The 288,358-nt window shown below is 38.4% G+C and overlaps 5 protein-coding genes across 9 annotated transcripts in view; 2 read left to right on the forward strand and 3 right to left on the reverse strand.

Annotated features, from left to right (window-relative positions):
* Nucleotides 1-2,693, forward strand: part of LOC129775501 (nuclear hormone receptor FTZ-F1 beta) — a 110,367-nt gene extending 107,674 nt beyond the window's left edge. The window contains exon 8 of the mRNA XM_055780309.1: nt 134-2,693. Within this exon, the coding sequence (XP_055636284.1) occupies nt 134-223 (90 nt within the window). The 3' untranslated portion in view covers nt 224-2,693. The remainder of the gene's footprint in view (nt 1-133) is intronic.
* Nucleotides 2,694-16,267: 13,574 nt separating this feature from the next.
* On the forward strand, nt 16,268-207,913 carry LOC129777508 (beta-1,4-glucuronyltransferase 1). Of its 5 annotated transcripts, none has more exons than XM_055783805.1 (12): nt 16,268-17,505; nt 19,290-19,414; nt 78,194-78,225; nt 178,766-178,966; nt 193,551-194,171; nt 195,019-195,338; nt 195,418-195,597; nt 204,198-204,360; nt 204,429-204,694; nt 204,770-204,945; nt 205,013-205,146; nt 205,212-207,913. In XM_055783805.1, the coding sequence occupies exons 5-12, from the start codon at nt 193,809-193,811 to the stop codon at nt 205,407-205,409; spliced, it is 1,800 nt and encodes a 599-aa protein (XP_055639780.1). In that variant the 5' UTR covers nt 16,268-17,505; nt 19,290-19,414; nt 78,194-78,225; nt 178,766-178,966; nt 193,551-193,808; the 3' UTR covers nt 205,410-207,913. The 5 variants fall into 5 exon arrangements, with proteins under 5 accessions (XP_055639780.1, XP_055639778.1, XP_055639777.1 ...); XM_055783803.1 differs by lacking the exon at nt 19,290-19,414 and having other exon boundaries at nt 16,268-16,585; nt 17,005-17,505; XM_055783802.1 differs by lacking the exon at nt 19,290-19,414.
* A 7,267-nt stretch (nt 207,914-215,180) lies between these two features.
* On the reverse strand, nt 215,181-216,932 carry LOC129778920 (uncharacterized). The gene is made up of 4 exons (XM_055786097.1): nt 216,642-216,932; nt 216,390-216,581; nt 215,508-216,320; nt 215,181-215,455 (listed from the first exon to the last, which is right to left on the reverse strand). Exons 1-4 carry the CDS (start codon nt 216,905-216,907, stop codon nt 215,287-215,289), a joined length of 1,440 nt encoding a protein of 479 aa, XP_055642072.1. The 5' UTR covers nt 216,908-216,932; the 3' UTR covers nt 215,181-215,286.
* A 210-nt stretch (nt 216,933-217,142) lies between these two features.
* LOC129779310 (protein obstructor-E) lies at nt 217,143-240,203 on the reverse strand. Its single transcript, XM_055786716.1, has 3 exons — nt 240,045-240,203; nt 217,944-218,020; nt 217,143-217,881 (listed from the first exon to the last, which is right to left on the reverse strand). The coding sequence occupies exons 1-3, from the start codon at nt 240,109-240,111 to the stop codon at nt 217,363-217,365; spliced, it is 663 nt and encodes a 220-aa protein (XP_055642691.1). The 5' UTR covers nt 240,112-240,203; the 3' UTR covers nt 217,143-217,362.
* A 13,380-nt stretch (nt 240,204-253,583) lies between these two features.
* LOC129776713 (gastrula zinc finger protein XlCGF57.1-like) lies at nt 253,584-255,985 on the reverse strand. Its single transcript, XM_055782511.1, has 3 exons — nt 255,523-255,985; nt 254,677-255,455; nt 253,584-254,616 (listed from the first exon to the last, which is right to left on the reverse strand). Exons 1-3 carry the CDS (start codon nt 255,694-255,696, stop codon nt 253,752-253,754), a joined length of 1,818 nt encoding a protein of 605 aa, XP_055638486.1. The 5' UTR covers nt 255,697-255,985; the 3' UTR covers nt 253,584-253,751.
* Between the last annotated feature and the right edge of the window lie 32,373 nt (nt 255,986-288,358).

Genomic DNA, 288,358 nt, shown 5'->3' on the forward strand with positions numbered 1-288,358 from the left:
AATAAATCTTGTTGAAATTCTAACTGTTTGTGTTGCAACGAATTAGAATCAGGGTGGTCTTATAGAAGTTGGACAGAGTGTAGAGTCGGAGGAGAATTTCGCAAATAATACTGAGTTTTAGCTCTCGTTTCAGGTTGGCAAGGAGATGCTCACAATAAAACCGAAAGACGGCGAGGAGCCGTCCTTTAATCTGCTGATGGAATTGCTCCGCGGAGAGCATTAATAGGTATAAGCATTTGCGCGCGGTAGCGCATAACGGACAGATCGTGCCTCATTCATTCTAGTGCTTAACGAAACCAATGTTCCCAATGGTTGGGAACGGAAGAGGTGGGCGCAGGAACGCCCACCGAATAGAGCGCAACCATCGGAGGGATCCCTGAATATACACTCAGCTCTCTTTCTTTCGACGATCCTTTCACATACACACATCAGTTCCCCGGGATGAATCTTCCGAGATTCAGCGAACCGAAATCAAAACTTTTTCTTTGCTAGGAAATGTGATTTTTAATTCTTAACTCTCTGGATAGGTAGAGCGAGTATATTTTATTCTTTTTGTCACTAGTATTAGACACATATTTAACAGATTTTTATTTTCTCCCCCACATTGCGATTTTTTATTTGTCTGTTGTAAGAAGTTTTATTTAACTGCTTGTATCTAGTTTTTAGAACCATCGTTGAGAATCGTTTCTGTTGTACCGCGATTGATGGAGGATGAGAAAAAGTTGATTTACGTTTATTTGTTTCCTGTTCCATTGGGCACACAAAATAAGTTTCCCCCTCCCCCAGTAGAACATTAAGCAGAAGAGCCCATAGCAAGTTACACCTCCTACGCCTAAGAAATAGGATAAATTTGAAAACTAGCAATAGAAACCTTCTCTTCCTTTTGTAGCAACTATAAATCGGTAAGTTTCTTTAATTAGGCGAAGCATAAAAAAACTAGCGTTGTATTGTTGATTAATACAAGTTTTTCTGTTAAGCTGTGCTTTTTAAATGAAAATGTTTAAGTTTCCAACGCCGGAGTTGCAAGTGTGTGGATGGGCGCGGCATTCATAGAAGGCCGCGGGGCCAAAATGTTCTATTAAATAAAGCAAACAACTGTAAAGTGTTTCAGAAAACGAGAACAAAAGAATCGTCTGTTAAAAATGTTTCACACTGTGAAAAACAATAAGCATGGCACATGAATTCATCGTACACAAATGAAAAATAATCAGCAACACAAACCTTCCTGTCCCAAACATGGTCAGAGAAAGGACATCTATTTACTCAAGCAAACGGTTTCCAGTTTTTGGGGCGTATAATTATCTAATCGCTACTGCTACTGCTCTCCTGATCAATATAATGCGCTTATATCGAATCGGAGAGATCTTCGGCGCAGTGGCGCAAAACGGTTCCCCAACGATCGTCAATCGAAAAACAAAAGGGAAAGTGTGCCTTTTCTGATAACAACAAACAGAAACAAAAAAAAAACAGAACAATTTCGGGTAGAGTAAGCATATTTTATAAGAAAAAACAAACAAACAATATATTGAAAGCATAAAAGAACAACAAACAGAACAAAAAACAAACCGCGAAAGTGTAAAGTGTGAGAGTAGTAAGCGTAAATGACTGAATTTTTTTAGTCTAGAGTTAGCGTACGATAATGAAAAAGAAGACCCCGAGTGTCAAGCGTGTCAAGTCACGTGAGTAGTCAAGTCGCCGCGTGTAAATAGTCCAATGCAGGTGAACAACTTTTTGAAACGTGTTTTTTGAAATCCGAGATATAATATTCTCTTTGATAGTGGCAATATACAACCGAGAAGAAAACAAAATGGGATCCAAAGGCGGAGAAACAACAATTATTACAAGCTTACATAACGAAAAAGGGAAATCAGGAACCGAAGAGGAAGCAACTTATATTGTATATGTAGTGCAATACATTGTTTTGTATTTTAATTTTCGTTCCCCGAACGTTTAAACTTCCAGAAGCGGAAATCTGTGGTGAGAGCAGGATTTTTGGAGGGCATTTTCAGTTTTTATGCGCAATTGATGAATAAGGTAATCAAGAAGATTTCTATGAGAGAGCAAGCCGTTATTTATAGGATGTTGTGCACGATCCTATTTGTTTTTGTGTAAATATCGTATTATGAAAATAAAAAAAAAACTGAGAAACGAATTAGTTTTCCAACAAAACTGTGGAAGCATGTGATTTAAGTGTAACGCTAAGTACTAGATAACGATAACTCTCAGAAACAGAACAAAAAAGTCTAAAACTCTAGCAAAATATACAGCTACTTAAAGAAATCAAACGACGAAACGTTGTGCGAGGAAAGTAAAATCGGTGAAAACCAACGGAAAACAAATGCACACAAAAATGACGAAATTACAGTATTTTATAGAAATGTACGTTTTACTGAAAGAGCGTTGAAACTCTGAATGTTTTATGTTGTGAGATCATGTTTTTTTTTTGTTTCCTTTGAATGCCATCGCGAACGCAAACACGCAAATACAACAACAAGAGGTGGGCCGGCATTTCGAATGGTGGTTTCCACGCATATATGGTACTTAAACGAATTTTTAGGTTTATCCATTATTTTTGTTTCGGAACGAAACCTCCCCCAAACTCCTCAACGGTGTGCCGATTAGTAGCTAATTGGGCGCCCCGTGTGGAAACAAAATTGATTATTTTTTAGAATAAATATCAGTTTATAACGTAACCGTCATCTTTGAATGATCCGAAATCCATGACTTTGACCAAAGGTATCGTTTTTGTATCTTACACAAGATAACTCTCAGGCGGCTCGCACACCGGAGCAATAAGCCACTAGCAACATGCTATAAGTTTTGATGATGATGATGAGTTGATGAGTTTTTCCATTTAATTTTTGTTCATCTCGACACCGACACAATACGATATCGTTCTCGCCTTTGTAGAGCAACAGATGGATGCTTCACTTGCCAAATCGTTTAACTCCATTTTTTGAATATTATTAAATTTTAGTATCAAAGCACTTGATTAGCCCCTAACTGTATATATTCAAAACAAATTTCTTTAATAATAAGTAGTCACACCACTAAATAACAAAATCTTTTCAACCATTGAATAATAAATAATAATAAAACATCATATTTTATCATTTTTCTCAACATCTTGTCTTATGGAGTTAATCGATTTGGCAATTGAAGCATCCATATATCGCTAGCAACACGACGTGTCGGTTGAAAAGCAACTATCACCCCTATTCTGTACTTCGATCGATTCGAAATATTTTGAACGACTTGATAAAATTCCATTCTGTATTCCGTTCGAGTTGTTTTTGCATTTCGTTCGATCTGTTTCTCTTTGAACATTCAATGGGCAAAACGTTCGAAATAAGGAAAGCGAAATCATGACTCGAACAAAATAATGGTTTCGAACGAAATACAAATCCCGCGGAATGCGGAATAGGAGTGTATATCGCAACCATTATTTGGCAAGTTTCGTTCATCAAGCAGATTGTTCACCAAATGTCAATTACTTTATTGCTCTGGTGTGCGAAGTACAAAAAAATATGTTGGCATATTGTGTATTGCTGATTATTAATTGCTTATTGATCCGGGAGTACAACCTTATTCCGGATTACACGCAACTGTAAACACTTGATAGAATTCATTATGAATACACTGAGTTCATCCATCGATGTTATTCTGGTTTACACTTCACACTCTCGTTTGTGTAAACAGAGCGATTCCTCGTAACCATCGTAATCGCCGATCATATTCCTTTACGACACAACTCGTCCACTACTCGAGGATAAACAAAACAAAATACAACTTACGTTTCTCTTAAGGTGACCGTACACTGTTTGCCCGGAGGTCAAATATTTGATATTTTTTGACAGATAAGGTTTGATTTGATATTTGTACAAACACTATTTTGTTTGCCACTCTTCAATTTTCAACAGTAGTAAACAATATCAAACACCGAACATGGAAAAAATCAACTGAAATATTCAAGGTAACCTAACCATATACCGACAGGTTCGAAGAACAGACTGAAAAAATATTTTAGGCATCCAATAATTGAATATTTGCTTGTCGTGTTTTGTGTAGAATGTATTTGATCAGTACACGTTGGACAAATTTTATCTGTCAAAAAGAGTCAAATATTTGGCTTCGGTCAAACAGTGTATGAGCACCCTTAGGCTAGGCGCAAATTGAGAAGCGTATAGCGCTCGTAAGCGAACGCGAGTCTACCAACACGACTCATACGTGCCACGAACGTAGCGTGGTGGAGCGCATATTGAGTCGCAGTTTGGTGTAAATAACATGCCACTCGCATACAATGACTGATTAACACAGAGTTGCGCGATATATTTATTTACTAACACAATCACCCGACCAGTACAGCCATATAGTGTCAAACCTACGGCGCTATATGATTGTTCACCAACACAACTACCACAACCGGCATGACCAGCACGAGAAACTGTGGTTCAGCCACAGCGTTGCGCGAGTCGTGTCTCACGAGCGCTCCACCATCTCGCGTCATCTGGCCAATTTGCGCCGTTCTATCTGTTTTCATTAGCCACAAAAACAGGCGCTATATCGCGCCAAGTTACTCGCGCTATATGCGTCTCAATTTGCGCCTTGCCTTAGAAACGACATTAGAGATGAGCACAGGGTCAACTTTGCTTAACCCTCCTATACTCGCGTGCAAAATCATAACACGTATACTCGCGCACGGTGTCACAGACCGAAAATTGAACTTCTCTGTAATGTTGCCATTGTGTATTTTTCAGGATTTATTGGCATTTATTTGAATAATTGAATGAAAAAACTCAAAAAAATATGTTTCCTTCGTCTCTATTATGTTTAATAGTCATCTAATTCAGCCTCCTCAACACAGAGTAATTTTTGATACTCCAACACAAATAACGAAATTCGAATTTTACTGTTATTAATTAAAAGCAAGCAACTGAATATAATTCATGAAAGTATAAAGAGCTATAAAATAACATAAAAACGTATTAATCGATTATGGTTTCATTGGAGTAAGAATCAGAACATAGTATAACTACATGCTCGAAACAAATATATTTTTGTACATTTCATGCAGTTGTTGGGTGTTTTTCGAGTCTTTTATTGAAGAGAAGAATGTATAACGGCCTTCTAGATACTTACCAGATGATAAAAGTTCTGGAATATAAAGTTCGCATATTTCCAATATTCTTTGTCTCTGTATTCTTGGTAAACTAAGAGTTAATGCCTTTCTTTAGATGGGGCATTAAAAGATAATATACAAGGATTTCTAGGAGCTTCCTTTTCTTTTTCTTGATTTCTTGTCGATATTGTTCATTATAAAAACTGTTAAAAATTACCATAAGCCACCGATTAGTTTATAGTTTACTGTTTACAATTCATCCACAAGTGAAATTCTTTCACAAGTGTGTATATGTATGACCATTATATGTAGTGAATAACTATACGAAAGTCAAACATTTATATTATGCTTTTGAACGTATAAATCTAACGACGAATAGTTAATATATGGATCCATTCAATCCAGTAACCAAAGGGAATGAAATCAAATAAGAATAGTCCGGTAATGATCTTATGCATTATATTCAATAAATATTCCACGCCACTAACATTAATTTATACATTTCATTCAACAATATTCTAGAATATGAAAAAAGGCACTTGTCCAAAAAAAATGAGTGGGTTATATCTATGATATAACCGCAAGGTTCACGTGGAACTACCATAGCTTAGCAATCATTCGTTTGTATTGATTAAATTCTTGATTGAATGAAACAGTTTCAAATTCAATTTAGTTCAATATATTTGCTCTGTGAGTGAAAAAAATGAACAAATGCCGTGTAAAGTCAATTCATTTATTGTGATTGATTGTTCTTCGTTACAAGTAAATTTAATGACGGACCTTTTACGTTTGGTATGATGACTAGAACAAAATATATGTACGGAAGAATTATCAAACGTTTGATGAACCAGCCTAAGGCTGAATCTTTCCAATAAAGACAAAAAAAAATTATCAAACGATTATTTTATTTTACATTTCCCTCTGAAGTTTACATCCCAAGAGTGTACATACTTCTCGAATCTCGAATTTGCTTGAAACTGGGAAGTTCATTCGCTTCTAGTGGCTGCACGATTTTCCCAGGTTCCTAAGTTTAGAAGATCATGTTAGGACAGACATATTCCACTCTGCACAAAGGCAAGCGAGGACAAAAGTACTCGCAGTTTGCATTTATTTGCAGAGCCGATTTCCCCAGAAACCTCGGTTTTGAAGTCTGTGTTAGGGAAACACATTTCAATCGGAACAAAAATACCCCCGATTTGTATGAATTCGCAATGCCGATTTCCCCACGCTTCATGGATTTGAAGTCTGTGTTAGGGAAACACATTCCAGTCGGAACAAAAATACCCCCGACTTGCATGAATTTGAAATACCGATTTCTCCAGGCACCTTGGTTTAGAAATCTCTATTAGGGAACACATTTCGGTGGGAACAAAAGCTCCCCCTACTTTCGTGTGTTCTTTTTCTTCTTTTTGGCTTTAAGAGGGTTTAAACTTTTCAGTTCACTCGCCTCTAGGCTCTTTCGTGTGTTTGCAATGCCGATTTCGCTGCTTGGTTTTAAAGTCTGTGTTAGGGAACATTTTTCGATGAGAACAAAAGTCCCCTTACTTTCATGTATTTGCAATGCCGATTTCCCCAAGGCTGCTTGGTTTTGATGGCTGTGTTAGGGAAACCGTAAATCGGGCCAATCAAAACGATGCAGTTAGGGCGTTTAGATAACGCCTAATATTTTACAGTTATTCAATTGTTTATCTAATGAAAAACAACATTTTGTTAGTTGCGATAGATGCGTAGAAATATTCCCTATCAAGTGATGCAAACATCTCTCCTATCCAGTACGAAATGTTCGAGCTATAAGCATTCGAAATCTTTCATTTTTTCCTGCATGTTCTGTGTTTAGGTTTTCATTTTACCCTCCATATATTCCGGTTAGACGTAGTCCCACGTCAAAAGTTACTCATATACTCGCGTCGGTGTGTCAGACCGAAAGTGTTAAAAAAGTGGCACACGTCCCCTTCTTACCAACACATGCGATACGTTAAACGATGACGAACGACGAATAACGAAGCTAGAGAGAATCGCAAAGTCGTACTGTTGATATTTTCTGAGAAATTAACGAATTATTGATTTCTCGGTCTGACAGATCAATGCGCGAGTATAGGAGTGTTAACAACATGTTTTTTTTAGCCAAGTCCCACGACGAAATTTCCGATTTCGGTTGAAATGAGCAATCACCACTCTCACGGTTTTTTGCGTTTCATTCCAGGTTTTCGTCCAGCAAAATGCAAAATGATCGTGCACTCTCTTCAAAATGACGCTTAGCCAATTGGCTAAAGTGGAAGAAGTAAACATTGGAGCGGTTCGAAACATGGTTTCGAACGATGAATGATGAATTGAAATGCAGCTTCCATGATATATAAAAAAAACTGGGCGAAAACCGGGTCCAGTGGACAAAAATTTGGACCAAAAGGTCATGCGTGCCCAATGCATTGCGCGATGTCAACGCAAATTCAAAATGAAAATCATTGTGAAACAATATTAACAATGATTCCTTACAACGGATTTGAACCTTTTGGTCGTAAGATTGAGAAAACGACCCCAAGGGGTCGATATCGACCTCTTTGAGAAACCCTGGTCTACACTATGAATAACATTAAAAAATCTTTCGTTTGACATTTGACGCGACGGTGCTGCTGCAAGCATAGACTGCATGTGTGAATTGATGGAGACGTTGACGGAACATGGACGATCTTTTCCGTAACGTTTTATGTGAATCGCACATAAATATTCGCTCCCCGGCACCATCATTGCACATACCCTTAAGGCGCGTCCACATTTCGCCGAATGATGCCGATCGGTCTGTACTAAGCTAAGATCAGACTATAGGGGGTCTTTTACGGACCAAATTTCTGTCAGATACGGACCAGATTTCTGTCAGTCGTTCTGATTTCTGATTGGCTGATTTCGATTTGTAAACAAATCCGATTTTTTCAGTGTTGCCAATAAAAATAAATAGCGTTGGATTTGTATTGAATTTAGAAATGGTGAATTTAATGAATATTACGATATTTAGTTTAAAGGAAATGTGAAGGAATTATATGCAAGTTTATGTATATGTTTTTTTCACAATGGAGTAAAGTGAACGTCAAAACACTCAATTGTTAATTTAGCTTCGTTAGGTCCCTAATGCGATTTCATATTTCGGAATATAATTTCCATTGCTAAGAAGAAATGGAAAGTCTCATCATTCACTATGCAGATGGCTGAGTTGTTAGCTCTAGCTCGTAAATATGAAAAAAGAGATGGTTGATATCATCCAAGTTGTGTATTGCTGACTACCAATTGTTACACTGCTGACATGTTCTTTCCCGCTGACTTATATTGATGATGTAAAGAGCTACGAATTTTGTTCTGTTCTGTCGAGGAAAGTTTTCGCTTCATCGACGATGTACTCATTTATTATTTATAATGATACTACATCCCATTGAGAGATTAGATCTTCTTCACAATTTTTCGCCAATAGTTCCGATCCATGGCTGCAGTTCTCCAACTCCCGGCTGCACCGATTCTTGCCAAGTCCTGCTCCACCTGGTCCAACCACCTCGCTCGCTGGGCTCCTCTCCTTCTTGTTCCTACCGGATTCGATGCGAACACCATCTTTGGAGGGCTGCTGTCCGACAATCTTGCAACATGCCCTGCCCATCGCACTCGTCCAGCCTTGGCGACTTTCTGAATGCTGGGTTCGCCGTAGAGTTGCGCCAGTTCGTGGTTCATTCTCCTTCTCCATACTCCGCTTTCCTGTACACCACCGTATATTGTTCTGAGCACTCGGCGTTCGAAAACTCCAAGCGCTTGTGAGTCCTCTTCAAGCATCGTCCATGCTTCGTGCCCATAGAGAACAACCGGTCGAATTAGGGATTTGTACATGGTACACTTCGTACGGGGTCGGAGTTTGTTGGACCTCAAGGATTTGCGGAGCCCATAGTAGGCACGACTTCCATTGACAATGCGTCTTCGAATTTCACGGCTGTTGTTGTTGTCAGTTGTTATCAACGAGCCAAGGTAGACAAATTCCTCTACCACCTCGAGCTCGTCGCCGTCGATCACAACACTACTACCAAGAAGAACTCTGTTGCGATCAGTCCCTCCAGCTAGCATGTATTTAGACTTAGACGCATTGATCCCAAGCCCAATCAGCCCTGCTTCGTGTTCCAGTCGGGTATACAAGTCGGCTACCGTCGCATGTGTTCTTCCGATTATGTCCACGTCGTCGGCGAAGCAGATAAACTGACTAGACTTGTTGAAAATCGTGCCCCGCATGTTGGAGCCCGCTCTCCGCATAACACCTTCCAGCGCCACGTTGAAGAGCAGACAGGAGATTCCATCGCCTTGTCGAAGTCCCCTGTGAGTCTCAAATGATTCCGACAGCTTACCTGAGATCCGCACACTGCACCGCACACCGTTCATCGTTGCCTGAATCAGTCTTGTCAGCTTTCGGGGAAAGCCGTGTTCGTCCATGATCCTCCATAGCTGTCGTCGGTCGATTGTATCATATGCGGCCTTGAAGTCGACGAAGATGTGGTGTGTAGGGACCTGATACTCGCGGCACTTTTGGAGGATCTGCCGCAGTGTAAAAATCTGGTCCGTCGTCGAGCAACCGGCCATGAATCCGGCCTGATAACTTCCCACAAATCTACTTACTATTGGCGATAGGCGGCGGAAGAGGATCTGAGACAAAATTTTGTAGGCACCATTCAGGATTGTGATGGCACGATAGTTCCCACAATCCAACTTGTCGCCTTTTTTATAGATGGGGCAGATTACCCCGTCCTTCCACTCCTCCGGTAGCTGTTCTGTGTCCCAGATCCTGACTATCAACCGGTGCATACACTCTACAAATTTTCTCGGACCTCCCTTGAAGAGCTCCGCTACGAGGCCATCCTTACCAGCTGCTTTGTGGTTCTTGAGCTGATTAATGGCCTCCTTAACTTCATCCATCGTCGGAGGTGGTACGTCGTCGTTGTTCATTGCACCGGTGTAGTCCTCCTCAACGCCGTCTAGGTCTCCTGTCTGCGCGCTGTTCAGGTGTTCATCGTAGTGCTGCCTCCACCTTTCGATCACCTCGCGTTCGTTCGTCAAGATGCCTCCTTCCTTGTTTCTGCACATTTCGGCCCGCGGCACAGGCCTTTGTGCGAGGCGTTTAGTTTCTTGAAGAACTTCCGCGATTCTCGAGAACGATAAAGCAGCTCCATCTCCTCACACTCTTTCTCTTCCAGGCGGCGCTTTTTTTCCCGAAAGAGATGTGTTTGCTGCTTTCGTTTCAGTCTGTATCGTTCCACGTTTTGTCGAGTCGCTCGTTGCAGCATGGCTGCGCGTGCTGCATCCTTCTCGTTCAGGAGCGCTCGGCACTCGTCGTCAAACCATTCGTTCCGTTGTCCTCGTTGTTCATACCCGATGACGGTCTCTGCTGTGCTGCTAATTGCTGATTTTAAGGAGTTCCAGCATTCATCGAGGGGAACAGCATCCAGTTCGTCTACCCCCGGTAACGTAGCTTCAAGACGCTGCGAATATGTTGCAGCAACGTTCGGCTCCTGTAGTCGTCGTAGGTGGTACCGTGGTGAGCGCTGGTGTCTTATGTTATTGACGACTGACAGTTTAGAACGCAGTTTGACCATCACCAGGTAGTGGTCTGAATCGATGTTAGCGCCACGATAGGTTCTGACGTCGATGATATCCGAGAAGTGCCGACCGTCGATCAAAACGTGGTTAATTTGTGTTTCTGTTTGCTGTGGTGATCTCCAGGTGTAACGGTATTGGAGGCTGTGCTGCAAGAAGGTGCTACGTATGGCCATGTTCTTGGAGGCAGCGAAGTCGATAAGTCTTAGGCCGTTTTCGTTGGTTCGCTGATGGGCGCTGAACCTACCAATTACCGGTCTGAATTCCTCCTCCTGGCCGACCTGAGCGTTCAAATCACCGATGACGATTTTGATGTCGTGTTTTGGGCAGCGATCGTATTCACGCTCTAGCTGCGCGTAGAATTCTTCTTTATCGTCATCGGTGCTAGCTAGATGGGGGCTGTGGACGTTGATAATGCTGATATTGAAGAAGTGGCCTCTCATCCTCAATCTGCACATTCTTTTATTGATCGGCCACCAACCAATCACCCGTTTTTGCATCTCCCCCATCACGATGAAAGCTGTACACAGCTCGTGTGTGTTGCCGCAGCTCTGATAGATGGTATATCCACCATGGAACGATCGCACCATCGAACCTTTCCAGCACACCTCCTGCAGCGCTACGATGTTGAAATTGCGGGCTCTCAATATTTCCGAAAGAATTCGGGTACTCGCATGAAAATTGAGAGACTTGCAGTTCCATGTTCCGAGTTTCCAATCTCTAGTCCGTGTTCTTTGCGTAGGTCTAGTCCGATTGTCCTATCTCGAATTTCTTTGTGAATTTTCCTGTGCGTTTTATTTTTACGGATGGCTTGCAGGGCTTGCACCAACCCCCTGTCTCGCCGGAGGACCGTCGTGCACAGCTCTTTTTAGAGTCCCCGCTGGCACGAAGACAGTGATCAGCCACCCCTAACATGGGGATCAGACGCTGTTTTGAGCCGCACCTCCATGGTGAACAGACGCTCGGATAGGCCCCCTTCCCTGTCAGCATACGACCAAGATCCCACCGGGGTTGGTTACCCGATCTTCACTATGGTTACTCGTACCCCAGCCGGTACCACGGGGAGGTAGGGATAGGAGTTACTGGACAGGAAGCTAAGGACCACGAATGGGGTCTATTTTATGCCTGCAGGCACGCGAAGTACCGATGGTACGCTTAGTCCAGTCATTTACCAACCACGGTGTACTCATAGTCGAATTCAAAATTCATGTCATCCATATTACCACTAAATTAAGATGAAACTGAAATTCGATATGATGTCGATGCTGCTTCACTGTCCATCAATGTCTGGGCTGGTTTTTGTCAAGACGGGTCTATGGTACTAGGTGAGGCCGTTTCGTCACTAAGTTGGCTAGGGGAGCGGTCTATGAAAACAGTACGGAAGAAAGCAGAAGGGGAATTATTTGCTTGTAGCGTGAAAGAGACAGACTGATCACGAGCGAGCTTCGGCACTAGCGTATTGTGTTTTGTTTACAAACAAAACACAGTAGACTTCCAAGATGGCTGAAGAGTGGTTTTAGCAAGTTGACCCACCTTAGGATATACTTCTAGGCACCTTGGTTTTTATACGACGAAGAAGAGTAAGAAGTCAGTTGTCTCATCTTGTCTTAGGGTCTGTACCGTCCGGTATGTTCGGGTCTTTATTGACCTAAACAGTCCGATGGAAATAAAATGATTAAAGTAAAATTAAAAAAATGAATTACTTAAAAGCACTGTTCACTTACATTTTCTATCCAGGTGCTGTTTCGTCTAGGTTTTAGAGTTGAGATATTCTATTGGAGATGCCTTTCTTTCTGCTTCTACAGCAATTTTTCACTGTAATTTAAATAAACATTAAAGCACATCAAGTAGAACTTCAGAATTAATCATTAAAGAAAATCAACTTTTACATACCACATCGTCTTAATAAACCACAAAATAATCAACATTTATTGAATTTTCCCTTGCACTCGATCTGATTCGCAACTCAACATTAACGTTTGACTCAAGACGGGTCTATGGTACTAGGTGAGGCCGTTTCGTCATTAAGTCGGTTAGTGGAGCGGTATATGAAAACAGTACGGAAGAAAGCAGAAGGGGAATTATTTCCTTGAAGCGTGAAAGAGACAAACTGATCAGGAGCAAGCTTCGGCACTAGCGTATTGTGTTTTGTTTACAAACAAAACACAGTAGATTTCCAAGATGGCTGAAGAGTGGTTTTAGCAAGTTGGCCCACCTTAGGATATACTTCTACGCGCCTTGGTTTGACTGACAGGCGAAAAAACACTTTCGTACGAAAACAAGGATAGGACAGTTTGTTCGAACGAACGATGTTCGAAAGTTCGAATGGATAAATTTCTTTCGTACGAAACCAATGATACGAATGAGGCTTACTTTCGAACGTTTTGTATTCGTACGAAATCAAGAATAAGGCGGCGGTGACACTGGATGCAGAAAAGTGGTCGTACAAATTGTATGCAATAGTGAAGCTAAACAACCACATTGAGTTGTATTGGTGTGGTTACATTGCTTCCCCCTTGCTTCGTTCGTATTCGTCAGCTTCTATCGAACAAAATTGTTTGTTTCTATTCGTACAATCAAATTTTCGTGCGTACTCCTATCCAAAGTAACCTTAGCCTAAGGGTGATTATAAATAATAGGCTGCATCGATACCTGTAAGTGACGTTAAAATGAAGCCTATAACCCAAAGAATGTTAAGGCTTTCATTATTCAGTTATTTATAACATTGAAGTTCAGTAAATTTACATTTAAAATGAAATGTTCGGAATTTGAATCATGCGTCGAAACTCCGAACACTACATCGATATTAATTTTAATCAGTATTTCTGCATAAAATATCATTGTTTTCACCCATTTATTGTAAATTCATAGTTTTTCTAGCACTTAAAATTTAAAAAGGCAAACAAAATAGTTGAAACAAGTACAAAAATTGAAAAATTAACGGTGCTTGTTTTTTACGGAATTTGCTTAGCGTTTTTTATCTTTGTTTTTGACTATCACCTTTTTGAAAATGTTTGATATTATAAATTATAGGCTGTATCGATGTCTGTGAATGATGTTAAAATCTAGCCAATACCCCAAAGAATGTCTGGGCCTTTATTATTCAATTATTTAAAACATTGAAGTATAGTAAATTTACATTTAAAAAAGAAGTGTTCGGAATTTGAGACTGTTCGGAATATGAGACAAAACGGTATTTGACAATGTGGAATATAGACCAGAACCTCAACTATCGGATTATATAGCACACTTAAATTGGAACGTTTTTGCCCCTCAAGCCCCTCAATTAGAATCATCGTTGTCATCGCGAATACACTTCCATTCGTTTACACCATAAAGTGTACCGTTCTGTCTCAAATTCCGAACACTTCATTTTAAAATGTAAATTTACTAAACTTTTATGTTATAAATAATTGAATAATGAAAAAACAGACATTCTTTGAGGCTGTTCGCGACGAACGCGACCTGAGCCAGCTGCAGACGAACAGGGGGAGAACGATGATGTAATCGGAAGAAACGAAGATGCAATCGGCTGCACTCGTCGACGCAGTCGTACACACACACACACACATAGCGAGAAGTGTAGTTTTAAGTTTTCTGTTTCTCTTTATTCTGTTAGTGCGTAAGGATGTGTACATTTAAGTTTTTCCTCATTCTGTTTGTGACAATTAAAGGAGTAGAATCGTAAATTGAAATTGCCTTATTTTGAAGAAGTGTCCCAGTAAAGCAGCAGCAGTGAAATCCAATCTGGTCAATAGGGCGACCAACGTAATTTCCATCCTCCGTTGTCTTGTGAGTCACCGGGCGACAAACAAGCAACGAACGTGTTCGATCCTGTCGTCCTTTTGTCAGCATCGTGTTGTGCAGCGGTTAATGGTGTGTTTTAGCCGCTGAAATTTCTCTGCTGGTACTGCTGTGTGCCGCTGAGGGTGAATTATTTCGTGTTGTTTTACGGCGAATGTGCGCCGTGGTCCTTCGACGAGTCAGAGCAAGCTGCGATCTGAGTGTGCGATCGTCAGAGACTTTGTGTTGTGTTGAGACAAAACAGAGGCATAGGCTTCATTTTGACATCATTTACCGGCATCGATACTATAGGCTGTTTATAATATTAGACATTTGCAAGAAAGTGACAGTCAAAACCAATGATAAAATGTTTGCGTTAGCAAATTCCGTAAAAAACAAGCATCGTTCGTTTTTTCATTTTTTGTAGTTGTTTCAAATATTTTGTTTGTTGTTTTCATGTTAAGTGCTAGAGAATGTATGAACCTACAATAAATGGGTGGAAAAAAATGATATTTTATACAGAAATCTTCTCTAAAATTAATATTGAGATAGTGTTCGGAATATGAATCAAGTTTCTACGCATGATTCAAATTCCGAACACTTCATTTCCAAATGTAAATATACTGAACTTTAATGTCGTAAGTGATTGAAAAAATCAAAACCCTGATATTCTTTAGGTTATAGCCTTCATTTTGACATCATTTACAGGTATCAAAACAGCCTATAATTTATAATATTAAGCATTTGCAAAAAAGTGACAGCCAAAACCAATGATAATGTTTGCGTTAGCAGATTCTGTAAAAAACAAGCATCGTTAATTGTTCAGTTTTTGTAGTTTTTTCAACTATTTTGTTTGTTGATTTCATGTTGAGTGCTAGAAATGGTAAGAATCTACAATAAATGGATGAAATAAGATGACATTTTATGCAAAAATCTTCATTAAAATTGGTGTTCGGAATATGAATCATGTTTCTACGCAAGATTCAAATTCCGAAAACTTCATTTTTAAATGTGGATATACTGAACATTAATGTTATAACCAATTTAATATTCAAAACCATGACATTCTTTGGGTTCTAGGTTTCATTTTAACATCATTTACAGGTTTCGATACCGATATAGCGCCCTTGGTCCCGAAACCATGTTAACTATAAAAAACTAACTATAGAATCAATAATTACAAAAGCAAAATCCAATTTTTCTTGCGAGCATAGTATTTTTCCAAAAAAGACTAGCTAATTGATTTTAATTTTAATATATCGATGACATGAATCGGTCCAGTAGTTTGAAAGTTATGATTTTTTAAAGAAATTGCATTTTTGCTGTTCGGAATTTGAGACAAAAGTGATTAAACAAATTTTTAGTTTTTCACCATGAATATATATTTGTAAATCAATTTTATTGTAGTCAAATGAAAAAGAATGCTTATTGTATCTAAAAATCAAATTAATTTCGCGAAAGTGTACCATTTTGAGTAATGGGACACTGTTTAATGGCCATCAAAGCTTAAGACACACAAAAAATTTTGAAACCCTAGTTCCACTCTATTCACCAAAACATTTGACATCAACCCGAAACTCACCTCGATCCAACATCGCTCGGCTCCACTGTGTGCAATTGCGTGTCCATGCTGCACAGCTCACGCTCTGAGCGCACTTCGGGGGCTCAGCTCTCAGCACAAACTTCGCTCTCCCAGTCGGCAAGTATGAGCATTCCAATTGCTCGCAGCTATCGAGCCACATGCAACGATTCCCATTCAGTTTCTATTGGTTGTTCGATTGTCGCGGTTGTGTTCGTTCTCTGGGGGGTCTTTGTCGAAACGCGCGGTAACGACCTCTCCCGTCGTAAGGAACCGTCAAAACTTTTCGCTCACCAGTCACATCTGTGTCCCCGTCCTGGGGGTTATCGTAAAAACGCATCGAAAGAACCCCGAAATAAAACAACAAGCAGTGCGAAGGGAAAACGCTGTGTTATTTTCGTTATTGCTGTGTGACTGGCTGCAGAAATATTAGAACAAATCACGAACAGGGAAGTTATTTTTACTAATAATCAACGAAAGCGAATTGTTTGGTAGGTTTTTGTTGTGTGTGCCGTTCTTGACAAATTTCGATAAAAACGATAAAGTGTACTCGCAGTAGGCGGATACGGTTCCTCGCGAATGGTGATAAGAAGAAAAAAAATTGCAAACATTGTCGGAGCTGAGTGATAAGCAATTTCATTGGGTGGATACGGCTAATTGAGATATCCTTCTCCAGCCCGCATCACATATATGACGGAGACGATTCCGCTGAGAAACGGAGGAGGTCCAGTGAAACTAGATTATGTTGATTGTGTGGTAGAAATCAATTTCGTGTGGAGCGCGTGTGAAATGGAAAACTTATTTCACTTGATCCAGCGAGGCGGAGGAAGCTGCATCCCGATTTTGGAAGCATAGTTTATTACAAGTGAATGAAAAGGAATACTTATTGGTTTTTTAAATCTCCAAATAGGAACGGGTTCATGTGATACGGGGGTGACACTTTTTTTGTGTGTTTCCCACAGCGCAGTCTGAGACGCCCCGAAACATTGAATTGGCTGATGAATAGTGCAGGTTGATGGTGGTGGTGCGGCTGGAGTAAAAACTCGGAAATCGCTCTCTCACCACATCGAACGCGAAGCGTGCGTCGTGCGAGAAGTGAGAACGGCTCATTCGGAGTGTAAACAACAGCGACGAGAGGCTCTTGATGAATTTGTGTACGTCTCATGGTCGTGTGTGGTGTTTTGGAGCGACAGAGTGCAACAGTGTTGGTAAAAAGTGACGTTTTCAAAGCACACATTTATTGTGGGTGAAAAATTGTGTTTACCAATCTTTTGGAAAGCGTAATTTCTCGTGATAATTAACACAAAAAAGTGGAAAAAAGAGAAGCAACGAGTGAAAGATCTAAGCTGCAGCTGGAGATTTACCGATAGTGTGTGGAGGAGATCCGACTGTCAGCGATTGTTTTGCTTCGGTAAGTTTGATTTTGAAGTGTTGTTTTTCTTGGTGTTGTTGCTCGGGAGAGAACATTTTCGTCTGGGATTTAATGAGGAAAAAAATATGAAGTAGATATAATCGAATCGGAATACTTTATGTATCTATGTGACACTTGAATTATAATATTTTTTTCAAATCGCCTTAGGCAATCATTCTCACAGCAGTTCGCCACAAAAAATTTCAATAAGAAAATCCCTACTCCGAGTAGGAAAATAAGCTTGAAACCGGACAGATAATGTGAGTCGATTATTAAAACATTCAGGGTCTTGCTTTACTTTGCTCTACATGTAAGTTAGCCGACTTGTTTACCTCACATACTAGCGTGCACTCGAAAAACACACACGCGATATGCAAGAGTGTGATTGCGGCGTGTGATTTGATTTCAAACTTTATTTTATGGGACGCTAGCATCAAACGAAAAAAAGGTTGGAAAATCTGAGGGTTACCCAGTGTTTGCTATTGGGAAAGGTCGTCGTTGTGGGGTTTTACGCAAGGCAAACGAGTCTCGTGGTGATCCAATTCAATTTTCGGCTTGGGAAGAGCAGAATTTGGATGTGTTTCTTGCTGTGTTGCTCGCAACTCATTACAGCACAGTTGTCTTCACTACTTGCTGGATTACATGATTGTTATTACTGAATCCGTTTCCTATATGCATATAGAGCCAATATTATTTTCGCAAGTTTCAAAGTCCACAAAGTGTATATAAACCATATAAATACAAAAATATAAACCTATGAAAAACTGAAGAGATCGGTCCAACAAAGATTCTCTCACAATATACAGGTCGGAATAGATTATATATGATTCGATTATATACAATTTTAGGCTCGATTATATACAGTTAAAAAAATTTTTTTTTGTATTTCAAATCTGACTTATTTCAAGCGGAAATAAAATATTTCAACGTTAAAGTGAAAGTTAATTGGTTATTATGAGTACAGTGAAGTAAAAATTGGTAGATTCTAGTTGAAGATTCACCAGGAAATGTTTGAAATGATATTGCAGTAAAGTTAAAAAGGATAGAGGTTGGGTGTCAAAGAGGGAATTGTAGAGCGGTTAGAGACCTTAAATTTGGTTTATAGAAACATTCAAGGTTGTTATGTGTTTTTTTGGATAAAATTAAGAATAACACCTTAAAAACCAGCAAAGCTTTTCATATTCAAAATGTTTCATAAATCCTCTAATTTGGATGTTTCCCACCTGTATCCTGTACTAAATTCTCTCATCTTTGAAATGGAAGCCACATAATTGTACTACGTAGCGTAATTTTCGGATTGGAGCCAGTTTAAGGCAATCAGAGTCCGAAACAGAGAAAAAGTTCTATAACTCTGTCATTGTTGAAATTCGAACAAATGCGTAGAAATTTTTTTGAAATCAAATATGATCCTCTTTCAACGTATTTCACGACGTTAAGGAGATGAATCGAAAATTGAATTCTTCTTTTATATTCAAATAACGAAAAATGTGTGTATAAAAATCAAATAAAAAAATATTCTTTCTACTTGATTATTCACTGTGTTTCAAGTTGGTTCAGTTGAAGTATATAGTGTAGAATACAATAACTATCTTCATTTATAATACTGGCCATTTGAACTTTATTGTTGTGTCCAGGCGCGAAACATTCAAAAACTAAAATTCCAGTGTTTCATAACTACAGAACCAGATGGAAAAATTCTCACTCCTTTTCAAAATTAATGTCAATTGCACATGAATTACAATAAATTTTTGATTCATTCATTTATCATCATTCATCATTTTTAGGTCTTAATCAGTTCATATAAGCCATTCGGGGTGATTCCGACCAAGTTGCGCCATGTTGTAGTGTGTATCTCGTTCTACGCAGAGGATACTGCTCGTTTAAACTCTTCAAATCACCCATACTGCTTGTAAGTTGCACCTACTATTCGTACGATCACTGCTCATAAGTTCATGATAAGTTTTTTTTGATAAACAAACTGACCAGTCCAGAATCTGAAGCCCCTATTCATTAAGGCTTAACCGTTTGAGTGTGGAGCAAATTTTGTTAGCATATGTCAAAAATGTGGATGAGTTTGGGTATATTTAAAAAAATACTAAAGAGCTTAGATAACTGATTAGGTCACAAAAGTTGTATTAATAGGAAAAAAAACACATTCAAAGTGAGGTTAATAAAATTTACTAACATAAACTCCCTTATCTATACATAAATTATTTTTATTTAATAATGAAAAATAATATTTAAACAATTTCATTCAAAATTATGGTTTGCTGCACAAAGCGCGTGAGGCTTCACTCTTTAATAAATGTCCCCGAAAGACGAAGTCCTACATGCTAAGTCAAAAATAATAACATAGAACAAGCGCAATTTTCGCATAAAACAAGAGGAGCGCTATCGCGCTCCCTCGTTTTCAAACGGTTAAACTTAAACCTTCCGGATTTTAAGAATTGATGCCAAATTACCCAATTTTCACATTGTTTTTGATGCAAAAAAAAAAATGATTCTAAAGTACTTCGTTGCACTTCTGACTGTTTATTCGTGTTGATGGAATTAGTTAATTATATTGCCTCCAAAACTGCTTGTTTCGAAATAATTGCAACGAATAATTCAACATCGAAACATTTTCCATATGAATTGGCCTGAATCTTTCTGTGTCTTGCTGCGAATTTTATTCAATGCAATCTCTCGATTACAAAAAAGAACAGTAATTTGAGTTTTAGAAGGGATTTTCTGTGCTTCGTGTTTCGGAATCAGATTTACTTTCCCGTAAATGAGGCTCTACAATTTCCTCCACTGGACTCCTATACATTCTTCCTTCAGCCAACTTGTCGAATGTGTCTGTCAGCTTTCTTAATGATATAATTAAGCAGTGTCTTTTATTGCTATTACCTGCTATATACACTATTTTATACGTCAGAAATATCGTATTTATCATATCTTCGACTCCGGCAAGAGTTGTCCATCTCTTTCAACGCTTTCGATGCAGTCAGCTGATTTTCAGGTCACACATTGATTAAATCACTAATCAACGTAATATTCTGCACTGGTGTTTTCACGAAAATCTGAGAACCACTATATCGGTTTGGCACGGAATGGCAGATAGATAGCCATCGGATTTTTCGAGCAATGTTTCTGCCAATCAACGAGTACAAAGTGGTATATTTGTTCTTTATCCCAAAATATTAGACCCGGATTTTTTTTTTCTATTTTAGGGTGGTCTGAAATATCCATTTTTTCGCCTTTTTTTTCCAAAAAAATATTTTTTTCAATTCATCACTTTTGAAATACTGGACCGATTTGGTTTTTTTTTAAATATTATATTTGGATCTTGTTTTAGTAATTATTGATTGTATTTGATTTTTGATGTATTCATGGCTTTAGACTAGAGGGCGCTATACATTTTTATATTTTTTCATGAAAGCTGAGGGTTTTTTTACATAACTTATCCAAACATAAGAGATGAGATTTTAGTCGTTTTAAATTTGTGATTATTCAAAATTAACCGATGGTTCGAAAAATCTTTTTCTATCTTTTCTGTTTTCGACTAAAAACTGTTTTTCTCAAAATTTTAACTGGGTCCTCCAATTTGTTGGTATGAGGTTCGATTATTAGACCCAAAACATATTATTTGGGCCCACTACTTCATGGATATGACGGGTTAAGCTCAAAATATAACATTAAAAGTTGGTGAACTTAGGGGGTTCCTCAAACAAACGAGAAATCAGTGGTGTATTTAGCGGTTTTGAAGTGATTCAATTAAATTTTATGTACTATAAATGTTCATAATGTTCATACCAAGTAAGAATGGGGCTGTTTATAAGCTATGCTCTGCGTTGAAGGAGAGAGGAGAAGGGTAGAGGTGATAAGTATTGCATGTTTTACGCTTAATGTATAAGGAATACAAAAATACGTTGTAAAGGAAGATAGCGGATATAGATTTTGGCAAGCAAACTTTCAATTGGATTCATCCCGGGCTTTTGTGTCATATAATCTTCATCAGGCTTACAATTACCTGATGTCCTCAATTTTCTTGACGATGGTATAGTGGGATACTTTTACGGGAGACGACGAAATGATGTTGTATTATGTTCTTATATTACGCAGTTAATTGCAGTTCTCAGCTTGGGGTTTCCGAGAGATGATTTGCTTCTCAAATCGTTTGAGTAATGTCACAGCTGTCCTTCCCCCTCCCTGTTTTTGTTTACCTTTCCATTGACTCTTGCCTTTTTTATGACCTCCGCCTTGTATTTTGTTGTCCGCCGAACACCACGTTTACGTTTCGCAGTCATGACAATCCAAATCAGAAAAGATTCCGATTAAGTTGAGTTTGCATGCTTCTTACGAAACAGTGAATGAAATTGTATATCTATCGCAGCCGTTGCCCACGGTGATGAATAGAAACATGGACTTATGTTCGTAGAACTAACTTTTTCTGAAATTTCGATAGTCGATGTAGTACCCTCAAGAACTCAAAATCGGCCAAAAAGTCAATTTTGATAAAAATGGCATTTATGGGGTTTCTCAAACAAACGATTCAATTACGAAAACAAAACCCATTTTTTTTTCTAAAAATATTCTATATTTTTTCTAAAAAATATTCACTAACTGTGTTGAATTTGATATGTAGATCATCTGAATCGGTCCAGTAGTTCAGAGGTTCTGGATTTTCAAAAAAAGTTATTCTTGGAAAAATGACGAAAAAATTGATGTTCGGACCACCCTAAAATGGAAATGAGCACCCTAATGAAAAAATAAAAAATACGGGTCTAATATTTTGCGATAAAGAACAAATCTCAAGGGAAGCAAAAAAAATAAAGAAGGGTGATAACCAAGACACGACCGTATTGTTAACATATAACTACGTCGACGAGGACAAACATTAAAGAACTCGAATGATAAAACTCTTCGATACAAGTATTTGATAGCGATGACAAGGGCCCACAAATGAATGCTTTCCTTGAGTGAGAAGCGCGAATGTTGTTAATCAAGCAAATGAAACCAAATTTGGCATGTGGAGGTTTAAGGGCGCAATAAATGTTTTTACGGTGGTTAGATACTCCACCCCCTCTCTAAGGGGAGCTGCCATACAAATAAAAGACAAATTTCTGCATAACTCGAGAACTAATCAAGCAAATTGAGCCAATATTGGCATGTGGAGGGGCATGGGGGTTGCCATACAAATGAAACACAAACTTTTGCATAACTCGAGAACTAATCAAGCAAAAGGCGCCAAATTTGGGATGTGAGGGTTTTTGGGTACGAGAAATGTAGCGAAATTGATCTTCGATCGAAAGTGGAAATGGATTTAAATGTGATAAACTGTATGGAAAGCGCAGCAAGAAAAATTCAGCGATCAACTAGAATACTGATCTTCTTGAATATACAAGTAGTTTTTCATTATCTCTCAGCAGAATTACATCTCCAACACAGAATAAAACATCTCAGATGACGCAGGACCGAACCGAAATCTAATGTGTGGTAGTGGCGGAAGCGGGAGCAATATCATCGAACAACTTTTCACCTTCAGTTTTCGATCGAAGAACACAAATCCCAACGCTGAAAAATATCTTACGTCACCTTCAACCCGGAAACAACAACAAACAATCATGAAAATTGAACGATCGATAAAAAAATCACATATAAGTCATTTGCGATTTATCAGTCATCCAGCTAGCGATCGGACGGCAGCACGGCTTTCCAAATGGTATTTCACAATGCCGAGTTGTTTAGTTCTATAATTTAAAACAACATCATTACATCAATAAATCCAAACACACTCCTGAATTCACAGAAGTTCCCTTCACCCGAAAATAAATATAAAATACATTTTTATAATGCATCAAAATTTCTAAAATAAATCTTCATTCGAAAGTTTTAGTGGTCATGAAAAGCAGCGGCGTCTCGTCCGCCTGTTCAAACTGTTCATAGGACAGGTAGTACACCTCAGAAAAAAAAAAATTATAAAATTGTTCTATCATTTCACATTTGTTGTAACATGGATGATGAACTATCGAAGGCAATTTATTTCGAATTGCCATATTATCACGAATATTCTTATGTTATTTTCTGTTCAGGCGAAACTTCTTCGCCGTGAAGAATGTAATCTGATGGTTACACTCAACTACACCACACAATTCACACGCAACACAACACAACACTATGATATAAGCAGTAATGACTACCGGGCTCAAACCTTTCGTCTGAACCCGCCGTCGTTCAAATACTCCACCCCCTCTCTAAGGGGAGCTGCCATACAAATGAAAGACAAATTTCTGCATAACTCGAGAACTAATCAAGCAAATTGAGCCATATTTGGCATGTGGAGGTACAACACTACGATATAAGCAGTAATGACTACCGGGTTCAAACATTTCGTCTGAACCCGCCGCCGTTCAAACACTTTTCTGCATTTTCAAGTGGGACAGCGCATACGCAGTCTGCTATGTATGAAGCGATCACTTCTACTAATGCGCTGCCTTGAGTAAAAATGGTATTTGAGGTTAAAAGTTTTCGCTACGCTACGGGTGGAGAATTCATGTACAGGAAAATCTGTTTTTGCGCGATTTTTTTGTGTGCGGTTATTTGTGCTATACATGAAAGAAGCATATTTGACGAAGTTATCGTCCATTTAGTTTTTTTTTATGGATTATATGCATTTCAGTGCGAAAAAAGCACATTTGCGTCTAAACTATCCATTTCCCACCCTTCCATCAAATGCTCTAAGTTGCGCATGGCATGATTTCTAACAACAACAAGTTTCGACATGCAACTAAAAGCACAACACAGCCAGGCGCAACCGAAAAGTCAAACTGTCTCATTCAAAGCTGTGAAACAAAAGAAAATCGACCGGTGAACGGTGTATTTGAGTTATTTTCTAGGGAAAACTTTTCTTATGCGGACCCTATCTACCGAACAAAAAAAGTTTTTTTCAGATTGTGTACCGAATACGATTTTTTAATGCTACTGGTGAAGTTTTGCACGATTTTTTTATGCGGTCCCTATCCCCCGACCTAAAAAATGTTTACCTGTATGTTGTGTGGATCACGTTGCTTAGCTGAGTTGAAGCACTCAGCTATCTTTGGATGGGCGACGGGCAACTTCTCATGTATTGCGAGGCTTTGCGAACATCGTTCTCACCGACGATGATAGCTGGCATCTCTTCAATTTCGTCACAACTCCCGTCTCAACCATATTTGTCTATCGCGATGTTGCACTGGAGTCTCCCACATACCAGATCAGAAGTTCGTCACATCGCTAATACCTGACAAAGCTTCGCAGTAGTCGAACTTCTCGTTTTTTTTGTCTTTTCTTTTCCTTCTTCTTTATTTCTTTTCTCTTTTTTTCATTTGTCTTTTTCTTTTTTCTTCTTGTTTATTTTTTTGCATGGCTCATAACCAGGGTTGCCAACTATTTTTTTGAAAAATCAGGGAGAATGAAAAAAAAATCAGGGAAAATCAGGATAGCTCATATTGGGTTGTTTATATGCACAATGTTGTTCTGCAATCAATTCAGGAAGTTCTGAAATCTTTCAGGTAGCCTAACAATTCTACATTATCTAATTATCTAATTATGGAAGTTAATTTGTCCAGTTGCGAGCAGTATTTGTGGGTATGTATCGACTGGCTGCTTGGTAGAAGCTTACAGTACAGAATTCATCTCCGATACCACCTGAACCAGATCATTTTTTTTCAGGTGGAGACCGGGTCAGTCGGATTGTTTAAAATGACCCGTTTTCCTCACCCGCAACGAAATCGATGCATAGATGAAACGCACAAGTCGTAACGATTTACGTAACCATGTTTCAACTGATGCACATGAACGGAGATTTTAAACATATGTAGTGAACCTGCTAATTCATTTGTCGTGTCTCACGGATCATTCCTGCAACTTCTTGTTTTACAAACAATTTAATATATATTCTTCAAGAAATAAAACATTTTTAATAACAAATACAGTTTAATGCTTACACGTTCTTACTTATAAAATTCTTGTACATCGATTGTTATACTTGGATGTTATTTGCTGCGAACATGTAATGAAACCTGTATCGTTTTTATTTAACTGTACATAATTTTTGGACGCTAATATTTCTTCCACGTTAACTTCAAAATTCAAAAAATGTCGACACTGTACCTTCGAAAATACGAACAGATAAAGTATAATCGAAAGGAAGAGTGAGCATTATATAAGCGCGGACCGGAAAGCTTTTTAATGTAGACTATTATGACAATTCTCATACACAACCAGCAAAACTCCCAGTATATTTACAGGGTTTTCCATTTCGGGCTTCCGAAAGTATACAGCCTTGCGCTGACAACCGTTTGACATAGCTGTCAACCAAAGCGTCATATCGTTAGTTGAATGCCTGCCATTTTACAATATGGATCGTTTTAGCATCGCACAACGTGTTAATTTTGTTAAATTAAACTATAAAAATGACGAAAAACCGGAAAATGTTTTTCGAGCATTACGGACGGATTTTGGTCGTCATGGACGGCCTACAGAGAGCACACAATCGCTAATGTAGTGCGTAAATTCGAACAAACTGGATCCGTAGCGGATATTGTGAAACCTGTGCATCATCGTAATGTGCGTTCGGCCGAAAATATTACTGCTGTTGCTGCCAGTGTGGAGGATGACCCGAATGTTTCGATTCCACGGCGTGCTCAGCAATTGGGCTTGTCAAACACATCATTGTGGCGAATTTTGCATTTGGACTTGCACCTACATCCATATAAAGTCCAACTGGTACCAAAATTAGAGCGTGGTGACCATGGAATGCGTCGGGCATACGTCGATTGGGTGAACGAACAACAGCAGCAAAATGCTTTATTTTCGCATCAAAATTTCTTCAGCGATGAGGCACATTTCGAGCTCGGTGGCTATGTGAACACCCAAAATTTCCGTATATGTGGCTCAGAAAATCCACACGTGATTGTTGAGAGGCCATTGCATCCGCCAAAAGTCACTGTTTGGTGCGCATTATGGTCTGGTGGAGTCATCGGGCCGTATTTCTTTGAAAATGAGGACGGCGAGACGGTGACTGTGAATGGTGAGCGCTATGACCGCATGTTAACCGATTTTTTTTTGCCACAAATTGAAGATATGGATACGGATGACATGTGGTTTCAGCAGGACGGCGCCACGTGCCACACAACACGACCGAACATGGCCATATTGCGAACGAAATTTGAGGGACGCATAATTTCGCATTTTGGTGATGCCAATTGGCCGTCCAGATCATGCGATTTGAACCCGCTAGATTTTTTTTGTGGGGTTATGCGAAAGACCGTGTCTATGCCAACTCTCCGCAAACTCTTGAACATTTGAAAAACAACATTCGTGAAGTTATGACCGAGATACCGCCCCATATGTGCCGAAAGGCATCGAAAATTACCTGATCCGGATCAAGGTGTGCGAGGAAGCCCTAGGTGGACATTTGAATGATGTTGTATTTCACACATAATGGCATAAACCAAACTTTAATTTGAAATAAAAGTTTCATCGAAATTCGAATTCTGTGTGTTTGTGTGTTTTATTTCAATTTACTTTGTGTGTTTTATTTCAATTTACTTTCGGAATTTAAAGTTGGAAAACCCTGTATATGGATTTCTTTTTCTGATTAAGCAAAAAGTAAAAAAATCGGGAAAAATCAGGATCATTTTATAAAAATCAGGGAAAATTGAGTGTTTGTCAGGATATCAGGGAGCGTGCCAAAAAGTCTGGGAAATCCTGAAAAATCAGGAAGGTTGGCATCTCTGCTCATAACAATAGTTCAATTCACTATGCAAATTCATTGGTTTTAGCCATCCTTTGTACAAAAAATAATAATGTGCGGTGATGATTACAAAACGTGTCAACTGCTGCGCATACTCAACGTAATGGGGTTTTCTGTTTTCCATATGTTTTTCAAAATAAATTGATGAGCAGCAGCTGTTGAAAACTATGCAACAGCAACACCAGACCTCTGATCGTAATGTTTGCCGCAAACTAACAGGGGTAAACAAAAAACACGATCATGTTTTAAAAGCATTTTCCAGCAACTTACGTGTCTACTACTAGCGATTACTATCCATTCCGACTGCGCGCCATGCCATGCCATGTGTTTGTGTCTTGTTTCGTTCGTTTGTGACTTCCATTCGCGCCGTCGTCATTTAAAGGTGTTATCATGAAGATGACTAAATGTTGCATTTTCTCCCTCTCTCTTTCTCTCTGGCGTTATTACAAAAGTCATCTGCTAAAGTTTACCCAATTCAACAAGTGAGGCGCGCTTCTGAATCCGGCGATTGCCGCAGTTAATTGCTACCCGGATTGAATTTCCTTCGATTGATCGAGCGGTGCACTGCTGAATCGATTCGACCATTCGAAACGGATTCGATGGAGTGAACTTTGAGCGATTTCCTGTCGTGCAAAAGATCGAAAATCTCATTCGTAGGCGTATGGTAGAGTGCAGGCAGCTTTCGAGCACTTAGCGAACGAACGGTCGGTCGATTGTTTGTTGAATAACGCCACAGAGTCATAAGGCTATAAAAATAATAACAACAATATCGACCGCCAGGATCACATAATACGCGGCTGCGGACCACCGATTGCTATCGCGCATGGATTGTAGGTTAATCAGAAAACACCTACTAGCAGCAAACAAGAAACCAGACTGACCGGTGCTGCTCTGGTACGAGTGGAAACAAAATCTGTATTTGCATAACTCACACGCGTGGTTATTTTCAGCGCACCAAGGCGGCGGCAGTTGTAATATTGCATGAAACGAAAAAAAAACCAGCAAAAACAGTGTTTGGGTTTTCGGTTTCAACAAAACAGCTATCCGGTTTCGGCGACGCGCCATATTTCCCCCCAAAGTGTGCTTCCGTGGATCAATTACCGACGTTGAATGAAATAATGTCGACTAATGAAAAAGAAACGGAAATGATTGATGACTTCCATCATTCAAATGAATCACAAGACCTCCGTTGGGAAATAAAAAAATCTGCTGACCTTGAGCTTAAACCCATTAGTGGAGATCGCTGTGTTTATGATGTTTGAGTTGAACGAATTCAAGGAACTTTTTTTTCGTACCATCTTCCAGCGAATGCGTGCTAGAGAAGCAAGTATTTACTGGATAAAGGGTGTGTCACATCAAATTGCATCAAGGAAAAAACGCTGTAGAAATTTATTTTTTAGGAATTATATCTTCAGCTTTCGCTTATAATCAGATAAGAGTGTATAGATCACGTTGGCCATGCTTCACTGTCAATTTTTCGTAAATTTGGAAAAATGTCGTCGAACGAAAAAGACCGTCGTGAATTAATCCTGTGCACTCATTTCGAGAATCCGGAGTTGTCACGTCGGGACATCGGTAAGATTCTGGGAATCGTCCAATCCACGGTCAGCAGAGTACTAAAACGATACTTTGAGAACCTAACCATCGACCGGAAGGTTAAGAATGGCAAAAATGAATGCTCCGTCAGTGAAAAAGATCACAAGCGCGTAGTTAAGCAGTTTAGACGTGATCCGAGAAGTTCGGTCCGGGATGTCGCCAATAAGCTGAATTTGTCAAGTTCTTTCGTCCAGCGGACCAAGCAGCGGGAGGGCCTGCGTACATACAAGGTTCAGAAGGCTCCTAACCGCGACGAAAGGCAAAACATGGTGGGGAAGACGCGAGCCCGGAAGCTGTACACCGAAATGCTGACAAAACCGCATTACCTGGTAATGGACGACGAAACCTACGTCAAAGCGGACTTTCGTCAGCTGCCGGGCCTGTTGTTCTTCTCCGCAGAGGACAAATTCAGCGTTCCGGAGGAGATTCGCAAGCAGAAACTATCCAAGTTTGCCAAAAAGTACATGGTGTGGCAAGCGATCTGCTCTTGTGGAAAGCGGAGCGCCCCCTTCGTGATGACCGGCACGGTAAACGGGCAGGTTTACCTTAAGGAGTGCCTACAGAAGCGTTTACTACCACTATTGAAGCAGCACGAGGGCCCGACCATCTTCTGGCCGGATCTCGCTTCGTGCCACTATTCAAAGGACGTGTTGGAGTGGTACGAAGCCAACGGGGTCACCTTCGTGCCAAAGGAAATGAACCCGCCCAACGCGCCGGAGCTTCGCCCAATAGAGAAATATTGGGCGATTATGAAGCAGGCCCTCCGGAAGAACCCAAAAGTTGTCAAATCGGAGGCGGACTTCAAGAGAAAATGGATTTCTGTTCAAAAAAAACTACAACCTGACGTTGTACAGAACCTTATGGACGGAGTAAAGAGGAAGGTGCGAGCATACGGGCTCGAAGTATGATTAAAAAGAAAATGCCAAAAGTTGTTTAATAGTTCTTATTTTACTGTCTACAATTTTCAAAAGGATCGGTCTACTGGGCGAATTTCTACAGCGTTTTTTCCGTGATGCAATTTGATTGTACACACCCTTTAGTATTCGTCAATTTATGCTATGAAATGCCAAGGTTGGTTCAAACATCGCTGAGAAGTAACCGAGTTGAAGAGTAACTGCAATTCAAGTTGTTCAGCTAATTGATTGAGACATTGAATGGGTTTGTGAAATCGAGCGTAACTAACACCCACACAGCAGGATTAGTGTTGCCTCTCAGCGCAACGAGATCACTTTTCCTCCAGAAAAAAAGCTTACAGTCATAATGTTTAGAACGAGATGACATTAGGCCCCCCCTCGAATGAGAACGATAATCATCGGCAATCGAATGATGATGAATGGTTGAAATTGAGGTGAATTCTTAGGAAAAGCCAATCAAAGAGATTCTCAGCTGGCGCCGCTTCAGTGCCGCAGTCTTGTTTCTTCTGCCGCTGGGGGAAGAAAAATGATCCATATGATTGTTTCCAAATGTTCAATTATAGCCATCAATCAACCTCCGCTTTGCTTTGATCTCCTGCGGAAACGATTTGGGTATTCAAAATGAATACAAAAACCACGACCGTAAATTAATCTGAAAAAAACTAACACTGCTTCCTTAACTACCACTGCATAAGTGTTTACGACTTCGTTCCCCAAAAACAGATGGTTGTGAAGCGTTTCTCGTTTTACAAAACCGACTGACAGTGGTTAGTGCTTCCAAGTGTGAAGTCGAAATGTAATAATAATTTGTTTCACTCGGTTTTCCATGAGATCGATTTTAGTTCGGCGATTCAATTTTTTTCGCCGAATAATAATCCGTTTGCAATTTGTTGTGTGAATTGCGGCGATTGCATCGGACAGAATTAGTTCCAAATCGGTGAACAAATTGTTGGCTAAACAAATTATGATGTGGATACACTAACATTGGCCAATGCAAACGACAGTAAAGCAAAAACTGGGTCTCCTATGCACATGTTTTATCAGAATATACAGAACAAATTTGCCCATCTTCATTTTGAGGCTCGAGAAATAGTTTTTGCAATTGTTCATCCATAAAAAAACGTTGATCAGCGCCACGACACGAACGTTTCAGAAGTATCGTAAATCTTTCGAGAATGACAAACGCAGAATCTGACACGGTATTCGGCAGAGGGGCCATCACGGAACGTAGATTTATGAGTACAACACGTAATGCAAAACTTCATGCTAAGAAAAGGCGGTTTACTATTGTTTCTAGTTTTTCCTTTCAGATGTTTAGATCTCCGAAAACATTTATTCTAGTAGAATCTTTGGAAAATAATTTTAACTAAACCTTTTACGCTTGTCGTTAGATTCCCGGAATCGATGAATTGCTAAATTTCTAAATGGCCACAGCGCGGATAGTCACATGCCATATTTTATCTTCGGAAATATTCATTTATAGATGGAATGTTTTGCCATCGCTGTCGCTTCACATGAGAATGGACTTTTCACGATAACAATGCGGAGAAACCCAGCGTTACTGATAAACGAATGATATTTATTAGCAAACACTGGATCGTAGACGTCATACAATAAACGTAGACATATGTCAACACGATCCATAAAAACAATGGTTGAATTATTTCTGCATCATAATGGAGCATTGAAATTGTTAGTTTACGAGTTAAGCTATCGAGAATCTTTCGACTATCCTCGACACATATTGTTGTCGTACCCGTATTGTTGATGTATTGTTGATGTACCCGAAGTAACTGATAAACGGACGTATTTCTCAGCAATTACGAATGATTGCCGAAGATAGTCATTTGTTTTTATATGGTTCTATTTGTTTTAACCTTCCTATCCCCGCGCATAGGTCTGACAGACCGAGCATCAATGAGGCAGCTGAATTAAATGACCAATAAAACTGAATGAACGCGCACAGCCCAGAGTAAACAAATTACGATTTTTCGCGCGATTATAGGAGTGTTAAACATATATTGAATCTTTCTTTAGAAATTTGCTTCAAACTAAAAACTGTTTTTCAATTAAAATCATCGATAACAAGAAGGCAGAATATGCAACTGACTGGAATCAATCATTTGAGTCCGCTTATAATTGATGAATTTTAGAAGCCTTCTTATTTTCCCATACTTTTGTTCTGTTCTTTTGTGTGCTTACGTAGCCATACCGTCAATAAGGAATAACTGCGAATACCACTGTGAACCAGCCGCACGTGAATCGGCCGCTCGAGATGCTAGTGCGGAGAACAAACACAGAAACATGTGAACGGACACTGTGTAGAGAGTAAACATTGCAATTTAAGCTCCGCCCGTTGGCAGCTTGTTCACACGACCAGAGCATGAAAGCAGAATTTGCAATGTTATGTTATCGTTGTCTTAGTAAGCGTTTGTGTTACATGGATAAAATTATCGATTGGATGAAACAATTTGTGAATTCACCTTAATTCAACATATTTGCTTTGTAAGTAAAAAGTTGGAACAGTCGCCATGTAAGATTAATTCATGTTCTTCGTTAGAAGTAAATTTGATTACCAACCTTTTACGTTTGATATGATGCCTACCACTACCAAAATATGTGAACGGAACAATTGTCAAAGGATCATTATATTTTACATTTCTCTCTGAAATTATTGCATCTATCATATTTACGTAGTCCTCGAACCGCGAAAGTTCATTCACCTCTAGTATCTGAAATGACAATTTTCCCAGGCTTCTCAGTTTAGAAGTACGTTTTTGGGGACACATATTCCGGTCTGCACAAAGCGGATTCCCAAAGGTACATTGATTTTGAAGTCTGTGTTAGGGAAACCGTAAATCGGGCCAATCGAAACATGGCCGCTAGGGCGTTTAGATAACGCTTGGCGTTTTAAAGTTATTCAATTGTTTATCTCATGAAAAATAACATTTTATTAATTGTGATAGACGCGTAGAAATATTTCCTATCAATTGATGCAAACATCTTTCCGGTCTATTAACCCCTTCCCGTACGATTTATTTCAAAAGAGCGGACCAGATGCAAACGCTTCGATGGGTCACGCATCGAGTAATTTCACTACTCTGCTGAGCGTCTTAGCGCTTTGTGATATGCAAGCGCGCCACGAGAGAGACTCGATATTGCACGTTTTGGCACAATCATTTCATATCGAGTGAGACTCGATGTTGTACGTGAAAGGGTTAAGAAATGTTAGAATTATACGCATTCGGAATCTTTCATTTTTTTTCCTGAGTGTTTTGTGTTTATGTTTTCATTTCACCTCCATATACTCCGGTAAGACGTAGTCCCACGTCAAAACTTTTTTTGACGTAATACTACTGGATTATTTGATTCAATGCGTTTGTTTATTACTAAGGATATTATTTATAAATGTATCCAAATTTTAGAAATAACTCTTTAGTTTTTGTGACTCTGAAAAAGGGCGATGGTTTTCCATTTCTCGTCACGAGAACATTATACAAGCTGGTCATGTCGCAATTTGTTTAATTACACTAATTTACGCACTTCACTAAATATACATCGCGAACGCTTATTCGGATACACTCGGTCACAGGCGAATATATATTTGTTTCATCAGAACCACGTCGATCTATCTTTGGCAACACATGAAAAAGGGGCGTATGGTGCAAAAATATAGAAGCACTTTTTACCAAATGGAACAGGAGTGAGGCGCTGACTATTAGAAATCGCACATGGTTCATATACCCATTAAGTTGTAAATAGTCGGAGCTTAAATTGCAATATTTCCACTTCCAACTGTGTCCAAATTATACTTTAAGGCTACATTAGCTACTCGTGACAGCAAGCGTTGAGAGCGAGAATGACTGATGGATGAACTATTCTAGCAAACGGTTATTCAAATTGACGTAACTAATGAACACACGACTACCTGGCACGAATCTCGTTACCCGCGTACACAATCTTTTTTCAACGTCCATATAAAGTGAAACGGAAACTTGATTTCTGATCCAAAAAAGTTATTACATTATTGATGGACGGCTTTATTGTTTACCCACCGTGAACTCAAAGGTCCTCGCGTTAGTATTAGTAAATAGCGTGCAGTTTGAGATGAATTCTAAACAAATTTTTTGTTCACTTTGTCTTTTGCGAAAAAAAACATACAAAAAAACGGGTTCATATCAACAAAATTCACAGATTTGTCACTGTTTCTGAACACAACACTGCACGCTTATTTATATGTGTGAGAAATTAGAATATGTAGAATATGTAGAATATGTCAAACCTCGTGAAACTCAAACATGCGATACATGCATACGTGATACATGAGAGGGAGAAACGGATTCATTTAGGGGAGAGTCACTTCAATATGCAATGAAGTTCATTTGACGGGGAAGGATGAAATCAGATAGTCGAGTCGTAGAATGAGATAGCAACTAAACGCCCGGATGACCGTTGAGAAGGTATGGGCAAAATCGCATCCAAATTAGTTCAACAACACTTATTCACAGATAAAACTCACCCTTCTATTCTCCGTTCATGCCTCACTTAATTTGAGACCGATAACATTCACCTATCATCTTCGCAAAGTTCAATCTCGATTTGAACGGAAAAATACTGTCTCGATTCCGCTCATTTGTTCTCAGAGAATTTTGCATTCCCTCATTTGTTTCTCGGAATGACGTTAGATAGTGAGAGTATCAAATCGGAAACTTGCTTGAGCCAGTGTCTCCTGAAAATCATTCGTTTTTCACTCAAATAGCAACCTCGATCGCGGCAGTAAAATATAGGTAGATAGTTGAAATCGAGTTGTTTCCTGTGCACTGTTGCAATGACATTTTTCTGTTTCTAGTATGAAACGATATAAGCCAACACAAAAGATGATATTAACGCAAGTTATTGGTAAGCGGGAAGGTAGATTCATGTGCACTTGAATGCTTGAATGCTGGAAAAGAGTACAAGGGAAAATAAAATCATGCATACACGCAGATTGATTCTCACTCGTTATTTTGTTTCGTGCGATCCTTCCAAAGGAATATTCATGCATTGAATGTTGTTTTCCACTCTTTGTTTTGTTATGTTCACTCTCAGTCCCGAATGAACACGGTCGGAGAGTGAAAAATGATTCATCGTGCAATCTCACGATTGCTTGCTGCATTCTTTTCGCCATGATTATTCCAAGCAGATACAAGAGTGATTTATAATTAGGTGTGGAGAAATGAGCGAATGAACTTTTCCATACTTGCTGTTGAGTCATGTTGACGGAGAAACTGCTGGAAGAAGCCAAAACTCATTTCCAGCTGAATTTCTTCATAGTTCCCTAATTATCCTCAGTTGATTATGACTTTGCCGAGCCCTGAAAATGGGAATGCTTCCAGTTTTCGTTGATTTATGGTTAAGGGTTATTGCAATGTGTAGTATATCAAACAAATCCTAGAATTGAATTGATTCAATTGGAATGCATTTTATTAAATACCGTTCGCAGCAAGAATATTTGTTCACGTGAGAACTATTTCATAAAAAACATTACACGTTCTCTATCATGTTTTGTGACATGTCAAAAAATCTGTTACATTCCTGGTAAATATCAGCTTCGTTTCAAAATATTCATCAGTGAAAGTGAAGTTCACAAAAATTTCAGCATTCATCGTATTTTTTCTCGAGACTCCTCATTGACTGGAGGTGTTGCCAGGTTAGTTGGTATTATTGAACAGCATAAAAAATCTGTAAATTTCTTTTTCAGTTGAAAACAAGGAAATAGTCATATCAATAGTTAAAAACGAAGATCATAGCTTTTAATTTTTTAATACTTTATTTTGGCTTGAATTCAACTTGTGTCTGGCTTGTAAAATATTCGTGTGCACGATTGGATTAGTTATTTCGACCATGGCAACTTCTTTTTCATATCCACACAATATAACGTAAAAAATGAGTTTTTTTTTGAATAAATTTAAAAAATATGTCATCGTTAATCATCGGCATCTTCAGGTCCTATCTAAATTTAACCCGTTTCGGAATTGAAAGCTTGAATAAATTAACGCAAAGATTTGCCCAGTGGAGTCCAGGTAGAATCTGTTCATTCTTATTGGGGCCTATTTACTCCCTTTTTTTCGTCGCTCGAACTCGGGCTACAAAAAAAAATTCGATCTATTATATAATGAGAAGAAGTTCTTAGTCAATTCATAACGATTTCAAATTTGATATCATGAACAAATGTATATTAACCGTTAGTCAGACAGGGATAAAAAAGGCAAGATCGAATATATTAAGGTTGGAATCATGTTGCTACTTAATTTCGTATACAACGGAGGGAAAAATATGATGAATTTATTCAAAATTCTGAAGAAGGAATGTGTTCAAAACAAATAGCCAATCCAAACTTTTCCTCAGTCACGGCCATTGTGAATAACAAATGCTACATGCAGAAAGCGTGATGTTGCACATAGCAAAAAAAAGGTAATAATGCAAGAAACACACGAAAGGAGTCGATTTTAATCACTTGACCTGATTTAGTTTACACATTTTTTCCGCCACTTGGGAAATGGTAACTATCTTTTCACCGATGGGAATGCGTAAGCGCAGAGGAGTGAGTGAGAGAGAGATGCTGCAAGTGCATCTTCTTCGCAAGAGCGAATCGCGCGCGGGGTAAACACACCAATTAGCAATTTTTTTTTTTTTCTTTATTTTTGAGACTTTCAGCCTCCTGGGCTGGTTCGTCTCAGCCAATTAGCAATAGTCAGATCATTGTTTTCCACTTATTTTGTTTTATTTGCCTTCGACAGCGACAGTAAGCATTCATTCGATTGCTAATAGGTTGAATAAATGCTTGATTTTTGTTTGCTTCCAAGAGAAAAAAACTGCTGCCCGATGCGAGATGACATCGACGCAATTTTTTCCGGCTCGGTTGAGAAATTTCTGTTGGTTAATATGAAAACTATCAGACAAATTGTTTGTTGGCAACGAAACGGAAGTCAAAAGTGTGATAAGAAAGAGAGTGCTGCTCAACAACGCACAGCGGTTGCTGAGTGGTTTAAAGTACTTCCGTCTTCCCGGAGTTGGATGTTCGAATTGAGCACGTGAGTGCGTTTGTGTATGTGCTCCAGAAGAATGCCGGATTGATGTGACCTACTTTCGGACAGCCACTCGGACAGGTGGAGCGGGTGGAATGTAGGAACGGTTCAATTGGATAATTTGAAAGATCGCTAGCTCAGTGGCTAAAAGGAATGAACATTTTCTACAGGGACAGAAAATTAATATATATATATCCCTTTTATATCTTCAATGGCACTAACGTTTTCAGATAAACTTCGTCTGCTCCACATAGTATCACTTGCGTCATTTTCTATTGATCGAGATTCTTTTGCAATGAATGAACAGCTCAGTTGATTTTGAAATTTCCAAATATTTAGAAGCTCGATTTAATTATTTATGACATCAATGTCACAAGAAGGTGCATCTCCTCTTTGTTTCCCTTTCCTACTTCGTTTGCATAACAGAAAAGTTCTGACATTGGCTTCGGATTCCTGAAACAAAACATATTAAACGTTTTACTGAAAGCAACACTTAGTGAGATTTGAGCACATTCACATTCCCTCTTCACGTCTAAAAGGTGTTTGTGATTGCAGAATGCACGTTTAAATTCCCTCTCTGTGATACATTAAACGAGGCTGATTGCTGAATTCCTCGCTTTAAAATTTCGCTTTTATTTCGAAATCTATTATGCGAAAAATAAAATCACTCTGTTGTTATCTTTCGCGCAGCAGACACCACCAATCGTTTCCAAACATTATTATTATTAACATTACCACTCACTCTCTGGCATTCGTATCTGCCCAAACGAAACGAAAGAAGCAAACGTGACTCCGAACGCGGTTATTTATCTCTGATCGCGTGTTTTTTTTCTCTGTGTTTCAATGTAGAGAAACCACCAATGAAAAAATAAAACATTCGTGGTGTTTAGGGGGCTCTAGATGCACTTTTCATGTTTCGCATTTCATATTATATTAAAAAAAAAAAAAATTATATTCCGAATGAGGGGGAAACGTTAAAGGTTACATACAAGCTCCGAAACCACGCTAATCATGGCGCTTTGACCGATAGCACGATCGGGCAAATTTAGTGATAAGATAATTTGCCTGCGAATTAAAGAGAGCTCGTAATAGTATTCAAACAGTTATCTAGCGAAATGAATCGTTGCGCTCAATTTATGCATACCGAAAACGTGAAAACTCTTGAACGTTTTCTCATCTTCTCCCCGGGTTTACCACCTCATCCGTAATTGATTTCCAACAATTAGCAGCTCTTCGAAACCGGTAGAGAGACGTTTCTTTCCCTCTGTGTCTATTCGATTATCCAATGACTCTGCCGAGGGGGTGATCGATCGATGCACAATTTCGGTGAGCCAACGGGAATTGATTGTACACAGTCGAGCGCGAATCTTAATCAATTCGGGGTCTTGCATAACGTCGGCTAATCTTATTTTTTTTTCTCTATTCCATTTATCAGATTTTTATGCGCGTTTTTTTTCTTTTGCCATTTTGCGAAAGTTACACAGATCGTGAGTGATGAAATACTCCGCATCGAAGGTGGTGACGGTCCGTCGAACTCTTCACCGCATTGGATCGGTTTCCGCGGTTCGCTTATGATATGATGGAGGAGACGGTGTAAGGATCAATTGGAAGCCATGATCTGCTTGGTGTTGTATAACCGCCATGATTAACCATACTGCGCTTTGAAGCTGCGGAGTTGTTACCCGGCAGTGATGAGATGACCGCTTGCTCTCTTAAATTGGGTGGTCAGCGGTTTTATTTCGTAAGTTTGACGTCTTAGTTTAACTGTAAAAATATATAAGTATGTTGTAATTTATTCAAGAGCTATATAATAACTCTATATAACATTTATAAGATTTGCTGTCTGAGATTGACCTGAACCAGCCAAATTGCACAAAGAACATATTGAAGGGATCTTATGAGTAACAACCCGTCCTCATTGTTCAAGTTACGATGTTTTTAGATAATCAAAAACGATGCCTTACGAACAATTTCGTAGATATACATCTTAAAGATGACTTCGTTAGTTTTGATCATCACACTCAGTCTCCGCAAGGGAGATCTTCCAAGTCCATATTTTTTTCTGAGAGGAGTTCATCTAGGGCAGAATGACCCTTCCTAATCCTTCTTTTGATATTAGTAGTCAAACCAATCATCTTAACACTTTCGACGCCCAACGCGACATTTTTGAGTTTCTTGCGGGGTGCAACTTGCGGATAAATTATTAAATGAAGATCAAACTTAGTTTGTAGACAACTTTTTCATGATCTAGCAATACTTTTTTCAATTTGAAGACGAATCAACAACAATAACGCATGTAAAAGTCATATTATACGGGTTTCGCAGAAAACTGCAGTACAAACTATTCGAATTATAAATTCATAAAAAGTATAGTATAAACATTATAACAATATGGTTATGATTTTATTATTTTTCTACACATCCTAAAGTTATGTTTAGGTGCCTATCGAATTCCGTTCAAAATTATTATTAAATTTGAACGAGGAGAGTGTCACCCATATCTGGGTGACGGGGCGACGAACGTGTTAATGAATTCTCAGCTATAATGCTGATGACTGGCTTTGCAGAACGTGTCTTTCTTTTGCAGTGCATCAAAAAATCTCTTCGATAATGTTGCTTGTTGATAACGGAGAAATGGAGAAGCATGATTTCGCTGACTTGATCCATCAGATTCATTGTTTTCGTTTTTCTTGCGAGAATAAATTTAGTATTGTTCTTCACCTCAGTTTGGATGATTTGGGGCTCACTCCGGCTAATAAACTTCGGGTTTTGAAATACGGTAGATGTGACTCCGCAGCCTTAGTGAATTTTACCCAACTGCACAGATACACGCGTATTTTTGCACTTGCTCTTTAACATAACATAGGGGTAGAGGGAGCAAATTGGTCATGGGGGTCAAAGTCGTCAACTGCATGTTTGGTAGTATAACTATTGACTATAGATGCCGTATTGATAGCCACCTTATGTTTGAAGAATTTAATGACATTTGGGTCACCCAGTACTTCAGTAGAGCTGTCGCATGTCAAAATTCAAATAAAACTAGAAATTGCTCTCTCGATAGTCATTCGGCCGTAGTTCTGTGCGCAAGGAATTTCTTGTAAAATTTAGTTTATTCAATCTCGTATATCGTATAATGTTCTGTTTGTGAAAGCAGATATACCGCATTACATTCTGCTCTTGAAGAAGATCCTTTTGTGGCTTTAACCCTGGATAAATATGCCACTCCAACTAAACCATGCCTCATTATGTGGAACGTTATGTGTTTCTTACTACGTTTTTGTGTGCAAGAGAAAATTTAAATTGAGACTCTAGGTGAATAGGCCAAGCTTATTTCATACATGTACCTACTATATCAAATATGCATAAAACGCATAAATCTATCCCATTTAGCTTGATATGTGCGAGTGACCACTTTGCCCAATCTAGATGACCACTTTACCTCCAAGCAAAAAAATGTTCGATTTTTCCCCTTTTTTCTAATGATGAAAAGTGTACTATTTCGATTTTTTATAGTAAAAGCCGTCTGCTATCTTGAAGAACAATGAGTTGAACTATAATATTCTTCGAGAAACGAGAATTGAATCGGTATGTGGACGCTGGAAATGCGCTTAGGGTGACCACTATGCCCCCACTTCCCCTAAGTGTTGTATGGTATCGAAACCTTTACTCAATGTGACTATTCTAGGCGAATAAATGAAAATGGAATAGGAATTCCTAATAAAGTCAAAACGAATCAATCCGTCGGAGTGGAATTATTTGTCGTGAACTGCGTTGACAGATCAAGGCTCGAACATCTCAGATTACGATTTGACGAAAAAAACTGGGTACTGAAAGCTGTACTGTGTGGAGAATTCGTATTCTAGAAGGTTACCGAGCTTGTAAACGACTTATTTGAACCCTCAAACAGAAGAAAGTGGCCATCCGCATACTGTACTACCGTGTACTGACAAAACTCAAAGGATGTCTCTTAATGGATGAAGAAATGTATGTAAAGGCCCAACCTCACTTTACCTAGTAGATTAGAACTGAGATGACTAATGCTGTTTGAAGAAGTCGTCTCCTTTCAATTCGGCTCTGGGCTGTTTGTCGCCAGCATCTCAGGCGTCTCACCATCTTCGAGCCATTATGCACGCTGTGTTTCTCCGTGAATTTACAAGAATTCTCCCGCCTTACTACATTCTCGATAACGGTCTGTTAATACGATTGTTTTCAAATCCAGACAGCTGAGCAAACCCAAGCCAAGATCTAGTGTCATCTCGAGGAAAATTTTTTTGTCAAAAATCGACACACTGGGACATAGTTTTTTTTCGGAACACAAGACGAAACGTATACTTTTATGTGCCAATAAAAATAGTAATCTCGATTTTTCATTCGGAACTTGCTGCGAGATGTTGATTTTCACGATAATATACCGTATGCAAAATATCAGCTCATTGGAACTTCGTTTACTAGTGTCTAAGACATTAAAATTTGAGGTTTTTTGAAAATCGAAAAATCATCGGAAATAGGGGCTTTACAAAAATTTTTTGGTGCCAAATGTCTTAAAATTCCATGACACGTCAGGATTTACAGTTATCTCAAACAATTTTCTTTGTCAAAAATCGACTTTTCAGACGAAAAACCGTCAAAGTGCCGAAACAAAATATTTTTTTTCCAAAAATAAGTTGAGATAACAGTAAATCTCGACAAGTAATACAATTTAAAGACAATTTTTTTTTTCGAAAATCTTGATTTTCGATGGTCTTTCGTTTTTCAAAAATCTAAAATTTTAACATCTGCGACACTAGTAAATGAAGTCCGAATGAGCTGATATGTTGCATAGGGTATATTACCGTGCAGATCAACCTTTCGCAGCAGGTTACGAATGAGAAATCGAGATAACTATTTTTATTGGCATTTTTGACAAAAAATTTTTTCGGGATAACACTAGATATCGACGTTTCATGCAATTTTAAAACATTTGGAATCAAAAATTTTTTTTCGAAAACCCCGATTTTCTTTATTGCCCCCATTTTCAAAAAACTCAAACTTTGACCGCTTTGCGCTGCTCTCCCTTAAATTCGGTTGAGCTGATATTTTGCATAGGGTATTTTTTCGGTAGTAAACATTTTTTATGGGGTAACTTTTTGAAATACGAGATGGCTATTTTCATTGGCATCCTAGTATTCAGGTTGGGTTATTCCCAGCTTCATTCCAGTTTCCACAATGGGCTCTTCGAAATGATGTTCATTACTTTTGAAAATTACTTTTCTTTTGCATATGTTCAATTTCTTTGACTGCCAACGCGCCCGATGCTCAAACTGTTGTAGACTTCACTTTTTTTTTAAATTAACAAACAACTGAAAAACTAGAAATAAACTAAATACCATCATTATTATAGTCACACAAAAATAAAACACAAACACATGCACGAACAAATACATTCGTCATTACTTCGTCAATCTACACAATAAAACTGACTATCGAACATGTCACGATTCCAACTCATTCTTTAAAAAGTCCTTACGAATATTTCGGAATATTCCGAGGTTTGTTGTTGTCAAAATCTCCGTGAACAAAAAAAAAAATAACAATAAGAAAAATGAAGGGGAATATTTGCTTAGAGCATAAATATTGGATCTCGCTGAGGCAAACTTTCAGTATCGTTCTAGATACGGAGCAATGAATATCGCTTATTCTTCCTTGCTTTGCATGATCGAACGTTTCGGATTGAGCAGTGGACGCGACCAAATTACTCACTCGCTAATGTCTCTGGTATTGCAATCATTACATCAAACTGACGCCATTATATTAAGGTTCTGAACTACACTGTTGTGAGGGAATCATCAAACTAGGCTATCATCGGCTTACCAAAGAAAATAAGTGTTCAGTAATTTTGTGTGTGATTTGGTTTCGCATGATAGTAGCAAAACTATCTCCATCAAAGACGACAGCTAGGCTAATTGAGACTGGAAATATTGATAGAAAGGGCTTCTGTTGAGCGCAAAGCGGAGATAAGTGTGAGTATATTTAGTTACTTCAAGTAATCGATATATGGCTTCGTGTACGTACGTGCGTGCTTCATAACCCGTATGCACAAATAGCACATATTCACTACGCAGAAACCTCTTTTGTATCTGCTCCCGCGTGCATTAGCCCTGTCGCGATGCATCAATCACCTAATATTTTGATGCTATGATGGACGATTGTTTGGTGGAGCAAATTATGCAGCCGCTATAATACATATGAACAAAGGGGGTGGTAGCAGAAGAGGAATATATTTGCGAGTATGTATAATGGATCTCTGCTGAGGCAAATATTCAGACTTTTTCTTTATTCGAAGCAGTTGACATCGCTTGTTTTCCGTCGTCATAAGGGCTTTGTTGGTGTCTTTGACATTTTATCAATGCACCGAACAGACGCTATGGTGAAGCAGGCGTTCAGGTTGTGCGCCACATAATTGTTCAAGGAATATCAAGCATAGCCATAGTGAATGTCATGCTGGAATGTTGTGAGTCATTTGGGTTCGCATGCCAATTGTAAAACTGTAAAATGCGTTCCAGAATTTTGTATGTGATTGGGATTCGCTTGCCAGTAGCATGAGAAAGTAATGCAACTTTTTTCGAGGCTACTAAAGGGTGTGTCACATCAAATTGCATCACGGAAAAAACGCCGTAGAAATTAAATTTTTAGGAATTATATCTTCAGCTTTCGCTTATAATCAGATAAGAGTGTATAGATCACGTTGGCCATGCTTCACTGTCAATTTTTCGTAAATTTGGAAAAATGTCGTCGAATGAAAAAGAGCGTCGTGAATTAATCCTGTGCACTCATTTCGCGAATCCGGAGTTGTCACATCGGGACATCGGTAAGATGCTGGGAATCGTCCAATCCACGGTCAGCAGAGTACTAAAACGATACTTCGAGAACCTAACCATCGACCGGAAGGTGAAGAACGGCAAAAATGGATGCTCCGTCAGTGAAAAAGATTACAAGCGCGTAGTTAAGCAGTTTAGACGTGATCCGAGAAGTTCGGTCCGGGATGTCGCCAATAAGCTGAATTTGTGAAGTTCATTCGTCCAGCGGACCAAGCAGCGGGAGGGCCTGCGTACATACAAGGTTCAGAAGGCTCCTAACCGCGACGAAAGGCAAAACATGGTGGGGAAGACGCGAGCCCGGAAGCTGTACACCGAAATGCTGACGAAGCCGCATTGCCTGGTAATGGACGACGAAACCTACGTCAAAGCGGACTTTCGTCAGCTGCCAGACCTGTTGTTCTTCTCCGCAGAGGACAAATTCAGCGTTCCGGAGGAGATTCGCAAGCAGAAACTATCCAAGTTTGCCAAAAAGTACATGGTGTGGCAAGCGATCTGCTCTTGCGGAAAGCGGAGCGCCCCCTTCGTGATGACCGGCACGGTAAACGGGCAGGATTATCTTAAGGAGTGCCTACAGAAGCGCTTACTACCACTATTGAAGCAGCACGAGGGCCCGACCATCTTCTGGCCGGATCTCGCTTCGTGCCACTATTCAAAGGACGTGTTGGAGTGGTACGAAGCCAACGGGGTCACCTTCGTGCCTAAGGAAATGAACCCGCCCAACGCGCCAAAGCTTCGCCCAATAGAGAAATATTGGGCGACTATGAAGCAGGCCCTCCGGAAGAACCCAAAAGTTGTCAAATCGGAGGCGGACTTCAAGAGAAAATGGATTTCTGTTCAAAAAAAAAACTACAACCTGACGTTGTACAGAACCTTATGGACGGGGTAAAGAGGAAAGTGCGAGCATACGGGCTTGGGCTCGAAATATGAATAAAAAGAAAATGCCAAAAGTTGTTTAATAGTTTTTATTTTACTGTCTAAAATTTTCAAAAGGATCGGTCTACTGGGCGAATTTCTACAGCGTTTTTTCCGTGATGCAATTTGATGTGACACACCCTTTAATATTAACTGAAGCGTTTCTTTTGAGAATAGCGCAAATTTATGAGAAGTGTTTATATTCTTAGTCGCTCCAAGCCAAGAATGTATGGCTCTGTATGCATGTTATGTTGAACGCTTGTTTGGTGCTGGTTGGTTTTCGTTGTACAAACGATGTCTAGATGTTCGATTCCACTGAGACAATACTAAATAACATGTTGCATTATATTTGATGTAAGCAAGTAATGCCATTGTTTCCATTGGGTGCCAAAGTAAGATTGATGTAGTTATGAGATTCGGAATTATGGTGCTGATGCAACAAGGATATAATCGCCTCTAGCCGATTGTATGTCAACTGCATAAACGGCCACCGGATTAGCGTTCGAAGTAATTTTTCATTGCATTGAAATGAAACAATGTGAAATCATGCGATCAGCTTGTGTATTGTTCTGCAAGGGCAAGAAAGAATCATCAATCAATTATCGTCAATTGACTTTACAAAAAAAACTTTTCAGGGCGACCAAATTATGCTACTAAACAGTTATTCTAAAATTTCGCAGCGACTTGCCAGTATTTCATCTGCTTCTACTATGAATTGTTGGTTGCTCGGAGGAAGAAACAATACGGTGTGATAGAATATACAAATCCTCTACTTTTACGCTCTAGCCGTGCCAGTAAGTGGCCATCGGGCGGAACCTGAATTGCAATATTGCCATAGAAATGTGCAGAACGAATGTGTAGGGAGAAAGGAATGCTTCCGATTTTTATCAATTTAAACCATTCACACACGTTAACATTATTTCATGAAAACCTGACCTGTTTTTTGAAACAGCACTCTCACTAAGGGACGTACTCCTACGTCAAAACAATCACTTTCGCTTGTTCCACCCCAAAAGAGATGTTTTAGACAATAATAAGTTCAGGCAATTTCGTTGAAATAACTATGAATAATTTGCTCTATATGTTTCTTACGAAAATACATGTTATCACCTATACCTATTTCCATAAAACTGAATCCCCAAATGTGTTGCTAAGCTTAAAACTCGAGAACGGATTGTCCGATTTGAGCTATCTTTATTTTGTTTTATCCGTCTCTGTCCATAGATCAATTTGAATTGAATCCACGACTTAGAGAGAAAACGCGAAAGTTCGAAAGTACTCATATAAAAAAAATCAATTTTGGGCAGGATGAAGTTCACCGAGTCAACTAGTTTGAAGTAAATAGTTTTCTTATTCATGAATCATGAAATGTATCCTGAAAAATGAATCTTTCAATCTTTGAAGGAAATAGAAATCTCACTGAAGCCAGAAAATTGAAACCTCTCTCAGATTGTTTTGGGATTATGTTAATTTCGACATTCTAAACACGAAAATCTATATTTTTGTATGGGACACAAAGCGATGTAAACTAAATACTATTAGCAGAGGTCTAGCCTAGGGTGCCAATGAATGTTTGGGAAAATATCGACCCTAAAATTTCAAAAAGTTACCCTATACAAAATGTTCACCACCTCGAAAAAACACCCTATGCCAAATTTCAGCTCAATCGGACTTAAGGAGAGTGGCGCAAAGCGGTCAAAGTTTGAGTTTTTTGAAAATCGAAAAATCACCCAAGGAAATCGGGGTTTTAGAAAAAAAAAATGGGTGGGTTATATCTATGATATAACCGCAAGGTTGACGTGGGGCTACCTTAGCTTAGCAATCATTCGTTTGTATTGATTAAATTCTTGATTGAATGAAACAGTTTCCAAATTCAATTGAATTCAATATATTTGTTTTGTGAATGAAAAGATTGAACAAATGCCATGTAAAGTCAATTCATGCATTGTGATAGATTGTTCTTCGTTAGTGTAAATTTAATGACAGACCTTGTACGTTTGGTATGATGCCTAGGACAAAATATATGTACGCAAGAGTAGAGGCGATCTGGCGTAGTGGTAACATCCATGCCTCTCACGCTAAAGGTCACGAGTTCAATTCTCACTCCCGACATTCTTCCAAAAATGGAAGTAAAAGTGACGAGCCAGCCAAATGAGTTGAAAATCACTATAATACAGAAAAAAAAATGTACGCAAGAATTATCAAACGTTTGATGAACCAGCCTAAGGTTGAAAATCTCCCTAATAAAGACAAAAAAAAATTATCAAACAATTATTTTATTTACATTTCCCTCTGAAGTTTTACATCTCTCAAGTGTACGTAATTCTCGAACCACGAATTTGCTTGAAACTGGAAAGTTCATTCGCTTCTAGTGTCTGCACGATTTTCCCAGGTTCCTAAGTTTAGAAGATCGTGTTAGGACAGACATATTCCGCAGTTCGCAGTTTGCATTTATTTGCAGAGCCGATTTCTTTGGTTTTGAAGTCTGCGTTAGGGAAACACATTTCAATCGGAACAAAACTATCTCCGACTTGTATGAACTCGCAATGGCGATTTCCCCACGCTCCATGGATTTGAAGTCTGTGTTAGGGAAACACAATTCAATCGGGACAAAAATACCCCCGACTTACATGTATCTGCAATGCCAATCTCCCCAAGCTCCATGGATTTGAAGTCTGTGTTAGGGAAACACATTTCAATCGGAACAAAAATACCCTCGACTTGTATTAATTCGCAATTCCGATTTCTCCACGCTATATGGATTTGTAATCTGTGTTAGGGAAACACATTTCAGTCGGAACAAAAATACCCCCAACTTGCATGAATTTAAAATGCCGATTTCCTCCAGGTACCTTGGTTTAGAAATCTCTGTTAGGGAACACATTTCGGTGGGAACAAAAGCTCTCCCTACTTTCATGTGTTTGCAATGTCGATTTATCCATCGCTGCTTGGTTTTGAAGTCTGTGTTAGGGAACACTCTTCGGTGTGAACAAAAGTCCCCCTACTTTCATGTATTTGCAATGCCGATTTCCCCAAGGATGCCTGGGTTTGATGGCTGTGTTAGGAAAACTGTAAATCGGGCCAATCAAAACGAGGCAGTTAGGGCGTTTAGATAACGCCTAATATTTTACAGTTATTCAATTGTTCATCTAATGAAAAATTACATTTTGTTAGTTGCGATAGATGCGTAGAAATATTCCCTATCAATTGATGCAAACATCTTTCCAATCCAGTAAGAAATGTTCGAGTTATAAGCATTCGAAATCTTTCATTTTTACCTGTATGTTCTGTGTTGAGGTTTTCATTTTACCCCCTATATATTCCGGTTAGACGTAGTCCCATGTCTAAATTTTTGATGCCAAATGTCTTAAAATTGCATGAAACGTCGAGATCTAGTGTCATCTCGAAAATTTTTTTGTTGTCAAAAATCGACACTATGGGACTTAGTTTTTTTTTCGGCATGCGAAACAAAAAGTATGATTTAGGGTGCCAATAAAAATAGTTATCTCGGTTTTTCATTCGGAACTTGCTACGAAATGTTGATTTGCACAATAGTATACCCTATGCAAAATATTAGCTCATTCGGACTTCATTTACTGGTGACGTTAAAATTTGAGTTTTTTGAAAATCGAAAAATCAGCGGTAATCGGGGTTTTAAAAATGTTTTTTTGATGCCAAATGTCTTAAAATTGAATTGTCGAGACTTACAGTTATCTCGAATTTTTTTTTGTCAAAAAAATCACCCCCTTGGGTGATTTTTCGATTTTCAAAAAACTCAAACTTTGACCGCTTTGCGCCACTCTCCCTTAAGTCCGATTGAGCTGATAAATGGCATAGGGTGTTTTTTCGAGGTGGTGAACATTTTTTATGGGGTAACTTTCTGAAACTCGAGATGACCATTTTCATTGGCACCCTAGTCTAGTCATTATAAAATTGACGAAATCAACCAGGAAAAAAAATCTTTTGGATTCATTTTAAAGTTTGATGCATTCTAAAGTACAGTAGAACCCCGATTATCCACGAGGCGATGATCCACGGTGGAGATTATTCGCGATAGCGAGTTCGATAGTAAATCTATAGGCATTTCTGGAATTCGTCAGTGAGTAGTAGGCTTAAGCTCTTTCGTTTTGGCGATGGCTTTCGCATTTTTCGGAGACCTTATATAGATAGTTTAATGATTTCTTTTTATTTTTTATTGATAAAACACAGTTTTCATGCTGAAATATCGTTTTTTTTGCGTTGGCATCTCATTTTTAGTCCTTCATATCGTGAAATTTGATTGCTTCGTCCCTATTAGGATGGTTTGTGCCGCTCAGTGCAAACATATAGTTTGTCTTTATTACATCTGCACTGCAATATGAATAAAAAGGAACATAATGAACTATGTATTCATACGTCTCTCCCGTTAGGTCCCCGACATTACCCACCCGTATATGCTCACAACACTAATCTAACAGTTTTGCTCTTGGGAAATAATAACAAATCGATTCCTGAACCTGATGAATGAACATTCTTTCGAAGCAATCGAACCGCTGCCCCCTAAAAGTGCATTCCGTCGAAATCCCGCAGAACGCATCACGCCATCCAAAGCATACGTGAAGAGTCTATCCCACTTGCCAGCCGAAGCTAACCATTCCGATGGTGTTACCCTTCAATCACGCCCAACAGGTTACGTCTACTGTAGCTGTCGATTTTGACATTTGAGAGTCATTAGAGACACAGGTAATTGCTTTTGATTTGTTGCTTCAATTGATGGAGGCGTTGTATACCGCACCAATCGCACACTACTGCCTGCTGGGATCAGTCAATCTTCCTTTCACCCGGAGAGGGATGCAATACGATGGAAAGACCCATGTTGGGAATATGAAATCGTAAGCAACAGATATATAATTGGATCGTGTGGCTACGGTTCGTGGTTTTGAATTTAATCAATATTTTATCTAAACTTAAACGGTGGACCCGGGTGCCAGGAAGCCCATTCCCATGTTCTAAGAGCCTGTTGACCTTTCGATACTATCGCCGGGCCAATTATTTATGTACCATTTCCGCGCTAGATTATCAACTTCCTACATATCATTATCGTCCATATCGGTTGCGTCCGCCGCCGCACTCGATCACAAATATTTCGCAACGCTAATATTGAGACCGGACTCGGCGAAGCATCACTTACCTAATAAGCATCTTAAGCGTTGAACCGAGTCGAGTGGTTTCCTCTGTTATTACTAGACATTATGCAAGAACAAAGTAAATGGAATAAAACTAAAATCTTGAAGAAAAATGGGGAAGACCGACCGACCATTTGGCTTGGCGAGGAAATTAAAATAATAAATGAAAAAAACTGAGCTTGAGGAGCACAGAACTAAGCAGTTTGAAAAGAAGCGTCCGTTTTTCCTTGCAATTTTTTTTTCTTGGTTTCCGTACGGCACCATTTCTTGAACGGCGGCCAACCAGCAGCAAAAGGCACAATGTTACTTAACAATTATTAAACCGCAAGACCTACCGAAAATGAACGGAGCAATAGTGCTGATAATAGTATAAAAACGGAACTGGCGCTTGGCAGCGGTGAAAGAGTACACTGCAGTTTTGGGTGTGAACTGTGAAATTCGACTAAATTGGTTCTCTCATTTCAGATGTGGTAGATTTTTTCGTGTGCATTTACTGTCGGAAACGACGATGGCAGTTCAGGTGGAAAAATATCTGGCCACTAACCGTGCCTCATTGGGGCAATCAAGATGCGGCCTAGTACTATGTTTACTATCGTGCCGCACTGAGAGAGAGGTGCATAGTTTGAGTGGAACTGCAAAGAGTCGCCGCCGGCGGGCATTTCAGACGCTGAGATTTTGCGGTGAAAGAGTGTAGTCAAAATGCACTCCCCAGCGCAGAAGGGCGCTCGTGTGTTCGTGATTAATGTAGAAGATGCGGTGAGCCTGGGAAATTTTCATGAATCGGGCGATGAATTATATAGTTTATTTTGTTAATTCGTATGAAGCGCAAAATTTAGTTTTTTTTTGAATTTTCAATTTGAATATCCGAATCTGAGTATCTGAATCTGAGCTTGAGCTTGAGCTTAGGTAGACTTTACACTTCGTAGTTGCTCTTCGTGATTGACCTGAATCAGCGAAATGGCACAAAAAACACATTAAAAGACGCTTTAGAGTAGCAAATCATGCTCATAATGCAAGTTTCAGTAACTCGAACTTTAAATAGTCAATAACGACGCCGGCCAGTTCCTTACAGTCACCAGAGGAAGGGAATAAATGTTAGTATGTTATTCACAGACAGCCTCTATAGCGTGGTTCCTTTGTGATTATCATGGAAGGGATAGATGTTAGTGGGGAGATGACGACGAAGAGTTAACTGTGGGAAACCTGAGAGAGTAATCAACACAATTCTTCTAAAATCAATCGGACCGAATACATATTCCGTTATTCATCGTCATTCTATATCGAACTCCAAACGTGACGACGGTTAGTTATCTTTGGAAAAGCTGAGAAGATAACCAAGAGAACTTTTCTAAAACTAATCGGCTCGGCGATATGTTCCGTTATTCATCGCGCGTACTTCATAAAAATTATACCCCGACGGTGAATTGACTATATTGATTTGAATTTGCAAAATACTCTCTGGCTTCTCGAGTATATTACTCTTTTTCATATTTTAAAATCCCGACGGTGGAGGTTATTAACCCTTTCCCGTACAACATCGAGTCTCACTCGTGGGCACTAGGGTGCTAGAACGCTCAGCAGGCTAGTGAAATTACTTGATGTGTGACGTATTAAATAATACGGGAAGGGGTTGAAGGACCACCTGAATAGGCAAGGTACTCCTCTATAAAGGTTCGAATTGATGTTACATTTACTAATTTTTCTCGCGTACTGCTCGTCATCTTATTTTTAATCCCGACAGCCAAGGTTATTAATGGGATACTTCAGAAGATGAAGATGAAGAAATCCCGAAATGACCCAAATTAGCCATATATTCATTGGTTTATCGTATTTTCTACATCCCTACGGCGTAGGTAACCCAAAGAACTATCTAATCTACAAAAATACATTACATTAACACACATGTCCAATTTTGTGTATATAAAGCTACGATAAATTAAACAATCAAATATCGTGCACGGTACATGTCAATTCAGCTTGAGCTTGAGCTTGAGTAAACTGTACACTTCGTAGTTGCTCTTCGTGATTGACCTGAACCAGCGAACACTGAACGCTTGGGAGCGCATTAGTCCTGCCGTGACGCAACAGATGGATGATGGATGACTATTATGGATGATTGTTTGGAGGTGCAAATTATGCAGCAGCAAAAATGTAAGCAAGGAGGGGAGATATCGGAAGGGGAATATTTGTGCTAGGGTATGGGTAATGAATCGCTGTTGAGGCAAATATTCAGACATTTTCTTTATTCGAAACAGTTTTTTTTTATTAATTCGTTTATTTTTACAGGCTCAGTTACTTAAGTTTAAAGGAGCCGAATTCTTAAATATAATTTTAAAACTATATATATAAACAATTTTCTTACATCTATGGTTAGTAGGGTGGAAAACCGATTACTCGCGGTGTACTCGAGTTTAGGAGGGTGACATATTTTTAGGAGAAGGATGGGATATAAGGAAATTGTAACAATGTTGATGAACACTCATTTCTTAAATCTATTCGTATATCTATAGTGTATTTACATTTCAACTTATTCTACTATTTATAGCAAGGGGACGAATTACCCGCAAAGGAAGGAAAGGAGGGTATAAGGATGTAGGGACAATCACACACGAAGATCTATAGCTTTAAGGAAAACATATATATGGGACAGGTAATCAAGGTCTAACCGAGCCAACATATCTCTCACCGGCACATTGGGCTGTCTTCTGCCTTCAACTGCCTTCAACAAGGATGGCATTGGAGCTAATCTTGATCATAATGAAGCAATGCAACTTTTTCGAGATTATTGAGATGACAAGACATAATTTATATCGTTTCTTTAGTCACCAGTCACCAAGTGAATGTCGTTCTAGAATTTAGTTATGAGTTCTAGAATTTAGTTATGAGTTTGGAATAATGGTGCTGGTGCAACAAGTATATAATCGCCCTTAGCCGAGTGTATGTCAATTACGTAAAAGACCACCGGAATAGCGTTCGAGGTAAATTTTCAATGCATTGACATGAAACAAAGTGCGACATGCGATCAACTTGTCTTGGGCACAACCTCCTATAATTTGTAAAAACCCCGATTTCCCCATTGGATGATTTTTCTGTTTTCAAAAAAACTTAAATTTTGACGGCTGTGCGTAAATGAAATCCGATTGAGCTTCTTGCATAGGGTAATTTTTCGTGGGAATCAACATTTTTAAGAGAGTTCCGTTTGAAAATTCGATGGTAACTTTTTCCCGATACATCCATTGGCACTCTAATGTCCATTCGTTGATTGCTGATTGCCGATTGCTTAATCTAGAATTTGAATCTAGGAACTGAATCTGATTCTAGAAATTGAATCTGAAACTAGCATCTGAATCTCAAATTCAAATCTAGAACCTGGAAATCTGGATTCAGATTACGAATTTCGAATTTTCGATGGATTCTTAATCTAGAATCTAAATCTAGAATCTGAATCTAGAATCTGAATCTAGAATCTAAATCTTGAATCTGAATCTAGAATCTGAATCTAGAATCTGAATCTAGAATCTGAATCTAGAATCTGAATCTAGAAACTGAATCTGAAATCAGAATCTAGAATCTGAATCTAGAATCTGAATCTAGAATCTGAATCTAGAATCTGAATCTAGAATCTGAATCTAGAATCTGAATCTAGAATCTGAATCTAGAATCTGAATCTAGAATCTGAATCTAGAATCTGAATCTAGAATCTGAATCTAGAATCTGAATCTAGAATCTAAATCTAGAAATTGAATCTAGAATCTGAACCCCTGAGTTAGACCATCGAACAGCGGAGACAGTTGATGTGATCATTGTTGTGTTATTTATAGTACAACAGTCCGATGTTTCTTGCAGAGCAGAGCTTGGAAAGCTTGGATGGTAGGATGCTATCATTGACTAGCACGATTGACAATAACCATCGCATTTCTATTCTTGCTGGTTTACGAGAAAATCAAGCAGATCAAATTGCCCGACAGGCGCGTTCAAGACACATCTCCTCTACACAATAAGTTTTTTATATAAATGGTTTTTGTGTGAATAAATATTTGATGTTGATACGTTTTTTCTAATGATTAGTTGATGTTTTGATGTAGTTATAAGTTCCGTTGATGCTGTTTCGAATGTTGTAGTGTAGAAATAAAATTGTTAATTTGAATTTGATGTTTTTGTAGTAAGACAATTTGTTTATTTACTGGCTAGCGGTGTGGCCTAAGTACCGTCGATTCGTTGATTTTCTTTGTTGAGTAGGTCACGAGTCTGAGTGGAGACTCCTATTTTCTTGCCCTTCCACTCTCACTCCTACGCTCCAAAGCGAGCTCTGAAGGGGGAGAACATTTTTAGTAGGTCCAGTGAGGAGACTTCAACATAAGCGGTAGTCATTGGGATCGACCCAGACCCCCTTGTGTCTGCATTTGTGTTTCGTGGACAGACGGTGTCGCGGGTCCTCTCGAGAGCGCAGGTAATAGTCGCGGGTTCAACCGGGTTTGTGAGGGGAAAAGGACAAACCCGCCCTCAGTGGGTGTCTCATTGCCGGGCAATTCAGGAACAACACGGCGATCGGTCTCACTCGCGGGAGTGACGCTTAAGCCGACCGCTTATCTGCGCAAAACTCCCGGTAGCGACGAACTCGCACGCTTCCCGGCGTCGCGGGTTACAACTTTTCTTGAGACTAATTTTATGTCTTGAACTGACTTAAATTTAGAAAGTACACTACTTAGAATAATTATGCTGCTCATTTGAAAGATTAGAAAATTTTGTGTTGAATGCAGTTGTAGAACATTTAAATTCTTTTAGATGTCGCGAAAAGAACAAATTTAAAATATTGTGTTTTTGTTAATTTTCCAAAAGTGCATGATAAACTGGATTGTTTCTATCAACTAAATTGAAGCTCTCCAACCACTCTACAATTCCTTCCTTGACACCACACTGTTATCCTTCTTGTTATCTTCCACTAATTTGAATGTTTCACAACATAATTTTATGCAAAATTTCCTCAAATGGAAGCAATTGAATTGTGATAAGCAGCGTACTTCTCAAATTAAAGTCAGTTTAAGGTAAAAACCGGTCTCGAGAAAAAGATCAATAATATTTTCGTAGTTGAGATTTGACCATAAGCGTGGAAGATTTTTTATGATCCTCTATCGCCTAAATATTCCGGATCAGCAGTTTCGTATTGCGCAGACGACTAAAGGTGAATCTCTGTTTTGTTTGTTATCCGTTCCGTTGGATGAATCAATCTTCATTCTACCGTGGATGGACCTCCATTGCTGATGATTGTAGCGTGGACGTAGTTATTCGTTAACAACACAAAAATTGTCAATTGAGGGCCCTGAGCATTGGAGTCACAATTGTGGCTACGAAGACCCCCTTGTACGCTAGTTGGATGACTGATAAATCGTGAATGACGTAATTCGAGCATTGTTCCCGGGTTCAAAGTTGCGTCAAAGTGCAGCTCATTTCAAGCCGGATGTGAAGAAGGTATCTTTTAGCGGTGAGAGCTGTGTTCTTCTGAAGGTGAAGGTGAAATTTTGTTTCTCAGCGGTTGTTGTTGACGCTGCCACCCCACCATACCCGATTTGGTTCGGATTTTCATTATCGTTCTGAATGTTCTTTGAAGCGTTGGACATGGAATTTCGCTACGAGATACGGAAAAACTACTTGCGTGCTGGTCTCTTATTTAGTGATAGGTATTCATACATCGGTCTTTGTGGGTGCTACTAAATACTTGTACTAAAGAGTTTCATTCTCGAATCTCTGTAATGCTTGTTTCTGCCGGCTATAAAATGGTCCTGCGTTAATTTGTTACATTAACTGCGGCCCGCGACAACGGAACTAACACGTCTTTGTGTCTCCTATGAGAAAAGGTTGGGTATCGCTGATCTAGAATTTGAATCTATAGTCTGAATCTGGAATCTGAATATGAATCTGGAATCTAAACATGTAATCTGAATACGGAGTCTGAAGTCGGGTTTCGAATTTAGAGTTTTAAATGGGTTCTTAATCTGGAATCTGAACCTGGAATCTAAATCTAGGATCTGAATGTGGAATCTGTACTTAGGATCTAAATGCGGAATCCGAATCGTTCAAATTTTAAATGGAATCTTAATCTAGAATCTTAATCTGAATTTGGATACTGAGTTTGAGGGAATTTAAATCTGGAGTCTGAATATGAAATCTGAGTCTAATTCATGGAAGTGAAATGGAAAAAAGTGAAATGAAGAAAATTTGGAGTCTGGAATCTGGAATCTGGAATCTGATCCTTTGGAATTTCAAATGAAATATCGATCTGTAATCTGTATCTAGAATTTAAATGTGAGAAATTTAAGAGTAATGTTAATCAGGAATCTGAAACTGAAATCTACATCTAAGTTCTGAAATTGGATACTGAATTTGGAATTTTTAATGGCATCTGAAACTAGAAGCTGTGTATGAAATCTGAGTCTAAGTTTGGATTGGAAATCATCGGAAGTTGACCTTGAATCTTGGAGTCTAAATTTTTCGAGATTAAAATTAAATCTTAATCTATAATCTGAATCTAGAACCTGAATCTGAGTTCTGAATCTTTCGAATTTCAAGGGGAATCTTAATTTGGAATCTGAATCAAGAATCAAATCTGAACTCTGAATCTTTCGAATTTCTAATTGAATCTTAATCTAGAATCTGAATCTGAGTCTAAATCTGGATTGAAATTCATTGGAAGTTAACCTGGAGTGTGGAATCTAGAATCTGAATCTTTAAAATTTCAAGTGAAATCTTAATCTGTAATCTGAATCCAGAATTAAAATCTGGGATCACTGGACACTAAATACGGAATCTAAATTTGGGTTTCCAATTTCTAGTTTTAAATGGATTCCTAATCTGGAATCTGAATCAAGGATCTGAATGTGGAGTCTGTGCTCAGGATCTAAATGCGGAATCCGAATCTCTCCAATTTTAAATGGAATCTTAATCTAGAATCTAAATCTGAATTTGGATACTGAATTTGTAATTACAAATTACAAATAACAAATTACAAATTACAATTGAATTTAAATCTGGAATCTAAATATGAAATCTGAGTCTAAACCAGGATTGCAAGTCAAATGAAGAAAATCTGGAGTCTGGAACCTGGAATCTGGAATCTTCGGAATTTCAAACGAAATATCAATCTGTAATCTGAATCTAGAATTTAAATGTGAGAAATTCAAGAGTAATCTTAATCAGGAATCTGAAACTAAAATCTCTAAAAAAACTATTCTGAAATTGGATACTGAATTTGGAATTTAAAATGGCATCTGAAACTAGAAATCTGAGTCTATGTTTGGATTGGAAATCATCGGAAGTTAACCTTAAATCTGAAATCTAAATCTCTCGAATTTCAAGTTGAATCTTATTCTATAATTTAAATCTAGAACCTAAATCTTGGTTTGAATTTCAAGGGGAATCTTGGAATCTGAATCAAGAATCAAATCTGAACTCTGAAACTTTCGAATTTCAACGGGAATCTTAATCTGGAATTCGAATATGAAATCTGAATATAATTCGGGATTGCAATTCATCGAAAGGACCTAGGTCCTACACCTTGTGCACCCGTGACCGAGTGGTTAGCGTCTCACATTATCCGTTCTGGCCGGAGGATTTTTCGTCAAAGGAATTTCCTTCGACTTGCACTGTGGTCACGCGTATTCAAGAGCTTGCCCCTCGGAATACATTCAAGGCGTGTTATTTGGCTAAAGAAATCTCATCTAAGTATTAATAAATGACACTAGTTAATGCATACGTTGAGACGGCAAAAGTTCCACAGGGAACGTTAACGCCATTCAAGAAGAAGAAGACCTAGGTCCTAGGACCTATATAGGATCAGAATCATTCGAATTTCAAATCTGTGTCTAAATCTGGATTGAAATTCATTGGAAGTTAACCTGGAGTGTGGAATCTGGAATCTGAATCTTTCGAAATTCAAGCTAAATCTGAATCTATAATCTGAATCTAGAATCTAATCTAGGATCTGAATCTAAAATCTGAATTTGGGATCTGAATCTTTCGAATTTTAAGGGGAATCCTAATTTGGATTCTGAATTTAGATACTGAATTTGGAATTTTCAATGGAATCTGGATTTGGAATCTCAATATGAAATCTGAGTCTAAATCTGGATTGCAAATCATTGGAAGTTAACCTGGAGTCGAGAGTATGGATCTTGGAATCTGAAATCTGAAACCTGAATTTGGATCTGGAATCTGAAATCTGAATCTGAATTCCAAATTTGAATCTGGATTGCTAATTTTAGCATCGACTCTCTTCAAAATGTTGAAGTCTAAAATTTTTAAGGCTTTCTTCTTACGCTGAAGAAGACTTCTCAAGAGTACCCGAATGTGTCAAATCGATAGCTGTTACAAAATTGCACATCTCTTGGAGATCTCCGGTCACACCAAGCCACGCTTAACGTCATTAACGGTGTTTCAAAATGATTCAATATAATCTATTGCCTCATATTTTTTTTCGCAACATGACTGCTTCGAGAGTACCATCAGCAGGCGAATTATCTCAACTAGCTCTCGTCCTCGCTGATGGACCACACAATTCACGATCGATCGATCGAGGCATCCCATCGTGCGCCCCCATTACTGGTCGATCGCGGATCCCCATTCGCGCGAGCCGTGAAAGGTTAAATCGGCTAACCGATTGACTGCGGCGATTGTCCAATCTGTGTCCCAATCACAATCGAATTTGTTGAGTTGCTGCGAGGGGGCCATCGTGGCCATCCAAGCCAGTCAGTCAGGTGTCATTAGCAATAGCATCTCGAACGGCCTTGCCGCGTGGGAATGGGTGGGAGGGAAGACCGAATGAATTTGGAGCACTTTGAACACCTCTTGATCGTGCCCATCTCCAAGAGTCGCGTCAAAACAAACCCCGGCCGACCTGACGTGGAAACCTGTTCGCGAGCGAAATAGTCTCATAATGCAATCAAGCAAGTGGGAAAGATAAAATAAAGTAGAAAAAAAAACGTAACATAGTCTCGAGCTGGAGTGGTGCATCTCACGTCACTTGGAAACGGGTGATTGCCTCTGATCGTATCGCGAGCGGTGTGTGAGAGCAACGTGGTGAAGCCGCTGATTTCCCTTTCATTTTCGAGCGGTGAAGTCGGGAATGCAAGAGTTGTCACGTTTGGATGTTTCAAATTACACGTTCACCTGAAGAGTTTAATTCCATTCCGCGCGGTTGATGATTGCGAGTGCAACTCGCTGTATGATTGTTATTGCTATGATCAAATTCGGCGGTAGTCATTCATTACGATGGCGTATTTTGCAGGGAGTTAGCTTGAGGTTGTTCGTGCGAAGGTGTTGAGTTTGTTCATATTTTTTTAGATCGGTGAGAAGTGTGTAATTTATGTCGGTAGATGAATAGCTTGTAAAAAAGTGGTCTGATCGTGAACAAAATGTTATAATAATAATAGGATGTGAGTATAATTGTTGTCGATTATGATTTCGCCATAATCCAATCATCTCGTTATCGAATCAATCGAACCCCAGATGTGTCGAAACTAATTTTTGATGTCGGCAATAACATCATAATTAACGCTTGTAAAACTCCACGGGAAGACCAACCCCGCCGAAACCCATGAGCGTGCGCGACCACTAAACATTGTTGTTACCTTCGCGTGAACTATCGGACCTAATTGCTCGTTCCACAGTTGATTGACTGATCGAAATGGAGGAGCTGTATGTGGCTACCGTGAGCATTTCTTGTCGATTCGCCGAATCTGATTCGAACGAGTCACAGCCACAAAAACCAAAATAAACTTTTGACGGCTGGAGGTCGACCAGGCGGCGTTCGGATTTGTGTCGTCATTAGCGCCGCCACTGCAGTTTTCTGATTGATTTAGCCTTCAGATGGAGACGCTTTGTTGTTCCGTTCGCGTGGCGAACCTCCCGCATTCCGTATGATTTCATTCTTCGCTCTAAAAAAACACAACGAGCGAGAACCGCTTAGCTTTATTATAATGTTCCACGAATTCGTTTGTTCCTGTTCCGTTGCTTCTTTGGTCGGAAGTCTCCTCCACAAGTGACTGCCAACTTTGAAACCACGAACAGCATCTCCCACTGATTAGAAAAGCCCAAAGTCAGTGGAAACAATTGTATGCAAATTTCCACATGCAGTAGTAGTGGCTTCTCTGTCGCCACCAAACCACGAACCGCAAAAATAAAATCAACCAAAGCGATTCGACCTTTGCATCTGCAGGTAGATTGTAAATTTAAACGTGAGTTCTACTAGAGGTATACGAGTTTTCCATCGTGCGATGTCTTGCTAAGATGCATACGTAATTGTTGTATAGAGTACACTGTGAATCGGTTGACAAAAAAACACCGTTTTGCGGTGTTTATGCGGAAAACCGCGCGCATTGCACGGAATCTTTTGTTTGCTGTTTCCTACAAAATATGTGTAAGCACTGTGAGTGGAGTTTGCTTAGTTAACATGTGAGAGGAGCCATCCCATTTTTGGTGAGTTTGTTGGTAAGCATTAACTGCTGAAAACATTTATCATTTACTACTTAGAAAGTTATGGAAAGAAAATTTATCAGTCTCTGTGTTTTTTCGTTCTTGAGAACTTTTTTTGAGAATTTGGCTCTTCAAAACCTATGTAATTGGGCCTGTCAAAATACCTAGTACAGTGGAACCCCGTTTATTCGCGAGCGGATTATCCGCGGTGCGGATTATCCACGGAAGGAGTTCCATAGTAATTCTATAGAGCTTTCCAAAATTTGTCAGTGTGACTTAGAGACTTGCTCTTTTGTTTTGGTTATGGCTTTTATATTATTTTACCACTGGTGCACACGACCTTACAGGTGTATAGTTTAATGATTCCTTTATTGATAAAACATAGTTTTCAGGCTGAAATATCCTTATTTCGTGTTTACACCTCGTATATCGCATTATCCGCGATTTTAGTTATCCGCGGTGACCTAGCCCTACTATTTCGCAGATAATCGGGGTTCTACTGTACTACGAAACTATTGCATTTAATTCATTTTCGATATCATCTCAGATGGGAACGAAATTTAACAAAATTAGCTTTTTAGTAGAATATTTTGTAGAATATCTCTGATGCTTTTGTTGTAACTTTGATAATTTTAAAATTAGGTTATCACTGTTATGACCCACCACAGACGCTGTTCCAGACAAGGATAATACCGATGAGGCAACGAAGGAGTAAATTATATTTTTTATGAAATATTGTTTTGTAGTTAGAGGCTAATTAGACTTAGGTTAATAATTTATGTAGTTATCATCTATTCAGACACACATTTAAAAATGTACTGTTAGATGATGGTCCCTCATCCTTAATCTTTAAATTAATGAATGGAATTACAAAATAACTTAACATGCGCTGTTGGCTGTTCGCTGTCTAGAGCGAATTCAAAAAAGAAGCTATAGCGTAAAATAATTTATACCTCTCGCTCGATGTAACGTGAATTCTGTGGAACCGACCGACCGCACATAAGCATAAAATCAAGTAGCTATTGCATATTTCATTGCACAGAAAGCTTGCACTAGGCTGCGCGAATGATCGGTATAGCAACATGGTAGCAGTAGTAGTGATGTTGAAATGTAGGGGTTGTTTACTTCTGCAGTTCTTTCGTCTACAGCCTTGAAGAAGGCCATTTAGGAAAACTAAAACGACTCTCGGCCTTGAGAAATTCTCACGAATCACTGCCATCTGGTCACTAACCAGGAGATTGATGAGTCGTGAATGAGTTTGATTTCGTCAGGTTGCTTCGTTCTATAGTCCGTATTGGGTCTTTCGGTCTGCTAAAATGTATGCGAAATCATATTTTCTCGCTTGGGTACAAGAGTCTCCGAAGAGTGCTTTGAACTTTTTCAGTTCATTCGCATCTAGCCTTGAAAATGGCCAATTTGATAAACTTAACCTGTACTCTCGGCCTTGAGAAAGGCCAGAGGATTAAATCTCGCACCAATTTAGCGTGGTCGCATGATGTCAGCCGACAACATGCATCTGATCAATAACGACTGAGACGAAATTTCAACTAGGTTCCCATATTTATAGATTTTTGTGATTTCAAACGTTTGATTTCGAAATAGATAAGATAAGATAAGAATTTACAATCGTCTACAAAAAATGTTCTACTATTTGGTCGTTTTTCTCTGCTCTAAAAATACAATTATTTTTGTGCAATATTTGATTCTTTTGCAACCCGATCGAGAATCTTTGGGGGAATATTGGCTGCGAGAGATTACGCTGATGGACAGCAATTCAACACAGGAAATCATCTTAATGCATGCATACGCTAGTGCTTGGGGCCAATCTTTGTCAAAACTCTTTAAATCCATTTCAATATTGAAGGAAACTATTCAAAGTCATTAAGAATATGAAAGGAGTTTCCGACCCAAGTTTATTGGCTAAGTGCTTTAAATCGAATCTATCGGTTTAGTTTTTTCATTATTCATCTTTTTCTTAATTCTGAAGTAATACTGTTTCGCATTTCATTGAATTATTATGAATAAAAATCACTGATGATCGTCAAATTTTTGTTTATTAGAAAATAGGCTGAAAAAGTCGGCTTTCAACGCATTGTATTGCACAACCTTAGGAGACAAGATTCAAGATATTTGCAATCATTTTTTGATTATCTGTGCATACCAATCTTCAATAACGATCAATAAGATGATCGTTACAATATCGTTGACAATAATAAATCCTTTTTTATTTTTATATAGTTCGATTATTTTTGCAGGCTCAGTTAGATAGATTTGAATGTGTCAAATTCTTTAGTTTATTCTTATTACTACATATAGACATTTTTATTAATTCTATAATGAAGTAGAAAAACGATTGCTCGTGGTCGGCTCGAGGCACATATTTTCTTCAGGAAAAGGAGGGGATAGAAGGATAAATCCTTTGTAGATTAAAAATCTTTATCGAATATTATGAAAACCGCCAAAATATTCCGATCGATTTAATACATAATAGACATGAGAAACGAAGAATGAGTCAGAATAATACTTTCTTGCACATTCGATTGGATCTTCGGAAATTTATGTGTCAAAAATTTTAATGTAGTTCAATAGTTTTTTGGATAAATCGGCTGAAAAGATGTTTTTTTTAATGTTTTTAATAAAATAAAACAGATTAACAAGTTGAAAAGTTTTGGTGCAGGTGAAACGGACATATGTTGGGGATAAGGTGGACAAATAATGTAATATGCGAAGCTTGCTAGAGGAATGGACGAATTTCGTGCCAACTTGTCTTAGGAGTTGGCAGCAACGAAACGTTGTGGGTGTAAACACATAGGTCTTTTAAACAACTTTACATACATGAAATATAAAAAAAAATTAGATTACTTTTTTAAAAGGGCCAAAATTTTATCTTGATTTTTTAACAAAAAAAATATAACTATAAAACCGACAAAACTCGGGTAAAAGGATGAAATGTAGAAAATCGTTTCATTAAAAAATACCAAAATATTTTTGAAAAAAAATGTCGCTGATAAAAAAATTATTTCAAAATTTAAACCTTATTTTTCTCAAAAACGTATTTTTTAAAAATTCTCCTTACAATTTCCAACAAGTCGTCCATACATCGGAAAATGGGCACTTTTACAGGGAAAAAGCAAACAAATCCTAATTTTGTTTAAAGTCAAGATAGCAATATAGTGTATTCGACAAAGTTTTAGATCTTAATAAAATATGAACTTTTGTTGAAGACGTCAACTTTCTATCTTTCATAGTTTCTGGAATAAAGGGCATTTTGGTATGGAGGACCCTGAAAAAATTAATGTTTTACTAGTTACATTTTTGTGTGTAAATTCTCGCATTTGACTAGTTCTTGACATGTTTCTGAATAGAAAAAAGTTAGCAGAGCATGTAAATCGCGATAATTTATGCATACAAATCTTTCGAGTTAAACTTCCATAGTAATTTTAAAAAGAAAAACATGAAAAAGTTGTTGTTCGAAAAAAAATTTCCCTGTAAAAGTGCCCTTCTTCCGATGAAATGTAGGAAATTATTTATGTTTTCATTAAAAATATCGAGCATATTCTAATTGAATAAAAATATTTTGAAAATTGAAATTTATTTTCATCGAAAACATGTTTTTTTTAAATTCTAATAAAATAGATATTAATAGCCCATAAAATTTCCAATAAGTCATCCATACATCAGAAGAAGGGCACTTTTACAGGGAAAAAGTTTTTCGAACATCAACTTTTTCATGTTTTTCTTTGAAAAATTATTATTTATGTTTAACACGTAACATTTGTATGTATAAGTTATCACGATTGACATGCTTTGCTATTTTTTTTTTATTCAGAAACATGTCAAATGCGAGAGTCTCCATACCAAAATGCCCTATATTCCAGAAACTATAAAAGATAGAACGTTGACGTCTTCGACGAAAGTTCATATTTTATTAAGATCTAAAACTTTGTCGAGTACACTATATTGCTATCTTAACTTTAAACAAAATTAGGATTAGTTGTAATTGTTTCAAAGGAAACATGAAAAAGTTGTTAGAATAACTTTTCCCCTGTAAAAATGCCCATCTTCCGATGTATGGACGACTTGTTCGGAATTGTGAAATCTATTTATAGATTTTTTTTTTACAATTTTTAAATAATACGTTTTTGAAAAAAATGAATTTTTATTTTTAAAATAATTTTTTTTCAGCGAAATAATTTTTTAAAATTTTTTTGGTATTTTTTTATGAAAATTTCAACGATTCTTTTTTCATCTTTTGACCCGAATATAACCCGAATATAACCCGAATAATGTAGGTATTATAGTATTTAAGTTATAATTTTTTGTAGAAAATCAAGATAAAAAATGTTGGCCCTTCTGAAAAAGTAGTCTAATTCTTTTTTGAATATTTCATGTATGCAAAGTTGTTTAAAAGACCCATGTGTTTACACCCACAACGTTTCGCTGCTATCTGAGATGGTGTTGCCAACGACCAGTCGAGTTGGCCTGAACGAAATCCGTCAATAATGTTATTTTCTCCTCTGCCAGGACCTTCCTTGATTGATTAGCCCTTTTCAAGGCCAGAGGCGAATGAACTTTGTAGCTTGAAGCCTTTATAAAAAAAATCAAAATCAAATTATTTTCTCTTTTGCATTGTTTGTCTGTTCAGCTGAAACGTAAACAAAAAGAGAGAATGCTGGATGCTTTTTCCATTTTTCACTGTCCGTCAAACCCAACTAGAAGCTGTCCGTTCAATCCACCGGTATAATTATTTGAATCATTCTCATTTTTTTCAGTCACAAACAAAATTTTGTTGGTTGATACATTATTAACTTTGTTTCGATGTTAACTTATCTACCGAGATATAAACTCCAGTGGATTAAATTTTTAAATAAAACCTTTTCACTATTAACAAGTCTTCAGTGTATTGATGATCGGCATAAATATGGAATTCAACAGCTTACTTTTCAAATCTAGCGCATTGTTATCATGAATAATGCAGAAAACTACTCTACTGTTACCAAAATACAATAAGATTTAAAGTATCCCAAGATCCTGACCAATCTTTGAAATCTTCACGTGAAGTATTTTATTACTAGTTTTGGAATACAACTTATATTAGAAAGATGAGTGCTAAGAATGCAGAAATGTTAAAATATTAATCAAAACAAACGCGAGTGTCGAATGGTGTGCATGAATTGTAATGCAGTGGAATTTGTGCTTTTATTCTTGAACGAGGTTTCAACTACTTTTTCGTTGTTCTACAGTTTGTACCCTGGATTGTTAATTATCACTGGGATTCGAGTTGAGTTAAGTTAAAGCAATAAATTCATAGAAATAGGCTCCTTATGAAATGTATGCTGTTCGGGTACGACCGTCGTCCTTTGAGTGAGGTAAGCCCGGCATAATGTCCAGTCAGTTGAAGGTTATTGGGACATATTGTCCATCTATTTCAGATGCCTCGCAGCTCCAAGGAAATCTAATTATGAGAGTGGGTCCCAGCAGAGCCACACCTTTGCAAAAGAGACTACCCCAGGTCTACATTACAGGATCAAGTTTTGTGAAAGGTGGTAAGCACGAAACTAGGACCTAGATTGCATCGAACTAGTAATTGAATTGTGGTGTGGTTTGAGGTGCTGTAATATAAATTTAGATTTGCCTTATATTAAATTCCTTTCTTTTTCAAATTTCATGTTCACCGACCATATCTCCGGAATCAGTTGAGCGATTCGAACCATATTCGATAGCGACATCTAGAATTAGAATAATTCCCATTTGGCGGTTGCCACATTCAAACTGGTTCAGCTGGTGTCAAGTATATTTATTGACAAATTGAGAGTGCCGGTGTTGCCCCCATGGGGTGCCGTTTTCAGCCGCACTGGTTGGTGAACTTTGTTTTAATGTCAGCTTTGAAAATTGACTATTACTTGCAAAATTGCCGTTTAAAAGCACTGATATTTCATATATCTCATGGGAAATAATCCTAACCACGATTCTGCGAAGAAAACATAACAATATGTGCCCTCAGATCTCACAAAACAATACCTTCCCTTATGGGGCGAGGCTTACCCCAGTTTCCCTAGTAATGAAAAAATTGAGAAACATGAGTTTATGAAATTATTAGAAAACCAAATTACTAGATAACGATATTTTGTGTCGTGTCGGATGAAATGCTAGCAAAGAATAGGACGGTGGTGTCCAAAACATGACCGTATTTTTATCGTAGGTCTACAACATTATTGCCGACGAAGTAACGAACATTATAGAATGAATTATCGAATTATTTAAGAATGAACTCTTGAGTAAAATATTTGGTAGCACTAACAAGGCTCGATAACATCGAAATTTTCAAATTAACTTTTTAGTAGAAAGGGCCATCAACCTTTTTCAGGTCTCAGGCTACCTCACTTGGTTTTGTAGAAGCAGCTAAAAATTTTATGCATGATTCATGATTGAAGCTGACCATACACCGCAATTTAATTCGTTCTTGTTAATGCGCACTGCACAGAGTATTTCGCAAACCGTCTTCTTCTAGAAGATCAAAATCAGCAAGTATCGTAACGGTCTTTTCCGCTGTGGACACACACAAACTGTAGCCACAGGTTATTACATATGTGTTCCACCACCATCAGTTATCAACATTTGACGAAGCATAAAAACAATAATGCATGCGTGTGATTCAATAATACACAAGCACTCTCCGCCTGATGATATGTATATCGACGCGATAAATTTGTATCATCCTTGCATCTTGGATTTGAGAACAAAATTTCAGAAGAAGATCAAAATTGTATCTCTCATTCTCATTTTAGGCGGCAAAATTTGGGAAGCAAAAAAAAAGAACCAATCAAAATGTGGGATTTTGCACGTTTGGATGAGATTTTCTTTATTGTGAAAGATGCGAAGAAACATTTCCAAACGACTAACATCCTGTCAAATATATACCGGGAATTTGTGGTTTTAAAGAAAATGCTTTATGCAAGCTATTATCTGCCGTTCTACGCATAGTTGTCCCTTGTTACTTTTTGATAATTTTCACATTTCTTCATAAAACGATGTTTTTAAGCACAATCTTCCGAAAAAAACACAAAAAAAAGTTATTGTTTGTTTCCAGCTTTAAAAAAACATCAAGCTCAATTGTCCCATGTTGATATTCTAAGCATAACTGTCCCAGCATGAAGTTTTTGTAGATCCATAATAAATGAATCGATTCAAGTACAAAAAATTCATATTAAGATTTCAGCAGGGGTAATGCACTCATTTCTGGTTTGGTAGAACGAAGTGATTATCAAACAAAAAAAAAAATAACGGAACACCTGTACACCTTGTTAGCAATTAACAATCAACAGTCTCATAAAAATGAGATTTTTATTCTGCAGAGGTGTTGCAGATCACTCACTGCGCTCACACCACGATTCACAAGCGACATCACCATGTACTACATTCCGATGCAACTAGCTGTTTCACTAATTATGTTTACTATTTACGTTTTTTTTAAACTGCATTTTTACGCATACTTATCACATGTTACTTTTTGGCAAATTTCAATTTTCTACATAAAACGATGTTTTTCATGCATAATCTTTCGGAAAACACAAAAAACTTAGTGTTTATTGCCAGTATTTCAAAAAAACATCAAGTTCAATTGTCCCATGTTGATATTCTAGGCATAACTGTCCCGTCATGAATTTTAAACCCGTAATCAAGCTTGATTGATTCAAGTGAGAGTATGTTGCCACATTTCATCAAATAATACTTTAATGCTTATAAAAACCCGATGTATTGCTAAATCTATATGTCTAAAGATTCTGGTAGACAATTTTGCCTTTTAGCAAATATACCTGTCATCGATACACTTTTTATAGCTTTTATTTTTCAGTTCACGCAGCGAATTAGTTTTCATGTCTCCAATGCTGTCAAAACGGGTCCCACGGAGCGGTAATTTGAATTTCGGATAATAGAAAATGTCATACGGAGCAATCTGTTGCTTCTTCTTCTTCTTCTAGAGTGGCACTAACGTTCCTAGAGGAACTTCGCCGTCTCAACGTAGTTTTACTTGCGTCATTTTTATTAGTACTTAGCTTAGATTTCTATGCCAATTTACACGTCTTGAATACATTCTGAGTGGCAAGTTCTAGAATACGCGCGAACACAGTGCAAGTCGGAGCAAATTCATTTGACGAATATTTTGATAAAAAATTCGTTCACAATGAACGATCGATGATTCTAATCTTGGCATTATCGTAGTGAAAAATCTGAGTGTTATCTTTCCACAAATCTGGCCGTTTGCAACTCGCCTCATTACGCCAAGGTACTCTCTAATGACCTTTTGGCCCTCTGGAAGGATAGTTTGGGTAGAAGAGAATCTCGCCTGAAACTGTGAAAATTCGAAATTTTTTTTTGACAAATAGGTGTCCTTTCTTTATATTTGATTTTATTTAAATTTGCCATCTTTTTGTGACTCGCGTGACCGAGTGTATGTGTAACTGCTGAAAATACATATGGCAGCTCCTGGTTCAATCCTCGATATATTCTTAACGGAAGTTCTCCCAACTCGAACTGGCGAAACGTGTCTTTGAACTTGTCACTCAAGTCTATGTTCAGGATGTTATTCGGCATCGAAATCTCTATCGAGTACTAGTAGAAATGTCGTGTTTTCAAGCATGACAATATTTCAGTTGATGATTAATGCGAACTTAACCAGAGTTTGGTACAAAATATCAAAAAAGGTTAATTCGGAAGAATTTGTCCGAAAATCTTTGCCTTTTTTCACTGTGCCAATTATAATCAGCTCATTGCAGATACTTTCGTCGGCTTTCACTGCCGCGAACAGCTTTCCGAGTCTGGCGGCAGCAGCAGTGTGGTAGATTCTGTCACCTCAAGATGGTGCAGACGTTTGCTCGAGGCGTGCAAGCATATAGGGTGACGTGTAGTGTGTAGCACCAGCTGATGGTGCGAATTTGATGCTCGTTTGATATGCAAATCAGGTGATGCGCTACCGGTGCTGGTGCACCGATGTCCATCCCGGTCGTGGTGCACCGATGTCCGACCCGGTCGTGGTGCTGAACAACCGGCAGGAACCAAAGAAACAGGTTTGCGAGATTACGAAATGATGTACTGAGCTGTACTGAAAACGGATCAAAAGTTTGCTAGTTTATATGGATTACCGTGGGACCTGGGGTCGGATCACTTGTGACATGTGTGGTTCATGCACCTGGTATCGGAACAATTCATTAGATTGGATTTGTTCTGACCTACCGCGGCTGATGGTGGACATGCATGTTTGATTTTAGCTTCAGTGATATTATCCTGAGACGGAAATTTGCTGACCTTTTTAAAAAGATACTATAAAATATGTCACCCAGACTAGCTAGGGTTCGAGCAAACAAGGTCACCAAAGTGTGACGCAATCGAAACTAGAAACTTGTTCGAACCTTAAAATAAGCTTGGGGAATAACCGGTTGGGATTGAAGAAACCAGATTCGTAGATTCTGGTCACAAGTGTATGTAAATGTTCGGTCAAACCAAACAGTGGTGAAAGTAGAACGAACAGAAGTCTCGATAGATGACTAGGCGTGTTGTGTTATATTGTTGATAATGTTTAATGTCGTTTCCGTTTGCAAAATCAGTTTTTTTGTGCATTTCACGACTGAAGGATCATATCAGTAATATTCATAACATAATACACTAATGAAAACTAACCACGCTCCCTAGCCACTTACGATTGCCACAGCTGAGCAGCCGGGCAAGCTATTTCCGTTCCGAGACTGTATCAACATTGGTTGGAAACGAAAAAAAAAACTTAAACGAACTATGATGTATGAGCATTCGCTATGCTATGCTACCGAGTTAAAATCCACACTGCAATAGCACATGTGCAGGAGAGTGGAGCTAGTCTCGCTATATCATTTATATCATAGGTTTCGCGCTGCTTCCAGTGCAAAACTAGCACTAGCAACGAGAAATGGCACCTATCGGTGGTTGTGGGGCTTTCATGCTATTGAAACAATTCATTGTGCCAGCCAAGTGTGGGTGGGTGCACCCTGCCGACACGATAAATGTGCGCTTCAATGCCCGCCACACAGATGTTTGCCTTCCTTATCTGCATATCGTTTAATTAGGCTTTGATTCGCAAATGGGATGCCAGCCAAATTTTCGGGCGTCTTTTGGCAGGATATTATAATGACTTCCTGGAATGATCTCAAGCGGTATATGATTATTTGCGTTCGAGAAGGATATAAAAATAAACCGAAATCAAAAACAACGAACGATGCCGCCACTACCTTAGTTTATTTATAGTATGATAGAAGTCTCCACAGCACACGCCAGCTTGAGTTAAAAACTTTTTTTTTGTATTTTTTAATTGACACTTCGATGAAAAGAAATCGATTTTATATTCGTCTTATCCCCGGAAGAATCCAGAAGAGCTCGTGAAAACGGAATGGGAATGATAAAATACTGTAACGTTTCTAGATCGAACGTAGTGCGATGTTATTCATCGTTCGCTTCGTAGTGGTCCAGTTTATCTTTCTCTGGAGGAAAACCAGAATGAATTGGAAATGTCTATAGCACCGGTTTGAATCGGTTTTGTTTTCTTTCGGAATCGTTTTGTAATCATTTTTTTGCCGCTTGCCGCTCAGAATAAGAATACTCAATGAATGTCATTTAGCAGTATTTATTTATCCACAATTTTACAGAAAAATCTCTCTCGTTTCATTTTTTTCCAAACATCAACATGAGCTTACGCGTTGTCAAGGTGGTATGCTACGTCCCTGTATTTTAGTGCATGTTCTGGTTATTTTTCAACAACAATGAGATGAAAAAATGTTCGAACATAAAAATCTCATTGCGACTTTCGTCGGTCTTAGCTTATGCTTGTTTTATGATTGATCTTAATGATTTTGGAAGCATTTAAATTGCCGCATAATATTTTTCAAAGTATTTCTTGCGTTTGACACGAATTTTCAAACTTCAGAATTTTTGAGCTGTTACACAATTCCACATGTAAACAATGTCTCTAAGCTTCGAAACCACCTGGTGATCTTTTTTCGACAATTTTCAAAGTTTACCGATCCCAGGAATAATAATGATGCGTATTAAAGGGTGTGTCACATCAAATTGCATCACGGAAAAAACGCTGTAGAAATTTAATTTTTAGGAATTATATCTTCTGCTTTCGCCTATAATCAGATAAGAGTGTATAGATCACGTTGGCCATGCTTCACAGTCAATTTTTCGTAAATTTGGAAAAAATGTCGTCGAACGAAAAAGAGCGTCGTGTATTAATCCTGTGCACTCATTTCGAGAATCCGGAGTTGTCACATCGGGACATCGGTAAGATGCTGGGAATCGTCCAATTCACGGTCAGCAGAGTACTAAAACGATACTTCGAGAACCTATCCATCGACCGGAAGGTGAAGAACGGCAAAAATGGATGCTCCGTCAGTGAAAAAGATCACAAGCGCGTAGTTAAGCAGTTTAGACGTGATCCGAGAAGTTCGGTCCGGGATGTCGCCTAATAAGCTGAATTTGTCAAGTTCATTCGTCCAGCGGACCAAGCAGCGGGAGGGCCTGCGTACATACAAGGATCAGAAGGCTCCTAACCGCGACGAAAGGCAAAACATGGTGGGGAAGACGCGAGCCCGGAAGCTGTACACCGAAATGCTGACGAAGCCGCATTGTCTGGTAATGAACGATGAAACCTACGTCAAAGCGGACTTTCGTCAGCTGCCGGGCCTGTTGTTCTTTTCCGCAGAGGACAAATTCAGCGTTCCGGAGGAGATTCGCAAGCAGAAACTATCCAAGTTTGCCAAAAAGTACATGGTGTGGCAAGCGATCTGCTCTTGCGGAAAGCGGAGAGCCCCCTTCGTGATGACCGGCACGGTAAACGGGCAGGTTTACCTTAAGGAGTGCCTACAGTAGCGCTTACTACCACTATTGAAGCAGCACGAGGGCCCGACCATCTTCTGGCCGGATCTCGCTTCGTGCCACTATTCAAAGGACGTGTTGGAGTGGTACGAAGCCAACGGGGTCACCTTCGTGCCAAAGGAAATGAACCCGCCCAACGCGCCGGAGCTTTGCCCAATAGAGAAATATTGGACGATTATGAAGCAGGCCCTCCGGAAGAACCCAAAAGTTGTCAAATCGGAGGCGGACTTCAAGAGAAAATGGATTTCTGTTCAAAAAAAAAACTACAACCTGACGTTGTACAGAACCTTATGGACGGGGTAAAGAGGAAGGTGCGAGCATACGGGCTTGTGCTCGAAGTATGAATAAAAAGAAAATGCCAAAAGTTGTTTAATAGTTTTTATTTTACTGTCTAAAATTTTCAAAAGGATCGGTCTACTGGGCGAATTTCTACAGCGTTTTTTCCGTGATGCAATTTGATGTGACACACCCTTTATAACCAAATCAAGTTTTTGTGATACGACAACGATAAGACAATGTGGCTCCTAAAATACTGCGATTGAAACAGTTATATGTTAAATAAACCGATGTCTTTTCATTAGGTATATCGTCTCAACTTAGGGTATATAAAGAAGTGGAACGAACACGGCAGATGATGGCATCATAATGGTATTAGTTATTTTTTGTTTCGCCCTTAGGGTGTATGTAATTGATAATTAGTAATCTTAAAGTTCAGCAGTTTTTTTCAAAAACTTTTTTGTACCGTTCAATCAATTTGAGTGCAAATAAAGGTTTTTTAGTAGACTTTTTTAGTAGTGTTCCTGAGATTCTGATATTTTATGTAAGTTTCAACTCTTTATGAAAAAGCTAGGGTCTTTTTGTATCCTACATGTAGAAAACCTTTTTTTATTAAATTTTCAACTAAAAGTAAGCCTATCAAAATTTTTTTGCACTTTAGATACCGTATATCGGTTAGAAAGTTATATGTGCAGTGGGGTAAAAATGGTGATTTTCAAAGATTTTGCTTGAGTTTTCACCAGGAATTGTTTATGTCGATATTGAAGCGAAGTTAGGAAACATAGAAGATGGGTGTCAAAGAACAAATTGTAGAGCTGTTAGAGAGCTTTAATTTAATTGATAGAAACAATCAAGTTTAATATTAATTTTTAGGATTAATATAATAATAACGCATTTAAAATTACTAACTATCAGGTTTTCGCTTCCAAAATGTTATTCAAATCCACTAAATCAGATGTTCCACTACTACACCCTATACTAAATTTTCTCACCTTTCAAATTGAAGCAACAGAATCGTCTTCCATAGCGCACTTTTTAATTTAGAGCCAGTATGAGGCAACAGAGTCCGAAACAGAAAAAAAAGTTCTATAACTCTGTCATTGTTGAAATTCGAAAATATGCGTAGAAGGATTTTTTTCATCAAATATGATCGTGTATCACCTCCTTAGAGATTTTGGACAATTTTTTATGTGAGAAAAGTTCTTTTCTGACTTTAAGGGGATGATCGAAAAATCAAATTTCTTTTTTATATTCAAAAAACGAATAAAACAATTTTTTTTTGACTCGACTATATACAGTGAAAAGAAATCCGAGATTGTGTATAATCAAGTTCGCCCTGTAGTGTCAAATGAAAGGTGTTACAACGCTGACAATTTCGTTGTATGGTTACATTTTTCCTGCTTCCTTCTTTCTAGCCTTTTAGTGCAATTTTGTGTTTTCAGCAGTGCTTCGAAAAAGCACAAATTGCAATTGCAAAACTAAGCTATTTCGATTGCTCATGGTATATCAATCAAAACAAGCTATATTAATTGAATCTACCCTTTAGTATACGGTATGTCGTTAAATCGGGGTGGTATTGTACTGACCTTGAATACACTCTGCTTTACTTCATAGTTATTTAACACGTTCACTCAGACGCGTACCATCAATGACACGTACAGACTTGGCTCATCGGGAGGTGCTTACTACCGGTGGAACGTATTTGATTGTACTATTAGACGCTCTGATTAAAAATTTTTTGATGCCAAATGTCATAAAATTGTATCTAACGTCGAGATGTACTGCATCTCAAAAAGTTTTTTTTTATCAAAAATCGACAATCTGGAACTTAGTTTTTTTTGGTATACGAGGCAAAACGTATGGTTTAGGGTGTCAATAAAAATAGTTATCTCGATATTTCATTCGGAACTTGCTGCGATTTGTACGATAATATACCCTATGCAAACTATTAGCTCATTCGGACTTCATTTACTAATGTCTCAGACGTTAAAATACTAATGTCGCAAAAGTTAAAATCACCAGCAATCGGGGTTTTCAAACTTTTTTATGCCAAATGTCTTAAAATTGCATGGCACATTGAGATTCACAATTATCTCAATTTTTTTTTAAATCGTCTTTTTCACCGAGTGCCAAAAAAAATTTTGTTTTACAAAATTTAATTTTTGAGATAACAGTAAATATCGTCATTTTGTTTTGTAAGACATTAGGCATAATGAAAAATAGAAAACCCCGATTTCCGATTCGGTTTTCAAAAAAATCAAATTTTAACGTCTGTGACACTAGTAAATGAAATCCGATTGAGCTAATATTTTGAATTGGGTATATTGTCGTGCAAATCTACATTTCACAGCAAGTTCCGAATGAACATTTTTATGGGGTAACTTTTTGAAATTCGAGATGACCATTTTCATTGGCACTCTAATGTTGACGTTGGCGCTGTATTCGTGTCCGTTCCCGTTTCCGCCATTTTCCGCTTCCTGTTTCGGTTCAGGACCATTTTGCATTTTTGGTTCAGGCTTTTATTTTGCCCTATTTTAATATACATACCGACCAGTAGAAAATAAAGCTAAAGAGTTATAGTATACATTTTAAAGGTCAAATTCACCATAAGCCGAGATTTTTTTTTGTGGTGAATGGCTGTTGCAATTTAGGATGTCGGATCAGGCCCACCTTCCCCTATAGATAATTTGACCAAAATCATGCCAATTTTTCTCAGTGGTCCCTTTTTCATGAAATGAGTATCCGAATGAGATTGATTGTTGTCTTGATGGAACCTCGCGGCCTGGTATCTAGCCCCTTATTTTGGTTGTTTTTCAATAATTCGATGGAAAAATGTTCGAATATGAAAACATCTCTTCCCTCGGTTTGAGTTCATGTGTCACCCAACTATCCTGTTTTTCAATTATTGAATTACAATGATATTAGGCGCTCTTAAATTGCTACTTTATTCGCGGCTAGTAATTTTGCAAGCGTCAGACTCTAGGCTTGAGCTTCAGTTTTGACGTAGAACTACGTCTTTCAGTAAGGCTGTTTAATCAGAAAACAGGTAACGATTTGATGAAATAATGTTAACGTTACTAATCATCGTTACTACGAATGAATCGTCAAGCATACCCATCGAATCGGAAATTCTTTATGATTTGTTTGATGTGCTATACATTATGATTACCTAATCCTTAAATGGTTTTAATGAACGAAAATTGGAAGCATTCCCATTTTGCCGTACATTTGCTCTGCCCATTTGTATGGTCACCTACCCGTGCTGTCAATAAGGCTCTACTTATGAATCAGTGAGTAATTATATATTTATATACAAGTGCAAATTAATGTAGCTTTTGTTCCACTAGCAATGAGAGAGGAAAGAGAAAATTTTACGATTCAAGCTCCGCCATTTCTCGATTGATCGCAGAGATGTTTGTATTTGAAATATTTCTACGTTACTGTTACAATAAAGAAAAAATCTCTTAAATTTACTATTGAACAACAGGAAAATCTTAATATACAGCCTATACAGGCTATACAGCCATTTCATGCCAACCCAATATAGTGGTTTTCGTGAAAATTGGTTGTTTTGTTCCTTATCGCAAAATATTAGACAGGTTTTTTTTTTAGATTTTTTCATTAGGGTGCCTATTTACATTTTAGGGTGGTCCAAAAACATTTCCCCCTTCTTTCCAAATGTTCTACCTTCTCATTCTAACATATAAATAAAAATGGCATATGGTTCAACATTTTTATAGATCAAGATATCTTGATGACTCAACGAAAAAAAAACAAAGCTTATTAGTAAGAAGAACACGATTCGAAACGTGAGATTATTAGTAAAAAGAAAACAAAAAACAAAAAAAAAAACAAAGTTTATTAATAAGAAGGTAGATAAAAAATGCACTGTAATAAATTTAATATTTAAAACGTAAAATTTTTAAAATTTTTATTTTTTTTAAATCTGTACGTTTTGTATCTTTGCTGAAAATCTGTAATTATGTGTATACAGATTCTGTATCTCAAATTTGGCGAAAAATCTGTGAAATACAAAATATTCTGTATGACTGAGACTACGCGTTACAGAATTAGATCACTTACTGAAATGAATTCTGATTTTACCTCTCCCCACTGACAATTATTTCCACCATGATAATCACAGAGAAATCACGCTATAGAAACGAATCTCTGGCTGCGGTTATCCTAAGATTCCTTCTCTTTCTCTGGTGACCTGGGGTGGCATTGCGCATTTCGAAACGTTTCGAGAAAATTCGAACTCAAATCGAATTGGTTTTAGTATTATGTATCTTTTTTAAGTTCATATTTGCGGTGTACTAGATTTAGAGCAAAATTTGTCTCGCAGAGAAATGTAAAATTTTTGGGTTCGTGAACAAAGCTAAGTCAAAACGAACAAAAATCACTCGTTTCGAAATGCGCAATGTCACCCCTGGTTGGGATCATTATTGATTATTTGAAGTTCGAATCACTTAAAATTGGACAATGAGAATGTGCGCTATTCAGTGTGTTCGAATTTGGTGAATACCGTCAAATCAATCATATGTTTATTTTACCCCTCTCTGTCCGTCTTACCCACAGTTCCGGTTTGAGATTGGGGTAACGACTGCAGTTTCCATTCAGTCCGCATCAAGAGCGCTAATATCATTGTTGGTTTCAGCTCCCAAAGATATTAATTGTGTAAAAAGAAACTAGTCCAAAATTCGACTAGAAATTAATCTCATTTTGTAACACATCCGAAAACAAAGCAATGTTTTCTTTTTATTTTCTTAGTTTGTAACTGTCAGTCCCAATGATCAACGCTCTTCTAACGAAAAACATAGCCTCGGTCCCTATAATTCCCATGTGAGAATATATATTTTTTTAAGAATATACTTTTTTTTGGGAAATGAAATTTGCACTAGTTCTAAATTTTGAATATCTGAAAATATAGGTACTTTCTTTTTTCATTCATATTCGGTGTATACAAACTTAAAGTCAAAATTTTGACCACATTTCTAGGATGGATGAACAACTTACAGCTAATCCAAGAACAAATGTATTCCAATTGTGGATGTTTCTAGAGGACAATTGCAATCATAAATCTTATACTGAACTTGCTGAACGCATCCGTTTTCGAGACATCGCAACTTTATTCCCGCCCAAAATTGGAAAAATAATTGTCCCGAGTTTTCCTAAAGAAAATTAAAATTATCTCGCTATACAAACATTCCTTGGGTGGAGCCAAGCACAACAATATAAAGATAATCGAATAATCAACATCAATAGAGGAAAAAAATGGGAAAATCGATTCTCGAGTGATGCAAAGACAAACATTCGTGGCAATCAATTTTTATACATAAATATGAAAACGTTTATTATAAAAAAAAATGATAAATTTGTTGAAAAATATCAAAGAGTCGACTATTTTGACCAATTCATTGTGAAATTGCTCTATATAAAAAATCGCACCCGAAAAAAGTTGGAATGAAATGATTCTCAGTTTCTTAATCGGAGATTTGTCATGCCATCACGTCCGCTATTTGATGTATTCAGTATTCATGTGACATAAGAAGCATTCCAATCGTTCGTGAGCTACTGAACAAATTTGACTCATAGGCGTTTTTATTTCATGGATTGAAACTGAAATGAATATAATTTTATTTGACGGAAGTTAAATTATTCTTCGATTATTTACTACGATCCACGTTTTGATTTACGATTTATTTTGATTTTTTTGCTTCGAAACTAATTAATTTTTTTTTCTTTTTTTCAGACGCCAAAAAACAACTACGCTCATCTGATAAGGTTGGTAAGCGAAAAAAGCGAAAAATAATTCATAAATCGATTTCTCGATTCCGAGGATACAAATTTTATGAGCTCCTCTGTTTTGGGACATCGCAATGAAATATGCAGCGCATAAGCGGCATTCAAAGCAAACCACCTGAAAATAGTCACCCACCCCGAACAACCGATCGATAGTTGGCCCCAAATGAGTGCCGGTTTGGCCATTTTTCTTGACACTGACACAGTTTAGATTCAATATTCTGCTTGTGGGGGTAGCCGGCAGTTTATGGTCCGTAACAAATTGTCGCAAAAACTCAAATGAGGACAGATTATGCAGATCACAATTCCACAGTGTGTAGACTTGGTTGATTAGAAGTGATTTAGATTTTTGACGCACCCGGCCTGTTTGAGATTGAAAATGTAGAATTAGGTGCGAAGTGTGCACAATAAAATTCATGTGCTCTAATTCTGCGGGACTGCGGGAGGCGCTTCGCCGCGGGTGAATAAATTGCGCCACTGTGCGAAGCAACCACGCTGTCTCCCGTACTCACCTTTATGGGTTGCACTTGATACAAGAAGCGCGAATGGATGTCTGGTCATAATATGCTTGAAAGAGATGATGAAGCGAAGAATGCAATGAGCAGCAGATGCTGCTGCAGAGATTTAATTTAACAGCGGAGAGGGTACCATCTTCCCGTCAGAACTGCGCCAAGACACGCGATATGTCTCGCGTCTTGTTATACTCATCTAGTTTTCTTATCCATATCTCCATCCTCGCATTTTGTAATTCAATTTAATTTAATTTAATCCAATATCCTGCGCTCTCGGTGGAAGCATGACGCGCGGTTTTCGGGGGGAATTTCCTCTCCGCACTTGGCACTTGGTATGTTGTTCTCATCTGTTGATGCACGCATGGCATGCAGCGGGTTGTATCCTTTCAGTGAAGTGATTCCAAGTTATGCTTTAAGATGCGGGAATATTTACCGTCTCAAATTTATTACTTCTGCACGTTATATTTTGACGACGACGACAAGAACAACATCAACTCGAGGATGGGCCAACGGAAGTGGGCTATGAGTCGGGGAATTAAATTAATCCGATCCAGCGATGATTATTTTGCTTGCGTGTTTAATCTTGTGGTTATGTTGTGTTGGTACGTATTACCCATATCAAGATAAGAGGAATAGTTTGTGCGATGCTTCCCGCTTGTTGAATGTTATTAAACAATCCCCTGTTCTGTGCGAACAGCCGCAGTGACCATTATTCATCCAGAGAGTAGCAAATGAAGGAAGCGGTCCTTTTTTCCTCCATGCGATTGGGAATTGTGCCAACAGTTTTTGCCCAGCGAAAAAACCCAATAAGAACTAACAAGTGCAAAATTTATGTTTTACTAACTGCGGTCGGTGGTTGTTGCTGAAAATTATAGGCTTCATTGAAACCTTACCAATGATTACCGATAATCGTTGAGAATAGTTTGTTCCCCTTGCTGGTTGAAACATTTGCAATAAAAGTGTAGAGGGTGATGTTTTTATAGGATTGTGCAAAAGCTGAGGAAGTGTTCTATTATTTTGAGTGGTAGCTTGTAAATGAATGGAACATTTGAAATTGCTTAACAATTGGGCATAGTCCGAATATGAAGTAGAGCAGAACGTGGTCATGAAGGAGGTTGATTTGAGACAGTATCAGTTGAAATCGTTTCAATCTTTAGTATTTAGTTTATTTTTTGTTGCAAGAATATAAAACGCAACAAGAATACATTCGGATGTTATGGAACAGAATACATAGTTCTTCATAGGGGAACTCGTAGAGAACTATCGAATTATATTATTACTAAAAATCATAAAATAAAATAAAACACTACAAAAAGCAATAAAGGTCATGAAATTCAATCAAGATGGGCATTCTATACACTGTAATTCCATTATGAATAGATCTCCCGAAAGAATAAATTATTCTTATTTTGCCCATTTTCTAGGAAAAATATGACACTGTACATTAAATTTAGTCGAAAAAAAATTCAGGAAGACTGAGCGAGATTAGAAAAAAAAAATATTGTAAAGTTTTATGATAGGGTGAAATTTTTGCTTTTTCTGTGCTTTAACTGCATGCATGCACAAAAAAACGATTGATTAATAACAGAAGGCACATCAATATTTCTATCTTTTAATTCGTAATCACGTTACCAAAATGATATGACAAAAAACTAAATGGAGTAGAAAAAGAAAATGAAGGGAACCAAAACTATAAAAGAAACTCCAAATGGAAGGAAAACGAAAAAAAATGAGGCGTATGTTTTTAAATTACTAAGTAAGGATAATGGTATAAATCATAAAAAAACGAATGAAAAAAATGAAAAAAAAAAAACAGTTGAAGGTGGGCATAGAAATGAAAGGCATATCTAAAATAAAATGTATGTCAAAATAACAGAAAAATAAGAAGAAAAGAGAACTATCGGTATTACAATGATTTGGATTATTCCGTACAAGAAGTTGTACTGATAAGCTGAAGTCTGCATTCATTTGCTTAAATGGTTCAATAATATGGAAAATAGCGAAACCTACTTGTATTTCAAATTTACAAAGTATAAATGTAATCTTCCTAAGATTTGCAATCCATATTCAGATTCAGATTCCGTATTTATAGTTCAGATTCCAGGATATTACGATGATTTGCAATCCAGATTACATGTTCGGATTCCAGATTAAGATTCTATTTGAATTTTAATTCAGATTTGAATTCCGGATTTAGATCCCCGATTCAAATTCTAGATTTTGATTTCAGATTTCTGATCCCGTTTCAGATTTAAGATACTAGATTCCAACCACCATGTTATCCTTCAATAATTTGCAATTCAGATGCCAGATTGAAGATGCTATTCGAAATTTTAAATTCAGATTTCTAGATTCAGATTCTAGATTCAGGTTTTAGATTCAAATTCTAGATTCAAATTCTAGATTCAAATTCTAGATTCAGATTCTAGATTCAGATTCTAGATTCAGATTCTAGATTCAGATTCTAGAATCAGATTCTAGATTCAGATTCTGGATTCAGATTCTAAACTCAGATTCTAGACTAGAATCTAGAAATTCAGATTCTAGATTCAGATCCTAGATTCAGATTCTAGACTCAGATTCTAGATTCAAATTCTAGATTCAGATTCTATATTCAGATTCTATATTCAGATTCTAGATTCAGATTCAAGATACGAGATTCTAGATTAAGATTCTAGATTCAGATTCTAGGTTCAGATTCAGATTCTAGTTTCATATTCTAGACTCAGATTTTAGATCCATTTTCTAGATTCTAGAATCAAATTTAGATTTCAGATGCAGATCCATATTCAGATTTCAGATTTTTTTTATTTGTAGATTCACATTCGTGAATGCATGCGGGGACCGGTTTTCTTCGATCTTAAGATGTACATCTGTCAGGTTTTAGTACCATCCGATGATAACGCGCCATCGCCCCGAGCCCGAGTTGTACTGAATTATTTGACCAAACATCAAGTAAATACCATTGAGTAAGCACCGTATTCACCTGATATGGCCCCGTGCGTGTTTTGTTATCCAAGTTGACGTTGTCACTTCGTGGAAAGATATATCAGTTGATCGAGAAGATCAACGAAGGCCATCCCTTCGTTGGTCTACCAGGGATGCATGGAGGACTGGGTGAAGCGTTGGCACATGTGCGTTGCTCCAGATGGATCATATTTTAAAGTAGATAGAATAAATTTGTCTGAAATTTAACTCAATTTCGTTTTATTTAAAAATTCCCGGTACTTTCTGGTCATAGGGTAAGTGATAAAAAAAACAATAATGGTTTAGTAAGACAAATGAGTTCAAATATTGATTGATTGGTTGAAGATTGCAGGTTCGTGTCCTGTCACGGTCGCCATGAGGTAAATAAAAGATCTCTTTCATGTGTAATCTGAAGACAGCCTGTATTTTTGATAAATATTTCGCTTAAGTGTTTACATGTTTTTTCATAACTCTACACAAAATATCTCTAATGTTTATTACTGGGCGGAGCATCGCACCAAAAGGGAAATGAAGAGAGATAGCTTGCGGACGGGGAAATATAATTATTTTTGTTTTCGCTTCACCAAGGCCAACCCAACTGAAGTGGGTCATAAATAAAAACATCGGGCACTTGCGTAACAACACATGTTGACTCAAGTGCCGTGCTGGTGACTAATATTTTATGACTTGTGGTTTAAAGAAGTTGAGTGAATTGGATAATTGAATTTCACTAAGTGTGGTCTTGTTACAACGACATCGAGCACGTTGTTTGATCGTGCGAGCTGTATCTTGTCGCCAGATCGAATTTAGTAGTCACCCTTCGGGCCCGAGGAAGGCAGCCCATGATGCCGGTGAGAGACGTGCTGGCTCGGTTAGACCTTGATTACATGTCCCAAATATATGTATTCCTTAAAGCTATCGATCTTCGTGTGTGATTGTCCTTACACCCTTAGTTTTTCCTTTTCCTTTGTGAGAGATCGGATCCCTTCTTAAGAATAAGATGAAATGTAAATACATATTAGATATAAGATAGGTTTAAGAATTGAGTGTGATGAGTGTGATTGAGAGTGTGATTGAGAGTGTGAGTGTGATCATTGTCAATATATCCTCATATCCCCTCCTTTTCCTGAAGAAAATATGTCACCCTTCTAAACTCTAGTCGACCGCGAGTAATCGGTTTCCTATATTATTAACATTAGAATTAAGGAAAAATGTTTTTATACTAGTAACAATACAGTAAGGAGTTCGGCTCCTTTAAACCTATGTAACTGAGCCTGTAAAAATAAACGATTTAAATAATAAGTGTGGTCTTGATGATTTTCAAAAATCCAAAGCTCTATTCAACAAAAGGCAATTACGGGTGAGCGAGAGCATCTGTTATAATGATAAATATTGTCGGTATGAATACCGTTGTGAATCTTATTTCGGACACTTTGTTCTAATATCTTGAAATGCTTAATGCACTGATGATAAAACTATAAAATTATTGTCACAATTGCTTCTTTAGAGTAATCCCTTAGTTTCACTATCATTTCATATGAGAACTACCTTTGAATTATAACGCAATAGGCGAAAATCTAACAGCACTACACATTATCGTTTGTGTTTGACGTTTGCTTAGCGTGACCACGTAGAAATTACCCGTTCATCAATATTTAAATTTCTCCCGTGTTTCATCAGTTCTCATCATCGTTAACAGCTTACTGTGATTGCTTGGTAAGTGTTTCGCAGTTGACTATAAAACATAATCAAGTGTAATGTAATTTTCGTCCAAAAAATTACCAAATAAAGTGTCCGAAATTTGATTCTTATTCGCTTCATTTGAAAAGCATTTTATTCGATGATTTTTTTTTATGTTTTCAATCAAATAGGTACCAAAGTAGAAAGCTTAAAAGTATATTGAACTAATTTATTGAAAATATCCACCAAATAATACCTTTGCATAACGTTTAGATCTGTTTTCTGCATCATATGTCTTAAGCGTCCGAAATATGATTCAAAACGGTATAAACATTCAAACGGCGTGGGTTATCTTCAAAACAAACGAACTAATGCTCGTACCACACTATTATTCCAAATGTCATGGTTATGCGAAACCGACATAACACCTCTCCATAGCAACAATATTCATAAGTTTGATTAAAACAACTATACGATAGATTCACTTTCTACCTGTCGTGTCGTTTCTGCCAGTGTCATTACCTCCATTATTCAATAAGTGCTGAAAAGGTAAAAAATATTGAATCCCCTCCCTAGAAATAACATAAGTTATCGTGAAAGTAGCGAAAGGTTGCGATCCCTTTCCGCGAACACAAAATAACGGCCGAATTGCCGCTAGCTAAGAATAGTGGAGAAAGGTAAACATCTATTGATTTTTTCTCCCTTTTTCAACTATAATTCATGATTGTCGTGTTTTCCTTTATTTATAAGTTGCGCAGTTGCATCACCGTAGGCTGATTGCTGAGGTTCACACACACGCTTGTGACACTCCAAAAATGTCCGGTTTCCTTTTTTTGCCGAGTGCAGTGATGCCCACGAGACTATGAGTGCTTCATCTTCAGGTGGGAATTTCTCTCGATCTCGGCAATGCAGCGCAATTTTCATGTGACATATGCGCGACCGAAAACGTGACACTCCTGTGAAAGCATATGTATCAAACTCGCAAACACGGAGAGTCAGAGACCATCATGATGTGATGCAAGTCTCGGTGATGTGTGAACATTCGGTAAGCACGCAAAATGGTAGTTCGCCTCGTATCGGAAGTTTATGTTGAGAGTTGCAATTAGAACAAATCGTGTTCCAGAGGTATACTATTTTGGTTTTGTAAATAGGAGGAAGCAGACAGCGAACCGTTAACGAACATGTAATGGAAGAAGATTTTTATGTGCCGTGAAGCGGATCGAAAAGATCAACGTCTCATTGGTCAATAACCTTGTCGAGAGACGAACTTCGTGGCTTCGAATGGGTGAGATAGAGTCTGGCGGCTAAATTATTCATAGCTATTTCACACCTTTAGGAGCATGACATCCGCGGAACACTGTCTAATGTTATCGACTTTGGACTGGCATTAGCACCAACATTGAGATATTCCTCGTAGGGGGTCAAGTTTCAATTAAGTTGAAATAGTTATTCTTGTGCTTGGGATCTAAAGATGATGATTAAAGTAATCATCATCCTTGTACTTAGAAAGAACATTGAAACCCATCAACGAAGGAAATAGCAAATGTAAACATCGCTCATAGGCAATAAAGGGCCAGACACTTTCAAGGATCCTGGATGATTGATGGACCCCACTGTGTCGTACCTGTCTGCGGTGTGGATGCGTTCCGAGGCCGAATCGATTGGAGCACTTCTTCGATGCAGATCTTCTGTTTCCATTGCTCTGGGGATGATGCAAATCACCGTAATGAGTGATGCAGCACATCGTTAAACTGACACTTTTGTGCAAATACATGTCTTTACGACCGCAGCCATCGCTCACGAATGGATGAAGTAAGTGCTAATTAAGGCTCTGCCAGGGGGTCAGAAGGGACAGTCTCCAATAAATATGGGGTGATAGTTCCTGTAACCAGCGTTTAATTGATGAGCTCAAGTGCCCTTGGTAGGTTTGGTGGAGGGTAACGGAAAAAAATGTCGACCTGTGTCAACGACTTGCATGGAATTCGTAAGATAACTGTTTATTAAAATCATTGCTTATAATAAGAAAGGGTTACGTATTTTCAACGCTTGTCACGTCAGTAGCCGGAGGCCGGTGCATTGATGCTAATCGGATGGGTGAATTGATTTATCTTGACATTCAGTGATGCTTGAAGCATGTGTCGAGATTAATTGTTGCGTTACTTGCTGAGATGAGATGTGTGTATAATGAATAATGCTGTGACAAGGCTTGTCAAGAGTGTGTGAAGTATTCTGCTTCGATTACGTGCTGACGAGATCCGTCTGAGAATCAATAATCGATTGTGTTGTTGTTTATTGCAATATTGTCATCGCTAGTGGTGTGAAATTAGCTTGTTCGATCTACTTATCGAGCCGAGAGGAAGATTTTTTAAGGTTGTTCAATAAATGTTGTCGTTCGATTAAAAACCCTGATTTAATGGTTTAAAAACATTTTATCATTTGATATAATTTCCCTGAACTTCAATGTGCATTTTTCAGTGGCTCTAGTTCATTATACTTCAGAAATGGAAGTTCTGATACGAAAAACTGTCGAAAAAGGTTATCCCTTCGTTCAGTAAAAATCCTTCCCACATATAAATTTTTGAATATTTGCGAAAACTGATGTAAACAACTTCATCGATAATTTCTGAATTCGACTTACTTAGGAACTAATGTACTTCTCGGTTTAATTCAGGATGGTGATGCTAGACACAAGTGGTGTTGAAACGACACAACAAGTTATTCTTCTTATTTATTTATTGTTTGTAGTATCAACAGACTTCCGAGGTCCTAATGATTCCAACTTAACCTAATTATATTTATGGCCTTTTTTTTGCTTGAAGATAAAATCATAATATGAAGTGTTACGATAAATTAATCTTCAAGGGGGTATTCTAGTTTAGAGATACGAATTTCGGGCGTTTTTTCGGGCTCTGCAAAAATAAAACAAAGAATATTTTAACCATCCATTATACCACTTCATCTTCTACTTCATCTACTTGAACGGAGAAAAAATATTCATAACTAGAATAGTTAAGAGCTGATGGAGTGAGGGGGTTCAAAAAAAAAGTTGTGCCATGGCGTACACGATTCCGGCTCTTCTAGATATCTGAAACAAAAAGATCGAACAGATTCTGAATCAGTAAAGGTGCCGCTATCGCATGAACCTCGGACAAGTCAAAAACATGTTTTTTTGACAAAATGGCGGCCGTTTGAAAAACAAAATGCGGTTCAAAATGTTTTTTCTTATGTTTCCTGATTTTTTGAAAATAGTAAAATTTTGAAAATATAATTTTTTTAGAGGTTCATACGATAGGGAGATGCATGCAGATTGTATTCATATAAATTCGACATGAATCGGTTCAGTAGAACTTGAGATATCGTGTACGCCAGTTTTAAAAAACTAGTTTCGAGAAAAACGCGTTTGAAGTTCATTGTTATGGCCGTACCACGCATCACTAAAATGGTTCTAACTCGGTAAATAATAGGATTTGTGATAAATCCTTTATAGAGTATATTCTTGAATGTCTAAACTACAGAAATATGAAGGAAAAAAATGTTTTTCTTTTTGCAATTTCTAGACTAGAATACTGTCTTAAACGCGAGCACAAGTCTTTTTTTTTCAGAACGGATTCAACAAATTGTCATCTAATTTGTGATGCTGGTGTGATCTAGGGAAAGTGGGGGCATAGTGGTCACCCTAAGGAATATGCCCATTTCCAGCGTCCACATACCGCTACACTGCCCATGATTGCATAGGAGACGTAATCGACAACATCATTAGTGTTGGGAAAACGCATGTTTGTTGTTTTTTGGCCTGCATGCATAACCATGCAAATTTCCGATGAAATGATCTGTCCAGTTGAAGGATATTATCGGTAAAAAGAGGGCCTAGGTGATTTTGCGGATTATAACATATTTTTTCCATTTGGAAAACGCTTACGTCTATTTATGTCGACAATCAATCGTTTCAATGAGCATTTGTCCGCATAGGTAGACGTAATCACCAGGTTGCTCTGTTTGTAGAGTTAGAATTTACAATTCCGATAATAGTCAAAACGTCTCCGTCGGTAGTTTCAGTTGTTATCGGATAAAATCAAATAGGTTTGGAAGAAATTTAGTGAAATGTCTGGAAAAGATGCTCTTGATTTGTTGCGTCTATGGTAGTACTTTTTTTTCCTGAAGAATACTCTGGGATATGATAAGAACAGCTGGTTCGTGTATTTTCAATTAATTGAAAAGGCAATCTGCAATGTTGGTAATTTAAGCTACATGATTTACCGATATCACGATTAATCACATAAAGATGGTGTAGTGACTTAAACCAACGGTATGCTAAATATGTGGTAAATGCTAAGTATGTGGAATAATTCGATGTCGGATCTGAGGAGTTATAATACTAAGAACCAATATTATTTTAATTTTACTACTGATCTGATTGTTTCATTATCTACTTGAAGATTCAAATGCAGAAATTTAAGTAATTTTAACATTGAAAAACACAATTGCTTCTCTGTGTTCATCGCAGTGCAGTGTACAGAAAATAGTAATTATATGAGCAGCGTTTCAATGGTTTCTTATTATCTATTAGGAAACACTAAGTAATAAGACACTATCGTGACAGACATGTTTGGACTAGCTTATAGCACATAATACTGACAATTGCTGATTTTCGAATGATGTTTGAAAGCTGTATGGAACTACGTCTGTTATGCGGACAAACAGTGATTTTTCAGAAAGGTTTTTTCAAAATTACTCAAAAGTTTTCGAACAAAAAATGTCTGTTTGCATGTTGAGCAAACGTATTATATTGTGTGGAATGCGAAACAGCGAAAAAGTCGATTTTGTTCATTTTGTCTTTTACGTCTCCTATACAAACATGGGCAGTACAGTTCCCGTTTTTCTTAGTATATTAGAGTTGAACTCATTGTTGTTCAAGATAGCATACGGCTTTTACTATAAAAATTCAAAATAGTACATTTTTCATCATTAGAAAAAAAGATGAAAAATCGATCTTTTTTTTTGTGCTTGGAGATAAAGTGGTCACCTAGTGGGGGCAAAGTGGTCACCCGCACATATCATGCTAAATGTGATAGATTTATGCGTTTTTTTCGTCCAAATTTGTTCAAATCATAAATCATATTCATGCATACAAAAACGTTGTAAGAAACACATAACGTTCCGCACATTTTTTCAGGGTCAACGCCACAAAAGGAACCTCTCCTAGAGCAGAATGTGATGAGGATATTAGCTTTAGTAAACAGAACATTTTAAGTCGTTATGCACCTATGATCACTTTGCCTCCAAACATCAAAGTAATTTCTAAGCTGATTAATCGCTGAGATTGAACAAAATATCTGTTCACCTCTCCTAGAATATGTGAACAGTCGAACAAACTGATGATTTGTCCAACATATCCGATTGAATAAACTAAATTTCACGAGAAATTCCTTAGATACCATGCGCACAGAACTACGGCAGAATGGCTATCGTGAGAGCAATTTCTGTTTTTATTTAAATTTTAATATGCGACAGCTCTACTGAAGTACAGGGTGACTCAAAAGTCATTAAATTCTTCAAGCATAAGGTGACTATCAATACGGTGTCAATAGTCAATAGTTATACTATCAAACAAGCAGGTGATCACTTTGCCCCCGCTACCCCTAAGCATATGTCAAACTAGAGTTTTGCATTGTGAAATCACTAAAACAATGAATTTTTCAATTACGTGACATAAACAATTACCAAATGGCCCTAAAGTATTCGTATGTTTTTACTATTTTCGGCATCAACTTCATTTTTTTCTACTCGATCATAATTTCGTAAAGTTTCTGAATGTTATCGGAATTTTACTATATCTTATATTATAGGAAATGAGGTCAGGTCAGAGCAAACTAGAGCGTTCTATTTATGTTGTTAGTGTTTTATGTCTCACTAGTACCTATGTGTTTTTATTGATATGTTGCATTTTCAATTGGTTCTATCTTTGATCTAAATGAATATATGTTAATTTTGAATGTATTATTTTATATATCAATTTCTTTAAAACTGTTACTTCTGAACCCCTTAGCTGATTTTCGGGAATTCTGGTTAAGAGATAGATCAGATTAGACATGATAGGTTTATGTAAGTAATCGTGTATGAAAATATGTTTTCCAACATCGATTGTCGAATCTAGTGGAGCTTTTATAATTTAAAAAAAAATCCAAAGATTCAAATAAAAATAAATATTCTGGATTTTTTTGTGCGCGATTTTTTTTAAATAACGCTATTTTGTTACGCGTTTTACTCGAAATTTAGCGATTTATTCGAAATTACGCGATTTTCTGGGGAATTTTCTTGAAATTACGCCATTTTTTTGCGCAATTTTTATGAAATTACCTCGTTGGGAAGAGAAACCAAACCCAGCGAGTGCGGTTGAGGTGAGCGGGTTGATGATGGCGAATGCACCCAATTTTCTCTTTTTTTTTTTATCCAAAATATATATTTTTATTAAGGCTCATATGGCGTCAACCTGACGGGGCCGGGAGTTCAATATTTCGACAATGTTTGCTTTATAACTATGTTAGTAATATGTAACCGATTACTCGCGGTTGGCTCGAGGTTAGTATTACAAGTGTTTTCGTAATTGTGATGTTGCTGTCTTCAATGATCTGTACCTGTGCCCGACACGGGATACTTCCTATTGGGATGCAGCTGACAACCTTTGGCTTTTGTTGAATCATCAGTGGACTGCACAACCTTTGGCCCGTGTATCTGTAAAGAGTGTGTGTATGTATTGCCGCGACTAAGTAAAAGTTTATAGATCGGATAGGAGGGATACGAAACAGGGACAAATTCCCTCTTTGTTGACTTCCATTTTTTGAGATTCTTTTCAAAGATTTTCTCCTGCGCTCTTTTTGTTTATTCATAAAATCAAAACATTGATAAGCAAGTGATAAGACGGCATCACCTGAATTTTTGTACGAGAAAATGAACTATGTTCAACATCTGTTGTTTTTATTATAATTAACATTAATGTTTCGAACCATTTGATCGTGTAACTAGATGTTTACTAATACCAATCAGACGCAAACCAGATGTTTGTCAACTATCAGTAATTATTTTTAATTATTTTAATACGATGGCGGTACAATTGGCAGTTGTGTTTGATACGGCATGAATTTTTGTTGTATTTTTTTTTATTTTCAACCCAATCACTTTTAGCTCTATAAGCTTTGAATAGATTTCGCCTTTTCTAGCACTTCTGGAAAATTATATTCGTTTTAGCTATCCAATGAGAAGCTTGTTTTGGTAATTATCTCATCATTATAACAATTGTTTTCTATGATCAGTCGTTTACTCATATCTTGAGATTGTAATCATCGACGGGAATGAATACAGGTAAATGAGAAAAGCTTAAACACTTTGTTCGCAAAAAAAAGAAAAAACCCCTGTGCAAATTTGATTCACGGTTTCAAATATACTTTATGTTCAAAAAGCTATGAAAAGTTGATAAAATCGTTGCTATAACTTTATTTTATGTTTGTTAGTACAAAACTCTCTATCTCTTTTATTAGATTTCAAAAATAATTGTTACAATGTTACAGCTGTTTTTATTTTGAATTCTGCTTGGGTTTCCATTATGTTGATTTATTTTGCTTTAACCAAAATTCAATAAAAATATTCTATGAGCATATTTCTAATTATAATATTATTTTTTATGCCTCATTATAAGTTTTTATCCAAATTCTTTGTTTATTTTCTTCTGTTTGTAGTTTTTTATGTGTTCGCTTCATCATAGCCCCTTCATTTTCAAGAAACTTCCTCAGTAAAAAACCAAAAACAAAAAAATTAATTGGTTAGATTTTGCTCAAATCTTGCATTCCTTATCTAAAATTCTGAGACCCGAATTTCCTCATTTTCATTCTCATAGATCTTACCTAGAAATGCACATTTCTGGTCGGGGGATTTTTCGTCAAAGATTTTTTTTCCTACTTGCGCTGTTGTCACGCTTCTTCGTAGGTACACAAATCTCATTTACTTACGGAAATGACGCAAATGAATGCATTGTTGTGACGGCAAAGTTTCTTTAGGAACGTTAGTACCTAAAAAGAAGAAAATTAATTTTCAACTTAATACATTTCAGTTGTTTTAATCGAATTTCAAAATCGGTTAAATGGTTCAAAAGTTACAAATAATATAAATATAAAATCTTCAGGGAAATCTGTCAACAATCGATTTTACGAAAATCATTTTTTATAATAATTTTTAATTATATGAAGAATAACTATGGCAGGCCTAATTGAAATCGGTGGAAATTAGTGTTTTAGTACATTTTATTAATGGTAATATTGGTGATGCATATTATAGATTTGAAAAACCAAATATTATTCACTAGTCACATAATATAAAACAAATAACATGAAATTTCACGAACAAATGTTTTGAAAAGTTGGTGGCTGGCTATCATAATAATAACTAAAAATTTGGCTAGCCCAAGACACGATCACATATTTAACGTAGGATAACGTTGAACTATTTCTTGCATGTTGATTTTGAGAATTTTTGAAAAATATACTGCAAACGCAATTGACCACTGACAACTTTTCATCCTACCTGTGAGGAGCACTTTTATTTTTTTTCGCTCGAAAACGAGATTGTCCACAATTTAATTGATTTTTTTATTACAGAGGATTAAAAGTAAACTGTCTATTCGTCTTTAGGCCCGCAGAATTTTATTTTTCTCTGTTTCTCTGCTAACGGAGACATTGAATCTTTTGATTCATTAATCTCCGTCTACAGCTAGCTTGTGATGTCTCCGTGGTTGATTTGTTGGGGAAACACCTGGAAAGTGATTGAGAACTCTCGATTCCCGGAAAAAATCGAGAAGGAAATAAGAGCAACGGAAATAACCACAGAGAAAAAACGTAATATTACAAAAGCCTACTAGAAATATTCTAAAGCGGGGAAAAAAAACTCATGCGTATACAGTGTCGGACAATAGAATAGGACCACAGCTCAATCCAAAACAGAAAGTGACAAAACTTTGAGAAAAAAAATTCCATTTAAGTGCATCAAACCATTTACAAATTGTAAATTCCATTCTTCGAAGAAATTAAAATCATCCGTAGTTAAACCAATTGTCCTTTATTTAAAAATGCGTTTTAAGCATACTTACTGACTAAAATAACGCGACATAAAATAGGACCGCTTTAGAATTCATGGTAAAAAAAATTAAAAAAAAGGAAATTCATACCATGATCGATTTGCAGGGTTAGTACTTGGTGGTATAACCCTTATTACGCATCACTTCTCGCACCCGGTTCGGCATCGACTCCACCGGCTTTTGGCACGTTCTCAGCGGGATAGCATACCACACCGCCTGGATTCTCTCCCACTGGACCCGGAAAAGGAGAAACTATGGTGAAATGTACTGTGGTCGGATGAGACCAAAGTGAACCTCATTGGCTCGGACGGAAAGAGTTGGGTCCATCGCCCACTCGGCTGTGCGTATATGCCCCAGTATACAAATAAAACATTCAAACATGGAGGAGGTAACATCATGGTGTGGGGGTGCTTTTCTTGGTACGGGGTGGGTCCCTTGTACTGGATCGACCGGATTATGGACCAGCATCTCTACGCCCAGATACTTCGGGAAGTAATGCTGCCACACGCCGAGTGGGAGATGCCCCTAAAGTGGTAGTTTCAGCAGGACAACGACCCCAAACATACCGCTAAAACGGTTAAAAAGTGGTTCCAGGATAATAAGGTAGACGTTATGGAGTGGCCAGCACAGTCCCCTGATCTCAATCCCATAGAGAACCTATGGGAAATAGTTAAACGTAAGGTGTACACCGAAAAATCAAAAAACAAGCAGCAGCTGTGGGAGAGAATCCAGGCGGTGTGGTACGCTATCCCGCTGAGAACGTGTCAAAAGCTGGTGGAGTCGATGCCGAACCGGGTGCGAGAAGTGATGCGTAATAAGGGTTATACCACCAAGTATTAACCCTGCAAATCGATCACGGTATGAATTTCCTTTTTTTTAAATTTTTTTTACCATGAATTCTAAAGCGGTCCTATTTTATGTCGCGTTATTTTAGTCAGTAAGTATGCTTAAAACGCATATTTAAATAAAGGACAATTGGTTTAACTACGGATGATTTTAATTTCTTCGAAGAATGGAATTTACAATTTGTAAATGGTTTGATGCACTCAAATGGAAATTTTTTTCTCAAAGTTTTGTCACTTTCTGTTTTGGATTGAGCTGTGGTCCTATTCTATTGTCCGACACTGTAAATGCCAATTTTATGAACCTAACCTTTTCAAAAATAGCCAAATCTCCAAATCAAAATATCTATAAGTGTGTAAATTTCGACGATCGCTAAAGCTCGGTCGGACCTTACCAAAGGATCATCTCCTATGTTTCTAACTAACCGGGCAATTAGTGGAATACAAGTTTGCTTGCGAGAGACGGTCGGCGGTCGATTCGACCTGCGTCATTTAGGCAGCATGGAGCCGCGTCGGTCTCTTATCCTCCTTTAGATGGGAACTTCGCCTCCATTACATTGCACAATGGTCCAGGAGATGCATTTAAGTGGAAATTAGCGTTTAGAGCTTGACAGTTATTCTCTAGACAAAAACTGTCTTAGACAAAGTTGTTACTCATCATAGAGCGCTCGTTTTTATGTTGTCAAAAATAGGGTGACCAAAATTGTCGATGAGATAAAAAAACTAACTTTCTCATCTTTATAGATAGAGGTAAATATAGTTTGACAATGTTGTAGCTCAAATTATTTGAGACATCTTTGTAGAACAAGGTTTTTCTTTATCTCTTGAAATAACCGATATAGTGCCTTTTTTCTAAGTTACGTTAGGGTCACCATGAAAAAAAAACTGTTGTTTTGCTCTAACTTTCATATTTCATATTTTACATGCAAACCGTCTTCGAAAGACTTTTAGAGCTTACTAATACAAATATTTTTCGATGCAGAACTTGTCAATATCTCAACTTTACTCAAAGTTATTGATATTTCTTACCAAAAAAACACGCTCTTTTCATTTGTTTGTCATTCTTTCTGGGGCAAACATAAAAAATGTTTGTTGACGGAATTTGAAAGATCATCCAGATTTTACTCTATATAATATGTGATTTTCATAAGCATGTTATTTTTTGTGTTTGAGTAAATTAAAAATTGAAATCATGAGTTTTTGGATGAAAATCCATCAATAATTTTGAGTAGGATTAAGATATTGACATGTTCGGCATCGCAAAATGTTGGTATTGATAAGCTCTAAAAGTCGTACGAAGACCATTTTGATATAGAATTTTAAATATAAAATTTAGAGTAAAAAAAAACCCGTTTTTTCATAGTTACCCTAATGCAACAATTTGCAAAAGCGCAAAAGAGTACAAAAATACCCGCTGCCTGTATCTAATTTAAAATGCTGATTTCCCCAGGCTCCATGGTTTAGAAGTCTGTGTTGGGGAAACATCCATTCATTCCAGCGATGGTACCTCAATCGTTGCGCAATTATAATAGTGGATTTCCGAGCGACAGTCACTTTTATACCGATTGGTGTGATTTCAATAGCCTGTTTTGAAAGCTATTTTAAGGCTATTGAACCAAAATGAAACACAAATTTCCGTATAACTCGAAAACTAATCCAATGAATGGAGCCAAATTTGGCATGTAAAGGTTTTAGGGGGCACGAAATGTTTGTATGGTGAATAGACACTCCTCCCCTCTAGCTAAGGGGTAGCTGCCATACAAATAAAACCAAAACTTCTGTATAACTCGAGAAATAATCAAGCAAATTGAGCCAAATTTGGAATGTGAGGGTTTTTGGGTTCAAGATATGTTTCTATGATGGTAATACACATATTTCAACCAAACATGACAATTCCAAAATTTCTGAAAACTGTGAAAAAATGGAAAAGTTCGAAAAACTCAATTCGCATATGTTCTACAATTACATATTGACAAGCGTTATTAGTCCATTTGATGTTTGCGCTAACGAAATTGATCTTCGTTGAAAAGTGGAAATGGGTTTTTAGACATGTGATAAAACACACTCCTATATCGTCTTTCATCTATATATATCGGTCTCTCTAGAAAGTCACTCTAGAAAGGAATTTTCCGATTTAGGGCTGTCTTTATTCTATCATATTTTCTGTATCAAACATTTATTCCATGTAACGGAGAAACATGTTATTTGCAAGTGGTTGAAAAATTTTGAACGAGAATTGTGTCTGAAAATAATCTGATTTTATAATGACGGGTTTTGGTAGAAGTACTAGGAATTTTATAGTAAAAGGTAATTTTAAAGGGTAGATTAAAAGATCAATCAATGAATATTTTTGCGATTGAACCCATTAACGCGCGCTTAATAATAAAACGTGGATGTGACAACGAAAAATAAATTTTGGGCGAGACGAAGTTTGCCGGGTCAGCTAGTACAACAATAAAATATAAAATACTAGGTCTTTATGGGTATTGAATAAAACACATAAAAATATAATTTATTCCATGAGTTTTAGGAAGGAAGGGATATGATAACTCCCAACTGCTACTTGCCTAATTATTTTATAGCTAGCTATTTATATGTAGGAAATAGTTTAAATTTTAATTTTTTTTTTAAATTACGCTGAATAAAAATTCTAACGAAATCTCAAAAAATTGCCAAAAGTAACAGTGCCCTTCCTCCAGTGTATGGGAGACTTATTGGTTTTTTAAATTCTGAACGAAAATTATATGAATAGTCCATATAACTACCAATAACTCTCTCAAACTTCGGGAGAAGGGCACTGTTACAGGGAAAAAGTTTTCTTTAACACATTACGGACCGCTCACGAGTTTCCTCGTGTTTCGCGTTTCGTCTGTTACGGATGGATCGCGAAATAACCCGTGTTTTCTACACTTGATGGTTAAATCCTTGGTCTGCTTGGTCTGTTATATTGAAGTTTACCTGTATTGCGAACGATTGAGCTTTCTAATCAATGTACAATCAAGGTAGGTCGGTTATCTTCACAATATTGACTTAGTAGTAATCTACACGCCTCAGACGATTATTGAGAAGTTGAAGTTGGGCAGTTAAAAAGGCATCGGGAAGTAAATACGACTAGGAAATTTCGTTGAACGAATATATTTCGTCAATCAATAGAATAATCGCTAAAGTCTGCTTCATTTAATATTGGAACACAAACAATTGCGTGTAGTTCAGTCATTTATTAACGAATTCATAATTTGTTTTTCATACAAATGTAGCATTTTCTTTACTCTTTCATAAAAAAAAAATTAAAAAAATTATTCATTGCTGTTTCGAAGAAATTCTCGTACTTTTCCCGTAATAAGGCACATTAGGCGGCGCACACCCTTTTCGTCCACCGTTTTGGCGATTTGATTCCACCAGTTCTTCATTTGCCTCCGCTTCGTGATTGCCCAGTATTTCTCTATCGGCCGGAACTGGGGGCAGTTTGGGGGGTTGAGGTCCTTCGGTATTACGCTGACCCCGTTCGTTGCGTACCATTCCATAACCGTTTTGCTGTAATGGCAGCTTGCGAGGTCCGGCCAAAACATTATTGGACGGTCGTGGGCACGAATAAACGGCAGAATCCGTTTCTGTAGGCACTCTTTTTTGTAGACTTCTGATGTCATTGTCTTGTCAGTGAGAAAGACTTTGGTTTTCTGTCCACAACTGCATATCCCCTGCCAAATCATGTACTTGCGGGCGAATTTATCCGCAAACACGAACTTAAATTTTGCATGTACATCCCCCCGAGCCGTCGCCAAATAAAATTTTTGACCTGGGATTTGCCCAAAGTTCGCCTTCACGTAGGTCTCATCGTCCATCAGAATACATCCGTCGAACTTGGTCAGCACTTGGTCGTACAGCTTTCGAGCACGGATTCTGGCCACATTGTTCTGCTTCAGCGTCCGATTTGGCTGTTTGCTGGCTTGGAATGACCTTATTCCTTCCCGGAGAAGAATTCGTCGCACCGTACTGTGAGCGGCCTGGAACTTATTGGCCAAATCGCGGTCTGAAAGATTGGGATTCCTCTTGACGGCCTTGATGACTTTCCCACGCATTTCCGGTCGACAGTTCCACTCCGACGTTTCGAATGCGGCTTCCGAGCCGTCGTCAATGTTTCCTTGTACTGCTTGATAACACGCCATACGGTATTTCTGGGCATTTTAAGCTGTTTAGCTAGCTTAGATGCCGACAACAATGGATTTTCAAGAAAACTGTGTTTTATCTCTCCGTTCGGCTTCCATGGCGGTTGTTTACAAAATGCTATCGTTTGGTGTTATGACATAAATACATGGTGAAAGGTAATGAATTTCCCGACACGTGGGTGAAAAAAGTTTCCAAATCCGTCCACTAGGAGCGCCACAATGAGCAAAAGAATTTGTTCCAATATTAAATGAAGCAGACTTTAATACGTTTCCCGTCCTTGGAGACCCTCAGATAATGGCATCCACCCAGTATTATACAAATTGATACTGCAAAATTGAAACGAACAAATCTCGTGGCTCTTTCCTAATGCTACTACTACTACTACTACTACTTGTATGACAATATGATGTAAGCTCGCTTTTCCTCCATCTTTCTTCCGTTGATGGCTCTCGTGGCGTCATTTCGCCATAAACACACAGGTTAACTGAGGTAAATATTGTACAACTCTCGTTGAGTTCGTAAAATGCACCACCATTAGAATACGCTCCAATGAACATGAATGCCACACTGCAGTGTGTGGGGTGGAGAGTGAGGGTGGTGGTGGCCTTGGATGGAGCCAGGATTTGTCTGGATGATGCTGCAACGAAGAAAATGTGCATCGAGGCGAATATATATTCAGAGAACTCCTGTTGTCAGCTGTTGTTATGTACGGCTAGGCGCAGAGGTGAAATCGCTTTCCAAAATAAATCACTCATCCTTTCTGAGCAACCACCATCCTGTCGCACCCCCACAGTTGGCGAAGAGAAAATACACAAATGTTTCATCGAATCCAATTTCACCTCGTTGGACTTTCAGTGACAGCTCCATTTGGCATTCACTCTCGTATCCCATCGCAGTTCGCAGAGTTTGCTTGCTGTTGTGTCCCATTCGAGCGATTGGTTTTTTTTATCAGCCATCGAACAGGTCGATAGGGTGCCTTCCGATTGGTGTCCACTGTCCTCTTTTTTGTGTTTCTCATGGCCCAGAAATATTGGTTCCATTTGAGCGTTTTATGATTTGACCAGTTATGATAACAGCACTGGCATGAAATGGCCACTCGTGGTTGTCAGGTGATAAGCGTCGATTGCACACCGGAATGTAGCGATCATATCTTGCGAATGGGGAATTTATGTAATTGAAGGAAGATTATATGGCTCGGTCGCGATTGACGGGGAATGAGTAACGGAATGCCCCGTTTAAATTGCTGAGGTTTATCAGAACATGGAATTTTATCACGTGATAAGTAGAGAAGAATTTGTGTTTTATTCGTTTATATAACCAACAAGCGTAAAAGATAGTTGTGAAAGACGTTTTATCTAATGTCTCCGCAGCGTTTAGCTGTCCAATATAGTATTGCAGAGAAGTATTCGATGTGTTGGGGTATTTTGTTTTCAATTTGATACCTCAATCGCCCCTGTTAAGCTTTTCGCTTTATCGCCATAATGCGCTCGAATAAGATAAATAGCCTCCACCTATATCGCAATCGTTGCCAACTAGCGAAATCCACTGCTTGAGGGGGGCTGATAGATAGAGATTGGCCCGCTGCCAGGGCACAGCATCGGTAGCGTATCGTATTGCCATCCCAATGCCACACATGAACGCGATGATGATGAAGATGATGCTGAGGCTGATGCTGCTGGCGATGATGATATCTAGGCAAACGAGAAGCGTCGGTAGCGCAATTTGACATGCGTCTTTCCGCTGCGAAACGTTACCCACATCATGCTTCAATGTTGATATGATGGTTCCCTTCACTCACACAAAATGAGTACCGCTTTGTGGCGCGACTAATGGGCAGTTTAATGGGTTTTGGGAGAATAAAATATGACTAATCCGTGGTAGCCTCGGTCTTCTTCCTTTCTTTGAACACCGTTGTTTAACACAGGCAAATATCTCATGTACCCCTGAAGGACCCACATGCATTGGATAGGATGTTCTCGCGCTAGTCATCCGCCACCGTAAAGATTGTATCGTAAAGTTCTTACTGCAGTTGGTTCGATCGTAATTAAAATGCTTCTTTCGAGTTTTAGTGTGCTAAGTACGACGACGATGATTGCATATTTGCGTTTTATTGTCCCCTCCGCTGAAATGCGTTCGAACGGAGGGTTTTCAAAGAGCCTAACCGACAGAAGATTGTTGTAAAAGTTTGCAAGTGAACAAGCATGAGGCCTGCAACAATGTTACACCGGGGAATATGTTTCCTCATTACTTCCCAAATAGCAGCTAGAATTTCAAAGGGTTCGTCGGTTCTCGGTGCATGAACTGTTGTGAGGGTGGCTTTCGGAAGCAAAGGGAAGCTTCTCTAGATAATTGTTCCAGTATGGCGTTGTTCCGCTTCAAGTATACGAGCAAATCGATTTTTTTCCGTTGTAGTTTTTGTATTCGCGTGAGGTGGTTTGCTATGAACCCACGTGGCCTGGCCTGGCCGAGTTATCTATAATGAATTTTTCTCATCAGTGTGCACACCTGGCTGATTAGGTTTATTACACCACTATTTTCGAGGTTGGTCGTAGCAGAATGATGATGCGATGTGGCAGCTGCTAAACAAACAATCGATAATTCGTCCCTTATGGCCGGTAGAATTTTATTATGTCGTTAGTGATGATCGATTTTCGTTATTAAATCATTAGCACGGTTTTTGTGCTCTGACTACTATTTGGTTCTGTTTTTGTATGAGTTATGATGAACTTCGCGTGATCCTAGAGCAGGTGGAAACTCAATATTCTCATCTGTTCGATAATACCGAAAATTGACACATCACACAAGTCTTTGAAACCGATAATTGTGTAACGAAACACAACATATTTGAAATTCTGAAAAAAATCCTTGTCGCCACATTGCAAAGTTGACATACCTGCAGATTAATCTGAGTTCCTATAGACTTTTCAGAATATTTAAAACCCCGGATCTGTAGTTACAGATTGCAGCTGATTTTCTAATTCCACGCAGAATTTACAGATTTAAAAAAATACTTTCTAATGTTAGTTATTAGTTTTGAATAAACCGAGAAGAATACTAATCATAGCTAACACTTGAAATTAATTTTTCAATGTCTACATCTCAAATATATTATTTTGAAACTATCTAATTTATCTGTTCCATGCACCATAGTATTTGAATTAATTTGTATTTAGGTAAGAAAGAAAAAAATTCTTCAAGTAACTTTCCTTACTTATGCTAAGAAAATTGTTTTATAACAATTCTATGTTCCTTTTTCATGCGTTGACAGTTACCCAATTTTTGTTACTTTGTTTCGCAAATTTTTCATTTATTTAATTTTTCTGATACTGTTTTTTTCTAAATACATTTTATATTGCCATGGTTTGATTTTGCCACATGAAATCTTTAGACCTGTAGCCAAAACCGAACGGATAATGTTATGAATTTCGACAATTTATTCTGAGATAATTAGAAAAATATATATCCGTAACAATATTTTGAAGCGAAATTGTGGGTTATAGCTGGAAGAAGAAGAAAAATCAGATGGACGTGTCCAGATCACGACCGCATTGTCAACGTTGGATTATTAAATTATTATTAAATTATTACATCCCAAAAATTTAATAATAAACTGTCTAGTACGCCAAATTTTCACCTTCAGTCTTCCACTGAAGAATCCGACAATCACCGCTGGAAAATACCTTCTTTACATCCGGCTTACAATGCGCGGCACTTTGACGCCATTCTTGATCCGGAAACAATGCTCGAATTTACGAAAATTGAAAAAAATCATTTTGCTTTTTGTTATTCCAGAAATTACTTCAGAATGTATCGAAATTTTACAATTTTTTTCTTAGTAGAAAGTTGAAAAAAAAAAACAATTTGTTTGCGAGGTTTTAAAGAAGGTGGTTGAGTCATGCCTTATTCCTTCCCTCGCTAGAACAAAATAACAAGCACAAGAATATTGAGCAAGCATCGCTATCGTTTTTTCTTCTTCTTGACGTTAAAGTGATAACAATCATTATTATTATTATTAACTTTTATTCATCGGACTGTTGTCTACATGAAATGACTTAAAATTATAAATTCCTAATGTTTCTAATTCGTGTGAGGAATTGAGCAGAAGATTCTTCAAATTCAAACAAATCTTTGACAGTCGTAAACATACGGATCATAGCTGTGAGTGGTTCATTATACCCGAAGGCCGTTCGATGATATCTTGGTTGAAGCAGCGTTCTAGTTCGTAATGCCCTCGGTGGCACTCGAATATCCAGCAACGAGAGTAGCCTTGGGCAATCGACCTCAGCATTCAAAAGCTTTGCAACAAAAACCGCTTGCTGATTTTTCCGTCGACGTTCTAAGGTTTCCAACCTCAGCAAATTGTAGCGATCAGAATATGGTGGGAGATTCGCGCCATGGTAAATTCCGTAATGCGATTCTGATGAACTTGCGCTGAACACGTTCAATCCTCAAACTCCATGTTAGCTGATGAGGAAACCAAACCGTCGAAGCATTTTCCAGGATTGGTCGTACCAGAGAGCAATAGAGAGCTTTCAGGCAATGGGGATCAGAGAAATCTTTTGAAATTTTTGACACAAATCCAAGTTGACGATTTGCCTTGGTGATCAGAGCAGCGCGATGGAGGTTGAATGTTAACTTCTGGTCCATAAGAACACCTAGATCACTGAATTCATCGGTTCTATGAAGAATTTCTCCGTTTATGGTATAGTCGTAAGTGATTGGTTGTTTGACGCGATAATATGACATTGCCAAGCATTTGGGAATACTGACCGTAAGCATGTTTCGACGGCACCAGTCAGTAAATATATTCAATAACGACTGAAAACGCATTAATCCTCAACAGTCCGCACGATGAAATACAACTTCAGATCATCCGCATACGCTAGCTTACATCCATCTCCAAATGCAAGCAATACGTCGTTAAAGTACAAATTGAACAGCAAGGGACCAAGATTGCTACCCTGCGGCACACCTGACATATTCGTAAAACTCGAAGAAGTAGTAGAATCCAATTTGACACGCAAACACCTATCGGTCAAATATGAGCGAAGCCACGACGTCAACCTTTCTGACACGCCAAGTTTTGAAAGTTTTTCCAACAGGATATCATGGTTGATGGTATCGAAGGCTGCTTTGAGGTCGGTGTAGATGACATCTACTTGGGCCCCATTTTCCAATTGCTCAAAACTGATCGTTGTAAAACTAAGCAAATTAATGGTAACCGAACGTCCGGGCATGAAGCCATGTTGATCACTGGAGATGTAGCATTTGGTGCGCTCGAGAATGATGTTGCTCACAATTATTTCAAACAATTTCGAGGCAGATGAAAGATTAGTTATCCCTCTATAGTTTTTAACTTCTCGTTTGTCACCTTTCTTGTGAACCGGTACCATAAAAGACTCCTTCCAGATTGTTGGAAATTTCGACTCCACGAGAGATTTGTTAAATATTTTACACAGCGGCTCAACAAGAGCTCCATTTGTACGGCAATACACAGCAGATGGAATGCCATCTGGTCCAGGTGAGAAGGTACATTTGATTCTCTTGACTGCATTTTTTACCATATTGGGCGTGATTTCAAAGGCATCAATGTTGACTAGATCCACCGGAACATCCGCAACAGCTGAGATAACGTCCTCCGAATTAACTGATTCCGAGGTAAACACTGAAGAAAAATGTGTGGCAAAAAGCTCACATTTCTCCTCGCCGAACGATGATTCAACATCATCTAAAAATATGCTTGGAGGCATAGTCGAGTTCTGCCGTTTAGAGTTTACAGAGCTTCAAAAGCTCTTGGGGTTTCGCCTGAGATAAGTTTGAACTCGCAAAACGTACGATTTGTAGAGCGACGAGTTTAGATTACGGTACTCGTTGCACGCCAAGTGGAAAATATGTTTATCTGCCAAGCAACGGTTACGTCGAAGTCTGCGTTGCGAAGTATTTCATTTCCGTTTTAATTTTCGTAACAGCAAGGTGCTCCAGGCAGGAGAAACAGCAGGTCGACAAGTTGGAACATTCGAATTCATCCTATTATTTAGCATAGAACACAACGTTTCAGCCATTTCATCAACATTCAGTCCATCGAGAAGATCATTAACGCCAGTCAGGAAGTCATCTAGAGCGAGGAAATCAATCTTCCTGTAATCTAATGCAAGCTCAACATTTTCATTCACATTATGCGATTGTGCACAATTGTCAACCAAAGGTGGAAAGAGGATGACAAGAGGCGGATGGTGAAGGTCAGCTGGCAGAAGTGGCGAAACGGATCTCGAGATTTCGACAAGCAAATCAGAGGAACAGAAGAACAAGTCGAGAATTCGCCCTAAGTGGTTGTACTCAAGATTCCTTTGGAGCAGATTAAGGAAATCCATGCTATCAATCAATAGGGAGCTAGCCATTGATAAAGGAACATAATTCACGGGTTGGATAAGACCATTAGAACAACTCCAGGAAATTCCAGGTTGATTATAGTCACTGCATACCAACAAGCGATCGTCATCGGAGCCAATGTTTGCTAGTTCGTGAATGAACGCAATATGCCCATTTAGTACGTTGATGTCTTTGCTCTTGTCTGGCGGAATATAAATTGCACACAGCAGTAGTCGCTTGGATCCAATCGTAATAGTTACACTACAGCAAGGAGCTGAATGAACTCTAGCAAACCTTGTCAATAGAAGGTACCACTAAACGCATAACCACTGTTTTCGCATAACAGTCGATTTCGTTAGCAATGGGTTTTTTTTTCTGAACGCGTAATCCTTTTTTCCCTAAAATGTAATCCTCTATTTGTTTCATTAACACATGTTGTTTCTTCCAGTTTCGCTTTCGCTAATAAAGGTCTCGAAGCTTGCCGGATGTCCGGTATCCGACCAAACCACTATCCGTTTCAACACTAATAAAAACCAGCAACAATGCGTGCGTGTGATGCAAAAAAACCAAGCGCTTTCCACCAGACAGCATGAAAACCGACGCTTTGTATCACTTCATCGAAGTTAGGATTTGAAGTTGCAAACAAAAGCGATTTGAAATTGACTGCTCGCTGGCAAGAGGAAGATTGTAAAAGAAATTGCAAGCACAGTATACCATATCAAACGAATTTTATAGTGTTTCCGATTGGATTATTAAAGAAAAACGAAAACAAATTCTGTTCGCAGCAACAATGGCTATTAACATAAACGTCATTTCATGAATACGTGATTTGACACCCGTACTGAAAGACCGCCTCCGTCAAAATGTGGTAGTTTTGTGATAGTTTTTCACGAAACTACTTCCGAGAATAGATAACATTATAGAATAAATATACGTAAAACCTTGATTGAAAAAAAATCACCGTATGCTATGTGGATAATATTAATATTTTACACATAAATTTAATTTGCAATACAAAATTTCAGGCAGTTGCATTGTTCGATAATTTTAATTCTAATTAACATGGATAAATCAAAAACAAAATTAACAAAACCGAATACTCTAAATAAACTAATGATTAATCCTAGGTACTTTTTTACTTCTTCACATAAAGTAGCATATGATTGTTGTCAAAAATAGGGTGACCATAATTTGAGGCGGAATAAAAAATCTAACTTCTAAACATAGTTCAAAAATGTTGTAGTTCAATTTATTTTAATCAACTTTGTAGAACAATTTTTTTTCTCTTTCATTACAACCGATTTAGCGCTTTTGTTCTAATTCACATTAGGGTCACCATGAAAAAAATGGGTTTTTGCTCTAACTTTTATATTTCAAATTCTACATGTATGCTATCTCCAGAAGACTTTTAGAGCTTTCCAAGACAAACATTTTGCGGAGCAGAACTTGTGAATATCTCAACCCGATTCAAAGTTGTTGATATTTCTTCCCCATAAATAAGCCCTTCTCATTTGCTCGTCTTTCTTTCTGGGGCAAACATAAGCAATTTTATTGACGGAATTTGAAAGAGCATATTTGACTCTACATAATTAGAGATTTTCTAAACTATGATATTTTTTGTATTTGAGTAAATTTAATTTGAAATCATAAGCTTTTGGATGAAAACCCATCAATAACTTTGAGTAGAATTAAAATATTGACAAGTTCTGCATCGCAAAATGTTGGTCTTGAGAAGCTCTAAAAGTCATACACAGACAGTTTTGGTATAGAATTTGAAATATAAAAGTTTAAGCAAAAAAAAAAAACGTTTTTTCATGATCCACTCATGTAACCAAAAAGCGCTAAATCGATTATACTAAAAGATAGAAAAAACTTTGTTCTACAAAGTTGATTAAAATAACTGGGGCTAAAACATTGTCGAACTATGTTTACCTTTATCTGAAGAGATAAGAAAGTTAGATTTTTTAATTCACCTGAAATTTTGGTCACCCTAGTAGTTTTGACAACATTGAAATTAGCGCTCAATCATATGTAATAACTTTGTCGAAGACAGTTTTTGTCTAACGAATAAAGATATTTCACGAAGTTGTTTTTAGCGCGAATCTAAGTTGCCTTAGGGTGATTATAAAAAATGTTTTTGCTCTAAATTTTATATTTCAAATTCTACATCAAAGTTAACTTCTGGGAGATTTTTAGTGCTTATCAAGACAAACATTTTGCGATGTAGACCTTGTCAATATCTGAATCCTATTCAAAGTTATAGATGGGGTTTCACCCAAAACTCATGATATCAAATTTAGTTTACTCAAGTATAAAAAAAAACACAGTTTTGAAAATCAAATACCGCCAATAAATTTTTTTTATGTTTGCCCTAGAGGGAACGACAAACAAATGAAGAGAGTGTATTTTTGGGGAAGAAATATCAATTGTTTTGAGTAGAGTTGAAATATTCACAAGATGGATGTTTTTCTTAGTAAGTTCTAAAAGTCTTCTGAAGACAGTTTTTATGTAGAATTTGGAATAAAAAGTTAGAGCAAAACCTTTTTTTTCATGGTGACCCTAACGAAACATAGAAAAAAAGTGCTATATCGGATATTCCAAGAAATAGAAAAACAACTTTGTTCTACAAAATTGATTATAATACCTGGGCTACAGCATTGTCGGACTGTGTTTACCTTAATCTATAAAGAAAAGAAAGTTAGGTTTTTTATTTCATCAAAAATTTTTATAGCCCTGTTTTTGACAACATAAAAATGAGCGTTCTATCATATGTAATAACTTTGTCGAAGACATTTTTTGTCTAGAGAATAACTGTCGAGCTCTAGATGCAATCACGTGATCACGACGGAAGTTCTTTTTAATGTGTTCGTTAGAGTGCCAATGAAAATGGCCATCTCGAGTTTTCAAACGGGACTTGATTGAAAATGTTGATTCCCACGAAAAACTACCCTATTGTACTTAATCGAACTTCATTTACTAGTTTCGTGCAGCCGGGAAAGTTTAAGTTTTTTGGAAACCAAAATATCACCCAAGGAGGGAGTATCGGAAATCGGGGTTTTCAAAAAAAAATTGTATGCCAAATGACAAATTGCATGAAACGTCTAGATCTACTGTCATATCGAATTTTTTTTGACACTATGGGACTTGGTCAGACGAAAAACGACGAAGCGCCAAAATTTTTATAAACGAAAAATTTTTTTTAGATAACTTAAATCTTTACACCTGCGGCAATGATAAATGATGTCCGAATGTGCTGATATTTTGCAATGGATATTTTACCGTGCAAATCAACATGCAGGAAGTGCCGTATGAAAAATCGATATGACGATTTTCATTGACATCTTAAACCATAGGTTTTGCCTCGTATTCCAAAAGTCCCAGAGTGTCGATTTTTGACAAGAAATTTTTTCCGAGATGACAGTACATCTCGACGTTTCATGCTATTTGAAGACATTTGGCATCAATTTTTCTTTGAAACCCAAGATTTCCTTTACTCTCCCCCCCTGGGTGATTTGTCCGTTTTCAAAAAACTCAAACTTATATGGCTGTACGACACTAGTAAATGAATTTCGATCGAGCTAATATTTTGCATAGAGTAGTTTTTCGTGGGAATCAAAATTTTTAATCAACTCCCTTTTTTCCCACACATCCGTTGGCACTCTAATGTCCGTTTTTCCGCCACTTTACCTACGGGAAAACTGCGTAAAAGAATGAAGCGTATTCGTCCGCAATCTGCGTTAAAAGGGTGATAGTAGATCAATTGATCATCCATCATCATAGTGTACCATTTTATACCGTGTATTGGAAGTTGTCAGTTTGTCAATGGAGCTTATCTTGATGTTGATCACATTCATGTAACGTGAAAATTTATATCAAAGTATCCTTCAGAATAGTTTCATTATTGTTAGACCTTTTATGGATAGACATTGACATTGACATAGGGCTATACGAATTTTAAATTGAATGATGTAGTTTGATTTTGTAACAGATCTGATAATAAAAAATATGCAAATTTTTTGAGTGAATTGTTGGTCTCTTGACCGAAATGTGAGCTACTAAACAAATCGATGGTTCCTTGTCAGAGCCTTCCGGTGCTGAAAAACAATCGAATGATAAGATATTCTCAAGATGAAATATTCCAAAGAAATCAGTTTAAAGCGAACGTGATGATCAAGTAGACACCTGAAAACAAAGAACATAACTCTACACTTTTGAATAAAAAAAAATACGTCAGAATTTCCTATGCATGAATCACTCGTAATTTATTTCCCGTATCTTGATTATCTTCTCAAATCCCCGTGAATTGTTCTGTCTTGACACTAATCATCAGTGATACTTATCGATTGTAGTGCTATTGATTTGCAGACTGTGTCGATTAAATGATAGACTAATCACACACTCATCAGATCAATACTATTCACGATGTTTCTCTGATGTTCCGACGATGATGACGCCATCACAGTTTGTTTAATTGATCAGTGTATCATCACCACGGGAAGCTTTTGAAGGCTAGGGCTCGACTTTGCGAGATAATTCTCACGATCGAAACATCTTCATTCATCGCCGAACAAAACTACGATGCGATGATTAGTAATCGATTGTGTGGGTACCCTCACTCCATTCTGCCGAATCAAGCTGTTTGCGGCAGCGTGGCGCTTAATGTTTGGTGGATGTAAATTCGTCGCTTTCTGCTGTCGAGAAATTTGCAAAATGGAAGTGATTCAACTTTTCAATCGGGTGGCATAAACTGTTTATCGAATGATGAATATCATCGAAAACTGAGGGGAGAACAAATATCCATTTCAACATTAGCGCAGCAGAATTGGTTGGGTGTGGGGGAAGCCTAAAATCGCAAATCCCATTTAGACATGATTTGCTCCTGCATTATCATATGATGAATATTCAACAAACAGTCCAAGGAGAAGGAGGAAGTAGTTCACGGAAAAATAGAGGACTTCTTCTGAAGTTCGTTTGCGTGCGTGTCGAGTGCGCTCCTTGGAGACTGTGCGCAAAAAAAAACTGAGTCGGCGGGCGGAAGATGATATCGATCAAAAAGTGATGGTGCCAGACGATGAGTTTGTGTTTCTCTCTGCCTGTTCCCATTTGAAACTATAGTGAACACTGACAGCGCAAATGTCTGTTGTTTCGTCTCTCGATGTTTGCGTTTAGGCAAAGTATTGATGTCGATTTGCTTACTTCATAAGTCGGTTTCAGTTTCACATGTTATTAGTTATTCCGGAATTTAGTTTTTTGGTATATGAAGCGAATAGCATACACTTATTTAGATATTCTTAATGCGTAGCAGCAGACGGTTATTTGTCCAATCTTTTGTGCACAGATTTGTGATATTGCTGCGAGGTGTCTCAACTGGACAATGAATGAATTCTTTTCATAATAAGTGCATTCTTTGTATCAGAGAACGACACCGATGATCATTGAATGCAGCAATTGCAATCAGAACCTTATTTTCGGTGACTAATTTGAGGTAAATGCTAATCATGCACGTCAGTTTGCTGTTAAATTGCAGTTGAAATAAAATTAAGGCAGGAAATTAATTTCCGTCCAGAATCTTCTACGCTAAGTTTTGCGATGGTTCTGTTTCGTATTTGTGATTCGAGGCACGTTTATTTTTTTCGAGGGCAAAGTCGAGGCCAATATGACATTTTCTTTAGCAAATGGCATAATTACCCATAAACTCGAAGATAAGACATGCTCTTGTCGGCAGGGTTACCATATCTGCAGAGTAATGTGTATTTCTACAGATTTATTTCGATTCAGAACTAAGAATCTGTAGATATAGATTACAGATTTTTTAGGTTTGATACAGAATTTACAGATTTTTCAAAATTACGTTCCAATATTAGTCATGATGTGAGGTCAATAATATGTTCCCCCATCACTCCTATTTCTCATATAGCATTTTAATTTGGTCAGTCGTAATGAGAGTCATCTCTTTTTGACAATCATACAGCATGACGTAGTATTTCGGGAACATATTGAGGGTACTAATTAAAAAACTAAATGTAGGGCGCGTCATGAAAATTGTCCAATTTTAAGCGCTTTTTGCTCAGATGATGAATTTACGAGATTTTTGCTCCAATCGATTTGAGCAATCCCTAACAATCTATTGCGATCTATATAAATAAAAATGGAAGGCCAAATGTGTTGCTAAGCACAAAACTCGAGGAAGGAATCGTCTAATTTTCCTGAAGGGATGTGTACAATCGAGTAAGAGTGTGAGCTGCAGTTGAAAGTGGCATATTTCTGCGTTTCTAAGTCTTCTTAAATTCGAACCATGCATTAGTTATGTAGCTAGTGGAACATTCTATTACTCAGAAGTGAATTTCCGAGCTAATCTGCTGGATAAGATGGATAAATCTTGCTAGAAATCAGCCGATTGCCCCCGCAAACAAGCATCCCTTCAGAAGTTGTCGTGCGCTCAATATCACACTAAAACAATATGAGCCAACACAATCACCCGGTCAGCGCAGCGTTTTCACGTAGCTGCTCGAAATCAACAAACATGGAGAACAACAACAGCGTTTCTATAGTAAACTTAACCGAACTATGGGAAAGAATACAATGTATGTTCTCTCATCTAAACGATAACCTGGATACAAAAATCCAATCATGTATGACAGACCTCGAGCGACGCATTTGTGGGCTACAAAAACAATTGGAGTGAGTGGAATACAAACGTAAACAAACTGTCACAATCGGTGGATCAAATGCGTTCAGATGTTGATCGTAATGCCCTGAACCTCAGCCGCCTGGAGAATTCCCAGGACCTAGTTATTTCTGGAATTCCTTTTTGTCTCGATGAGGACCTCAACCAAGTTTTTAGCGAAATCGCCGGCAGCCTGGGCATTACTGTGGATAAACTTTCTCTAGTGCGGATGGAAAGGATGTCGAGGATTCCCATTGCTCCTCAATCATGTCCACCCATACTTTGCCAGTTTGCTTTTCGACGATCTCGAGATGATTTCTTCCGGATTTATCTGCGTCACCGATCCATAAACTTTCATCAAATTGGTTTCAACACATACTAGCGTATTTACACCAACGAAAGTCTCGATTTGCAAACAAGAAATATACTGCGAGAGGCGATCAAACTACGAAGGGATGGACGTCTATATAAGGTATCGACGAGGAATGGAGCCGTCTTTGTAATGGTTGGTAGTGGCGAAGAAACCAAAGACCCTTCCAATTAGTTACTCTTTTCCTTCATTGCAATTCCCGTGACTCCATTCCTTGTCATAATTCCTATGACTCCAACCCCTCCTAGAAGTCTTACTTATTTGGTACACCCTTTCCTCGCTAAATCTTTTTCCCTCATAAGCTATCACATGTTTCCGATCCTTAAGTTACCCATGTTATGTTCCTTCCTAAAAGTTTCGGAGCAAATTGTTGTTGCTGCTGTTGCTGCTAATGATATCCTGCTGCTACTGCTGATACTGTTACTGTTGTTCCTGGATATTCGATATACTGCTAATGCTCAAAATTTGATCTATTATGCTACTTCACTGCAATAACGTTTCAAAAAAAAAAAAATCAATATTGAAGTATAATATTAGAGTTAGATACTGGTTCCCGATTATAAGTTCTAATTTATGTTTGTTGGGTCTGGGAGGATGTGTCTCGCTGAATCCTTTTTTTTAGAACTATTCTAATGATGGATAGAACATTCCATTACAATGCCTCTGCTAATACTTTAATACCCAGAGCTGTCCTAAGAACCTTTCTGACGTCCAATCTATTGAATGTTTGTCATATTAATGTTCAAAGCCTTACGGCTTGCAGATTGTACAAATTTCATGAAATGAAAATGAATCTCACTAACAGCAAATTAGATATTATCTGTATGTCGGAGACATGGCTAGATGATTCTATTGATAATCGTCTGATCGCTATCGAGGGCTATAAAATTCACAGGTTCGACAGAAACAGACATGGCTGTGTATACGTACGTAACAATCTTCCGTGTCGTGTAATTGAAAAAGATTTTCAAGTTCCGCAAGTTCCACTAGGCAAACAGAATTCGTGTGTCTAGAAAACGTGTGTAGTAGTGAGCGCTTTCTACTTGCGGTTAATTATAATCCTCCTTAAGTGGACTGTTCAGAATTATTACAAAGGCAATTTAGTGAATTCACTTTGATGTATGAGTCTACTTTCTTCATTGGGGATTTTAATATTGACCTGCTAAAGCATAATAGTAGACAACAACGCTTTAACGACACAATCTTCAGCATGTCATATATATGCATAAATAGTAAACCAACTCGGAAGTGGAAATGAATTTTCAGGTGAAATAACGCACTCCTATATCTTCTATCTATACAGCCGTTCCATGCCAAACCTATATAGTGATTCTCAGTTTTTCGTGAAAAGTTGTTTTGTTTCTTATGCTAATCCAAATTTTCTGCAAATCTAATATTTTTCCAAAAAAAGACTAATTCATTGGCTCCGGTTCGATATGTCGAACGTCTGAATCGGTCCAGTAGTTCAAAGTTATGAATTTTTGAAAAAAAATTGTTAATTCTGGAAAAATGGAGAAAACATGATTTTTTGAACCATCGATTAATTTTTTGAACCATCGATTAAATTTGAAAAAATCATAACTCAAAAACGAAAATGAATGCCTCTATGATTATTGGATATGGCAATTGAATCCACGAACGTTCGCTTGGTAAGAAAACGTTAATTTTCGAAAGAATTCATATCAAAACACCATTTTTGGGCAGGTGAATCTCCCCGGGTCAGCTAGGATAATTATAAAATGTTCAATTGTCAAACAAAAATTTGCAAACTTCATGGCCACTGGCAGCAACATCATGTCAAACGCGAAAAATTGAACACACAGAAATGTTATGAGTAAAACATTATTTTTTTCAGGAGTCTCCATCAGGGCTCTGCATAGTCATAGTCAGCTGACTATCTGACTGACTATATCCGTAATCAGTTAGTAATGACTTTTGGCTTCGTGCAGTTTCTCCACCAAAACGACTGAATAGTCAGCCGGGCGTTTAGTCGATATCTCCCTCTACCGACTCGACTATATCATTCCATTCTTCCCAGTCCAATTGTCCTCATTGCATTTTGAAGTGACTTCCCCCAAAACGAATTCGTTCCTTCCTTTCTCTCTCTCCCATGTACGTGTGCATGCATCGATGTTCGAGTTCAACGTGGTTTGCAATACGCTACAGGTGAGCTAGATTCTTTTGTATCATACACAAAAATTACTCACACGTATAAAATAGCGTGCAGTGTGTGTGCGCTATATTGCTCGCTATTTACTAATAATAACGCGAGGACCTTTATAGCATACTTGATATATGTCTAAGTTCGTTGGTTTGAATTCACGATGGGTAGACAATAAACTTCCATTGATGGGGTAGCTTCTTTTTTGCATTAGAAATCATGTTTTCGTTCCTCTTTATATGGACTTAAAATAAGATTGCATACGCGGGTGTAAAATTAGTGTCAGTTGAGTGAAGAGGCAGATTTGTATTCATTAGTCGAATTAGTTAAAATAACCACTGACTGGACTAGTTCACCAGTCATCCTCGCTAGTCAAGTCACTTTTTGTTGTGGGTGACTGTCGAAGCAGTTCTAGTCGAAGCGAAGCTACGGAGAGTAGAGTCGGTTTTCATTTTTCACCTTCGAAGATTTCGGACCCTGGTCTCCATACAAAAATGACATGTATACCAGAAACTATAAAAGATAGAAAGTTATTGTCTTCGATGTAAGTTCATATTTTAATAAGATCTAAAATTGTGTCGAATACGCTATATCGCAATTTTGACATCAAACAGAATTAGAATTGCTTTTATTTTTTTCAAAGAAACATGAAAAAGTTGTTGTTAGAAAACTTTTTCCCTTTAATAGTGCCCATCTTCCGATGCATGAATAACTTGTTGGAAATTGTAAGGGCCATTCACATATTTTTTGAGGATTTAAAAAAAAATTAATTTAATTTTAAAAAAATTAATCTTTGACCAGAAATTTTGTAGATAGTATAGTATTTGAGTTATAATTCTTTGTAAAAAATAAAGAAAAAAAAATTGGCCCTTTTCAAAAAGTAGTCTATTTATTTTTCGAAGATTCCAAGTATGTAAAGTTGCAAAGTTGCTCACAACGTTTCACTGCTATCTGACATGGTGAAATCCATCATTTTTTTTAAATAGCATAGGGAATAGAGTTTTTAATTCCCCACATTTGTGTTGACCGCGGGGAATTTTCCTAATGTGCAATCCCAAATGAAATCGAACTAAAAATGCAGATTTTAAAAACTTGTATTTTTTATTCGAACGAAAGTTTATATTCCATTTGGGTTGGAGGAAATATGAGTTTTCCACAGCATTTGGGAATTTTTTGACTCAAGTGTAACTTTTGAAAAGGACGTATCGATTTTAGCAAGAGAAATATTTCATAATTTATATCTCAAAAACTATGAGTCCGAGTGTATTAGAAAGAGATATAGAGTTTTGATGTCCAAACGTGAAAAAAAACACTGAGAAAAAATTTTGATTTTTTTTATTTACTATAAAGAACTTTAATTTGCAATATCTAAAATATATATTTTTAATTATTTTTCATTTTTTCATATAAAATAGAAGTCATGTAGAAAATTTAAAAAATGGGGACAAGATGGTAAGACTATTGTTGACAAACTTCGAATTTTTGTATGTTAACAACCATTTTAGCCACAAATTAAGAATCCTGATGTGATTTAAAATAAAAAGAAAGTTTTCATCAATCTCCTTCTAAATGCAGCCATTCTCAATATTTAAAAAAAACATTACTAATTTATTAATTTAATTTTGATTTTTTATTAAATTTATATATGTATTTTAATTTCGTTAAACAAAAAATTTCATATGAAATAGAAATCATGTAGAAAATACTATATGGTAAAACTATATTTGACGAACTTTGTTGAACATCGATTGTTTTATGAATTTTCGAAACATCATTTTTTTTGTTAACAATCAATTTAGCCACAAATTATGAATCCTGATGTGATTTAAAATAAAAAAGCTCTTTATCAATCTCTATTTAAATGCAGCCATTCTCGAGATATTTAAAAATATATTTTTAATTTATTGTCTTTTTTATAGTAGGCTCTTTTAATAGGTTTGTCGTATTATATTGTTCATAAAATTTTATGAATTTGCTTACAATCCTCAACAACTTTTCCAAATACATCATTATGGTAAAATTATGTTTAGGAGTTACATTGAAAAACATCGCTACGTTCTGTATTAACTCACACCTCTTCAAATGTTTTTTTTTCTCAGTGTATATTTTTTCCACGTATTAACATCAATACTCTGTAACTCTTACTCCTACATTATCGCTATGTTTTGTATTAACCCTCACGTTTTCAAACGTAATTTTTTTTCTCAGTGTATATTTTTTCACGTTTTACCATCAATACTCTATAACTCTTACTAAGACACTATTTCAGTATGACTCATAGTTTTTGAGATATAAATTATCAAAGATTTCTCTTACTAAAATTAATACGCCCTTTTCAAAAGTTACACTTGAGTCAATAAAAATCCCAATTGCTGTGGAAAACTCATATTTCCTCTAACCCAAACGGAATACAATCTTTCATTCGAATCAAAAATATTCATGTTTTGTCATTTGTCGATTTCATTTGGAATTACTCCCATATTAAGTGTTCGGAATTTGAGACAAAGCAGTATCACTCATTCCTTTTTTACAACTGTATATACTGAGTTTATTAAAAGATATTTCTTCTTTATTTGCAGGTATATGCTCGGTCCTTACCCTCTAAACTCAATGTTCATCGTTGTAATACATCCAGGATAGTATGCGTGACATCAGCAATAAAATTGTCTATTCGAATTAAATTGAAAAAAATATGAAAAATGATGAAAATAATATTGACGTTAGGAAAACATTCAAATCTACTATTATAACCTCAGTTTTAGAAGCACTTCTCTCCTCGGATTTTATACTGATCAAACGGTGAGTTCAGTTGTTCCATTTCAGTATCTGAAAAAAAATTGCGGCTATTTATAACAATAGATTACAAGTTACGAACTTTTTTTTCCGTTGCCTTAGTGCTCATTTAGCGCTCGGTATTATGCAAATCCAAACCAAAATTTGCTACGCATTTACTTGGGCATCTTTTCTACGCTAATTACGCAAAGCATCTCCATTTAATCGCCCTTTTGCATAATTAATTTCCCTCTCCCGCCGCCACCTCAAACCGCAGGAACGGCGGGCGGGGCGCAGCGCACAGTTCAGCGGCCGGCGATTATTCGCGGCCTTTTTTCCGCCACAAAACAAAAGCACAAATTATACACACCCGGCATGGAGTGAGGTAAACTGTGTCAAGTTCAAACGAGTGAGTTGCAGACGAATCGAAGCCCCAAATACCAAACCGAACAACTTCCACAAAGTTTTGCTTGTTCCGTAGCTTGGTATATGTATGTGCGGAGAATACTGCTGCACAAATTACGATTGATTTGTTGTGTGCGGGCGGCGGCGGCGCGGAGGGCATACCGAACGCAATGCTTTTCGGTGGGAATGGGGATTGATGCCCATTGTTTTTCCCTTCTCATTCATCCCCTGCTTCCTCCCTCTCATGATCACCGCCGTTCCTCTACCTGTCAAGGTAAAGCACAAACCAAACCGAAACTAAACAATCGACCATTGCGCGTTTTCGACGTTTGGAGCCGCTGCCTCTGAGGGGATGGCGGCTGGGTTAATAAATTAGCGATGATGCGGATATTCCCTTAGCCGATTGGCTGAGACTGTTGCACGTGCTTTGGGTTGTTGTTCGTTGCCCTCGGGACAACGAGATCCACAAAGGTCAAATTGAATGAGAGAATTGGGGCAATCCGAATGGATTGATATGATTGCTGTGGAGGAATTGCATTTTTTTTGGGTCAAGCGGATGTTTTAAACCGAAACCGAAAAACGGTTATTTCCTGTTGAATTTCTTCGTGCTGGCGTTTATTGAACATTCAACTAACGCCACTCACTCGGTTAAGATTATCTCAGAAGTTATGGCGTCCATTTATTGCGGTTTGATGATCTGAGCGTTTCCTCATAGACACGCGAACAATCTTAATTCGTTGTTAATACCGGCAAACATTCTTTTGGCCTACGCAAAGTCAAGTTCAAGGAATCGTTGACTAACAATAACCGCCATCCATTCGCAACAGATGCTTTGCCTTCATCTCATGCGTGGTAATTTGCAGTTCAGTGAATTCAATCAAAGCAGGCGCGCGGAGGCCAACCGTCACCGTCGCCATCATCATTAGAGCAAAGAAAAAAAACGAACGGTCAGCAGCATCCATGCAACCATTGGAAATCACTTCGAAGAGTAGTCGCGAATGCCTTGATCTCTGTTGTGTTGTTCTGTGTGTATGGGCTGCTGATTGTTGTATTTACGGTTACGAGTGGCCGATAAATTGGGTGTGTTTACGCGCGGTTGTGGACCGGTCTTTCTGATCTTTTGTGCTATTTTTTTAGCGGAACCGAATCAGTGTCGTCTGACGCGAAAGGTTCGTTGGTTTGTGGGTTGCACGAGTCAATAGCGTAAACAACTAGCGTAAAGGCTATCCTTCTAGGAGTGGCTCCCTCGCCGCTTCTATTGTATGTTCCAATGGCTGGCATGTGTTTGGTGATACGGGTAGTAATGTGGGGATATTATTTCGTTGTCATGAGTGTTATGGTCATCAGGAGAACGTTTTAGATGATTAGTAAACTATGATGAACTTGCCTGAAAAACACGCATCTGATATATCAAGTTCTCCTAACTTTCAGATTAAACGCTCACGCAACAAATTTCAATAACTTCTACAAAAGTGATCCGATTTTTTGACGTGGGACTACGTCTAACCGGAATATATGGAGGGTAAAATGAAAACCTAAACACAGAACATGCAGGAAAAAATGAAAGATTCCGAATGTTTATAACTCAAACATTTCTTACTGGATAGGAGATGTTTGCATCACTTGATAGGGAATATTTCTACGCATCTATCGCAACTAACAAAATGTTGTTTTTCATTAGATAAACAATTGAATAACTGTAAAATATTAGGCGTTATCTAAACGCCCTAACTGCATCGTTTTGATTGGCCCGATTTACGGTTTCCCTAACACAGCCATCAAAACCAAGCAGCCTTGGGGAAATCGGCGTTGCAAATACATGAAAGTAGGGGGACTTTTGTTCTCATCGAAAAATGTTCCCTAACACAGACTTCAAATCCATGAAGCGTGGGGAAATCGGCATTGCGAATTCATACAAATCGGGGGTATTTTTGTTCCGATTGAAATGTGTTTCCCTAACACAGACTTCAAAACCGAGGTTTCTGGGGAAATCGGCTCTGCAAATAAATGCAAACTGCGAGTACTTTTGTCCTCGCTTGCCTTTGTGCAGAGTGGAATATGTCTGTCCTAACATGATCTTCTAAACTTAGGAATCTGGGAAAATCGTGCAGCCACTAGAAGCGAATGAACTTCCCAGTTTCAAGCAAATTCGAGATTCGAGAAGTATGTACACTTTTGGGATGTAAACTTCAGAGGGAAATGTAAAATAAAATAATCGTTTGATAATTTTTTTTGGTCTTTATTGGAAAGATTTTCAGCCTTAGGCTGGTTCATCAAACGTTTGATAATTCTTCCGTACATATATTTTGTTCTAGTCATCATACCAAACGTAAAAGGTCCGTCATTAAATTTACTTGTAACGAAGAACAATCAATCACAATTGTCACATTTGTTCATTTTTTTCACTCACAGAGCAAATATATTGAACTCAATTGAATTTGGAAACTGTTTCATTCAATCAAGAATTTAATCAATACAAACGAATGATTGCTAAGCTAAGGTAGTTCCACGTGAACCTTGCGGTTACATCATAGATATAACCCACTATTTTTATTTTAAAAAAAACGAAAATAAAGCTTATTTTAGGACATTTTCGATGTGACAACCCCTTTTTTCGATAACGCGTTTTAAACGGCGAACAGAATTCTTCATGCAAAACTCTAACATTACGATTTCGATGCTGTTGAAAATCCGAGTTATTTCTTCTTTAAGTTCCTCCAAATTATGTGGCTTATTAACATAGCAACGGTCCTTCCCCCAGAGGATGTAATCGACGACGAGAAATGTTGAAATTCGTACGTGACCATGGATTACCATTATCCAGGCCAAAAATTCTATGATGTAACACTTGGATATTCCGAGCATAAGTAGAAGGTTAAATATAGCATAAAATTGCCACTCAGGCTGGACAACAGAGTTTTCAAAATATGATGCATTGGTCTCGAAGAAAAGTGCCATATAAGAAAATACACTCTCGCTTTTTATGAAACAGTTTAGTTTCTATTTTCGTTATGACCGGATTTTCATACCAATAAAATAGGAAATTCACTAAGATTTGTTTGATAAGCTTTACATTACGATTCCCTAGTTCGTAAATGGTTTCAATTGACCAATATTACAATTTTTCATATTTTCCCAAAAGGCAGATCCTATCAATAACCAGCAACAAATGTAGCGACGAGACATTATTTTCATACATCACCGCAGAATCAGCCTAAATCGCTCTCTCGAAATACAAATGCAGTGTTCGTTCTGCGGATACTGTGGAGAGAGAAAATATGGCAACTTAAGCTCCGCCCGGTTGCAATCTATTGGAAATAAAAGAAGACATTCGCCATTCCAATTACACATTCTCGTACCAGACGGTCTCAACAGTCTTTCTCAATGCCACACCCTTAGCGGTTTTGCTTGATACGATCACACAGCGGTTCGATTTGGTTCGTAACTTCGAATTCGAGGTGAAAGCTTGATGAAATGATATTCTACGTCGGTTTTCATGTCTTCTGGGGGAGAGTGCTTTTGTATTGTTGTTTTCATGCGATGTAAAAGATCTATTGAAGTGGTTAAGAAAAATTAAATAATGGTGGTGATAGAACGTCCGCGATGAATGTATGTGCACTGGAATGAAGAAACAAATACGTATCATCAATCAACCATCTTCAACTGCATATACAAAACTACGCAAACTAAACCCTAACTACACTAACTAAACTAATTCTTTAAACAATTTTTCTCGAAAGGGCAATAAATAAAATTACTTTTCAACTCTATTCAACTTCGTTTAACTTATTTTCATTTTATCAGAACCATACCAAAATAAGGGTATTTAGGCAAATGCTCGTAATTTGATCAAAACTGCATCGAAATATGTTTTTAATATTTTATCTCGAAAGTGTCATCTCCTTATTACCTACTAAAATTTATTTTTATCGAAATTCTATCTGTTAACAATGGACTTTTCTTTTGGAGAGTGTCGGCACTGGAAACAACAGCAACAAAGTTGGAAAATTATATTTAGAAAAGTGCATTATCGACCCGCAGGAACTGACAAGGGTCGGGCGAAAAGTTCATTATTCCCTAGTTCACTCGGGGCTAAATGCGTTAATGGAGGCGAATTATTAAATCGATTAATTCCTTGCCGTACGTACATTTTTTTTGTATTTGAAAAAATTGTAAGTTTGGAAGATTTTCTTGTTAAAAATGTTGAAAAGTCGTTGTTGTAGTTGGAGTACTATATGACATGAGACGAATATAATTCAGATCCAGGACGTTTGTATTCGGATTCCAGTATCTGAATTTTGGATTTCGAAGCTGTTCACATGTCTGACGACATTCGTATAAATTATAGGTAGCTAATTTTGAATACCAGTTTTAAGATGTTGATTATCAGATTTGACTTATCAATGTCTTATTTATGCTAGGGTCTTCCATCAGGGTTTGTCACTGTTAAAACTAAAAAATAAAACCAATCTTTGCCGATGGAATTTTAAGCTACTAGTTGTCAACACGTATTTTTTGCTACTCAATCTTTACCACTAGCTGTTCGGATCTGAGCCTGGATGTTGCATGTTGCATCGACTTTTTGCTTGCATGAACTGCAGTATTATCTTGCTGGAAGACGGAATTGTTTTCCAGAATGTTCTGTTCTGTTATAGCACTGTCTAGCAGCTGCGTATCATTCTTTTGCGTTTACGTGAGTAAGTGACTCACACCATGAGACTGCTTACTCAAAAATGGCTGCTTAACTTACCTTGAAGATTGTTCCGAAATCGCATGACCATCGATATGACAATTTTCTCACTATCAAACATCATTCAGAATCCATATATTGTTTGACCTGCTTGTGTTTATTTTGCATACGCCCAAACTAGTGTGCGGAAGGGCGAAAAGAAAAGTTTCAAAATGTTTGTATGTATGGGAGCAGACCTCTCTGTCTCTCAGACTGAACGTCAGCTTGGGATTGTACCCAAAAAAAGTTCAAGCGATGCCAAGGAGGGATCGTACCAAGGCCGGTCGTAATGCAAAGCTGTGTTACACGAATACGCTATCCACATAGCCACTGGTGCTATTGTATTAATGCGTGATAATTTTACACCACATAATAAAATGAAGTTGGAGTAAAAAAGAGAGCATAAACGTTAACCTATATCCTTCCCGGTCTGGGCCGTGTATGTGGCAAAGTATGTGAAATGCTTTAATGCGTGCTTATTTGCAATGTGTCTATTGTTTCATAATCTCAGATTGTTCTTTTATTGCCATGATATATGTGAGGTTGGGAAATTGGAATCCATTGTGTTTGCGTGAAATTGAAAATCTTATTTAATATGCTTCGGATTGTCCGACTTAGAACAATGCACCGTTTTGTTGTAAAATTTGTTGCCATTCTAAAGGTAGCTTCATCATGGCTCTCTCATAGAAGTCTTGGTGCTTATTGGCGAAAAACTCTAGCAATCGATCTTCACAATCTTCTCTTGATCCCAATTACTTACCACTCAGGAAGTTTTGCAATGTGAGAAAAAGATGGTACTCGCTTGGTGCCAGGTCCGGACTATGTGGTGGATGTATTAAAACATCCCAATCAAGCTACCGGAGTTTCTAGCGGGTCATTAGAAACATGTGTGGCCTGATGAAACACAATACCTCTTCTATTGGTTAATTCTGGACGTTTCTGGTCAATCGCTGGCTTCAAACGGTCCAGTTGTTAACAGTAGAGGTCTAAATTTGGTGTATTGCACTAAAAAAATGAAAAAAATTTAAAAAAATATATAATTGCACATATTAAACCGTTACAATATCGGCACCATAAACACACTATTGCATTTTTTTTATAAATGGAAAAGTGTAAAATGTACCGAATTTTATCTTTGTTGATTAACTGTTAACACCTTGTAACTCACAACTGAATGGAATATACAAGAAACTGCAAAAGATTGTTTTAGTGCGAAATGTCACTGGATCACTTTTTCCCCAACATAATATACGAGGGTCGTTCAAAAAATAAGTTTCAGTGCCTCAGAAATTGCGGAAAAATAAAGTTAGGAGGCATTTTTCATAGCGTGGCACGAGTTTTTCTATTCCGAGCGCGAAGTGCGTAGTGTCCAACTTTTTGAAGTACGATTTAACTACGTCACGTATTTCTTCATCGTTGACCGCCGAACGTCTGTTACATCACCGTACAATTGTGTTTTGGACCGATCAAGAACCGCGATTAAGAACAAAAGACCTGGTTTATGGACGAAAGGAGTGTTCCTCATCCACGATAATGCGCGGCCCCATTCTGCTCGCGTAACTCAAGAGCAATTGAACCTCGTCCCTAGCGACTATCATTTATTCCCGGTGATGAAACAGGCGTTCGGCGGTCACCGATTCGATAACTCTGAAGAAATTTGAGACGCAGTTACATCGTACTTCAAAAAAGTTGGACGCTACGCACTTCGCGCTCGGAATAGAAAAACTCGTGCCACGCTATGAAAAATGCCTCGAACGTTATGGCGATTATGTAGAAAAATAGAAAATAAAACGTAGATTACGAAAATCACCTTGTTTTTGACGTGGTACTACGTCTAACCGGAGTATATGGGGGTAAAATGAAAACCTAAACATAGAACATGCATGAAAAAATGAAGTTTCCGAATGCTCATAACTCGATCATTTCTTATTGGATCGGAAGGATGTATGCATCAGTTGATACGGAATATTTCTACGCTTCTATCGCAATTAATAAAATGTTATTTTTTATTAGATTATCAACTGAATAACTGTCAAATGTGAGGCGCTATATAAACGCCCTAACTAGCTAGTTTTGATTGGCCTGATTTACGGTTTCCCCAACACAGCCATCAAAACCAAGCAGCCTTGAGGAAATCGGCATTGCAAACACATGAAAGTATGGGGACTTTCGTTCGCACCGAAATGTGTTCCCTAACACAGACTTCAAAACCAAGCAGCGTTAGAGAAATCGGCATTGCAAATACATGAAAGTTGGGGGTATTTTTGTTCCGACTGAAATGTGTTTCCCTAACACAGACTTCAAATCTATGGAGCTTGGGGAAATTGGCATTGTAAATATATGCAAGTCGGGGGCATTTTTGTTCCGACTGAAATATATTTCCCCAACACAGACTTCAGAACCAAGGTGTCTGAGGAATTTGGCATTGCAAATTAATGCAGCTCAGGGGTATTTTTGTTCCGATTGAAATGTGTTTACCTAATAAAGACTTCTAAGCCAAGGTGTCTGGGGAAATCGGCATTGCAAATACATGCAAATCGGGGATATTTTTGTTCTGACTGAAATGTGTTCGCCTAACACAGACACCAAAACCAAAATGTCATCATACCAAACGTATAAGACTGTCATTAAATTTACTTGTAACCAAGAACATAATCTATTGCATGAATTGACCTCACATTACATTGTACAATATTTTTACTCACAAAGCAAATATATTGAACTCAATTGAATTCGGTAATTGTTTCATTCAATCAAAATTTTAATCAATAAAAACAAATGATTGCTAAGGAAGTCCCACGTCAACCTGGCGGTTATATCATAGGTATAACCCACCCATTTATTTGTCCTAACTTTATTTTTCCGCGATTTCTGAGTCTGAAACTTATTTTTTGAACGACCCTCGCATTATACGAATGCTGTACCAGTATGGGAGAGTGACACATTTTCTGTTATTCTTAAGCTTTTTTAATGTAACAAATCAGGATGCCAAAACATGTGTTAAAAATTATTTTAGGTGTACACCAGAAATCGACATCCTTTTAATCTAATTCGGATAAATCACATTGGTCTATTAAACTGTTATAATCAGCCTTCTGATTTAAATTACAAAATGTGAAATTCGATATAAATTCAAAATACTAGTATTCATTTATATAAAATAATGTTGTGTCCGTATGACACGATTTAACTCGAGAACGAATTAATGAATTTGAATGATTCGTTTCTTGTTTGAGAAGAACTGGTGTGCGTCCGGTTTATATGTCGAAAAGTAATTGAACATCAATGGATAAGTTGGAAAATCATGAAAAATTAAAAAATTAAATTAACGCTTATTGGCTCCATCAATTTTGGAGGCATCAAATTCACGATCATGATTTTCACTCCGTCGTTTATCCGCTCTGATAACGGTTTTGTCGTCGTCAGAAGGCATATCGTATCATATGTAATCCAATACCGTCAGTTTACCAAACTTCTACGCATACCGTTTGATGATTAGGTAGGATTATGATAATCATTAACTGTAATAACGTCAATAATAATTGAAATTGTCATAATAGGTAATTTTCATCAAAGTTCAAAAAAAATCAGTGGCCGACTGATTTAGCGTGGAAGATCCGTATAATAGTTGGACGATAAGTATTGCGAATCTAACTGCGCTTATAACAATTTCGCATCATAATGTTTCGAATGTTGTTTCAGAAAAGTATTTGAGACTTGTTGTGTAATCTTCAGGAAAAACGGGAATTTTAGAATTTAGTGAATTTTTTATTTAGTTTTACTATGTTGGTATACATTAGGGTGGCAATGGATGTATGGAAAAATTTCATCATCGAATTTCAAAAACCGACCATGTACATTTTGTTTATTGGCTCAAAAAAATTATCTGTGCAAAGTTTCGGCTCAATCGGACATGAGTTAGGGGTGTCTCAAAGCGCTCAAAGTTTTGATTTTTTGATCCTCGAAAATCTTTCCAGGGGGGAGTAAAGGAAATTTGGAAAATCGAAAGTTTTTTTTTTTCCAAAATATATATTTTTATAAAGGCTAATATGGCGTTAGCCTCACGGGGCCGGGAGTTCAATACTTTGACAATGAACGTTCGCCGAATCGCAAGTCGTTGATGATGTTGTTATATCGATTGGCATATGCCATGAATTTTTTTTGGGAAAATAGCAATTCTTTGATTTTGCGCCAAGATAATGCATCTGCTTACACTTCATTGCTTATTCATAAATTTTTGGCCAAAAACAATATTGTAATGATGTCCCAGCCTCCATATTTGCTAAACATGGCTGTGTGACTTTTCATATTTTCAAAAATAAAAAGAACCTTAACGGTCCGTCATTTTACAAGCATAGATGGCATTAAAGTGTATCGCTTTTGCTGGTCCGTTAACTAACGAACAATTTAGGATTCAAAATTCAGGGCTCTCATTTGATCATCTTTGTGCGTTATTATAGAATAACTCGGTCCACGCCACAATAATCGAGTGATGAAGATCCAGAAGCTATTGCCACAAGAAACATCGAACTAAATTGTGTTGTCAATAACACAATAATTGAAGTTTCGTACCAAATATCCTCTGTTTACGCTTCTATTTTACAGTGCAACTTATATTATACTAATGACATGAGTCGATATTAATTTAGCTGATTTTATCATATTTAAGCTCTATTCAAATTATATTGGAAATCGTTTATGCACTTATAGAAATTTCGCCAAACAGTCGTAGCAGTGTTATCAAAAAACTCAATGTGTCCTTTTCATGCCATTCGGTAGAATATGGAGTCTGTTTAGAATTGCTATAGAACTAACTGTGCGCATAGTGCTCATAATCGTACGAAGGTATCATTGGATGCAATATTTGAAAAAAATCCACAAGATTACAAGTTCATTACAAGAACCGATGAAATCAATCCTGAAAACATGGTGTTCTCAAAAGATGGTGTAATACGCCATATTGTAAGCATTATAATGGAACTGGCTCAAAAAAAAAAAGGATTACAAAAATGCCCACCAATGCGATATAACACAATTCGCTGTTCACCTTGAAACGCCTCTGTGGAGCTTTGAACCTCCAAAATGACATCGAACATTATACGTAAACTGTCATCTCTCGCTAATTGAATCCAACCTAATTTGCAATAGTTTCTCCATTATATTCAATCCATAGTTCCTTTTCTCATTACTTAGTGAATGAAAATCAAACACGACCAGTAGGAAGAAGCACCAGTCAACCACTCCGTGGCGGATCGCGTATATAACCATGTTTAAACATACAACACCCTATCCCAATGACATACTCTTCTCTCTCACCATGGTCAAGTTCCTGTGGTGTACCTCCGGTAAGGAAAAAGAAAAAAAATATGAAGAAGCAAAATCAACAGATTGTTAATTTGATAACTTGTGTTGCGATTTTTATTGACTCACCGTGTCCGAGCCAAATCGATGGAGCGTCGTCGTCGGAACTCTCGCCGGAAAGTAGGTGAATCCGGCCGTCGGATGGTTCTACACGTGTGTGTTTTCAAATTAGAAGACCTGCTTATGCGCTCGTAGGGCTTAATCGATGAACCATTCTCGTTTGTTTGGCTGAGTTTTACCGGAGTCGGATACCGGATTGCCTAGTTTTCTCTAATGACGACGCCCCACAGTCGCGCATGGCTTCCACCGTGTGCATGCTGGAAATAGCCTGTCATTAGTGTTAAATTACTTGTAAATTGCGGTGGATTTCTGGAAACGGTGACCTTCGGGGGCTTTGTGCCTCCTTAGCCTTCTAAGGCCTAGTAGGGTTTATGAGTCTATAAGTACATTAGGTCAGCTCGAGAGCATGCTGCTACAATGTCATCGGATAGCAAAATGGTTATTGATTATCCGGTCTGTGTTTGAATTATTGGGAAACATAACTCATCTTCGTGCAGCGATGTACGATTGTGGGCACGACGTAATCGATTCAGCGACTATTATCGTTTGAATACCAAAATACGGCGGTCCCAATAATTACCTGTGTCATGAAGAGAAAACAAACAGAACCAAATGAAACGAACAACATAGAAAGCATGTCACTACTCATTCACACAACACTGTCCAATTTCGAACATTCTCCGGTCGGTCCGCGTTGCGTTGTTTGACCCCGCGTGTTCGAGAAACGTAAATATGATTCGATGATGGATGATGGTTCGTTTGTTTCCTCCCGAAAGTAGAACTACATCACCGAGGCGACTTTCTCCGTCCGTCACTTCACGCTTCGCGAACGTGAACGATTGGTTGGACAGCGAAATTAAATTCGACAGTTTGTGTCCGCATAATTGAGATGTTCTCGAAGGAGCGGTGTGAAGCAAACCATCCGACACCGTAGGTCAATTGGTTTCTCTGCCCCCTTCCCGGATCGAATGTTGGGATGGAGAATATTAGTCTGATGACCTTAGAATCAAGCCTTGAAATTCAAGAAAATTAGTTGAATCATGTATTGAATTTCTGGGAGCCAGATTCTATTTTATTTTATGTATAGAGCGATTCCATTTGAATTCGAAGGTCGATTTATTTTGATTTTTTTTTATTGTTTTTTTATTTGCTTTCGAAAATAGAACTTAAAGCATAATTTGTGTTTTTGTTTTTTTAAATTTCTTAATATGTTGCAGCGGACAACTAATGAAGTTTATTGTCAAGATATCATATATCATAAATCATTTGTAGCCACAAATTATGAATCCTGATGCTGTTAAAAACAAAAAAGCTGCATTTAGAAAGAGATTGCTTTTTTTTCAAATCACATCAGGATTCATAATTTGTTGCTAAAAATGATTGTAAACATACGAAAAATCAAAATTTCGAAAATTCATAAAAAATCAATGTTCCACAAAGTTCGTCAAAAATAGTTTTATCATCTTTGACTGATTTTTTAAAATTTTCCGCATGACTTTTATTTCACATGCAAAAATAAGAAAAAAAAATATAAAAATACATATTTTATATATTGCAAATTAAAGTATTTTTGTTGTAAATAAAAAAGGAGTACTATTTTTTTCTCAGTGTATATTTTTTTCATGTTTAAACATCACTACTTAAAACTCTTCCTAAGACACTATTTCGGTACGACTAGTTTTTGAGATGGAGCCGATCTGGCGTGGAGGTAACATCCATACTTCTCACACTCAAGATCACGAGTTCAATTCTCACTCCCGACATTCTTCCAAAATGGAAGGTAAAAGTGACGAACCAGAAGCGTTGAAAGTCACTATAATACAGACAAAAAAAAATGTTCTTGATGTATTTCAAAATAGAAAAAACACTTCCCGAACATTTCAATCACCATAATTAATACACTGAAATGTTTCAAGTAAAACATTAATAGATAACTTTGAAAAAAAAACAATACAAATTTAAAAAAAAAATTTTGAGAAAAATTAATATCACTTTTTTGAATATTTTTTCTAGTGTATTTTTAATTTTTTTTCTAATTTTTTTCATAAATATTTTTTAAAAATCCTACATTTTATTATTTGTACATTTTGTAGGTCTTATAGTTTTTGAGTTGAGATCTTTCGAAAAAAAAGTTTCCAAAAATACAAATTTAAAAAAAAAATTACTCAAAAACTATAAGATCTACAAAATGTTGGTCAAATAATGAAATGTAGGAAATTGTCCAAATTTTCATAAATTTCTTTGAAAAAATTTAAACAAAATGAAATTGATTTTTCTCTAAAACATATTTTTTCGAAAAATTTCTACAGAAAATATATGAATAGCCCTTACAATTTCTAACAAGTCACCCATACATCGATAGAAGGGAAAGAGTTATCTTAACTTGTTTTTATGTTTTCTTTTAAAAATTGCTAATAATGTTTGACTCGTAACATTTTAGTGTACAAATTATCGCGTAAGTGTTCCGTGATTCTCCGATCGAATTCACCATGGAGAGAACTTGTGGTGAAAAACTTGCTACGGAGTTTTTATTCATATCTTACAGCCTTTCGCAGATGTGAATCAGAAATTTTTATACATTAATGAGAGAACATGAAAATAATCATTTCTATTGAAGATGGCTATAATGATTGATATCTTGCATTTTCGCTTCTATCAAACAAAAATGTAAAATGTACCGATAATCAATCTGATACCTTTCTACTTCTTTCTACTTCCATCATGTACATCTCTCCAATGGATCGTAACAAAAGTGTCTCCCCTAGAAGAAGAACATTTCAAACAATCTGCAAACAAACCAATTCAGAACCGACCACTGGGATCGATGGTAAAAAATAAGCTGTATCCCCATTCGTTAAATGTCTGTGGTCGTTAGTGTTTTTTTGGTTGTACATTTCCCGTGCTAAAGAGGCTAAATTTACAATTCATTGAGGATACCATTTTTTTGTTAACTAAACAAACGAAAGTTGTTTACGCGAAAAAAATGCTTCAAAGTATGTGCACTTCGCAAATAGTTGACACACGAGAGACGACACTCCGACTATAGCCAACTGAACCGTGGGAACTCGTAGCCCTCGAAATTACAAGCGCACAATGCTACAACAATGGGCTCTTGACAAATGTTTTTCAAACCTTGGGACACTAATTATGGTGGTCACATCGCACCGATTGAAAATGAGTTTTGGTACCAAGTCTCCGAGCTGCCCAAAAACAATTAACGGAATTTCGTCAAGGTTGACAGCGGCCTAACGTAAGCGGTCGGTCTTCCTCCTATCGTGCGAGATTCAATCGAATCGAATGAGCTCGCTTGTTTTACCTGTTCTGTTCTTGGAGAAGCCAAACCATTTTTTTTCTATGAAATAGTCTACCCCACCGTGAGAAACCCACTCTCTGGCAAGCCAAGACAAGCCTTCGAATGGTTTAATTGGGCGGAAAATTGTATTAATACGCTCTTAGCTGCCAGTCCGCTGTTATATCTCGGTCCCAGGAGAGCATGGCTCCGCAATTTGTGGCAGATGAGAAAGACTTCTTCCTGGGACCGACAACATTTCCTAAAACTAGTGGCATTTCTATAGTCGCTTAATGAAGTTTCTCCCATCTGCCTCTGCTCAGCGCCAATGCAGAATAATGCGAAGATTACAGACCGACGATAAGCCTTTGCTTTGCAGTTGCATGTTTTGCAAGGCGATAACTCATAATTAAGCGCACTGCGCGCAGCACTGCTATACACAACATCAGTCCATGCTGCGTATCAGTTTACACCAGATTTAATTGGACGCCTAGTCCTCTAAAAACATATCTCTGTTAAGCGTGTTATTAATGGTGCGTCGCGTTACAAACTTTGGCTTACGCCGGGAAAGGGATGTGTGTCTCCCTTTTTTTCTGCGTTGAGTCGAGAAACGTGCGAAATTGGATTTGTTAGGATTATCAGTTTCTTTATTTTTATGTTTGCTGCTGGTATCTTGACTTATTGAGATTTATATTGGATTTGCACTGTAAATAAGCGCCGTTGGTAACCACTGTGCCCATATCAGCTCGACGAGAAAACACCATAAATACTCCTCGAAGAAGGACACTCCCCTGCCTGCTGTTGCCGCTCGTTTGGATTGAGAGGAATATTGTAAATCGTCTCACACGAAGCTCGAAGCTTCGAAGCTAGTAATAATATGTCAAGGAAGGCGCAGCTTTGGCCTCGTACCTGCAGCGATCCAATTCGTCCGGGGATATGTGGTGGGGTTCAGGGAGTTCCCGAGATGGTGCAATGAGACTGTCCCGAGGTAATTAATTCGCTGCACATTCTTGGAAGTATTGCCGGGCTATCGAACCAGAACCCCGCAGGCCATCGGTATAGATTGAATTAAACGGATCTGCACACGGATCGGTTTCAAATGAAAAATAATAGCTGGGCAATTTGTTCTCTTCCCTTTGCCGCCCCCTTCTACAAGTACCAAGCCCAAGGCCCCCGTAACCGGGAACATCCTCTGGCGCCAGCTTTAAGCGTTGCAAAGAAAATTCCACGAATGGCAAGAAATGGCCCTGATTGGTGACAAACTGATTGCAATTTATCATTGCTTTAATCCAAATGTGGAGATGTTTTGTTGTTGCTGCGTTTGTTTTTTTTATATTCTGCTGCGAAGGAATGCAGCGGAACGGTCTGGTCTTGGAGAGAATTGCCAAAGCCAAATTGGTTGTGCGGGAGAAGAGATGATCCCGACATGGTTGCGAATTACGTTACTGTTATTTGTAGAATTGGTCACAATTGTTCTTATCATGTTTGAAAATGAGTGAATTGATAAATCATTTTATAAGCTGTTGAGATGACAACAACATCTTTACTGACGAATTGATTTGATTTTCAGAGAATTCTTATTTTCAAACGAAATGTGTCAAATTGTTCAAACTTGTCGCGAACCGATTTTGCCCGATGGGATGGAGCAATATCAAGGAGAAGAATGATCTTGTCTCTTGCATACTCTGGTCGTTTTTCAAACGATTACTGTTAGTTTAGTATGATCTATTTTACTAGGCTTCAACAGCTTATAATAGACCACATACAAATGAAACACAAACTTCTGCATTACACGAGAATCAGTCAAGCAAATGAAATCAAATTAGGCATATGGAGGTTTTAGGGTGCATTAAATGTTTCTATGATGGTTAGACTCTCCACCCCCCTCTCTAAGGCGGGGTTGCCATACAAACGAAACACAAATATCTGCATCACTCGAGAATTAATCAAGCGAATGAAACCAAATTTGGCATATGGAGGTTTGAGGGTGCAATAAATGTTTCTATGATGGTTAGACTCTCCATCCCCCTCTCTAAGGGGGTGCTGCAATACAAATGAAACACAAATTTCTGCATTACTCGAGAATTTATCTAGCAAATGGAACCAAATTAGGCATATGGAGGTTTAGGGTACACTAAATGTTTCTATGGTGGTTAAACACTCCACCCCCCTCTCTAATGAGGGGCTGTCATACAAATGAAACACAAATTACAGGGGACACACAAACACAAACTTCTGTATAACTCGAGAACTAATCAAGCACAATTTGGGATGTGAGGGTTTTTGGGGAAATGTTTCTATGATGGTATGACACCCCTCTCTCCTCTGGAATGGAGAGGGGGTCCCATAAAAATATTACCCTTGTCTCAACCAAAAATATTCCAACCAAACATGACAATTTAAAATTTTCGGAAAACTCTGAAGGAAAAAGGAAAAATTCGGAAAATTAAATTCCCATATATTCTACGCACGGTGAAACGCACTCCTATATCTTCTTCTATCTGTACAAAAAAAAAGTATCGCCGAATGTGTTGATAAGAACAGAACTCGAGGAAGGAATTGTCCGATTTAGGGCTGTCTTTATTCTATCATATTTTCTGTATAAGACATTTATTCTATGTAACGGAGGAACATGTTATTTGCAAGTGGTTCAAAAATCTTGAACGAGAATTGTGTCTGAAAATAATCTGATATTATAATGATGAGTTTTGTTAGAAATACTAGGAATTTTATAGTAAAAAGCAAATTCAATGGGGTCGATTAGATCAGATCAATCAATGAACAGTTCTGCGATTGGTCCCATGAACTTGCTCATAGTAAGAAAACGTGAATGTTTGAAGGTATTGATAACAAAAAACAAATTTTGGACGGGACGAAGTTTGCAGGGTCAGCTAGTAACACATATTTTTTAGTGCGGACGCATGAATCACGTAAAAAAAATTAATCCAGTGTATATTAAAATATAAGCAGTTTGAACAAAATTGTTCAACATCTGTCGTCCAGTTTCAGTCGCCAATTCTTGGATGTTTTGACTTTTCATTATCATAAAGGGCCACCCTAGTTAAAAATATTTGAATCTCCTTAGTAAAGTATTGCGTACTAAAGAAAATTATATTTAAATATGTTGGGGAAAGTTGAGAACACTTTTAGAAACTTTTCGAAAATAGTCTCTATAGACTATATGTTTGTTTTGCTTCGCATTCCGAAAGAATGAAATCCATGTATTTTTTGGACATTTGTCATTTGTCAATTTTTTTTCGGAAAGCCCTGATTTCATGCTCTTGTTTATAGCTTAGCAAAAATGTTTTATCCTTTTACGACACATTTCATAGTTAGACAACCGATACAGAAATTGAGGGTGAAAAGGATGAGTCAATAAAAATTTAGATTGTACCCTTGGAAACTAATTTGAAAATAATTTGAAAAGGTGACCAAGAGAGCTCTTTTGTCGTCGGATTACATCTAACGTTTCGATATAGGTGCTCATTTCAATGTTTCGGGTGCAAAAAGTGAAAGATTTTGAACGTGAATATCTCTTCAATTGATGGATGTGTTTTGATTCCAATTACACAAATTAATAGAAAATATACCTAGCTATCTTTTTGCCCGAGACATATATAGTGGAAATTGTAAAACTAGTAAACAATGTAACGAATAAAATAGGTGGTAGGTTTTCCGATTTCACTCGCCACTCACATGCTTTACAATCAATCAGAATTCCTTCATGCAATTCGAGAGTTTACTTATATGTTATGTTTTCTTTCTTCGATGTTACGTTGTATCGGGAGAAAGAGGAATATAAATTGATTGTTTAGAGGATACAAAATTCAGTCGCATTGTAGCTAGCGATCAGCAAACACATTGTATTGAAGCTAAGAGTGAATTTGTGAATGCTGCTGCTATGCCCAACGCTCGCACCGCTCAGTTAAAGCATTCGGTGCAATGAAATATGCGTTCATTAAATAGAATAAGTTATTGTTTGTTTTAAAGAGGTAAAATTTTTGCAATTCATTCGCCACTTAAATATACTAAAGGACTGTGCTATGGAATACGATTTGCAGAACCTCAATAAAGCAAATCAAGAAAAAGAAGAACCAAAAAAAATGAGAATCTGTCTTTTTTATATATTCGAAATGCATATATTTTTTGTGACTAATAGTATCTGAAATGTAATATTAATGGATATCATACCATAACACGACGAGGATTATATCTATTTCCTTTAGGAAGGGAACCGAGAGAACCATAAAAATTTAATCGCTGCTTCACTTTTAACAGTGAACTTTGAACAGTTTTAACTGTTGAAAGTGCACGTCATCGAAAACGATTGATCGAAATTACGTGCTGTGTACCAAAAATGACTATCAGAAAATAAATATCAAAAAATCGTCTACCGCAGTCAACTTTTTTCTCAGACTTGGCTCCTTCGGATCGTCATTTGTTTTCGTCTATGGGATACGCATTCGCCGAGCAGCGCTTCAATTTTTATGGAAATCATCGGCTTTAGATGTCTTCAAACACTTTTGGTAGTTTTTCCATGTTCCTTGTTCCTCACATCATAGTTCCTACTTTTAAATTTTTTAATATAACATCGCGATTTGCCTGGAGCATGTTTACAGTAAACTCCCACCAACATTTTAGGTGAATTGTAAGTTGATTTTCTTAGTTTATAGTGAAAAACCAGTGTCTGCAGGTCGCAGGTACAAAATCTACTATTTATTACAGAAAAAACTAGAAGTTTCATCGGTCCGGGTCTGACACGACCGCAGTGTTAACGTATGGTTGCGAATTTTTCGCCGACGAGAACAAACATTATAGAAATTTAAGAATGAATCTCTTTAGTACAAACGCATACACACTGACAAGAAATGATGAATGAATGCTTGCACTGAATAAAGGACGATTCGCAAAGCAGTAAAAATTCGATTTGATTGCTGTTGATTGCTCGCTTTTTAGAGCGACACTGAAACAGTGAAATTATCGAATTTTGAAGTAGTTTTTCAGTATTTCTTGGCAACATTCGATTTCCAACGCTCCAAAAACAATGCGTTGTGTGGTGGTGGCGGCGATGCAAGCAACCGATACGAAACAGATTTTTACCTTCAGTTTTCCATAGAAGAACACAACTCTCACCGCTGGAAACTACTTTCTTCACACGCGCTGCACATTGACGCTACTTTTAACCTGTAAACAATGTTCGAGTTCACGAAGATTGATTTATCGATCGGAAAAAAGTCACCAATAAGTCATTCACGATTCATCAGTCATCCAGCTAGCGACCAGCGAACTAGCGAGTTTAGTTGAGTTTTCGATATTTCTAAACAAATGGAATGCTCTTTTTAACAAATAACAAACGAATCCATAAATCCAAAGAAATTTAACTGAACTGCACCTCATTTGTCTTCTATTGGGCGAAACATTTATAAAACTCTGTATCTTTTGTTGTTTTTGCTGCACAAATTCCCCTCGTTTCGAACCCTTTTTCGAGTTGAGCGATATTTTTACGCAACCATGATGATTGAAATAATTAACAGCTTGTTAATTCACATGAAGAATATCATAGGCTATTCCAGAACCAAACTACTCCAAAAACATTGCGATGGTTTGTGGTATGAGAGGTTTATTTAAGAGGTTTAATTTATCTTGAGCCGAGAAACAGAAGAGAAGTAACCGCTACACAATCAGATACGCGATGAAGTGATTTTGCAACAAAACAACGTTCGGTTACATGTTGTAAAAGCGGTAAATACTCAAAAAACTTAAATTGGATTGAACTTTTATAGGTTTTTTTATGGTTGTATATCCGTGCGTTTAATATGCTGTATATTGGGATTTGCTAGATCGAACATTGGAAGCAATTTCATTTTCCCATACATTTGTTTTGTGCATCTCTGTGCTTACATACCCGTGTTGTCAATAACGAGTAACTGATTCAGCCACGAGGCACAATTTTCCCTTACGAACCAGACGCGCATAAATATTTCGAAATCCAAATGCAGTGCTTGTTCTACGGGCACAGTGGGTAGAGGAAATATTGCATCTTCAGCTCCGCCCGTTTGCTGAAGAGTTTTAAGCCTCTATAATTAATCACATCATCAAAGTCACCTATTACACAGTCTCGCTCCAGCCAGCTAGCTATCAAAAGTCTTCTTAAGGCAGAAGTCTTGTTAGGACACAGCGGTTTGCTCGATACGAAGCCCAAAAACAAAAACACTTCGTGGGATCGATAGTTTGTTGTGAATAAAAGATATCCTACATCGCGGTGCGATTTTGTTTGCAACTTCAAATCCGAGGTAGAAGTTCGATCAAATGATAGATCGTCTCGTATGGAGTACTTGTATATGCTTGCATTGTTGTTGGGTTGCAGGTTTGTTCTTATGTAATTATTAGTGTTGTGTTTCGTTTATTAGAATTAGGGAATAATGGTTGTGATGGAGCAAATATACAGTAGACTTTGACCAAATGTGTCAGCGGGTAAAAAATCTATACAATTCAATCCGCCACCATGTATACGCTACGAAAAGCTCGCTGCGCTAGTCGATTCGTTTTGATTTTCTAATTCACCTTTTTCAAGACTAGAGACGATATATTTCAAAGTTTGAAAACTCTTTAAGGGGGTATTCTAGTGTAGAGACACGAATTTCGGACGTTTTTTCGAACTCCGTAAAAATAAAACAAAGAATATTTTTACTATCCATTATATCATTATTCGTTTATCTATCTTTCAACAATAAAACAAAAATAGGACGGAAAAAAAATATTCATAATTAGAATAGTTACATGCTGGTGAAGTGAGGGTGTTCAAAAAAAAGTTGTGCCATGGCGTACACGATTCCAGTCCTTCTGGTTATCTGAAACAAAAAAATCGAACAGATTCTGAATCAGTAAAGATGTCGCTATGGCATGAACCTCGGACAAGTCAAAAACATGGGTTTTAACAAAATGGCGGCCGTTTGAAAACAAAAATGCTGTTTAAAACGTTTTTTTTTTGCGTTTACCGATTTTTTAAAAATAGTAAAATTCAAAAGTTATAATTTTTTATTGGTTCATGCGATAGAGAGATGTATGCAGATTATTTTCATATAAATTTGACATAAATCGGTTCAGTAGAACTTGAGATATCGTGTACGCCAGTTTGAAAAAACTAGTTTCGAGAAAAACGCGTTTGAAGTTCATTGTTATGGCCGTACCAGGTTAGATACCGCATCACAAAAATGGCTCTAACTCGGTAAATAATATGATTTTCGATATGTCCTTTCTAGAGTATATTCTTGAATGTCTAAACTACAGAAATATACAAATTTCTAGACTAGAATACTCCCTTAAGAAGAAGAACGTTCGCGATGCATACTGAGTACAGTACGTATAATGGTAATAAGGACACTGATTTCGGCATATGGCCGGCTTGTATCTTATTCTTACGAGGGCAAGAATGAATCATCAATCAATCATCTTCAGTTGCTTAGATCTGCTGCTTTTCATGGCTAACCCAACTAAAATATCGCTGCATTATAAAAAAAATGGGAATGTTCCATATGCGAATTGAATGAAGTAATTTTGTATTCCTACGTCAACCATACGTATCTTTGACACAACCTCTCACAACTTTTAATTTTTATGGTAATATTTCATTCACATTTTTTTTTTGTCAAATAACACCTTGGTTGTATTCTGCGTGGTAAATTCAAGAATACGCGAATTTTTCATGATGGAGAATCCCTCGCCTAGAGCGAAAATCTAGCCCGAATCTCCGAGCATGATATGTGTGACGCCTCTCATTCGGCCACGTGCCTCGCCTTTCGGTCTTCAATTTCAAAGATTAGTTTTTTGTTTGTTTTTTTTTTTATAAATTCGTTTATTTTTACAGGCTCAGTTACATAAGTTTAAAGGAGCCGAAATCTTAAATATATTTTTAAAACTATATATATATGAACAATTTTCTTAAATCTATGGTTAGTAATGTGGGAAACCGATTACTCGCGGTGGACTCGAGATTAAAAGGGTGACATATTTTTCTTCTCAGGAAAAGGATGGGGTATAAGGAAATTATTACAATGTTGATAATCACACACACTCAATTCTTAAATCTATTCGTACATCTGTTGTGAATTTACATTCAATTCTCCTGTTTATAGCAAGCGGAATTACTCACAAAGGAAGAAATGGAGGGTATAAGGATATAAGGATAATCACACACGAACATCGATAGATTTAAGGAAAACATATATTTGGGACATGTAATCAAGGTCTAACCAAGCCAACACATCTCTCACCGGCACATTGGGCTGCCTTCCTCTAGCCCGAAGGGAGTTCTCTAAATTCGATCTGGCAACAAGATACACCTCACACGACCAAACAACGTGTTCGATGTCGTGGTAACCTCGGCCACAAACGCAGATATTGCTGCCGGCCAAATTGAAACGAAAGAGTAGCGCGTCTAACGAACAGTGATTGGACATGAGTCGGGAGAAGGTGCGAATAAAGTCCCGACTCAAGTCCAGACTTTTGAACCATGGTTTGAGGCTAACCTTAGGGATAATCGAGTGAAGCCACCGGCTCAATTCATCTTCGTTCCATTTGCGTTGCCAGTTAGCGATGGTATTTTTACGGACTAAAGAGTAAAATTCATTGAAGGCGATTTGGCGCTGATAAATATCGCCTTCAATCACACCTACCTTTGCTAATGAGTCAGCCCTCTCATTACCCGGAATTGAGCAATGAGAAGGGACCCACACAAAGGTAATGACATAACAGCGTCTGGATAAAGCACTCAAAATTTTTCGTATTCTCTCAAGGAAGTACGGCGAGTGCTTTTCCGGCCTCACTGAACGGATAGCTTCGACAGAGCTAAGACTATCCGTTACAATGTAATAGTGTTCAACAGATCGTGAGGCGACGCTGTCCAGCGCCCAATGAATTGCTGCCAATTCAGCAATATACACTGAGCAAGGATTCTGAAGACTGTGTGAGGTGCTAAAAAATTCGTTGAACACTCCAAATCCTGTGGACTCATTTATAGTGGACCCATCAGTAAAGTACATATTATCACAATTGATACCCCTATATTTTTCATCGAAGATCGTTGGAGCGATCCTCGATCGTTGGTAATCTGAATATCCATGGATATCTTGCTTCATGGACAGATCAAAATGCACAGAGGAATTGATGTAGTCAGGGAAACAAACACGGTTGGGAATATACGAAGAAGGATCAACCTGCATGGAGATGAATTCATGATATGAACTCATGAATCCGGAGTGAAAATTTAGCTCGATCAGCCGCTCAAAATTTCCGATCACCAATAGGTTCATGACCTTACACCGGATGAAGAACCGAAGAGATAATAAATTGAAGCGATCTTTTAGTGGGAGTAGGCCTGCCAAAACCTCGAGACTCATGGTATGCGTTGAGGGCATACATCCCAACGCAATACGGAGACAAAGATACTGAATTCGCTCGAGTTTAATTAAGTGTGTTTTGGCAGCTGATTGAAAACAGAAACTGCCATACTCCATCACTGAGAGAATAGTTGTTCGATACAACATTATAAGATCTTCGGGATGGGCTCCCCACCAAGTGCCGGTAATTGTACGGAGAAAATTTATTCTTTGTTGGCATTTTTTACTCAGATACCTAATATGGGCCCCCCAAGTACATTTGGAGTCGAACCAGACCCCAAGATACTTGAATGACATAGCATGAGTGATCGGTTTACCCAAAAGTTGAAGCTTTGGTTTTGCTGGTCTATGCTTCCTAGAAAAAACGACCATCTCTGTTTTCTCCGTGGAGAATTCGATCCCTAGCCCAATGGCCCAGGTTGAAAAATTGTTCAAAGTATCTTGTAAGGGTTCTTGTAGGTCGGATTCTGTTGATCCTACGACAGAGACCACTCCATCATCTGCAAGTTGTCTTAGGCTGCAATTTTGTGTAAGGCAATTGTCGATGTCGCTTACATAGAAGTTGTACAAAAGGGGGCTTAAACATGAGCCCTGGGGGAGGCCCATGTAAGAGACCCGACTTACTGCCGAATCTCCGTGAGAAAAGTTCAAATGCTTCTCACAAAGCAAGTTATAAAACATATTATTCAATAGAGGCGGCAGACCCCGAGAATGTAATTTGTCTGTCAAAACCTCTATTGAAACAGAATCAAAGGCACCCTTTATGTCCAAGAATACTGAAGCCATTTGTTTTTTTCCGGCGTAAGCCATTTGAATTTCTGAAGAAAGCAACGCAAGACAATCATTCGTCCCCTTGCCCCTGCGGAACCCATATTGTGTATCTGAGAGTAGGCCATTCGTTTCAACCCATCGATCAAGGCGAAACAAGATCATTTTCTCCAACAATTTCCGTATACAAGACAGCATTGCTATTGGGCGGTACGAATTGAAGTCGGACGCGGGTTTTCCGGGTTTTTGAATAGCTATAACTCGTACTTGTCTCCAATCATCTGGAACAATATTATGCTCCAGAAACCGATTGAATAAGTTCAACAAGCGATGTTTTGCCACATCAGGGAGATTTTTCAGCAAGTTGAACTTAATTCTATCCGATCCCGGAGCAGAATTGTTACATGAAAGGAGAGCAAGAGAGAATTCTACCATCGAAAACTCGGAATCAAGATCGCACCTATCTTGTGGTATATCTCGAACAATTTTTTGCACAGGAGCGGAATCAGGACAAACCTTCCGTGCAAAATTAAAAATCCATCGATGTGAATATTCCTCGCTTTCATTTGTTGAAGAGCGATTTCTCATGTTTCGAGCCACTTTCCATAATTTTTTCATTGAGGTTTCTCGTGACAAACCTCCCACGAAATTTCGCCAATAAGCACGTTTTTTCCCTTTGATCAAGTTTATAAATTGATTTTCAAGGTCCAAATACGATTGAAAATTTTCAATGGTTCCACGTTTCCGAAAAGCTTTGAATGCGTTCGATTTATCCTGATAAAGCTTGGAACATTGGCTATCCCACCATGGATTGGGAGGCCTTCGACGAATAGTGGAGCCTGGGATGGGTTTCGTTTGAGCGCGAACCACGCTGTCATAGATCAAACGAGAAAGGAAGTTTTACTCCTCCAATGGAGGTAAACCATCTGTTTTTTGTTTGTTGAATGGAATAAATTATATTTCACCGAACAGTGCAGAAATGTGCACTAAATCTCCGTTGAAATGGGTGTCAATTAGTTACCAGGAAAAGTGGCCCACCACAGCACAAAACAGCCATAACGTCAAAACCCATGGGATATACCCAAACCATAACTTCGAAGGGAACCGATTCCGGAGGAAGTCACACTTCACAGCAGCGGAAAAGTTGAAATATTACTACCCAAAATGTCCCTTTCAAGCTCATGCTTCGTTCAGTTGGTGTAGCAAAATAACAGACGAGTCGATTTATAGACTCAATTTGCTTGTCAGGGTACAGGGAGAGAGAGAGAGGAAGATGGGGACAGACACAGAGATTCACGGTTCCACAGATTCTACACCCGCATTGAGCAAACAAACTAACCCTTTCAATGTGTTCCTATGTAGACACCACACACATGGGACAATTCTAGTTGCTCGTTTTTGTGCTTCCTTTTGACGATCCTCTGCAACGTCAGAGCGAGAGAAGGAGTCACTCACTTTTATGGCTATCGTAAAACACTTTTGGGACACAGAGTTCGGGTGGATTGGTACGCTTTGGCGAAATTTCATATTCATGAGAATTCAGGACTTTTGCCAAATGTTAGACACTGTTCCATTCACTGCCAGATTGTGCAAGGTTTTATCCCGATCGGACTAACGGCGGGAATCGAATTCAATCAATTCTCATTAGCTTGGCCTAGGATCGGATGGGTCTTCCGCAATGACAGTTCAAATCGATTCCACACGCGGGATAGAACAGGTTTGTGGACAGAAATGCGTATAATGATTCTCTGTATTAGCATACAAATGAAACAAATCTCCTACGAGACGGCTCGGGGATTTTACGGTGAAACTTCTGTTATTTTTTGTGACGCAAAGAATAAACTTCTGGCTTCTTCTGACGCGAAAAACAAATCGCATGTCGGATTGCAGACAATATCTAATCGGCATCCGGCGGTGGATTACTCATGCAATTGAATTTCACTCAGCAGACGTCTGCTGTGCCATGCAACAAACTTGCAGCGCTATTAACACGAACGAATCGTTGGAAAAAAAACCTACCAATAATGAAAACATATCGTGAGTAACTAAAACGGATGCCGAAGGCCTTTCCGACGAATGGGGTGCTGAAATCTACATAATCTCCGAGGTCTGTCTGCCGTTGTGTTTCTGCTGAGAGTCCGGCTGCGGACAGTGATAACTGATTGCACGGTTTGGTGGTGGTTACATGCGTCAGTTTACTTCACATGACACATTCACGTAAACTGGTGCTGCACGACAAATTCGAAATGAAGACAAGTGCCTTGAGTTCTTGGAACGAACAAACTCTTGATTTATCGACAACAGGGTGCACTTGACGACGGCGGGTGATACAGACACTCTCACGTGCCTCATAGTGAACTGATTCAAACGATTCTATTGATAAGCAAGCATTCAACGACGAAGTTGGGTTTTTCGAGTGCGTGGGTACCGGATTGCAGTGCTGGGATTACGGGATAAATTATCGAAATATAGGGCGGATATTTTAATAGACAGTCATTTGGACCAAATAGTACGCGTCATTATTCTTCTCAGTGGAGTTATAATCGCTCAGAAATCTTGTACAGTGACTATTGCGTGCCTCGATCATTCAGAAAGAGGATACATTCAATTGCGTTTGTGTCGTATATACTGGAAAGAATTGAAAAACATGTGACGATCTTGTCGTTATTGGGCAACTAGCTTGATCTGGTCTAAATATAACTGGACCATCGTGACGCCAAAAATAAATAGTTAATTCCGTTTATTTAAAGAAATTTTATTTTAGACTAGCTGACCCGGCAAACTTCGTCCCGCCCAAAATGTATTTATGGTTATCATATTCACGTTTTCTTACTTAGCGCACGTTCATGGGTCCAATCGCAGAACTGTTCATTGAATGATCTTCTAATCTACCCTTTAAAATTGAGATGGTTTCATTTGCTTGATTAATTCTCGAGTAATGCAGAAATTTGTGTTTCATTTGTATGGCAAAAATAGGGTAACATACAATACTTTACTAATTTATTTCATTCTTTGACGAAGGACTATATGCACAATTAAAAGAATCTTGGCGTCACGAAGAATTTTGCAAATTTGAGGGCTTATTGTTCAGTAATTGTTTGAAGGTTTTACGAGATTTCCGCACCACTCGATTTGGACATTCCCTGACAACCCATTGCAAGGTAAAAAACTAGAAATGGGTGATATCTGTGATATAACCCCAAAGTGGACGTAGGACTACCGTTGGCTTAGTAGTCAATAAGTAACAATCATGTAGTTCTTAGACATTTTATAGTTCGAATAAAGTGAATACTATACCACTTCATTTAGCCGGAAGAGAATGATTAACACTCATCCTTCCTCCAGGATTCCTCCTCGGATATACCCGGCGCAAAAAATACTCCCATTCCAACCCCTGACAATTGGAATGATCACTCGACAGCGGCATTCGTGAATATTCGATAATGAAACTGCTGCTTTTACCAAAAATGCGGTTCATTTCGGTCCGGCTGTAGAAAAGAAATTGGAATATGAGAGAAGAGCATAGTGCTTGGCGATCTAGCGATACCATTCTCATGTCACTTCGCAATCACAACTAAATGGATTTTATTCCTTTTCTTCTTCTTGTTGTTGAATTATAGAGTCCTTGAACGTTTGCAGTTCATTCGTCTCTAGCCCTGAGAAGAGCTCTTGGCGACCACTCAATCCGAAGTTTTTCTCCACCTGCCTTGACAAAGACATTTCATTGTCGTTCGACGTTCCTGAAATGGATTTCTGATCGTGCATCAGTTTATATACAGATTTGTGATTTCATTAGCCTGTTTTCGAAGCAATTCTTAAGCTAGGTTTACGGAAGTTTTTACCAAAATGGTCTTTTTTCTGTCGTGTGGAAACTCCAACGTTGAGAGGGCTTTTCCATTAATAACGAATGTTTTTATGAAAACATGTAGGAGGAAACGGTTGTGCTATGCGACAAGTTTATGATGCTGTGCTTCACTTTGAAATAATAGCATCAATAAAATTGTTAAGCTAATTGATTCAACGAGTTCGAAATCCTCATTCTCTTTATCTAGAAGACAAAGAAAGTTGTCAAAAAGAAGCTTTTGGGTTAAATGAGTTAATTAATGAGCAACTTAATGAAACGGCTAAGGGAAGCAGAAGCGAAATCTGTGGTAGTAAAACGATGAAAATTTTGGAAAACGCACAGAAGCCGAACGATTGCAAGATAAAGCATTTTTTCAAAATGAAAATGTCTCATTCTGTACTAGTATTTAGGAAGATAACATTAAATTGCATTCATAAATCCATTTTTTAAAATATTTTGCGATAATTTGACAATTTTCAATCGTCGTTTTTGAATTGTTTCTTCATTGTTTATGTTAACTAAATGTTTTAGGAACTATATCAAGGAATATCAGGGATTTTTTTTTTCGGATTTTGAGTCGACACCCTGAGCAAGCATATAACTCTTGGACATGCTATCTTTTGTTTAAAATATTAACATACCATTTCGTTGATCCGGAGCAGAATTATTAACGCTTATAGAACGAATGGATTCCTTCTCGGAATTACTTAGCACAAATAATAACCCGATTCCCAATAATTGGAAACAACGATTGATTGAGGCATTGATATGGTGAAATATCCACTACACCATATCAAACATTTCGTATTCTTCACTATCAAATCCATAGTCAATGGCACCCATCCGTATTGAATTATCTTTTGTACTTCGGTTTTCGCTAAATGTTCCGTTCCGTCCGGCTGCAGAAGACAAATGGAATTGGAAAAGAAGAGCATAATGCATAAGCGTGTGAGCGTGAGCTTCCTTTTCTCACATCGTATAACAACAAAATGGATTTCCGAGCGAGCGCCAGCTTATATACGGATTTATATAATTTCAATAGCCTGTTTTCAAAGCAATTTATATAGTATTGAAACAATTTTTCGAGTCAATAATTAACAACCATATAACTCTTGGACATTTTGTCTTTCGAATGAAGTGATTATCACACCGCTCTGTTCAGCCAACAAAGAGCTATTAACATTGGAAACCTTGCACTCCAAGCGTCACGCTCTCGTTTTCGAAAGACGTAGTCCTGCGTCAAAATATATAATTTTCCCATTAGTTGTTTTTCAAAAATAGCGCTGAAATGAATGCTTCTTATCTTCTATACATTTGTGCAGGACTAGAAACTAGAAAATCAAGCAGCGTTATGTATTGTCACTGAAGATACAAGCGTGCTGCCGGCGCTCTTGTATTCGAGCAAGAGAATTTAAAGTAGCTTGTCACGAGTATGTTGAAGTTACTAGCGGCAAAGCCATTGCAACTGGGATGCATCTCAAAATAATTATGCATTAAACGTCCTAAAGTAATCCTACGCCAACTATGTGGTCGTTTTTCTTACACAACTTTTAAACTTTTTAAAAATAGGCTCATTAAGACTTTTTAGAGCGATCATTTAGATCAGCTATACTTAACCTGCGGCCCGGCGGGCTCTTCTGGTTGGCCCATCTGGTGTTACTTCATTTTAACTGTTACTCAATTTTTTTAACGTTGGACACGTATTTCAGTGATTGTGCCAAATCAGAAAGCGCGGCACCTTTTTGTGAAATAAAAATGTGATGTAAAGAGAATAGAAAAAAAAGTGATGTAAAAAATAGAAAATAGTGCAATTTAAGCTCCGCCCGTTTTTAATTTCTTGAGTATAAACAAGCTATTCGTGATTTACGGCAGCGAGGTTTCCAAAATAGCCTTTCTCAAGGCTGAGAGATTAGTTTAGTTTTTCCAAATCAGCCTTTTTCAAGGCTAAAAGCGAATGAGCTGAGAAATTTTAAACCTTCTAAAATTCAAACCATGATCATTATTATCCAAGTTACAATCTCGCTCCAGCTAGTAGACAGCAGTCTTTCTCAATGCTTTCGCAGCTGTTTTGCTTGATAAAAATGAAAAATGGAAGATAGACATTGCACACGGTGGTGCAATTTTGTTCAGTGGAGGCGCAGCGTCAATTTTCAAGTCGTCTGGTTGAGAGTGCTTCTGTATTTTTGTTTACCATCATTTCTATATCTGTACTGAAGTGTAAGTTAAAAATTTTGAAAACGAGAGCGTTACGTGCGGAAAAACTTCTATAAATATTGGTGGAATCAAAAAAAAAAGTCCATCGAAATCAAGATCGGTCAGCGGTTGATTCATGTAGTCGAATGGCCGTGAAAGCACTTTGAATATTATGCTCGCCTTGGCCAAACACAGTTTCTGTTTAACTACCGTTTTGAAGGGACGTTCAAGATTTTTCGCTTCAGGATGCATTCTTAGAACATGTTCGAAGTGAGCATAGTGCAGAGCTTGAAATGACGGACGGAAGCAAAGCAGGAAATTATATATGACGTGCTGCGTCGGTTTCCACACCGTTATGTAGAGATTTGTTGTGTATGATTGAATCACACGTATCAATTGTTGAGTCTCGTGTATTGTTCCCGCGAGTACAAGATTCAATCAGGAATCACCCATCTTCAAATGCTTCACAAAATCACGCAAACTCATCGGTCCTTTTCAGGACCACCAGAACTTTCGAGTGAAGAGGTATTTTAAAACTTTTGAAGAATTCTATAGTAATATCCGACGTGATCAAAAGTAAAATGGTTTTCTTAATTTTTTGCTGAACATTCGCTTCTGTGAATTTAGGAGTGAATGTGATCTCATTGGTTTAATGATGATGATGTTTTGAATTATATTTAATTATAATTATATTGAATTATATTGGATTTCACAGACTCTCAGACCTTTTCAGTTTATTCGCCTCTAGCCCGGAAAAAACCAAAAACAAAACAAAACTAAACTGAACACTTGACCATGAAAAAGTCCATTTGGAAAGCCCCGTTCCTCATTGATGACTTTTTACGATCGAACAATTAATTTTCGTGAACTCGAGCATTGTTTCCGGATTTACCCTTTCAATACGGCAGTGTGCTCCGTCGAAGTGTTATCGCTGTACGGAGCACTGCGTCGAAATATATGCACATCGCGCTGATGTGATCGATGTGCAGTATGACCTTCATGTCGTCTAAAGACGACGCTCGTACACACAGCTCATCGCGCGGATGTGGTCTATAGACGACGCTCGTAGCGAAACGGTTAAAAGTGGCGCTGCACTATGAGCGCATTTCAAGCTGGATGCGAAGAAGGTGTATTTCAGCGGTGAGAGCTGCGTTCTTTGGTGGAACATTTGTTCATCAGCGGCTGCTGTCAATGTCGCCACCTCACCACCCACTCAATTCGGTTCGGTTGCTGTTCTGAGTGTTCTTTGGAGCGTTGGAAATGTAGTTTTGCTTAAAGTTACTGAAAAACTACTTGATTTTTCAGTAAGTTCAGTATCGCTCTAGACAGCGAGCAATCAATAGTAGGGGAAAAGGGGGGAATTCGGACCACCTAAGCAAATTGCCTAATATTTCCAAACCAATACGGTATAAATAAAAAATGTCACATTGTATACTGAGCTACACTTGTTTTCTCTCAATAAATAATGTTTAATCATTATATAAAGCTTCAATCTACCAAATATATCATAAAATAAAAGAGATGATTTTTGGACATTAAAATTTGATGCGGGGTGATTTGGTCCAGTGTGTGTTTCATCGAAAAAAACATACTTATGTTTATGTAAAGTATTTTGGAATAATGTTACAATCAGTAACAATGTTTTGGGATCTATACCAGGTGTCTTGGCCAGATTCCAGACCAGAAAAAGTTGAATTGACACCATCTCGAATTCTGCATGAATCTTTTCACTGTTGGTCGAGCATTTTCAAACACTTTTGATGCTTGGTAAAAGAAAATCCGTTCTCGATGGCCTAAGTTGCTCATTCAAGCTACTCCTTCTTCCAACGTTGTCTGTCCATCCTCTTTTTGTAATTCAGCGACATCTGGAATCAATTAGACCAAAGAAAAGTATCAAACCTGTAGGATCAATTCACCCCACAGAAACGTGTCCATGTCACCCCACACAACACGCCAAAATTAAAATGCAATTAATTTCATTTATTGTTATCAAACTTACACTTTCGCTACATCAAATTGTTCCTCTTCTGTAGGCGAACAGAACTTCACTGCACAATGCATGAAAAGTTTGTTTAATTAGCGGGAAAACCTTGAAACCACGATCGGAAAACTCACATTTTTTGACGATCAAAGTGCTTGCTGTGTTCATGCTACCGTTTCCCTCTAGTTTTGAAGTTTTACCAAAGTTTTTCTACTTTAGGTACATACGGTTCAACAATAGAAGGAAATGACATTATAAAAAAACCAAGTTGAGCCGTAATTTTTGAGATAAAGGGGTGGTCCAAATCACCCCATATGACCAAATCATCCCGCACACATGTAGGGTAAATGTTGATTCTGAGGGTTAATTTGAAAATCTGCTCAAATTGGCGTTTTATCACTCTCCGAGATATTCGCGTCACTCACTCAGTGAAAGTATTTATTAATCGGCCCTTCTCAGTGCTTGTAGTAAAAACGATTCATTCTTGAATTTCTATAATGTTTGTTATAATTTCGAAGTCCTATGTTAACAATGCGGTTGTGTCTTAGACACCACCCTTCTTTATTTATTTGTTTTTTTTGCGGCCTGCGACACCATGACTAACACGTGTTTATGTCCCTCTGAAAAAAAGATAGGATTCCACTGTTTTAGTTTTGTAGTTTGTAGAGGTGTTCTCAATAATGTTCATTGGGGTTCCCATTTCCATTTCTTCCTGTTAGACGTAGTCTGACGTCAAAAGTCTGCACATTTTCGCTCGTACTGATTATTCTTTTATCGATAATAATTAGGGTTGGACTTTGACATCTCTGAATATTTTTCGCAATGGCATTCCGTGTGTTCGGCATGTTGAGAATGTACCATGTACATTTTAAGGGAAGCTCACTTACTTTCATTAACAAACGTCAAACCCCTGATTATATGGTTATTCTGAAAAACAAATTACAAACCGTTTACGATTTCGTTTTGCCATCCCGTGACATGCTCATAAACTACTTCATGAATAATTCCTGCGAGCAATTTGGAAAAGTTCAAAACTAATTGACGGTTTTTGAATAAGTACTCTTCCAGTGAGTTCAAAGCCACGCCAAGTCTCTTTCACAACCTTTGATTCAGTGCAACGTTGCTCGCAATATTCAAAAATTGTTCCTTCGCTTCTTGTAGGCACTTCTGGAACTAATATTAACTCATATTTTCCATAAAGTAACGGTTTTGATAAGCCTTACTCCCGATACTTTTGTCGACAATTAAAATTTCAACCACATCACTGCAGGTGTAACGATTCGTACGACGCTGATAATGTTGCCGCTAATTATATGCATGGTAATTATCGCACCGGCTGAGGTGATGGTGCGTAAGCCGTCGACACCCGGCCATCACGAATCTCCCTGCAGGTCGTTCCGGTGCTGGTTTTACCCCCTTCTTCCAGTGCTAACTGTGCCACGATTCCCGCGGGTAATAGCGAACGCTCTAGGTAATTAATTATTGATTTAACATTAAAATTGCTTGTAACCATTATCATGCTTTTAGAGCGCCTCCACACATCACGAAAGAGCGACAGGACATGTCTTGTCCTGTCGCCTGACACAACCGAGGGGCCCTGGCTGTGGCGTGGTCACGAAATGGTATAGCTCAGCCTTCCTGACTGACATCGTCACGTTCGTTCAACATAACTGTGTTGACAAAACGATTGGGCAAAACTTTAATGTGAGAGCTACAAAGAGGCCTTTTGTGTGTGACTAGGTTAGCAGATAAAAATCGACGTATTTTATTGCACATATGACCCTAATGAGCCGCCTTTCGACAGAGCCGACGATGATTCGAATTTTAAGCTGTGCAGAGTGCAGCATGAAAATTTATGACACGCGCGTGAGTTTTATGTACTCTCGCATAAAACCACGCGGTGCAAAATGCCAGGCTCATGAGCTAAAACTATTTCGTATGTTTTGTGCGAAAGAAGGCAGCCGCCGAATCTGCGACGCGTTTGTATTTTAGTGCGATGATGAATATAGTGGGAGGAGGCAGCAAGCGTCGAGGGAAAACGAATGAACGTCGTTTTCCACTCCACGTAAAACGAATATGCCGTTATCAGCTGATTCGCGCATTGTTCAGTTTCTCAGTGCCGGGCGTTTACGGTGTGTGCGTGTGTGTGTGTACCTCATCTCTGATTAAGATCGTGCCGTTTTCCGAGCGGAGTGGAACAACGGCATCGGTACCTGCTAATTGAAAGGTTGTTTGTGCCGTGAAAGTGGTGTTTAAATGTCGGCTATGAGAAACGCTCAATCGCATCATGTGTAGGAACGGGAACAATAACTCATGTCCGCAAGATTGTTACGCGGAGGCTATAAACTGCAGCTCGGAGCGCCACAAAACGATAGAATGTATTACTCTGTGGGTGATTTGTATACAAACATGCGTGCGTGCGTAATTTCGCGTCACGCAAAATTCTCAGAACGCGAGTTGGAGCAAGAACTTTCGCTCCATTGCACGCTACCTCGGGGCCAAAGTGCATGTCCACTTTCAAGCACGCATTTCCATCCGACACAAAGTTAACAGCAAATAAACAGCGAAAAGTTGGCACAACATGTGGCTTGGAACGGGGAGCAACGAACTGTTGCTCCTTGGCCGTTGAATCGATGATGTTGGGCGTTCGGAAAGAGTCACGGCAGTTTGATGGTTTGGGGGGAATTTTCTCAAAAATGCCTGGTTTAGATAGTGTACCATCAAGACGAATGAATAGTCAGAAGTGCAACGAAGTACTTCAGAATCATTTACTGCTGTTTTTGCATCAAAAACAGTTTGATAATTGGGTAATTTTTCACCAATTCATAAAATCCGGAAGGTTATGGCATGGTTTAATGAATAGGGGCTTCAGATTCTGGAATGGTCAGCTTGTTTATCAAATCAAAACCCAGTCAGGAACGTATGAGGAGTGATCGTACGAATAGAAGATGCAACTTACAAGCAGTATGAGTCATTTGAAGAGCTTAAATGAGCAGTATCCTCTGCGTAGAACGAGATACACACTAGAACATGGCGCAGCTTGGTCCTAACCACCCCGAATGGGTTATTTTAACTGAGTGAGAACTAAAAACGACCTACGAATTAGAAACTTAACGTGATTCATGTTAAATTGACGTTAATTTTTTAAAGGATTGAGAGTTTTTCCATCTGGTTCTACAGTTATGAAACACTGGAATTTCAGTGTTTTGAATGTTTCGCCCCTGAACACAACAATAAAGTTTAAATGGCCAGTCTTATAAATGAAGATAGCTGTTATATCCCACAATATATGAAGGGTGTGTCATATCAAATTGCATCACGGAAAAAACGCTGTAGAAATTCGCCCAGTAGACCGATCCTTTTGAAAATTTTAGACAGTAAAATAAAAACTATTAAACAACTTTTGGCATTTTCTTTTTATTCATACTTCGATCCCAAGCCCGTATGCTCGCACCTTCCTCTTTACCCCGTCCATAAGGTTCTGTACAACGTCAGGTTGTAGTTTTTTTTGAACAGAAATCCATTTTCTCTTGAAGTCCGCCTCCGATTTGACAACTTTTGGGTTCTTCCGGAGGGCCTGCTTCATAATCGCCCATTATTTCTCTATTGGGCGAAGCTCCGACGCGTTGGGCGGGTTCATTTCCTTTGGCACGAAGGTGACCCCGTTGGCTTCGTGCCACTCCAACACGTCCTTTGAATAGTGGCACGAAGCGAGATCCGGCCAGAAGATGGTCGGGCCCTCGTGCTGTTTCAATAGTGGTAGTAAGCGCTTCTGTAGGCACTCCTTAAGGTAAACCTGCCCGTTTACCGTGCCGGTCATCACGAAGGGGGGCTCCGCTTTCCGCAAGAGCAGATCACTTGCCACACCATGTACTTTTTGGCAAACTTGGATAGTTTCTGCTTGCGAATCTCCTCCGGAACGCTGAATTTGTCCTCTGCGGAGAAGAACAACAGGCCCGGCAGCTGACGAAAGTCCGCTTTGACGTAGGTTTCGTCGTCCATTACCAGGCAATGCGGCTTCGTCAGCATTTCGGTGTACAGCTTCCGGGCTCGCGTCTTCTCCACCATGTTTTGCCTTTCGTCGCGGTTAGGAGCCTTCTGAACCTTGTATGTACGCAGGCCCTTCCGCTGCTTGGTCCGCTGGACAAATGAACTTGACAAATTCAGCTTATTGGCGACATCCCGGACCGAACTTCTCGGATCACGTCTAAACTGCTTAACTACGCGCTTGTGATCTTTTTCACTGACGGAGCATCTATTTTTGCCGTTCTTCACCTTCCGGTCGATGGTTAGGTTCTCGAAGTATCGTTTTAGTACTCTGCTGACCGTGGATTGGACGATTCCCAGCATCTTACCGATGTCCCGATGTGACAACTCCGGATTCTCGAAATGAGTGCACAGGATTAATTCACGACGCTCTTTTTCGTTCGACGACATTTTTCCAAATTTACGAAAAATTGACAGTGAAGCATGGCCAACGTGATCTATACACTCTTATCTGATTATAAGCGAAAGCTGAAGATATAATTCCTAAAAATTAAAATGCAATTTGATGTGACACACCCTTTACTTCAATTCAACCAACTTCTTACATATCTTTAGAAACTCAGAAAAAATGAGTGGCTCTATAGTTGTGAAACGCAGTGTATATGGGGCACGGCAGTTTTGTCGACAAATGTGTACGTAACGTTGTCGAATTTTGTGACTAGAATACCGCAAAAAACAACAAAAAATAAACAAAGTTACCAGCAGATGTCATTTGCATCTAATAACCACTGTGAAGGTTTGCATCTTTGGGAGAAGTTTATTTTTGGATGCGATTGTCATCTGTCGTCAATGAAACAAGAGCATGGATGTGTATATTTATCGCAACGTCCAGCTCAATCGGATGTCGGATGTTTAATGACCCGTTATGAAATATGCCATTCAGGATATATTATTAGCTTCACAACACTGTGTTCGAAAACATAATGAGAAATGATGGAAGAGAGAATTGGTCATCTTCAACATTAACATCATAACTTGAACAAGGCTGAATTAATATCTGCGTGTTTTTTTTTTAGACAGAACCCTGAAATCTCAAGAAGGCAGTACAGCAGAATTATTCGAAATTTGTTTGTTTTCTTTTTTATTAGATCACAAGTTTACAAACAGTTCAGAATTTATAAACAGTTTAATTGTATTTACATTATATATATTCTAAATAAAAATCGAGAGCTCCAGAGGTTAAGTTATTGGCTTCCAATATAAAATTTATGTAAGATATAAATACTTTAAGAGCCTTATCGCCCATGCTTTTTCTAGTATGGGACAATTCCGGTACGCTTCAACTCAAGAAAGTTAGTGTTCTACTCAAAACTATCTCTCATATATTAATAGAATTTAATTCCATAAATGTACAACTCTACTGCATAATGCAAACTTATGTTCTAAATCTTCTACGCCTGCACTACAATATTGGCAGTTGGGATTAGCTAATCTATTTTGCCTGAACAATAATGCTGCATGCAGGGTTGCCAACAAAATTTTTCAAAAAACTGGAAGATTGCTCTTGAAAAAACTGGAAGAAAACTGGATCATGTGAAATCGTTTTATTTCAAGAAGTTCGGCGCTGATTTATTACTTATTCCAATGTTTGAGAAATATAATCTCTTTCGCAGCTTCATATAGTATTTATATGTAGCTCAGAAAATAGCAAAATAAACCATGAATGAACCATTCGAACAGATCAAAATAACGTTTCCCACCACTCGAACATTACTGTGAAACAATGTTTGAGGAACTTTTCTTCTAGAACCTCTAGAAAAAATGGTTTTATTTACATAAAACTTGAAAATCTCGTATTTTTTGCTCGGCAATGTAATGAATTGACGTGCAAGAAACAATGAAACAATATTTGAGGATCTTTTCTTCTAGAATATCCAGAAAATACGGTTTTTGGATAAAACTTGAAAAATCTCCTACTTTTTTTGCTCGACAATGTGATTAATTGACATACACGGTTTCTGGTTATGGATCACTACTTAAAAACTTAGCTAATCTTCTGTTTTTTTCTTCTCGAATTTAGCTATTTGTTTTTTTTACCATCTTCGTTGCTATCTTTTTCGCACTCACGAAGAATATGAAATAACTCCGCCGGCGAATGAAATAAACTCCGCCGGCGAATGACCTCTATAGTAGCATATCCGAAAAAAACTTGAAACTATTGAGAACCAGAGCAGAGGATCCAAGTCCCTAAGGAGAACGATTGTAAGTTGTTATCTATGGCTATTACCGGTAGAAAGATAACTCTCCGCCGTCGCGAATGGAGTTCTACAAAGTGTTTACGCTATGAAAAACATAAGATATAGCCGAGACGATTTATTTTAGAGGAGTTCTCTAGGTTACCTTCTCAGGTTTCCCACAGTAAATTTTCCATCGTTGCCATTGTATTTCGATTCAAAAATATGCGATCAATAATATAATATATAGCCGGTCCAATTAATTGTACAGGTTTTCCTTTTTAGTTCACCTAAAGGTAATCTTTCCCGCATGTTGTTCGGAGATTGTCGGATTTATATTTAGTCAAATGGTCCCTATGTAAACGGATGTAAACGGAAGGATGATTCCTTGGTTTTCATATTCATATCAATTAAAGTTAATGGAACACATTGACCCAAAGTTCATCAAAACTTTAGAATGATTTGGAGGACCCATAACATCTGATGTTTATATAAACTCAATGCCAGCATAGCACGTGGGTTCTATGAACTATTTTGGGTATGTTATGAACATTGCACCAGTCGCGGTTGAAATGGTAGGTCAATTGGTCTGAAACTCTTGGCAGAAACTTGGGCAGGCACCACACGCACTGCGTGCTAACCGTAGTGTAAGCAGGAGAAAAATAACACTGAGAGTGTGTAAGAAATGAAAGATCAATCCAAGGTAAATACACATTGGATTGATCGAACTAAAAATATCAAAAAACAAAATCGGTAAAGGAATAGGATGGGTGAGGGAGGGATAATTTTTATGCATCGTGAATTTATTTTACAAAAACTTGGTAAAATGAAGAAATCATATAAAAAACTGGATAAAACTGGCCAATATTTGAAAAAACTGGAAGATTTTAGGGTTTAACTGTTTGACTGGATCGAGGAAAAAAAACTGGAAGAATCCAGTTTAAACTGGAGCATTGGCAACACCGGCTACATGTGGGATTTTGCGATTCACAAGAAGATAGTAAGCTGATTTGTTTTGACTTGACAAATATTTGGATCCAATTTTTCAACAATCTTTAGTGCAATGAGCTTATTTTTGAAATAATTATATATTTCTGACGCAGTTGAGTTGACTTTAATTTAACAGGTAGGTACGGAAGCCAGTCTCTAGCCACAATTTTGAGGCTAGTATATAATCCATCGAAAGTTTGGGGGATTTTCAATCATTATTATTGGTGAAGGGAGTAATGTTTGAGTCCTAGACAAATCTATTCAGAACTAATGCTTTACATTTTTGCATTTGTAAATACAGGTTTAGTCTTCCTTTGTTCACCGGTAATCAGAGTTGTTCCATAGAAAATCTGGCTGGGTATCTGGACCATAAGAAATAACCCATTTTAGATATAATTATTGCTGCTGCGCAATTTAGAATACTAAGAACTGATGCCATGAATCACAACTATGGTGTAACTGAGTTATTCAACAAAATTTGTTTTGGTGTAGATTTTAATCTCTAGGTTTATACAGCCACATCAACCGAATTTTTTTTTTATTACTCCAGATCCATTCAAATGTCTTTTTGGGTGAATAGAAAAATGTAATTCTTAATATTTAAACTGATTCGTCTATTGCAAATTGATTTTTGTGGGTATGTTGATTGCCAATATTCATGGTCGCAGTTTTCCCAGGTTAAACTTCGCTCTTTTTTGATTTGTTCCAATTTCCGCTCCTCGACGAGTACCTTTGAGATATCGTCACCGTGTCTAGCTGTATCTAGCTCAAAGAGATTGTTACAAATATGTCTTAATTTTTCAAGTAGTGGATGCAAATGAATAACAAACAAAATCATACTCTCAGCTTTCTAGAGCACTGAGAGCACAACGCAGACAATCGGAGATCCCCGTCCGGAATATCTTAGGTAGCCGTGATCCTGATCTTCTGCTTCATCTATACCTGTTCCTCAGGAACGCCGATGTCAACGTTTAATGATGTTTCCTTCGTTGTGTCCCCGTTTTATATCTCTCCTATCCGATCGATAAACTTTTACTTAGTCGCGGCAATACATACACACACTCTTTACAGATACACGGGCCAAAGGTTGTGCAGTCCACTGATCATTCAACAAGAGCCAAAGGTTGTACCGCTCATGACAACTCTACACGAACTGATGATTGCGCCGGTTAGTGACCATTCTATCCTGGATTCCTCGAGTCGAGAAAGACGCACCACGCTAGATATGAGGTACAGACTAGGGGGGCGTTGCTGATTAAGGGTCAGCTGCATCCCAATAGGATGTATCCCGTGTCGGGCACACGTACAGAGCATTGGAGACAGCAACATCCGAATTACGAAAACACTTGTAATACTAACCTCGAGCCAACCGCGAGTAATCGGTTACATATTACTAACATAGATAATAAGAAAAATTGTCAAAGTATTGAACTCCCGGCCCCGTGAGGCTAACGCCATATGAGCCTTGATAAAAATATATATTTTGGAAAAAAAAAATCATACTCAAGGAATCTCCTTAGCGTACCGCTCTCTGAATATCGAAATCTTCTGTTACATGACCATTGATTAAATTTTTTGATCTTGCTTTCATCAAATGTTCTAGAAGAACGATCTAATTTCCATTGAAATTCATTTTTCGCATTGTATTGAATAGATCATTTTTGTCTACTCTATCGAAATGCTTCAAATAAAAAAATATAAGTTTTCCAGTGTTCCTTCTGCAGTTTAATTATACTAGTCTGTCTTTGATGCCACTAACAGCTCGGAAAATATTATTTCCGCTATTTTTATATTTCTTCTGTTTATTTTGTGAGGCTTATTTAGCAATTCAGCTGTAACAAAACCGAATTTATTCGTGTACATTTTTATCTAGCGATAATTTTTGTTGTATATTGCACAGTAGCCATTTGTTTGCGTAAGAGTATTCCTGTCTTATTGATACACATTTTTATCTATTACACAGTAGCCATTTAGGTGTAAGAGTATTTCTGTCTTATCGACACATGTCGTCTTTTTTCGGCGTCAGAATATTCCTATTGTTCGAATTTTCACGAATTTTCAGCGGGACTGTTGACCAATTACCGATGCAGCAGACCGTAATGTGAGCGGCGGAGGGACGGATGTGAGCGGCGTAGTAGCTAGAATAACACACATAGATGGTCAATTGAGGCCCTGAGCTATGAGTTCATGAGTGACCGCTTAGTAGCGGTCACGCATCCAATTAGGCTACGAATATTTCCGCTACTGATGCACTTTTGACTGTTGTTCAAATTATTTTCTTTCATTATTTTTTTATAGTCATAATTGAACAATGTAATCGCTCTTTAGGCTTTCATTGTGTTATCATTCAGCCATCCATACTAAACCGATATAGTGGTACTCGGATTTTCTTGAAAAATGTTAGTTTTGTTCCTTATCGCAAAGTATTAGACCCGTATTTGTTTTATAAAATATAAAAAAAAATGTCACCACAACCTGTCGAAATTTACCATTGCTACGCTTGTAAGCGATGAATATTCTGATTAACAATCCTTTTCGTCAGGGCTAACTATCCATATCTGCGTAACAAGGTAGGCACATAAAGTACTCACCACTTACAACAGCGAAATAATTTATTACTTATAGGCATGCTACTTATGAAATCGGCGCCGGCATGCATACCTATTAACACTGTGATGAGAGTCATTTGCACAAACCGATGCTGTTCAGTTCAGTGCTGCACTGTTCGGAAGGAGGCGTGAGTGACGCGATCTGGTTTCATGTCAGATCTACGCCTAAAAAGTAGTAGCCGGTTGTGAACTTGATTACACAGATTTGTTTTTCTCTCAACACAACGAGAACAACAAAATGATAGAGCTGCATCTGCATCATGGATGAGTTGGTTTGGTTGGCACAATATATGGGTTCGCTTCTTGTGTCAGGGCGTTTTTCGTTTCAAATTTTACACCTCTAATTACGCTGGAATAGGATTTTAGCAACGACACCAAACGGAAAACGGTTAACCAACGCTTGAGCAGATTTTCCAATCAGCTGACTAGGCAATTGGGTGATGAATTATTACCCATTAATGGACAAAGTGTAATTAGCGCGGTAACCACGGGCTCCGCTGATGGTGATTGAAAATTTCCACAATTTATGGGTAGATTACAAATAGTTCAGTTTTCCACAGCAATATTGTGTTTTGTTCTCTTCCTCAAATTATCTGGTGAGCTTTTATAAATAGTGTTCAACGCTGCGTGACATACCGTTCGGTCCGTCGTTATTTTCATATCACAAATATATAGATAAAAGATTTGAAAGATAAGATCCAAGAAATTCAAGTTGAAAGTAATAGTGGGGTTAAATGAAGAGCAAAATAATGGTGATAGCTCTTCTATATGGGGACTGATAAAAATAAACTCCAACAATTGGGAGTGCTGATTCGTTCCTACACGACAAATCGATCATGCGATGGAGAATTGTCGTGCGCCTTCATCATAGCTACCCTGCAATGTAATGGCTTCCGATGACGTTGGCGGTGGTAATCATGTCAATATAGTGACCGCTCTATGACCGCTCTTCAATGCCAACGCTAACCAATACGTTCGTCGAATCGTTTTCACGTAATGGGACAATTTGAAAATTGCACTTCGATTGGATGTGTCTATTGATGATCGTCATATCTACGGAAGTTATGTGCAAATAATTGAGACGGATGGTTCAAGATGGGTAATTGAATAAATGCCGCAATCATTCCTACGAATTGAATCATAGAAGAGTGATTAGGCCAAATTAAGAGGTTAGTTCAAGGTCCTCATAGGTTGGTCCATTCTAACCGTTTGAATGGTATAAAGGGTGTGTCACATCAAATTGCATCACGGTAAAAACGTTGTAGAAATTCGCCCAGTAGACCGATCCTTTTGAAAATTTTAGGCAGTAAAATAAAAAGTATGAAACAACTTTTGGCATTTTCTTTTTATTCATACTTCGAGCCCAAGCCCGTATGCTCGCACCTTCCTCTTTACCCCGTCCATAAGTTTCTGTACAACGTCAGGTTGTAGTTTTTTTTTGAACAGAAATCCATTTTCTCTTGAAGTCCGCCTCCGATTTGACAACTTTTGGGTTCTTCCGGAGGGCCTGCTTCATAATCGCCCAATATTTCTCTATTGGGCGAAGCTCCGGCGCGTTAAGCGGGTTCATTTCCTTTTGCATGAAGGTGACCCCGTTGGCTTCGTACCACTCCAACACGTCCTTTGAATAGTGGCACGAAGCGAGATCCGGCCAGAAGATGGTCGGGCCCTCGTGCTGCTTCAATAGTGGTAGTAAGCGCTTCTGTAGGCACTCCTTAAGGTAAACCTGCCCGTTTACCGTGCCGGTCATCACGAAGGGGGCGCTCCGCTTTCCGCAAAAGCAGATCGCTTGCCACACCATGTACTTTTTGGCAAACTTGGATAGTTTCTGCTTGCGAATTTCCTCCGGAACGCTGAATTTGTCCTCTGCGGAGAAGAACAACAGGCCCGGCAGCTGACGAAAGTCCACTTTGACGTAGGATTCGTCGTCCATTACCAGGCAATGCGGCTTCATCAGCATTTCGGTGTACAGCTTCCGGGCTCGCGTCTTCCCCACCATGTTTTGCCTTTCGTCGCGGTTAGGAGCCTTCTGAACCTTGTATGTACGCAGGCCCTCCCGCTGCTTGGTCCGCTGGACGAATGAACTTGACAAATTCAGCTTATTGGCGACATCCCGGACCGAACTTCTCGGATCACGTCTAAACTGCTTAACTACGCGCTTGTGATCTTTTTCACTGACGGAGCATCCATTTTTGCCGTTCTTCACCTTCCGGTCGATGGTTAGGTTCTCGAAGTATCGTTTTAGTACTCTGCTGACCGTGGATTGGACGATTCCCAGCATCTTACCGATGTCCCGATGTGACAACTCCGGATTCTCGAAATGAGTGCACAGGATTAATTCACGACGCTCTTTTTCGTTCGACGATAGTTTTCCAAATTTACGAATAGTTTTCCAATTGACAGTGAAGCATGGACGTGATCTACACACTCTTATCTGATTATAAGCGAAAGCTGAAGATATAATTCCTAAAAATTAAATTTCTACAGCGTTTTTTCCGTGATGCAATTTGATGTGACACACCCTTTATGGTTCAATATGCAGGTAATTTTTTTCATTTTTGATTTCCGACACATAGATTTTTTTATGTATTGTAGTGACTTTCAGAACTTTTGGCTGGTTCGTCACTTTTAACTTACATTTTTGGAAGAATGTCGCGAGTGAGACTTGAACTCGTGACCTTCAGCGTGAGAGGTACGGATGTTACCACAACGCCAGATCGCCTCCAAACACATAGATGACAAACTTGGTCATTGGAAAAGATCGAATCAAAACCAGTATTGACGGATTTCTGTTTTTTGGGAATACTTATTTGTGCAATTTTTTACACTTTCAAGGGTACAATGACTATGTTTTGTTATCCTTGGAATCAGTCTTCAGAAAACAAACGCAGCGCTGCGCTTGAGTTTAATTTTCATCGGCGCGCGCTCAAAGGAAACTCGTATTCTCTCTTGGTGCGGGCGTAGAACTCAGATACTAAACATTTCTTCTCACGGGTGTGATACGCGTCTCATTCTGTACACACACACATATACACATAAAATTCTAGCGCCCGCGCCCCCATTTGAACCGTATACGCTTGAGTGAAGAAAAATACCTCAACAGAGAGAGCAATCCAGATTCAAGCGCCTAGTATAGAAATACGGCGCAAGCACGGCGCAAATTTCAGCGTTAAACTCAGCCTAAAACTGGGCGTAAGAACGGCGCTGACAACCAAACATTTCATCTGTGTTTCATTCGCCAGAGCGAATGTGTGCACAAGGAGTGGAAGCCAACTGGGCACAAAAATCTTGTTGCGCATCAGCATCGAGTTGCATTCTGAAGACTGCTTGGAATTCATTCATTCAGATCTCCACGTTTCATGCAATTTTAAGGAATTTGACATCAAAAAAAATATCGAGAACACCCTTTTCATGTATCCCCGCTTAGGTGATTTTTCGATTTAAAAAAAAAATCAAACTTTGACCGCTTTGCGCCACTCTCTCTGAAGTCCAATTGTGCTGAAATTATGCATAGGATGTTTTTTTTCGAACATTTTGTATGGGGTAACATTTAGAAGTTTTAAGGTCGCCTTTTCCCATACATTCATTGACACCCTAATGTACATAATTTGCTATTTCATAGACATCATTGAATGTTTGAGTTCCCGTTGAAGAGCTTTCATGAGTGGCCTCTGAGATCACTCAGAAAATAATAATAGGATATTAGGCCGCATGTGACGGAACCGGTCAAAACATACTGGAAACGCTGAAATGGGAGGTCCTATCCCACCCGCCGTATTCTCCAGACTCCGTTCTATTACTACCTTTTTCGATCAATGCAACATGGCCTGGTTGACCAGCACTTCTCCAATTTTGATGAAGTCAAAAATTGGATCGATTCATGGTTAGCCGACAAACCGGCCGATTATTTCCGCAAAGGGATTCCTAAACTGCAAAAAAGTTGGGAAAAAGTTGTGACTAGCGATTGACAATACTTTGAATATTAAATTTGTAACCATTTTGCAGAATGAAGCATTATTTTTTGGAAAAAAACGAAAAAACTGAACGGTACTCCTATTAGATAACAGTAACTCTCGACGTTTCATGCAATTTTAAGACATTTGGAATCAAACAATTTTTTTTTAACTTGGATTTCCTTGGGTAATTTTTCGGTTTTCAAAAAACTCAAATAAATTAAGTCCGATTGAGCCATTATTTTGCATTGGCTATTTTATCGTGTGAATCAACATTTGGCAAGAAGTTCCATATGGAAAATCTAGATGACTATTTTCATTGCACCACTAAACCATACGTTTTACGATTTTGACAAAAAAAAATCGAGATGGTAGTAGATCTCGACGTTTCATGCAATTTGATGACCCCGATTTCCTGTAGGTGACTCTTCGATTTTCTGAAAACTTAAACTTTGATCGCTTTGCGCCACTTTCTCTTAAGTCAATCGGACTGAAATTTTTCATAGGGTGTTTTTTCGTGTGAAAAATCGAGATGACCATTTTCATATTATCCTAAACCGTACATTTTGCCTCGTATTCCGAAAAAGAGACTAAAACCCAGAGAGTCGTTTTTTGACAAAAAAAACCTGATCTCGACGTTTCATGCAATTTGAAGACATAATATAATAATATAATTCAAGAGAGTGTCAAGAGTAGCCCTCAGGTAGCACAAAAATATTTTTTGATTATTATATGAAAACATTTTTTATTCTTCAATCAATTCAACATATATCTCACATACACAACCACATAAAAAACATGTTGTATTCGATTGTATACAATTTGAGATTCAATTATATACAGTTTGATATTTTTATATTTCAAACATGCCTTATTTCAATAAAAAATGTAATATTTCAACGTTAATGGGAATGTTAAGTGGCTTTGTGGTGTTTATAACATTGGAGTAAAAATCTTAATTTTTTAAGATTCCAACTTCGCAGCGAAATTGAAAAAAATAAGGGTTAGGTGTCAAAGAACAAATTGTAGAGCAGTTAGAGTTTCAATTTGGTTGATATGAACAATCAAGATTTTTAGAGTTGAATGTATTTTTGTTTACTTCCAAATTGTTGCTTAAAATCACTAACTTGGATGTTTTACAAATGTATCCTATACTAAATGGCGTTATCATTCAAATGAATGCAAAAGATTGTCCTACGTAGCGTAGTTTTTGACGTAGAGCCAGTTGAAGATTCAAATAACATTTAACTTAATTCGAGATTAGTTTGAAAATAAAAGCACAGAAATGAAGAAAAGATTAACAAATAAAATAAAAGAAGAAAATTGAACGCTTCTCAAATTGTATTCCATTATTTCATAAAACGAAGAAACTATTGTCTTTTGTGAGTATGTGTGTCCGTGTGTTTTTCATGTCAAGACTATGGTGATGATGGTATTTTTTTTGCTTTTATATATATCTTAGTTATTCAATTAAATTTAAAAATTGCGCGTTGACAAACATAGAGAAACGTGAGATTGAACAAAAGCAAAAGAATTTTTGATCGAATAAAACAAAGTCATTCCAAGGGGTATAATGTGGAAACCTGAGGTAAGCTAGGGATAGCTCAATCGGAATACTTGTAAATTCATCTTCTCAACAGACAATTATATCAAGACTTTTCTGTGCTATAGCGGATCTCATTGCAGATCCGCTGGAATTAGGCTTAGGTTTGCTCTGCTGTCTGGTCTCGAAAACAATTAACAGACCAGTGAAGCGGGAATTCCTTTGTAAATTCAAGGCTAATGCTGACATAGGTATTCCTGATCGGTCAAGGATTTTTCCGGGTTGGAAATTTTCTTGACATGCCTTGGGATATGTAAAGTAATGGACCTGAAGTATCGGCTAGAATTAGGCTTGGGTTTGCTCAGCTACTAGAACCCGGAAACGATCGCAATTGCAGGCCGTGGCCAGGGATCTGATAAAGCGGGATTTCCCTTGTAAATTCATGGCTAATACTGACATAGGCATTGGGTTCAATTCCCGATCGGTCTAGGGTCTTCCCGGGTTGGAAATGCTCTCGACATGCCATGCCATCTTTCGATTAGTAATCTATGTCTGCGGGATAACCAGTCCGTTTTCTTTTCAATTTAATGTGCTCACTGGTTAGTATGATGTAATAAAGAAATACAGTAACTCAACTATTATCAATAAGATAACTCGTCCTGCTCAAACCTTTGTAGGGGAATGAGGTGGGACCATCATCATCTATATAAAAAAATCACGTACACGTATTTTCAATTTTAAATTTTAAATATTGGAATCCCACTTTCATATAAGGAGGTCTATACAAGAAAATGTAGAAATGATGAACCTACACTAATTATTGTTCGACATCGTACTAAATTCTGAACATGTCGTGTACTGTGTCGGTGGTTTTCTGTACACCAAAACTAGTGTTGGCAGAAAAGATGTCATCCTTGACATTGTGTTATTGCGTTGAATACACAAATAAGAGCATTTGTTTCTAAGAGTGTTAAAATGTTTATACGTATGTAGCAGACTTATTCTCATTCTCTCAGACTGAATGTCAGCTTGGAGTTGTATAAAAAATACATGAGAATATTGCACCACATTATGAAGAATGTTTTCAGAGAATGTAAACGTAAACGTTTTAACGTAAAACATTTGATGCGTGATTATTTGCAAAGTGTCTCTTATTTTGCTCTCATATTGCTTTGGCATACATATTAAACACAAACTTACCTCTCGCTTGAGTAAATGCCGTACCAGTACGGGTGGATAGCCCTCTTCATTATACTTTTGAGCTCATTTAATGTCATGTATGAGGATGTCTAAAAATGAGCTAAATATTCTTATTGGGTGTAGGTATTACTTTATTTGAGTATAGCTATTATGTTATCGAGAAATTGATTGTCATTTCTAACGCGGTGTGCAAATTTACAAACCTAAGGTAAGATAGAGAGTCGGTGGTCTATATATTATTTTACGACATCTCTTCTGCAATTAATTTATATACAGTCATTCCATGCCAAACCGATATAGTCTCAGATTTTCGTGAAAAGTGGTAGTTTTGTTCTTTATCGCAAAACATTAGACCCGTATTTTTATTTTTTCAGTAGGGTGTCCATTTCCATTTTAGGGTTGTCCGAAAAATAAACTTTTTCCTCTTTTTTTTTTTTTTTTTCCGAAAATGACTTTTTTCGAAAATTCACAACTTTTGAACTACTAAACCGGTTTAGATGATCAACAATCAAATTACAGACAATCACCTGTTCTTTTTTGAAAAAAGACTACACCTGCAGAAAATTCGAATTCTGTTCTCGTTATTATTGGTCGTATTAGTTTTTTATTGTCTCATTGTCTCGGGACCAAGGGTGCTATATTTTAGATAACTGTAAATCTCGCTAATGCAATTTTAAAACATTTGACACCAAACTTTTGTTTTGAAAACCTCGATTTTCGGTGATTTTTCGATTTTTCAATAAAATGTAAATGAAGTCCGCATGAGCTAATATTCTGCATAGGGTGTATTATCGTGCAAATCAACATTTCGTAGCAAGTTCCGAATGAAAAATCGAGATAACTATTTTTATTGGCACCCAAAACCATACTTTTCGTTTCGTAATCCGAAAAAAAGAATAAAAAGTCCCAGAATGTCGATTTTTGACAAAAACAAAAATCGAGATGACACTAAATCTCGACATTTCATGCAATTTTGCAATTTCAATATCAATTTCATGCAAAAACATTTGGGATCAAAATTTTTTTTGCGAAAACCCCGATTTCCTTCACTTCTCCCCCCTCGGGTGATTTTCGATTTTTAAAAAAATCCAACTTAGACCGCTTTGCGCCACTCTCCCTTAAATCCCATTGCGCTGATATTTTGCATAGGGTGTTTTTTGCGAGGTGGTGATCATTTTTTGTGGGGTAACTTTTTGAAATTCGAGATTACCATTTACATTGGCATCTCAATATACAGGGTTTTCCAACTTTAAATTCCGAAAGTAAATTGAAATAAAACACACTTAGAATTCGAATTTTGATGAAACTTTTATTTCAAATTAAAGTTTGGTTTATGCCATTATGTGTGAAATACAACATCATTCAAATGTCCACCTAGGGCTTCCTCGCACACCTTGATCCGGAACAGGTAATTTTCGATGACTTTTCGGCACATATGGGACGGTATCACGGTCATAACTTCACGAATGTTGTCTTTTAAATGTTCAAGAGTTTGCGGAGAGTTGGCATAGACACGGTCTTTCGCATAACCCAACAAAAATAAGTCTAGCGGGTTCAAATCGCATGATCTGGACGGCCAATTGGCATCACCAAAACGCGAAAGTATGCGTCCCTCAAATTTCGTTCGCAATATGGCCATGTTCGGTCGTGTTGTGTGGCACGTGGCGCCGTCCTGCTGATATCACATGTCATCCGTATCCATATCTTCAATTTGTGGCAAAACCATTAACCATTAACAGTTACCGTCTCGCCGTCCTCATTTTCAAAGAAATACGGTCGATGACTCCACCAGACCATAATGCGCACCAAACATTGACTTTTGGCGGATGCAATGGCCTCTCAACTATCACGTGTGCATTTTCTGAGCCCCATATACGGAAATTTTGGGTGTTCACATAGCCACCGAGCTCGAAATGTGCCTTATCGCTGAAGAAAATTTGATGCGAAAATTCAGCATTTTGCTGCTGTTGTTCGTTCACCCAATCGACGTATGCCCGACGCATTCCATGGTCACCACGCTCTAATTTTTGTACCAGTTGGACTTTACATGGATGTAGGTGCAAGTCCAAATGCATAATTCGCCACAATGATGTGTTTGACAAGCCGAATTGCTGAGCACGCCGTGGAATCGAAACATTCGGGTCATCCTCCACACTGGCAGCAACAGCAGCAATATTTTCGGCCGAACGCACATTACGATGATGCACAGGTTTCACAATATCCGCTACGGATCCAGTTTGTTCGAATTTACGCACTACATTAGCGATTGTGTGCTCTGTAGGCCGTCCATGACGACCCAAATCCGTCCGTAATGCTCGAAAAACATTTGTCGGTTTTTCATCATTTTTATAGTATAATTTAACAAAATTAACACGTTGTGCGATGCTAAAACGATCCATATTATAAAATGGCAGACATTCAACTAACGATATGACGCTTTGGTTGACAGCTATGTCAAACGGAAGCCCGAAATGGAAAACCCTGTATATACCCAAGTCTTGTTTTATATGCATGGCCCAAATTATTATTCCATACTGAAGTTGTGGATGAATGCATTTAAAATTGAAATTGATTACAGCTCCCTACATGACACTTACAGAAATATATTATGCTCAAACTTCTCGTCAACATAAAAACAGCAAAACATGTGATCAAAATACAGATTCGTTATCTCTAACTTACCACCTGGACGAACAGCATAGCCTCATTTTCCTTACCGTCTTTTATGGTAGCTTTGATTCGTCTTTCTGATAAATCGTTTAACCATTGGAAACGAGTTCGTTTAACCTCTGGCGAATTCTCCTCAAAGTTAGTGCATATTTGTGTGTATATAGACTGAAAATTCTCCCCCTATCTTCCTGACGCGTCGTTTAAACTCATTGCTTTTGATTCCACGAGAGGTACAGTACACGACCTCTGCCGTCTACAAGTGGAACCTATAGTTTCGACGCGATGGTGGCGATTGTAAATTCAATGCAATTGTCCGATCTCGCTTCTGCGGCGGCCGTTTCAATTGCTTAATCTCCCCAATCACTTTATTGCGGAACTGCAATCAGCCCAACATACACACACAAACACACACCCACAATTCATCCCGTGCGGATGCAAAAGGGGTAATCTCAATTGTCACCAGACCGGAACTTGAGTTCTCGAAGCCCCACCGAATTGTTCGGGGGTTTTTATGTTCGAACACACAAGGCACATGCGCTTCGGAGGTGCCATTCATCCCTTCGTAGGACAATTGTGTGCCATGTGTCCACTTTCACATACTACATTTGCAATTAAGGATGAACATGTAGAAACTTTTCCATGTGAGGGAAGGCGCGGCATTCTGATGGGGAATCCGAGGCGGTGCTGCTGTCGCATTTATTTATGGACCAATTGCACATTTCCGTCTGGATGGAATTACATGGAAATATAACACCCAACAAAAGTCTGATAGTGGAGGCTCAAGCGCGGGCCTCGAACGAATGTATCTGGATGTCATCCCAGCAACGCAAGGATTTAATTTGAATTTTCCAAATCCCCTTCTGGTTGCGTTTGGTTCTGCACACCACGCAATAGAGAAGGGTGCTTCCGCCCTAATGGATGCTGCATTTCTGGAAAGCTGTTTATTTAAGGGCACACGACTCGTGTTTTGTTGAATTGGTATCGATATGGCATTGTTGCCAGGTGTTGATCTGTGTATCATGTGATGATTTGATGAGGGTCAAATCATCACATGATACTCGAGATGATTCATGAGGTGGATCGAAGAGCAATGTAATTATCAGAAAAAATACGTTGATCAATCCCTTGGCAACCGTTTTGCATTGTGAACTTACTATTCCACCAAATGAAGCAATAAACGATGGTCATTATTTGAAAATAAAACCAACCGCTGAACCTGGGAACTGGTTTGCTTGGCACGCGCTTCGTTTCATGAGGTAATTAGTTTGTTAATTGCAAGGCGACTAAATACTGAGAGGCAGAGACAGAGACAGAGTCTAGCCCGAACAGGTCCGATGGGCTGCTGCTGCTGGTGAACTCTCAATAGAGGCAGCACTGAGCTGATTGCACTATATAATAAAAGTGAGTCGCTTCCATTGACGTCGTGTGGAACACACGATTGTAGCCGGTGCACGCTCCAGTAAACAGAAGTGCAGGGAGAGTCAATAGGTGCACTCAAATGGGGGAGGGACCACGGACTGTTGGCATTACGTGATGTCGTTCAACTTCTGCCAAATAGTCCCCGGTTTGAATGCACTCTCGGTTGACCGGTAGCCGATAGATCTTTTTAGTGTGATAAATGTTGATTTATTGGGGGGCGAGAGCTGTTTTGCCGTTCCATTCTACTTGCTTTCGGGTACGTTAGTTGTTGGACTGGTTGTGCTTACCGTCCAGAAGATCACGAGATTCGGAGGTGGTTTGAAACAATGAAAAGTTAGCGCATTTCTAAATATATTGGTTCAATGAACGGGAGCTACAAAGGGAGAACGTGTGGAGGTGAGATTTTCATATATTGATTCAACTTCAACTATATGAACAAACCAGAGTAAATACATCATTGTCGTTGATAAGGATAGTCTGCAACAGTGCTACGCGAACAAGAAGAAACTCCTGAAATATGTGTGAAAATTCTGCCAAAAACATGACAGAATTGGTAAAAATGTCGTAAAGGCAAAGTAGTTAAACCAGAATGTGTAATGAGGACTGAAATTTGTGAAACTGTTAAACGCTACTAACTGGATGACGAATTGTGTTTAACTGGCACAGCGAATGGACCTCTCCCGATGACTATAGAGGTTGAGTTAGGAACCGTCGGGTCTTGTCAGTAAATTGAAAACATTTGGTTCGTTTTAAACTGTGTTGTCGATGTTATTGTTCATCTCTAAGTAAGCGTATTTTTTTCCGGATTCATGCTGAAAGCTCTAAAAGAACAAATGTGCCTCTTTCCAAACATCGTTCATTTTTTTATGCATCTATAAACTTTATACAGCAACTTGCGTTTTGATCAGATATAGTTTTGTTTGGTGGATCAAAAACCCAAAGTGTCTATTTTCGACAAAAAAAATCGAGACGACAGTGGATCTCGACGTTTCATTTTTGAGACATTTGGCATCAAAACATTTTTTTTGCAAACTCCGATTTCCTTTACTCCTCCCCTGGGTGATTTTTCGATCTTCAATAAACTCAAACATTGATCGATGTGCGCCACTCTTCCTTAAGTCCGATTGAGCTGATATTTTGTATAGGGTGTTTTTTTTTCGAGGCGGTGAACATTTTTTTGTGGGGTACCTTTTTGAAATCCGATATGACCACGTTGGCACCCTACTGAATATGCATGGGTGCCGTAACCACCAACAGCATCCAGTAATGAAGAACGCTTTTTTTAAGCGGAATAAACTGTGACTGTAAACAATTTATAAAGATAATTCTGTCTCTATTTAATACATATTAATGGCCAAAAATAGGCTGCAGGTGTTGTATGATTTTGTTATTTTATTTAAATTGAAAAACACAGCGCTTACGTCAATCATGCATATTTGAACAGCACAGGTTTATATTCACGCGAAAGCTTTATAAAAATTGTTGCCTATGATTTTTGTGGTTACAATATCAAATAGAACCGAGATTTTCGCAAGATATTAGGAAAGCTTGAATTTTAGTACAACAAACTCACAAAGATATGTATTTCTACTATTGAAATATAATTTTATTGAATAGAACATAAAACAAAAAATCGTAAAATAATTTTCTTTGAAACAATTAAAAAAAATCTGGTCTATTAGCCAAAAAACGTAAAAAAATAAATAATATATCGTAAGAATGAAAAAAAGGAAGTAATTCGAGCAAAAAAGAACAAGATTGTTGTTTCGTTTTCCGATCTTTTGGAATGGAGATATGGGAAAAATAGTGATTAATGTATCAGATCGAGCATTTGGATGAACGGACACTAATCGTTTCAACACTCTCATTCGTTTAATTCGACGGGCCACTTCGCTAATTGATATTTATTTTGAATTTATTTGTTCGGTTAGTTTCCGCATCCATGGAAGTCACTCACAAAACAGGCTAATAACGCGTCTGTTCATCACCTAATTTCAAAGAGTGGCGAATACATTTTTTTCTGTATTATAGTGATTTTCAACACATTTCGGCTGGTTCGTCACTTTTACTTCCATTTTTGGAAGAATGTCGGGAGTGAGAATTGAACTCGTGATCTCTGCGTGAGAGGTATGGATGTTACCACTACGCCAGATCGCCTCCGCCAGTGGCGAATACAAATTTGGATATATTTTTCCCCTTCTCTTTTCTTTTGGTTCCCCTCGATGAGAATGAAGAGCTAAATCTGTTTCTTAACCGCATACATAAGCTACTGGTGATGTCAAATCATCTGATTCATCAATCATCCAACTAGCGACCATACGGCAGTGGCAGTGAGGCTTTCCAAATGGTCCTTCTCAAGGCCGAGAGTTAGTTTTAGTTGTCCTGATTGGCATTTTTCAAGGCTAGAAATGAAAGAACTGCAAAAGTTTTAAGCATCTGTGATGCAACACTACTATGACAACTGAAACTATTACAGAGTGTCGACTACCTGGAAAAACCTTGAAAATCAGGGAATATTAGGGAATTTAAACAATGTCAGGGATTATCGAGGAATATCAGGGAATTTCGTTACCAATCTGAAAAAAATTAGTGGGTTATATCTATGATATAACCGCAAGGTTCACGTGGAACTACCTTAGCTGAGCAATCATTCGTTTGTATTGATTAAATTCTTGATTGAATGAAACAGTTTCCAAATTCAATTGAGTTCAATATATTTGCTCTGTGAGTGAAAAAAATGAACAAATGCCGTGTAAAGTCAATTCATTTATTGTGATTGATTGTTCTTCGTTACAAGTAAATTTAATGACGGACCTTTTACGTTTGGTATGATGACTAGAACAAAATATATGTACGGAAGAATTATCAAACGTTTGATGAACCAGCCTAAGGCTGAAAATCTTTCCAATAAAGACAAAAAAAAATTATCAAACGATTATTTTATTTTACATTTCCCTCTGAAGTTTACATCCCAAAAGTGTACATACTTCTCGAATCTCGAATTTGCTTGAAACTGGGAAGTTCATTCGCTTCTAGTGGCTGCACGATTTTCCCAGGTTCCTAAGTTTAGAAGATCATGTTAGGACAGACATATTCCACTCTGCACAAAGGCAAGCGAGGACAAAAGTACTCGCAGTTTGCATTTTTTTGCAGAGCCGATTTCCCCAGAAACCACGGTTTTGAAGTCTGTGTTAGGGAAACACATTTCAATCGGAACGAAAATACCCCCGATTTGTATGAATTCGCAATGCCGATTTCCCCACGCTTCATGGATTTGAAGTCTGTGTTAGGGAAACACATTCCAGTCGGAACAAAAATACCCCCGACTTGCATGAATTTGAAATACCGATTTCTCCAGGCACCTTGGTTTAGAAATCTCTATTAGGGAACACATTTCGGTGGGAACAAAAGCTCCCCCTACTTTCGTGTGTTCTTTTTCTTCTTTTTGGCTTTAAGAGGGTTTAAACTTTTCAGTTCACTCGCCTCTAGGCTCTTTCGTGTGCTTGCAATGCCGATTTCGCTGCTTGGTTTTAAAGTCTGTGTTCGGGAACATTTTTCGATGAGAACAAAAGTCCCCCTACTTTCAAGTATTTGCAATGCCGATTTCCCCAAGGCTGCTTGGTTTTGATGGCTGTGTTAGGGAAACCGTAAATCGGGCCAATCAAAACGATGCAGTTAGGGCGTTTAGATAACGCCTAATATTTTACAGTTATTCAATTGTTTATCTAATGAAAAACAACATTTTGTTAGTTGCGATAGATGCGTAGAAATATTCCCTATCAAGTGATGCAAGCATCTCTCCTATCCAGTACGAAATGTTCGAGCTATAAGCATTCGAAATCTTTCATTTTTTCCTGCATGTTCTGTGTTTAGGTTTTCATTTTACCCTCCATATATTCCGGTTAGACGTAGTCCCACGTCAAAAAATCTCCGAACTTCTATTATTACAGTCATTAGAAGGTTAATGAATCAGGGGATTATTGATTACCGTTGAGTTTTTAAGAACACAACAAACATTATGTTTACTTCACTATGGTTAATCGAGAAAGAGGCAGAGCGCTGCAAGTGCTCGCTATAATAAAGTGCTTACTCAGGTTATTTGCCAAACGACGCGCCGTTTTGGCGCAAGCTAATCCTATTGGCTAACTCCTAATAAACATATTCCCTAACGATAATAAAAAAAATTGTACTTGACTAATTTGACTCTTCGTAGGTTTTTCGGTATATATTGTTTGCTTTTGTCTCTAGGTGAACTTAGTCCTTCAGAAGGGTAAACAGTGCAAAAGTAGACGGCTTCTCCATTCGCGCTGTTTTTGCTGGAACTTGGCAGTCATCGAGTCCGAAATTGTTATTCTCTTTATCTAGAAGACAAGGAAAGCCGGTACAAAGAAGCTTTTGCATCAAATGAATCAAAGTTAATGGAACGGCTATGAGAAGCAGAAGCGAAATCTCTCGAGGTGGAACGAATAGGATTTTGGAAAAAGCACAGAAGGAAGCCGAAAGTTTGAAAGAAGAAAAAATGTTTAGTTGAAAACCTAACAGTTTCGTAAAATTGAATAAAAATGAAATAAAAAATGAAAATGATAATTATTCGTTCTGTACAAGTGTTTCAGGATCCTTTAGGATAATCTTGAGATAACTGTATTTATAAAACGAATTTCTTATCTTTTACGACACTTCTCAGTCGTCGTTTAACTTAATTAAAAATCCAGAACAATTCATTTATTCGAAGTTATCGACATATATGCATGAATTTCATTGTTTTTGCTAATTAAATATCCTAAGAACTACAACTAAAGAACTAGTAGAAAATTTTATTACTAGTCTACGTCTGCATTTTTTCTGAAAAATGACTGAAAAATCAGAGAATGTGAGGGATCTTTTTTCGGATTTTGAGTCGAAACCCTGTATCATAACTACTACAACTACTAAAACTACTAAAACTACTAAAACTACTAAAACTACTACAACTACTACAACTACTACAACTACTACAACTATTACAACTACTACAACTACTACAACTACTACAACTACTACAACTACTACAACTACTACAACTACTACAACTACTACAACTACTACAACTACTACAACTACTACAACTACTACAACTACTACAACTACTACAACTACTACAACTACTACAACTACTACAACTACTACAACTACTACAACTACTACAACTACTACAACTACTACAATTACTACAATTACTACAATTACTACAATTACTACAACTACTACAACTACTACAACTACTACAACTACTACAACTACTACAACTACTACAACTACTACAACTACTACAACTACTACAACTACTACAACTACTAAAACTACTAAAACTACTAAAACTACTACAACTACTACAACTACTACAACTACTACAACTATTACAACTATTACAACTACGACAACTACTACAACTACTACAACTACTACAACTACTACAACTATTACAACTACGACAACTACTACAACTACTACAACTATTACAACTACGACAACTACTACAACTACTACAACTACTACAACTACTACAACTACTACAACTACTACAACTATTACAACTATTACAACTACGACAACTACTACAACTACTACAACTACTACAACTACTACAACTACTACAACTACTACAACTACTACAACTATTACAACTACTACAACTACTACAACTACTACAACTACTACAACTACTACAACTACTACAACTACTACAACTACTACAACTACTACAACTACTACAACTACTACAACTACTACAACTACTACAACTACTACAACTACTACACTACTACAACTACTACAACTACTACAACTATTACAACTACGACAACTACTACAACTACTACAACTACGACAACTACTACAACTACTACAATTACTACAACTACTACAACTACTACAACTACTACAACTATTACAACTACTACAACTACTACAACTACTACAACTACTACAACTACTACAACTACTACAACTACTACAGCTACTACAGCTACTACAGCTACTACAATTACTACTTCTTCAGATCACAGTCTTGCATCAAGGCGCACTTTGAAGCAATCAAATGTTGCCTACAAGTAATAGAATGGTTATCTACATTAAACAGCGAATGAGATGTCAAATTATCTGTACATGTTCTTCACGAAATTCTGAATAACAAAATATCAAAATGTGTGCCGAAGAAAAGAAGACGAAGGAATTCAACGAGCAATTATCCTTTTTGATTTTACGCTCGAATAAGAAATTTAAAGAATAGAAAACAAAAAGCAAATAAAAAATAGACAAAAGTCTTCAAAACTCGCTGGAATATTAGAATACTTCCCAAGAATTAAATTAGGCCATTGCAAGCACATGCGAAGAGTATAATATCAAGGTCTAAACTGTAGTGAAATCATACCCGAAGAAATTCTTTAATTACGTAAAGCCTCAGATCAGAATCACTAACTTCCTATCGTAAATGCATTTAGATGAAAATGTGGAGAATTCTTCGAACGAAATTTTCAATCTCTTTGCAAATGTCTTTCAGAAGGTATATACAGGGCGGACTCGATTATATACAGTTTTGGATTTCTTTTCACTGTATATAATCGAATCCTGTATATAATTGAGTCAAAACATTATTTTATTCGTTTTTTATGCATATATTTTTCGTTTCTTGAATATAAAAAATGAATTTAATTTCTGATCGATTTCCTTAAAGTCAGAAAACACCTTTCTCACAAGAAAAAAAATTATTTTTTTTGTTTTGGACCCTGTCGTCTAAGACTGGCTCTACATAAAAAACGCTACGGAAGACAATTCTGTTGCTTCCATTTAAAAGATGAGAAAATTTAGTACAGGATATGGTAGTGGAACATTTAAATTAGTGGATTTAAAGAACATTTTAGAAGTAAAAACATAGAAGTTAGTCATTTTTAATGTTATATTATTGATTTTATCCTTTAAAATCATTTTAAACTTGATCATCAATTAAATTAAAGCTCTCTAACAATTTGTTCTTTGAAACGCAACTTCTATCTTTTTTAATTTCGCTGCAATGTCGATATAAACAATCCCTGGTGAAAATTCAAGCATAATTTTAAAAAATAATGATTTTTACCCCACTGTACACATAATAGCCACTTAAACTTGACCTTAACGTTTAAATGTTACTTTTTTTTCAAATAAGTCATGATTAAAATGTAAAAAAAAATTCAAACTGTCTATAATCGAGTCCGACCTGTACCACAATTCAGAAGAAAATCACGATCGGGAATACTTTTCATTTTTACCGGAATTTCAGAATGACGTATCGATATACTATCTTTCACAACAAGCAATATTACACGCATTTGAAAAAAAATGAACGGAATAAAAGGACCAGGACCTGCCGGAATAGCACCTGTGTCCCTTAAGAACATGGCTGAGGAACTCTCGCTTCCCTTCCCTACAATTCATCTTCAACATGTCACTACAAACTGGAATATTCCCAAAAAAATGGAAAGAATCTTTTTTTTACGTATAATGTACGTAATTACCGTGGATTTTTCATTATCTTCTGCATTCCTAAACTATTCGAAGTCAGTCAGTGAAAAAGTCTTTCAACAAATAAAGAACAAAATAACGTGCAAGCAACATGGCTTATTCAAAGGTCGTTCAACTACAACTAATTTATTGGAGTTTGAGGCTTTTATTTTGAATGAAATGGAAAATAGCAAACATGTAGAAGCTCTTTACACTGACTTCAGTAAAGCATTTGACCGCACCGACATTCCATCAGTACTCCTCAAATTAACTCAATACTCAATACTCAAGCATACGGTCTCACAGACCGAGAATCAATTGTTTTACGAAGACTGAATTAAATGACGATTAAAACACACTCATTAATATATTAGTATGTAGTCTACATTTGTTTGACGGAATGAATAAATAAATTTTATAATTTTTCATCACATGCACACATTGTTGTAGAAAGATTTGGGATGCAAATCCTAGGACTAGTGCTGACGGTTTCGTATGTGATCGAGTTTGTGTCACCTGCGAAAAAGCATATGGTCAACTTCTATATTGTTCTCGGGGGGTAAGGGATGAATCATCATTCAGTCATTTTCAACTGCTCCTGCAAAACCGCAAAAACCATCGGCCCTCTTCATGCCCACCAAAAGTTTCTACTAAAGAATTGTTCGTACAATTTCGATGCATTCTAATATACGATGTGTGAAGCGAGCGATTTGAATATTTTCGAGTAATTTCGTAGTCCTATGTCAACTTTGGGGCGTGTCTTGGATGTAACTTCTTATAACTTATTTTTTTATATATCTAAGTATCTTTGCTATATTTCGGTTCGATTTCTCGTGGCATTCCAAAAGAAAAAAAAAACGATCCGATCTATCGGGAAATGTTCAAAAAGCATTCGAAAAGTTTCATTTTTTCTTGCATGTTTAGGTTTTCATTTTACCCCCCATATAATCCGGTTAGACGTAGTCTACGTCAAAACTTTAGGGAAAAATGCATGTCTAAAAAGTTCATTGAAATAACTTGAATCTCCGTAATCAACTTTAAACCTTATGTTCCATGGAATGGGTCGTTCGAATAATATGCTAGAATTTGAATTCCTCATTTCAGTTTTTTCAGTATTTTATCTAAAATTTCATGAGAATATATCTCGAATCCGCCCATGAACAAATATACATGTGATTATTTAAGTTTTTTAAGGATGTTTTCCTTTCAAAAAATAAAAATATCGGAGTTAAACTCCGGGAAACTTACTTTAGATTTTAGCCGAAAGGATTGACATTCCTTCCAGGCAACCAATGTTCCATATGCTAATTTTTCGCATATTATTTCGAACATACTCAATTGTGTGTTAGCAATTGAATCGAGAAAAGCTGAATTCAGAAGAACAAAATGGTACTACCATGTACCTGCAGATTTGACATCAGGGATAAATTCAAAAATTCTGGAAAACTATTGCATTTCGTAAAAAAAAGCACTTTGCAGTGTTTTGCTATTAAAGCCTGTCCACGTTAAATTTCGAACACCAAGATGATGCCAGTAAAACAAAAATTCACGTAATACAACATAATCGATTGTTTATTTCAGTAAAATAGACTTATATCTAAAACATGGAAAGCTTACTTCGATGTTAATTACGTTGTCTGTAAAATTCACGAACTTTCTTGGGAACATCTTGGCATTCCTTCGGATTGCAGTATAAAAAGCGAGATCCGGAAGCTGTTTGAAGTCTTCGAGAACATAAGTTTCATCGTCCATCATGGTGTATGTACATTTTTGCAAAAACTGGGTGTAGAGCACCTTAGCACGGCTTTTTGCAGTGAAATTTTACTTATCATCACGATTGGGCACCTTTTTCACTTTTTACGCCTTCAGTCCATGCCTCTGCTTCACTTTTTGTACATATGATTTTGATTTTACACCTTTCGAGCCACATTTCTAACTGAAAGGTTGGGATGTTTCTCAATAATGGCAACCACCTTTCGGTCCATCTGTCGAGAGCATACTTTTCGATTTGCTCCACTTCCAACCTTCCGATCCACAGTTAAGCGCTGGTCAAACGATTTGCACGCACTAAACACGGTACTCTTCGGCAGTTAAAGCTTTTTGGCGAGATCACATACCGACAGTGTTGGACTTTGCTGCCGTTCGCGCAAAATGCGTTTGCGTACTTCCACTTGATTCGACGCCATTTTACCAAACTGAAGAGGAATGTAAACATGTTGAACATCGAAATAAAGAGGAGGGTTTCAGTTGTCATGTAAGTGAAACATTTAATTGATTAGTGAAATATCTCATAAACTACACTGAAAGAAAAGCGCCGAAATTTAACTTTATGTCATTAACTAAGTCTACTAATCAGTTTTTTCAGCTAATAAACAGTTGTTTCGGCTGAATGTAATTACTCTTCGCATTTATGATTGGCTTCGTGTCGATTCTTCATCATCATCCATTTGGTGCACGAGCATCAAATGCAATTTGTGAGCAGGTTACGAATTAAATGAATTCCCCGACAAAGCAAAGAGATGAACAAGCGCACACCAAGTAAACCTGTCTTCAGTGTAACGAGATCATTTAACTAAATTTATCGCTCTGCTGAACTCTTTTGGATTGCAAAAAGCTTCTGCGGAAAATATTTTTCGGTTTCAATTCCGTATGTCCTTCACGTACCGAATAGGAATGATTCTAGAGCTATCTCATCCTTATTACTCGCCACTAATGACCACCTCTTGTTACTTTACCCTTCCAGATTTATGCAGTTTCGCCGTCATCGTATGACCACAGCATTACTGTTTGAAGCAGCAGATCGTTCATGCTCGGTAAGCCGCTGAGAGGGTTCGGTAGATGTCAGCATCATCCCCTGCGGACAGGCCTCGATGTGCCCTCGAAGGGCCCCGCCAATTTACTGGGCTGAGAAGCGAACCAACCCCTCCGTCGACATCTACTGGTGGTAAGTAAGGTTACGAAAATGCGTCATGTCTGCATCTGGAATTGTGTTTTTTTTCGTGAGTTTTAAAGCAAATATTTTGCCGCTTTAAAACGTGTATCGCATTATATTGTGTTGACAGAATCACTTCATCATTTCGAGTGCTCTTCAAACACAAGCACTGATGTAAACCGAAACGTTAACCCGCCGCTCCACGAAGGGGACGCTTTTGTTGTGCGCCGCTTGATGATTACAATATGGGGTAAATGCCAAGGTACACACACACACAAAAAATTGTTTATCCATCTACTTTTGTTTCTAATGATTGCGATTTTTCTTGTCGTCAGCCCATAACTTATTCATGCAACTCGAGATTTATAGAGCTTGAAGTAGGTGTGCATGGCTGTGTCAAGGTTTGTCATTAAATCTCGCATTTGAAATATTTACCTATCCATCTTTAAATTCGGGGGGCGTTTGATGATGAATTAGTTAAAGGTCAGTCAGCTAGTTGCGTTAGTGTCGAGGAGACCAAAAAGCAGTAAAGTTTTCATTGACCATTAATCAAAGAAATTTGGCAATTTTCGATCATCTTCATTGCGAATGCATTGTATTTATATGCAAAAGTGGAGGTCTAATTTAAACGTATAATAAAAAGTGAGTGCGTGCATTCGCTAATGTTGCAAATGATGTGCCTCGAATGTTATATCAGGAGAAAATTTATTGCACCTTGTGTTGTGTGTTCGACCAATCGAAGGCAATTGGGAAAGGAGTGAATGAAGGTTGCTTTTACGCGAGAGTGAATGATAAGAAGTACGAAAATGAGTAGCACGAGTTTATCGAGAGATCGCTATGGTATGCCAAAAGCAAACCAGTTGAAAGCAGCCTGTAAAGAGCAGGGCTGCCTGTTTGAGTGTTTTACTGAAATTGTGTAAATTATTAAAAGTCAATACTGGAACACAACACTATTTTATGCCTCTAATCATTGTATTGATTCTATTTTTTGACCTAGAATATCCCTGCAACCAACGTTCTGTAAACGTTAGTCGACCATTAGCGTTTCCAATTAAAGTTAATATCAATGTGGAAGAAGAATTAACTGAAAATCATCATTTAACTTGGGGAGAAGAAAGGTGATATACTTTCTGTGTCTCATGAATTCTTCTTCTTCTTATATGGCACTAACGTTCCTAGAGGAACTCCGCCGTCTCAACGTAGCATTACTTGCGTCATTTTCATTAGTACTTAGTTGTGATTTCTATGCCAAATAACACGCCTTGAATGCATTCTGAGTGGCAAGCTCTAGAATACGCGTGACCACAGTGCAAGTCAGAGGAAATTTCTTTGAAGAAAAATTTCCCCGACCAGAACGGGAATCGAACCCGAACCCCCGGCATGTTAGGTCTCATGAATTAATTCGTTCCATTTAACACGATTATTTGGACATGAGACGCATTCATAAATCGGGGATAATACATGGATTTAGTAATTTTAAACGCAACCATTGAATAGAGCTTGAGTCATTGATTATCTGGACGCACTGTTTATTTTACTGCAGCGCCCCTGGTGGTCATATCTGAAATGTTTTGACAGCAGTTTTGAAATATTTTCTCTTTCAGTGCGGAAAAGTTCGTTAGATTCATTTTGTTTTAAAAAAGTGATACAAGTAAGCTGCGAACTGAAAATCAATTTCATACACCCAATTTGAAAGTTCGATGTGGCCAAGTTCTAAAATCACGAAGTCATTGAAATAGGATAAATCGACTGTTCCGCGACCAACCGAACTCTCCAACAGGATCAGGATCATAACAAGAGTCTTAGTGGAACTGAGAATAGAAAGTTGCATTTGGAGGCGTTGAGAACAATAAGGGCAAACCTAGGGTTGTCGAATTATGAAAAAAAAAATCAAAAAAATCAATGTCAGTCACAGAACAGTTAGAAGGATTCGTCTGCGAGAAGGACTTCGACCTTTTCGGACCGGTAAGCATCCAAACGAGACACTGAAGCAGAATCTAATCGCCAAAAGATGTGCCCGGAAGTTGCATAATCATCCATATGGACGACGAAACGTACGTGAAGATGGATTATGGGCAGCTTCCCGGTCAAAAGTTCTATAGAACTTACGATCGAGATGATGTCCCGAGCTAGTTCAAATTCATATTTGTCGATAAGTTCGCAAGAAAGTATATAATCTGGAGATGTATTTGCAAACTGCGGACGAAAAACACAGGCTCTCGTAACAAACAAGATTCCAAAATGTACAAACAGAAGTTCGTGAAAAAACGTATTCTTCTCCACCGTAAATCTCATAATGGCCTTGTAAAGTTTGCCTGATTTGGCAAGTTGCCACTACAGCGGAAAAGTACTCCATTGGTATCGAGGCAACGGGTTGGAATACTTTGACAAGGATATCAATAGAAGTTGAAGAAGAGTGGAAATGCGAATTGATGAGGAGAGCTGGTAGGAAAAAATCAGTTTTGGCATCGTAGTTATTTAACACGTTCACTCAGGCGCTTTCCCTCAGAGGCTCGCACAAGCCGGGTTCATCGGTCGGCGCTCATTACAGGGGGAAGGCATTTGATGGTGCTTTTAGATGCCTTTCATTACCGCCCGACCGCCGTCGGTAGTGTGGACGTGTTGATGTATGTATTTATGTATGTGTGCGTGGGCGTTTGTGTTTACGTGTTGACAGTTGAACGTCGAGCATTGCGCGTTGAGCGTTGACCGTTGAACGTTGAGCATGGACCATTGCATTCGTATCCGTTTGTGCTCTTTTACCATTTTGCTCTAAGACCATCATCTTCGAATACTATGTTCGACTTCCGCTGTTAAAAGCCTTTAATTTGATATGTCGATCATTTGAATCGGTCCAGTTAGATAAGAATTTTTAGAAAAAAAATGGGGAATAAATGATTTTTCGGACCACTCTAAAATGGAAATGGGCACCCAAAAATAAAAAAATGAACAAAATTAAAAAATACGGGTCTAATATTTTGCGTTAAAGAAGAATACTACAAATTTTCACTAAAACCTGAGAACGACTGTATCGGTTTTACATGGAATGGTTCTATATAAAGTTGATCATAGAGAAAACTATATCCATATTTGCTTCATCGATCAATGTTATAGTGAGTGAACCATTGATAGTTTCAAATTGGATAGGAGTTTATACTAGGTTGAGTGCTTTGTACCAACGCTTATCTCCACATTGTAAATTCTAATTATTATTTTCTATCCCATTGGTTTGTTTAGGCTTATTAGCATTTTAACAGAGCTAGATTTAATCTCGTATATCGGGTCTATACACTCTGTAGCCATTTAGGCGCATGAATATTCCTTCTGTTTCATTGTTCAGAAAGACCGGACAGCGGAGACAGTTGATATGATCACTGTTGTGTTATTAACAGCTCGATGTTTCTTGTTGCAAGCGCAGAGCTTTTATGAATGGAGGGAGGCCAGAACTTCGAACGTGAGATAATCTCCATCACTTGATGATTGTTGTGTGGACTTAGTTATTCTATAACAGAAATTCTCAAACTATTTGTGCCAAGAGACCCAAAGTTCTTTAAAAATTGTATCTTTACCCTATTCATTACAAAATACTAACCAATTCAAAAACATTGAGGTTGGTTAAGTGAGTGAATTTGACATCATTTTCTCATCAACAAAAACTAAAAGTAGGTTATATTTGTGATATAACCGCAAGGTAGACGTAGGACTACCGTTGGCTCATACTAGTTCGAAGTAGCATCTGAATCATTCCTCAATGAATGAATGAATGGATATTTCGAATGTTTTATGAACGGTTCTTCTTGCAAGTGTGTGAATGGATGAGTATAAATTTGGAATTATAATTGCTACAAGGAAATATATAAAATTCCAATCTTTTGAACTGGATGGTGGCCATGAAAAATATCTCAGGATACCCAACGCAAATTATATCCCCCACTAATTGGTGTCGACGATCGATTGAAATATTTGTGAACATTCGATATTGATTAGTGCCATCAAACAAGGTGGTTTGTTTGACATTGTGAAATATTCTCTACCTCAACCCGCGAAGAAACATTCCGTATTGTCCGTATCATCTATCGTCAATGGCACAATTTGCAATGTCAATAAGGTATTAGCTATCCGGCTATCCTGTTTCTATACATTATGTGGTCAATATTTGCTATCCGGCCGGATACCGGATATTAGAAAGAATATATAATTTTTCATTAACACATGATGAATGATAACAAAATAACTCATTAACATTATTCATCAGGGTGTCGACTACCTTGAAAAACATTGAAAATAGGGGAATATCAGGGAATTCAAACAATTTCAGGGAAAGTCAGGGAATTTCGTCACCAATCTGGAAATCTGCCAATCAGAATTTTGATTTTTGCAGTCATTAAGAAGTTAATGATACCAAAAAACTTTTGACTGCATTGACTCTCTGTAGGTTTTTCTGTATATGTTGTTTGGTTTTGTGCTTAGTGAACTTAGTTCTTCTGAAGGATAAACAGCGCAAAAGTAGACGACTTTATATGTGCGCTGTTTCCACTGGCATTAGACAGCAGTATCTGCAGTTCAGATTCAATTAATTTCCTTCCTTTTTTCTTCTTCGAAAACAATCGAAATGCTTGAAAATTATACTATCAAAGCTGCTGAGATCCTGTGGTGTACTAAAACAGTTATGTGTCACAAATCTCTGCACTGCTGAAAAAGACATGGTTGTATCGAGAAGAATGTTTCATGACACCAAGAAAGCTGAGAGGGTCTAACTAGGGCGTGATAAAATGAGCTTTATGGTGATATTTGGCTTTGCCCCAAATTCTAAATCTGAGCTCGATGAAACTTTGTAAGTTCTGACGACAATGGTTTCGACGAGTCTTAACGAGATTATTATAAAGAGGCTGCAGATGGATCTGAATGTCAGATTTTGGGATGAAGAAAATAAGGGATTGGTTAATAGTTACATGACGTCAATGTTCTTCGGACGTTCTCAAGCATCAGAGATAAACTTGCTGCTTTTAAAGAAGGTCCGAGAATCATATATTGAAAAAACTTCTTCTTGTCTCGATGGACGGTATCAACGTGAATTGGTAATTGCGACTGGTCCTTCAAAATGGAGAAGAAAAAATTTTGAATTTGGGTAGCTTCGGATTGCACATTTTACATGATTCATCAAAGGACTGATTGATTCATAAAAAACTCGCCGAAATTCACGGTATTTGACGGATTTCGGTCGTATCAGTGGAGCTCCAGCAGACTTATCACTAAAACGATATTGCTAGAAACAAAAATATGTTTACTCACTACGATAAAAAAAAAAACGGACCACTGGAGCATTTTTGGAGAGGATAGGTTGACGGAACTTTTTACCAAAAATGGTCTTCTATCTCTCGTGTAAAAACCCAAACGTTGAGAGGGCTCTTCCATTAATAGCGAATGTTTTTATGAAAACATGTGGAAGGAAACGGTTGTTCCATGCGACAAGTTTATGATGCTATACTTTAGATTGGAAGGATAGCATCAATAAAAATGTTGAGCTAGTTAATTCAACTAGTTCGAAATTCTCGAAATTCTTCGATATTATCGTTATATGAATCAGAATTATTGAAACGGCTACAGGAAGCAGAAGCGAAATCTTTGGAGGTGAAACGACGAACATTTTGGAAAACGCACAGAAGGGAGCCGAAAGATTGCAAGATAAAGCATTTCGTTAAAATCGTAACAATGAAATTGATCCGATTCATAATAAATCCATGTTTTTAAATCTCTTACGATACTTCTCAGTCTTAGTCAATTGTGTTAAAATTAAAGATCACAAATAATTGATTTATTGGAAGATATCGACAGACGTTCTCAAATTTATTGTTTAGGCTAACCAAATGTTTTAGAAACTACATCTAAAGTACTAGTAGAAAATTTGATTATTAGTCTACATCTAGATTTTTTTCTGAAAAATTATTGGAACCTCAGGGATTATTTTTTCGTATTTTGAGTCGACACCCTGTTCATACATAATTAACAACAAGGTTTGATATCTGAAATGCATGAAGTTTTTAGAAAATCAAATCAATATTAACTAATTACATTAATTAATTAACACTATCACTTATTATTATTTCAATAACTTTTAATAGCAGTACTCAGAATTAACCAGTGGTAAATTTTGCTAAAAAAAATAATCAATTTTCAGCAGTTGTTGGTGAAACACGAGTGCGCAGTATCCATAAAAATCTCATCATTATAATAGAAAATCCTTATTAGGAAAAAATCTGTTCAAGATTCCTTGGAGAAAACTTGTTACTCTATTCACGAAATTTAAATTGAAAGGAAAAAAAAATCCATAATTAGAATAGTTACAAGCTGGTGAAGTGAGATGGTTCAGAAAAAAGTTGTGCCATGGCGTACATGATTCCAGCCCTGTCTGTTTATCAGAAACAGAATAAAATCGAACAGATTCTGAATCAGTAAGGATTTCGCTATCGCATGTACCTCGGACAAGTCAAAAAAATGTTTTTTGCAAACATGGTGGCCGTTTGAAGAAAAAAAAAATGCGTTTTTGTTAAGTTTCCCGATTTTTTTAAATAGTAAAATTAATAAAATATGATTTTTTTATTGGAGATGCATACAGTATTGATATGAAATCGACATATATGTAGACCAGTTTGAAAAAAAACTAGTTTCGAGAAAAACGCGTTTGAAGTTAATTTTTATGGCCGCTCTAGATTAGATACCACATCACCAAAATAACTTTAAATTGGTAAATAATCTTGCACTCCAAGTGTAACGCTCCCGTTTGCGTAACTTTGAACTCACACCAACAGAAATGAAAGACGTAGTCCTACGTCAATAAACATAAAATTCAGTAAATATCAAGTTTAATTAATAATTGGTATTACTTATTACAACAATAATGCTTTTTATTAGAATATTAGTCATTCTCATAACAAGTTGATTCAGGTAACATAACTTCTACAATATCTAGAAAGTTTCAAATATGAATTTATGTTAATTAATAGGGATCGATTTTTAGACTTCGTCGATCCCCAAAATCAGAAACGGATATCGATCCCAAGGGGTTGATAAAGACTACTTTGAGAAACCATGTTCTTTAACAACATAAATATGGTCAATTGGAAGGTTGTGTAACATTTACTCGAATACCATTAACTGTTGCATTCGGGTGAATGTTACATTCAGGTCCATTCGGGTACCTGTCGCATTCGGGTGAATGTATTTCGGATTGTTTTCCGCTCGGGTAAACGTCTTTCGGGTAAAAATGACACAATACGATTGAGGACCCTGAGTTTTAAACTCACGGAAAAAATTGGATGAATACTATAAAAATTACAAAAAAATCAAACGGTGGGAAATTGAATTTAAAGAAATAATACAAATCATGGCTTATTGATAGTTCTTCATTTCCTGAAGGAATTCAATTCTGAGAAAGTGTGAAATTACACTCTTCAAGATAACTGTTCTATAACATGAATTTCCATCAGCAACTTGTTCGGCGATTAAAGTCTCTCGATATATTTCCTCTGACAACCGAACACTTCGTTGCCCACCACAGTATTGCCGGGGTGAGAAACACCACTCGGGAGCAATCCCATCCGTCACTGTCGCCCGTCGGAACAAGCCTCCCGGGGATCGCTTGTAACGGATGAATGGCTGGGAAAGAAAAGCGACGGAAATATTGTTGTGCTTCTTGATTGAATTGAACGGTACGTCACGTGAGGTGTCGTGTCCACCCGCTTGGTTGGAGCGAGTGCGCGGCGGGTGTATATCGGGGTTTATATCGAATGCAACATGAGCCCTATGCGCTTGATTATCTGGCGCCTCGCTTTGGCTACTGTTACGTAAGATGCTGTAAGGTGCGAGCGAGCGAGGCAACCTGTCGTTTGTCTGAGACAAGATGATAGCGAAGGAATCGGCTAACGACGATGTGGGTGGGGAAATGCAATTAGCTGTAGTGAATTTGGTTGTCGTGTAATTAGGCTTTTCATGCGCTGCTCTGGTGGAATGTTCGAACCGAACAATAAGCGATGAATTTTAAGTGCAAAACGGTAACGCATCCAATCGATTGTGTGTGACAGATGACAGCTTTTCTGTTCCAATTCGTTACCCGCATTGTTTCGATTTTCATGGAACCCTATCATAGTTCTTTCAACTCCTTCCATCGCGATTTGGGTTCTAATAATAGCCGAATCCGAATCTGCCTCTTCCAATCGGGAAGCTAATTGTGGTGAAAAATTTCCTCCAATTCATACTCGCATTAATTTCACACTCTGTTAACGTTCTCAGACCTCCTCGTCGGGGAGTGAATGAAAGTCGCGCTCATATCTGGCATCTTTATGTTCATTATCACAATCTCCTGCTGTTGTTGTTGTCGCGGTCTGTTTACCCGTCTTCGTCTCGATTTGCAGTTCTTTAGTTTCCAACCGGGGATGACGAATCACAAGAAAAGTACAAAGTTTTTGCTTTTCGCTCTGTTGGTGCTGGATTCAGGCGTAAGTTGGATGAATAATTTTTTTCATCGTCGGTGGTTATTCGAGAGGTGATAAACACCTGAGTAGCCAAGCCGCATTGTTTATGTTTATTCTATTCTAAGTTAGTACGGTCTCATATATTTTTACAGGCTCAGTTACATAAGTTTAAAGGAGCAAAACTCTTAACTATATATCTACAAGAATATATCAACATGTTTCCTTAATTCTATGGTAAATAAAATAGGGAACCGATTACTCGTGTCGACTCAAGTTTAGAAGGGTGACACATTTTCATTAGGAAAAGGATGGGATGTAAGGAGATGTATGTTCACACTCATACTCACATTCTCATTCACATTCTTTTTCACGCTGACACTTCACACTCAATTCTAAAAACTATCCTTACATCTAATATGTATTTACAATTTAACAATTTAACTTAGTAGGAAGGGAATCGATAGCTCGCGAAGGACGAAAAGGAGGTGAAAAGGATGTAAGAACAATCACACTCGAAGATCGATAGCTTTAAGGAAAACATAATTTGGGACATGTAATCAAGGTCTAACCGAGCCAACAAATCTCTCACCGGCACATTGGGTTGCTTTCCTCAAGTCCGAAGGGAGTTTTCTAAATTCGATCTGGCGACAAGATTCAACTCGCACGACCAAACAACGTGTTCGATATCGTGGTAACCATGACCACAAACGCAGAGATTGCTGTCGGTAAGATTAAAACGAAAAAGTAACGCGTCTAACGAACAGTGATTGGACATGAGTCGGGAGAAGGTGCCAATAAAGTCCCGACTCAATTCCAGATATTTGAACTACGGTTTGGGGCTAACCTTAGGAATAATTGAGTGGAGCCACCGGTCCAATTCTTCTTCGTTCCATTTGTGTTGCCAGTTAGCGATGGTATTTTTACGGACTAAACGAATAGCTTCGACAGAGTTAAGACTATCCGTTACAATGTAATAGTGTTCAACAGGTCGTGAGGCGACGTTGTCCAGCGCCCAGTGAATTGCTGCCAATTCAACAATATGCACTGAGCAAGGATACTGAAGACAGTGGGAGGTGCTAAAAAATTCGTTGAACACTCCATATCCTGTGGACTCGTTCATAGAGGACCCATCCGTAAAGTACATATTATCACAATTGACACGCCCATACTTTGCACCGAAGATCGTTGGAACGATCCCCGATCGAAGATAATCTGAAATTCCATGGATATCCTGCTTCATGGACAGATCAAAATGCACAGAGGAATTGATGTAGTCAAGAAAATAAACACGGTTGGGAATATACGAAGATGGAGCAAACCGCATGGTAATGAATTCATGATATGAACCTATGAATCTGAAACGAAAATTTAGCTCGATAAGCTGTTCAAAATTTCTGATCCCCAATGGATCCATAACCTTACACCGGATAAGGAACCGAAGAGATAATAAATTGAAGCGATCTTTTTGTGGGAGTACGCCTGCCAAAACCTCGAGACTCGTGGTATGCGTTGAGGGCATACATCCCAACGCAATACGGAGAAAAAGATATTGAATTTGCTCGATTTTAATGAGGTGTGTTTTGGCAGCTGATTGAAAACAGAAACTGCCATACTCCATCACTGAGAGAATAGTTGCTCGATACAACATTATAAGATTTTCGAGATGGGCTCCTCACCAGGTGCCGGTAATTGTACGGAGAAAGTTTATTCTTCGTTGAAATTTTTTATTCAGATACCTAATATGGCCCCCAAGTACATTTGGAGTTGAACCAGACCCCAAGATACTTGAATGACAAAGCATGAGTGATCGGTTTACCCAAAAGTTGAAGCTTTGGTTTCGCTGGTCTATGCTAAGGCGACCATCTCTGTTTTCTCCGTGGAGAACTCAATTCCTAGATCAATGCCCAGGTTGAAAAATTGTTCAAAGTATCTTGTAAGGGTTCTTGCAGATCGGATCCATCATCTGCAAGTTGTCTTAGGCTGCAAATTGTGTAAGGCAATTGTCGATGTCGCTTACTTAAGGTTGTACAAAGGGGGGCTTAAACATGAGCCCTGAGGGAGTCCCATGTAGGAGACCCGACTTACTGTTAAATCCCCGTGAGAAAAATTCAAATGTTTCTCGCAAAGCAAGTTATATATAATTTTATTTAATAGAGGCGGCGTGTAGGCTAGAGTGTAATTTGTCTGACAAAACCTCCATTAAAAATGAAACAAAGAACCCCTTTATGTCCAATAATACTGAAGCCATTTGTTTTTTTTTCGGTGTAAGCCATTTGAATTTCTGAAGAAAGCAACGCACGACAATCATTCGTTCCCTTGCCCTTGTGGAACCTATATTGTGTATCTGAGAGTAAGCCATTCGTTTCAACCCATCGATCAATGCGAAACAAGATTTTTTTTTATCCAAAATATATATTTTATTAAGGCTCATATGGCGTCAGCCTAACGGGGCCGGGAGTTCAATATTTTGACAATGTTTGCTTAGACTATGTTAGTAATATGTAACCGATTACTCGCGGTTGACTCGAGGTTAGTATTACAAGTGTTCTCATAATTGGTATGTCGCAGTCTTCGATGCTCTGTACGTGTGCCCGACACGGGATACTTCCTATTGGGATGCAGCTGACCATTAATCAGCAACGCCCCCCTAGTCTGTACCCCATATCTAGCGTGGTGCGTCTTTCTCGACTCGAGGAATCCAGGATAGAATGGTCACTAGCCGGCGCAATCATCAGCTCGTGTAGAGTTGTCATGAGCGGTACAACCTTTGGCTCTTGTTGAATGATCAGTGGACTGCACAACCTTCGGCCCGTGCATCTGTAAAGAGTGTGTATTGTATTGTATTGCCGCGACTAAATAAAAGTTTATCGATCGGATAGGAGGGATATGAAACGGTGACACAACGAAGGAAACATCATTAAACGTTGACATCGGCGTTTCTGAGGAACAGGTATAGATGAAGCAGAAGATCAGGATCCCGGCTACATAAGATATCCCGGACGGGGATATCCGATTGTCTGCCTTGTGCTCTCAGTGCTCTAGAGAGCTGAGAGCGAGCAGCATGAAACCGGATACACGACCAGACAACATGCTCGATGTCGTGGTAGCCATCGCCACAATCACAAAGATTGTTTGCTGCGAGCCCAATGCGATAGAGATGCGCGTTTAGGTTGTAGTGATTGAACATAAGCCGAGATATCACGCGAATGAAATCACGACCTACATTCAATCCCTTGAACCATGCACTCGTCGAGACGTTAGGGATAATCGTGTGTAACCAACGACCGAACTCATCACCACTCCACATGCGCTGCCAACTTACAAGCGTATACTGACGAGGAATGTGGAAAAATTCATTATGAGCAATTTGCCTTCCAAAAAGTGTGCCTTCCCTTGCGAAACAAGATGATTTACTGCAATAAATTCCGTATACAAGACAGTATTGCTATTGGGCGGTACGAATTGAAGTCGGACGCGGGTTTTCTGGGTTTCTGAATAACTATAACCAGTCTTCCGTGTTTCACATTGAACACTGGGTACGAGACGACCAGTGTTCTTCCTACTCTCGCAGTTTTATGTTTGCAGACAAACATTATTTTGTGTACCCGTTGTTTGAGAATGTGTCATGTTTGCTTCCCATGATATTCAAACATGATGTTCAGTTTCTCTCGCATTTTCATCCCAAGCAACAGCAGTGTGTAGATTAAAAGAAGCTAATTAGACAGCACACCACAACCACTCAACACACGGTGTGTTGGTGTGTTGATATGAAAAGGGAAGGGAAGCATTTGTCATGGGTGCTTCATCTAAAATTTTGGGCAAATAAAGAGGTGTATTTTAACTGTTCTAAACAACATAAGCGTCAATTGATATCAGAGTTCTTCACAATTGATATCATTATTCAGTCCACGCATCAATTTATAAATTGAATTTATGTAACATCGGCTGTTATCAGCTTTTTGAACAAGTACTAAAATTGAATAAAGCGTGGCGGAGATGTTTAGTTACCCACATCAAAATACCAAGAATTGGTGTGAACTTTCCTGAAACTGCATCTAAAACATATTTTTGGGTATTTAATTATTTGGCCAGTATTTGTATGACGTCGCTCCGCTGCGCACTCGGTTCCGTAGACTTCAATTGGCAACATACACGGAGAAAAAAGATTCATAGAAAACTTCTTTCTATTTAGAAAATGTTTTCTTTTCACGGAAAATGGCTATGGATTATTTAATCAGATTTGCAAAATGTGCATGAATTCATAGCCTCTGAGTTCATGTAATTTTTGTAATATGAACTAAATTTCTAGTTAGTTTCCGTTAAAAAATACATAGAAATGTTTTAGGAGCAAACTAGCAAAAATCATGTTCATGTTCAAACAAAAACATGGAATTTTCACATCGCGTGGACATGTGTAAGTGTTTTTCACAGTATTGCATTTGACTATTGCAAGACTTTTTACAACAAGTTAAACTTGAAAAATATTATATCAAAGAACAAATTTGGACATGATTTGAAATATACCTGTTCCTCAGGAACGCCGATGTCAACGTTTAATGATTTTTCCTTCGTTGTGTCCCTGTTTCGTATCCCTCCTATTCGATCTATAAACTTTTACTTAGTCGCGGCAATACATACACACACTTTTTACAGATACACGGGCCAAAGGTTGTGCAATCCACTGATGATTCAACAAAAGCCAAAGGTTGTACCGCTCATGACAACTCTACACGAGCTGATGATTGCGCCGGCTAGTGACCCTTCTATCCTGGATTCCTCGAGAAGACGCACCACGCTAGATATGGGGTACAGACTAGGGGGGCGTTGCTGATTAATGGTCAGCTGCATCCCAATAGGAAGTATCCCGTGTCGGGCACAGGTACAGATCATTGAAGACAGCAACATCACAATTACGAAAACACTTGTAATACTAACCTCGAGCCAACCGCGAGTAATCGGTTACATATTACTAACATAGTTATAGGGCAAACATTGTCGAAATATTGAACTCCCGGCCCCGTCAGGTTGACGCCATATGAGCCTTAATAAAAATATATATTTTGGGTAAAAAAAAAAAAATGATTTGAAATGCCTTCTGAACTGGCAGTGGCGAAAGTTTTGGATCAACTTCAGAACAAACTCATCGATCTACAAATGATCGATTCTTGTCCTGATATGCGGAATAAGCGTTACGAGCGTTGTTGTATTTTGCGTAGAAATTATGTGAATCTGGATTTCTGTTTTTTTGCTGATGGGAACAAAACACAGCAACAGAGTGGATATCGAAAACATTAGGTTTACTTTACGGCAACGTTCTCAAATATTACGATTTTGACGGAAATTGTTCAGATGCAGGTGCCGTACTGATTTGCCAAACTTTATATATCTTTTTTGTAATCAGACACAAGTATAAAATCAAATTTGTTGCGAATATAACTTGAAAACCGTTTGTATTCTTACATTACTTCACTGATATGCTACAGACTTTCTTACAAAATACACTGGTATTAACATTCGTAAAGGGGGGAAATTAGCAAAAAAGGTTGAAAACAACTGGGCTAGAGCAATCGCGTCCGCATATTTTTTCCAGTCAATGTGTCTTGTGAGGTCATATGCCGTGTTTATAGATTCAGAAGAATTCGGTCCAGCAGTGATGGAAATTTTGATTGGCAAGTGATCAGTACCGTTGAGATCCTGGATTACATTCCATTTGTAATTCTACGATAATGAATTCGAGCAAAGCGAGAGGTCAAGAGCACTTGGATTAGGTTTCGGTACAGGTGTTGTTTCCCCAGTGTTCAAAACGGTCATATTGAAGCATATTGAAGCATATATAAAATACAAAGGTCATATATCAACAATGAACGATTGTCGTCGTAATGTTCCCCCCAGGCAGTTCCGTAAGAGTTGAAGTCTCCTAAGATCAATCGTGGCTCAGGAAGGAGTGAGCACATGTCAGCAGCTCTCGGAGGCCAATACAAGCAATACAAGCAATACAGAGGTCTTGAAGAAGTCGTTTATGATATAAATTAAAAATAACGATTAGTAAACTACTAATAAACGCTGCAATAAAATAAATGCAAATACGATGAGTCATTAATTTTATCTCTACACGTGTTTTTCAGATTTCATCGCTATTCCGAATCGATTGGATATCGACGGCTGCTCTCTATGCCTGCCGGGGAAGTACCACAGCCAAACACACGGGAACGGGAACGGCTTTACCAAGATGACGTAAAGGGGTCCGATTGGGAAGAAGAGAAGATTGCAACTATTGGACCATTTTTACGCGATCACAAACCGCACTAGCCATTCGATCACTTTCTAGCGAGTGCCGAATAACGAACAAACTAGACACCCAACTTAGCCGCCACCAAATATTTATGAAACAGTTCAAGGAACAAAAGATCAAGGTCATCAGAATGCTGACCCGAAGGAATTGGTTGTTGCGATGCAGCATCCTAATCAACGTTGCCGTGCTGCTTTACCTCTGCAGTCATCTGCTGATCGGTGGAGGCAATTTCGCCCTCGGTCCGGCTTACATAATATCGGACGAGTCAATGATAAGGCCGCCTCAGTACCGGACCCACATACCAAATCATTTGGCGCAGCAGTTGCGACAGGAAGAACGGGAAGAAGCGCTGATGATTCAGCAGCAGCAGCAGCAGCAGCAACAGCAACAAACGCTGTCACAGCAGCAGCCACAAAGCCATAGTGGCGTAGTAATAAAAATTCAGGAGAATGGGGTAATTATTCTCGATTTGTTAAGATTACGTGAGGAACAAGACTAGCAAAAAATAATTATTGCATATCTCAGCATCCCAACGTGCCGTATAATCGCGACAAGCGGCGTGATGGTGAGATGTGTTGCTTGCAGAGAATTACTTCTGCCAAATGACCAATTATGAGTGCAATACAGAGCCCCATCCATCTCATGTGATTATTCTTCATTAAAATATTTGGACAATTTCCGTCTTTATAACGCATGGAAGTCATCATCCTTCAGAAGAATATTAACTGTTTTTAAGCATTTTTCTGTCGAATTGCATCGCGTCAATGAACCTGTTGGTAGCGAAATTAACATTCCACTCAGGGCACCTCCCTCGAGTTCAGTCTGTTTTTGGCATTCGTCTGTTCTGATTTTTTCTTCTGTTATTTGAAGAGTAATCGTACTTGAGAGAAGAGATGCAAATTTTTGATTTATCGCTTCAGTGCCATCAATTGACGGGGGTTTCCGATCTTCTCCACAGGAGCACGAATTGACTGTTAAGAAATCGTCCTCGGTACGTGACTCTTAGTTTCAATGTGAATGCAAAGGCGTGCCGCCACAATTGAGGACACAGTACAAATTAAATTCATAGACGCTATCATATATTGTAATCGATAGCCACTTTGACCAGCTTCTTCGTCGAAGAAATGTTAGCGGAAAGAAGGACACGATGAATCATCAAGTTCCACCTAAAATTATCAATCAGTGAAAGTCGAGAAATTCCAATCTGGAATTTAGTTTTTTAATCAGCCATGCTTTTGTATGAATTATTAGCGCTGGTTTATATATAACCAGACTAACATATCAATCGATTGTTGTTTCAGATCAGCGTGCAGGAAGTGCCCCAGCAGCAGTCGGTGGTCGGGCAGCAGAGCCAGCAGCAGGATCAGCTGCTGCTGGATGCGGCTGGAGCCGCTGGGCGTGATGTAGATAACAGTAATAATAACATTAACGTAGAAGATAGCCGATTCGATGTGCCAACGGAGCCGAGCAGCGGCAGCAACAACGGCCCCAATGGGGCGAACAAGGTCGCCGAGGTCCTGTACCAGGACGGGGGCGCCTCAAATGGTGCCGGAGCTGGTCTCCTGAATGCTAGTGATATCTTTTCGACCACGTCGTCGATCGATCTCGACATGAAACTGAGGTAGAAACGAGTTAATTTGGATTATTTACGTTCCCCTTTGGGGTTTCTATTCGTTTGTTCTTATCTTTACTGGGCGCAGGTCACTGCTGAACTGTCACGACCGTGACTACGAGCCGTACATCGGCCAGCGGGGCGACTTCTGGGTGTTGAAGAACTACATCCGAGCCGAGCACGGTGAGCTGCGGTGCCATGAGACGGTCACCTACACCACGCATGCCGACTATACGTTCCTAGACAATCTGATACCGCTGCTGGAGAGGTGAGTCACAAGTTTTCTCACAAGACTCTCGGTGTGATGGCCATAGTCGTTCGTTTCTATATGTCTTAACGAAATGTTTATCTGTCCTTGCAAATATCGAGAAATGTTTGTGGTTAGGATTCATATTTTTTGAACAAGTGTGTATGACGATTTTTCATATTCAGTTTTGAGAAAAGACAAGTTTTCTACCCGAACACATATTATAAAGTTTAACCATGTTTCATGTGAACCTCATGTATCTGATTTGCAAAAACAAAGGTTAAAATGAGCGCTTCTAAAGACAAAATGCCTTTTTGTTATCGATACTTTTAAACATTCACGCTTTCTTACTAAGCGAACGTCCATGGGTTCAATCGCAGAACTGTTTATTGATTAATGTTGACCATTTACAAATTCCTTTTACTATGAATTTCCTAGTACTTCCGCCAGAACTCGTCATTATAATATAAATTTTTTTTCAGACCCAATTCTCGTTCAAGATTTTTCAATCACTTGCAAATAACATGTTTCTCCATTGTATATTCTACATTGAAAAAATAAAAAAAAAATTTATACAGAAAATGTAATAAAATGATGGCATCTGGAAGCCCCCCCATAGAGAGTGGGGAGGAAAGTCGTATCACAATGAAAACATTTCTTGTCCCCTAGAACCTCCAAATGCCAATTTTGATTCAGTTTGCTTGCTTAGTTATTGAGTTATGCAAGAATTTGTGTTTCATTAGTATGGCAGCCAATAGCCAAATACCAAATACCAGTTTGAAGCCACATGAAATACCACATATGCATAAAAATTGGTTTCAAGTCGCATAGATGTTGTCCAGTCGCATAGGAATATTGAACGAAAACTGAAAACATGTTAATTTTGCAAAATCACTCGAATACGAAAAAAAACGCCTCTCTGATATTCGGATATGTAGTGTAAAAAAAACTCAGCTTTCAAGAAAAAATATAAAAAAAATGATGACCTTAGTTCCGAGATCATGTAAGCTTTGTTTTGGTCATGACTTTGGCGTTATCTGAACATGAGTGTACACGATCTTACAGATGGATATTTTAATGTTTCTGTATCGATGAAACATAGTTTTCATGCTAAAACAACTTTTTTTCATGTTTACACCTCATTTTTAACCCTTCATTGCGTTAACCGTGATTTTCGTCATATTTCTCGACATATTATATTTCTGAATGGATTTTTGATAATTAGACGCGCAACTAAGTTGGAGTCAACGACTATGATGGCTTCAACAGAAAGTGCTGGATGATTCCAACATATTTAAAACATCATGAAATAAGGTGAGGCATATGGTTAATTTTAAATTAACTTTGGCTGTGTTATTTGCGGGAAGTGTTCATTTTTTTCTTTCATTCGGAAAAGAAAACGGAGGCTGATGGAGCATAAACAGTTCCAAAAAGTGAAGATCTATGTGAAACAAAGTTCCGTGATTTTAATGTTGACGATCGTCAGTGCGAAAGAATGCCAAATACCTTCAAAGGCGTTGCATTGGAAGCATTGCTCGACGTGAGGATCTGTGTCGAACGCAAGAGCTTGCCTCAGCTACCGGAGTTACCCACCAAGCCAAGCGATTACATGGGTTGGGAATGATTCAAAAGTAAGGAACATGGGTTCCGTATTATTTAACGGGTGATGAAAAAATTATTTTTTAGAGCAATCCCAAAAAGACAAACTTATGGAGACGACTCGGCAACGCTTCTACGTCATCAGCCCAGAAAAATAATAACGTTGCCCGGGTTATGGTATGTATTTGGTGAGATCTGTTTGGTGTTATTCATTAAGTTATTCATGTTGAAACCGAACGAGCTATTAGTATTTTTTTCATTGGATGGTACATTGTCAGAGTGATCAGCAGTTCCACTCATATGGAGACATGATTCACGGATAGCCCCAAAATACGATGACTGTTACCGTGAAAGTATTCGAACTATACGAGAATGGAAATGTTGTAACCAGCAATAGGAAATGTTTTGAATGATTCATTTCTAACGATTCTTGACGTAGGATTACGTCTCTTGGGAACATATGGGGGTACAAATTGAGAATAGAGCACATCGTGGAAATTGTCCAATTTCAAACGCTTATTGCTCAGTCATTTCATGATGGATTGATGAGATTTTTGCGTCAATCAATTTCGGCACTCCATAACATTTGTTTTACATTGAATAGAATAATATGCGTCATGAAACTAACTATAGAACAATTGAAAAGTCTCAACCCCTATCCTAACGGAAATACCCACTTCTGATTAGTCGAAATTGACGACACCTGCGGCAGCTCATGTCATGATTATTGGTCAGTTATTTCCTGATGGATTTACGATATATTCGCATTAATCGATCTGAGCACTTCATAACAATTCATCACAATGGATAAAATAATATATCATATGGAACTAACTATCAAATAATCGAAAAATCTCCAAACGGAAATACCTCGTTCTAATTGGTCGAAATTGAAGATACGAAGAAATCGGCATTGCAAATACATGAAATCAGGGGGAGCTTTTGTTTCCACCGACATGTATTCCCTAACAGAGATTTCAAATTCAAGGTACCTGGGGGAAATCAGCATATAAATAACCTCGTGGTCGATAGTTTAACAAACGACGCGCACAAATGGATAGTGCTCATTGTGCCTAGCGTGGGCATTTCTGATTGCATACATGCTGGCAAATAAGTTAGGAGCGATGAATGAGTGCGGACCAAAGCATTTTTTTCCGTTCCAATAAGGATCTTTCGATGGATTGATTGAAGAATGATGTTTCAATGAACTGAATAAAACTTATGTTTGATAGAATATAAATAAAATTTAAATTTGGCACTTTTATGTTGGTTGCTTCGTGAAATTTCATATCAATGACCGACCTTGCATTGTAAAAATTTTAGCACAAGTGTAAGTATATAATTGTGTATGGTAGCGGTCAATAAATTAATTTTTTACAAAATTTATTGGAGTTTTCAAAACCGCCTTTTGATTTGTAGTGCGATCATTCCTGTTGAATTATTCATCATCAAAGACGAAGAGGTAATTCCAGCAGACAGTAACAGAAATATATCTGTTACTGATCCGTTGAAGAATGCTTCAGAAAGACAGGTGAACAAATAACTCTCTGTAGATTTAGTTTTTAGCTTTGAACATAATCTCTTTCTAGTTCGTGACACATCTAGAAGTGCATCTCTATCTCTTTCGAGCCAATTTCCGAAGGTTTTTGATGGTGACATCTATTTTCCAAATGAACCATTTCGTCGTATTTGGAAAATCGTTTACGTAAGACTACGAAATTATTTCATTCAATTCGCTTATTCAGTACTCCAAATATAATTTCAGAAAAAAAACTCTTTAGAAATTTTACTGGTGACACCATTAATCCACATTTTTTGGCCACATATAAAAACCACAACAATACAGAAGTACTCTTCACCTGACGGCATGTAAATCGATGCGAAGGCTCCACCTAACAAAATCACACCACTGTGTTTGATATTTCCTATTCACAATATCATAGACACTCCGAAGAGATTTTGCTCTTGAATTTGTATCGAGCAAAATCGCTGTGTTTGATATCAACACCAGGATAGAACTTCTCAGCTTGCTAGCTGGAGCGAGATTGTGTATTTGAAATCGGGAAGCTTATAAGATGAACATGAGCGGCGCTTAAATTGCAATATTTGCTCTCTCCACAGTGTCCGTGTGCGCGCCTGACTCGCAGTGGCATATAAAAATTGAACCTCGTTGCTGCTTTAGTAGCTCATAACTGGAAACATAACTCTAATCAAAACTCTAACTAAAATATCATCCGGAGAATCCGCATGCGAGAAAGTTATCGTAATTTCCGTGCCTGCAAGCAACCGAACAGGACGCTGAAACAAAATCTGGTGGCTGAAAGACGCGCTCTAAATTAGTTAAAGGTTTTGCTGGATGCATGCTGATGGATGACGAAACGTACGTGAGGATGGGTTTTGAAGGCCCAGGCCTGAAATTCTATAAGGCCACTGCCAGATGAGATGTCCCCTGCAAATTTAAGCTCGTTTTCGCTGATGAATTTGCCCGGAAGTTCTTGAGTTGGTAAGGGATTTGGCAAGGTACCTCAGTGTTGATTACATTGAAAAAGACCTCAATCCTTCCAATTTCGCTCAATTACCAATTCCAATCGAAACTAAGTATTCGTGGGTATAGGTGGGTATAGGAGCAGCTGAAGCAGCAATGTTGACTGGTATTTCACAAAAGTTCTGTATATTACTTGTTAGTAGTGGCGGAGGCTTGTTCCGATTCCTTTCACGCTGGTTTGTTGTGGATACCAGATCTCTCATTTACCGATATTCTTAGCGTTTGAGCGATCCGTACCAAGATGATCGCCCTTGCAGTTTGCATACTTAGGCGTAGCATTCCCCTTCAGAAGATAGTCGCAACCGCGTAAACGAATCGAGTTCAAGGGGATTTTCCGTTTCGGGCTGCTGCGCCTTCAGTCTATGACTCGCTCCCCGACGATAATTCTCTGTCGCTGGACATCTTCTACCGCAGCTTACGATTGCGGGTTTCCCACTTGTCCATCTGGAATGATGGTTGGCGTGGAGAGCAAGAACTAAAGAAGATGCTACACAATCACATTTATCGCATATTGGGATTTTACCGAAATAAAAGGAAAGCTAAAATTTGTCGAATAAAGTCTGCTTCATTTAATATTGGAACAAATTCTTTTGCTCATTGTGGCGCTCCTAGTGGACGGATTTGGAAACTTTTTCCACGTGTCGGGAAATTCAATACCTTTCACCATGTATTTATGTCATAACACCAAACGATAGCATTTTGTAAACAACCGCCATGGAAGCCGAACGGAGAGATAAAATTGTGCACAGTTTTCTTGAAAATCCATTGTTGTCGGCATCTAAGCTAGCTAAACAGCTTAAAATGCCCAGAAATACCGTATGGCGTGTTATCAAGCAGTACAAGGAAACATTGACGACGGCTCGGAAGCCGCATTCGAAGCGTCGGAGTGGAACTGTCGACCGGAAACTGCGTGGGAAAGTCATCAAGGCCGTCAAGAGGAATCCCAATCTTTCAGACCGCGATTTGGCCAATAAGTTCCAGGCCGCTCACAGTACGGTGCGACGAATTCGTCTCCGGGAAGGAATAAGGTCATTCCGAGCCAGCAAACAGCCAAATCGGACGCTGAAGCAGAACAATGTGGCCAGAATCCGTGCTCGAAAGCTGTACGATCAAGTGCTGACCAAGTTCGACGGATGTATTCTGATGGACGATGAGACCTACGTGAAGGCGGACTTTGGGCAAATCCCAGGTCAAAAATTTTTTTGGCGACGGCTCGGGGGGATGTACCTGCAAAATTTAAGTTCGTGTTTGCGGATAAATTCGCCCGCAAGTACATGATTTGGCAGGGGATATGCAGTTCTGGACAGAAAACCAAAGTCTTTCTCACTGACAAGACAATGACATCAGAAGTCTACAAAAAAGAGTGCCTACAGAAACGGATTCTGCCGTTTATTCGTGCCCACGACCGTCCAGTAATGTTTTGGCCGGACCTCGCAAGCTGCCATTACAGCAAAACGGTTATGGAATGGTACGCAACGAACGGGGTCAGCGTAATACCGAAGGACCTCAACCCCCCAAACTGCCCCCAGTTCCGGCCGATAGAGAAATACTGGGCAATCACGAAGCGGAGGCTTAAGGCAAAGGGAAAACTTGTTAGGAACATGACTCAAATGAAGAACTGGTGGAATCAAATCGCCAAAACGGTGGACGAAAAGAGTGTGCGCCGCCTAATGTGCCGTATTACGGGAAAAGTACGAGAATTTCTTCGAAACAGCAATGAATAATTTTTCAAATTTTTTTTTATGAAAGAGTAAAGAAAATGCTACATTTGTATGAAAAACAAATTATGAATTCGTTAATAAATGACTGAACTACACGCAATTGTTTGTGTTCCAATATTAAATGAAGCAGACTTTACGTTTGAACGAGTTTTTTTTTCTAAATAACTGTTTAACAACACCGTTTCAATGGGTACTGGCATGATTTACGGAAGAGGGAACAGTATTTTTCAACCAGGAATTTTGGTGGAAACTCGTGCATGGTTTGAGCGGGATTCTGTGCAACCGGAAAGCTCAAGATAGTTTTCACATCATTCAATGCGATATATGTAAAAAAAGACTGAAATAAACAAAAAAATTTAAAACTTAAAAAAAAAAATTCAAGGTTTACATACATGTTTTGGAATCCTCTTCCCTACAGTTTTTGCGTGGATATCGTCGCAAAAAAAATGGATGGGTTATATCTATGATATTATATAACCGCAAGATTGACGTGGGATCTTAGCCTAGCAATTATTTGTTTGTATTGATTAAATTCTTGTTTGAATGAAACAATTTCCGAATTCTATTGAATTCAATAAATTTGCTTTGTGAGCAAAAAGATTGAAAAAATGCCATGCATTGTAAATTCATGCATTGTGATAGATTATGCTCTTCGTTACAAGTAAATTTAATGACAGTATTTTTACGTTTGGTATGATGCATAGGACAGAATTTGTGAACGGAAGGAATATCGAACAACTATTTTATTTTGTGTTTCCCTCTGAAGTTTGCATCTCTCAAGTGTACGTACTTCTCGAAGCGAATTTGCTTGAAACTTGAAAGTTCATTCGCATCTAGCGTCTGCACGATTTTTCCAGGTTTCTTAGTTTAGAAGATCGTGTTAGGGAAACATATTCTAGTCTACACAAAGGCAAGCGAGTACAAAAGTACTCGCAGTTTGCATTCATTCGCAAAGCCCATTTCCCCAGAAACCTTGGTTTTGAAATCTGTGTTAGGGAAACACATTTCAGTCGGAACAAAAATACCCCCGACTTGCATGAATTTGCAATGTCGATTTCCTCCAGGCACCTTAGTTTTGAAATCTCTGTTGGGGAACACATTTCGGTGGGATCAAATGCTCCACCTACTTTCATGTGTTTGCAATGCCGATTTCTCCAACGCTGTATGGTTTTCAAGTCTGTGTTAGGGAACACATTTCGGTGGGAATAAATGCTACCCCTTCTTTCATGTGTTTGCAATGCCGATTTCTCCATCTCTGCATGGTTTCGAAGTCTGTGTTAGAGAATATTTTCCGGTGAGAACAAAAGTCCCCCTACTTCCATGTAATTGCAATGCCGATTTCCCCGAGACTGCCTGGTTTTGATGGCTGTGTTGGGGAAACCGTAAATTGGGCCAATCAAAACGAAGCAATTAGGGCGTTTAGATAACGCTTAACATTTTACAGTTATTCAATTGTTTATCTAATAAAAAACAAGATTTTATTAATTGCGATATATGCGTCGAAATATTCCCTATCAATTGATGCAAACATCCTTCCGATCCAGTAAGAAATGTTCGAGTTATAAGCATTCGAAATCTTTCATTTTTTCCTGCATGTCCTGTGTTTAGGTTTTCGTTTTACCCCCCATATATTCCGGTTAGACGTAGTCCCACGTCAAAAAAATGACATTCCAGCAAAACAATGCTACTATTCATATCAGCAAGGAAACTAAGCAATGAATCAAGGACCAAAAACTTAATTTTTTGGACTGACCGGCTCGCTTTTCAGATTTGAATCCTGTTGAAAATTTTAGCGAGGATCCTTGTACGCAGAATCTACACTGAGAGTAAGCGGTTTGAAGAGCCCAAGGTTGCAATTTCAGAAACATGGAAAAATATCGAGAAATCCGTTCAGCAGAATGTGGTAAATATTATTCCAATACGAATTTTCCAGGTTATTAGCCGAAATGACAAAGCAAGTCAATTATTGACATGTAAATCAGCCGAACGTTTTGAATTTTTCATTGATGAATGAATTTTGAATTTATGAATTTTTAAGTGGTCTTATAGACACTGGACAGCTGAAATTATCATATTTAAGCACAATAAAAAAACAAACAAGTCTATTAAACGAAATTGACGTTAAATATACTTTTGAACGGCCGCGCACTTGAAAAGTCGGACTACGATATAACTAAAACAATTTTCACCACTGTTTTAACCACACGATACGAATTATATTTCCGAAAACTTTTTATTTGATTGACTATATTTAAACTTTTGAGATAACTTTGATACAGATTCATTTCAAGTGGTCCTCTTTGACCTATTAGCTTCTTGTTTCCGTATTTATGTATATACGGAAATTAAGTTCAAAAAGAGATTCATCTCAATACGTTTCTGTCTCTCTATCGAGATCAATTTTTTCTCCTAACGGGAGCTTAATGAAAACAGATTTAAGCTGCTGATATTGAAATGCCCATAAGTAGGTTCACAATTGTTGTAGGGTTTTTTTTTATATATGAAAGTTTGTTGCGGAAAGTATTATTTATCCTAGGGTTGTTTCAACATATACTTTATTCTAAGCATTCAAAGATATATGAATGTATCTTGTTGAAATTCTAACTGTTTGTGTTGCAAAGAAATAGAATCAGGGTGGTCTTATAGAAGTTGGACATAGTGTATTACATAATGATATGCATTGCTTCCGGAAACGAATAATAAGTTTATGATGCTACGATTGTGAGTTCATAAAATATGCGATTTTGTCTTTCCAGGTGGAACGCCCCGGTCAGCTTAGCGATGCACGCGCCCGGTACCGACTTTGTGCCCACCATCAACTCGATCAAATACCTGAGAGACTGTTTACCAGAAAGTCATTTAGTCCGCCAGCTCGTCACATTTCATATTTATTTTAGTAGTAAACATATTCCGAAAATCGTGAGTAGAGTTCGGTTTGGATCTCGATGATATTTTTTTTGACTAGGTTTTTTTCTTCCCACGAACAGGTTCCTAAGTTCGACAAAGTATTAGAACCGCCCCACAACTGCTCGCTACCGGCGCCGTACTTCAATGTGTCCAGCTCGCAGCTCTACAAGACCCAGAAGAAGCTGCTCTATCCGGTCAACGTGGGACGGAACATTGCACGCGATGCGGCGATGTCCCACTTCATCCTAGCTAGCGATATCGAATTGTACCCGAATCCGGGCCTAGTGCATAAGTTTTTAGAGATGATAGTTAGAAACGAGCCGGTGCTCCAGCGCAAGAATCCCAGGTTGGTTGTTGGGAGAGGTTCGGCGGAAGACCTCTATGACCTCAGTTTTCTTGATGATTGACACTGTACTTTCAGGGTGTTCCCGCTGTCGATATTCGAGGTAGATAGCAGTTCGCCCGTGCCGCGAGATAAAACCGAACTGCAGGAGCTGCTGCGGAATGGGAAAGCTATACCATTCCACAAGCGGGTATGCTCCAGCTGCCATGGAGTGCCCAAATCGAAAGAATGGATCGCTGCCAACGAAACGGATGGTTGGTGTTTCAAGGACTTCGGGTATTTCAGTATTTTTAAAATAACTTGAGCTTTCCTTCTTTTCAGACTTGGGAGTTTTCCATATAGGCAAACGGGTAGGATATTTCGTCCACTGGGAGCCAATTTATATAGGAACACACGCCGATCCACATTATGATGAGCGATTGAGTTGGGAGGGTAAAAGTGATAAAATGACCCAGGTGATTTTGGTTGCATTTTGCATTGTGGGAACTCGAAACATCACCATTTACTGTTTTATTTTTAGGGTTATGCTCTCTGCGTGTTGGACTATGATTTCCACATCCTAGACAACGCATTCCTGGTGCACAAGCCGGGCATCAAGGTGCTCAAAAAGGATCCGAAGCGAGCGATGCTCGCCACCAAGACGAACCAACTGATCAAGAAGATCATCTATCCGGAGCTGCAAGTCATGTATGGCACCCGGAAGGGCTGTGCTGTATAGTTGAAGGGGAAGCAAACGATACAATAGTATAGAGCGGATAGTGCTACGGATACGGGTGGAAGTCTCGGTAGCAAGTCGATCACGAACAGGGAGCTCGCGCTCCGAAACATTGGTGGTGGGTTTAATTTGGATGGGGTTTCCGCCGCATCTTCGCCCCTGTCCTCGCTGGTAGCCACGGCTGGGGCGGGTTTTTTGCTCTCACTCCGAGAGCGTCCGCCGCACGTGGGCAACCGGCGGAAGAAGGGCAAACGAAAGGGGTATGTAAGGCGGAAGTAAGTAAGATTAACTCTACGTGTAAGGGTAAGAGAATGAGAGCGTGCTTCGAGGATCAAATGATGTGTTGTGTGGAGAAAAGAATGCGCGTTTTAGACGTATAAGCAGAAAAGTGATATAAATTACTACTTATATCTTAATATACTCTTAGGATTAGAATAACAGGCAAACTATAGGCTGTTTTTCTATAGATGGAGAAACTCTATTTCGACGTGATGAGTTTTTGTATCTCTCCATGGATCGATTGACTGCGAGAAGAACAACAAAAAAACATTGTACTATAAAGAAGGATACAAAGCAACCAAAATGAGAGGATAATGATGGATATTTTTTAAATCACTTTTACACAGAGGAAGCAAACTGTAATACAATAAGCGCAAACCAAATGCAACCGAAAATTCACTCACATATTATACATGACAAAAGAGTAAAACGCGTTACCATGTAGCGATCCCAAATGTCGCATAGAGCTAGTTTTGGTCGTTCAAATCGAAATAGCTGCAAGTATCGTAAATTTGCTGTTTTGATCACTTAGAGGGACATAAATCAACAAACAACACGGGGTAAAACTACTGCTCTCACTACTACTTCTACTAGTACGAAGAAGCTGCCTTCCCGGACAGAAAAAGGTGTTAAGTGTTTAATTATTTGGTGGGTCGTTCCTCATTCATCCCAAACACTCGTGGATTGAATGGATGGAAGATGGCACTTTGATTTGAATAATACATGATGCGGTCGGTTAAATGATTCTGATACGGTTTTCCAAAAAGGAATACCCTCAGAAGCAAATTTGGCTCCATTGAGCAAACCACACCCAATTGAATCTTCCTCTTCCACCTCAGTCTTCGTTTTCCAGAAAATTTATGTTTCTTCTCTAAGATGAGTGCCTTATCATGTTAAACATAACAACAACAAAAGATGTAATCACAAATGAACACAATTGGGTATAAATAACCACAAAGAAGGCAAGGGATAACTTTTTGTGAAGTTATTTACGAGTAAATTCACCCGTAATCATAATCATTCATAACACCCTCGGACAGTATTTGGTTCAGTGAATGCTCACCTTGTAATTTTCCTCATTTTATTTGTAAGTGCAATGCGTTCCAAAAAAAACAACAAAAAGCCATAACGTGTAGTGGTGGGAACTATCTTCTAGAAGGTTGCTGTTCCTAGAACTAAAACGATTTTACATTATTATTATTAGCGCTAAGTCACATAACGACGAATGAACAAGAACCGCGAAAAATGTGCTCAGTTTAATTTGTAATTATTACAAATAAGTAATTCTTTATTGGCTCCGTTAGATGAACTATACCAACGCACTAGAGAAGGAAAATAGTGGTGTATAATGCGTAGGAGTTAAACACTTTCTTTTTTACATATTAGCGTGCAACCAATTGTGTACCATAAGTCTCAAAACTATTGATCAAATAGCGTCTAAGAACAATACAGTTGTATTCGAATAGTGAGATATTATTCAAAATATTCCCACTTGTGTATATTCCTCTGTAGGCGAACAAATGGGATTTAGTTAGTTTAGATTTCTTTCCTCTTAAAATATTTCGAGCGAGATTTTCAGCAACGACGCAACGGACAAACACACACACACACACACATACGCTATAAAAGTTACTACCATAGGTCTACAAGCCAATTGAATGAGTGAAAATCGTAAACAGTTACTGCGTTAAACGTGGAGAAGGGATGCGCATACATATATTTAGTGATAGGGTGGTTTTTAATCAGTCGAAGACACAACACATTGTCATATCCTGCAACGTTATCTTCGCTATATTACGACAAAAAAAAACAATATGTACGACTTATTTATTATGTTTTTAGAAAAACAGGACGCCGCGAAACAGAAGAACTAAGCCATTTCCATACTTCACTGCTTTACATACGTACATGCAACAAAAAAAAACAAAGAATTCATTAGGCATCACATTAAACAAAAATGAGATAACAAAACCGGAGTCACCTAAACACACACACAATACATCACGAAACAAGATCGTATGAACAACAAAACACATTTGTGAGATAAGTGAGAGGAGTAAAAAAACAATGAGCAAAAAACTGCATACGAACGCCCAACTCTTTTATGTGAGCAGTTCGGAAAAAAGCGAAAAAAAATAAATGTATTGAAAATTATAACGAAAATTATCTCCAGGGACCGTTCCGGTACCATTTTGTGTAGGAAATATGAGAAAACATTGGGTACTCTGTTTGAATGCTGACGTACGAAAATCATTTTACATACTTTTTCAATTATTTATCTGTGTTGTATATAATAGCATACTTCTAAACTCCCGACATTAAATTTTGCACGTGCCAAGTCTTACAAGAAATCCGAATAAATCAGAATCGCATATAATATCAATCAAAGTATGTATCGTGTATATTTGAAATCGCATAAAATGTAAAAACTCGATTTTATATACCATTATCAAATTAAGTCGCAATTCGGTATAATAAACATCAATTTTATGATGTATATTGTCGTGAAATATATTTAATCCGCATCATATGCGTATATTACGCTGATGCAGTTTATGTGTCGTATAAGCGTATAATTTTAATCGATTCAGTACTGTAGTAAATCGTGTTGCATGCTGAAGAAAATCATGGAACAGTAATCATATTATATCCTAATAAAGAACATATTACATCATATTGAAATGTCAATGAAATGCTGATGCACTTGAAAGTTTTAACCGCTGTTGAATTAAATTTCAGATAGCCGCGCGAGATAGCTGGTGGATGATAATCCAGCCGACCGGAGTTCGAACCCACACCGGAGCAGTTTTCACCAAACATCAATCTGTGTCATTTTAAACATTTATATTCCACTCCCAACATAAGTCAATCAATCAATTATTATTTCTACGAACATATATACTCATATATAAAAATGGCGATTCGTGAGGTTATAATAAACATTTCACAAAAATATTTTGCGCCATTGGTTTTCTTTCTATGTCTGTAATCAATCGTATATGAGTATGGTAAAAGTCGTATTTGGTGCTTTGACAATTCATGAATATTTTCATATTAGATCGCAATTCAATTCCAACATAATCGCTATTATAGCCGGTCAAAGTTGCATATTCATCCAAACAAATTCGGTAAGCATTTGCCATGTATGTATATGGCCTCCACTTTTGCATGCATATGCTAGCTAGGCGCATTATATGCTAACCAAATTTTAGGGCATATGATGTTATGTATACGCTTGTTATGCGATTTAATGTTTGCTGGGTTGGTTGTAAACACATTGGTCATTTAAGCATCAATGCATACTTGAAATCTCCATTTTGGAAATTTAAATTCATTTTTCATAATAACGTATTTTTTTAAATCCCCGAAAAATTATATGAATAGTCCATACCAACATTTCACCAATACATCAGAAGATGGGCACTTTTACAGATATCAAGTTTTTTTAACAACAACTTTTTTCGTGTTTTGTTTGAAAGAATTACAACCAATCCTAATTTTGTTCAAAGTCAAGATAGCGAGTAGTCGACAAAGTTTTAGATCTTATTGAAATATGAACTTTTTTTATCTTTTATAGTTTCTGGTATATATGACATTTTTGCATGACGACTCCTGAGAAAATAATGTTTAACTCGTGATATTTTTGTGTTCTTGACATATTTCTAAATGGAAAAAAGTTTGCGGAACAATTCAATCGCGATAATTGACACACAAAAATGTGACGAGTAAAACTTTAATAGTAAATTTCCAAAGAAAACATGGAAAAGTTGTTAGAAAAACTATTTTCCTGTAGCAGAGTTCTTCTTGCGATGTATGGGTGCCTTCTGACCATTTTATAGGCTGCTTATATAGTTTCAGATTTTTAAAAAACATGATGTAAAAAAATTTGGATATACTATTTTTTTTCGAATGACATTTTTGATATTTTTGATTTAAAACTAAAATAATTTTATACGTTTCATTCTTTAACCAAATTTTGTAGGTCTTTTGGTTTTTATGTTGAAATTTTTCGAAAAAAAGCCAAAAAAAAAACTAAAATTAAAAAAAAAACTCATTTAAAAACTATAAGAACTACAAAATCAACAAAAAAAAAAACAAAACACAAATTGATTGATGCATGAAATGTAGGATTTTTTTTATATTTCGTTTATAAATATTAAACAAATAAAAAAAAAATCCAAAATTAAAATTATTTTTTCTTATAAATATGTTTTTGAAAAATATTAATGTGTGGAGATCATACAATTACAAAAAAATCATCCATTCATTAGAAGAAAGGCACTGCTACATGGGAAGACTTGTCCTACCAGCATCTTTTCATGTTTACTATGGAAAATTACTACTAGTTTTTAACTCGTAACATTCTGATGTGTAAATTATCGCGAATGACATGTTCTGTAAACTTTTTGCTATTTAGAAAAATCCCAGCCAGTGTTGCCACACGTACAGATTTATCTGGAAAGGTACAGAGTTTTTCGCTATTTTTGGTGCTAATTCTGAGAGTACAGATTTTCGTCAAAAAGTACAGATTGGTACAGATTTTTTCGCATGTGAAATTTCTTACGTTTGAACAAAGCAAAATTAAGTTATATGTCGGCTTTTACGCCGCAGTATTTACAATGCAATAATTGATCAGTTTCATTAGGACGGAATTTCTTACAAGGATCGTCTGAAAGAATTCGCCACGAACGGTGCGACCGTGATGATGGAGATTTAGAATTCCGTAATACGCTTGATAGAAATCGATTGCCCAGATCGAGTAGTCGTTAAATGTACATGTCATTCACTGATTTTGTGTGCCAGTTATGCATGTGAGAAAATCTCTGACTATTTTGAGCATATTTTGAGGTATATGTCCCTATAGCCCAAATAGCCCAAAAAGGACTAAAGAATTCGAGGTAATTCAGGAAACATGTGTTTCAAGCGTTTGCACGGTTCTACGATGGGAATATACAAGATCTGGAAAATGAATTCCGTATCCTGAAGGTAAAATTACTCCGTAAGGAAATCTCAGTTTCAGAAGACAAGCTTGTGCAGGGTTGGTGGACAAAAATTGGATGCCTAAAAAAATGACGGTTCGCTCGCATTTTCGGCGCTCCGATGCCATGTTTGTAATGTTCTCACTAAACCTCACTCCTCAGCAATAAGTTTCGAAATCGGCTCAGCAACGATACCCTGAACGTTATTTTGAGGTGAAAAGATTTGATCAAACATCGTGGTGGCAGTTCGAAAATTTTTGTAAATGATAGTATGCAGTCTAGATTCAGAAAACCGATGTATAAGCATCTTCAAACACAAGAATGACTTTCAAATGTAAATGTAGTATTTGTAGTAAATAAATGAGTATTTTTTCATGCTAATAAACCATATTTTGTTCTACATCAAATATTTTCGATGGTACAGATTTTTGGAAAAAAATTACAGATGAGAAAGATTTTTAACCCCTCTGGTACAGATTATAATGTGGCAACACTGATCCCAGCAAACTTTAAATCGTATAATATGTCATTCTCTTAGTAGTATATAAAATTTCACCAGTAGCTTTAAAAAATCATGCTCGGTACACAATTTGAAAATAAAAACTTTATTTGTGCGGTAGGTAGGGACTGCATAAAAAACAGGAAGTGGGTTATATCTATGGTATAACCGCAAGGGTGACGTAGGACTATCGTTGATTTAGAGATCATTTGTATGAAGTTGAATCTGAATTCATTCTGAATGAATGAATATTTGGAGAACTTCGAAAACGAGAGCGTTACGTTGGAGGCACAAGGTTTTATGCATCCAATATTGGATACGGAAATATCCTACTGATGGGGAAGAATAATCTTCAGAAGCTATCCTGTTGATTGCGATTGATTGAAAAATCACAAAACCTAATGTATTTGGTCACAGTGTTACATGGATAGAAAACATTAAAATAAACTCTTTCATATGAATGTAATTTTAAATTCCCAGAGGAACTGGCAGATTATTTTCAGTAACGATTAGATATTTCCACATTTTCCTCGATACTGGAAGCCCACCAGTGGTTAATGCTAACTCGATAACCATCTGTTAATAGCACTTGATTGAAACATATTTGGTCACAGTGTTACATGGATAGAAAACATTCAAGTAAACTCCTTCACATGAATGTATTTTTAAATTCCTAGAGGAACTGGCAGATTATTTTCCGGATCTTTCTCGATCCAAACGGAAAGAATTCCGTGCGTTTATGTGTGTGTGTGTAGCGGCTGCTTCGAGATCTTCCCGGGGAACCGTTTGTAGCATCACTCTCCTCCTGATGGATTCCCTTCTGGCCTAAGGTGCACAAACAGGCTCTTGGTGACACCGTTCATCCGCGCTTTCATGATAAATGAAGAGCTTCACCACAACAGCGACAACATGCTCCAATCGCTGTTCAATTAGAACTGTGTGGATTTCCGAGCGGCGCTCGCTTATATACCGATTGGTGATTTCAATAGCCTATTTTGAAAGCAAATTTAAGACTATTGAAACAAGTTTTTGGATCAGAAAGTAACAAGTATAGAACGCGTAGACATTTTATCTTTCGAATGAAGTGTTTATCATACCATTTCGTTCAGTTGTTTAGGAGCTATTAACACTCAAAATCTCGGTCTCCGGCGTAACGCTTTCGTTTTCGAAACTTTGATTTTACACCCCGGTATAGAAATGAAAGACGTAGTCCTACGTCAAAATGTTTCCACATGAAAACTCAAATCCACACCGTTCACCGTTCGATTCCCTTTTGTTTCCCTGCTTTGCGATGAGACAGTTTGACTTTTCGGTTGCGCGTGGCTGTGTTGGGCTTTTAGTTGCATGTCGAAACTTGTTGCTATTAGAAATCATGTCATGCGCAACTTAGAGCATTTGATGGAAGGATTGAATGATTTGAGAAGTGGATAATGAAATGCGTATAAAACATCGAAAAAAAATAGACGATAACTTCGTCAAATACGCTTCTTTTCTTTTTTTCTTTTTTTTATCCCATTTATTTATTTAAGGCTCATTAGCATTTTAGCTGTAACAGAGCCGAATTTTTAATCGTGTACATGTCACATGGATACCATATATCTATAATTAGCACATTACACAGTTGCCATTCGCCACTATTCCTTCTATATCATTGCATATGGTACATTCACACAGTAGCCATTTAGGCGTAAGAGTATTCTTTCTGTTCTTCCATTATTCAGTTGGACCACCGGACAGCGGAGACAGTTGATTGGTAATGGTAATGAATTAAAGAGACTTTAAACTCTGAGAGTTCATTCGTCTCTAACAGTTGATTGATCATTGTTGAGTTATTTATAGAACAGCAGCCCGATGTGTCTTGCAGAGCAGAGCAGTTGTATGGATGAATCGATCTTATTTCGACCGTGGATCGATCTCCATCGCTGATGATTGTTGCGTGGACGTAGCTATTCTGTAACAACACAAAGATGGTCAATGAGGGTCCTGAGTTTTGAACTCACGATTGATCGCTTACTAAGCGAACGCGCAACCAATGTGGCTACGGGGACCCCCTTCGCTTCTTTTCTTATACCGCACAAAATAAAAAACGTACAAAAAAGACCGCACAAAAAAGGTTTTCCTTTTCACGATTTACTTTATCCGAGGGGAGGTTGTAAGACGATTCCGCGGATGAGTGGATATCTACTGTATATTGTCGATCAAAGCATACATCGTGTATATTAAAAATATTACAATTTTTTTCTCTATCTCGAGAACTTGTAATTGGGTATGACAAACATTGGTATATGATATGCGCTGTCGTGAAATTGAACTAACCGACATCATATATCTCATATCATATACTCTGTCACTTAGATCAATTTTACGATAGTGTGTATCATAAAACCGATGTTTGTTATACCGAATTACGATACAATCTGTAGTGATAAATAATCGTGATAATCGTGTCTTTCGCATTTTATACGTATTTTATTCGCACATTATACTTTGATCGACATTATATATGAATGCGATTCAATGATTTGATGTTTGCTAGGCCCAACTGGCATATACATGCAAAAGTGGAAGTGATATGACAGTTGATTGAGAATTAGTTTACATGAATATACGACTCACACATGCATCTAGTACGACTATTAACATACGTATATACGATTTACTACAGGTGTTACGCAATCCGCGTGTGCGCTCTATTCCGAAACAACGGTTCAAGATGCTGTAAAAAAATATCGTTTTCAAGCCAGAGACACACAATAGCGATGAAGATACAAATAGGAGATAATAGGTTCCTCATCCTTGAAAAGAAAATTTAACTGAAATGGTAAAAGAAAAATTGAATCGCTATACTCTATTAAAAATTGAAAATAAGATCAATCGAAATCAATCTAATTTGAATTTATGCAATTTACGAATTAGTTTAAGGTGAGATGGATGCACAGATTTATATATTTGAATAGAAAAATTAAATTAAAAAATTAATCAATTTAATTTTTATTCTTTGTAACAGAAGGTTTAATATCAGAAGCAGTAGGTGAAGATTAGACCGTGGAGGAGACTGGAAGTAAATATATTTGTTATAAAAATGAAATACGAAACTAAATAAAATATTTATAGGATTTTGTAACCATCACACTAACGGAATAGAGTTGGTTTATTTAAATTGAACATCCTCCCGTGTTCAACAACAGGCAAACAAAAAAACACCAATGTTCGTGTGGTTATATAATTATTTTTAAAACCTCACGAATCACCATTCGTATATATGACGATAAATTCTAAAAATAGGAATTATACAATTGTCTTTTAGTGGAAAGGAGATATCAATATTTAAAATGAGTGGTGGTGATGGTTAGGGAAATTTGTTCCGATGGATTCGCACTCCGGTTGTTTGAATGGTAAGTAACATCTGTCTCGCACGGCTACATGTTTACATGGGTTTTCCGGGAAAAAGCGTAAACTAAAGTTTACACATCATTCGATCCAAATTTTATATTTATGAATGGAAGAAATCTTAATATTTTTAATCATTAAGGGCGCCATTGAGATGATTTGACTTTTGAATGATAAATAATGGTCATTTATTTATCTATGAATATAATTTTCAAAGCAGTTTGTTGTGCATTTCAGATTTGTCCGTTATAAGCTTCCATCGTTTAGTTTACAACGTAGACTGGGGTTTAAAAACTTTTCATTAGTTTCGTTTATATCTGTGATAGAACATATTCTCTTCACGCTATGGATTTCCTTGTTTTCTGTTGGTGATTTTCCCTGCAGTTATACGCTTCGTTGCAATTTCCTCCGCCTAAACCGATTACCATCGCCCTCAAACATCCCATGATGGACCCCGAACATTTTATATTTATGAATGGAAGAAATCCTAATATTTTTTTTTCTAAACCTGGAAGCTGTCGTAATTATGAAGGGCGCCCGCCATTGAGATGATTTGACTTTTGAATGATAAATAACAGTCATTTATTTATCTATGAAAATAATTTTCAAAGCAGTTTGTTGGGAATTTTCAGATATGTCTGTTATTAGATTCCATCTTTTAGTTTACAACGAAGACTGGGATTTAAAAACTTTTCATAAGTTTCGTTTATATCTCTGATAGACATTATTCTCTTCACGCTATAGATTTCCTTGTTTTCTGTTGGTGATTTTTCCTGCAGTTATACGCTTCATTGCACCGCCCTCCGCCTAAACCGATTACCATCGCCCTCAAACATCCCATGATGGACCCTGAACTAGCGTCTTTTCCAACCATGTTTCCAGTGAGCCAACTTACGCCTAAGCTGTAAACAAATATTTAACATTTTTTTTTCTTTTGGGACACATAATTCATACTTCCACACAGAAACCCAATAAGACTTGGTGTACTTCAGGTCCCTCGATAGGCCGCTGCTCTCGCAAATAACGCTCTGAACGCACTCTCCGTTATCTTCCCTCGCAAACACTGCGGCGTCCATCGAATCCAGCACCTTGCGAGCGATCTCGTTGATCTCTCGTCTTCGCGCCCCTTCGATGCTAGGAATAGATCGGACAGTCCGCTTCCTCCTGACTTCAGTCTCCCCGCCACCATCGATATCCCCCTCCATTGGAATCACCATCATATTGGCGTCGTTACTTGTCATTGTGACGCACATAATCACCTGCAGAATGAACATTCCAAATGACAGAAAGGCCAACGTCGTCAGAGCGATGTCAAATAGATCCTTCAGATCGAGTCCCTTTCCGATGCCCTTTTCCTCGATTTCGATAGCCGGGTGGTAGGAGTAATCGCCACGTGCCGCATTCTGCGGGGCTTCACCCTTCAGAAGTTCTTGTTGATGGGATGCTCTGCTCGGGTGTAACTGATCTGATCTAGGATGCTGATAGAGCTTGGGAGCATAAGACAGTCTATGGTGAGCCCCGAATTGGTACGGGTTGTAACCCATGGTATGATAATTAGGATAAGCGTGATTGATCGGTTGTTGCGGATCGGGTTGCTGGATGGCGTAACCAGTTATGACGCCCTCGTCGAAGTACTCATCCTCGTCCGATACTCGGGGGTTCGAAGGTTGGAATGAATCCGAACGATGGTTGGCGTGATTTGTTGTGTTGGATGGTGAAGTCGACGGTGACAGGTAGTTGCGGTGAATGTCCTCGAGAGTGGTTGACCTGTAACGAGAGACGGTTTATGTCAATGGATTGATTAAAACAAACGTGCGAGCAGATTTGATAGTTTACTTGGACAGCCAATCCTTGTATCCCGATGAACCTTGATCGAACAGCATCGCATCCTTTGAAGTTTGACTGCTATTTTCGGACATCGTGGGACTAGTTCCGAATCTTTTAGAGATACTGAGTGTAACCGGTATTATTTCGGATATTAATTGTTTTGCCAGAAACCCGTTGCAACGATACTTGTTTATCATTTTTCTGTTAAATAAATTTCAGGTTGACTATAATGCTCTAATATATCACTTGATTGCATACTACCTATGAAATCCCATTGTAGAAAATGCGGTTCCAAATGTGCCATCATCTTGGGTAACATTGAACAAGCTATTCAGAATACGTTTTTGTTTTGGCTCCAATCGGCTCTCCATCGATAGTTCTTCAGAACCTTGCAGCATGAGGAAACTCGCCGGCATGAACTTTTCATCCAGAATATCGTTCATATCGATCGTTAGAAAACTGTCCTGCATTCCCGTTGCCTTACACTTTCCGACGACGAGAAATAAAACCAACGATAGGATTTTCATCTTCCAAACACAACCGCTTATCACAAAAGACAACGACAGAATGAATAAAGTTTTTCGCATTGATGTCTCTCGTCAATAGCCGTTACAGTAATGCATCTCCCGTGCAGTTTGCAATCTGTGAAAATCATGCTGCATGTCTAAGCTAATTTTCCAACCCAGTGCCCACACGGTGACAGGTTGCCTTTTTCTTTCTTCCTCAACACATGATTCTAACTGTTTGAAATAAAAACTTAACTTATTTTTTACAAGGTTTATTCAATCAATACAGAAGTTGTTGATCTGTTTGGATACAATGGTAATTTGCCCTATAGGAACTAATGAATGTTGAATTATGTACAAATCTAAGTCCAAAACAAAACTACATTCTATTTGCTATTGTTTTTCTATACATATCGTACATGTGAGTATTTTCCAACGGTGTATTTACAAACCAATTATCCTGTTATCTGATCGTCCTAGATCGCACAACCAGTTACATTCTCAGCCCCATCGCAAGCGTTGATGAGCGGATTGAACGCATAGTCCGGTCCGCACAAGTTGACTCGTGGCCTATCGCCGACGCAAATAAAATACTTCCTGCAATCGTCCGGTGAACGGTAGAATCGAATTGGCGCGACCAACCCCTCAGCTTGAGGGGGACATCTGAAACCGAGGAACGCTTCCGCATCACAATCCTCTACCAGATCGGGCCAATCGCACTGATAGGTGGCGATGTTGAAAGCCAACCCGTACGGGCAATCCAGAACGTGTCCAACGCCATTGTCACAGTTCATGAACTGACCACAGTGCGACCGATCGCCAACGCGATAGTAACCGAACTGATGGGGACAACTTTCCGTGGGGATTGCTGGCTGGGTTCGGCCACGACGGCCACAATCAACGTCGATCGGATACTGGCAGGGATAGGAGAAAATTCGGGCATTCTCGTTGAACAGTAATCCATCGGGACAAAGCTTGCGTTCCGCGATGCCATCCTGAAAGTTGAACGGGAAATTAGTGATTGATTCACAAAATTCTGTTATTTGCTTTCACTTACAACACACTCAATGTAAGCATCGCACTCATCCGACACTGGATAGCGACCGTTTTTCTCCGGGCATGATTGACTGTTCGCTGTTTGGGATGATTCAAAAGTAAAAACGAACATTCAGTTATTGAGCCGGCGAAAAAAAAAAGTTGCATTCTTCTGACTGATTTGCATGGATTAATATTAGCGGCTGCATCTTGATGGGGCGAGCGTGGGTAGTATGCAAATTAGGCGAAGACGAGGCATCTTGCATTCGTTGCTGTTGGTGCGCTCCGTTTTGGTCATTTGAGGAACACTCATTTTGAAGGTCAAACGAGGACACCAGATAAAAGTTTTTTTGCTATGGCTGTTTTGCTTCAGGATATTATTTTTAGATTTTCGAATTGAAGGTGAAAGGTTATACTACTTAAAACGATTCTTGAGTTCTAATACCACAATGGATAAAATTAGCTCAAAAAGATGTTCAAGGCCGAATAGATTGTCCAAAAAAAAGACCGACTTTTACAATTTATTGAACAACTTCACTATTTTTAATTACTGAACTGAAATGCCGTCCATTTTCCGTTTGTCAAACCCACACATCATTGTGGGATTTTTGGGTTCATTTCCTGTTTAGGCCATAGAAAGTTTATTGTTTGAAAAATGAACCGTCAAATCTGTTGCTAAGCGCAATACACGAGAGTGGATCGTCCGATTTGAGTTATTCTAACAAAATCATACGCTCTATTTCGTATATTTTATAAGTCACCTTATTTGATACCACCGTCGATAAGCGAAGAAGGCATGGATTCAAATCGCAACTAGTGGTGACTATAGTTATACCATTCACCTTCGGGAATACTCTAACTTGAGCACTCTCACGTCATTCGTCGAGCAGAATAGGGAGAATATCTTCCGAATACTGAATATCAAGAGAATCGAATTATTCTTGTTATTCACGATAAAGGGTCTCCGGTTGCGTTTCCTCTTATTCAGCGAATGACGTGAGTTCACATTTGTTGCCTTTTATTGATTAATCTTTTAATATGCCGTTTTAAAGTTAGACTTGAATGAACTTTGCGGTCTAAAGCCTCTATGATTGGTATGTACCAAGGTATAGCGTCGATATCAATCGTGGTGTGAAGCCATTTATTCCATCATACAAGCCGTCTTTAGGCTTGCTAATGTGATTGAGTAAATTGTTCTAAATTGTTAGTATTTGAATGAAAAATATTGCTTAATATTATTTGAATACTTAAAACACGTGGTCTTGATCCTTACTCTACACCCTTACTATCACACAAATATCGTTTTGGATTTTTCAATCACTTGCAAAAAAAGCCTGTTACTCTATTACATCAGCCATTCCATGTCAAACCGATATAGTGGTTCTCAGATTTCCCTGAAAAGCGGTAGTTTTGTTCCTTATCGCAAAATATTAGACCAGTATTTTTCTTTTTTTTTTATTAGGCTGCGTATTTCCATTTTAGGGTTGTCAAATAAATAATTTTTTCCCTGTTTTTTTTTTTGGAAAATTCCGATTTCCCTTTTTTCCGAAAATTTTTGGCCGAAAATCGACCTTCTGAGACATCAAAACTTTGAGCGTTTTGAGGCACCCCTAAATCATGTTCGATTGAGCTGAAACTTTACACAGGTCATTTTCTTTGGGCCAATAAACAAAATGTACATGGTCGGTTTTTAAATCGACCCAATACAGGTCGGACTCGATTATCCGGAGTATAGATTTTTTTCACTCCGGATAATCGAATCATAAAAAAAATTTCAAAAAAATATTAAAAAGCAAAATAACTATGATTTGCGCCGATTTTTTTGTCTATTGCAGTGTTGTAGCCAGAAATTGTCTGGCGGGTCCTGGGGAAAGGAGTTGTTTGAAATTCGGAAAAAAATCATCGCCTTGCTACAACCCATGGATCATAATATTATTCATATGGTCAAGTCCAGCTACCCATTCGCTATCCAACTCTTGACGAGTAAAGTTCAGTGTCGGTATTGTGCGTTGCCACTTTTACTATTGTGCTATTGGTATAGTGTACGAGTGAAGGTCATTGCTATCCACTTTCGAATTGACCTTTTGTGAAGTGGAACAAAGGAAGCAGCGCTCTTGCAGCTTGCAGCCCTTGGCGGCTGTTGAATATCGGCATAACGGGATCGCCATCGTGTGGCTGTCGTTAACGGGAATTATCATCGCGTGACCGTGTGAGCTATCCTTGCGCTATTGTGTTGATCCATAGCGCGTAGCCTCTGTCTCTCCCTGGTTAGGGCAGTAGAGCGCAGTATCGGAACAACTTTTATATTAAGGTACACATATTTAATATTAATATTATTATTCAACTCATATGTTCATTGCTTAACATTATCATCATAATTTTTTTTGTTTGTTTTGTTATTTTTTTTTGAGATTATTGTTAAAATCAATAATAGATTAAAAATAAGACACAAATTTTTGTAAAATGGAGAATAGTGGGGAATCTCCAGAGATGGAGATCTCCGATAATGAATCCCATACAAGATCTGGGAAAAACATAAACGAGTCCCTCAAAAAGAAGATAATTCTTCTGGGGACGAATCTGCTCATCCTTCCAAGCCCCCCTCTAAGAAAATAGCAAGCCTCCCTTCTGAACCCACTGTTACTTCCACTCCCCCTCTCCCATCATCGATTTCGCTTCCCCCTTCTGATGTTTCCGATCCAACCCAATCCTCGTCCTCGTCTTCGTCCTCGTCTTCTCCCTCTGTTGTCTCCGCTCCACGTGTCAGAGTTTATCCAGAAGATGCACCTGGAACTGGCCCTTGGGTTGTTTTCCTCCGGCCAAAACCAAAAGGAAAAAGCCTTAACGTGATTCAGATCATGAAAGATCTGGCCAGATACTCTTCTGTATCTGAAATTCGCAGGGTTAGACCGAACAAATTGCGGGTTGTCGTGAATGAACGGAAACACGCAAACTAGATTGTTGCTGACCAACACTTCACTCTCGAATATAGAACATTTATACCCTCCCATAACGTAGAAATTAAGGGGGTGATAACTGAAACGGGTCTGACGAGCGAACAAATAAAAAAAGAAGGAAAAGGCAAGTTCAAAAAGCTTCCCTCAATGGAAGTATAGATCTTGGACTGTCGCCAACTCGGGAAACTCTCCCATGATGGGGACCAAACTAAATTTACGCCGTCAGACTCGTTTCGAGTCACCTTTGTTGGTGCCGCCCTCCCTGACTACGTTATGGTGGACAAATTGAGACTACCTGTGCGACTCTTCGTGCCAAAGCCCATGACTTGCAACAAATGCAAGTCAGTTGGTCACACTTCAGATTATTGTGCCAACAAGGAGCGCTGTGCCACTTGCGGGGAGCAACATGAGGGGAAATCCTGCAGTGCGACTGAGCATAAGTGTCCATATTGCGGAGGATCCCCACACGTGCTCTCAGCTTGTGAAACTTACAAGAGTCGCTGGGAGAAACAGAAGCGCTCTTTAAAGGAACACTCGAAGCGCACTTTTGCGGAAATTTTAAAGGGCGCTTCTCCACTGGCCCAACAACAACAACAACCAATCTCAACACACAATACCTTTTCCACGTTGCCAGTTGATGAAATGGAAGCGGACACAGCTAGCGGGGGCACACCGTTCATTTTCAAAGGGAATCCCCGGCGCAAAAATGTGACCACTCCCAAAGTTCAAGAACAAGTCCCCCCGGTGATACCCCCTGTTAGCTTGCCTAAAAAATCGAGTGCAGCGGACAAGCAAAATCAGGTTCCTCCTGGCTTCCGTGGGAATAGTTCACCTTCGAACGACCCAGCACTCGAGGGGACATCAAAAACCCCAACTGTCCCTGTTTTTCCGTCCAGCTCAACTTCCCAATCGGGATTTATAAAGTTGTCTGACCTTTTGGATCAAATCTTCAAGTGTTTCAATGTTTCCGACTCCATCAGAACCATTGTCATCTCAATGCTTCCAGTATTAAAGACAATTTTGCAACAATTGATGCAAACATGGCCCCTCCTTGCAATGATTATCTCTCTTGATGTCTAATTCAAATAGAGAGGTCGGAGATATCACTGTTTTACAGTGGAATTGTCGTAGTCTTATCCCTAAATTGGATACATTCAAATTTTTAATTCATAAGTTCAATTGTGATGTTTTTGCTCTGTCCGAAACTTGGCTTTCTTCGCGAGATGATCTCTCTTTCCATGATTTCAATATTATACGCTTGGACCGTGATGACAGATACGGAGGGGTGTTATTGGGGATCAATAAGTGCCACTCATTTTTTCGAATTGACCTTCCACCTATTGGAGGGATTGAAGCTGTTGCTTGTCATGCAAACATCAGAGGAAAATACCTCTGTATTGTCAGCTTGTATTGGCCTCCGAGAGCTGCGGTTAGCCGCAAGCAACTTGTTGACATGTGCTCACTTCTTCCTGAGCCACGATTGATCTTGGGAGACTTCAACTCTCACGGAACTGCCTGGGGGGAACAGTACGACGACAATCGTTCATCGTTGATATATGACCTTTGTAACAGCTTCAATATGACCGTTTTGAATACTGGAGAAACAACACGTGTTCCTAAACCTCCTGCTAAACCAAGTGCGCTTGACCTCTCGCTTTGCTCGAATTCACTATCGTTAGATTGCAAGTGGAATGTAATCCAGGACCCCAACGGTAGTGATCACTTGCCAATCAAAATTTCCATCACCATTGGGTCGAATTCTTCTGAATCTATAAACATTGCATATGACCTCACAAGACACATTGACTGGAAAAAATATACGGACGCGATTGCTCTAGCCATCAATTCAAGAGATGGTTTACCTCCATTGGAGGAGTATAACTTCCTTTCTCGTTTGATCTATGACAGCGCGGTTCGCGCTCAAACGAAACCCATCCCAGGTTCCACCATTTCCCGAAGGCCTCCCAATCTATGGTGGGATAGCCAATGTTCCAAGCTTTACGTAGAAAAATCGAATGCATTTACAGCTTTTCGGAAACGTGGAACCCCTGAAAATTTTCAAACGTATTTAGCCCTTGAAGATCAATTTAAAAACTTAATCAAAGGGAAAAAACGTGCTTATTGGCGAAATTTCGTGGGAGGTTTGTCACGAGAAACGTCAATGAAAAAATTATGGAAAGTGGCTCGAAATATGAGAAATCGCTCTTCAACGAATGAAAGCGAAGAATATTCACATCGATGGATTTTGAATTTTGCACGGAAGGTTTGTCCTGATTCCGCTCCTTTGCAAAAAATTGTTCGAGATATACCACAAGATAGGTGCGATCTTGATTCCGAGTTTTCGATGGTAGAATTCTCTCTTGCTCTCCTTTCATGTAACAATTCTGCTCCGGGATCGGATAGGATTAAGTTCAACTTGCTGAAAAACCTCCCTGATGTGGCGAAACATCGCTTGTTGAATTTATTCAATCGGTTCCTGGAGCATAATATTGTTCCAGATGATTGGAGAAAAGTACGAGTTATAGCTATTCAAAAACCCGGAAAACCCGCGTCCGACTTCAATTCGTACCACCCAAAAGCAATGCTGTCTTGTATACGGAAATTGTTGGAGAAAATGATCTTGTTTCGCCTTGATCGATGGGTTGAAACGAATGGCCTACTCTCAGATACACAATATGAGTTCCGCAGGGGCAAGGGGACGAATGATTGTCTTGCGTTGCTTTCTTCAGAAATTCAAATGGCTTACGCCGAAAAAAAACAGGAAGTGGGTTATATCTATGGTATAACAGCAAGGGTGAAGTAGGACTATCGTTGATTTAGAGATCATTTGTATGAAGTTGAATCTGAATTCATTCTGAATGAATGAATATTTGGAGAACTTCGAAAACGAGAGCGTTACGTTGGAGGCACAAGGATTTATGCATCCAATATTGGATACGGAAATATCCTACTGATGGGGAAGAATAATCTTCAGAAGCTATCCTGTTGATTGCGATTGATTGAAAAATCACAAAACCTAATGTATTTGGTCACAGTGTTACATGGATAGAAAACATTAAAATAAACTCTTTCATATGAAGTGGAGGCGATCTGGAGTAGTGGTAACATCCATACCTCTCACGCAAGAGATCACGAGTTCAATTCTCACTCCCAAAATTCTTCCAAAAATGGAAGTAAAAGTGACGAACCAGCCGAAATGTGTTGAAAGTCACTATAATAAAGAAAAAAAAAATCTTTCATATGAATGTAATTTTAAATTCCCAGAGGAACTGGCAGAATATTTTCAGTAACGATTAGATATTTCCACATTTTCCTCGATACTGGAAGCCCACCAGTGGTTAATGCTAACTCGATAACCATCTGTTAATAGCACTTGATTGAAACATATTTGGTCATAGTGTTACATGGATAGAAAACATTCAAATAAACTCTTTCACATGAATGTATTTTTAAATTCCTAGAGGAACTGGCAGATTATTTTCCGGATCTTTCTCGATCCAAACGGAAAGAATTCCGTGCGTGTATGTGTGTGTGTGTAGCGGCTGCTTCGAGATCTTCCCGGGGAACCGTTTGTAGCATCACTCTCCTCCTGAGGGATTCCCTTCTGGCCTAAGGTGCACAAACAGGCTCTTGGTGACACCGTTCATCCGCGCTTTCATGATAAATGCTCCAATCGCTGTTCAATTAGAACTGAGTGGATTTCCGAGCGGCGCTCGCTAATATACCGATTGGTGATTTCAATAGCCTATTTTGAAAGCAAATTTAAGACTATTGAAACAAGTTTTTGGATCAAAAAGTAACAAGTATATAACGCGTAGACATTTTATCTTTCGAATGAAGTGTTTATCATATCATTTCGTTCAGTTGTTTAGGAGCTATTAACGCTCAAAATCTCGGTCTCCGGCGTAACGCTTTCGTTTTCGAAACTTTGATTTTACACCCCGGAATAGAAATGAAAGACGTAGTCCTACGTCAAAACAAATGGCTTCAGTATTCTTGGACATAAAGGGGGCCTTTGATTCTGTTTCAATAGAGGTTTTGTCAGACAAATTACACTCTCGGGGTCTGCCGCCTCTATTGAATAATATGTTATATAACTTGCTTTGTGAGAAACATTTGAACTTTTCTCACGGAGATTCGGCAGTAAGTCGGGTCTCTTACATGGGCCTCCCCCAGGGCTCATGTTTAAGCCCCCTTTTGTACAACTTCTATGTAAGTGACATCGACAATTGCCTTACACAAATTGCAGCCTAAGACAACTTGCAGATGATGGAGTGGTGTCTGTCGTAGGATCAAACGAATCCGACCTGCAAGGACCCTTACAAGATACTTTGAACAATTTTTCAACCTGGGCCATTGGGCTAGGGATCGAATTCTCCACGGAGAAAACAGAGATGGTGGTTTTTTCTAGGAAGCATAGACCAGCAAAACCAAAGCTTCAACTTTTGGGTAAACCGATCACTCATGCTATGTCATTCAAGTATCTTGGGGTCTGGTTCGACTCCAAATGTACTTGGGGGGCCCATATTAGGTATCTGAGTAAAAAATGTCAACAAAGAATAAACTTTTTCCGTACAATTACCGGCACCTGGTGGGGAGCCCATCCCGAAGATCTTATTATGTTGTATCGAACAACTATTCTCTCAGTGATGGAGTATGGCAGTTTCTGTTTTCAATCAGCTACCAAAACACACCTCCTTAAACTCGAGCGAATTCAGTATCTTTGTCTCCGTATTGCGTTGGGATGTATGCCCTCAACGCATACCATGAGTCTCGAGGTTTTGGCAGGCGTACTCCCACTAAAAGATCGCTTCAATTTATTATCTCTTCGGTTCCTCATCCGGTGTAAGGTTATGAACCCATTGGTGATCGGAAATTTTGAGCGGCTGATCGAGCTAAATTTTCATTCTGGATTCATGAGCTCATATCATGAATTCGTCTCCATGCAGGTTGATCCTTCTTCGTATATTCCCAACCGTGTTTGTTTTCCTGACTACATCAATTCCTCTGTGCATTTTGATCTGTCCATGAAGCAGGATATCCATGGAATTCCAGATTATCATCGATCGGGGATCGTTCCTACGATTTTCGAAGCAAAGTATGGGCGTGTCAATTGTGATAATATGTACTTTACTGATGGGTCCTCTATGAATGAGTCCACAGGATTTGGAGTGTTCAACGTATTTTTTAGCACCTCACACAGTCTTCAGAATCCTTGCTCGGTATATATTGCTGAATTGGCAGCGATATACTGGGCGCTGGACAGCGTCGCCTCAAGACCTGTTGAAAACTATTACATTGTAACGAATAGTCTTAGCTCTGTCGAAGCTATCCGTTCAGTGAGGCCGGAAAAGCACTCGCCGTACTTCCTTGAGAGAATACGAGAAATTTTGAGTGCTTTATCCAGACGCTGTTATGTCATTACCTTTGTCTGGGTCCCCTCACATTGCTCAATTCCGGGTAATGAGAGGGCTGACTCATTGGCAAAGGTAGGTGCAATTGAAGGCGATATTTATCAGCGTCAAATCGCCTTCAATGAATTTTATTCTTTAGTTCGCAAAAATACCATCGCTAACTGGCAACGCAAGTGGAATGAAGATGAATTGGGCCGGTGGTTTCACTCGATTATCCCTAAGGTTAGCCTCAAACCGTGGTTCAAAAGTCTGGACTTTATTCGCACCTTCTCCCGACTCATGTCCAATCACTGTTCGTTAGATGCACTACTCTTCCGTTTCAATCTTGCCAGCAGCAATCTCTGCGTTTGTGGCCAAGGTTATCACGACATCGAGCACATTGTTTGGTCGTGCGAGGTGTATCTGGTCGCCAGATCGAATTTAGAAAACTCCCTTCGGACCCGAGGAAGACAGCCCAATGTGCCGGTGAGAGACGTGTTGGCTCGGTTAGACCTTGATTACATGTCCCACATATATGTTTTCCTTAAAGCTATAGATCTTCGTGTGTGATTGTCCCTACATCCTTATACCCTCCTTTCCTTCCTTTGCGGGTAATTCGTCCCCTTGCTATAAATAGTAGAATAAGTTGAAATGTAAATACACTATAGATATACGAATAGATTTAAGAATTGAGTGTTCATCAACATTGTTACAATTTCTTTATATCCCATCCTTCTCCTAAAAATATGTCACCCTTCTAAACTCGAGTACACCGCGAGTAATCGGTTTTCCACCTTACTAACCATAGATGTAAGAACATTGTTTATATATATATATAGTTTTAAAATTATATTTTAGAATTCGGCTCCTTTAAACTTAAGTAACTGGGCCTGTAAAAATAAACGAATTAATAAAAAAAAAAGTCCAGCTACAAGCAAAAGCTCATGCGTGAGCTTTTAGGACGCCAAGCAGAGTTAGATGACATGGTTAAGCGAATCAACAGTAAGGATACTATGTTTTGGGTGACCGAGGCTTGGGACGAGGTACCGGCTGATTCCATTGTCAAGTCATGGAAAATACCGATATCCCGTTGTCGGTTGTAAGGGAACGCATACTTTTGGTTCAGCGGAAATTGATGGACCTAGACAATACCGTGCGTGACGAGGAAGTGGAGTTTGAGGCTCTGAACGACGATGGCATAGTCAACATTGTTTTACATTCAAATACATCTTTCTACGATGATAAGAAATCGATTTAGACTTCCGAGGGAGCGAATGCTTCATCATTTTTGGTGCCACATTAGGTTGATGAAGATGACGAATCTGAAAATTGTATTTCAAATGAAACAGCCTTATGTGGAATCGATAAAGTTATTACTTGGGCTGAAGAACGGATCACCAAAAATTCCTGCTGCGAGAATTACGTGCAACTATTTTAGAGAAAATTTACTATAGTTAAATCATAAAATGTTAGCTTTTAATTTTGGTTTTGTTGCATATTATGTACATTAAAGTGCCAATGAATGTACGGAAAAAGTGACTTTCGAATTCTCGAAAGGGACTTTCTGCAAACTGTTGGTTCACGTGAAAAATATCCTATGTAAAATTTCAGCTAAATTGGACTTTATTTACTACTGTCGCCAGGTCGTCAAAGTTTGAGTTTTTTGAAAGCCGTAAAATCACTCAAGGGACATTATCAAAAATCGACTCTCTGTGACCTAGATGACAAAAAATCGAGATGACAGTAGATCTCGACGTTTCATGCCATTTTAAGTCATTTGGCATCAAACAAAATTTTTCCAAAACTTCGAAATCATATACTCCCTCATGAAATGTACATTTTACTCCTAAGCTCATGTACATTGGGCGATTTTACGGTTTTCGAAAAACTCAATCTTTGACGTTATTGCGACACTAGTAAATAATGTTCAATTGAGCTGAAATTTTGTATAGTGTATTTTTTGCGGGAATCAACATTTTTCAGGAAGTCCCTTTCGTAAATTTGAGATGACCATTTTCATTAGCACTCTGATGCACATGAAAAAAAAAATTATTTATTAAATTATAATTAATAAAATAATTATTTGCCAAACAAGTTATATTAATTTTACTCCGCAATAACATCGTAACATATGAAGATGTTAATTAGAAATCTTTTGAGAATCCAAAAAAACATCTTGGACTATCCAAACGGATTCAAAGGCAGTGATTTTGTATTCTTTGGAACAACCAAATAAAGACAGCACATTCAAATCGGAGATCCGTTCTCGAGTTTTGTACTCAGTAACATGTGACGAATCATTTTTATTTTTGACCCGGGACTACATCTACCATTTCAAAATAGGGGTCCATTTCCATGATACGGTGGAAAAGTGGAAGATTTTGAACGTTAATATATCTCTTCAATTAACCGGTGGAATTTGATTTCAAATACACAAATTGAGAAAAAATATCCCCACTTATGGTTTTGTGCGAGACACATATAGTGGATATAGTAGAACATGTGAACAATGTAACGAATACAAGAGATCGATTTTACTCGCACATGCTTTCTAATGCAACAAGCAGCATTCCTCCATTCCATTCAATTTGAGATTTAGCTTAAATGGTATGGTTTCTTTCTCGATGTCACGTTTAATCAGAGGAGCGAGGACTATATATGAGAAGGGTCTTTGCCATACAAATGAAACACAAATTTCTGCATTACTCGAGAATTACTTAGCGCGGCGCTCGTCATACAGCAGATTCATATTGTATGTGTATGTTATTGTGGCACAGAGTAGGTACTATTTGTTTACATTGTGAATGATTCCACTGCGCGCTTGATCGCATAACTGGCTGAAATCACATGCGTGCATTTGGTTTTAAAATTTGTTTTTTTTTTTTTTTTTTTTTCTTCGTTTGGTTTTGTTTTGTTTTATTTTTGTTTTATATTAGACTGACTTTTATTATTTAACATTATTTGTTATTATTATTTTTTAACATTATTTGACATTATTATTTAACATTATTAACATTATTTATTTGGCTTGTATTGTCGTGACTTGACCTTTAATATGGACAGCGATATCATTTGTGTTGTTTGCGAACGTAAAGAAAATGACCCCATGAAGATACTTACGTGTTTGTACTGTTTTTCTAGTTTTCATTTAAAATGTAGAAATATTATTGGCAATGCTTGTCGTCGTATTCGTGACAAGCCGTTTTTCTGCACTCCTGACTGTGGTAAAATTTATCAACGCATAGTAGAAATGTCCGATAACAAGAAAACGCTGACTGAAACTCTCACTAATGAACTGAAATCTACAGTCAATAACATAATTGGTACTGAATTGCTCAACTTTAGATCTGAGGTGAAGCAAATAACTACAGCTATAGAGAGTTCCCAAGAGTTTTTGTCAGCTAAATTTGATGCTATTTCCGAAGACTTCAATAAAATAAAATTAGAGAACGAAGATTTGAAGCTCGAAATTTCCAACCTGAAGAAATCTTATTCTGCGTTAACTGATACGGTCCACAAACTTGAGCTGTGTAATGACAGAACTAACCAATTAATGAACGAGAAAAATGCCATCTTCATGGGAATTCCGGTAACACAAAACGAAAATACCTTGCAAATCATTGACAAAACAATCAAATATCTGGGGATTGAGTTGAAATCTGGTGCCATAAAGTCTGTTACCAGACTAAAATCCAAAAATAACTCTGATAAACCACTTATTCCAATCAAAGTCGAGTTCGAGGATGTTGCAGATAAAGAAATTATATTTCAAAAAAAGAAACAAATAGGGAAACTGCTGTCAACAGCTATTGATCCGACGCTGCTCTTAAATGGCAGACCTACCTCAGTTTCTGTACGCGATGAATTAACCCAATATTCTTCAGATCTTCTTCGTGAATTACGTGACTCCCAGGAGGTTTTGAAAATAAAATATGTTTGGCCTGGAAGAAATGGAGTTATTCTAGTTAAGAAGAACGACGGCGATAGACCAGAGATTATTAAAAATAGGGACGACATAAGCAAACTAACGACACGTTATCTAAATGCCATGGTTACTCCTTCTCCAAAGAGGAAAAGGTATGTTCATAACAACGACGCTCTCTAAAAAATCCATGACAAAATATAGCATCATCTTACTTGACGTTGTATATTCCAATGACTAATAATAAAGCTATGAATTTTTATCATGACGATATTAATGACTTTAACATTGGATTGAGTACTCTTAACGGTGAACACCTGAGAATTCTCCAATGGAATCTAAGAGGAATAAATGACTTATCAAAATTTGACAATATTAAGCTGTTTCTTGACCAATGTAATGTGTCCATAGATGTAATTGTAATTGGTGAGACATGGCTCAAAGCTGAATACTGTTCGATTTATAACATTGTTGGGTATACAGCTGTATTTTCGTGTCGAGAAGTCTCTGCTGGTGGGTTGGCTGTTTTTGTGAACAATTCAATAAGAAATAGAATTATTGACAATCAGACTGTGAATGGATTTCATTTTATACACATCGAGCTGTCTATAAATGGTCAGTTATTTGAAATACTAAGTGTATACCGTCCTCCTTCTTTTGACTTCAACAAATTTCATGACATTTTAGAAAATAAACTAAGTGCCTCAAAGTCTAGACCCCTATTCGTTGTTGGTGATATCAATGTTCCTGTGAATCTGTCACATAATAACATTGTGTTACGGTACACTAGCCTCCTACAATCACTGGGATTCGTGTGTTCGAATACCTATGTAACACGTACAGTAAGCAATAATATTTTAGACCATGTTGTATGTAGACTTGACGATGTGCCATATCTTCGTAACGACACGGTTTTTTCAGACTTGAGTGATCATTCGTTGATAATCTCCTCATTAAAATTATATGGATGTAAAGAAAAAACTAAATTGACTAAGACTATTGTAGATCGCAGAAGTCTTAACGCCTGCTTCAAAGATTTCCTGAACACGGTTGTTTGCGGAGAGAGCGTCGAGTTGTGTTTGAGTAATCTTACGTCAACGTACAACTCAATGTTGTCTCAATGCTCCAAAACTATTTCTGTGGAGATAAAAACCAAAGGAAAAAACTGTCCTTGGATGTCTTTTGACCTTTGGAAATTGATAAAAATGAAAAACAAAATTCTGAAGAAGGTTAAGACTCGACCAAATGACTCGCACTTGAAAGAGATGTTAATACACATAACAAGCAAAGTTCTCTCTGAAAAACGTAAATGTAAAAGAGTATATTTCCAACAAGTGTTGAACTACTCAAGTCAAGCCAAAATGTGGAAAACAATTAATTGTTTACTTGGACGCTCTACCCAGAAATCAGAAATTACACTAACCCACAACGGTGCGAAAATTTCTAACGATGAGGAAGTGTGCGAAATTTTCAATAACTATTTCTCGAAAATTGGGCAGGAATTATCGAACAAAATTCCCAGAAATAACGACCACTCACCGCTTACTCATTCTCGATATGTCCAAAACTCGATCTTTCTGCACCCATCAACACCAAATGAAGTTTTAAGAATAATAAATGAACTGAACAGTAAAAAAACTTGCGGCCCTGATAACGTCCCGGCACAATTAATTAAAGAGAACTCGTCAGCTTTCGCTAGAATCTGCTCAGACATGTTCAACAGAATACTAACCACAGGTAGTTATCCTAAATGCCTCAAAGTAGCTAGAGTAGTGCCAGTCTTCAAATCTGGTGAAGCCTCGAATCCATGCAATTATCGACCAATTTCAACGCTTTCTGTATTCAACAAGATTTTTGAAAGAATGCTTGTGAACAGATTATGCGAATTCTTCGACATAAATAAAGTCTTCTACAAGTTTCAATACGGTTTCAGGCGAGGTTGTAGTACGACAACAGCAGTCACTGAGCTTGTAGATGAAATTATTAATGGAATTGATCGAAAAATGATGGTTGGTGCACTCTTCCTAGACCTTAAAAAGGCTTTTGACACTATCGATCATAGTATATTATTGAAAAAACTGAACACGTACGGAATCCGAGGAATAGCCAATGATATAGTGCGAAGTTATTTAACTGATAGGCAACAATATGTAGCAGTAAATAACGCCAAAAGCACATTGTGTTCTATAAGTATTGGGGTACCTCAAGGCAGCAATATTGGACCTCTGTTATTTTTGTTGTATGTGAACGATATTGGCAATCTACCTTTAAAAGGAACTGCAAAACTGTTTGCTGATGATACAGCTCTATTTTACCCAAGTCCCGACTCGGGAACTATAGTGTCACATATCGAGTATGATCTGGTTCTTCTTGGGGATTACTTTCAGTCCAATCTACTGTCACTCAACCTGACGAAGACTAAATACATGTTCTTCCATTCTCCTAGGAAGAAAATAACGATAGGTGCTGATCCATATATTTTAAATGTACCTATTAAAAAGGTGCATAGCTTCAAATACCTGGGTGTCATTTTAGACTCAACCTTGTCGTGGAGCTTCCATGTAAATTTCGTCGTAAAAAAACTCGCATCCCTTTGTGGTATCTTGAAGAGAGTATCACCTTTCCTGCCTCACAAAGCTCTGATTAACTTCTATTTTGCGTGCATCCATTCTCAACTCCAATACGGGCTACTGGTTTGGGGCTATGCATGCAAAACAAGACTTAAAAAAATACAAACATTGCAGAACAGGTGTCTTAAAATAATTTATAGGCTACCGAGTTTGTACTCAACTCTAGACCTGTATCAAAATGAGACTCACAGTATCTTGCCTCTTATTGGATTGCGGGAACTTCAGTCTTTGAAACTTATACATAACATATTACACAATAACAACATACACCATAACATGACAATCCCCACCGCGAGTCATCATTACGTTACACGACAAGCACAACACTTATTACGAACTCGAGCAACATCTAGCATTGGTCAACAGCGTTTTCTTTTTAATGGACCGTCGCTATTCAACAGTTTACCTTCGCATATCAGGTCGATAACCAGTATAGACTTGTTCAGGGCAAAGCTGCGATTGCTCCTGAAGACGAAAATTAACTCTTTTGACGTAGGACTACGTCTAACCGGAAGATATAGGGGGTGAAATGGAAATCTAGGCACTGAACAAGTAGGAAAAAATGCAAGATTTGGAACGCTTATAACTCGAGCATTTCTCAATAGATCGCAAAGGTTTTTGCATCAATTGATAGGAAATATATCTACGCATCTATCATAACGAATAACATTTCATTTTTCTTGAGATAAATAATTGAATAATTGTAAAATATCAAGCATTGTCAAAATGCACTATGTGCCCATTTTTGATTGGTCCATTTTGTGCTCCTCAAATCGTACCGACCAAAACGGGCAACCAGAGCAGCAGCGAAATAGAATGAAGCACGATTGGAAAGAAAAAAGAAAAAAATTAACGAAACATTGGTCGCAGTCTCACACATGCGTAATTCTCTAGCCAGCCAGTCTGCTTAAAAATCCCCGCTCCGCTGCCGTAACGATCATTCTCATTCAAACCGTACACCACATCGGTTCGCATCACAACACATCAACAAACCAACCCAAGCAGCCATGTCTGGAAATAGTAAAGGAGGAAAAGTGAAGGGAAAGGCAAAATCCCGCTCGAACCGTGTTGATCTGGAGTTCCCCGCAAGGGTAGCTAGGCCGAGCGCGTTAGGACCAGTGCACCAGTCCACCTAGCCGGCGTTATATAGTTTCGGCCACCGAAGTGATCGAGTTAGCCGGCAAAGCTGCTCGCGATGATAAGAAAACCCGCATTCGGAACAGAACACATTCGGTTCGGTGGACATCAAGACAACAGGCAGTTGCAGCGAGTGGCGAGTGGCAAACGCAATCGCAAAACGGCATCAGGTAGCAGAATAAATAAGTTTGTTCTTTATACAAACTGCTTTGGTGGCAAATCCAGAACAAGGCGGCATCGAGGGCGTTCGAAATGGTTTTTTTCAAAACCACGAGTACTAAGTTTTCTAAATTGGAACCATTCCATAAAACAAGGCGCTTTTCAGGGCCATTAAACCTTCCAAAAAAGAGTTTAGGAAATACAGTTCAATGCTTTCTAAAACAATATCCAAAATAATAATAAAACACAAATTGATTTTTTCATAATTTGTTTGCCAGAATATGATGAGTATGTGAATTTGGAAGTTGTTCTAAGCTTATTGATTTTCACCGATTCTTAAATTGCTTCTAGATTGAAAGTACAGTAATTTACACTTATCTCGACATTTAGCTAATTGGACGGACCTGTATTGCGACATATTTAGTTGGACATTTTTGTAAACATAGAGTTCGGGGTCCAAATTATGAAATTATGAATTATGAGTGGTGGTAATGCGACGTGCCATTGAATGTAATTTACTGTAAAATATGTCACAAGCTGGATGGGAAGAAATTTTCCAACTGTGAAAGCTGTGGCGAGTGGCAAACGCAATCGCTAAACAGAAAGGTTTAGCCGAACAAGATGGGGATATCGAGTGATAACAAAAGAATAAACTCTTTAGATTGAAGATAATTTTGTGATCCTGAAAAGGACCCTTTTTAGCCTGCATGTGAATCCAACGAGCGAACAAGTCGTAATGAATGTATTTTTTTGCCATCGCTCCCTTTTAACGCTCATTCGTTCGTCTCGTTGGACTCGCCCCTCTGACTGAGTCTGCCGATTTGTCTCTATCCTGGGGTATCCTGAGGTATAAAACACGCGGACCCCAAAAAAATATCTTATTTTCTTTCAAACCGTAAACCCGTGTGGTTGTACGTCATCGACATCGTGGACGTAACAAAGGAGGACAAGTTAAGGGAAAGGCAAAGTCTCACTCGAACCGTGCAGGTCTCCAGTTCCCTGTTGGTCGCATTCACTGATTGCTCCGCAAGGGTAACTAGGCCGAACGGATTGGTGCCGGAGCACCAGTATACCTAACAGCGATTATAGAGTTCCGGCCGTCGGAGTGCTCGAGTTGGCTTGCAAAGCTGCTCACGACAATCAGAAAACCCTCATCAAGAACAGAGCAACTTCGGTTCGGCGCTCATCAAGGCAACAATTAGTTTCAGTGAGTGGCAAAGTGTTTCTCCGGCACGTTGCATTAAATGTAATTTACTGAACAACATGTCACAAGCTGGATGGGAAGAAATTTTTCAACTGTGAAAGCTGTGGCGAGTGACAAACGCAATAGCTAAACAGGAAGGTTTAACCGAACAAGATGGGAATATCGAGTGATAACAAAAACACAACACCAAAGGTTCTTTTCAAAACCATCAACATATTCATAAAGAGTAAACAGTAAATCCATTTTTCAGGTAGAAAGGTAGGTATTCACGTAGGAGAAGAAAATAAAACAATATATTTAAAATATATATTTAACAAAAGCTGTCCCCTTTGTATAGTCCTACGTCACTCCGGTTATGTCCCCGACATTACCCACCCGTCTTTTTTTAATATAGATATTTCAATTTTTTATGTAGACAGACTGACAGACAGACATAATTGTAGACATACAGTAGTCTGATCTTAATAATTAGTTTAATTGTGCACTCTTTTTGGATCCCTTAAAAGAATATCACTTCACTGGGATCCAACAGGTACTAATTGTTATGTATTGTACTCTTACCTCTAAGTGTTGTAGCGTCCTGTAAAACAAAAAAAAAGGAGACCAACTCTAGGAAGCTCGAGTATGAGTTTCTTAGAGATGGGGGTGAGAGGAGGGAAAAAATAAAAAAAAAATAAAAAAAATAAAAAATTAATCAAGCAAATGAAACCACATTTAGCATATTGAGGTTTTAGGGTGCAATAAATGTTTTTACGGTAGTAAGATACTCCTCCCTCCCTCTTAGGGGGGGCTGCCATACAAATGAAACACAAATTACAGGGGGCACACAAACACAAATTTCTGCATAACTCGAGAACTAATCAAACACTATTTGGAATGCGAGGGTTTTTGGGTATGAGAAATGTTTTTATGATGGTATGACACCCCTCTCTCCTCAGGAATGGAGAGGGGGTCCCATAAAAATATTACAGATAGTTCAACCAAAAATATTCCAACCAAACATGACAATTGAAAATTTTCGGAAAACTCTGATGGAAAAAGGGAAAATTCGGAAAATTAAATTCCCATATGTTCTACAATTACATAGTGACAAGTGCTGTTAGTCCATTTGATGTTTGCGCTAGCGAAATTAATCTTTGTTCGAGACTGGAAATGGATTTCAATGTGATGAAACGCACTCCTATATCGTCTTCTATCTATTCCAATTGAAGAGTATCGCCGAATGTGTTGATAAGAGCAACTCGAGGAACGAATTGTCCGATTTAGGGCTGTCTTTATTCTATCATATTTTCTGTATAAAAAAAATTATTCCATGTAATGGAGAAACACGTTATTTGCAAGTGGATGAAAAATCTTGATCGAGAATTATGTCTGAAAATAATCTGATATTATAATGATGTTAGAAATACTAGGAATTTTATAGTAAAAGGTAAATTCAACGGGGTCGATTAGATATCAATCAATGAACAGTTCTGCTATTGGACCCATGAACTTGCTCATAGTATGAAAACGTGAATGTTCGAAGGTATTGATAACAAAAAACAAATGTTGGGCGGGACGAAGTTTGCCGTGTCAGCTAGTCAAGTATATACACAAATCTGGTTTCAAAACATATCAATAAAATTGTCTTTTTCATGATTTATAGTAGTTCTATAGGATTTTTTTTACGAATTCACATGTTCTAAAGATTTATAAAATCCACCTTCTATTGGTGTCAATGCGTCCCTCAATCGGGCTAACTTTTAATAAATCACCAGATGATTATTTGGTACGTATTTAGAGTTTTTCTGGATTATAACACTTACAAATATTGTAAACATCATGCTTGCACACCATTTGTATCAGATTTATATATCTAAATCATACATCTAAATCTCGATGACCTTAATTCTGACCATGCTATGTCCGATGCGCTGATGATGGTTTATCCACATAATTACTATGGCCGCTTGGCGCGCTGCAGTTTGTTTGTTTTGTTTTGTTGTCCTTCGCACGAGGCAGAAATAAAGTTTCTCTGTGTTGAGTGCTGTTCACTTTCAAATGTCCAAGAGAAGACAATATTCTTAAAGAAAAGCCTAAATTAAGGAATCGATTTTCTATTTTTCCCGATGTTTTTGTCCATTACATCTACACACCCAAAGATTAAAATGTGTGTTCTCAGAACATTACAAAATAGTTGAAGTTTCAAAACCATGTATATCCCATGATTTTTCGTTAATTTTCACGAAGTAACAGTCTAAATCACCTAAAAACAATTGACTTCTTTGTTTGTAATTTTTGTGTCGAATGTATATTCGAAAACAAATAAAAAATGAGTGGGTTATATCTATGATATAACCGCAAGGTTCACGTGGAACTACCTTAGCTTAGCAATTATTCGTTTGTATTGATTAAATTCTTGATTGAATGAAACAGTTTCCAAATTCAATTGAGTTCAATATATTTGCTCTGTGAGTGAAAAAAATGAACAAATGCCGTGTAAAGTCAATTCATTTATTGTGATTGATTGTTCTTCGTTACAAGTAAATTTAATGACGGACCTTTTACGTTTGGTATGATGACTAGAACAAAATATATGTACGGAAGAATTATCAAACGTTTGATGAACCAGCCTAAGTTTCAGCCTAAGTTTTTTGTCAATAAAGACAAAAAAAATTATCAAACGATTATTTTATTTTACATTTCCCTCTGAAGTTTACATCCCAAAAGTGTACATACTTCTCGAATCTCGAATTTGCTTGAAACTGGGAAGTTCATTCGCTTCTAGTGGCTGCACGATTTTCCCAGGTTCCTAAGTTTAGAAGATCATGTTAGGACAGACATATTCCACTCTGCACAAAGGCAAGCGAGGACAAAAGTACTCGCAGTTTGCATTTATTTGCAGAGCCGATTTCCCCAGAAACCTCGGTTTTGAAGTCTGTGTTAGGGAAACACATTTCAATCGGAACAAAAATACCCCCGATTTGTATGAATTCGCAATGCCGATTTCCCTACGCTTCATGGATTTGAAGTCTGTGTTAGGGAAACACATTTCAATCGGAACAAAAATACCCCCGATTTGTATGAATTCGCAATGCCGATTTCCCTACGCTTCATGGATTTGAAGTCTGTGTTAGGGAAACACATTCCAGTCGGAACAAAAATACCCCCGACTTGCATGAATTTGAAATACCGATTTCTCCAGGCACCTTGGTTTAGAAATCTCTATTAGGGAACACATTTCGGTGAGAACAAAAGCTCCCCCTACTTTCGTGTGTTCTTTTTCTTCTTTTTGGCTTCAAGAGGGCTTAAACTTTTCAGTTCACTCGCCTCTAGGCTCTTTCGTGTGTTTGCAATGCCGATTTCACTGCTTGGTTTTAAAGTCTGTGTTAGGGAACATTTTTCGATGAGAACAAAAGTCCCCCTACTTTCAAGTATTTGCAATGCCGATTTCCCCAAGGCTGCTTGGTTTTGATGGCTGTGTTAGGGAAACCATAAATCGGGCCAATCAAAACGATGCAGTTAGGGCGTTTAGATAACGCCTAATATTTTACAGTTATTCAATTGTTTATCTAATGAAAAACAACATTTTGTTAGTTGCGATAGATGCGTAGAAATATTCCCTATCAAGTGATGCAAGCATCTCTCCTATCCAGTACGAAATGTTCGAGCTATAAGCATTCGAAATCTTTCATTTTTTCCTGCATGTTCTGTGTTTAGGTTTTCATTTTTCCATATATTCCGGTTAGACGTAGTCCCACGTCAAAAGAAATTTAAGTCCACTAGGCCCAACTACAATAATGCGGTCGTGTCTAGAATGCTATATTATTGAAAACATTCCTGATTGATTTAATGTTTGATTAAAATGTTGATCATATTCTTCTAAATACTGATGTTATATGATTCAAGTTGTTAATCATATAACGAGTGTCGATGGAATACGGAAATTAACTAAAAAAATCTTTATGAATATGTCTCCATGATATATATCTTGCATTTTGCAATTATCTTTATTCCATTTGGAATATGATTAACTGTATCCAGTTCATATCCAGTGTCATGAAGTGTCATATTGTGGGCATTATTATACAAATTTTCATGACGTTCATACATCTCAATTCAATACAGACTTCATTGCTCTGTCATATGTAATTTGCATTCTTTGCTATTCCTCATCTCTGAATAGATTAGACCGTTTTCCCAAACACCCCTCCGCGGAAACTCTCATCTTTAATACCAGTATCAAATAACATGCCTAAGCCAAACAACTGAAATGAGGAATTTCTAACACCACGACGATGTTTCAGTAAAGTTCCTTCCTTTTGCAATCAACTTGTTTTTAGCATCGCCGAATTCTTTTAAATATTTAAGTCCGTGTCACATTTTAGCCTTTTGTGGCAAACATATGATAGGTATCTACGCGAAACACACAACCTAAAGGTCAACCAGCCGAAGCTCATCTTCGTCAGTGATTTGCCATGCGGTCAGTCCGTTGTTCAGTTAGCTCAACCTTCGCAATAAGTAAACACCGCTACTATCCAACGATTCACACCTAAACTATTTGCGAGCTGTCGAACTTCATTTGAATAATATGCACTGCTCTCAACACTTTTGCGCAACATCATGAACGGAAATCTCGATGTGCAAATTAGCACCTCAGTTCTAGAACTGTTGCATCTTTTTTCAGCCGCGCATTATCGTCACCATCGGTGCCTTTCGCTTTCAATGCAGTGGGAAATTACCGTGAATGCAGAACAAGGCCACGGAAACGGCGGCCACCACGGGAACAACGGTGGAAAAGCTCATCATTGGAAACTACCACCTGACACCACAATTGCAATTCGTTAGACAGAACACGTTCGAGAATTATTTTCCCAACCGTTTCAAACCGTTCTCAACGAAATCTGAACCCAAACTGAGTCGTTCCGAAGCGGACAGCGTACTTTGCATCTGCTGAAAGGGGGCTTCTTCTGCGTTGGGGGATAAATCTTGAAGAAGATCTCGCAACTGAACACGCTGTGGGATCCAAACGGGTTTTGAACGACAACAGAGCACATGGATTGACATTTTGCTTTTCACCGACCACCGACTGACCGTATGAGTCGTTCTAAAAAATCACCAGACAAAAATTGAGTAACATTTTTGGGGTTTCAGTTCCCACAAAGCTGACGTATTCTAGAAAAAAAAGTTGACTTCCTTATGAGTTTACACTGACGACTAACGGAAGCCCATGGTTCTTCTATTCAAATTAGGTGTTGAGAAAAATAGCTCGGAATGTGTTCCCATGATTCAATGTCACATTCGCTGGAAACACCTACGTTTTTATTAAAGCACCGAAATAAGCGATTCTTCTCACGCCCGTGCCAAATATAAGATCCTGCTTGTTGTCGCAGTTACTATCGGCGTCGAATCCGTGTGATTTATGGAATGCTGAGTCAAACACCAACGGCAGCCCATCGGCGCTTTCATTCTCCCTTGTTAACATTTTTTTTTTGTTTCGTTCATTGTTTCAGTTGAGCAAATAGCTATAAAATAACAATAAGATCTACTAAGCACTTAAAACAGGTTGCAAACACGAGGCAATATTTGATGCGCCACTTGAAGATGGGTTTGTTTTCTGATATATTGCCTTGACATTTCATTGATTGGCTAGGTATGTGAGGTGCTGTTGACATCGATGTTGGATGTGGTGATCTATTCGGCTGGAGCTTTGATTGATTTGTGATTAATTATAGGGAAATTAATTTTGGGAAGATAACAAGTTGTTAACCTTCGTGGTCTAGAGGGAACAATTATAGTTACAGTTCAATCGCATAAATATTTAAACAAAGTTGACCATACATCATTTTATCATTCTTTCTTTGTGTGGACACCGACTGGACAACATCGTTGCTGGACGAGCTGGACGGCGAGGGATCGAGTGCCTTTCTCAAGGCAAGAGGGCGGAGGTGGTAGCGCTGGAGTAGAGTAATAGAGTAGAGTAGAGTTTTCAAAGGGCCTTTCTCAAGGCTAGAGACGAATGAACTGCAAAAGTTTAAAGTCTCTATAATTCAAGACCTTCCTTCCTTCATTTTATCTAAACCATAGTTAAGATGCAAATCGTTGTTCCAATAGTTAGCACCAATCAACCCATTCATATCTAAGTCACGCACTTGTTCGACATGAATGCTCACAGGCATATAGAATTAACGTAAGAATATATTTAACTAGCTGACCCGGCAAACTTGGTCCCGCCCAAAATTTGTTTTTTGTTATCAATACCTTCAAACATTCACGTTTTCTTACTATGAGCAAGTTCATGGGTCCAATCGCAGAACTGTTCATTGATTGATCTTCTAATCGATCCCGTTGAATTTTGTATGGCAGCTCCCCCTCAGAGAGGGGGGTGGAGTGTTTAACCACCGTAAAAACATTTATTGCACCCTAAAACCTTCACATGCCAAATTTGGTTTCATTTTCTTGATTAATTCTCGAGTTATGCAGAAATTTGTGTTTCATTCGTATGGCAGCCCCACCTAAGAGAAGGGGAGGAGTATCTAACCACCATAGAATAATTTATTGCACCCTAAAACCTCCACATGCAAAATTTTGTTCCATTTGATTGAATAATTCTCGAGTAATTCAGAAATTTGAGTTACATTTGTATGGCAGCCCCCCTTAGAGAGGGGGGTGGAGAGTCTAACCACCATAGAAACATTTATTGCACCCTAAAACCTCAATATGCTAAATTTCGTTTCATTTGCTTGATGATTTCTCGAGTAATGCAGAATGTGTTTCATTTGTATGGCAGCCCCCCTTTCTGTTATAAGACCTGTAAATGTGCTGAGGTCTTTCTTATTAAGATTTAGCAATTGTAGAGTAACTTAATACTCTGTGTGACAATTTTTGACGTAGAACTACGTCTTTCAGGAAGGGTGCCAAATCAGAAAACAGGTCACGTTTTTATGAAATAAAGTTAACGTTAATAACTATTTTCATTGTGAACGAATTCTCATGATTTGCATACCAATCGAATCGGAAATTCTCTAAGATTTGTTTGATATGCTATACATTACAATTCGTTAATCTCTAAACGATTTAAATTCATGAAAACTGGAAGAACTTCCTTTTTCCCCATACATTTGTTCTGCCGATTTGTGTGCTAACCCTACCCATATTTCGAATGCTTATAACTCGAACATTTCTTAACAGATCGGAAAAATGTTTGCATCATTTGATAGGAAATATTTCTACGCGTCTATCACAATTAATAATTTTTTTTTTCAGGAGATGAATAATTGAATAACTGTAATATGTCAAGCGTTATCTAAACGCCCTTACTGCCGAGTTTTGATTGGCACGATTTACGGTTTCTCCAATACAGACTTCAAAATCGATGTACCTGTGGAAATCCGCTTTACAAATATACATGCAAGTCGGGGGTATTTTTGTTCTCACCGAGCTGTGTTTCCCTAACACGGATTTCTAAATCAATGTGCCTGGGGGAATCCGCTTTGCAAATACATGCAAGTCGGGGTTTTGACGTAGGATTACGTCTTTCGGGAACATATTGGGGTACAAATTGAAAAACGAATATCGATCGCATCGTAAAAAATGTCCAATTTCAAACGCTTATTGCTCAGTCATTGCATGACGGAATGATGAGATTTTTACATCAAAACATTGCGGCACTCTATAACAATTTTTCACCTTGAATAAAATAATATATATCATGTAATTAACTATCGAACAATTGAAAAATCTCAACCCCTATCCCAACGGTACTGATTGGTCGAAATTGACGTCATTTCTTTTTCGCCTGCTTCGCTTCTTTCGTTCGCCGATAAGTCAAATATTTGCATGGCGAGCGAGTGGGGGGCGCCTATTTCTCACATATCAACTGATATAAAAGGACGGTAGCATTTTTGGATTTCTCATTCTCGTTCAACGCTCAGATCGGCAAACATCTGGGCTTCTAGTGTGCAGTGCTCTACAAATCAACCAACACCATACGGTGCGGCAAAGGAGAGGAAGCCATCGGCAACCAACGGTGGATGCGGTGCGGCAAAGGGAGCAAAGAAGAGGAAGCAGCGAAGAGCATCGAATTAAATCTAGTGTGCATTGCTGGTGCGCTCCTCTTCACATCAACAATTGGATGCGGCAAAGGAGGCAGAGGAGCGAAGTGCATTGCATCGCATCGTATCACACCCGCTATCCGTCGTTTAGCTCGTCGTGGTGGTGCCAATCAAACCCTCGGAAATCGACGCACAGAAGCCGATGGCGCCAAAGTCAAGGAAAGCATCAGCAAATCCGTAAAAGCTACCGCTCCCAAAACTAAACTGCTACATCCGACTGAAACGCAGCAGATTCCGTACAACCCATTAAACCATTCCGGTCCTTCTCAGGACTATCAATTTGATTTGAAACATAAGAGTTTATGTTACTGTTTTCTACTTACCACAAAAACTATATAAAACCGATCAAAAATACTGTTTATTTTTACATTTTCTACTAACAACTAACATGGAAGGTATCACGTCAAAAACATACGTTTCATCAACCACCTTTTACTGGATTTGGCAAAAGAAGCGAAGGACATATGCATGCATGTATATAACGGAACGCTCCAGTCATACACTGCCCGTTAAGGACGAATGACCTTTGGGTTAAAGTCCCTTCAAAAACAAGAACGAACGATACACAGCCCGTATCAGACAAATGCATGAAAGAATTGTATAAAATAGTATTTTTGCGGTGCCTTGGCGCCGTCTACACGGGCGAGTAGCACCATCAGTGCTTGGAAACATCAGTATCACATCAATCTTTTCAGCTGAATTTCCGACCACATTCGATCATTAAAATGAACAGTCACAATATTCCTGAAAATTCAATGGCAATGAATAAATGTGAATGAATTCTCATGACTCAAGCTTTAAGAAAAGCTCAGATAGTACAGAATGGATATGAATGAACACAGTTGTAAATTTGTTTGCCGTCGAATAAATGACAGCAGCATCGACAAGCAAAATGAACGCTTACACTGATAAAAATATATTTTCAATATTACTTAACAAGCTCAATATTTCCAAGCTCTGAGCACCACAGTAGCAAAAAATGTCGAAGTTCGTGACATCTGGTAGCAATATTTTTCTTCTTTTGAATTATAGAGACTTTAAACTTTACGTTCATTCGTCTCTAGCCCTGAGAAGGGCCCTTGCGGAGAAAACTAGTTCATACTCTTTCTCGACCTACCTTTCGAAAGACATTTTCATTGTCGCTCAGCACTCCTCAGCAAACGAGTCTGCTTTCGGCGGCACCATGCGACGCCATGAGCAATATTCATTTAGGGAGGCAGATTAATCTCCCATCGAACTAGCAGGCCCAAAGATAGTTTTGAATTGGTAAAATTTAAATGTATTTTTTTTTTTTATTTTGATTTTTGACGGCTCTTTTCAGAGCCACCGAATCATTATCAATGAGTTTAACAATATAGTTTCTCAAACGTATCCAAAATCAGCATGTGGCAGATAGCCTAACGTAATCCTACGTCAACTATGCGGTCGTGTCTCAGACACAACCTTCCTGTGACTTTTTTTTGTGTTGAGTACTTTTGTTCTCGCTTGTGAACTTGTGAATGAACTTTCGCGGTTCGAGAACTACGTAAACATGAGATGCGCGATAATTTCAGAGAGAAACGTAAAATACAATGATCATTTGACAATTCTTCCGTTCATATATTTTGGTAGCCCTAGGCATCATATCAGACGAAAAAGGACTATTTTAAAAATTTTGATGTATTCTAAAATAATATTCGAAGCAGTAAACAAGTGGATTGCATAATATAATTGCGTAGTTCTACGTCGAAAATATGCGGTCGTGTCCTAGATACAACCCCTTACAATTTTTTTGACTGGTTAAGTTGTACAGCCATTCAATTGGTGATCATTTCCCGGTCTTCTGATTTCTTCAGCTCACTCTTCAACACACAATCAAAAATCCAACAGAGTGGTGTTATACTCTGCACATAATTTTTATTTTTTTCCGGAAATTTTTTTTTTTTAAATATTCCGTATATTCATTGGTCAATCTCAGCGGCTATTTTATTCCACGATCTCTTCACGTCTGCAGCATTCTGCGTCACTGGCACCCTTCTTTGATTTCCACTAGCCTTTGCTTCAGTAAGTTTCACTACGACGCATCCTCTGATCCTTCTACAACAGTTGTACATTCGTGAAAACGTTTCAACACATCATAAACGGTCGATGTAGGTCGACTTTTAGCGATTTCGCGATTTTAGTACCTTACCACGCCGGATATTCAATGTGAGTGTCCAAAACCAAATTCCTTCTCTCGGCTTCCATCCTACACAACTTTTTAAAAACAAAACGAATCAACGTGATTTTTTTCCGACGAAAGATACAGGTTTTCCAAACAATTTGCTGTCAAATGATTTCAGAAACGCTTACTACGACCGCTGTGAAATGAACATTGATTTCGGATTTTGAATGTTTCAAGCCTTACAATTGGTCGGTGTTAAGGCAGTATTCTAGTCTAGAAATTTGAAAAAAATAAAAACAAAAATTCCTTCATATTTCTGTAGTTTACACATTCAAGAATATACTATACAAAGGACTTGTCGGAAATCCTACCATTTACCGAGTTAGAGCCATTTTAGTGATGCGGTATCTAACCTGATACGGCCATAACAATGAACTTCAAACGCGTTTTTCTCGGAACTAGTTTTTTAAAACTGGCGTACATGATATCTCAAGTTCTACTGAACCGATTCATGTCGAACTTATATGAATACAATCTGTTGTATATGTTCCGATTGTGTCCGATATGTCCGTGTCTTTGCGTGGGTCTAGTCCGATTGTCCTGTCTCGAATTTCATTCTGAATTTTGCTGTGCGTTTCATTTTTACGGATGGCTTGCATGGCCTGCACCACCCTGTCTCGCCGTAATCAAGAAATGCTTGGAATGCTTGAAGCTTCTGGTAGATAAAAATGGTACAAAACGTTGATTGATTTTCACTCAGTTGTTGATTTGTGAACATGGGACAACTATGTGTAGAACGATTGATAGGATCAGATCAAAAATCACATCGCATCATATCGTAATAAAAACGACTCTTACGTAACTGCGTTTTCGAGTTTTTGCGGGGTTATGGTTTTATATTTCTGTGAAACTTCGCTGTTTCTTTGAAGTATTTGCTATTCTTTATCAATGTACTAGCTGACCGACAAACTTCGTCTCGCCCAAAATGTATTTTTTGTTATCAATACCTCCAAACATTGACGTTTCCTTACTTACGATCATGGGTCCAATCGCAGAACTGTTCATTGATTCATCTTCTAATTGAAGGTGAGGTAAGGTATTGTATTATAGAGACTTTTAACTTTTTCAGTTCATTCGTCTCTAGCCTTGAGAAAGGCTCTTGGAAAACTTTACTCTATTCCAGCTCGTCCAGCAACGATGTTGTCCAGTCGGTGTCCACACAAAGAATGTTCTTATTGACCCTTTACAATTTACTTTTAATATAAATTTCCTAGGACTTCTACCAAAACTCATCATTATAATATCAGATTATTTTCAGTGCAGCGACCAATAAAACAGGCGGGTTTTGTATACCCAAAATTATCAATAGGCTCGAGCCTAAATAAATACATCTCCCCGAACGATCTTTATGGCGGGTCGTGTAAATAGTTTCAATAAGAATTTTTGATTTTAACGGGAAAGAGATAGGGGAAAATCCAACCAAGGATTTTCCAATATGAATGTAAGGAGGAAGAGAAGGAATGGAGATAGAGCGTTAGAGAGATAAACAGAGAGAAGGTAAGAATGAACAAGCTCCGCCTCTGGAGTTCAGTCGGTAGAAATTAAGATTAGGAATGCTTCGTTAAAAGAAAATGGATCAAATATACGGGAGTCGGAACTCACAGCTTGGAGAAAAAAGTTGTATTTATTTCCTAAAGAAAGTGCCTTGGACCGCTCGGGCGCTACATCAGATACAATTCTCGTTCAAGATTTTTCAATCACTTGCAAATAACATGTTTCTCCGTTACATGGAATAAATGTGAAGATAGCCCTAAATCGGATAATTCCTTCTTCGAGTTTTGCTTTTATCAACACATTTGGCGATCCATTTTTATTTATATAGATAGAAGAAGATATAGGAGTGCGTTTTATCACTTTAAAATCCATTTCTAAATCAATTTCGTTGGCGCGACCATCAAATGGATTATGACGCTTGTCACTATGTAATTATAAAACATAGAGGAATAGAATTTTCCGAATTTCGCCATTCCCCTTCAGAGTTTTCCGAAAATTTTCAATTGTCATATTTGGTTGAATTCCAGAGGAGGGAGGGGTGTCATACGATCATAGAAACATTTCTCGTACCCAAGAACCCTCACATCACAAATTTGGTTCCGTTTGCTCGATTGATTCTCGAGTTATGCGAGTGTCAAACAACTATAGAAACATTTATTGCCCCTTATATTATTATAATTAATTGATTCTCGAGTTCCGCAGCATCCCCTTTTGTTTGATTAATTCTCGAGTTATGCTGAAGTTTGTGTTTCATTTGCGCGTCAGCCACCCCCCTCTTTAGAAACGGGGAGAGGTGTTTATCCAACATAGAAACATTTATTGCACCCTAAAACCTCCACATGCCAAATTTGGGTTCGTTTGCTTGATTAATTCTCTAGTTATAAAGAAATTTGTGTTCCATTTTGTATGGCAGCTGGCTTCTTACTCTTTCTTTTCGACCCAGTGCGAACAAAAGGGATACCGAACCACTCAAGATGCCAAGTTTCCAAATGAGATAACGTTTCTGAAGACTATTTTTTCACGTCCCTGACATATGTTTTCGTTTCATATATTCTATGAATTGGATACATTTGGATGATATAAAGCAAAATTGTTGCGTATTTCATAACAAATTGTAATTTTCTGTTATGCTTCAATATGAAAACTAAGGTGAGAGTATTTGGTGATACTATTCAATAAGTCGTCCTAGCACCTGGCTGCACTGCAAGTGGAGCAAAGGCAATCTAAAAGTATGCACACATGCACAGAAATAAAGTTAAATTTAATTGATTTATTTCGTCGCGTTATTTGCTCCTCGTCATTTCCGACCCACATTTGGTGACCCCGACGTGATTGAAACGGGCTCCAGTCGAAAAAACGCTTAAACTAAATCGACAATCGGATAGTTTTGCTTTTCTCCGAAGCAATAAACAAAATGGTGAACTCAGCTCCAGCGCAGCAAAATATTACAGCAGTGGCAATTAATAGCGAATTCGTTTTTGTTCAGTTTCAACCCCAGTGCCACACTAACTGCTGTCAAAACGTTTTTTTATTCACTCAGTTTCGCACTCAGTGTCGCACTAGTTCGCCCCGAAAGCTGTTAGTTTCGCACTGAGATGTTTCACGGGTTGGCACTCGGGTTCACCAATACAACTATACTGAACTGTCAAGTTCCGAGTATTGTTTTGGAAAATCTAAGAATAAAGACTATGAAAATGGAAAACATGCTGCTCTTGCTTTTGTATTATTTGAATCGTAATCCAATTCGGATTCTGATTTTGAAGAGTATATTCGAGTAGACGGCATTAAGCTCCGTGTGCTTTCATTGGGAGGCGAAAATTATTATGGATATTCAGGAGGAATAAACATGCTCTCAAAATCAAAATTAGGAATGAAAATTTACTTTAACGTATCGAATATTTATTTTATGTGATGAAATAAGAGGGTTTTTTCCGATATCGCAGAAACATTGAACGAAAACTGTGTCTAATGATGATTTTATATTATAATAGTAATTATTTGTGGAACAAACAGGAAATGCATCGACAAATGGTTAGGTGAGTGTCAGGACTACATGTGTTAGGTAATCAAACAATATGAAGTAAAAATTTTCATTCAAACTTTTATATTTTTACACTGCACTTGGCCCTTCTGATCTTATAGAGAATACTTTACCTCCCAAGCACTAATATCTCCACCAGACGTCGACACTGTACATTTGTCGTCGCAAATATAAACAAATCAGACTATACAACGCACACCAACAAACCACCGCATTCGTGAAACTGAAAACGTTTTTTTATTACAGAGTCAGTGTGGCACTAACTCAGTTTTAAAAACGAATTCGCTATAAGTTAAGTTAAGTTAACGATTCACACATGTAGTGATGTCTAAATTTTTCATTTATTCGATTATCGATTAATCGTTAGGGCATTCTTCAATATACGATTCATTCGAATAATTGTCTTTCAATATTCGATTAATCGAGCGAATATTTTTTTCTTGTAATAATCACGTATCATGTTGTCATTCTGGTCGCGTGGTCTATTGGGTATTCGATGTTCATGATGTACAAAATTACTCGATTATAATTTCAGATATTCGATTATTTGAATTAATCGATCGATTAACCGACGTCTCTACACACATGTGGTTCGCACAGGCGGAGGCGCAATTCCATCTGGCACAGGTTACGAAAGATGAAACAAAATTTTGGCATATCATTCCAAAAAAAGATCAGTCCGTAATATGCCACGTCTCGGACTTAGTGTAAAATCCTCCACCTGAAACTAAATACGATGCAGTTAAAGATCGACTGATTGCTCGCTTTGCTCTTTCGCCACAGGCGCGACTCGAACAATTACTTGGTTCTTGCGATGTGGGTGATCTTCGACCCACACATCTTCTCGCCAAGATGCAGGAAAGCTCCACGGGATTGAATGTCGACGACGCATTAATGAAGATGCTATTCCTTCAAAGGATGCCGCAAAATGTTCGAGTGGTACTGAGTATAAGTGATGGAAGTTCGCAGAAACTAGCAGAAATTGCCGATAAAATGATCGATTCATCTACGGTCACTACCGCAGCTGTTCAGATTCCAACTCAACCCACTGGACAGCATGCTGATTACACCAACCTGAAGGAAGAACTTGAAGTTCTTACAGCCGAAATTCGACGCCTCAAAACTAGCCCAGTACGAAACCGTAGTAGATCTTCTTCAAACTCGAGACCCCGTGGCGAAGACATTTGCTGGTATCACCATAAATATGGCAATCGAGCAGATCGTTGCAAAGAGCCTTGTTCATTCACACATAAAAAAAACTAGTTGGTTGCCCGCCTGAATCGGTACAGGTGGGTAGCACCGTCCAAAGCCGCCGACTCGTAATTTTCGACAAAACAAGCAAGATTCGTTTCCTCATCGACACAGGCCTGGATGTGTCCATCATTCCAGCGACAAGACAGGATAGAGCAGGAGGAACAGTTTCGTTTTCTCTACATGCAGCAAATGGAACAAAAATACAGACCTATGGGAGTAAATTTATCGCAGTGGATCTCGGCCTTCGACGATGTTTCAAGTGGCGCTTCCTGGTGGCAGATGTAAATATTGTCATCATTGGTACGGATTTGCTAGCACATTTTGGATTGCTAGTGAATCTAAAAAACCGGCTCTTGATTGACGAGACAACGAAACTACGAACTACTGGTTGTTTGTCGGAAGTGCCTCTCCATGGAATAACTGCGGTGGACGCTCAACATCCGTTTCGAGACTTGCTCACATCGTATCGAGAAATATTAATTCGGAATCAATTCAACAGGAAATTAAGCACGATGTCACATATCATATAATTACACGGGGGCCTCCGGTGGCTTCAAAGCCACGTCGTATGCATCCAGAAAAACTTCAAGCAGCAAAAAACGAGTTCCAAACCATGTGCGAAATGGGAATATGTTGCCCTTCGAGCAGCAGCTGGGCAAGCCCTCTCCATTGTGTTCCCAAAAGAAGTGGTGCATGGAGGTTTCTGGGCGATTATCGGCGCTTGAATAAAGCTACAATCCCTGACAGGTACCCCGTACCTCACGTCCACGATCTTGTCAACAGAGTCCAAGGTAACATAATTTTCACTACATTGGATCTTGTCAGAGCGTATTATAATATTCCGTTGTAAACTACAGATATTCCAAAAACAGCCGTCATCACTTCTTTCGGTCTGTATGAGTTTATGCGCATGCCCTTTGGCCTCTGCAATGCAAGTCAAACCTTCCAGCGGTTCATGCACAAACTTTTCGGGGATTTGGGCTTCGTTATCGTGTTTATTGACGATATTTGTATAGCGTCAGCAAGCATGGCTGAGCATAAGGAACACGTCAAAGTTGTCCTCGAACGCCTCAAGACCAGTGCTTGGATTTTGAATGAACTGAATATGAGCCAGTGCCCTTCATTCGTTTTCCCATTCATGAACGGTGCTCCCAGCCGGGTGCTATGATTGATGCTAGGATCGTTAGCAAAATCTCAAGCAGAACTGTCAGTGGGATACCCAATTCATATGAAAACAAAGGGAAAATGTCAGTGGGATACCCAATATGTTGGCTCCTGTCAGTTCAATGGGGGTTCTCTAAAGACGTCACCCGGCTGGGTGCTCCCTTTGAACCATCCAACACTGAGGTGCCTTGATTCACTGCATTCGACATCGGTGAACCATCAACATTCGAAGCTTGAATTTTAAACGAGGAGGATTTCTTGAGTCAAGACATACGCAGGTAGAGTTTCTAGGATATTTGATTGATAAGGACGGAATACGTCCCATTGCATCACGTGTTCGCGTTGTTCTCGAATATTAGATACAGTGGTGAAGGGTTTGTGCCGGTTCCTGGATTTTTCTCTCAAAAATTTTCTACTTGTCGAAAAATCTACTTTTGGTAGAGAATTAACTGCTGCACATCTAACAGTGAAATACTTCCGGCATTTAGTGGAAGGACAAGAATTCAGCATTTTCACTGATCACTTCCCACTAACTTGTGCTTTGACCACGAATCCGAGTAGCCGTCTCCCCCACGGGGAGCGATATCTGGCATTCATAGCGGAATTCACAAGTAACATTCGCCACATAAGTGGAAAAGACAACATCGTTGCGGATGTCTTTTCGATTTCGATGCGGTCGCTAAAGATCAACAAAATGACCAACAATTGAAAAAAATTCTGTCGTCGAAAAATTCTTCCTTAAAACTCGAGCTCCGGACATTTACTCATTTGCGTTCACCGTTGATTGTTGATGTATCTACTGTACCTTCGTGCTTATGTTCCAGAAAACCATCGAGACAGTGTAATGACACAACTTCATGGATTAGCTCATACAGGTGCTCGTGCAACAAGAAGGTTAATCACCGCTCGATCATCATTGACCGTTACTCGCGATGGGCGGAAGCGATTCCACTTAGCGAAATGACTGCGCTAACCGTCGCTAAAGCTCTCTACGCAGGATGGATAGCTCGTTTTGGGACTTCAGAGACGATCACATCAGACCAAGGAAGACAGTTTGAGTCAGAGGTTTTCATGGATCTCACGCGATTGCTTTTCACCGAACTCTAAAAGCATCCCTCATGTGTGCCGGTGGGCGGAATTGGCATGATCGGCTTTCTTTAGTACTACTAGGACTTCGCTACGCTTACCGAGAAGACTTAAAATGTTCATCTGCAGAGTTGGTGTTCGGTCAAGCCCTCAGAATTCCGGAAGAACTCTACGACCATCCAACAACAAACACCGATCGTTCAGAGCTATCATGTTTTCTGCACAAAATATTCAGCGAGTTAAATGCACCAGTTCCGATCCACCATGCGAAAGAAAAATTGAAAGATTGTAGCCATGTCTTTCTGCGGTAAAGAAGCCGCTCCAACAACCATATTAGAGACCTTACGAGGTTTTAAAAAGGAATGGAATTTTTTTCGAAATCTCAATTCGAGGAAACAAGCATATCGTATCCATCGACCGTGTAAAACCCGCGTTCATATGCGATGGAAGCATCTCGCGTCATCTCCATGACGACACTAAAACCGTAGTTACACAATCAGGACACAGAGTTCGTTTCTTAGTGTAACTGGAGGGGCATATGTGGTGACCCTATTCAATAAGTCGTACTAGCACCTGGCTGCATTGCAAGTGGAGCAAAGTCAGTCTAAAAGTATCGTCACGTATGTAAACACATGCACAGAAATAAAGTTAAATTTAATTGATTTATTTCGTCGCGTTATTTGCTCCTCGTCATTTCCGACCCACAAGTACATACCATGTGTCGAAGTGCATTTCCAAATATTATTGGCAACCCTTTAAAATTGACCTGTCAGTAGCTGGTCCGAAATCGAAACCCTATTGTCTGGTCTTGTCTGTGGAATTTTGTTCCAGATGTGCAATATGTCTTCGTCAGTTGCTTTTCGATGAAAATGCTAACGTTCGTTGTGATATATAAAGATGAGCTTTCAAGTAAGTTTCCGTTTTATTGGTTTTACGATATATATTTCACTTGAGACCGAGTTTCTTAGAATTTACTAATAACAGAAATAAATACTCATTCATTCACGCTAACGCACTGAGATTTTGGTTAGCTATCCTTCTGTATCTCTTAGTTTTATCCACGAAATAATCCTTAATATAAGGAGCAAACGCTTCACATTAGCGAGGGCGCCAGTGCGCTAACCTCCAGATCGTCCGCCGAGTACGACAGCATATGTTCCATGCTTTTCAGCAGTTGATCCTGCTCGTCGAGCATAATTATCACATCCGCCGGATCGTCCCGGATCGAGGCGGTGCAGTGGATTTTCGAGTGCACCGAGAGTGCCTCCTTGCGGAGGAATTTGGCATCGCACGAAACGCACGAGAAGAATTTATCCTCCCGATGGACTCGCTCGTGGCGCAACAGTTTGTCTTTGCGCGAGAACCGCTTGGAGCACTGTTTGCACTCGAACGGTTTGTGGTTGCTGTGAACCGCCGTCAGATGGCGATCGAGCTCCCGCTTGCGGATGAACTTCTTGTCGCAGGTGTGACAACGATAGTTCCGAACGTCCGAATGTGTCAGCTGGTGGGTGTGAAGGGTGTTTTTCGAGAGGAATTTCTTGGGGCATTTCTGACAGGAAAACAGCTTAGATGAGGATTGGCTTAGCGGGAGCGATATATTGGAGAACGCTGAAATGGCGGAAACCGGAGCTGCGTTCAGAATCCCAGGATCGTCCTCGGTGGTGACTTGGTCGATTTCATGGTACGGATCTAATGCTATTACCATGTTTTCAGCGTCGAACGCAGCCTGGGTCATCGTTGCACTGGCGGTTCCTATTGGAATGGTTGTCATGATTTGTGTTATATGATGTTGTTGTTGTTGCTGCTGTAGTTGATGCTTGGCGAAGCAGACTCTCTCGTGGCTTAGGAGCTTGTCTTTTCGTGCGTATGTATTATTGCACTTGCTGCAAGAAAACTGTTTCCCCAGCGACATGTGGATGTTTTGGTGTCGAACTAAGTCCGCTTTGTTGGCAAAAGACCTGAAATATTGATGTATGTATGGAAAATGTATGGAAAAAATATATATATAATTATATTACCTCGGGCAAGTGTTGCAAATGTGCGGCTTGAAACCAGAGTGAATTCTCAAATGCTTCGTCAGATTTGTGTTTCTCGAGAAACTTTTCCCACAAACTTGACATGCGAAGGGCCTCACTCCGCTGTGTACAAAAGTGTGCTTCTTGAGATCCGACCTGCGATGGAAGCCTTTGTTGCATTGAATGCAAATATACGGTCTATCGATGCCGTGTACATCTTTGATATGGTTGATAAGAATATTTCTGTTCGCGGTCTTGAATTCACAAAATTGACAAGCATACGGCGCCAGCAGATCGTGATCCTGGGTTTCATGAACGTGGCAAGCGTTATGCATGGCGAAAGCTACATCACAATACTTGCACATATGCACCAACTTCTTGAGCTTATTTTCATCTAACAAATCTTCTGAAGACTCGTTCATTGTTGCCACCTGCACACTTTCATCAATCAGTTCGTCCAGCACTGGTTCATCTTCGTTCTCTTCCTCGTCGGAAAAAATCTCCTGCAAACTTTGATTGGAACTCTCGTAATCCTTTGTCGGATCGACCACTATCGTTTCTGGAGGGTCTTCTTCCTCATCTGCCTCACCAACGTCTTGATCATCCTCAATAATTCGTTCTTCGTGTTTAAAAGAGCACTCCTGTGCTGGTTCAGGTACCGCAATTAGCTCCCGAAGTTTCCGATCATTCCGAATGCAGTTCTCGCGAAACATCAAAAAGTTTTCTGTCTGTTGTAAACATTGCTTGCATATCTGAGTGGACAGAAGATCCGTCTCATTGATCTGTGGACACATATATGTACATTAAAGTTGCTCATATATTCAAAAACATAATTCCACAATCTATTACCTGTACATCGAAAAAGCGATGTATTTTCACACTCAACGGCTCTTCCCCCCGTGCAGTGATGTTCTCGCTGAATACACTCATCAAATCAACGCCGTTCCGACATAGACAAAGCCGACAAAAGTCCATATCGATGATTGTCGCTGTGTGGCCATTCTGAAGCGGAATCTCTTCCATTCGGCGGTTACAGCGGGTAATTTCTCACAAAACGATGGTATAGCAGGAAGTAGCAAAACAACAAATTGCGTAAATTGTACGTTTGCTATCGATTTGGACTGGAGATCTTAATATCACTGAGACTAAAGTATAATTCCGGTGTGTCTGCGCACTACATAGTATCGTTTTTTTTGCGCGATAGTAAAACATACAAGAGTATCTTTGTTTATCGGAAAACTTCCACTTGTGTTTTGTAAATAAAAATCGATTTTCTTTCCGATGAGCATCAAGCGCTCGAAGCTACGAAGAAGAAAAAATGTTTGTTTTTTTCAGAGGACAGGAAAACGATCAGCGCGTGTGAGTAGTAGGATTCTGCTTCGTGTCGTTCGAATGTGCAGGAGAGGGATTTATTACGATACTAGCTGACACGGAAAACTTCGTCTTGCCCAAAATTTATTTTTCGTTATAACATTCACGTTTTTTTCACTAAGCGCACGTTCATAGGTCCGCAGAACTGTTCATTGATTGTTTTTCAATCTACCCTTTACCTTTTAGTATAAAATTGCTAGTACTTCTATTAAAAATCGTCATTATAATATCAGATTATTTTCAGATAAAATTCTCGTTCAAGATTTTTAAAACCACTTGCAAATAACGGGCCAGATTCTCGAACACACTTCATGGTGGAAACGAAATAAACGGCACGCCATTGAACTACGTTTTACGAGTTATTGAAGTGTCGAAGATAATAATGAGTTTTCAGGCAGGATGAGTACTTCTGCGTATCAAACTGGTGTTCAATGTGAATTGAAAACTTTGTTCTTTTCATGTGGTAAAGTAATCTTATATAACAATTTCATATGAAGATAATTTGATATTATAATGATAAGTTTTAGTGGGAAACTAATTTCGTATCGAGAAATGAAATGACACCGGTGTCATTTCATTACGTTTCCACCGTGAAGTGTATTCAAGAATCAGGCCCAACATGTTTCTCCGTTACATGGAATAAATGTTTGATACAGAAAATATGGTAGAATAAAGACAACCCTAAATCGGACAATTCCTTTCTCGAGTTTTGCTCTTTTTTGACGTAGGACTACGTCTTTCATTTCTATACCGGGGTGTAAAATCAAAGTTTCGAAAACGAAAGCGTTACGCCGGAGACCGAGATTTTGAGTGTTAATAGCTCCTAAACAACTGAACGAAATGGTATGATAAACACTTCATTCGAAAGATAAAATGTCTACGCGTTCTATACTTGTTACTTTCTGATCCAAAAACTTGTTTCAATAGTCTTAAATTTGCTTTCAAAATAGGCTATTGAAATCACCAATCGGTATATAAGCGAGCGCCGCTCGGAAATCCACTCAGTTCTAATTGAACAGCGATTGGAGCATGTTGTCGCTGTTGTGGTGAAGCTCTTCATTTATCATGAAAGCGCGGATGAACGGTGTCACCAAGAGCCTGTTTGTGCACCTTAGGCCAGAAGGGAATCCATCAGGAGGAGAGTGATGCTACAAACGGTTCCCCGGGAAGATCTCGAAGCAGCCGCTACACACACACACACATACACGCACGGAATTCTTTCCGTTTGGATCGAGAATGATCCGGAAAATAATCTGCCAGTTCCTCTAGGAATTTAAAAATACATTCATGTGAAAGTGTTTATTTGAATGTTTTCTATCCATGTAACACTGTGATCAAATATGTTTCAATCAAGTGCTATTAACAGATGGTTATCGAGTTAGCATTAACCACTGGTGGGCTTCCAGTATCGAGGAAAATGTGGAAATATCTAATCGTTACTGAAAATAATCTGCCAGTTCCTCTGGGAATTTAAAATTACGTTCATATGAAAGAGTTTATTTTAATGTTTTCTATCCATGTAACACTGTGACCAAATACATTAGGTTTTGTGATTTTTCAATCAATCGCAATCAACAGGATAGCTTCTGAAGATTATTCTTCCTCATCAGTAGGATATTTCCGTATCCAATATTGGATGCATAAAACCTTGTGCCTCCAACGTAACGCTCTCGTTTTCGAAGTTCTCCAAATATTCATTCATTCAGAATGAATTCAGATTCAACTTCATACAAATGATCTCTAAATCAACGATAGTCCTACGTCACCCTTGCGGTTATACCATAGATATAACCCACTTCCTGTTTTTTTTCTTTTTCTTTATTATAGTGATTTTCAACACATTTCGGCTGGTTCGTCACTTTTACTTCCATTTTTGGAAGAATGTCGGGAGTGAGAATTGAACTCGTGAGTTTTGCTCTTATCAACACATTCGGTGATCTATTTTTATTTATATAGATAGAAGATAATATAGGAGTGCGTTTTGTCACATTAAAAAAAATCAATTGTCATGTTTGTGTAGATTGCTGTTAGTTTCGTTCCTGATCTTGACTTCCCTAGGCCAATAATCCTCCGGAGGAAATTTCGTCCGCAGTCTTCTATGTCACACTCTAGAATAAACTGCCCAAGGTTTCTCTTTATCGTTCAAGATAAGATAGACAAACCTACACCGTAAATCCAAAGAGTGCGCTTTCGTGTTTAGTTAAACCTTACATCCCTATATTTCTTTGAATGACAGGTTCATTAGGTAAGATAATCCTTGAAATGGATAGGCTCAAATCTGTTTCTTTTCGACGTACTAGCTAGCTCATTGGATCCGCAGGAATACCTATTATGTTTTCATCATTCATGGAATCGTCATTATTCACTGGTATAGTCTCGGAAGAATTGTTCGATACATTAGTATGCGGCAGCTTCTTCAAATGAGCTGCACTTTTCTGAATTTCTTTCCAGTCTCCTTTGAACGGATTACAACATCCGTGCCACTTTTTCTGACTACATCAAATTCTGCTGTACTAAAATCAGCATTCAACTTCACTGCTTGATTCACACGACGTAAGTCCACGCATAGCCGAATTTCGCCGTTAGCCTTATTTGCGATTACTAATGGGGATACCCAAGTGGCAGGGCCTTTCTTCTCCTCAATAATATCCCGTGTCAGCAAATCATGAAGCTTCCTATTGACTGCGATCTCCAGGACAATTGGAATTCTACGCAGTGGTTGAGAAATTAGGTTGACTTTTGGGTCCATTTCTATGTGCACCAGAACGCCTTTAATTTTTTGAAAGGGTTCGTTTATTCCACTGACCACTTGCTCCAGCTCTAGCCCAATTTTCAGGACACCTAATTGTTTGGATGTAACATCTCCAAGTAAATTTAGTTGTCCCTTCGCTGTAACGAAGAATTCCGCGTCGACATGGCGCTCACCTACTTCCACGGTTGCCTCAAATGTCCCGAGAATTCCTATATTTCTTTGAATGACAGCATCATCGGAGACTTAGTTTTCAGGAGATGTAGCTTCGACTCCAACATCAATAGCTCTTACCTTTGAAGTGTCTGTACGTTGATGCTGCATTTGCCGCTTACGGCAAACCTTCTCAAAATGGCCTACAATCTGGCACCGACGACATTTTTGACCTTTTGCCGGGCAATTTTCGGCCTTTGAGATGTGTCCAAATTTTCCACATGCATAGCAGAGAGTTCTCGATTCATTTCCATTGCCGTTCGTAGATGTTTTACCAAAATAACGGTTAATCACTAGATCTTGCTTTCGTTCAGCCTTGCCACTGACGAACCTTTGTACCTTTCGAACTACCAATGTTCCAGCGTCACCATGAGAGCTTGAGTTACTGGTAATTTCCTTCTCCTGTATCCGCACACTTTCTAAGGATTCGCCTAAGGCCGCAACCCAGCAAACATTAAATCGTATAATTTTGCACGTGCTAAGTCTTACAAGAAATCAGAATAAATCATAATCGCATATAATATCAATCAAAGTATGTATCGTGTATATTTGAAATCGCATAAAATGTAAAAACTCGATTTTATATATCATTATCAAATTAAGTCGCAATTCGATATAATAAACATCAGTTTTATGATGTACATTGTCATAAAATATATTTAGTCCGCATCATATGCGTATATTACGCTGATGCAGTTTGTGTGTCGTATAAGCGTATAATTTAAATCGATTCAGTACTGCAGTAAATCGTGTTGCATGCTGAAGAAAATCATGAAACAGTAAATCATATTAGATCCTATTAAAGAACACATTACATCATATTGAAATGTCAGTGAAATGCTTCAACAATGACAAATGATTTACAAAAATTGACTTCTGAATATCAGCACTCGAAATTGCGGATGTTCGATGAAAGTTACAACGGCAAACATCCCTTCTAATGAAATATGCAGCAAAACGAAGTGAACTACGCCATTGAACGCCAATCTTATACATATACTACATCGAATTTGGCACATTGCATCGCATCGCTTTGCAAGATTGCCAGATTGATTTATTTTATTCATTATAATAGTAATCAGAATTTGGTTGGATATGATTGAGAAAACAAATTATATAGTAAAAATTGTAATAAAAATAATTTAAAATTGAGATAGTTTCATTGATAGTCATTTATTTTTTATTATTCCAGCTCAATGATATTATATATTTGGTTTCTATAATAGGGAAATCAAAGATTCTTTTCTTAAATAATAAAATCGGCAACCAGGAATGACTGATCCTACTGCATAGAATGTATTAGGTTATATCATATCGAATCATATGTATGAGTTCTAACCGCTGTTGAATCAAATTTCAGATAGCCGCGCGAGATAGCTGGTGGATGATAATCCAGACGACCGGAGTTCGAACCCACATCGGATCAGTTTTCACCAAACATCAATCTGTGCCATTTTAAACATTTATATTCCACTCACAACACAAGTAAATTAAATAATTATTATTTCTACAAATATAAATACTCATATATAAAAATGGCGATTCGTGAGGCTATAATAAACATTTTACGAAAATATTTTGCGACATTTGTTTTTTTGACGTGGGACTACGTCTAACCAGAATATATGGAGGGTAAAATGAAAACCTAAACACAGAACATGCAGGAAAAAATGAAAGATTTCGAATGCTTATAGCTCGAACATTTCGTACTGGATAGGAGAGATGTTTGCATCACTTGATAGGGAATATTTCTACGCATCTATTGCAACTAACAAAATGTTGTTTTTCATTAGATAAACAATTGAATAACTGTAAAATATTAGGCGTTATCTAAACGCCCTAACTGCATCGTTTTGATTGGCCCGATTTACGGTTTCCCTAACACAACCATCAAAACCAAGCAGCCTTGGGGAAATCAGCATTGCGAATACATGAAAGTAAGGGGACTTTTGTTCTCATCGAAAAATGTTCCCTAACACAGACTTTAAAACCAAGCAGCGAAATCGGCATTGCAAGCACACGAAAGAGCCTAGAGGCGAGTGAACTGAAAAGTTTAAACCCTCTTAAAGCCAAAAAGAAGAAAAAGAACACACGAAAGTAGGGGGAGCTTTTGTTCCCACCGAAATGTGTTTCCTAATAGAGATTTCTAAACCAAGGTGCCTGGAGAAATCGGTATTTCAAATTCATGCAAGTCGGGGGTATTTTTGTTCCGACTGGAATGTGTTTCCCTAACACAGACTTCAAATCCATGAAGCGTGGGGAAATCGGCATTGCGAATTCATACAAATCGGGGGTATTTTTGTTCCGATTGAAATGGGTTTCCCTAACACAGACTTCAAAACCGAGGTTTCTGGGGAAATCGGCTCTGCAAATAAATGCAAACTGCGAGTACTTTTGTCCTCGCTTGCCTTTGTGCAGAGTGGAATATGTCTGTCCTAACATGATCTTCTAAACTTAGGAACCTGGGAAAATCGTGCAGCCACTAGAAGCGAATGAACTTCCCAGTTTCAAGCAAATTCGAGATTCGAGAAGTATGTACACTTTTGGGATGTAAACTTCAGAGGGAAATGTAAAATAAAATAATCGTTTGATAATTTTTTTTTGTCTTTATTGGAAAGATTTTCAGCCTTAGGCTGGTTCATCAAACGTTTGATAATTCTTCCGTACATATATTTTGTTCTAGTCATCATACCAAACGTAAAAGGTCCGTCATTAAATTTACTTGTAACGAAGAACAATCAATCACAATAAATGAATTGACTTTACACGGCATTTATTCATTTTTTATATATCTGTAATAAATCGTATATGAGTATGGCAAAAGTCATATTAGGTGCGTTGACAATTCGTGAATATATTCATATTAGATCGCAATTCAGTTTCAACATAATCGCTATTATAGCCGATCAAAGTTGCATATTCATCCAAACTAATTCGGTAAGCATTTGCCATGTATGTATATGGCCTCCACTTTTGCATGCATATGTCAGTTCGGCGCATTATATGCCAACCAAAATTTAGGGCATATGATGTTATATATACGCTTGTTATGCGATTTAATGTTTGCTGGAAATGTCTGCTATTGACTGATCTTTTTCTAGAATTTTTCGACGAAGTTCTTGTAATGTGCATCCCTCAATGATGACGTCAGTCGACATAATCTCCTCCAAAACACATCGTATTTCTCGACTGTGTTTTTCCAAACCACAATCTGACAGTTGTTGTCTCAACCGTAATACAAAATGTGCTAACCGCTCGTTAGGACCTTGTTTTATGTTTCGTACCTTATGCCTCTCCAATACGTCCTGACGAAGTGGTTTAAAATATGAATCGAATTTGTTTACTGCGAGATTGTACCACGGCTTCTCGAGCAGCACCATCGGAAAATCTTTAGTACCTTCCAGACTCCGAAATACTTTCTGAAGTTGAGGTCCCCCTAAATGCAACATCTTCGATCGTATGAGCTTTTGATCCGTTATTTGATCCGTATCGAAATAACACCCAAAAGCAAGCTTCCATTCCATCCACTCCTTTGCCAATTTGTTACTCTCAATCTGTTCGCAGCGGACAAAGGTCGGTTTTCATCGATCTAAAAATATATGTACAAATCAAAACGCACTCCGTTAAACATTACGCACATTACGTTTCTCTATTTATTTATTCAATACATAAGTGAAGCTTTATGGTGGTTAGATTTTCTGTTCAACCAACTTCGTCACACCTATTCCGGGCCCCCTATTCAAGAGTACGGTCCCTAGCCATGAGTATGGCCTAGCCATAATAATTCTGCTCTCGGGCCCCCTAGCCACGAGTACGGCCCCCTAGCGGTATGTATGGCCTAGCCATAAATATTTCACTTTCGGGCCCCCTAGCCACGAGCACGACCTCCTCGTATGGTCTAACCAAAATCTTCGGGCTCCCTAGCCGCGATTCATGGTAAAATTACGGGCACAATATTTGATCTAGCTAGTCACTAATATTCGACGTGACGTTTGGTCACAGATAATTTTCTTTGCTCTAGCCAAAAGTAAAATTTCTTTCACCGAAATCACTTTTCCCATTTTCATTTACATACTTCTAACACTTCTCACCGCGAGAAAACGCATCAAAACTATTCAAGTAGCACCCATACACGAAAACAGTGCTCAGTCACGAAACAAAACCATTTTCCCCTCAATGTTCGTGCAAAAAATAGGCCATTTTGTTTCGCTTCGAAAATCACCGAATGAAAAAATTCAACATTTCGTCCAACTGCAAATCGAAATATTTATTAATATTTACAATAATCACTGTTTCCCTCGCTCGTCGCCAATTGTAGATTGTTGTTGGTTCCGTTCCTGATCTTGACTTCCCTAGTCCAGCCCAAGACGGGTCTATAGTACTAGGTGAGGCCGTTTCGTCACTAAGTTGGTTAGGGGAGCGGTATATGAAAATAGCACGGAAGAAAGTAGAAGGGGAATTATTTGCGTGTAGCGTGAAAGAGACAGACTGATCACGAGCAACCTCCGGCAATAGCGTATTGTGTTTTGTTTACAAACAAAACACAGTAGACTTCCAAGATGGCTGAAGAGTGGCTTTAGCAAGTTGGCCCACCTTAGTATATACTTCTGGGCGCCTTGGTCCAGCCAATAATCCTCCGGAGGAAATTCCGTTCGCAGTCTTCTATGTCACACTCTAAAATAATCTGCCCAAGGTTTCTCTTTATCGTTCAAGGTAAGATAGACAAACCTACACCGTAAATCCAAAGAGTACGCTTTCGTGTTTATTTAAACCCTACAGTTTGGTTGGAATATGTTTTGTTGAAATATGTGTATTATTTTTACGGGACCCCCTTCAAAGATGATTCAAAGGAGGGAGGGGTGTCATACCATCATAGAAACTTTTCTCATATTCAAAAATGCTCCCAAAAATGTTTCGTATGTATGGCAGCTCCCCCTTAGAGAGGGGAGTGGAGTGTCTAACCACCATAAAAACATTTATTGCACCATAAAACCTTCACATGCCAAATTTGGTTTCATATGCTTGATTAATTCTCGAGTAATGTAGAAATTTGTGTTTCATTTGTATGGCAGCTGTTTTAGTTCGATTGAAACGCGATACGAACAGTTTGCTCCAGTTTTATTTTTCACCAACTGTACATCTCTGTTCGTTACATAGCAATGAATCATCTGTTGCGTTAGAATTAACAATAAATGGTACAGCAATTTTTATGGCAACTTCCTTCCAACCTTCATTGGAAACTTTGTTAAGTTTAGAAGTAGGCTGAGCGATTATTGCTTTGCAACGCTCTCTTGAACCTCAGCCGTTGAACTGACCGGTCACAATTTAGAGTGAACTAAATAAAATAAGTTTGTGAAATTTCCATCGTGTCCTCATTTGGAAAGAAGGTTAATCCCAGCCAGAAGCAGTTTCTACACCTACAACCTATCCCAGACGAATCATATGGTGCCGTGACCAGGATCCGGGTGCTAGAATCGACATAGGAATTCGGACTGTTCCCTAACCTGTACCAACCCAACCCAGAGGAGATTTGGAATTTGATTTTTATATAATACAAGGCCTTTAATTGGTCAAGTACATGTGAGTACCTGTCCAATCCAATTATTTTCCTTTGAAAGGTGCTTCCTTGGTGTTCTTTGGAATTCCACAGATCGAGTCTTCACGATTGCTGCCATCGCTGAAATTATGTGCTGTTCGCTGAAATAAGGTTCGAGTTTCCAGTTGATTAAAAATTACAAGATGGCCGAAAAAAAGATGAAGAAAAAGGAACTACAACGTAATAATTTAGTGGATTCTATATACCGGATCAAAGAGTTTTTGCGCAATTACACTGAACAGCAGATAAACGAAGTGAAAATACGACTTGAAAGATTGGATAAATTGATGGAAGCCTTCGAAGAGGTGCAAACCGAATACGAGACTTACGATGACACAGCCGAGTTTATAGTCGAAAACACAAAATTGAGAGCAGAGATAGAAACAGAATATTACCGAGTGAAAGGTGGTTTAACTTCAAAAATTCCTCTCCCAGTTCCCAATGCCGCTGCGGTTATGCAAGTTGCACCTGCTATTGCCCAGGCAACTCATATCAAACTACCCACTATTACGCTACCGAATTTTGATGGTGATCTGAATAGTTGGTTAACGTTTCATGATTTGTTCTCATCGCTAATCCATTCATCTGCTGATATCCCGTGTATCCAGAAATTTCAGTATCTTCGATCGGCTCTAAGAGGTGACGCATTAAAGTTAATTGGATCCCTGACAATAACCTCCGACAACTACGCCATTGCGTGGGAAGCCCTGAATAAACGGTATGCCAACAAATATTTGTTGAAGAAAAAGCACCTTCAAGCATTGACATCATCTACCAAACTTACCGCGAAACAGTTTCCAACCTAAGATCCTTACTGGAAGATTCCGAGCGCAACGTGAAGATCCTTACTCAGCTTGGTGAACCAACCGAGCAATGGAGTAGTATTTTGGCCCAACTGTTATCTTCTCAATTGGATGACGGAACCCTCAAAGATTGGGAGGAGCATGTTTCTGGAGAAAATGAACCTACGTATGAAAACTTAGTGAAGTTCCTAACAATGAAAGTTCGCACGTTGGACTCATTATCCATCAATGCAGAACAAAATCCAAGTTCATTACACTCAAGGTCAATCATCCCCAAGCAACAAAAGCCAACATCATCACCTCATATTCCACGTATCAACACGTACACCATTACCGATAGCTATCAACCTGATTGTTTGGCATGCAGTGATAAGCACTTTCTAGTTAAGTGCCCTGTGTTCGACAAAATGCATCTGAAGGATAAGTTAAACTTAGTCAACAGTAAAAGAATCTGCAGCAACTGTTTCAGAGGAAACCACTTCGTTCGTAAATGTACTTCCAAATACAGCTGTCGGATTTGCCAGAAAAAACACCACACATCTTTGCATCCAGGATTTGAGGCAAATAGTTCATCCAATCCTAATACTGAAGGCTCGCAAGCTGCCTCAAGCCCAGAACGAAATGGATCACGACATGTGAATAACGTAACAGCGCCTAGCTGTGCTCAGCCGGTATCCCTGAACTCTTTGGTCAAGTCTCGCAGCGAAAGTGTTCTGTTGTCGACGGTTATCCTAGTGATACTAGATGCTAATGGATGTGAACATCTCACCCGAGCTCTACTGGACTCGGGCTCTCAGTGTAATCTGATGAGTGAACGATTATTTCAACAATTACGTTTAACCCGATCTCAAGTGCGTGTTATTGGTTCGACCTCGACTACAATCAAATCCAGAATCGGCAATTTTTCCACAAGTTTGGATTGTATGGTGTTACGCAATCTCACTGCAACTCTCTCATCCGTGAACACATCTGGAGCTGATTGGAAAATACCCACAGGAGTCACTCTTGCAGATCCCGAATACAATATCTCTCGGAAGGTTGATTTAATTATTGGTGTGGAGCACTTTTACACAATTCTGAAGGGTGGCCGACTTCAGTTGAATCACTCAAATGCGATGTTGGTGGAGAGTGAATTTGGATGGTTGCTATCAGGAAAAGTCCCAACAAATCCTCAACCAAATACTTTAACGTGTTGTTTATCTACGCTGGAATCCATTGATCGAACTTTGGAAAATTTTTGGAAAATTGAGGAAATAAATCATAGAATCCTTTCATCTACCGAAAAGCAATGCGAGGATTTTTACCAGGAAACTGTATCACGGGACCCAAGTGGGCGTTACATCGTTAAATATCCTAAGAAGGAAAGCTTTAGTTCGATGATCGGCGAATCATACTCCACTGCTGTCCGTCGGTTAGGATATCTCGAGCGTAAGCTGGAACGGAACAACGAACTGAAAACCAAATACCACCAATTCATGGCTGAGTTCATTTCATTAAACCATATGCACAAAGTAGCGGAAGAGCAACGGGCAGCACCTGTGGTTTTTTACCTCCCACACCATCCTGTTAAAAACGAGTCGAGTACAACTACGAAGGTGAGAGGCGTATTCGACGCATCAGCGAAAAGCAGTACCGGATTTTCTTTAAACGATTCGCTGTTAATTGGACCTGTAATTCAGGATGACCTGTTGGCAATCATCCTGCGTTTTCGGAAATACAAGGTGGCACTTCTGGCGGACATTGAGAAAATGTACCGCCAGATTACAATTCATCCTGATGACCGTGCATTACAACGGGTATTGTGGCGATTCGACAGTTCCCATCCAATAATGGAGTACGAGCTGACCACAGTGACGTATGGTTTGGGGCCATCTTCGTTTCTAGCAACGAGAACGCTTCATCAACTGGCTGAAGATGAAGGGAAATCATTCCCCCATGCTGCAAATTTTTTGAAACACGATTTTTATATGGATGATTTCATCCGTGGAGAATCTACCATAGAAAAGGCAATCCAATTGCGAGAAGACATGGACAAACTGTTGAAATCAGGAGGATTCCGGCTAAGAAAATGGGGATCAAATGAGACAGCTGTACTGGAGAGTATTCCATTCGAAAATCGTGCGAGTCAAGCTGATCAAACGTTTGACACTGATGACACTATCAAGACATTAGGTATTGTCTGGGAACCGGCAACTGATATGTTCCGATTCGATATCCAACCAATTCAAATCAACGACTTTATTACAAAACGAAGTATTCTATCATGCATTGCGAAATTGTATGACCCTCTCGGGCTAATCTCTCCCATCGTAATTCGAGCGAAGGTACTACTCCAACATTTGTGGACCTTATCATTGGACTGGGACGATGAAGTACCTACGAACCTCCAACTGGAATGGAGGAACTTTACAGATGAGCTACCGAACTTAATCAAATTCAGAATGAACCGGCATGCATTTGGCGATGGGGAGCTTCAGCTGCATTGTTTCGCGGATGCCTCAGAAACAGCTTACGGAACCTGTGCTTATGTACGATCGTTGACAGAGAATGGAGACGTGAGAGTTGAGCTGCTTGCATCGAAGTCGAGGGTGGCTCCACTACAAAGACGAACGATCCCAAGGCTGGAACTATGCGCTGCACAAATGGCCGCTCTGTTGTGGTAGTCCTGCATTGGCTTCGTGCACCCAGCCAAACCTGGAAAACCTTCGTCTCGAATCGGGTTGCAGAGATCCAAAACCTAACCCATGGATCTCGATGGCAACATGTATCAGGGGCTACAAATCCAGCGGATCTTGTTTCCCGCGGATTGTCAGTGGAGAAGTTTCTGGATTGTTTGACATGGAAACATGGACCTAGTTGGCTATGCAAATCTCAAGAATATTGGCCGACGCAGAAACTGGATGCAGAAAATTTACCTGATAATGAAGCCGAGCGTAAAACAACTAGTCTTGCCGTGCAAATCAATACACCACAAAACCCGTTTTTGAAACGTTTTTCATCGTATAATCGCTTATTGAGAACGATTGCATACTGTTTGCGTTTCGTTCAGAAAGCACGAAAATCGCCAAAGGTAACTTCATCAACACTTTCTGTGGAAGAATTGGAAAACGCCAAATTCACTTTAGTGAAACTAGCACAAGCCGAATGCTACACGTCAGAACTTCGTCAACTTCGCAAAGGACAAGCAGTTTCGAAAAGTTCTTCATTGAAATTGTTCAACCCATTCGTGGATTCCATTGGGATAGTGAGAGTCGGTGGCCGGCTCAATCTTTCGAAGGAACCGTACGCGGTAAAGCATCAAATCCTGTTACCCGGATTTCATCACTTCACACTACTACTGTTAAAATCACACCACCTGAAATTACTTCATGGGAGTATCAGCTTAACTTTGGCTGAAGTACGAAAGGAGTTTTGGCCAACAAATGGGAGAAGAGCAGTAAGAAACGTGATACGGAATTGTTATCGCTGTGCACGTGTTGACCCCCGACCAATAAAGCAACCCATTGGACAATTACCTCCAGCACGTATTACCCCTGGGCGAGCTTTTTCTACGACTGGAATCGACTATTGCGGACCAGTGTTTGTGAAGCACCCATACCGCAAAGCTGCTCCAACAAAAGCATACATAGCTTTGTTTGTGTGTTTCGCTACAAAGGCCGTGCACATTGAGCTTGTGGAAGATTTATCTACGGCATCGTTCATCTCTGCGCTTCGACGATTCATAGCCAGGCGAGGAAAACCTGAACACATGTACTCAGATAACGCTACAAATTTTGCTGGGGCAAAAAATGAGTTGAACGCTTTGTACCAGATGTTCTCAAACCGCACTACAACCGAACAGATAAGTACCAATCTCGCTACGGACGGCATCAGTTGGCATCTAATACCACCTCGCGCTCCCAATTTTGGGGGCCTCTGGGAGGCCGCCGTTAAGGTGGCCAAAAGGCATTTAGTTCGTCAATTAGGGAATACAACGTTGCTGTACGAAGACCTAGTGACTATTTTAGCACAAATAGAGGGGTGTATGAACTCCCGACCGCTCATCCCACTCTCAGAAAATCCCGAGGATTACGAGATCCTCACACCAGGGCATTTTTTGATTGGATCATCCCCAGTAGCCCTGCCTGATCCAGATGTATGCAACGTACCTTCAAATCGACTCAACAGGTATCAGTTCATCCAACACAGAGTTCAACAATTTTGGCACAAATGGAGAAGCGAGTACCTAAGCGAACTTCAAAGACAACCATCATTAGCATCAAGCAAGGTCGATCTCAAGGTCGGTCAAATGGTGATTCTTCAGGATCAACAGCAACCACCGACTCGATGGCCTCTAGCCCGAATTGTTGAACTCCATCCGGGTCAAGATGGAATAACACTCGTGGTCACACTACGCACACCGACAGGGGAGTTCAAAAGAGCTTGTACCAAACTATGTTTGCTGCCATCAATGGACGATGACCTTCACCATCAAGAAGAATGAATTAGGAATATCCATGGAGGATCCTAGTGTTTTATAAAATTAAGAAAAATTGAATTATATTTGTGAAATTAATCATTTCAGGTGGCCGGTCTATGTTGCGTTAGAATTAACAATAAATGGTACAGCAATTTTTATGGCAACTTCCTTCCAACCTTCATTGGAAACTTTGTTAAGTTTAGAAGTAGGCTGAGCGATTATTGCTTTGCAACGCTCTCTTGAACCTCAGCCGTTGAACTGACCGGTCACAATTTAGAGTGAACTAAATAAAATAAGTTTGTGAAATTTCCATCGTGTCCTCATTTGGAAAGAAGGTTAATCCCAGCCAGAAGCCAGAAGTGACAGCAGCATAACAGATATCGCGGCGGTCTTACGGGCCGTCCACATACCACGTGGACAGAAAAAGCATGTCCCCCTTCGTGGACATTCCTTATATTCCTCCCCCCTGTTGTCCACGTAGACATTTCTCCAGTTTTTGCAAAAAAAAAAAAAAACAGGAAAAATCTGTTTTTTCGGATTATATTTCATTTCAAGTTTATTTCTATTTTCTTTCCCATCCTTTCATTGATGAAAATGATAGTCTTGTTAATAGTAACGATTAGTTTTAGATCCTTCGATTTTTTTCAACATTATCCAAAGCTAATTATTTTCTCCCGAATTTCTTTTACGTTATTTCTATATCCATCAAATATCACTTGTGAATCTAATCTCGAGTATTCTTATTATGGCTGGCTGTTTGAGTTTTCAAAACATCAGACAATGAAATCAAGCACTTTGTTTGAAAACAGATATTGGAATTTACCGAAGAAAAGTGAATCTCAAAACAATACAAAATTGGTATAAATAAAACAAAATGATGTTGATATCATCGCGCTGTTCAAATTGAAAAAAAAGACGGGTGGGTAATGTCGGGGACATAACCGGAGTGACGTAGGACTATACAAAGGGGACAGCTTTTGTTAAATATATATTTTAAATATATTGTTTTATTTTCTTCTCCTACGTGAATACCTACCTATCTACCTTAAAAATGGATTAGTTTACTGTTTACTCTTCATGAATATGTTGATGGTTCTGAAAAGAACCTTTGGTGTTGTGTTTTTGTTATCACTCGATATTCCCATCTTGTTCGGTTAAACCTTCCTGTTTAGCTATTGCGTTTGCCACTCGCCACAGCTTTCACAGTTGGAAAATTTCTTCCCATCCAGCTTGTGACATGTTGTTCAGTAAATTACATTTGATGCGACGTGCCGGAGAAACACTTTGCCACTCACTGAAACTAATTGTTGCCTTGATGAGCGCCGAACCGAAGCTGCTCTGTTCTTGATGCGGGTTTTCTGATTGTCGTGAGCAGCTTTGCAAGCCAACTCGAGCACTCCGACGGCCGAAACTCTATAATCGCTGTTAAGTATACTGGTGCTCCGGCACCAATCCGTTCGGCCTAGTTACCCTTGCGGAGCAATCAGTGAATGCGACCAACAGGGAAGTGGAGACCTGCACGGTTCGAGTGAGACTTTGCCTTTCCCTTAACTTGTCCTCCTTTGTTACGTCCACGATGCCGATGCCGTACAACCACACGGGTTTACGGTTTGAAAGAAAATAAGATATTTTTTGGGGTCCGCGTGTTTTATACTCTAGCGGTACACACTCACAGGATAGAGACAAATCGGCAGACTCAGCCAGAGGGGCGAATCCAACGAGACGAACGAATGAGCGTTAAAAGGGAGCGATGGCAAAAAATATATTCATTACGATTTGTTCGCTCGTTGGATTCACATGCAGGCTAAAAAGTGTCCTTTTCAGGATCACAAAATTATCTTCAATCTAAAGAGTTTATTGTTTTGTTATCACTCGATATCCCCATCTTGTTCGGCTAAACCTTGCTGTTTAGCGATTGCATTTGCCACTCGCCACAGCTTTCACAGTTGGAAAATTTCTTCCCATCCAGCTTGTGACATATTTTACAGTAAATTACATTCAATGGCACATCGCATTACCACCACTCAGTATCAGATTGGAGGTAATTTTAACCTGTAATTGAACATTTGCGATGACAGTGGTACAGTGTCGACCTTCAATGTGGGGTCATAATTTGGACCCCGAACTCTATGTTTACAAAAATGTCTAACAAAATATGTCGCATTACTGGTCCGTCCAATTAGCTAAATGTCGAGATAAGTGTAAATTACTGTACTTTCAATCTAGAAGCAATTTAAGAATTGGTGAAAATCAATAAGCTCAGAACAACTGCCTAATTCACATACTCATCATATCCTGGCAAACAAATTATGAAAAAATCAATTTGTGTTTTATTATTATTTTGGATATTGTTTTAGAAAGCATTGAACTGTATTTCCTAAACTCTTTTTTGGAAGGTTTAATGGCCCTGAAAAGCGCCTTGTTTTATGGAATGGTTCCAATTTAGAAAACTTAGTACTCGGGGTTTTGAAAAAAACCATTTCGAACGCCCTCGATGCCGCCTTGTTCTGGATTTGCCACCAAAGCAGTGTGTATAAAAAACAAACTTTTTTCTTCTGCTACCTGATGCCGTTTTGCGATTGCGTTTGCCACTCGCCACTCGCTGCAACTGCCTGTTGTCTTGATGTCCACCGAACCGAATGTGTTCTGTTCCGAATGCGGGTTCTCTTATCGTCGCGAGCAGCTTTACCAGCTAACTCGATCACTTCGGCGGCCGAAACTATATAACGCCGGCTAGGTGGACTGGTGCACTGGTACTAACGCGCTCGGCCTAGCTACCCTTGCGGGGAACTCCAGATCAACACGGTTCGAGCGGGATTTTGCCTTTCCCTTCACTTTTCCTCCTTTACCATGTCCAGACATGGCTGCTTGGGTTGGTTTGTTGATGTGTTGTGATGCGAACCGATGTGGTGTACGGTTTGAATGAGAATGATCGTTACGGAAGGAAGGAAGGTATTGTATTATAGAGACTTTAAACTTTTGCAGTTCATTCGTCTCTAGCCTTGAGAAAGGCCCTTGAAAACTCTACTCTATTCTACTCCAGCGCTACCACCTCCGCCCTCTTGCCTTGAGAAAGGCACTCGATCCCTCGCCGTCCAGCCCGTCCAGCAACGATGTTGTCCAGTCGGTGTCCACACCGACTTTCTGATACTGTTCATGGAAGGTAGAAAATCGATTTATTTTTGCATTATTGGGAAGCTTATGCCCTTAGAAATGTTGTCCTAAAGGGATTTTTCGATATTTGATTTCATTAGAAAGTTACAGCCAAAAGTGTGAGGGATATAGTATTATTGTAGAATTTTTAAACGCGCTTTTCTCGAAACCATGTATTTTTTTCCAGCTGGTATCGATACCTTAGGATCTACTCGACCGATTTTGCTGAATTTTTTCGTTTAAAAATCAATTATCTCAATTTTTCATTTTTTTAAGCTTCTCAACACCGGTTTTTCATGAAAAGTAAATCATTTTTAATCATTTTTTTAGGTAACTTTTAGGTATTGCCCTAATGTTTCGAAATATCCATTGGGATTCGTTCTGCGAAAGCACGTTGCTTCAGAACCGATACCACCAGCAAGGTACCGATTTTCAGAGAGCATCTACACTTCCAGCTGTCTACAGCGAAAAAATCATTATTCGTGCACTTAAACCAATGTATATACATCTTCAAATATACCTTAAACAATAACTAAATTACCCGAATACTGCACTTTATCCCAAACGTCCGATAAAAACCACAAAAAATCTTTTTTTTCCGACTTTCCCGACAGGGGTCTCCCCTTAAATCATGCCAGAAAAAATCGTACCGATTCTAAGGAAGAAATCAAAAGGATAAATAAACATACATTTATTCGATTACAGACGCACCGTTTAGTTTCACAATATTTGAGCATCCTTCACGCAATTTGAGAATTCCATCCTCTCAGAACTTCTTTGTTTTCCTGTCACCTGGGCAAAGTGCTTTTCATGCTATATAGTGAGTTGAGGAAATCATAACAGTTGATAATCTGAATACGCAATATCTGGTAAGTAAGGCGAGTGGAGTTTTAGAAGCGTCCTAGAAGCCTTTTGGATCGTTGATTTTAATACATTCAGCTGCGACCCATGCGACCAGACCCATAACACGACTTCCGTCAGGCGAAAACCTGATATACGTTTCAAATTTTTTTTAAATTTTTTTATCCCATTTGCTTATTTGCATTATAGCTGTAACAGAGCCAGATTTCGTGTACATGTTACATGATTTATCGTGTACATGTTACATGATTTATCGTATCTTTAAATTGTAGCCATTTTAGGCGTAATAGAATTCCTTCTGCTCTTCCATTGTTCAGTTAGACCGGATTTTTGCCATGAAAAAACTAATTTAATCACCTCCACCTTCGCATGTTATACATAAAGGGTGGAACGATCAACATTTGGTTGAATTAAATTTGATGTATTTACGTTAAATCTCTAAAATCTCAAAATGATGTCCAAGTAAGTGCACGAAGTAAGAGCGAAACTCTTTTTTACCTTCCGGTATCATAGGCCTCCTTAATAGCAAGCCAACTAGTAGGAAGCTGAAGAGACCGATTATTCATTCTAAGTGCACACAGAGGTTCGCCATAGAAAAATTGATTCCATGTCAGTATTTTCAGTTTCGTCGATTAAAAAAATCTCGGAAACCCGAACCTTCGCGCGGGGAGCCTTTTTAGCGCGCGTAACATTCATAAGCATAAAACTATCCGTGTTCCCTGCAAAGTACTTCAATTGATAGGTACCTATGGCGGGAAAGGCCGCTGCTTTTTTATTGTTACAGGGACTGTTTTATAGGTCCTCACAGCCACAACATATACATCAACGAATGTCAGGACAAATTTTTGCTGCCTTTTCATAACAAACACTACAACCCGTTCTGGCCAGATTTGGCGCCATGCCGTTATGAAAACTGACCCTCATCGATTTTATTGAAACATGGTACATATGATGGAAGCTACCCGAAATCACAATTTTCATTACCATATGATCAGTTTAAATTACGACTGATTTTTGGAAAGGGCGTTCAAAATCATTGATCTTTCTTTCGAAAAATCATAACCTAAATTTCAGATGTCTGAAAAATATAATGTTTAACAAAGTTGTTGGATGCATTGTTAAAAAATAATACTCAAAAATTTAATTCAATATTAAAAACTTTTATATTTCAGAGCAACTCTCCTTTGATTTTTTTTGTATATTTTTTCATTGGAAAAGCCTTCTAATTTAAAGTTTGACGTTTGAAGTTTGAATAAAGTTAATTCAAACAAATATTAACAAAAAATTAGTGGGAAAATGTCCAGAAGAAGTGCTATAATTCATTTTTGACGTAGGGTGCCAAATCAGAAAACAGGTCACGTTTTAATGAAATAAAATGACCGTTAATAACTATTTTTCCGCGGATTTTGGTGATTTACATGCCAAACGAATCGGAAATTTCCTAAGATTTGTTTGAGATGCTATACATTACAATCCCCTGGTGTGTAAATGGTAAAATCCAGGAAAACTATAAGCGTTTCCATTTTCCCATACATTTGTTCTGCTGAATTGTGAACTTTTCTACCCGTGCCGTCAATAACGAGAAACTTATCGACGACCAACGGAGGGGAAATCGTAAGATTTAAAGCCTCCGTGAACAAAGGAAAAGAAGAAGAACGAAAGGAAATATTTGCCTAGAGTATAAACAGTGGAACTCGCTAAGGCAAACTTTAGAGACAAATGAACTGACAAGTTCAAAGTCTCTCTAAAAAAAGAACAGGCAAACTTTTAGTACCGTTCTAGATACGAGGCAATGAACATCGCTTGTTCTTCCTTGTTTTGCACTATCACATGTCTTCGTTTCGGATTGAGCTGTGGACGCGATCAAATTACTCACTCGTTGATGTCTCTGCCATTGCAATCATTGCATCAAACTGACGCAATTGCATTAATGTTCTGAGCAACACAGTTTTGTGGGGAATCATCAAGCTAGGCTATCGTCGGCTCACAAGGAAAATAAATTTTCTGGAATTTTATCCGTGATTTGGTTTCGCATGACGGTAGCAAAACTCTCACCACAAAGGATGACAGCTAAGCTAATCTAGACCGGCAATATTAACATATTGCAGAACGCTCACGAGTTTTCTCGTGTTTCGCGTCCCGTCTGTTACGGATGGATCATGAAATAACCCGTGTGTTCTACCGTTGATGATTAAATCCTTGGTTTACCAAGAATCTAACAAGACCTACCGATGGCTCGCCTTCGTCTCATCCACACCGAAGGAAACGATCTCATTCGTGGAATCCGAACAAATGAAGTGTTCAAGTGCGGCCCTTAATGTGTTAACAGAAAGGGCTTCTGTTGAGACGAACGCAAAATGGAGATAAGTGTGTGTATATTTAGTTGCTTCAAGCCAAGATATATGGATAATTGTGTGCGTACGTGCCTACCTTATAACCCGTAAGTAAAAATAGTGCATCTTCGCTACTCTGAAACCCCTGCTCCCATGTGCATTGGCCCTGTCAGGATGCACCAATCGCCTAATTTTTTGATGCTATGATTGAAGATGTTTGGTAGTGCAAATTATGCAGTCGTAATGATAAATATAAACAAAAGGGGAGATAGCGGGAGGGAAATATTTGCGCTATGGTAGTAGTAATGAACCTCTGCTGAGGCAAATATTCCGTCTTTTTCCAAGCAGTTAACATTATTTATTTTCCGTCATCATAAAGGCTTCGTTGGCGCCTTTGACATTGTATCAATGCATTGAACTGACGCTATGGCGAAGCAGGCGTTAAGGTTGTGCGCCAAACTATTATTTGGAGAATACCAAGCATCTTGAATGTCGTCCAGGAATGTTATGAGTTATGAATTATGAGCCTTCAACCAGGATTGCATTTTCGCTAATCTTGACCATAATGAAGCAATACTACTTTTTTTCGAGGTTCTTGGGATTAACGGAAAGAGTTTATTTAGTCACCAAGAAAGTAAATGTCGTTCTGGAATTTTATATGTGATTTAGTTTCGCTAGCCAGTAGCAAGACTTTCTCCACTAAAAAAAATGACAGCTGCGCTTATCTTGAGCATGAGAAAGTAATGCATTTTTTTTTTGAGGCCAGTAATATTAATAGAAGCGTTTCTTTGAGAATAGCGCAAAATGATCAGAAGTGTTTATATTTCTAGTAGCTTTAAGCTACCAATGTATGGCTATGTTTGCCGCTATGTTGAACGCTTGGTTTACGTTGTACGAACGATGCCTAGAGGTGCGATTCCACTGAGGCAAAACTAAATAACAGGTAGCACGATTTGAATCAATATTCGTCAACTGACCATTTCAGGGCGATCAAACCATTCTACTAAACAGTTATTCTTAAAATTTCGTTGCATTATACAATAATATCCGATGTTGTAAACCAGCGACTTGAATTAAATTAGAGCGTAGTTCTACGTCAACAATGCGGTCGTGTCTTGGACACATCCTCCTATATTTTTTTTCCTCAAGGTACTGTTTCATCTTGAATTTTAGAAATTTATTTCTAATGGAACTTCATGGAAACCTTTTCATCCTAAAGAAATCAACCCGATAAAAACAAAACTGCTATTTGGTGGCTCGCAGATGAACAATCAAACACTCTTTTCATTTTTATGTTACAGTCATCAATATATGGCATTATGTAAAATTCACTGAGTGAGTTTGTAATAGAAAGCAAAGACAAAGGCAATGGCATTTGTTTTTTTTCTGATAATAGGAAAACATTGAAAGTATCTATTAAATATCCTGAATGAATGGCATAACCAAACTTGTGATTTCAATTTCATATGTTCTGAGCAATAAACCAACAAAAAATGTTGGGCTATTACTCGAACCTAACGTTTGAAGAACTACGATGAAACGATTAAGGCCCAAGAGTGAAGACTAGCGTGTTGTAACCGGTTTGAACTTGGGTACCAAGACAGAAAAAAAACTGCTGACATAGAATTTGAATGCTGTTTGCAGTTCGGACTAATTGGACTTCTGAAATTCTAAATCACTTTATGTCCAATCGAACAACTTTTCACGCATGGTAATACACAAGTATGTTAACGCTGGAAAGATAACTGGTAACGAATATGTGCCCATTGAATTGCTCCTTGCAGCAAGTTGAAGTTAAACAAATCGGCCTTGGAACGAGCAGCATAGAGCCACTAACGCACATTGAACTTAACTTTTACAGATACTGACCTAATCCATAGCTAAAGCAACCATGCGCTCGCGGCTTGATAATTATCTAAGCGATGGTCTGAATTCATAGGAAAATTATCTCGTTAGCAGTACTGATAAGAGAAAGAAATCAAATTATGCGTGAGCTTCTTGTTGCTATAAAAAAATCTTACGGAAGCGATAATATTCTCAAAACGTAAAAACAAAACTTGGACAAGGAGAGGCACCTTTATTATTGTTAATCGTTTCCTCATTCCTATCGTATCAGGAACTTTGATTAAGGCATTGGAAAGCCACAATTTGTCCTGATAATTATTGCTAAGATCCATGTGTTAACAAAATAACATTGAAGATTAGTTTGACGCGATTGTTTTCCTTAAAGAAGCATTTGATGCACAAGAATGTTTGAGAGTAGGCCCAATTAGGATACTGTTAGTCCTGCCAAAATTTTGGAACAGTTTAACATAGAGCAATTATGTTTTAGGGCAGTAGCCTAGTCTAGAAATTTGGGAAAAAATAAAAAAATGTTTTCTTCACATTTCTTAAGTTTAGGATTTTCAAGAATATACCCTGGAAAAAACTTTTCGAAAATTGTATTATATACCGAGTTATAGCTATTTTAGTGTTTTATTTTAGTATCTTATCTAGTACAGCCAGAATTATCTTCCTCTACCAGAATGACCAATAACGTACATGTTTATATTCCAATGCGAATAAGGCGCGCGTAAATCGTTCCCTCGAAATGCAATGTTCGTTCTAGGGACAATTTGAAGAGAGGAATTGTCACAACTTAAGCCTCGCCCGTTTTCGACTAATTGGGTGTAAATGGATCCATTCGTGATTTTTACTACACGGTCCCACCCCGGCTTGCAAGCAGAACATGGTCACATCAGGGTCCGAATATTTTTAATAAGACGGCGTGCACAAATTACGTAACGCTAAAAATCCGGATATTGGACCTCTCCTACATAACGCAATTTCCTATCTCTAATACACAGTAAGTAACGCAACCTCGACGCTCTCTCGGTAGTCATTCGGCCGTAGTTTTGTGCGTTTCGAATTTAATTTCTAGTCAAATTTAGTTTATTTGACCTGATATTTGCGACAAATCAACAGTTTGGACGACTGTTCACATATTCTAGGGGAAGTGAACAGATATTTTGTTCAATTTCAGCGATTATTTGGAATATTTCGCATTTCGTTGTTGGGGGGCAAAGCGGTCAGTCGAGGATTACTACTGACAATGTTCTGTTTTAAAAGCTGATATACCTTATCACCTTCTGCTCCTAAAGAGGATCCTATTGTGGTTTTGACCCAGTAAAAATATTCCCCAACCAAAATTAAGTCCCATTTTGAAAAACGTTATGTGTTTCCTACTACGTTTTTTGTACGTATGAGAAAATTTCAATTACAATTCTAGGTGAATAGGCCTAGCTCATTTCGTACATGTACCTACTGTTTCAATAATGATTTAAACTATTTTAACAAAGAGAACACGCATAAATATATCTCTTCTAGCGTGATATGTGCGAGTGACCACTTGCCCCCCACAGGAGACCACTTTACCTCCTCATTAAAAGAATGTTCGATTTTTCAACCTTTTTTCTAATAATGAAAAATGTACTATTTTCAATTTTCATAATAAAATCCGCTTACTATCTTGAACTACAATGAGTTAAGGTACAATATTCTTCGGAGAACGGGAATTTTAGTGGTATGTGGACACAGGAAATGGGTATAGCCCTTAGGGTGACCACAATCCCCCCAGTTCCCCTATGGGGAAAAGGGAACACTTCCACTTTTGACGTAGGACTACGTCTTACATTAAGGGTGCCAAATCAGAAAACAGGTCACGTTTTTATGAAATAAAGTTAACGTTAATAAGTATTTTTGCTGTGAACGGACTTTAACGATTTGCATACCAATCGAATCGGAAATTTTCTAACATTTATTTGATATGCTATACATTACGATCCCATAGTCTGTATATGGTTTAAATTTATGAAAATTGGAGGCATACCCATTTCCCCATACATTTGTTCTGTCGATTTGTGTGCTTTCCCTAACAGAGCTGTCAATATCGGGCAACTTATGCAGCCGCTAGAATAGAAACAACGAAGGGGGATAGCGAAAAGTGAATATTTGCGAAGTAAACTCCACCCTTGCATATTAATTAAGCTGTCGCTAGCGTATAAGTATTGCATCTCCTCCGAGGAAAATTCTCAGAATCTTTGCCCGAAACAACAAAGGTCGCTTATTCTGCTCGTTTTATGTTTCATGTATCCCCTTGAGCTGTGAACGCTAGCTAAAATATTTCATATGATATGTGTTTCGATGTTTCATTTTTATCGCTGCAACTATGTGCATCTGTTAGACGTTTGATGCTTGTTGAATGGCTATGCACGGAAGCTGTCTCTCGTTAAATACTCAGTGCATTGCGTACATTGATATAAAAAACAAATTGCGATATATGACCAATTAGTGTATTGTTCTCGTGAAGGAGAGAAAGAATCGTTGCTTCTCGAATTGATTCTACAAAACCACGCAAGCCATTAACCCTTTCAGGGTCCCCGAAACTTTTTACTAAAGAGTAATTTAAGAAATATCGACGTACTCGCAAATAATATCCGAAATGATAAACCAGCAAATTAAAAAAAAATTGCGTTGTCCTACGTCCTAAGCGGTCGTGTCTTGGATACAACCCCTCGAATTTTTTGTTAATTATAACTATTTACGGACAAGGGATCGTTATGTATATCATATCAAACAAGTCTTAGAGAAATTCCGAAAACTTCGATAAAGAGGCAAATCATCGAAATCTGTTCGTAGCAATATGAGCTGAATTAATATTAATCCGTGAATATACGATTTAATCACGAAAAGAGCAACGTTTGGACACGATCTCGCGTTGTGGTCAACATCCGTACCTCTCATGCTAAAGGTCACGAGTCCTATTCTCACTCCCGACATTCTTCCTTCGAAATGGATGTAAAGCCATGGTCTCAAAACATGGCTGTAATCAGAAGGGATTTGTCTCGCTAAAAAGTTAATACAGAGTGATTCTTAGAGGCATAGTACCTAGAATTGAAATAAAACACAGATAAATTGCATCTATTGCCATGATGCCATGGATTTATTCGAAAGATAATTTTAATCATTTGTAATGTGACTTCCGACATATGGCTACATGAGTTGGCTCGGAGACAATCCACTCGGGATGTACAATTTTCGATCACTTTCCGCAGCAATGGAGGCCTACGGTCAATCGCAAAATTGAGTATACACCTCGTGCTGGTTTGTTTTAATTGAGTTTTTCGGGGTTAAAAAGTAAATAATTAAATGCGATTTATATTTTTCGCAAAACCGATCTATTTTACTCTCATGTAGTGATAAGAAGAAAATAAAATTGTCACATTTCTAACTCATGTTTAAAATACAATCAAAAAATGTCCAATTAAGACGTGACAAAATTTAGTGTACAGTTCAAGTTTTTCTTAAAAAGAAAATTGAAATCAGAGTTAACAGATAACAAAAATCAATCCCCTAGTATTTGGTATGGGCCCCCTTTGGCGTCCAGCACTTCCTGCAAGCATTTCTGGTCACTGGAGACGGAAGTACCCTCCAGATTTCCAATCATTGTTTTGAGTTTCGTTTCGTTCCCTGGATTTTTAAACTGTTTTATTTAGCTTGGCCTGTGTGTATGTTTGTATGTTTGTAACATGCCAGTAGCGCTGTCCCACATTAATAGAAACTTCACCCCCTTTCTGATGACCGCTTGATCTGAAATTGAGAACAAACCTTTATCTCTGCAGTCAGTATAAAACAGCGTATTTCATGATCTCATCAAACCTCATCAATATGGGTATCAAATGATAGGGCTTGACTAGTAGAATACAGTTGTTTATGAAAAATGCAAATCAAGAATGGCCGCTAGCACAAAATGGCGTCATATAACAGTTCTGCTGAAAAACTCATAAGGTTGACGTCTGGATGGCGCCTCTTGCAAAAATCTACTTGACTAACTCACAAAGCACCATCTTTCAATGACAGCCATCGGTCGATTGGTTCGTGAGTTACAGCATTGAGAGTGTTATTGTGTTATTGTGTTATTGTGAAAAAACGTATAACGTTTGTCAAGCCATACTTTGGTTTGCACTGTATTTTTTCCATCAAAAACCTTATGAACTTTTCAGCCGAACTGTTATATTTTTTTCAAAACTCCATCAATATAGGTATCAAATGGCTAGTAGAACACAGTTATTTATGAAAATTGTAAATCCAAGATGGCGGTTGCTACGAAATGGCGAAATATTTTCTCAGAACTCCATCAATATGGGTATCAAATCGATGGGCTTGATTAGTAGAACACATTTATTTATAAAAAAAGCAAACCCAGAATAGCTGCCATCAAAAAATGGCGCAATATACATTTTTTTAAAAACATCATCAACATGAGTATCAAATGAAAGTACTATTTGTGCAAAGTGTAATTACTTTTTTAAATGGTCCAATTCAGCTTGACCTGTTTGTATGTAAATTAGAATGTCTGTGGGGTAGGTACCATGTATTTTTTGCAATCCTCTCAATGTCGGTGTACGCTCGTAATCGCGTTGTCCGTGACCCGTGATCGGGTCCCAAAGGCAGAGTCCGTCCAAGGATGATTGTGTCCAGAGTGAAAAATAACGTCCGTTTTCAAAGAAGTTTATTTCGATAATGGCAGGAAAAACTGGGTTCCCCAGTTGAAAAAACCTGCTTCTTTTCATGTAGAAGAACGTACAGTTTATTGTTTTAAATTGAGGGGCTTAGAATGAAAGGGGTGTAAGTGATTTCATCGATTTCTCTACATCGACTCTCTCTCTTTTGGTCATAACTTACCTGCAAATACATTCCCAGCTGTATTTGACAATGCGGAAGACAGGTCAGAGTCTCATCTGTCGGATTCTATAGCAAACTCAAATTGGAACGTTTTTGCAGTTGAGTTATTAACTGAAGAAAAAGTTGATGAAGAGAAATCGATCAAGTCACTTACACCCCTTGCATTCTAAGCCCCTCAATTGTATAAATACGTAGTGTGAGTTCATTGTTACAATTGCTGTTAATTCTTGTGTAATTCAATTGGCGATTTAAATGTGTTGTGTATTTGTTGTGATCAACTGTGATCTTTCGTTAAATTACCCTAGCTGTGCATGATAATAGGGTTGTGTAAAATGTGTACTGTGGGTGTTACTTATATAAATTATATGTGTGTACTGTCGTATGTACCGTGAGTGTTACAATTGCAATTTAAAAAAATATATATGTTAAGATGGAACAGTCGGTATTAAATGAAATGATTTGATTAATAGAATACAGTACATCATAAAAATATTCCGAGGAAAATTAGGTAAGAAATAAAAAATCACAAAAAAGTTGAATGGTTTTATTATAGAGAAATATGCTAATGATACAAATAATGTGCTAAAAACTAGAAAATAAAATAAGTAATAAAACTTTTTAATATAAACGGTTTCTTTGTGATTAAACATATCAATAATACAGATAATGTACTAAAAGCTAGAAAATAATTAGGCAAGTAGCAGTTAGCAGTTATCATACCCCTTCCTTCATTAATCAAGGACTTTAATGGGACTGAAATAAAATCGTGGGGCACGTTGGATTTACATCAGCCGCATTTAATTGTTTCTTCATATGCCCCGCGATTTTATTTTAATCTCATCAATGTCCTTGTCCAACGTCCTATAAACACTTTTCCGAACACCAACAAAAAACTAAAACCAACACTGCCCAAGCAGTGGTTTGGTGTTGACGTCACACACTGACGGAAAAAAGTACGCAAAGATCTTACTAAAAAGGCTAATTTGTTTGGAGAAATTTAAGGAGTAAACTCAATTTTGCTATGCTTAGAATAGAGGAATGAACGCTAAGAATAGTTGGAATGAATAATTAGCAAAAAAACTTTTCTTGAAATTTCCTTGCACACATAGTAGGGTAAATGATCTTGGTTTGTCCCATTTAGGGTGTTTTTACGCAACTAGTAAATACAAATCGAATTTTCTTCATGAAAATCATATATAATCGATACGAGTTTGAGTTTATTGAAAAGCCCCAAGTCTCCAGTTGCTAATACTATACATAAGGCGTTGAAATTATAAGAATTTTTATGTTTTTTAACGATTTTCCTCAAAGAGAGATCATAGTTTGTCCAAAAAATGATCATGGATTGTCCGGTTTTAGGAATCACCATTTTTGAATGAAAAACTTCTAATTTTTAAGTAGATGTTGCATTTGTCATTGCTTGAGTTCACTGTCATCATATTGATCCATTCATAATATAGCCTACCTTTAGAATATTGCCTTTTCTTGGGCATTTTAAAAGTATTCACCTCAACACACTCAATACAGAGAAACTTTATTTCTGCTATGCGCGAAGGACACAATAACCAAACTGCAGCGCGCAAAGCGGTTGTCATAGGAATCATGTGGACAAAACAATGTAACAGGATCACTGGACCACCTACAACCCGATACACATGCCCTTATGGCAACAAAATTCTAGCAAGTGCGTCACGCTGTGCAACCAAAATAAACATGCGAACCATGTCGTAAATTCAGGCCAAGGTTCCGATGGTTATTTATTGCATAATATGACGCGCTGACCATTAACTTCCTTTGTTTACTTTTGCACTTCTTCGCTAGCTTCGCTAGCGTGAATTTAATGACAAACACATGCTTGCGCAAATGCGCAAACGTTTCCTATTTATGCTTTCGATTCCGGTTGACATCTTTTCGGACACATGTGTTATGTGTTTTACTACAATTCGCCTGACCACGCATAATAATAGAATTTAGGTTGTAGCTAGTTGTAAGAAATAAACGAATTGAATAAAAGGGAGTCTGACCCAGTTGGGCGGACTCAGTATGAACGCGTACGTGAAAGTCTTTTCATATAACCGAAAGAAACTACTGGGTGTCCACATGGCGATCCTGCGACCTGCGACATGGCGACCGTGACAGGACTAGTGTGATCTGTGCGGTACTAAGGGTGAGCCGGAAAGTGTTGTTGTGCGACTGAACAGAAACCAATTAAGCAAATTAAGGTGCAAACAGTGATCTACAAATTTATTTCTCTCGAAAGAATAAAGTGAGTGATAGACGTTGGTCAAAGATTGTAGTGAAAGAAGAAGAAAATTCCGACAATGAATCGCTTGTTCCGGATTGATTGAACAATAAAGACATGCTGTCGAGCATATACAGCAAAGTGGAAAGCATGTTGAAGGAAAATGATTCCTGCACGGAGTCGGTTGGAGAAGCTCATTTGTTTGTGCCATCGTTGTCTGCTGAGAAGTTTGATTCACGATCGATGTTTACGTTGAACTGCAAGTGCTCTAATCCTTAAAGAGTCATTAACTGAACAAACCTATCCTTACATCAGAACCACCGAGCCGTCGGGGCCCAGCGCGAGACAAAAAGACAAAAAAATTATTTTAGCTGGTGCTGGTGAAAAAAAAAAAGAGAGTGATTTGTGATTTGTGAGTGCTGATAAATGAGACGCATGACAGAATCAGCGAATCGATATTGAAAGCAGCAAAACAGGTGCGCGAGGGCATGACGCTAAAACACACCACTGGGTAGCCTCAACGGTCAGCAAGGCATTCCCATTTAAAGAGGCGTTCCCGCAATACAGTGATTCCGTTGGTACTTGCAATCGTACTGGTACCACCTGCAGCAGTAGCGTTACTTCACCACAGCATCGCTAAGTGTTACCCCCTCGTCAACATAGAAGGAAATCAACTAAGTCAGACAGGAAGCAGCCATCACATGCAGAGGTGCCGGATGGAAAAGCAAGGCGGGTGAGCTCCTGAAATCATTATATATATAAGCAGTTCTTAATAAAAAAAAAAAAAAAAAAAAAAAAAAAAAAAAAAAAAAAGTATGGCCAGGGTTCTCAAATGGGGATCAACATAGGGTAGGAGCCTGCCTGTTGGTCTCAAATGTTCCTATCTCACGCCTCCACGAAGATCATATGACGACATTTTTAGATCGGGCGTGAACTGGAAACACACACCTGGTCTTGGCTCCGAGAACGGGTGTCGAAAGTGGCTAAGTGAGGGGGTGCGAGCGAGTCAGAGCGCTATATCTCTCCCGGGGAAGGCCTCCCGGGTCATGGAGGCCTTGCCAACCCGCTGTCTCCCGGGCAAAGGAGATACACCCAATAAAATGGAGCTACGATCACGAAGAATAATTAGAATGCGATCACCCGAGGAGGGTCCCCGAACTGGAGCTGGTCCTGGAACGGGCGTAAGAGCGAGCGGCCAGCGGCTGGAGGGCGATGTGCAAGAGCGGGCCACCAGCCGGGTTCAACCCGAAGAGCTACCGCCACACGGAAACAGCAGCCATCGACATCACCCAAGAAACGCTGCGCCTACGAGACGTGTTGCGACTGCCAGACGACAGTCGTCCACACTTGTGGGTACCACTAGGCGCCGGATCATGTGGACACACGAAATGAATGAATTCGTGATCCGCGCCTATTACATCTGCACTGCTTTGGAGACGGACATGAGCGGTCGCCCTCGAATACTAACAATGTTCGAGGAAGCGTATCCAGAGTTCGTCGGGAGGCTTGATCAGAACGCGATGAACGCGAGGCGTAGAGCGATAGTACGCAACAACATGCTCTCCCAAACGCAAATCGACGAGATCAAGCAGCAGGTGCAGAGAGAAATAAGCTCCAGGAACAACAGAGCAAGCGATGTGTCGAGACGAAGTTCAGTACGGCTGAGCAATTCATTCGCGAGTGGGGCACGCGAATCAGCACCAGTGGAGGCCACAGTACTACAACCCCCTGAGCCGGAAGACCCACAGCCAGATCAACAACTACTACGCGATCTGGTCTTCCACTACGACGAGGCGATCTCACAGTTCCGCGACACAGACCCATTGTCGCGCCCCAGGATCCCGAAGTTGCAGCATTCCCGCAGGCTGACAAGTGCAGTAAAGCTCATGAACGAGCACGTTCTTCCGCTGCACTTGGTTGATGCTGAGAACATGGAGGAGCTGCAACTGAAAGTTTACTGTGCTGCTGTGGCGACCGCCAAAAGTTTAGGATACCGTATTAGGCCAAGAGGCGGACTGCTCCAACATCTCCGTGAAAGGCGTGAGCCTCCATGGCGAAGGAGATTGGAGCAACGGATCCTAAACAAGCGCGCCGCAATTGGAAGACTGATGGCGTACAAAAGAGGCAGCAGATCGGCGAAATTATGTCGCCAAGTTGCTGTGATCGTGCGGCCTACTGAACTTCGCCAGCTGGGAGCTCACCAGCTGACGGAAAAACTCGACACACTGGTACAGCAATTGAGCGTCCTAACTAAACGGCTGAAACGTTACTCTGACTCTGCAAAGCGCCAGGAACAAAATCGGATGTTCAGAGATAACGAAAAAGCGTTCTACGACCACATTAGCGACGAGAAGCCCGACTACCGCGAAGGTTTGCCAGATATTAGCGATGTGACGAACTTCTGGGCTGGTATTTGGGAGACCCCAGTACAACATCGCGACGGGCAAATGTGGTTAAGACGGGAGGAGGAGAGTTGTGGTGAAATTGGAGAGATGCCAGCTATCATCGTCGAAGAGAACGATGTCCGCGAAGCCTCGCGGTACCTGAGGAACTGGGCAGCACCGGGCCCCGATGGTGTTCAGAACTTCTGGCACAAGAAGCTGACCGTCGCACATCAAAAGATAGCTGAGTGCTTCAACAAGGTGCTACGTGACCCACACAACCTCCCTGAATTCGCCACCCGTGGCGTCACATTCCTCCTCCCGAAAGACAGCAACACATTGAACCCATCAAAGTACAGGCCGATAACGTGCCTATCGAGTCTGTACAAGATATTAAGCAGCATCATAACCGCCAAAGTTTCTGCCCACTGCGAACAACACCATATCATCGCAGAAGAGCAGAAAGGATGCAGAAAAAATACGCATGGCTGCAAAGACCAGGCCATCATCGACGCAACCATAGTCGGCCAGGCGGTTTATAATCAGCGGAACCTAAGCATGGCCTATATCGATTACAGGAAGGCTTATGACTCCATACCTCACTCGTTTCTCGTCCGGGTATTGGAGCTCTACAAAATTGATCCCGTCGTCGTTAGGTTCCTGCAGCATGCGATGAGGCAGTGGAGCACGTCTCTGCACCTTAGTGATGGGGAAAATGTGTTGCAGTCTAGAACGCTGCAGATAAAGAGGGGGATATTCCAAGGCGACTCTTTCAGCCCGCTTTGGTTTTGTCTGGCACTG

This window comes from Toxorhynchites rutilus, chromosome 3, assembly GCF_029784135.1.
Source record: "Toxorhynchites rutilus septentrionalis strain SRP chromosome 3, ASM2978413v1, whole genome shotgun sequence".
NCBI classification, from domain to species: domain Eukaryota; kingdom Metazoa; phylum Arthropoda; class Insecta; order Diptera; family Culicidae; genus Toxorhynchites; species Toxorhynchites rutilus.

Excerpts from the sequence above, each read along its gene's own strand:
- LOC129777508 (XM_055783805.1), top strand. The coding sequence starts at position 193,809 with ATGAAACAGTTCAAGGAACAAAAGATCAAGGTCATCAGAATGCTGACC. Across the intron at positions 195,598-204,197 it reads CTGATACCGCTGCTGGAGAG|GTGGAACGCCCCGGTCAGCT; the intron begins GTGAGTCACAAG and ends TTGTCTTTCCAG. Across the intron at positions 204,361-204,428 it reads GTAAACATATTCCGAAAATC|GTTCCTAAGTTCGACAAAGT; the intron begins GTGAGTAGAGTT and ends TCCCACGAACAG.
- LOC129778920 (XM_055786097.1), bottom strand. The coding sequence starts at position 216,907 with ATGAAAATCCTATCGTTGGTTTTATTTCTCGTCGTCGGAAAGTGTAAG. Across the intron at positions 216,321-216,389 it reads TACAAGGATTGGCTGTCCAA|GTCAACCACTCTCGAGGACA; the intron begins GTAAACTATCAA and ends CTCTCGTTACAG. Across the intron at positions 215,456-215,507 it reads TATTGGGTTTCTGTGTGGAA|CTTAGGCGTAAGTTGGCTCA; the intron begins GTATGAATTATG and ends ATTTGTTTACAG.
- LOC129779310 (XM_055786716.1), bottom strand. The coding sequence starts at position 240,111 with ATGATGAGCTTTTCCACCGTTGTTCCCGTGGTGGCCGCCGTTTCCGTG. Across the intron at positions 218,021-240,044 it reads GGCCTTGTTCTGCATTCACG|CGAACAGTCAATCATGCCCG; the intron begins GTAATTTCCCAC and ends CATCCCAAACAG. Across the intron at positions 217,882-217,943 it reads ATGCTTACATTGAGTGTGTT|GATGGCATCGCGGAACGCAA; the intron begins GTAAGTGAAAGC and ends TTCAACTTTCAG.
- LOC129776713 (XM_055782511.1), bottom strand. The coding sequence starts at position 255,696 with ATGGAAGAGATTCCGCTTCAGAATGGCCACACAGCGACAATCATCGAT. Across the intron at positions 255,456-255,522 it reads ATCGCTTTTTCGATGTACAG|ATCAATGAGACGGATCTTCT; the intron begins GTAATAGATTGT and ends ATGTGTCCACAG. Across the intron at positions 254,617-254,676 it reads ATTTGCAACACTTGCCCGAG|GTCTTTTGCCAACAAAGCGG; the intron begins GTAATATAATTA and ends TCAATATTTCAG.